The sequence below is a fragment of the Neovison vison genome, chromosome 9, assembly GCF_020171115.1.
Source record: "Neovison vison isolate M4711 chromosome 9, ASM_NN_V1, whole genome shotgun sequence".
NCBI classification, from domain to species: domain Eukaryota; kingdom Metazoa; phylum Chordata; class Mammalia; order Carnivora; family Mustelidae; genus Neogale; species Neogale vison.
Window position 1 is genome coordinate 92,476,762 of NC_058099.1, and position 285,601 is coordinate 92,762,362.

A 285,601-nucleotide genomic window follows, 5' to 3' on the forward strand; every position below is an offset into this window, starting at 1 on the left:
GGTTGAAACTACAGTCCGGTTAGCTATCAAAGCTCGGTTTGCTGATGTGGGCGCTTAACGTAAGTGAGGGGCGGCGGTTTTCTTGTTAACTGACTGGCTCATCGCCTCCATGATTCTCTATACACATGGCGGCACACAGGCACGGTTCCTGGCTCACCCGTGTGCATTTGGGTTGAGGATTTTCTGCAATCAGTCGGCCCTCGCACCATCCGGTGTGCGGGAATGTGGAGCCCGAGAGGAGGGCAGGACACAGCGGCTGGGGCCGGGGCCAGCTTCGGTGTGAGCAGGAAGGCTGGTGCCTCACCTCACCGGTAACCACTGGCTTCCTGGCCTGGGCTGGCCAGCCCTGCAGAAGGAGGAAGAAAAGCCAGCCGAGCTCTTCATTCACCCTCAGGTTATTTTATTCACTCGGAGAGACAAAACCTGGACTTGAGCCCTGTTTCTGCCACTTACAAGTTGTCTGAACTTGGATACGTATGCTGATCTCCACTACTTCAATTCTAAAGGGCAGTTACTGTGATGTCTTACCTGCCCCGTTCACAGGATTGTTGGAAGAATCGTGAGTTTTTGTACACGGTAAGTGCTGCACACACGTACTCTGCAGAGTCAAGTGCCAGGAGCGACTGCCCCTTTTATCGAGGGTCCGGATTCTCTGTTACTGTGTGTGCGTGTTGACTGCCAAAATCGTGGTGTTACGGTTACAGGGAGAGCCCCCAGTCGTATTAAGTGTATGATTTTAAGAATGACATAGCTTGGGGCGCCTGGGTGGCTCAATGGGTTAAGCCTCTGCCTTCAGCTCATGATCTCAGGGTCCTGGGATCGAGCCCCGCATCGGGCTCTCTGCTCGGCGGAGAGCCTGCTTCCTCCTCTCTCTCTGCCTGCCTCTCTGCCTACTTGTGATCTCTTTCTCTGTCAAATAAATAAATAAAATCTTAAAAAAAAAAAAAAGGAATGACATAGCTTCTAGGAATTTATTTTGCAAACCAAAGCCTATAATTTTAGGAACAATGGAATACTAAAAGGGAAGAGTTCTGGGAAATTGAGGACATATGGTCAGCAGAGAGATATTAAAAAAAACAAAACAAAAACAACTTAGCTAGGAGTTAGGAAACTTGATTTCTAGTCCTTCCTCTGTCTGTGACCTTGAGCCGTGTTGGCGCCCTTGTAGGCTTCGGTTCCTCTGATCTGTAAAACTAGGGTGCTTGACCCCAGTGTTTCATAACTGGGTGAGGTTTAAAAAAAGAAAAAAAGATTTATTTATATGTTTTACAGAAGCAGCTTAAGAGAGTTCACACGTGCATGGGGAGGGGTTGGGGGAAGGCAGAGAACCCAAGCAGATTCCCTACTGAGCACGGAGCCAAGATCTCCACTCAATCCCGAGATCATGACTCGAGTTGAAATCAAGAGTCAGATGCTTGGGGCGCCTGGGTGGCTCAGTGGGTTAAAGCCTCTGCCTTCGGCTCAGGTCATAATTCCAGGGTCCTGGGATCGAGCCCCGCATCAGGCTCTCTGCTCAGCCAGGAGCCTGCTTCTCTCTCTCTCTCTGTCTGCTTATGATCTCCATCTGTCAAATAAAAAAATAATAATAATTAAAAAAAAAAAAAGAGTCAGATGCTTAATGGACTTGGCCACCTGGGTGCCCCACTAGGATGAGTGTTTAAAGATCCCCGGGAACATCCACAAAGGTGGAATATTTGTTTTGTTTTCTGCTGAGTTTCCAAGGCAGAGAAGAGTACTTGGTACAAGGTACGGACTTAGTGTTTTTTAAAGGAACAGATAAAAGTTTATGAACATTCACAGGCCTGGCTACACTCCAGAATCGTCGTAGAGCGTGTGTTGTTATTTGCCAGGTTTTGCACATGAAAACTCGAGACATCCAGCGAAGTCTCAATTTCAGATGAACAGTGACATTTTTTTGAGTGTTCCTACGTGGCGTGCAGTGTTAGGTGTCAGCCTTCACGGAAAGATAACCAGGTAAGACTAGTGCTTCGGCTGATGGTTAGGGCTTGAGAACTGCACCTTGAAACTGGCCCAGATTTCAGAATCAGACAGATAATCTTGGTGTGAGTCTCTGCCTCGATTGTGTAATTTTTTTTTATTTTTTTTTTTAGATTTTACTTATTTATTTGACAGCTAGAGAGCACAAGTAGGCAGAGAGGGAGAAGCAGACTCCCTGCCGAGCAGGGAGCCCGATTTGGGACTCAATCCCAAGACCCTGGGATCACGACCTGAGCTGAAGGCAGACACTTACCCAATTGAGCCACCCAGGTGTCCCTAGAAACACCTATTTAATGCTGAGTATATATTATGTACCAAAGACTGACCTAAGTGCTGGGACTCCTCAGCGAACACAATAGCGGTCAGTGAACAAAACAGATGCAAATCCTTGCCTTTGTGGAGATGGCATCCTGGGATAGGGAGAAAAATGTAAGCGCCCCAAATAAGTGAATTATGTAGGATGTGGACTGAGTTCTATGGGAAAGGACCACAGGGGAAGGAAGGCAGGACCAAGAATGGGGGGCTGGTCATTTTAGGCAGCAGGGTAACAGTGGGCCTCTCCTGCAAGGTGGCATTTGGGAAACGGAGGTGATAGACGGAGCCCAGCTGGTCTGAGGGGATGAGAAGAACTTGGAGCATAAAAGACCGAAGGCAGTCACATGCCAACCGTGGTCCAGGAACAACGGGGAGCCCAATATAGCCACTAGAGAAGGAAGACAGTGGGAAGAGAGAAGACCCAGGTCACTGATCTGGTCTTAATCCAAGACTCCATAAACATCACTGTGAATCTGTGTCTTAATTGATTTTCTCTGTTCTTGTAGGGACATCTTCAACTACCCACTTGGAATGATGGCTCTTAATTTGTAAAGCACGGTTAGGTTAGAGATTTACCCCACAAAACTATGACTGGGGAAGGAGCACAGCTTAGCGAAGATAGATGTGCTTTCATCCATAGATCTGAGTTCCTATTCTGATGTCCTTGCTAGCTGTGTGCCCTTGGGCGAGTTACTTAACCTCTCTGTGCTTCAAGTTCCATCTCTAAAGTGAGGTGCCTAAAACTGCCTCCTTTGAAGGAGTGAGGGTTGTAGGGAGGGTCCATGGACAACCTTAATACAGTGCTTGGTCCCTAGGAAGTACTAACTAAATATTGTTTTTATTTCTTGAAAAGTATAATCAGGAGAATTGGGTATTTTGACATATCTATTTCGGTGTATATTCAGAATGCATATTTAATAACCTAAACGTGTATTTGAGCAAAAATGGACTTTGAGCCAACCTCGGAGACGGTCCCTCCTGATCCTGTGTCTGAGGATTCAGCCCCATGTGTGGCCCCCTCCCACCTTGTATCAGCGTTGGTCGATGTGACCATAGACCGTCGCAGAGGTGATGACATGTCACTTTTTTAGAAGAAATATTTAATTAAAAATTTTTTCCTCTAACGATATGTCACTTTCAAGATTAGATTATAAAAGGCATTGCAACTTTGGTCTGGATCCTGTAGACTCTTTCTCAGTCATCACTTCTCTGGGGGGAAGCCAGCTGTTGTGTCCTGAGCAGCCTCATGGAGAGGCGTCCCCTGTGGAGGGGTCTGCGTGACAAGGTACTGAGTCCTTTTGCCAATAATCGTGCGCGTCAGAGCCTTTTGGGGAATGGACCTGCCGGGCGCGGTCAACAGCGGCCCTCGCTGACATTTGACCGCACCTTCGGAGAGCCCCTGAGCCAGACCCATCGAGCTAAGCAACCCCCAGATTCCTGAACCACAGGAGCCGGGTGAGAGGACAAATATTTGTTCTCTCAGCCTCTAAGTTTTGCGATAATTTGTTTATGCAGCGACATATCATTAACACAGTTGTTTATACACATATATATTTTTCTAATTAACTTTTAATTATAAAGGATTTACTGGACCTAAACCTATTTCTCTCATGTTTGATTTTTCAACATCGCCCCTGGTCCTTGGTAAGTTTACAAGCATTTATTTTTTTACATCGCTATTATCAGGTAAATCAATGTATATATGTCCATGGGTATTTTGATTTTTTCCTCCTCAGGGTCATTTCATTGGTACCAAGAGATTGCAACATTCTTAGCGTTCTTACTGGCTCTATGGCGTTCTTTGTTATGCCAGGTCCCTGGAGGTCCCCAGCTCCATGGTTCCCTATTAGAGGACATAGTGAGTTACAATAAAAGTAGTGCCCATGAGCCCGGCAATGTCCTGAGGGTTCCAGAGACTAGGTCGCTGCTCTCAGGTACGAGAAAAATGGGCAACACGGAGGGGCAAGTCCTCCCCAGGGGCAAAAAATACGGCAGGTATCAGACATGAACTCTTGCGTTGGTTAGGAGAGTGCCTTGCCCTTGAAGCTGACCCTAAGACTGTGGGTGCAAAGGAGCTGGGTGAACGTCATTGTTAAGACAACAAGAATCGCGGGGCGCCTGGGTGGCTCAGTGGGTTAAGCCGCTGCCTTCAGCTCAGGTCATGATCTCAGGGTCCTGGGATCGAGGCCCGCATCGGGCTCTCTGCTCAGCAGGGAGCCTGCTTCCTCCTCTCTCTCTGCCTGCCTCTCCGTCTACTTGTAATTTCTCTCTGTCAAATAAATAAATAAAATCTTTAAAAAAAAAAAAAAAGACAACAAGAATCGCTTTCTAGAATTCTGTGTGCTTCCTGGAGAAATACAGAAGCGACAGTAGACAATAAAACCTTGGGGGGGGGGCGACAAAAGAATCTTTGCCTTGACTCCAAGTCCCAAAGCAGGACTTCAGGGAGGGTCTCCCTGAACTAAAGCCATTGTCCCCCAGCGCTGTGTGTCTGCCTCGCCCTCTCGGCAGTCTCCTCCCCTCCTTGGCTGTGCTTTGTCAGACCCTACCATTGTGGCTGGAAGAAAACAAGTTGACTGAGCCCTTCTTTGTTGAAATGCAGCACAATGTCACACATACCGGGTCTCTTCTGAATATAGCATTCATTACAGGGCTCCTACGTAACCAGATCCTACAAGCAGGGAACACCATTTCTCCAGCTTGGTCGGTTCTGGGGCTCATCGTCTGACTTTCCCAACCCTCCCGACGAGATTCGGTGGGAGATCATGGGGTCGACAAGCCATTTTCACCTTTTAAAAAAAAAAAAAAAGGTGTGGTAAAGGGAGCTGCGTTTAGTGTAGCAAGGAACATTAAACACAACCAACTCTAAATCATCAGCCACTGAGGCAGGTGCAGCCCTGCCAGTGATGGCAAAGTCAACGCACTCCTTGAGTGACAAGCCTGAGGTGGCATTGACATCCGTGTTCCAAACTAGGTTCCAGCTACGTTGATCGTCACATGAATGGGGGGCAGCCTCGTTCCCTTCCCTCCGTCCCCCTAGTGCCCACGGAAGACGCCCCTCCCTGTTCCGCTCTACTCCGAGAACCTTCATTTTTTGTTAAAAGTCTGTTTAAAGCACCCAGGCTCCAGTTGTTTGAAAACTCCCGGGTTCAAGAATGGGGCTATGAGGTCAAGGTCAGAAGGTCACCAGGTCAGGACGGCCTTGCCAAAGGAGAAAAGGCTTTGGGGCCAATGATGTGGGGGCAGAGTTATCACTCATATGATTAAAACAAAAATGAGCAAACAACCCAAAATACCTCGGGCACCAGGCACACAGTGTGGCAGCTGAAAGTGACCGGGTAGGGGGTGCGGTGAGTTCCGGCTCTGCACCTTCGCAGCCCGGGTTCGAATCCTGCCCTCACCACTTGGCGCTGTGGCTTCCTGTGGATACTTGAAACGCCCCGAGCCTCTGTCTTCGTTTCTGCGATGTGAGTCATCATCACGCCTACCCCTCCAGACAGTGAGGTTGTCAGTAAGTGTTATCAATTATTAAAGTGATACTGTCTGAATTATGATAATATTTTATACTGCATTCAACCCAAAATCTTTTACATCATGCTAAAGTTCGTACACGGGTCAGCTCCTCTAAGTTACAGGTAGGTTCTTCGGATTCTTCACCTCTGTGTCCTTTATAGAGCTCTGAACCCAGTGCTCTGGGCACACTAGGCCCCCAGTAAATATTTGTCAAATAAGTCAATGTCCTAACTATAGGGAATCTGCGGGGACAGGCTTGGACACATAATCCCTCTAGTTAGGAACCTATGAGAATGTCACACACCTTTTGAATACTCTGTAAATATTTTCTGTGAGTAACAAGGATATAATGAAGATTATAGCTATGAATAAAGATTACTTGCAGTTCCAATCTCCCGGATTAGGGTTATGTCCTTCAGCAATGTATAAAACATAGTCACATGGGGTCTCGGCTTACTGCAGACTAAACCCTAAGTTACTCTGCAAAACAAAACAAATGAATCCACGTGTTCTTTACTTTTCAGACAGGTGTTCCCAGGAACCAGGAGTGCGGGGCTGTCATGTTAGAGGTTGAAATAACCTCTTTTCTTTCGAGATTTAGATAACAATTGTATGTTTTCTGACACCGTCTGCAGCTGGATTATTTTACATTCATTTCCTAAGCTTCGTAATGCTTAGAACTCAGTGGCAAACTCGTGAGGTCTGTGTTATGAGCTTTGGGACGTAGAAAGAAGCAGAGCTGACTCTGCGGGCCATTCCCTTCTGCTTCTCTATTTTAGTTTTCTCCAACGAGGGAGGCTGAAGCACTGTTTGGGAAGAGACAACCACAAAGCCACTGGCAGGAGGTAAGTGTTCCAGAATGTGAGTCATGGACTAAGGTTTTGTAATATTAATAAATGTTCTTCAGCAAGAAGACTCCTTAGTGGCGGTAAGAACTGAGCCAGGAGGAGGAACACATTGCATCCTTTAATAAAATCTAGAGCCTCCAAGCTTGGACCTGGGAGAGAATCTGTTGTGGTGAATCTAGGAGTCTCCACTGTACAATACACAGCCACCCCCCTCCAGTTTACCTTTTCTTTCGGGGAGACTCACTTGTGCCCAGGTTTGCACACGTGCACACACATTCACTCACACACGTTCTTGCCACCATGACTTCTCTTTAATATCTGACATGAAAACAGACAAAACACTTTCCGTCACATATCTAAAATATTTGAGAATGACAAAAACTAAAGAAAAACAAAACAAAACAACAAAACCCTCAACAATAACAGTGGTGTATATCCATCGTGGGAAAAAGAAAAAGGAAATAAAGAAGGGTATGAGAAAGGAAATGACTTCCAGGGCCTGCCCCAATTCTGTCCCAAAGGACTCGTGTGACTTGGGTGACCTCTTATCGCAGAGTCTCCCTCGCTCTGTCCTGATTTATCTCCTTGCTGCCATGGACCTTATCAGGCTTCAGTGCATGAGACATTCAGGGCGCCATAGTCCTTCCTGCAGCACCCCCCAGGCCCTTGCTGCTGCAACTCACTCTTTGAGGCTTGATCCTTACTGCAACGTGAGGTTGGTGTTGTTCCCATCTCACAGATGGGGAGCTGAGGCTCAGGGAGGTAAAAGAGTGGGTGGGGCTCCTTGCACACACTTTCTAGTATATGGCAGAGGACTAAGTATGTGACAAGAAAGTCCACTTTGCAAACGATATATCTCAGAACCAGGACAGGTGCCCTTTAGCTGCAAAGCCCATATAACTTATGATCGTGTTTATTATTATTTTTTTAAGACTTTATTTATTTACTTGACAGAGATCACCAGCAGGCAGAGAGGCAGGCAGAGAGAGAGGGGGTAGCAGGCTCCCTGCCAAGCAGAGATCCCAATGCGGGGCTCAATCCCAAGACCCTGAGATCATGACCTGAGCCAAAGGCAGAGGCTTAACTCACTGAGCCACCCAGGCACCCCGATGGTGTTTATAATATACTAGACAGCTTAACTGAGTCCTGAGGGAATGGGCATAGGAGACATTGGTTTCCGTGGGAAAGGAGAATAAAGAGAAGGCCCTAAACATGGGGACATTGCCAGTAAGACAGTCCTCATTATGACCCCAAGTGTAAAGTGCAGAGCCACAGACGTCATTGGGGTGACAGCAAATAAATAATGTGTTTTATTTTTATTTTTTAAATTTAATTTAAAATTTTAAAAAGATTTATTTACTTATTTGACAGGCAGAGATCACAAGTAGGCAGAGAGGCAGGCAGAGAGGGAGGAAGGGAAGCAGGCTAACCCACTGAGCCACCCAGGTGCCCCTAAATAATGTGTTTTAAAAGGGCCTGATGGAAATAGGTCATAATCTGAACAGTGACTGTATCTAGGTGATGGAACCATAAATGACTATTACTTCTCATTTATCCTTCCCATGTTTTGGCAGTTTTTTCCTCCTGATAAAGGGCATGCATTACTTTTATTGTCTGAAAAACTGTCAAGTATTAGCTTATAACATGTTAGCATATGTTTTATTGTAAAAACATTTGACTATCAAATTAAAAATGTATGTGCTTCAAAGGACACCATCAAGTGAAAAGACAACCCACAGAATGGGAGAAAATATTGACCAATCACATATCAGATAAAGGACTAGTATTACTTATCAGATATAAGAAAAGATCACTTATGACTCAACAATAGAAAGACACACGACCCAATGTAAAAATGGGCAAAGGATTTGATCTGACATTTCTCCACAGCAGATACACAGATGGCCCATAAATGAAAAAGCTGCTCAGTATCTTTCGTCATTAGGGAAATGTGGATTAAAACCATGAGATACCAATTCACACCCACTAGAATATGTATAATTTAAAAAATGACAATGACTGTGCGTGAAGGTTTGGAGAAATTGGAACCATCGTAATGGGAAGGTAAAGCAATACGGCCACTGTGGCAAAGTGTGTCTGTCCCTTGAGAAGTTCATCATGGAGTTACCATATGGCCAAGAAATTCCGCTCTTAGATATACACCCAAGAGAAAGGCAAACATGTTTACACAAAAGCGGGTACACAAGCGTTCATGGCAGCACAGGGCAGTATAGAGGGAAAAAGTAGAAACAACACAAAATGTCCATCAGAGCATGGATGCATAAACAAGATGTGGTTTTATCCACACAAGGGAATATTATTCAGCTTTGAAAAGGAAAACGGATACAGGCTATAGCTTGGAAGCACTCTGCAAACATTAGGTGTAGGAAGCCAGACACAAAGACTTTGTATTGTACGTCTCTATCTATGTGAAATGTTCACTATAGGCAAATTTGTAGAGATGGAAAGCAGATTAGTGGTTGCCCAGGGCTCAGTGCTGGGGGAAACTGAGGAGTGCCTGCTGGTGGGTGTGGGGTTTCTTACTGGAATAGTAGGAGTGTTCTGGAATTAGCTAGGGGCAGTGGTTGCAGAACTCCGAATATAAAATCACCAATGGTAAACTTTAAGAATACATCTTACAATATGCAAATTGTATCTCCACAAAGAAATGACTAAAAGTGAAGTAAAATTTCAAATGGAAATCCACCAAGAAACCCCGCAAAAACCAGAATCTGCCTTACTTTTGACGGATGAGGTTTGACTGCGTTTGAGGGCCTGCGGAATAAATGTTCACTGACTACATATAATGAAGGAAAAACATAGAGAACTGTTCATGCAGGAGCCGCTGCCTCTCATTCTCCCTCTTACTCCCTATCACCCCGGGGGGATAAAGATTGTTTTCATAGAATGGTAGACGTTAGACAGAGAGAGGGTAGAGAAGATCTACCGAACCCATACACCCTTATTCTACCAATGAAGAAAGCGAGGCCCGGAAGGAAGGAGGGTTGCTCTCTGCCCCCGCCCCCATATGGGCTGCAAAGGGGTAGATGGACTTTCCTTGCCCGACATTATTTTTGAGCTGCCGTTTGCTCGTCCTTTTAACATTTCAGAGTCATCCGTTTCAGGAATTAGCAGGTGTGCTTTGCCTGAACACATAGAGAAGCACTGATCGTGTAGTCCCTCTGCCCCAAAGGCCGGCATTTTGCTTTTTGGGGTTTGATGACTCTTCCCTGTAGCCTACTTGCAAAAATATGGTGACAAGGATGCAGCGCCGCTGGGTGTGTTCTCCGCGGGAGAGCGCAGGAGCAGGGCCTCGGCCCCCTCCAGAAAACCAGTGACGGGACACTGGCGTTAATGGGTTTTTGCTTTTGGCCATTCTTGGTTTTATAATGCTGGCCCTCCTGTCCGCTTTATTGTCATTGCAAAGAAGACTCAAGCCACAGTCTCTGAGTCTCGGCGCATGTGCTCGCCCCCAGCTGCGACGGCTCGGAGTGGAGCGTGTCTGACTTCCTCGTCGGCTCTCCGCTCCGCAGGCGGGCGCTGCGCCTTCCCCGGAGTCCCCCGAGCACAGGCTCGCTTCTGCACACGCTTGTGTCCTCCCCTCTCCACCGAGGGCTTTCCCGAGCCGGCCCGGGGAAAGGCAACGGGAGGTCCGCGGCCGCCCCCGTGCGCGTCCGGCTCAAGCACCTGCAGGAAAGCCGAGCCCTGCGCGCTCCCCTGGGGCCGGGAAACAACCCCACGCGCGCAGCTTCTGGGCGGAGGGCTGGGAGGGGGCAGTGAAGGGGCGCTGGCGGCGGGTATTAGCCGTGATCCCTCCCGGGCGGGGACGAGAGGTGGGAACGGACTCAGGTTTCCCCGGGGTGGGGCGGAATTTTTCGCTCCCTGCGGGGAGAGGCAGGCACCCGTGGGCGGCAGGGGCGCGCCGGGCGGAGGGCGCCGCTCGGATCGCGGCTCTCGGGGCAGGGGCCGGCGGGCGGGGTGAGGCGGAGGTGCGCGAAGGTGCCTCGTGGGCCTGGCGGAGTCGGAGCGGCGCGCAGGCGCACTGGGGCCAGCCCGCCGGCCGGGTCCCGGGGTACAAAGAGGCGCGGCGCAGAGCCGGGGTTCCCGGAGGTGTCCCGAGCCGCCTGGGGAGCCCTCCCGCCCGGCCTCGGGGCGCCGCCACGGTCGTTTCCCGCGCCGTGGCCGAAGCTCGCCAGCCTCCCGGACTCGGTGGCCCCTGCGGCGGCGGCAGGGCCCGGAGCGCCGCAGTCCGTTTCGGGGTTTAATTCTGGCGCTCGCACGCGGGGCCGGCTCCGCCCTCTCCGCCCCGCCCCCTCCGCCGAGGTCCCGGAGCCGCGGCCGGCCGGGCGCCGCAGGTTGGGGAGCGCGCCCGGAGGTGAGTGAGCCGGGGCTGCGCCGCGCCCTGTGCCGCGCGGGGTGGGCGCGGGGCGCCCGGACCCCGACCCCCTGGCGCGGGCCGGCAAACTTGACGCGCGCCGGGGGCGCTCGGCGGCCGTGGCCGTGGCTGAGGGCCGCCCCGCGGGCTCGCGCTCGCCCTGCCTCCCCCGGCCGCCTCGGGGCGGGCCTAGGGACGGGTCCGAGAGAGGTTGCTTGGCGCGCGCCGCGGCCGCGGGAAAGTCCGGGCTGGGGACGGGAGGGTGGCGGGCGCGCCGCGCGAGGGTCCCCCGAGCCCTGAACTAGCCCGGGACGGGGTGCCCGACCCTCCCCGAGGCGGCGCCGGCTGAAGTTCTCGGCTCCGCTCCGCAGGGGGACTGGCGGTCGACCTCTTTATCTCTGTGTCCCAGAGCGCCAGGTGGCCTCGGTCGCCCTCGGCCGACTCCGACATGGCTCCGGCCGACTGGGGTCAGAGGGGTCGGGGGGAGGCGGTGGGGGAAGGGCAGGGGAGCCGGGGCCTCCCGGACGCGACCCGGGCTACGGCGCGGTCGGCTTCTGGGCGGTCCGCGGCGTCAGGTCGGCGGAGGGTGCGAGCGCCCTTGAGCGGACTTGGTCCCCGACGTCCCCTCTGCCGGGCCGCTCGGGCAGAAACCTGCGGAATCCTGCGCTCAAGCCTGCCACCGCCCCCTGCTCACTCTGCCCCCTCCACCTGGGTCCCCGGGGAACTTTCGGAGGCAGCTTTTCTCGGGGTCCTGCGGGTCGGCGGGAGCGGCTCTGCACCGGGCTTCGGCCGAGTTCGCGTTCCGATCAATCTGTGGCGTCCCCCAGTGCTCGCTGCCTGCACCTCATCTCTGCGAGGTTCGTCTCGTCGTATTAATTAATGAAATCCATCAGCACGACAGCCCTGAGACTAACAAGGAAGGGTAATCATCCAGTGTAATTGTGTAATTGGGCAGTTTCTGGTCCCAACTTAATTCCACGCATCTCTGAGTTGGATGGAAATCAGAACCCGCTTCCTCTTTTTTTAGTTCGTGGGTTTAGTCAACTTGATTTTTAGGAGGTGCTTAGTTCATCGGCTAATGTTCCTTTCATCCAACTTTCTCTGCTAAGGAGTGGGGCACTCTCACGTTGTGTTTATTTTTAAAATTGAGATACGATAAACATGCCATCAATTTACCCTTGTAAACTGCTCAGTTCCGTGGTTTTTCATATATTCACTAAGTTACGCCGTTATCACGACTAGTTCCGGAACATTTTCATCACCCCCAAAGAAACCCCGTCCCCATTAACAGTCTCCTCATTTCACCCTCGCCCAGCCTTCCTCCTTCATTTTAAGGAGGTTTTCCCAAGATAGAGATAGAATTAGAAACGGAGAGATTATTAACTTCGGACTTTCTTCAGTTAATGGATTTGGGGGAAGGTGCTGCTGATGAGGCAGTTGAAGAATAAGTGGGGGCTGTCTCAGGTGAGATTAGTGTCTAAGGATGCAGGAGAATTGCCCCGTGGGGGAATGATGGCCTCCTTCAGACACAATCACAGGAGGGATGCATTTTATCCCCTGGGGGCCACAAGGGTGCTTTGGGGGCACTTTGTCAAGTGCATGAACCCTTCTAGTTGAAGTTCCAGGTCAGCAAAAGTGAGTTCTTGTGTGTGTGTGTGTGTGTGTGTGTGTGTGTGTTTCGGGGAGGGGGGGTGGAGATGATAGAGCAGAAAAGGAGCAGTGTTTTAAAAATAGTTTTGTTTTAAATCATCCAAACTGGCCCCAAAGAAATAAACCACAGGCAAATGGCCCCTGGAATCGATACAGTCAAGACCTAGATTCATTTTGTGAGAGTCAGCATTTGCTCACTCATAGTACCACTAGCTGATGTGCTCTTGCCTGAGCCCCCTCGTCCAGAGGAGGAGAAGGAGGGTGGCCAGGGGTGTAGCTGGAGAAAATTCAAGGAATGGAGGAGGAGGTAGGTGAAGGGCTGACAGGCGCTGTGCAGATGGGAGAGGAGGCCTGTAGGGTATGAGGGTTCAGAAGCAGTAAGGGGGAATCTCGGAAAAATTACAGACACGTCACTCAGGCATTTGCTGGACTATTTGTGCATGTTGTAAAAGTCTCATTTTAGAGTTGCAGCCGCCCAAATGACAGCCACCTCCATACTTCTGCCCTGCAGTCAAAGAAACTAGGTTGGTTTCGGATGTTTTGGGACATTTTATGCCTCTGTTGCATAGGTGACTTCGCTTATAATATCTATTGTTTTGTTTTGTCTTGTTTTTAAGTAATTGTTAAACTATATAACACCTACCAATCATAAATGTCTAATATGATGCATTTTCACAGTGAACATAAACTTGTAACTTGCACTGAGATCAAGGCACAGGAGGTTGCCGGACTGCAGGAGACCCCTTCTGCTCTTTTCCCATTCCTTTCTCATCCCACGGTAACCACTGTCCCAACCCATAGATCAGTTTTGGCTGTTCTCATGCTCTGTGGGCAGGGTATCCTCTAGTACATGTTGTTTGTGTGTTTTTCAGTCTGGCGTCTTTCTGTCAAAATCACGCTGGTGAGATACAGCCATGTTGCCTGTGGCTCTGATCCAGTCATTATCTTTGCTGTCCAATATTCCATTGTGTGACTGTGCCCCCGAGTAATTTATCCATTCTAGGGTTGATGGGCATCTACATGGTTTCCACGTTTTATCCATGGCCAGCAGTGTGGCTGTGAACATTCTAGCACACTTCTTGATACAACTGTGCACATTTGTTTAGGGTCTGTTCTCAAAAGCGGCACTGTGAATTCTAGACTGTTCAGTTTGGAAGACTGTGCCAAACAGATTTTTAAGCGGTCGTTTGGTCAATACTCTACTAGCAGCATGTGAGAGTTCTGTCCTGTGTTAAACTGCAAGAACGATAAATCTGCAGAGTTTCACAAATGGGCGAAGGGTGACCCTTATGTGTCCCAGTCTAGCAGATGGATTTTTCTAGTTGTGTGCACTTCTAGTGTTTTCCATGGCGGCTTCTGTTTTTATGATATCCTGATAGTCAATTTGGTATTTTGTTTGTCTTAATATTGTTTCAATTTCCATGACTTTCTAATTCCTGCACACATCCACAATCCCATGGGCAGGCTTCCATTCACTAGTGCCCCCAGCATTAGAAATGAGTATTACTTTTTTTGGACTTGAACTGGTATATATTGCTAAAGAAACCATCTTTGTGCATATCCCCCCCCCCCTTTTGGGATCATTTCATAAACTAGAGTCTTTGTTTTTTATGGCTCTGGACCTGTTGTTAAAATATCACCTGCAGACCTCAGCTGTCCTTGAATCCAGTATAGAATTAAAGTAACCTATAAATTGCTAATATGTTACCCGCAAAAAGGCATCTGCCTAATGGTTTAAATTGCTTTCAAAGTAACGGTGAAGTTGACCCCGATACCTGCTTTTTAAGTAGTGTAAATGGGACTGTTGTAATTTCATTTGCCAGTCACCTATGCTTTTTCTTTATGTGATGCTTTTTGCCACGGTACTAAGCTGGGACTTTTCAGGAGTACCAGAGGAATCACACCATTAAGCTGCTGGTTGTCCGGAAATTATGTATGAAAAAGTAAGAACATCAGCTAGGCAGATTCCTTACATGTGACAAAGGAGTGTTTCATTCATTTTTCAGATATTGAGTATTTCTCTGAGTTCTGAATCCAGAGCGGTCTTTCTTGCCTGAATGGTTAGAATGGGCTTCCCTGAAAAGTAAGATTTGAGCTGAGCTCTAGGGGATCCTTAGAAATTGGCAAGGGAGTAGATTTCTCCGAAGAAGACACCACTGAGTTATCTCAAGAAGAGAGTTGAACCGTGCACAGGCCATCCTGGACAGTGGAAATGATGCTGGTCTTTGTCTTCTTTCTCTGGAATAGAGGGAAAATCGGTGAACTACTATAAAGGCAGAAAAAGTAATTAGAGCTTTTAGGGCAAAAACTTTTTTACTTTCAAGTCAGCTTCCTGGGGTTCGATCACAAACACTTGCCAAAGGTGACCATGTAATGGACTGCTGCTTCGCCTAGCTATGGCTCTAACCGCACTCTTTCCTCTCAAAATGCAGCAAAAATCTGCCTGAGTTAAAGGCTGCTTTACCACCTGGCATGTGGAATAAGCCAGTAGCAGTTTGCCTTTAGTAAATAATAATGACGTTTCTATTTTACACATGGCTTGGTGGGGGCAATTCAGAGACTTAGACCCTGGCCGAGTTCATGGCAAGCGGGGAGGTAGAAAGATACAGAATTGTGGTAGGAGGCAAAGGGATGGAAATATCTGCTAGTAATGGCTCACTCTGGAAATGTAAGGGGTGAAAAAAGTAATGCTGGGAGGTTTGTGTGATACTGAAGGAGACTGGGCCTTGAAAAATTATGTGGTAGGGATTAGAGCAAAGGGCATTGCATTTTAGGGCCCAGCTTTAGAAGCAGCGAGGCGGTCTGGTAGAGCGGGATGTACTATTTGGTCGGTCACGCTCTTGGAGACTCAGGGGAGTGGCAGCTTGAGATCATGCTCTCTGTCCAGTGACTTCTCGCTGCTGAGGCAGCCCGATTATCTGTGTGGAAATATTGTAGCTCTGGACCTGGACTGGCTGATTTGAATATAGGTTGTGCTGCTTGCTGTGTGATCTTTGCCACAGTGACTGAACCTCTCTGTGATTCTGTTTCCCATTTATAAAAAGGGGATAACAAAAGCACTCCCCTCATGGAGTCACCTGAGAATTAAGTGAGTTAAAACGATAGAGGGGTGCTGGCATGCCTCCAGCTCTTGAATTTGGAGTGTCCAGCACTTGATTTCGGGTGAGGTCACGCTCTTGGGGTGCTGGGATCCAGCCCTGTGTCCGGCTCCAAGCTCGGTCTGCTGGAGATTCTCTTCCCCTCCCTCTGCCCCTCCATTCATGTACACTTGCTCGCTCACTCTCAAATAAATAAATCTTGAAATGAAAACCCAAACCATAGAGAGCACTTAGAAGACTACTTGGTACACCATAAATGCTAAACACATTCACTGTTGCTTCTTTAATTTTTAATTGTTTAAATTTCTGAGATAGTATTTGGACCTAGAATAATGCAAACAACAAAGAAGCATTTAAAGTGAAAACTAAAACCCATCCCTCCTTTCTTTCTTTTTTTTTTTTTTTAAGATTTTACTTATTTATTTGGCAGACAGAGATCACAAGTAGGCATAGAGGCAGGCAGAGAGAGAGAGAGGGAAGCAGGCTCCCTGCTGAGCAGAGAGCCCGATGCGGGACTCGATCCTAGGACCCTGAGGTCATGACCTGAGCCGAAGGCAGCGGCTTAACCCACTGAGCCACCCTGGCGCCCCCCATCCCTCCTTTCTGATCCCTGTTCAGCTACAGTCTCTTATCAGGTGTTACTCTTAACTCTTTCCATTTTTAATTCTTTTGGTGGTTGTCATTGAGCAAATGACCTGAGACTTCAGTGGCTTGAACAGGTGTTTCATGGTATTTTGGATTCTGTGGGTCGGGGATTCAGGCAGGTCTTGGCTGCTTCTCCTTGTGGTGGTGAGGTCTCTGTGTAGCACGCCCCTGGTGAACAGGGTGGTCTGGAAGGTCCTAGAAGGCTTTACTGCTGTGTCCCATTCCTTGGCAGGGATGGCTGGAGGGCTGGCTCAGTGTTGATCGCTGCCCAGAGAGTCTACTACGCATGGCAGCTTCAGCCTGGTGGTCCTAGGTAGTTGGAGTACTCACATGGCCACCAGCTTCCCTCATGTATTAATCAGGGTTCTCTAGACAAACAGAACAAATAGGATGTATGTATTTTCATAGAAAAATACGTATTTTAAGGAGTTGGCTCACATGATTATGGATGCTGGTGAGTCCAAAATCTGCAGTGTGGGCCAGCACACTGGAGACCCAGGAGAGCCAGTGGTGCGGAGGAAGACCAAAGGAAGTCTGTTGGAGAATTCGCTCTTTGTGGGGAAGCTGATCTTTTTGTCCTTTCCAGACCATCAACTGATTGGATGAGGCCCACCCACATTATGGAGAACAATCTGCTTTACCCAGAGTTCACTGATTAAAATGTTAATCTCATCCCCAAATAGTCTCCAGATGGACAGATAGAATTCACTTGAGTGCCTCAAGAGAACCAGTTAGAAGCTTTGTGGCCTTTTATGACCTAGTCTCAGAGGTTATATGACTTTCCTTTCACCAAACTCTATTGATTGGGTCCGTCACAAAGCCTGCTCAGACTCAGGGAGAGGGGACATGGACCTGCCACTCAATGGGAAGTGTGTCAGCAGATTTGCAACCAGCTGCCATAATGTACCCTTGATTTCAACAAATTTGGCAGTATCCGCTCATTCCCTGCCAAGAAAGAAGGGGAATTAGTATTATCCCCATCTTTCCTCTCTTCCTCCCCCCTCCGCCTCCCAATTTTATTAGATATCCCATTATTTTTATCTTATTATTATTATTTTTAAAGGTTTTATTTATTTATTTGACAGACAGAGGTCACAAGTAGGCAGAGAGGCAGGCAGAGAGAGAGGAGGAAGCAGGCTCCCTGCTGAGCAGAGAGCCTGATGCGGGGCTTGATCCCAGGACCCTGAGATCATGACCTGAGCCAAAGGCAGAGGCTTTAACCCACTGGGCCACCCAAGCGCCCCTGTCTTGTTATTTTTAATTCTTTTTTTTCAGTAACTTTTATAATTTTAAATCATTCCGTACTTGACAAGGCCATGAAGAAACAAGATTTGTTGAGTGTGTGTGTGTGTGTGTGTGTGTGTTTAGTAGAAAAGAACAGAACTAAGAGGAGACCTAACAGAGAGGCTCTTATAAAAACCTTCCACTCACTAGATGTGTGAATTGCTGGGGAGCATGTCCCCTGAGGCGCACAGCAGGTGACCTAAAGCAGCATTTATTTTCTCTTTGGCTTTTGGATGCCTGTTTGCTTTTTTCTTCCTTGAGCTTTATGTTTCAAGTATGAATTTGTTCTCACTGATGAGGAATCTTCAAACAGATACACTGTTGAGTTGTATATTTGTGTATGGATACATACACCAGAAGGACCTATCAGAACTAAGTATCCTCATGCTTTTTTCATTACAGAAGCAATCAGTTAATTGGAAACAGTTACATATTTCAGACAGTGTCAGGAACCCTGTGGCTCTGTTGGAAGGTTGGCTTTTTTTTTTTTAATTAGTTAATGGAATTGAGAAGTAGGGCTTAGTTTAACGCTCAGAAGACATACTAATCCCTTTTTATAATTATCTGATCTCCTGAGAAGCACACAAGAACCTCCATTCTTGTTGGTTTACATTGTCGTGTATTGCAGATAAAACTTTTTATATAATTTTTGGCTTCATTAGAGGGAAGAATGGAAATGTGTTGATATCTGCACTGTGTTTTTGGCTGAATTTGTTCAGATTTTGTTGGTGATTCTGACTTGTTTACCTGTTGACCTTGGGAAAAATATGAAAAAATAATTAGAGCAAAGGTAGAAATCGAGCTGAATTCATACTCCCTCTCTCTCTCTCTCCTCTCCCCTGCCAACCCCTCTCCCTTTCTCCTCCACCCTTCTCAACAGAACTGCTCTTTCCTGTAGAAGTAACTGCTTAAGGGTAGCCCTTTTCAGGGGCGCCTGGGTGGCTCAGTCAGTTAAGCTTCCGACTCCTGATTTCGGCTCTGTTCGTCATCTCGGGGTCGTGAGACTGGGTCCCGAGTCCGGTTCTGTGCCCAGCGGGGAGTCTGCTTGACATTCTCCCCCTCCCTCTGCCACGTCCCCCCTCAAATAAATAAGTAATCCTTCAAAAAAAAAAGAGTAGCCCTTTTTAGGGGTGCAGATTGTCCCTCTTAGGTGATGCTCTGAGTCACTTGTCTATCAAATTCTGGCTCATCTCTTCTCCCTCACACAGAGCCACGCCCTCGGGGTAGCCCTCTGGTATCATAGGTCACTTTTGTCTGTGTGTGAAGGTTAACACTCGGAGTCGCAGTGTGTGTACCCTTTTGTGTCTGGCTTCTCTTTGCTCCGGGCTGTGCTGGCCAGATTGCTGTGCGCTGTGTTATGTGGCTACGGAGTGTTCTTGTGGTTGGTTTGTGGTGTCCCGTGGTGTGCTGTACCATCAACGACTCCTCCTCCTCGAGACCTGCATTGGGTCGCTTCCCACTTGGGACCAGCACGGACAGGGCTGTCAGGAACCAGTCTGCGCCCGTGTTCTGGCCCATGTGTGTATACAGTTGTGTTGGACGCGCACCCTGGAGCGGAGCTGGTGGCCGGACCGCGCACAGGTCTGCTGGGGTAGAGACGGCCGGAGCGGGGTATCACGGGTTTTCCCGTGGGGCTGTGTGGGGGCCACTGGCTCTGAAGCTTGTCACTGCCCTTTGTCTTGTTTTAGCCGGCAGGTCAGTACCTGTTCTTGAATTCCCCAGACTGAGGAAGATGAGCACCCCAAAAAGGGCTCCTGTAACATGTGCTGTACTGTATGTCAGAGCAGAGCGAGATACGCACCATTAGACTAGTTCAAAGACTCATCTAGAGATTGTATGTCAGCGTTTTGACTGGTCTAGCTCTTCTCTCTCTCCACGCTGTAAAATTCTGTTCTCATGGGACTTTCTCCTCTCATTTGGTAGGAGATGCGTGGCAAGAGATGGGCTCTTAGTAAAAGTTAACAAAACTTTACGAATGCATTCTACCAGTTCTGAGAATTAAGGCTTTTGGTATATTTGAAAGCTGGGATTTTGCTCGCGCCATCTTACCGTTTGAACTTTGCTGATTTAAGTCGATCCACTGGTTTTTGGCATTTACTGCGACATTTTTGTAGGAGAATTTGTCTAAGTCATGCTCTGCATCTGGCCAGGAATTTTTGCCATTTTTAAGAAAATGCAGTGAGTGGTTTGGATGAAACTTAATATGATTTGATATGCCCGTTTGTTTTGATTTATTTCCTTTTTGAAATTTCATCCCTCAGCTTCCGTTTAAGGAGCTGTTTTATCTTCTCCGTTGTTTCTTTTTGAGGATCGTACCCCTCTTTAGGAATGCAGCCCCGCTTTGTACTTGGTGCAGATGTTCTCTCCCCTTTATATATCACTGGGGCGTTGCTGATCAAGGGAGAGGCACTGTTTATCTTCAGCACCTCTAAGGTATTTGTGGAACTGTTTGGCCTGTTGGTGGCAAGATTAAATCCTGGGTGGCATAGCCTCAAGGGTCTTTAGAAAACCCAGGCTTCTGACCTCAGGAGCAGAAGATTTCTCTGCCTCCAGAGACCCACCCTGGGATCACCTGTCAGGGTTACGTTCCGGAGCGGTGTTGGGGGTGGGGTACAGTTTGTAGGGTCTCTGTCAAGGAGAGGAGGTTGGAAGAGAGATGATGGAAGCTTACTTCCTACAACTCAAAGTTTCTTAGCCTGGGTGGGGTTTCAGTAACAATTAGGAGATACAATTCAAATAGTTTACTGCTATGGAAGTTTTTGTATATTGTTAAATTATTTTTTAAGTTGAGGGAATTCAAGACGAATCCTTTCATGAAGTCACGTGAACTTGTGTTCCAATATGTTTTTGTTGGCAGGAGGAAGGGAGTCCTTGTGGCTCTGGAGTGGGATCTGAGAATTGTTTGTAACGCGGAGAAGGGCCGGGGTGTGGTGGATGGGAGGCACCTGCCTGAGGAACAGCAGCGGGGGTTAGTTACGGAGTCTCGTGAAATAGAAGAAGAACGACTAGGTCACACTTTGTAGGCATTCAGAACTGTTTGTTGAATGAATATGCATAATTATATCCACCACATACTGAAGTTGCCAGATCTGCATGGAGGTCCGACCCATCAACTGTGGCAGTGGTCGAGGGGCTCACGGTCTGGTATTTCATTGATCCTTGGGTAATAAGGAGTTCTCTGCTTCCATCAGCTATAGTCGAAGCATTTTGGTTGGAAAGAGATTTGTCTTGACAAGATGTGGCATGCCGTACCACGCCCCTCCCCGGCTGGGCATCCGTCTGAACCCAGTTTTTTTCTCTGCTGTTCCTCCTTACACACCCTTCCCGCACGTGTGTGTGTGTGTGTGTGTGTGTGAACTTGGGGGCACGGGGATCCTATTAGGTACCCTCCCCAAGTTCAGTGGACTCTGTTTTGTCAGGGAAGTTTTTATATTCAATTTTTAATAATTTTTTTATATTCAATTTTTATATTCAATTCCCATTTATTTGTGGCTCTTGGGGCCATGTGATCTCTTCAGTATGAAAAAAAGCAGCAAGTTCAACACAAAATAGAGATCAGACACGCAGAGAAGGGCAGCACCAAAGTAGGGGAAAAGGCAGCAGCCAAAGGGAGAGGTGAGATGCTCAAAGATGAAGAACTTCCTGTCCCGCCAGCCGCCCCCCCCCCTTCTGGGGAATGACTCCGGTGTTAAGGTGGGACACACAGCTTTCCATAGGTGACCCCCCCTTTTTTTTTTAAAGAGTTTTACTTTTATTTATTATTATTATTTTTAAAATTCCCTTTATTTATTTATTTATTTATTTTAGAAAGAGAGAGAGCAAGCAAGCAGGGGAAGGAGCAGGGGGGAGGTAGGGGGAGAGCCCTGAGCACACCCACACTGAACAGGGAGCCCGTCCTGGGGCTTGATCCCATGACCCCGAGATCAGGACCTGAGCCAAAACCAGCAGTTGGACACTCAGCAGACTGAGCCACTCCGACGCCCCCAGGAGAGTTTTAATCAATTTTTAGGTTCATAGAGAAAGAAAACTGTCTCTTTTTGTTTGTTTTTAGGCTTATTTTAGCCAGCCCCTAGAAACAAAAGGCTACTGTTTGCATAATCACGGGAACTGGAGAGCCTAATTGGAAGGACTTGCTTTTGCTTTAGTCAGATCCCATGTGCTCAGAAAGCTCTTTCACACCTTCCAGAGAAAGTGTCTCTCGCTGGCAAACAGAGTGCTCCTGTGCCTCCTGTGCCGCCTGGGGCTCGCTGGGAAGGGCTGGGAAGGGTGTGCCAGCTGCTCACCTCCTGAAGTCAGGAATGAGTAAGAAGACCTGGAGGACTTTGAGCCAATCCAGAACCATCAGAGAAAGGAGCTTTACTACAATGGGGTGGTGGTGGGCATTTTTTTTCCTGTCCATCGGCTTTGCCAGCAAGTGGGGAAATACCGTTTAAGGGCACGACATTTATATAGTTTAGGAATCGTTTTCTTGGGAACTTTTTCTTTCAAAGAAAAAGTGTTATGAGTCTCTAGCCTCACATTACGTTTGACCAAATAACCGTGCTTCCCTGTGGATCTGATTTGAGTCCTGACTTGAAGCTCTTACCCACAGAACCAACCCATAGGCTGGTTTGGGGTGCTGAGTCCCTGGAAGCTGTGTTTGGTCCTTACCATCTCTTTCTCTCCTTGACCCTCCATGGCCCGGCGCAGCTTTTTCTCCCCCACTTCCTTCCCTGTTTCTTACCTTTGTTTTTGGACTGCTCAGATTGAAGGGATCCGATTCCACGCAGGGCAGCGGTCAGGAGCCTGGGCTGCCGGGTCCCTTGCACTTCCTGCCAGGGGTCTATTTCCTCTGCCTCCTTGTGTCTGAAAGGAAACAATCTTACTCTGCCGTGGCGTTTAAGTGTGTCTTGGGTGTGTGAGTGTGGGGCGGAGGGGAGGCAAGGCAGAGGAAGAAGGGAGGGAATATAAAGGAAGGCAGGTCTAAGATACAGTATTTCCTGACTCTAAAACTCCCTGAAAGAACATCATAAAAGAGCGTCCTGTTTGCCCAGGGCCAGAGGAGTAGAGAAAGGGTTACGGTCCCAGGTAGCACACACTGGAGCAGAGAACCCTGGGAGCAAGTGAAAGGGCAGAGACAGGCTCAGGGACCCCAACTCTGAGCAGTGCCTTCTCTCCTCTCTGCAAGGTCTTCCACAATTTTGCCCGAGAAAGAGCATCTGTCTTGGCCTGTGATGTGGGGGTAGCGAGACGTATTATACAGAGAAGCAAAGGTGAGCAACCAGGTCGTGGGCATGTGTGCCTTGCCTGAGCTTTGTTGAAATCTGCTTCACTTGGGAAGCCTGTTGCCCTGCCTGCTGCCCCAGCCCAGGAAACTCAGTGGTTATGCAGGATCCCTGGTAATTACTGTTGGTTATTGAGGTTGGGGTACTAGTCTCTGGAGGCACTGGGATGGGGAGAGATGAGATGCGTTCCTGGGACCCCAAGTTGGTGCTCTGCACTTCTCTTGGGGCAATGTCTCCATACGAATGCTGGTTACGCAGAGCTGTGCTGGAAACATGGCTTGGGACTTTGAAGTGGTGCAAGCCATTCATCATCTAGAATAATGTTTCTAAGATTAATGCATAAATACTGTTGATAAACTGTGGGCAACACTGCTGGGTGTTGTATCAGTGATTCATTGTATCTGAAGCTTTGGGGGAGTGAGGAGAGTGACATTGTATTCATAGTCCAAGGCCTGTGCAAAAGCTAGGTCCCTTTCTGTTAACTACTTAGCTTTTCTTAAATCAGTGACTGTGGGGACCCAGAGGTTGGGTCTTTTTCTCACAGCAACATGCACTGTTTTGCCTTTTCTTGTGTTCATTAAAACGAAGAACTTTCATTTAGCAGCATACATGAAGGGTGGAAAGGCAGGTCACAAAGTAGAAGGTATTTGTCATATATCCAATAAGCGGCTTGTCCAGAATATGTCAGGAACAGCTACAAATCAACAAGAAAAACAAAACCTCATTTTAAAAATGGGAGAAGGGCATTCCATATCACCAGTCATCAGGAAAATGCACATTAAAACTACTATAAAATACAACACATATTCAAATGGCTCAAATTAAAACCAACCAACCCTAATAACCAAATATTAGCGGAGATAGGAAAAGCTCTCATTAACTGCTGGTGGAAGTATAAACTGGTTAGTCACTTTGGACTTAAAAAGCTGGACAAATACATACCATGTGATCCAGTGATTATCCTCCTGGATATATGTGTCCAACAGGAATGAGTGTATATGTGCACTAGAAACATTTGCAAGACTACTCCTAACGGAATGATAGAAACTAAGAGAAACAGTCCAAATGCATATGAATGGGTAAATACATTGTGGCAGGATTATGCATGAAATATTGCACAGCAATAAAAAAAAAAGAACAACGTGGTGCTGCACAGAAAAACATGAATATTGAGACATTATATTGAGTAATGTTATAGATATTATATTGAGGAAAAGAAGCCAAAAGTGTACATATTGTATGATTTTTTTAAATTATTATTTTTTAAAGATTTTATTTATCTCTTTGAGAGAGAGAGACACAGAGAAAGAACATGAGAAGGGGGAGGGTCAGAGGGAGAAGCAGACTCCCTGCTGAGCAGGGAGCCTGATGTGGGATTCGATCCTGGGACTCCAGGATCATGATCTGAGCCAAAGGCAGTCACTTAACCAGCCTAGCCACCCAAGTGTCCTGTATGACTTCTTTTTTATGAGGTTCAAAGAGGGGCAAAAATAATCACTGGTGAATAGAAGAATAGGGCAGGGGGGCTAAGGTCAGGGGTATATTGACTGGGAAAGAACATGAGGGGCTTCTGTGGTCTGGATGAAGTTCTCTATCTTTGACCTAGTTGCCGATGAAATGAGTATTTCATTTGTAAGAATTCCTCATGGTAAGTATTTAAGATTTATATATTTTTAAAAGATTTTATTTATTTATTTATTTGACAGACAGAGATCACAAGTAGGCAGAGAGGCAGGCAGAGAGAGAGGAGGAAGCAGGCTCCCCGCTGAGCAGAGAGCCCAATGCGGGGCTCCATCCCAGGACCCTGGGTCACTGATTCATTAGTTGCTTATAACACCTGGTGCCATTCCCTCATTTTGGAAGTTTATTAAGATCAAACATTTAAAAATAAATAATTCAGGATTTATGGTAAAACAGTTAGGCTTATTGGCTGCGTAAAAAGTGAAACTCATTTAAACTGACTTAGACAAACCAGCATCAACAAGGGGTTTTGGGAAACCAACTGGACCACTAGCCCAGCCAGTCCTGCTGGGAGTGAGGACCAGAAACGGATTCCTGTGGCCACTCATGGTGTCTTGTCTCCAGCCTTTGCACCATACTTTGGCTTTTCTCTGCAGATTACCTCTCTCTGCTTCAGCTCACATGTGATAGGAAATGGCAGCCCAGCCCTTGCTTCTCCTGACTCCCGTCTCTAACCTTGCTGCTCTAGCCCTCTCTCCCTCCCTGCGATTGGGCTTAGCCTGTGCCTCCTTTTTTCTCCCTGGGAATAGGAATCATTTTGTGATCCCATCAGCTGTGGCCAAGGAGGCTGGGATTGTGTAGGAAGCACCACAGTAAATAGCCAAGGTTAAGAACGGGTGGCTTTTTCTAAAAGGGAAATGTGTGTGGGAAGAAAATGGTCTCCATCCTACCACGTGTTCTCCTGCTGAATGTCTGCTCCCACTGATTTTTTTCTAGCCCCAGTTTAAAGCAGGGAAGAGGAGTCCCCAGGAAATTCTTTGCTACCTCACAACCAAAGTCAGACTCACGTTTGTTTCCAAATACCCCATCAGTTTGACTCTAATATTTTGCAAAGTGTTCCTGAGCTAAGCTTTGTCAAGATCCCTCACAAACTAGCCTTGCCGAGGGACCTACTACCCTGGATCTTTTGGGGACTATAAAAGTTTCCCAAATGCATGAAGTTTCACACCTTCCGGATGTAACTTTCTGTCCAATTGTAGGAAATAGCATTCCTAACTTGATTGGAACTTAGTGTGAATAGCCTTCCTGTTAATTACTGTGGACTTGCTAACCATGGTAGAGGGAAACATGGCCCCCAGATTCAGGACTTTTCAAGGCAGAGTATAGCATTATCTCTCTCCCACTCTTGGGTCAGCATAGTCCTACTAAATGTTAGGAGTTTCTCTGGTCATCCAGCTTGCCCTAGCCCCATCACAAATTTGCAAGAGACAGTGCTGAATTTTTCCTTTGGCAGTGAAGTTTTTAAAAGATTTGCTGTATATGCTCACCAGAGTAGCCATGAGAAGAGTCTTTTAAGCATTGTTTTTCTTTGGCTTCTAGAAAAAAGTTTGAGATCTAGTAATTGTCATCAAGTTAGGTTTTAATGGCTCAGATCTTATTCATATCGGTAAGATTTCCAGGCAGAGGCTAATATGAAAAGGCTAACATGAACCTGAACTTTTAGGGGATTGGTTTCTGCATCCCATAAAATCCCAGACAATTACATTTCCTTGTTTTGCTGGGAGACTGGTTTGCCAGTTAAGTTTATAACCTTGATTCTGGTTTTATCCCCCAATTAGTTAGAGATTAATTATGTGCCTCTGGAAGGGTGAGCTGTTGAACCTTATCTTCTTGGAACCTACCGTTGTTCTCAACAAGGTTTTCTAAAGGTCAGTCAAGTAACTGAAGTTTTCTCTCTCTTTCTAAAGCACATATTTAAAAAGAAAAAACTTTAATTAGAAAAAGACCTTATTTACAGTTTATTACATATGTTTTGCAGATGGTCATGGAAATTCTCTGGCGGTAAGACCTACATGTCTTTCTGCATTCATTCAGCTGCCCTAGGTACTAATTATTCCATTGATCATTAAAAGTTTTTTTAAAAAAATAAGTGATGGTTTCATCTCTCAGCTTAGGCTACATGATACTCAGTGACCTAAGACTCCATTTTAATTTCTTCTTCGCTCTGCTCCAAAGGTCTTCTGTATTCTAGCTCCAGATCTGGGTTGAGTGAGCCGTCCCATTCTGGGACATGGTAAAGGGTGAGAAAGGGAATCGCCAATCCATTCGTGGCTCTTAATGCTTCCGTTTGTATGTCAGTCCTCATATTCACTTGACTATGGTAAGTCGCGTGGCTAAGCCTACCAACAGCGGAGTAGGGAAATGAAATTAACTCTTCCATCTGGAGACACTGTAAGTCACGTGACAATGGGAAGTCTGTTCCTTTTGCAGGGAGGGCAGCAGATGACTGAAACAAAAAAACAATTTACCGCAATGGAAAACAATATTTAATTCTAAGAGGTTTAATGGCCTGTATGCTGATTCAGAAACAGAGTTTAGATTGATGACATCTGTATTTTGGGGTTTGTTTTGAAAGTTGTGCTTCAGAAATCTGCCTACATATGGAAGACAGGGTCTCATTTTTATATAGGACTGATTAATCTTTTATGAGTTGGAGAGCTGTACCCACAGTTTGGTAACTTTCCACTCATTGTTTCTTAAGGGTCTGGATCTGCATTTAAACAAGAAGTTACTCTTCTTACTCTCTTGACTTTTGTATCTTGATTTTCTCTGTGTTACTGCTATCTTATTGGTTGATTGTCTTGTTTAATTGCCTGAATTAATATGGTTTTGGCAGCCACTCAAAGGCAGATGACAATGTAAAGAGAAAAATAGGAGCCTTTCTAAATTGAAATTTATTAGGGCTTAGTGAATCTGTCCTGGTATTTTTCTTGCAAAATGAAATTGCTGAGCTGTTGCTGATATCCTTACTGGGGAATTTCTGCCTTAGTGTTGAAAAAGGACATCAGAACCCTTTGAAGAAAGATGACAAATTGCAATTATTCTTAATGCAAGGTAAAAAATGTCAGTGCCTTGAGTGGTTATTTTCCCATATGCATGTTGGGGAGATTCAGAACCCTTTTTTGGGGCAGGCAGGGAATCTTGGTCATTCTTAAGAGTTTCATTCTTGCAGCCTTTAGTGGAGTTAAGGCATCTGTTTAGGTAAGAGTCTTGCATAGATTTTTTTTTTTAAAGATTTATTTATGTTCTGTAGTTAAGAGGCTGTTATGACTTTTCTCCCTCTCTGGTTTCATCAAGCCACGAGAGACCCTTAACTCTAGGGAACAAATTGAGGGTTGCAGGGGGGGAGATGGGTGGGGGCTGGGCATTAAGGAGGACACTTGATGTGATGAGCACTAGATGTTGTATGTAGCTCAGGAATCCCTGACCTCTCCCTCTGAAACTAATAATACACTATATGTTAACTAACTGAATTAAAATAAAATAAAATTATTTATTTACTTTAGAGAGAGAGAGCGTCCGTGCATGAGTGGGGGTAGGGGCAGAAGGAGAGGGAGAGAGAGAGAGAGAAAACCTCCGGTGAGCACGGAGCCACACTCGGGGGCCCGATCTCGTGACCCTGAGATCCTGACCTGAGCCGAAATCAAGGGTCGGCTGCTTAACTGATGGGGCCACTCAGGTGTCCTCAGTTTCTGTAATTTTGATAAGAATGCCAAGATTTTTTCTGATTGCTTTATTCTTTAAAAAGGTGAGATGGAATTGACACAAACATTGTGTTAATTTTAACTGTATAATATAATAATTCAGTATTTGTGTATTTTGCAAAATGATCACCACAGGAAGTCTAGTTAACACCCATCACCACACGTAGTTACAAATTTTTTTCCTTGTGATGAGAACTTTAATTGTTTATTAAAGTTTTTTATTTTAATTCTAGTTAGTTAACATAGTATTAGTTAACATAGTTAGTTAACATGGTTTCAGAACTACAATATAGTATATTCAGTATATTATGTATTTATATATATATTTTATATATAGCATTATATGTATTATATATATATTTTAAATATATATATATTTTATATATTTCAGCAGTCCTATACATTAGTGCTCACGATGATAAATACACTCTTCAATCCTGTTCACTTATTTCGCCCATCACCCTGCCCACCTCCCCTCTGGTAACCACCTGTCTGTTCTCTGTAGTTAAGAGTCTGTTTCTTGATTTGTCTGTTTTTGTTCTTTGTACAATTGTTTCATAAATTCCACATCTGAGTAAAATCATATGGTATTTGTCTTTCTTTGACACTTGTTTCTCTTATCTATCCTCTCTTGATCCATCCGTGTTGTTACACATGGCAGTTTTTCGTTCCTTTTTTATGGCCAAGTAATATTCCACTGTGTTTATATACTCATTTTCTTTATCCATCCACTACGGCTGGATGGACACTGCGGCTGCTTCCGTACTTTGGTGATTGTGAATAATGCTGCAATAAACATGGGGTGCTTGTATCCCTGTGAATTAGTGTTTTTGTATCCTTTGGGTAAACACCCAGTAGTATGATTACAAGATCTTAGGGTATTTCTATTTGTAACTCTTTGAGGAGCCTCCGTACTGTTTTCCAGAGTGGCTGCACCAGTTTGCATTCCCCCGAGCAGTGCAAGAGGGTCCTCTTTCTCCACATCCTCGCCAACACCTGTTGTTTCTTGTGTTGTTGATATTACCATTCTGAGGGGTGTGAGGTGATCTCATTGTGGTTTTGATTTGTATTTCCCTGATGATGAGTGACGCTGAGCATCTTTTCATGGGTCTTTTGGTGCCACGAGAACTTTTAAGACTTTTAAGATCTACTCTCTGCAACTTTCAAATAACACAGCATTATTAACTATAATTGGCTGGATTTTAAGGTAAGCAGACCAGTCCTCAATGGATAACACTTAATCAACCTCAAGTATTAATGAAAACTAGGTTTTGAGACATAGTGTCCATTTATGCAATTCTAAAGGATTCTACACACCAGTCCCGATCAAGTATTGGGTGATTGTGAATGCTGCTTTTCCTTCCCCTCTGATTTCTCTGATCATGTTGGCATGTGTTATGTCCTGAGGGACAGGAAATAATTTAAGGACTAGCCACAAGAGACCCTAACACAGTGCATGTCTTTTGTGTCTGTTAGGGGCCCTTTTGTGAAGAAGCATTAGAAAAGTTGCCTTAGGCCCCAGTATTAGAAAATGGTGATTTATTGAATGATATGAATCTCATATGAGACTATGGTTTGGCCAAATGTATGTCCTGCTGTTGTTAAACAACCGTGTATAACTTCAGGATCGTCATTTTTCCCAATTTAGACTTTGTTTACTATTCCATAATATTTTCCCTTGTTCTGAATCTGATATTTTTCTTCTGTTTTTAAAATTAAGGTAAATACAGTTCAGTCTAGTTTTGAAAGCTGCCTGAAGCCCTCTTTGGAGTGAGGTTGGATATACATGCATGACTTGGTGCATTCAAACATTTAAAGAAGGCCCTTAATGTACATGAAGTGTGCACAGAGAGAGGAGAGCTCAGTTACCCCCTTTGTATGCCCTCTGTCTCCCTTGTTCTCAATAATAGATGTGCACGCTCAGGGGTTGCTGGGGTCTCCGGCTCTTGGACTCAGACTCTAGGCAAGAGACCCTGTCGGGGCCCTTTTGCTAACGAAGAAGGGCTCGTGGTGTGCTGTGGGGTCTGCGATGCAGGCCCAGGACTGTGAGTGGGATGAAACTGGCCGGAGGTAGTGGGATAACGGGCTCGTGGGCAGGAACAGCTGGGAAGGGCCTGCACACGGACTTTGGGGTTGGAGTTCATATTTTCCAACGAGCTGCTTTGGCATCTGACCCAGGTCCCTCTGCAGACTGTGATGCACTCCTTGCGCCGGGAGTGTGTGCCTCTCTGTGCTCTCCTGGCCTCTCGTCTGTGACCTGCTCTGGCTTTTCCTTCACCGCCCTCCCTCGGTGTCCACAGCTCTCCGTGTTCAAGACAGAACTGGCCAGAAGCTAAGCGCCCGGCCTGCTGCACTGTAGCCGCTCGAAGGCGTGCTTCCCCTGAACTTGGACTTGGTGCCCTTTGCTGTTACTGATGGACGTTATAAAGCGTGTTCGTATTACAGTTTCTGTACACTTGCTGGTTCTCCTCCTTGCTCACTGGTCATTCCTTTTCACTTTCCTTTGCTGCTTCTTCATCTCCTTGATTTTCGGAGGGCCCGGGGGCTCAGTCCTTGATCTCTTCTCTTGTGTAGACTCTCACTCGCTCGGTGCTTCGAGTACTGTTAATAACTGTGCGGGACGCCTGGGTGGCTCAGTGGGTTAAGCAGCTGCCTTCGGCTCAGGTCATGATCCCAGCGTCCTGGGATCGAGTCCCACATCGGGCTCCTTGCTCGGCGGGGAGCCTGCTTCTGCCTCTGCCTGCCTCTCTGTCTGCCTGTGCTCGCTCTCTCCCCCTCTCTCTCTGACAAATAAATAAATAAAATCTTTAAAAAAAAAAAATAATAACTGTGCTGAGTCTCACATTGACTTCTCCTGCTCTGACTTTTCCCTGAAATCCATGCTTGTACGTCCAACCACCTCCTCCTGGCTCCACCCGGAAGTCTCCTGTGGCCACCTCAGTGTGGCCAGAACAGAATTCCTGCGTTTTCCCCAAACTGGTTTTTCCCACAGGCTTTCCTGTTTCTCTTGTGGGCAAAACCCTCAAACTAGGTATTCCTCTTCACTCTCTTTTTTTCTCTCAGTCCAGTCCACTAGCGGATCCCGCTGACTCTGCCTTGGGAATTTACCCGGAGTCTGCCGCCTCCCCACCTCCACGCTCCTCCCTCTGGCGTGGGTCACTGCCGCAGCCCCGCAGCTGGTCTCCCTGCTTCTGTCCCCGTGGTGCATTCTCCGCCGTGGTTCTTTAAAAACATCTGGGGGGCTCAGTCGGTTAAGCGTCTGCCTTCGGCTCGGGTCACCCTGGGACCCCGTCGGGTCACCTCGGGTCACCGTGCGGAGTCTGCTTCTCCTTCTGCTTCTCTCCCCAGTCATGCGCTCTCTTCCTCCGTCTCTCAAAGAAGGAAAATCTTTAACAAAAATTAAAAACAAAGGTCAGGTGGTGGCACTCGCCTGCTAAACCCTCTGTTGACTTCCTGTTTGCATAAAAGGAGAAGTTTTTACGGTAAACTCTGGGGCTCTTTCGACCGGGGCCCTGGGTAGTCTCTGACTGCCTCTGCTCTACTCCCCCGCCCCCTTGCTCGTCAGCACAGGCCTCCATGGTCTTCCTCACACTTGGCTGTGTGCTTCCCCTTAGGGCCTTTGCACAGGCTGCGTCTCTGCCCACATTGTTCTCATCCCCGTTCTTGCTCGGGCTGAGTGCTCGAGTCCCCAACTCAGAACCTTGACTGTTGGTTCAGAATTGAAATCAGCCTCCTCCTGCCACCCTTGGTCCCCCGGAGTCCTTCCCCGTGGCCTTTTCCCCGTAGCGTAATAGCATATCCTGTACTTACCGATTATGTTTACTGTCTGTCTCCCCCAGCAGAATATGGCCCTCCCCGGGGTAGGGCTCTTGACCTGATTTGCTGGCTCACGTACCCCAAACTCTGAGAACAGAGCCCGGAAACACAGAAGGGGCTTCCTAGGTACGTGTCCAGGGAGCTGCTCCTGCGGGTTCACTGTGCCGTTCACGGTCCCTCCTGTAAGGAAATGGATGTTTCAGTTCATGTTACGAAAAGAAAATCTATTTCCCTGATGAACAGGGACTTTTAATTTCTTCCACCAGTTATGGAAGTTGTGTAACTCATTGTATTTCCTTTTTTGTTCTGGCCACCAGGATGCCAGGAGCTAAGTCGTAAGGTCAGTTTGCCTCACTCTGTAGGTCAGTTGTGCCTCACTGTGTAGGTCAGATCATCCAAACCCTCTTCTCCTTTCCCCTCCCGCCAGCCTTCACTCGATGAAAAGTTACCTGGGAGTTCTTTTTTATTTTTTTTTTTTTTTCTGTTTTTTTTTTTTTTTTTTAAAGATTTTATTTATTTATTTGACAGGCAGAGATCACAAGTAGGCAGAGAGGCAGGCAGAGAGAGAGAGGAGGAAGCAGGCTCCCTGCTGAGCAGAGAGCCCGATGCGGGACTCGATCCCAGGACCCTGAGATCATGACCTGGGCCACTGCCTTCGGCTCAGGTCATGATCTCAGGGAGTTCTTTTTGTTCTTTGATGATAACTCTGCCTTTTATCGTTAGATCCTTCAAGTGACCTTTGGGCATAAAGGGTGTATAAGAATTCGTATCCACAGGGCACTTGGGTGGCTCCGTGGGTTAAGCCTCTGCCTTTAGCTCAGGTCATGATCTCAAGTTCCTGGGATGAGCCCCGCATCGGCTCTCTGCTCAGCAGGAGCCTGCTTCTTCCTCTCTCTCTGCCTGCCCCTCTGCCTGTTTGCTCAAATTTAAAAGATATAGAAGGGTCAAGTGAAAAGCCTCTCATTCCTGGCATTAGCTGTATATTCCCTCCTCAGGAGCATTCAGTGTTCTTGCTTCTAAAGATATTCATAAGTAAAAAACATGAAATACAAAAGTGTAAAAACATTAAACACTAAATACTAAAAAAAAAGACTAAACAAAGTGTGTGTATTGTCATATTCTCCCCCCCTTTTAAAATCCCAAATAATGTACTTTTTTTTTTTTTTTAAGATTTTTAAAATTTATTTGACAGAGATCACAAGGAGGCAGAGAGGCAGGCAGAGAGAGTGGGGGAGGCAGGCTCCCTGCTGAGCAGAGAGCCCAACGTGGGGCTGGATCCCAGGACCCTGGGATCATGACCTGAGCGGAAGACAGAGGCTTTAACCCACTGAGCCACCCAACCTCCCCCTCGACCCCCCCATAACATACTTTACATACTGTTATGCACCTTGCTCTTTTCCTATAACCAAACATCTTCAAATTCCTCTGTATAGGTAGAGTTTTTCTTATATTTTTATAGTTTTAAACAGAGCAGCGTAGTATTTTCTTCTTACAGATACTCTGTTTTGTTAAGTAGGTTTCCTTTTGATCTTGCCGTTTGCTACAATGCTGCAAGAGATGACTTTGCACGTAGATTATTTTGGTCACATAGGATAAAATCCTAACTCTGGGGTCCCCAGGTGAAGGGATACGTGGCGTTTGTCCTGGGAGGAGATCCACCCCAGGGTCTTCCGTAGAAGCCGAGCTAACGTCTGTACGCTCCCCGGCGAGGTATGTAAGTGCCTGTCCGTTCCCATCCTCGCCGGTGGTGGGTTGTGAAGCTTGTTCCTCTTCGCCAGTCTGATAAGGGAAAAACAGCAGCTCCTGTGGTTTTAGTTTGCTGTCACCTAGGAGGCTGAGCGTCCCCTCCTGAGCCCGGAGGATCTCTTCCTATTGACCCTCCTCTGAACTGTTCTGTCCTTTGCTGTTGGGCTGTGAATGACCAATTCATGTCACTTACTGTCCAAGGGAAACGAGCCCCTTGTGTGTGACGAGAGATGGAGATGTTCCTAGTTCACTGCTCATCTTTTGACTTGGTTTATGTGACATTTCTCCGTGCAGACAGTTCTGTCAGGTGCTTTGTTTTAAGGCCTTTGAATTTAATACCATAATGAGGAAAAGGCCATCCTTACTCTAAAATTATTATCTTTTATTTGTCCTGGGCTGTTTTTGTTACTTCTTTGCTTTTAGTTTTTATACTTACATTATTCATCCATCTTGAATTTATTTTACAGCGTAGGATCCCAATATGCTTTTTTTTAGATGGCTGCTGCTTTTCACAACCACTTACTGAGTAATCCATTTACCTCCTTTGGTAGGAAATGCCACCGTTATCACATATTAAATCCCACATGCCTGTGTGTCCATTTTTTGATGTTTCTCCTCTGTTGATCAGACTTGATATTCCGGTTTTAATTGGGACACTTCTAATTATTAAGGGTTTTCTAATCTATGTTGGTGTTAGGGAGAATTAGGTTTTTTATTTTATTTTATTTTATTTTAATTTTATTTTATTGTTGGTGTGGACGTTAACTAGCAATTTTGCAGTGGCATTTAAAGGTGAATTATGCAGAATTTAAGGAAAACCGATTAGGATTTTGTGTAAATCAGAGGTACACGGACCTAGGTTGGTTCAGCTCAGAGTTTGCTAATGTGAGGCTTACTATTTTTGTTTTTTTCCAGTGAGGGGAAACAAAACACCAAAACAGGTAAAAAGTACTTAATTGTTCAGTTTTGGGAGCAAGACTGGCTTACAAGTCAGAGCATTTAGTCCGGAGGGACGAGGAGCGCGATGCACTAGGTCCGTCATCCCAAAGTGGGAGGGCGGGTGCGGAGGCTTGGTGGGGGGGACACGGACCCGTTGGAGATGCCACCCGGTGGGGGGGACACAGACCCGTTGGAGATGCCACCCGGTGGGGGGGACACGGACCCGTTGGAGATGCCACCCGGTCCATTCTTCGGTGTTGAAAATCCCGTGTCAGCAGCCTTGGCGATGTTCCGAGTGCAGAGCCTTTATCTGAGATGACGGAGGGAGACTGCGGCGGCCCGGAGACCATTTCACTCTGAGTCACGACAGCCTTTTGGCCTCTGTCCTCGGCGTTACTCTGCAGAACCTGAGAACGTGGAAGAAACAGTTGGCACGTCTCTGCGTGTGTGTGGGTCCGTGTGTCCGTGTGAGCCAGGCTGTGTCCATACGTCTGGGGACCCCACGGAGCGAGAGCTCATCTGGACGCCCACCTTCACTGCCCAGAGTCCCTGCACTGGGACAGTTTAGGAACTTTTCTCCCGACGGCAGTGGGTCTCAGCCGATAGCTGAATGTGGGCGTCAGCACGGGTAAAATACAGAGGAGACCCGTCCTAGCTCAGGCTGCTGTGACACAGGCCCCAGACTGGGGGGCCTTAGCAGCCGGGTCGCTTCTCCCCGTGGTCAGGGCTGGAGGGCAAGGTCCAGCGGCTGCCAGGGTGGGTTCCGGGGACAGTGAGAGGGAGCGTGTTTCCTGGCGGGCGCTTCTTGCTGGGGCCTTGTGTGCTGGCGGGAGGAAGGGCTCTGCTCCCTCTCCCTCTTCTTCTAGGAGCACCCGGGCCTCGCGACCTGACCTCACCTCAACCCAGCTACCTTCCGAGGGTCTCACCTCCACATACCATCACACTGCGGGTTAAGACTTCAACATACAAATTTTGCAAGAGTCACAAATGCTGAAGGGCGGTCAGTCCTTTCCTCAGAGGACTGGAAGGGGATTCTGGCTTTACCGAGACATGCAGCCTCCACAGAGCCAGCCGTCCCTCAGGAACATTCGTTTATTCCCCCAGAGCTCTGGGCCTGCAATTCCCGTTTCTTCCATGTAGCCCCTGCAGTGGGCCTAGAATGTTCCAGTGGTTGGTTTTGGAAGGAGCTGGGGCCTCCTTTCCCTTGGTACGTGGGAGGTTTCAACAGGAAGCATTCACCTGAATGTCAGGGTGCCTTTTGCTCGTGTTTCCCCATTTTCACCATGTCTGAGTGTACATTTCCGTGGCACTGAGTCCATTCACGCTGCTGGGTGAGTATCCCCGCCCTCCTTCTCCAGAACTTTCTCAATCTTTCCGGGCAGAAACTCCATCCCCGTTAAACACTAACTCTCCTCCTCGTCTCTCTGCACCCACTTCTGCTTTGTCTTTTTTTTTTTTTTTTTGAATGTTTGGAAGATCCCTCTGATACCTTTCTTTTTTTTTAAATTTTTAAATTAACATATAATGTATTATTAGCCCCAGGGGTACAGGTCTGTGAATCGCCAGGTTTACACACTTCACAGCACTCACCGGAGCACATACCCTCCCCAATGTCCATCACCCCTCCACCCTCTCCCTCCCCCCCTCCCCCCGCCCTGCACAACCCCCTCTGATACTTTTCTTAGGACAGTCTTCACTCAGCAACTTGGCCTGAGCCTACAGATTGCTGGTCTTGGGATGGTCTTTATCCCTTGTTTTTGGAACAAGTTGAAAGTGGGTAAAACTGCCCGAGTTTATTAGGGAGGGACGTGCTTCCACATTTCTGCCGGTGACAAGAGGTCTGACCAACGGTAGCATCTGCAGCACCCGTGGTGTTCTTACCTCTTGCCACCTTGGGGTGGTAAAGCCGTAGGCACAGCTGCAGGCCGGAGCTGGGAGGGGCATGCTCGGAGGCTGGGAAACTCCTGGAAGGGGACGCGTCAGGCCCCCTGCAGTGGGGGGTCTGGACAGTCTTGGAGTTGGAGTCCATCGTGCCGGGGTGCGGACTCCTTCAAGGGGAAGGCATTTTGGAATATTTGCATTGCTTTGAAGCCAGCGCCAGGGAGAGGTGGTGACTTCTTGTCCTGCGGCAACGCTGGGTGTGGCAGGTTGTCGCGTGCAGGAGTCAAGGTGGTTCAAAAAGGGAGATCACCATTGATTTTGTCAGTACAGTTTGTTGATCCCCCAAGGGCAATCTGGAGGAGGCCTCGCTGTTCCCAGAGTCTGTTGCCGATCACGGCAGATCACAGGCATTAATCCTGGGGTCAGAGCGAATGTCTGGGTTCCGAGTCTAGGTCTGCCAGCTGGTGACTTGGGGCATGTTGTTTAGCAGTTCCAAGCCTGGGTTTCCTCCAGGGAAGAATGAGCACGGAGGTAGTTTGCTCCTGGATCTTTGGAAGAAACAGATTAAATAATGCACACGCATTTAGGGAGTCTGGCACAGTCTGGGTACTGACAGTAGGGAAACTCCTATAGCCCTGAAAGAGGCATATAAAATGGACTGTCTTCCGCGTGTGTTTTTACCCTCGAGACAAACACTGGGGATCTCCCAGGCCTGAGCTGTGTGACTTCCTTGAGTTGCAGATCATTTTTGTGGGATCGTGTGGTGGTGTCCGGATTATCCTCGCAAGAGGCGCGAGGTGAGAGAGGCTGGTGGCATCCAGCTCGGTCGGCATCGCTGGGTCCGATGGAGTGACTGAAGCCCACGCGGAGGTCCCGGGAGCTTCGAACAGCTCCCACGGGTCATGCTGTTTTCCTCTTCAAACAGGAGGCTGGAGTGTGTTTGCCAAGTAGCTAAGTCCGTTCTCTAACTGTCTCGGAGCCATGCCTCCTCCTTCCCGTGTTGATAAGAAGCCAAACCAAATCACTAGACACACGAGGCGCATGTCCTCTTTCTAGAAGGACCCAGAGATTCACCTGCCGACCCTCCCAGAGTCTCCCGATTTGGACTGAGGAGAGGGCAAGCCCTGCAGCTCCTTTGCTCTGCTGGGTTTTTTGTATCCCCAGGGTCAGCTTGCAGCTTGAGGAGCAGAGAAAACGGGGGCGGGGGGAGGGCAGAGACAAGATCCGTGCTCTTGTCACGCGCGCCCGAATAATGGATCTGCTCTGAGAACCGCCGATCTGGGTCTGCGTGGAAAGGGCACCGAGGGACACACAGTAGGAGTACAAAGAACGAGCCTTCAGATCCACGCAGCTTGGCGAAATTCAGAAAATGCCGTGCAGAAGGGTACGCCTTTCCAGTTGGTGAATCCGAAACAATGGGATTGTTGGCAGAACTTTGGAAACTTGTTCTTTTTTGAAAGCATCATTGTGTTCGGTGGGGACGTGTGCTTGGCTCACAGACATGCGTAACTTCATCACGCCACCCGGGAGGCTGTGCCTCCTGCCCCCAGCAGAAAGGAACGGAAGAAACGGTGGCTTCCCTGCAGGTGCTAAGAGGTTTTCTCGAAAGGAAGAACATGGGACTCGGGCAGAAAAGGAGGGCTCCGTCGGCCGACTCACTGTCTTATCGGCCTACTAGGGGAGACTGGTTTCCTTCCTCGCCTCTGCGTTTTATCTTCATCATTCCTAAGGTGACTTTTTCTCCCTCTCTGTTAGGCTGTAGCCTGCTGACTGACATTTAACTCTCGACTGGGGAGTCCTGGCCAATGAACCACTGTAATTTATAGCCCGGGGTGCCCATGCGAAGAGACAGAAAGGGTATTCAAAGGCTTTCGGCGCCTTGTTTCTTTCCTTGTGATGTCTTCTCCCAGAAACCTTAGGAAAGTGCCCGAACGAAAAAAAGTTCTTACGCTAGGAAAACACCTGTCATCCCTCCTCCATAGAAAATTCTAGGCGTTTCTGCAAAAGTTGGCTTTGCCGTGCCCCTGCAGGAACAATTGCGGTCTTTCTCATTCTTGTTGTGATTTATAATTTCATGGATGGAGATGAGGGGGAGGCTGAGGTAGGAAGCCAGGCTGGAGAATTGAAAATGATCTCTTTCTTTGAGGACGCCCCCGTCTCCCCCTCCTGCCGGCGTCTCGACCGTGGGACCCAGCCGCATCACTTCCTGTCCAAGTTGGCACCGAGAGGGGCACAGTATCTCGGCCCAGTGTTCTCAAACTGCGCTTGGCACGTTTCCAGTAATAGAGGCACCCAGAGGAACAGCTCAGCCCCCTTTTTGTCTTGCTCTGTTGCCTTGGACAGCTTCCCCAGGCCTCAGTCCCTCTGTCTCTTGCATTTCGGAATAGCCCCATTGAGCTCCCAGATCGCACTGTGATTTACGGAGCCCTGGCTTCCCGAACGTCCAGGTCTGCCTCTGTTCCCTTCTTTTATGCTTAGACCCTCAGTCTGCCCGAGGGAGGACTCATCGCAGGCTTTCCTGTGGGAGAAATGGTGCATTCCTCTCCAGCCATCTCCCAGTGTCTGCCCAGTGCTGGGCACCGACCGTGTGAGGGCTCTGCCTGCACGTCCTCGTTAACCCCTGTGGTCCCGTGAGGTGGGCACTGAGGCCATCCCGAAGAGCGGTTCGCAGAGGCGGTCTGCCCCGGGTCACGTGATGGGTCAGCAGGTTGCCCCTGAGATGGTCAGGTGCCTTCCCCCCCCTTGGGGGCTTCACTTTCTTTTTTTAAAATTTTTTACTTTTTTATTTTTAAAAAGATTTTATTTATTTATTTATTTATTTGTCAGAGAGAGAGAGAGAAAGAGAGCATGAGAGAGCACACACAAGCAGGCAGAGAGGCAGGCAGAGGCGGAGAGAGAAGCAGGCCCCCCGCAGAGCAGGAAGCCTGATGCGGGACTTGATCCCAGGACCCTAGGATCATGACTGAGCCGAAAGCAGCGGCTTAACGGACTGAGCCACCCAGGCGTCCCAGGGGCATCACTTTCTTCGCCCACAGCAGGCGGCGCATGCCAGGCGGGTGGCATGTGTGACGTCTTCCGCTCTCAACAATGCAGGTGTCTCCTCGGCAATCTGGGTTTCCTCCCTCTGGAGCTCTCCTTCCCGTCCATGTGTCTCCCAACAGCTCTGTTCAGGGCCATCTATACTTTCTCTGCTGTGCTCCCCGCCACTGCCCTGTTCCAAAGCCACTGGCCGTTTCTTGGTTTTTGTCACAACAGAACCCCACCAAGTCTGTATTGGTTTTCTCTCCCTGCCGTGACAGAACCCTGACGTTTGATGCTTAGAGCCACATGAATATATTCTCCTACAACTCTGTAGGTTAGAAGGTCAACACCGGACTCACGGGGATCAAATCGGGGTGGGCAGGGCTGGTTCTGGGAGAGAATCTGTTTCCTCATTGTCCTAACTTCTCGGCATCCCCCCCCCCTCCGGCTTTCCTTGGCTCAGGACACACTTATTCCATCTTCAAAGCCACCAGTGGTGATGTGAGTCCCTGTCACATTTCAGATCTCTCTGGCTTCTTCATCTTCTGTCTCATCCCTCTCTCTCTGAGCCCAGCCAGAGACGTCCGTCGGCTCTCCAGCTCTCGTGATTACATTCGACCCACCAGGAGAGCCTCGGTGACTCTGCTCAGCTCGTGGGTCCTTGACTTTAACCACACGTTCAAGTCCATCAGGATAACATACTCAGTTGGGGAAGCAGGACCTGGATATCGTTGGGGGGCTGGTAGGGGTGCGTTCTCCTGCCTGCTGCCCAAACTAAGGGATAGCTTCTTAGCAATAGGAACTCTCTGGGCTTCGTTTGCTGCCAGCATTCCTTTGGCCAAGTGTGCAGTTGCTGATACAACGAACATTTTCTCCAGGTCCCGTCTGTCCCTCTGGCTGGCGGCACACGCCTTGCAGGACAGGTGTGAGACGAGCAAGAGCCTTTGGAAGACTAGAAGCTTCCTCCTTTCCTCTTGAAGGGAAAACGAACCACAGAAGCAAGGAGACCCCCCGGATGTGATTCTCCTCCTCACTGTGAAATTAAGAAAAACTAAACCAAGAACAACAACAACAAAAACCTCCCATAACAGAAATACTCGTTAGTGCTGATGCTTAAAACCGACCCACCTCCTCCAAACGGCTTTCTCCTTTGAACGCAAAGCTGTCTCACCGTTTCATGGGGAAATCATCCCCCCAACCCCCGCCCCCGTGACACTGGGTTGTGTTTCTGACCAGAGTCCCTTTGGGGGCGGTCGGGAAGCGCCGTCCCCACTTGCCACCTGGAACTGGATGCCAGTTCCGCTCTGATAGCTGGTTAGCCTGTGGGATCCGCACAAGTTCAATCTTGTCTCAGGAAATAATTTGCCTGAAGATCAAAGCGTGGATGGGATAGATTAATTTTTCAGCAAAACCGCACGTCTGGGAGAATGTAAACACTGTCTCTTAAATGCCGCTCAGGTCCTGATGAACGAGTCATTTGAGGGGACTCTGTTTCTTTTTTTCTTTCTTTTTTTTTTTTTTAAAAAGATTTTATTTATTTATCAGAGAGAGAGAGGGAGAGAGAGCGAGCACAGGCAGACAGAGTGGCAGGCAGAGGCAGAGGGAGAAGCAGGCTCCCTGCTGAGCAAGGAGCCCGATGTGGGACTCGATCCCAGGACGCTGGGATCATGACCTGAGCCGAAGGCAGCTGCTTAACCAACTGAGCCACCCAGGCGTCCCTCTTTTTTTCTTTTAAGATGAAAATTCTGCTTGTGGTTCCTTTACATCCGAGTGTGTAGAACAAGAACCCTGGAAAACGGGTGCCGCATGAAGGAAGATAAGGCCGCGAGTTGACCACTTACTACTTTATATTTTGGAACCTCTTTAGAATAGTGCTTCTCGGGGGGCTTTGGTGGTGGGGTGGGGGGACGGTGGAGATTTTGCCCCTTGTGGGGGGGGATTTGGCAGTGTCTGGAGATATTTTTGACGGTCATGATTCAGAGCAGGGGTGCTCCCAGCATCGGGTGGCCTGAGGCCCAGGACGCCGCCGAACCCCCGACAAGGCACAGGGCAGCCCCCACAGCCAGCAGTTCTCCAGCAAAGGTCAGTAGTGCCGAGGCTGAGAAACCTGCAGAGGGACGGTCTTCTCTTTTCCACTTACTCAGCTGTGTTTGCAGTGGATGTGGTTTCTCTGAGGGGCCGCTCCTTGTGTCTCCTCATAGCGTCTTGCCCTTAGTGGGCTTAGTGGCCGCCATCTTTGTTAAGAACGTCGTCTTTGTTGGCCTCAGAGCAGAGCTCTTTGGGGGGCCCGGGGGGTGGGCAGCACGGACAGGCTGACCGGGGCTGAGTCAGCCTGGTCTCCGGAGAGGACAGAGCACGGGCTTTGGACTTCTCTCAGCCTCTGCTCCCTGACATGTGAAGTGGAGATGGTAGGCTATGATTGGCATTTAAGAAACACGGTGTCGCATGTTTGACACGTAGTGAGTGCGGAGTAGATGTCTTCTTTGCCCGGACAACTGATCAGGAGACGGTGTGCAAAGCCCAAAGGCCCTTTTTTGGGGGTAAAATTTTGCATATAAAGGAGAGGCCGAAGTCTGAAGCATTCTGGGATTCTTTTTTCCCCCACCACCACCCAGGAAGGAGAAGGAAAGAACGTAGAGCTTTTTAGTAAAGTGGTTGACAAAACAATTTGAAGTACTTAGGAGGCAAGTTTTGCCTCCGGCCAGAGTGAATTTTAAAACTAAAATGAGAGCAACTAGCTCACGTTGGAGCATTCCCGGCTTAAATACAGAGACCTGCAGAAGTCCCGTCGAGCAGGTGGGTGTCCGCGGCTGGGGGCTCTTCCTCCGTCAGGTACCTGGTCAAGAGGGGCATCGAACAAAGGCGTGGGAGTCCGACTGGACAGAGAATCTGTCTCCTCTCGATGCAGAGTTTGTTTCCCATTTGTCAGCGGCCATAATACTACTCCCCTCAGAGGATGGCTGTGAGCGTTGAGGGAAAGCGTATCTTTTTTTTTTTTTTTAAAAGATTTTATTTATTTATTTGACAGAGACAGATCACAATTAGGCAGAGAGGCAGGCAGAGAGAGAGAGAGGGAAGCAGGCTCCCTGCTGAGCAGAGAGCCCGATGCGGGACTCGATCCCAGGACCCTGAGATCACGACCTGAGCTGAAGGCAGTGGCCCAACCCACTGAGCCACCCAGGAGGGAAAGCGTATCTTAAAACACCCGACACAGTACCTGCTTCGTGATGATACCTGGAAAGGTTATTCATCGAAACGTTTCCAGTTTTTCAGTGTCATGTTAATGACAGTGTGAGGGGAGGTAACAGGAAGTTAACAAACAGGTAGAGTGAAACCTTATCTGCCCCGTTAGGTCTGTTAACAAACTGATGTTTGAAGAACCCCAACCTTCGCTTTGTTGCTGCTTGTGCTTTTGTGGCGGGAGAGTCAGCTTAGGTCTGTGACCCGTCCTTCTCCTGCCGCCACAGAGGCCCTGCTGGATGCCGTGGTTTTGGTGCCACCGGAAAACTAGCAGGGGGACTGCTTACGTTCTCACTCGGAAACAACCCGATAAACTCGACCGGTGACAAAGTGGTTAATCGTTGCAAAATCTGGCCTCTCTCGGGTTAATGTCTGTGCCCGTCCGTTTGCCCCTCACCACTCTCAGAGCCCGAGTCCGAGCCCTCCTCTCGCGGGGGGTTCCAGACGGTCTGCACGGCGCCCGGATAATCTCCCCTTTCTGCGTCTCCGCACCTCCTGCCTTCTAGGCCGCCCCTTCCCTGCTTTCCGTCTGCAGACCTCCCGTTGGGTACGCACGATGCTTCGTGTTCTGTAGCGTCCCTGCCCGGATGCTTTTCTTGAGGCTCGTTCCACATCACGTACGTGTTTGGCTGTCCCCATGACACCCGCGTGGTGTCCGCTAGCGATGCTGAGCTGTCACACGCGAGGTGAGCAGTTACAGAGGACGGCTGAGCCGGGCGGAAGCTGGTAGGTACGGCTGGGGGTGGGGGTCTGGCATGTTTGGCTGCAGACTTAGTGCTTCCGAGGGGGAGGGGAGGGCAGGCTGTTCAGGCCTTCGGACTGGGAACAGTAGGGGTCGGGGGCAGGTAGCCGGGTGAGGCCAGTCTGAAAGGGGCTGCCTGTTCTGACACAGGTGGAAGAGCATCCTTTGTTCACGACCCAAGAGAGTGGAGTTTGACTTCAGACTGGAGAGTGGATTTGGGTAGGCGGGTGAGGGAGGCGTGCAGAGTGGGGATAAGGTCGTGAAGGGCCTGGTTAGCCTCAGTAGGAAATTTTAAACTCGAGCTCAAAGGCGGTGGGAGATCACTGTGTTTTAAAGCCCCGTGAGTTCTGGAACTAGGAGAGCAGACGGGAAACACACTCCAGCCTGGGGGTAGAGGATGGCCTGGGAGCCAAGGCACCCGCAGCAGCGCCCAGGTCAGGTGACCCAGCCTGGGCGGGGGCCATTGGGCTGGAGGGAGGTGGACGGGCAGCTGTGGGAGGCCGCTGTCTGGGAGCCGTCTGGGACCTGACCCAGTGGGAGCGGGAAGCGTCCAGGGCCGAGCCCAGGCTTCCGGGAGGCCCAGCCGCTTGCTCCTCAGTGAGCGGAAACTCAGGAGGGTGTTAGGGAGGGCGATGGGCTCGGTTTGGGGCAGATTGAGTTCCAGGCTTGGCGCCCCATCAAAGGGAAGCGTCAGTGGGAACTGTGTATGTCAAGTTCAGAAAAGAGAGAATGTGCACCGTAGGGCAAGCTGCGTCCCTGCCCCTCCCCCACACCCCAGGCAGGCGGTCAGTGCAGCTGGGAAGGAGCAAGATGTCCCAGTTGGGGCTGGAGGCCCAGGGTGGGAGAAGGGAGGCGTAGGGCCAGCACCTGACAGCCTGCAGAGCAGCTTGAGGATGCTGGTGCAGAGGGGTCCGAGGAACCCTGCAGGGGTGCGTTTCAAGGAGGGGAGAGTGACCGGCGTCCTGTCCCGTGCAGCCATGGGAAGGGAGTCAAGTATTGGATCTGGTGGCAAGAACAGTTTTCGGGGCACGATGCCTGCTGGGCCCAGAGCCGAGGGTGGCAGAGTGGGTTGGACGTGAGGGACGGGCTTCTGTCGGCCTCCTCAGGCTTTCGAAGACGTGTGCCCGCTGGGGATGGACCCGGTCCCAGCACGTGTGGCTCCGTGAGTGGACGGGGGGCGGGGAGTGTGCCGCTCCCACAGGCCCCCTTAGCCCGGGCCCTTGTCTGGTGTACACACTGTGCCCCGTACACCAGTTCTCAGTCGGGGACAGTTTTGCTCAGTGGGGGGGTCTTTGGCAATCTGTGAAGACAGTTTGGGTTAAAAATGGAACCAAAGGGGGTGGGGGGGGCTCCTGGCAAATCGTGGGTAGAAGCCAGGACAGCCCTCACATCCCAGGCGTGTCCAGCCCCAAACGTCAGTTGTGCAAAGCCCAGAAGCTGTGCTGGAGTGTGAAGAGGCGGGCTGCGGCATCTTCGTGGCCGTCTTCCTCTGGTTTCCTCGCGCCGGCCATGTCCGCTTTCTCATCAGATTGTAGCTTGACAGTTCTTCCTTCTCCTGAACCCATTTCTCACGCACGCCTCCCCGGCCCGCCCCAGTGCTGTGATGCAAAGTACTCTTCCGTCCTCCTTTTTGTTTCTGGGCACCTTGTAAGGTGTGTGTATCTTAATACTGTTTGGTCAGGAAAGTTTCTTTTGGTACCAGAGAGACCGATGTCACGCTTTGGCTCATCTGAAGTGTCCCATAATTCATTGTCCGGGAGACAAGGCTTTAATGCGTGGTCTGTGGAGCAGCCCCTCGACCGTCAGGCTTGGGGAGAGACCGGGAGGTATTCCTTGCCTTCGGAAGCGGCCTGGCTCCTGGCTCAGGAAGAAGCGAGTACAGACTGTTCTCACCAGGTGGGGCGGCTGCAGCGCTCAGCCCCCTGGGGGAACAGATCCAGTCATTGTCTCAGCAGCCTCCGAACTGTGTTCCCAGGTCACTTGTTGTTGAAACATTTGGGGCTGATGGGATGGAGAGGAGTGAATTAGCAGCTACCCCCGTCACTGTCCGTTTCCAGCCCTCTCGGATTGCAGCACCAGAGCCCCTGAGACGTGCTGGCGGCTTGTTTCCTCATCCAGGTTCTGCGCAGTGCGGGAGGTGGCCGGCTAGGTCTCGGGAGCCCCTCTGATGTGAGCCTGGCGGAGTCCTGGGTCCAGGGAACAGAGAAATGTCTTGCAACATCCCTGTCACTGGGGAGAGCCCTGAATGCATACAACAGCCATAGAGAGTCCAGGGTGAGCTCGAAGAGCCGTCTTTTCTGTCTTTTCTGTTTGCAGAAATATTCTACCCGCCGCAGTGGGTAAATCTAAAGCCCCTGAAAGAAAAGAAAACAAGCTTAATAGGAGGTTTTGGCCAAGAGTGCTCAAGTCAGCGAGACCGTGGGTGAAGCACGGGGCACGTCTTACTGTTAAAATGGCGGTGGTGGTCACGGCCACGGGTGGGGCGGGTGCATCAGGGCCTTGCTTGTGAGCATGTCCTTTCTGGATGAATTGCTGGATGTCGAGCTGGGCTTCAGGTCCCTTTTGGTTCAGTTGTCTTTCACGTAATTTAAAGAGCGAGGGCTGATAAGACTTCCCTTCCCGCACACGGTACCGCAGGACAGACAACGCGAGTGTGGCTTTGGTGTCTCTGTTGGCAAGTCTTAACTCCGTCTACAACCCCACAAGATGGGGAAACACACGGGAGCTCTTCCGTTTCTGCGACAGACCGGCCCATGCTGTGAAAGGGGAGAGTGGGGGAGGGCCGGAGAAGGGGGAAATCTCCTGGTCTTCTGGATCGGCCAGTTCCCTTGGAGATGTGTGCTAAAAATTCCCGATGGTAATTCCTTCGAGGAAAGGATATCTTTCGTGGGTAAATAACCCTCCCCTTGCCCAGTATCCATAGTCATTCTAAACCATATTGCAGACCCTCGGTGGAAATGATGATTCAGGGTTTTTGTCCCGTTGGTCAACCAACAGGTGTTTCTCTAGGGAAGGATCAAAGCTCCTTTGTCAGGGTTACTGTAGTCACTAACCCAGGAAGGCTTTCTAAAGGTCTCTCCGTGGCGTATGGAGGGTTCCTGATTTTGTGACTGCAGCAGGCGAACGTGGTCCTTCCAGCCTGTAAATCTCTGGGAGAGTGCGTACATGACCCCGTTTGCTTTCTAGGACTGCTGTAACAGTAAATAGCAGGGGTGTTTGCCAAGAGCATTTGCAAAGAGCATGCAAACAAAGGTGTATTTATTTGAACAAACAGATATGCATGACTCATGGGAAAAAAATCTAATAGGTTTAAGGAAATTTTTACAAACAAAGATCTTCCTCTAGCTGACCATGTATTTATATGTCTACATTTGCATAGGAGAAAATAGAAAAGGATGTCCTAAAGTGTTAACAGTGGTAAAGGTTTTTGAAATTTTTTCAGATCAGGATTTTAAAATGTTTTCTAATGACCTTGTCATATTTATGCAATAAAAACGAAGGGAGAAAATCGGCATAAATATATAAAAAGCCAGAATTTTAAAGTTTGGTTAAAGAGGTATATAGTGCATGAAACTACAGAGATGAAATCATGTAAAAGTTTTTTCATTTTAATATCACTGGTAGTTTCAAACACATTTATTTTCTTTCTCCACTTACTCCACGGGAAAACAGGGAGAGAGAAAGCATATATGATGAATTTTCCATGTTTTCCATGTTTCTTCTCCATGGTTTTATTTCTTCTTTGCACTCACTTTGAGAGTTTTTCTGCCAGGCCTCTGGTTCTAGAACCTTCCAGTAGAGCGAGTGGAGAGTACCCCACCCAGACCCTTCTGGGGGAATCCGTCCCCTGACTTGGCACCATGGCTGTGACCTCCGGCCAGTTGCCTCCGGCCTCCCTCTCCGCCCTGACCACCAAGGAGTTGTTGGTGGCACATCGGACCAAAAGCTCCGAGGTGTTTGAAGCAGGCTGTGTTTCGAGTTCACCAGCGTTTGCTCCCTTAGAAGACCAGGCCGTCCTCAGGAAGGGCTGTTTTCCCTTCCCTTTCCTGTTGTGGCTCGGACAGCTGTCTCCGCGCACAGCTTGAGATGCGGGGCCGCCTTGGGAAAGCTGGCCTCCGGCTGTGCTGTGGGGTGTGGGAGAGCAGCCCCCAGTCCTCCCTCTGCCCAAGCCACCTGGCTCCTTTGTCTCCTTCTCCTCCTTGCCTGCCGTCTGGGGCCGAGCGGCAGGGACTGCATCCTCTCGGAAGTCCGGAGCCGGGAATGAAGCCGCGAGCAGGTGCTCAGTCGGGAGGAAGTGCGCGAGGCTCTTCCTGCGGCGGCTTTGCAGAGCTCATAGCGGGGGAAGAGGATCCTGCATTCGGGGCGCGGGCTTGTCCACACCCAGGCCCGGGGGTCGGAGTGTTCCCTAGTGACGTCCTCTTCTCCGCGTGACTCTGAGCCGTCTGGAGTGAGGACTTGCCCTCTCTGGGGGCATGTCTGCAGGGTCAGCAGTGCCCCTGCCGCTGGGTTGGATGCGGAGAGTCCGAAAACAAGTTCTACGCTGGGGGCCAGGGGGGCGCCGGGAGAAGACACCTTTAGTGGGATAAACAGGCAGACTCCTCTGCGGTAGGTTCTCCCCGAGGTCGTCGTTTCTAGTACCTTTTTAGATACCAGTAATTCCAAAGAGAGGCTCCAGTCTTGGGGTTTTATGAAGGCCATTAGGGTGTCGATTACAGAACCCCTCCCTCCCTCGGCTAACACGGTGCCGTCACCGTCCTTCCCACACCCGTGCAGGAGCCTGCCTGCGGGTCTTGGGTCTGATCCGATTAAATCCCCTCGGGAGTGAGAGCCTGGGAGGGAGGTGCTGCCGGCTCCCAGCTCTCCGTCTTCCTGGTTGTGGGAGGGAGAAGGCCCGGCAGCCGTCGTGCAGAAATCTCTGTGGTCACCCGGTTTTATCCGGTTGCTTTTTCTTTCTTCCCCTGAGCTGTCTACCTCTGCACATGATCAGACTCCTCTCCCCCTTTTCCTGGGCTCCAGATTAATTTCCTGCCACCTGCTCAGCAATTGCCCCCAGATCGTGTAGCTCTGGGAGCCTTGAGGTCCTGCCTTCGAGCTGCTGAGTCGCTGTGTCTCCCGTCTTGGGAGGAGCTGAGTGTGGGGACCAGGGACAGCAGGACATGGGATGAGGGGCCGGGGGGACATCGGACAGGGAGGGCTGACGAGGGAGAGGAAGAACGTGCGGTGAAGGGAGATGGTAGTTCACGATTAATTACTGGTTCCCACCTGGGGTGCCCGGGGGGCTCAGTCGTTAAGCGTCTGCCTTTGGCTCAGGTCGTGATCCCAGGGTCCTGGAATCAAGCCCTGCAGCGGGCTCCCTGCTCAGCGGAAAGCCTGCTTCTCCCTCTCGCATTCCCCCTGCTGTGTTCCCTCTCTTGCTGACTTTCTCTCTGTCAAATAAATAAATAACATCTTTAACAAATAATAACGATTAGTCCTACCTTTCCCACCGGTCTGGCTCCGGATGGTCAAAGTTCGACCAGGAAGCCTCTCCTTCCCTCAGTCTTGTCTCCGTTGCTGCACAGGTGAAAAGATCAGGTGGGAAGAATGAAAGCAAGCCCTGGGGACAAAGCAAAACCAGACGGGTTCGCCTGTTTCCCTCTTCCATCCAGACTGAGTAGATGGGAGATGGAGTTGTTACCCACGATGCTACCTAATACTGGTTTCAGCATACCAAGCTATTGGGTTTTATAAGAGTGATGCCCAGAATTTTGAATATGAAGTTAGCTGTCTGAACCCAGAGGGTCCAGAGTTGTTTTTCAGTGTTGATGGCATTCTGCTTTTGGAAACCAGAAAGATGTTGAAAGAATTTGCTTTCTCATCTGACTTTCTTGCGTGTCTAAAAACCCATCTGATCCAAAATTGTGTTTGCCTCTGAACTCTCTGACGCTGGTGATCACCCTCCTTCCTGAAATGATGCCTAGAGGACTGTTTACAATGCTGTCTCTCTGGGGCACTGGGTGGCTCAGTCGGTTGAAGCACCTGCCTTTGGCTCAGGTCATGATCTCAGGTCCTGGGATCAAGTCCCACATCAGGCTCTCTGCTCAGCGGGGTGTCTGCTTCTCCCTCTCCCTCTGTTGCTCCCCCTGCTTGTGGTCCCTCTCTCTCTCTCTCTCTCTGTCAAATACAAAAATAAAAAGAAATGTGTAATGCTGTCTCTCCCCTGTGCTCTAGACCCTGCACTTAGTCCTAGACATAAAGCAGTGGACAGGAACCCGGCCCGCATGGAGCTTGTGGTCAAGTTGTATAGACTGACATTCAATAGACAGTTATAAAAGAGCAATACAGATACAATTGTGACAGGTGTTAAAGTAAGTAAAAGGAGTATGCAACAGGAAGATCCAATCTACCGTCAGCTAGGACAGCTTTCCCTAGAAGCGACTTGGGACCCGAGGACTAATAGGATGGGCTGCAGACTGGGAGTGGATGCTCTGGGTGAGGGATGGGACTTGGGGGTGGGTGATATGGGAGAGAACAGGGCTGGAACAGCATGTGCAAAGGCCCTGAGGCAGGAAGGGTCTTTAGCCTGCTTGGGAACAGATTAGGACTCTATGGCTGGTGTAGAATGGACAGGATGAGGACAAAAGTAGAAGGTCCGTGAGCTGGTGAAACAGTGAAGCCAGGACTCAAACCCAAGTCTGTTGGCGTCGTCTCCTGAGTGTTTGTTAAATAATATTCAGTAATGATATTGACGTCAACCCACAGCATATTTAAAAGATTCTTAAGTGAAAGCTTTCTTTCCTTATGGCTTATTGATCTTTTAATTATAATATAAAATGTATTTTAATATTAAGTTATCAGCCGCAAAAAAGAAGGGGAAGGACTCATTTGAATTCACCAGCAGAAACTTGGAATCATGCCCGGTGCCTCCTTCAGCTGTGCCAAAATGTGATTTCTTTAATTCATCCAATCACATTCTTGACTCACCTGCGCAAGTCTGTACTGCGCCTTGGCACCCCCTGCCCCCCCCATAACGGCTTAGGGATCTCTAAAGAAAATATTTTGAAATGTTCTCTCTTGATCAGCGTGTTTGTGGTTAGATGCTGTGTACACGGCTTTCAGTGTAGAATGTGCTGTTTTTCTATCATGTGATTCTTTGTTAGGAATGAGAGCTTTTGGAGTTTTGTCCCCTTTATTTAAAAAATCATTAATCAGGTGCTTTTGTAGAGAACGTGATCTAGTTGTTGGCTGCCTTTCTTTTCCAGAGACTTGAGCATGCTCTGAGGTATTTAAGGTGGAATGGTTCTGTTGGGTCAGAATAAAAAGGTTGTGTCGTGTGGAGGGAGGGCTGTCCTGTGCCAGGAGAACGGCTTTAAATCACTTTGATTCTGATGACGTCCCTGTGATGAAGGTTGGGCTGTACTTTTGTTCTAATTTGGGGACACTGAGGCTTAAACATGGGGGAACTGAGAGCTGACTTCAGGCTCTTTCAGGGTCCCTGCCCTCGGTCCCGTGCATTTGTGGTTCTAGGGTCAGGTGTGTTTCAGGCAGCTGTTGGGAGTCACCTTAAATGCGGGCAACCAGAGGAACATCGCAGATCAAGGAAGTCTGAGTCAAGTAGAGACATTTTCTTACCAACTATTGGAAGGACCACAGGTGAGAAAAAGGGACGCTAAGGGCTTACTGTCCTGTTACTCACTCTTGTATGCAGAACTTGCGGTAAGCTCAAAGCTTCCCTGTGTTTGCATATACTCTCACAGGAATACTGGAGGGTCAGGGAGCAGTTCTTCACGGGCATGGTGGAAATTAAACCCACATATAATGGCAATCTCAGTCAATGGCCCCTTGAAGAAAACGATCATTGATTGCAGTGATTCTTTCAATCGTAACCCTCATCTGAATTCCAGGAGGCTGTACTAGAGCACAGATGCTGGGCCCTGCTCCTAGCCATGGTGGTTGAGGAGGGGGGGGACTGGCCTGAGAATTTCCGCTGCTGACCAGTTCGCAGGTGCTGCCGCTGCTGCGCTGTGCAACGCTCTGGGAGTCACGGGTCCGGGCCAGTGAGGAGCGCTCACAAAGCCGGGGGTGGGGGGGGCCCATGGCGAGTCCCTGAGATCCTGGCCCAGCCTCACGCGACATCCACAGCCGAAGCAGGGTGGGGTCCTGCTGTCCACCGGGGTCCAGGGTGCAGCAGGGACACCGTGGACTCATCCTCACTGCTGGGAAAACGGTGGGGGGCGGGGCCCTGCCTCTCCTCTCCCCGACACCGCATACGTGGTTGTCAGTCCACTCTCCCGGGATGAAACTTCCGCTCTGCCGGGTGTTCGCCGTAGCTGTCCGTACCGCCGCGTGAGAGGAGTCCAGTGACTTACTGTAAGTCAGGATGCGCAGACCCCATGGGTCAAATATTCTATGTGGTGTATTAAGGAGATGGTCCTTATGGGGGGAGTTGATGGGGTTGGGGGTAATGTTTCCGGGCCAAAAGCTCTCCTTCTCTCCTCGCCATGACTGAGAATTACCTGCAGCCACCAAGAAGTTTAAGATTCCTGTGTGGCTGGAAATTAAATCACATCGGCTGGTTTAGTAAGCCTGAAGAAATTCCTTCAGATTTGATGTGTCCAGACTTGTTCCTGGAATATGAAATATTTGATGTAAGAAGATCTGTGGGCTCCCAGTGCCTAAATGCTTTGAAAGTATGTTTCTCAAAATACAATTAGAAAAAAATTCCTTTGGAATGCAAAAATGACCTTTTAGTGGTGATAAAGATGCAGACAGCCTACTAAGAAATGAAACAAAACAAAAATGTGTAACCTTCATGATGTTATAATAACATCATTAATTTTTTTGTAGACAAGCATCATTGATCATATTTAATCATTAAACTTTTTTAGAGCTGTATGAAAAAGACAACCACTTTTTTTTTTAATTTTTTTTTTTTAAAGATTTTTTTTTTATTTATTTGAGAGAGAGAGACAGTGAGAGAGAGCATGAGCGAGGAGAAGGTCAGAGAGCGAAGCAGACTTCCCATGGAGCTGGGAGCCCGATGTGGGACTCGATCCCGGGACTCCAGGATCACGCCCTGAGCCGAAGGCAGTCGTCCAACCAACTGAGCCACCCAGGCGTCCCGAGACAACCACTTTTAAAATCATATTCCTCTAATAAAATATTGCAAAGTTGATGGAGGGATGCTCTAGAGTTTGTTTTGTTTTAGCTCAAGTGGGGAAAAACAAAATTATAACTAAATACAAAGGCATTTTAGAAAGTCGTATTTTAAGGAGGAAGGCACATTTTGGAGCCAGTTCCAATAATGAACCTCAAAAAAAAATCCTGAGACCTAGTAGAATTTTTGAAAATTCCATTTTAGTTAATATACCGTGTTCTGTTGGTTTCACGTGTGTGATACAGTGTGTTCAGCACTGCCGGGTCACACCCAGTGCCCATCACAAGCTCGCTCCTTCCTCCTCATCCCTGTCCCCCCCCATCCTCCCTCTCTCCCCCCTCTGGTAGCTATCGGATTGTTCTCTATAACCGAGAGTCTGGTGTTTGGTTTGTCCATTTCTTTTTCTGCCTTAGTTTTGTTTCTTAAATTCCACATGAGTGAAATCTCATGGTACTTGTTTCTCTCTGATTTATTTCACTTAGTATTATTCTCTCTACTGCCATCCATGTTGTTGCAAGTGGCAAGATTTCTTTTTTTGTTTGTTTGTGTGTTTGTTAAGATTTTATTTATTTATTTATTTGAGAGCGAGACACCACATGAGCAGGTGTAGCAGGAGAGGGAGAAGCAGACTCCCCACTGAGCAGGGAGCCCAGTGCAGGACTCGATCCCAGAACCCTGGGATCATGACCTGAGTTGAAGGCAGATACTTAACCGACTAAGCCACCCAGGCACCCTAAGATTTCACTTTTTTTTTTTTTATGGTTGAGTAATGTTCCATTTTAGTAGACTATGTATACACATACCACTTCTTTATCCATTCATCTACTGATGGAAACTGGGGCTGCTTCAGTAGTTTACTGCCAAACATAAGGGTGCATATATCTCTTCAAATTAGTCCTTTCATATTCTTTGGGTCAACACCCAGCAGGGGAATTCCTGGATTATTGTAATTCTATTGGTACTGTTCCGAGGAACGCCCGGATCTGTCTCCCACCAGGGCTGCACCGGATCTGTCTCCCACCAGGGCTGCACCGGATCTGTCTCCCACCAGGGCTGCACCGGATCTGTCTCCCACCAGGGCTGCACCGGTTTGGGTCAGCCCTGCCCGGGAGTCCCAGGTTCTCCGCATCCCTGCCAACCCTTATTGTTTCTCGTTAGAGTTTCGTAGTTTATCTGGCTTAATTTTTTTATTTTAAAATTAATGGACATGTACTACTCACGTAAAAAATTCCCTGGTTTGTGTATCTGCTGCGCAGAGAGAAGCTCGGTGTGTGTTTAGAGAAGGCTGGCGAAGCAGTTGGGAAGCTTGGTTCCTTGTGCTCTCCTTGGATTGAGTGTAGTTTGACTCTTAATCTCCAGCCTTGACCAGGCTGGTTTCAGGATCTGGTGCCGTCAGTTATGAGGGGTGACCCTCACAATATCATTTAACCGTGGAGTTTCCACATCTCTTTGATATAATTATATTATTGACCTCATGTGGTTGTGGAGTGCCTGGCTTAGTAAATGATCTCTAAGGTTGGCTATTGCCCTGATAATTGCATGGCTTTATTTTCTTTTTGCAAAATAATAATAATAGTAGTAATAATAATAATAATAATAAAGCAGCATTCTAAATCTGTGGAGTGATTGGGATCAGAATCTGGGAGCTAGAAATAGTCTGTCATACCAATGTCACTATCTTATATGGTATTTTACACTTATTTTGGTCCCTGTGAAATAAAACATAAACTCCTATCCAAGATCTTTTTAAACTAATAGTGTAAAAAGTGAAATAATAGTGTAATTATTAGGGTGCCATGATGTCAAAATGTGCTTGTGAAACTAAGGTTTGGGAAGTGAAATGAATCAGATACACTGACTGTAGATTTTTCTTTTTCGTAGCTGGCCTTCCATTACCCTCTTGATCTGAAGTGGGATTGTAAAATCTAATGTCTTTGTTCCCTTAAGATAATTCAATAGTTTATCCAATTACACTCCTTACTCAACTTCAGTTCTCAGCCTGTTGGTGCCTTATCTCTGGCTCTTGCCCTGGTTTTGACTTTGCCGCTGAGTTCTAGTTTTGTTTATTTTGTCCATTTCGGTGGGCTGGGCTTCTTTCTACTTTGATTCTTTCAGTCATATGGGCGCCTCCTCTCTCTTTCCAAACTCACTCCGGACTCATCCCTCTGCTAGGGTTCCTCGGTACGGGCTCATCAGGTGAAATGTGGTGTGCGACCTTGTTTGCATTATTATTTGAACAGACCATCTGCAAAAACACACTTTTGAGATAATCGTGAAAATGTTCATGTGGACTGATGCTCGGTGATAAGACCATGATTAATTTTGTTAGGGTTTGATAATGGCAGGTGATTATGTTAAAAACCAGTGTTCTCTTTCAGGCAGAGAACAGTAAGGAAAAAAAAATAAACGTAGGACTTGGGGTGATTCTAAAATATCACAGGGGACCCAGAGATAGCAATACTGCTCATTGTAGGAAATATGAGGAATATGGAAAAAATTGAGAGGAACCCCCCCCCCCGAATCCTTACACAGTCGGTGCTATTGTGTGTGATGTTTCTGTTCTGTAGGGCGCCGTGAGCACTGAGTTAATAAATACTAAAGCGCCTCTCCTAGCCTGAAAAGGACTAGCTTAGGGTCCTGTGAGCTCTTGGTCATTAACACTTCCGCCAGCAGTTACTGTGTAGCTTTGTCTCATATGTGTTTCCATTTTAGAGATACCTTGTTTGTTACATGTTGTTGACTCTTCAACACTGAGCTCCTGGCTGCCAGCACAGCAACTGGAGCCTGAATGAAGCTCATCTAACACTGTTTCCCCGTAACGCCCGTCCCAGCCTCCTTGCACTTAGACCGCTGGACAGCCCTGTAGCCTTTTGCGTGGGGGCCATTTCAGACAAGAAAGTTATCAACAAAAATGCAGAAAATGTGGAACTGAGTGACTGTGAAAGGGATGCTTGTTTACAGCAGGAGAGCTGAAACCAGAAGGCAGGGTGTTGCCTTGTTTGACCTGTGCTGGGAATGTGTGCTACAGTCAGTCAAAGATGTCACCACTCCGCACATGGCCGCCAGTGACCGTGAGCGTTGATTTGGAGGTTAGAGGGTGCACTGAGCGGGCCACTTGGCAAATATGGAGTCTGTGAGCAACAAGGATCTACTCTAGTTTTGCAAGCCTTTTTTGGGGGTAGTCTACCCATAAGTATTGAAGATTTTTGCCCCAGATTTGTCACCTTCTTGTCAATTGTCTGGTCTGTTCTTGCGGTCTTACAGATTTATTCTAAACACCAAACATCAGAGATAGCCACGTAGAGTTTCTTGCAAATATTTTTGCCCTGGTCACCCATTTCATTTATTTTTGTGCAAAGTTTTTGATTACATAAGTCAACACTGTTATTCCTTTCTTTCTTTCTTTTTTTTTTCTTTTTTTGGTCTAAGCTTAGGCAACTCAAGGATGATGATTTTCTTTAATTGGAAAGAGCAAAACAAATGTTGAGGGCAGGGGGAGGCTGCCCACGCTGGGGTAGGTGACCTGAATGTGGAGTTTCTTCCACTGAGTCTGCTTCTTCAGGCCCGGGTTCATCCTATCTTAGGACGCTTAAAAAGTCCTGCAAGAGGTAATCTACTTGAAAACGCTTAGTGAACTTAAAAATGCTGTTGAAAGTGTAAGGGTTTAATATTTCTGATTGTAGCCTTGTGCCGGCAATCTCAGAGGATAGGAGGAAGGCCAAAAAGAGTGAAAAGAGAGGCAGGTGTTCTTTAGAAATGGAAAAGATTTTTATTTTCTGAAATAGAAAATGAGAAATGCTAGATCTTTCCAGGTATGGTTGAGAAGGCTCTTTTAAAGGTGATTCTCCCATAAAATCAGGTTGGTGTCTCTTACCGTGACCCCCATCCTTACCTGTATGCCCCGTCTTCATGGAGGCTTTGGTCCTACTAGAGAGAGCTCGTCCCTCCTGCAGCCTAGTGCTTTCCTGGTCTGGAGCTTTCTGGAAGCCTTTTTTTAAAAAAAAGGATCTATTTATTTTAGAGAGAGCCAAAGCGCAAGTAGGAGGGGCAGGGAGAGGCAGAGAGAATCTCCAGCACACTCCCCACTGAGAGCGGAGCCCGGCACAGCACCTGATCTCACAATCCTGAAATCATGCCCTGAGCCAAAACCAAGAGTTGGGCTCTTAACCGACTGGGCCACCTCGGTGCCCCTTTCTCAAAGCATTTTTACCTTGTATTGGAGTCGTCTCTGGGTCATCTCTCTGTCTCCCTGAAGATGAGCTTCTGTCTTACTCATGGTTTCCTCTCTCATCGACTCTCATTGAGTGCCTTCAAAAGAATAGGTGTGAAATGATCTTGGAGGGAAGAAGGGATGGTTTGGGATTGGCTAGGAAAGAGGCACAGCGGTTTGCAGCAAGTTAACGTGGGTTTCCCAGGGACAAGCCTTTCTTAAACTCACTTTGTTTTCTTTCTTCCTCCCTCCCTCCCTCCTTCCCTTCCTTCCTTCCTTTCTGAATCAGTTAGTTACTGAAGAGAGAGTTTGAGTAATACCATTGTTAGGGGATACCAGAATAAAACTCAGTGTTTGAATTTCTTAGGATCCTTCTATGGGTAAGTTGGAAAAGTATAGATTTGATTATAATCCTATACATAGGTGTGTTGCAGGTTAATTAGCTCTTTGACTTTGTACACTTCCCTGCCTTGCCGCTGCTATTCTCATTTTCCCATCAAGGTGCTCTTTAGGGAAAGTAGAGTTTATACTTTTTAGGGGAAGCTGTGAAGGGGTGAAAGGTACAGGGTCAGTGGCAGGCAGGAGCATTGGGTGAGTTGGAAGCATATCATGTGTCTTTGAAGTTGCATGTTTTTGCCCAAAGAGAAATCTGCTTTGTATTTTATTTTTTAACTCGTCCACATTTGTTTTCATATAAAAATATTTTAAATTGTCAGAAGATAAATAGCTTGGTAGTCCTTCCAAGAAAAGACACGTGTCCTAGTTTGAGAGGGCAGTCTCTGATAAAGGCGGGTTGTGTTTGCATCTGTCTCAGGGTTAGGGTTTCAGAAATCAGAATAGAAAAAGGTTTCTAAAAGTCAAAAGCAATCAGCATGAACAAATATACAGTTAAGCTCTACTGAACGCAATTTCCTTATCCCTGGTATAGGAAAAAAAATTGCATGTCCCTGGCATGGAGAGACCTGGGTCAGTAGTCACTCTTGTTAAGAAGGTTGAAGGTTTGGGCGCCTGGGTGGCTCCGTTGTTAAGCATCTGCCTTTGGTTCAGGTCACGATCCCAGGGTCCTGGGATCAAGCCCCCATCGGGCTCTCTGCTCAGCGGGAAGCTTGCTTCTCCCTCTCCCTCTCTGCTTGTGTTCCCTCTCTTGCTGTGTCTCTCTCTGTCAAATAAATAAACAAAATCTTAAAAAAAAAAAAAAAAAGGATTGAAGGTTTGAGCCAGCCACTTGACATGGTTGGCCATCTTGAGCAGCATTAATGACAGTGTTCAGAACAAAGGAGATAATCATGCCATTGTTTCTGCACTGGACAAGCAGCCTCTGAGGGCCTGCCCTCGGTTCTGAGCTCTGCATTTTAAGAGGGCAACCAGGGAGGAAAATGGCCTAGAAACTATGTCCTACCAGGAATAGTAGAAGGGTTGTACCGTGGAAAGGAGAGCCGACTAACTTCTCAGAATTGAAGCTTCCAGACAGACATAAGAACCTTCTCTTCTCTGTCTGTGAATTCAAGATTTTTTTTCCTTGTGTGTTCACAAAGAACATGAGATTTTATATACACTCGTGAGTGATTTGCTTTCTTCCACCGACTGCAGCATATACATCATTTTGTGTTTATATTTCTCCATCTGTATTATTCTTCCTAATGGCTATGTAGCATCCCATTACATGAATACACCCTTTATTAAAACCATCTCTCACTGGTAGACATTTTGGTGGTTTGCAATTTCTTAGTATCATAAGCACCAGCATTATGATGAATATCTTTGAGATATTCCCATTGCCATGGACTTGTCAAGTTATTTCCTTAGGACACCTTCTCAGAAATTGAATAGCTTGCTCAAAGTTAGTCCTTTTTCTCCTTCTTTCTCCCTCCCTCCCTCCCTCCCTTCCTTCCTTCCTTCCTTTCTTTTCTTTCAAGGCTTTGGGTACTTCCTGCCAAATGGCCTTACCGATAGAACTGGATGTGTTAAAGAATCTGGATTACCCCAAGTCGTAGATGTGCAGAGGGGATTTGGTAAGGAGTTGTATATTGGACAGTGGTCTAACATAACCTTCAAAAAGGTCACGGAAGTTTTTACCGGGTGGTGGTTTTATCTAAAGGTGTCCTGTTTCCATCTTAGAGTCCATAAGGAAAGTGATGCAGAGTTCTTATCACAAACCACGGTAGAAATCAGCCAATGATGAGAGACCTGTCTCAGGCTGCACGTTAGTGGACCCTCTGGCTGGTAGCACTCGGCACATGGAGAGGAGATCGAATCGGGCGCTTCAGTTGCTTAAGAGAAAAGATGAAGCAAACATGCACACCATACTTCTGTCCACAAAGTTGCTTCAAACAAACTGATGAAATGTTTTGTCAAACTTTATTTTTATTTTCTGACCTTTAATAGAGAAGAATTTTTTGTTTATATTTTTTGTTTATATATAGCCAGCACTGAAGTCTCTGTTGCCAGGAAGATAATTCTGTTACCCACATCCCTAATATGGCCACTTTGTCTCTGTTTCTGTTCTTTGTGCATTGTGTTGGGTCTGAAACTGTGACTACTCCATTAACTGAGAGCTCTGAAGAGCCATTGTGAAACCGGAGTGATTCTCTGTCTGTGTCCGCTCCATGCATTGTGTTTGAGAATAAACGTGCTGTTTGATTTCTGACAGGACCTCTCTCGTTGCCACTACTGATGTGATGTTACTGAAAAGAGAAGCCAAAGAATGAACCTCAGAAGCGCTTGGCATGGTTGAAACATAAAATCTTTCAGTTTAGGCTTATACGATTATATGCACATGTATGTTTCTGTAGGTGCAGATGGGTGCTAGAACATTAGCATCTTATCCTTGGGCTTCAGGTGAGACGTGTCTATGAAACGGACTCCAGAATTTTGTTTATATGTGCTTTGCTAGGGAGAAGTTCTTTTTTTTTTTTTTCCTCTCCCTTTTTAAAGTCAAAAACCTCAAATTAGTCTATAGTCCAGAAAGAGGAGGGGCTCTGACCCACGCAAATGAATTCAGCCCTAGTAGCTTGTTGGATCACTAGGAAATATTATCAACACCTACACCAGAGCAGGGGACTCAGAGATGCCGCACCCATGTTTGTCAGAGACCTGACAAAATCAGAAGTTCTTGTTCTTTCTCTTATCTGTAACAGGGCACAGCCTGTGAGCTCCCGAGAGGACACTCTGTTTTATTCGTTCTTCAGCATCCTGGCTTCTCACTGCTGTCCCTGTGTTATAAAATGTGCACTTGCTTTGTCAAGGGAGAAGTCTTTAAACTCTTCAGACCTTCCCATTCATACGAAACCGTTTGAGCACATGTCCCCCAAAGCAGCACTTGACTCTCCGTTAGACGTGTGTGTGTGTGTCTGTACTGAGAATCCAAGCTCGGCTCTGTGTTACGCTGATCATGAAAAACACATGTGATGTAACTCTACGTAATTTGAGCAGTGCTAAAATAGGAAGGACGGAAACAGGGTTTTTAAATGTACTGATAACCGTGATGGCTTCATGTTAACATTAGCTAATATCCAAAAGGATACCGTGCGTACTTCGGCCCCTGCCTGCTTCTGGCCTCCTCCTCATTTAGGCTCGTACCCAGCTCTTAGGTTTCATGGTTTCTCTCCCACCTCCTAACACCCTTTCAGCCGATGGCCGCACTGCTGGCCACTCCTTCTCTGTGCCGCTTTCCGAGGCTTTAGTCGGCCTCCCACTTTACCCATTTTGCCTTATCTCGTTGGGTCAACTCGTGTGAATGTCTCTGACAAACGGCGTTGGTTTCAGCTTCTCTGGTCCCCACAGGTCACTGGGGCAAGTGGGAGACAGAGTCCCCTGGCACAGGCATGGCACAGGCAGCAAGGAGTGTGGGTGGGGCGGCTTCACCGAGGAGGGGCCCAGTGAGCCCGGAATCGTGGCCCAGCCTTCCACAAGTGTGGCCGGGGGCCTGGAAGAGACGCCGAAGTCTGACTTCCTCTCGTTTTCCTTTGCAGATGCATGCCCACATTCTTTCCGAGATCACTAGGCAGATTCAGCCAAGTTTTTGCCATTGAAATAAAAAAGAGAGCTGGGGACCATTTATGCCTATAAAGATCTTCCCCACCCCCCATCCCCGTCTGGTGGCTGCAGGGAGAAAATGGGAGCAGCTCCCTCTCGAAAACTTGACCCGTTGTTCTTGCAGCAGCAAAAGGGTTTCATGTTCCCTCCCATTGAGCCTTGTGCAGACAGGGTTTGAAGACCTCTTGTGCAGAACGCAACTCATTTCTTCTGCATAGATGGAGGCCAACAAGGAAAACGCGAACGGCAGGGTCTAGTTTGGAAGGGCCGTATGGATGAGGCACGTGTTGGGGAACGTGAAACCTACTTATGCACCCAGGGGTGTGTTTTCTTTTGAAAAGCACCTCCAGGTCTCTTCCCTTGTACAACTCGAGTGCAGCGTTGGCCCCTTCTGAAGCCTCAGAGGCCGACCTCTTGTGAGTACGTTCCTGTAGTCTGGACGGTTGCGTGTGTTCTAGAACTTAAGTGGCCAAGTGGTGTTGACTTGAGAGTTAATTTTTTTTTTTTAAGTGGCTCAACACTGGCCAGCAAGAACGGAATTTACCGTTTTCCGAGGAGAGGGAGAGGCGAGCACTAACGTTTACTGAAGGCCTGAGTTCTCCACTTTGTATTCTTTGTTGAAGCTCCCCTTCCTGCCGCGGTTCGGTAACTACGATTATTCCCACCGTACGGAGAGGAAAATAAAGCTCAGAAGTTGCAATTTGACTAAAATCACAGACCAGTCCGGTGTGAGGTGTGGAAGGTGACCCTGTGTGATGGGTGCTTGCGTTTCTTTTGAGCCACTAGGTGCCCGGTATGAAGGTGTGCAGGTCAACGTGTGCTGCCTTATTCTCGGCACATTTAAGTGTCAGAGGGTGTTTTGTTTTTTTTTTTTAATTTATTTATTATTTTAGTGAGTGAGCAGAGAGAGGGGTAGAAGGAGGAGAGAGAATCTCAGACTCTCTGCTGAGCAGGGAGCCCTACCCGGGGCTCAATCCCATGACCCTGAGATCATGATCTGAGCCACAATCAAGAGTTGGACATTTAACTGACTGAGCCACCCAGGTGCCCCTAAGCCTCAGAGGTTTTAAAGATCAGTCCCCCAAGACTGTCTTGAGACCAAGGACAAACATTATTGAAACATTGTTGGATTTCCTTCTAGTCCCTTGTATGTATTTTTTGTGGAATCAACTTCATACCCAGTTTTCACTTAATTGTATAATACAAGCATTTCCACATCTTCACAAAATCTTCATAAACATGAAATCTGTGTAGTCATTTCAGTTTCTAACTATTTGCTATTATAATCATGGGGCAGTGAATCTATGTTAATGTGTGGGGGAGGGGGAGTTTAAAACATGTTTTCTTAAGGCGTATTATTAGAAGCAAAGTTACAGGGTCAGAAGTTACATTTATTTTTAAAGCTGTGACCACTTTAAAGGACAGTGATACATGTTGCCTAGTTGATTTCTTTTAACTATGGGAGCAATAGCCACCCCAGGGCAGTGTATGAGCGAATACCCATTTCCCTGCTGACCTAGCCCCTGGGGCTGGTACGGGTGGTCCCAGTGTGGCTCTGTCCAGGATCATCCCCTCTACGGGGCACAGGGGACATGGGAGGCTGTTGGGGCGGAGACCTCACCTGAGTCTACCTGACTCCCAGCTGTTTCCACCTGCTAAAGGCACTGTTTACTAGTCTTCCTGCTGCCCCTCCATTGTGTCATGTCCATTTCAAAAAGCATAACTTTTTAATCTGTATTATTCATCATTCTTTCTTCGATTCCCTCAATATGTCCTAGTTTTTTTTTTTTTTCCTAATAGTATTTACTTTACTATTTACTTAGGTATCCTTAGAAGAGATACACACTTAACTTCTTTGATAGGGTTTTATTATTTTTTATTGGATTTTATTTTATTTTGTTAAGATTTTATTTATTTGAGAGTGAGAGAGCACAAGCAGGGGGGGGAGCAGGGGAGAACCAGGCTCTGGGGAGCCTCATGTAGGGCTGGATCCCAGGACCCTGGGACCATGACCTGAGCCGAAGGCAGATGCTTAACCAACTGAGCCATGTAGGCACCCCTTTTATTGAATTTTAAATCAACTCCTGGATTTATTGTTTCTGTTTTTTTTTTTTTTTTTTTTTCCTAATGCAGTCACTGTTTCATAGTAATTTTTCTAACAAATGGAGTTGGGTGTTTTTCCTCATTGCATGTGTAGTTCACTTACTGTAATTACTCAGGGTTTGCTTGCTTTTAGCTTTGCGCTCACCTTGGCCAGATGCACAAGATTTGACCTATAGGGTTTCTGTTTTGTTAATTTCCCAACTTCTCCAGCCCCAAGTGTTTCTGTTATTGTCAAAGCAGTCTCATGTTAGGATTTATATTTCTTTGAAGCAATGGTTATTTAGGAAAATAATTTCTTTTCCTCTACTCTATGTATTGGGCTTTTTTTTTTTTTTTGCTTAAATGCCTAGTATTTCTCTGATGTGCTTCGAATGTGGTGTGTTACTGAGAATGTATTGAATTCCTTAGTCTATTTAAATAATTTTTATATATGTTACATTTATATATATGTTTATATATGATAAATATTTATATATGTTATTTGGTATAAATATATACAGTAAGTTATGTATGGTATTTGTATAAACATATATAGCAGATTATGGACTTTTGAAAAAGATGTTATTTCTGTAAAACTCACTTAGACTTCTTTTTAAAAATCTGCCCCTGTATTTTAATTACTGTGAAAATGTGATGTCCTTAGCATGCCCTGAATATGAAGACTTGTTTTCCTAGCCGGGGTGACAGTTGTAAGATCACAAGAGTCTTTCTGGCTGGCTACACTATTACCCAGTGGGTCTGGCTGGGTGTAGACAGTCAGAAATCAAGACTCCGCTCCCTAGAAACCTGATCTGTGACCTAGACCCAGTCCAGGAGGTGTTCTGATCAGAAAGTTAATCTGTTAGAGGAACTTTCATCACTGTAAAAGGCAGAAATGGTTTTCTTAAAGCTTTTGATAAGATCTGGAAGCATACTGATTTACCCTGTTTATTATGGATACTGAGCACAGGACAGTGTCTCCATTCACTGACATTAATAGTGACATATACTAAGTCACACATACTAATAGTCACGTAGACTAAGCAATTTGAAAATTTGTACTTTTTGTAAGTTTTTAAGATATACTGAGAGAGACTAAATTATATTGCTCTTCATGTTAATAAAGTTATTGAAGACTTCTTGACTTAGTTCTTCATAAGACGTCATACCCATGTTTAGTGTCTCCCTACTGTTTAATAGTAATTTAAATTTCTGACATTTTATTGTGGTAGTTAGTGGGGCAATAAATACATGTATTTGTGCCTAATTTTTTCTATTGTTGTGAACATTATTTCTTTAATGTGTTATTAGAAGCAAAGTGACTGGGTTAGAAATTATAAACTTGTGTGTGTGTATGTGTGTGTATGTGTGTGTGTGTATACGTGTGTATATGTGTATGAACATATATAGAAATAATAGCACGTAACTGTAATCACTCTAAAGACCCTGGATGCGTTTTGCCCAATGTATTTCTTTTAAATGGGACCAGTGTCCACCCCATGGTGGGATGTGAGCGTCTGTCTCCCACTTAGCCCCTGGGGTGATCTCAGTGCGTTTCCACCCAGCCGTGGGGCTCCGTCCAGGACCAACTCCTTCTGTGGGGTGCTGGCGTGCAAAGGTGGTGTCATGTGTCTTCTCCACAAGAAAAGCATTGTTACCTAGACAAACAGTGGTACTGGATACAGCTGTGTACATGCCAGAGGCAGAGACAAGTTTCCCTGGAGGGGACTGTTGACCATTGCTGGAGGCTGGTAATGCAGAAGTTGCATAGTGTTCTTTTGGTGGTAGGTGTTAGTGGATTTGTTCTAATGTAGGAGACCTTTAAAGAAAATTCTGAGCACCAGAGCCTTAGGAATGCATTATTTATTAAGATTTAGCAAGGGAGAGCACATGTTCAACAAGATAGGTTACTTTTTTTCAACTTAATAGGTAAGGAAGTAGGCCATGCGTCATTTTTCAATCAAATATCTTTAGGACAGAGTACATTTTTAAACAAGGAAACAATGACCAAGATAGTTTCTCTGGTCCCCAGGCACTTAAAATCTCATGTAAATTTACGGTTAGAAACACACGATTCTGCTTCTTGGAATGAATGCTGAAATGCAGTTGGAGCAAGTCTCAGCCAAGAAACTTAGATGCACAGAGTGAGATGTTTTCCCTACTATATCAGAAAAATTAAAAACAATTTTCTTGAAAAGGCACAGATTAATCAGGGAAGGAGAAATAGGGGTTTGTAGGAAAAATTTAGGTATTTGGTAAAGATTCACATTTTATCCTTTAACTTCTTGTCTCATAGTCAAGTCCTACACTCACCAAATGTTATTCTTCCCAGTTTCCCTGTGGGTCAAAGTCAGAACAACCTGGGGATGCTAGTTGAGCCTGTGTGTCTGCTGGTCTACCCCAGCAGCTGCTGGGAGGACCTGTGGGTTTTCCTTTTTTCAGTCATTTCAGTTGCAAATGACTTGGAATTAGAACCTCAGTTTTTCATTGACTTAGATGTCTCTAGCTTGTATATCTAATAAACAGTGATTAAAAATATATTTATGCTTTTTAAGAGGACATATTTATCTTAACTAACTGGAACTTATTGAAAGAAATGTTGAAAAAAATCTTTGTATAATGAATCAAAAAAAAGACCTACATGTCAAGCAGCAATTAAATAAAAATTTTTATTTAAACAACAATGATCAGTTTGCCCATCCCCTTCCCCCACCCCCACCCTTGGAACTGCCAGCCTGTTCTCCATCTGTGAGCTTGGTTTTGCCTTTTTTTTGGGGGGGGGGGTTTAGGTTCTACATATGAGAGAGATCATATACTATTTGTCTTTCTCTGTCTGACTTAATGTCACTTAGCACCCTCTAGGTCCATCTGTGTTGTCACGGGTGGCACGATCCCATTCTCCTTTATGACTGAGCAATGTTTCGCTGCCACATTTATATGTGGCAGAATATATGCCACATTTTGCTTATCTACATCCATTAAGGACCCTTAGGTTGTTTTCACATCCTGACTATTGTCAATAATGCTGCAGTGAAATGGGGATGCGGATTGCTTTTCAAAGTAGGGTTTTCATTTTCTTCACATACATATCCAGAACTCGAGTTTGCTGGGTCATATGGTAGCTCTACTTATAATTATTCGAGGAAGCTTCTTACTGTTTTCTAGAGCAGCTGCACCACTTTTCATGCCAACATGGCATAAAGGGTCCCTTTTCTCCATATCCTCACCAGCACTTGGTACTTCTTATCTTTTTTTTTAAAATTTATTTAAGTATTTGATACACCCAGTTGGGGTTCAAACTCATGACCCTGAGATCAAGACCCACACGTTCCACCAACTGAGCCAGCCAGGTGCCCGACTCCTCCTCTTGTCTTTGGTATTAGCCACTCTAACAAGTGCGAGGTAACATCTCATTGTGGTTTGGGTCTGCATTTCACTGATGATTGATGTTATAGAGCATCTTTTTCATGTATCTGTTACCCGTCTCTTCTCTGGAAAAGTATCCAGATCCTCTGCTCATTTTTTAATTGGTTTGTGGCGTTGGTATTTATTGGTTTGTTTTGTTTGCTATTACGTTGCATGAGTTCTTTTTTTTAAAAGATTTTCTTTCTTCCTTCCTTCCTTCCTTCCTTCCTTCCTTCCTTTCTTTCTTTCTTTCTTTTTTTTTTTTTAAAGTAATCTCCACACCCAACATGGGGCTTGAACTCACAACCCTGAAATGAGGTGTCACATGCTCCACCAAGTGAGCCAACTGGGTGCCCTGAGCTGTATACATTCTTTATATAATTTGGATATTAACCCTTATCAGAAAGTTGCCCTTTCATTTTATGGATGGTCTCCTTTGTTGTGGAGAAGGTTTTTAGTTCCATTTAGTCCCACTTGTTTTATTTTTGCTTTTGTTTCTTTTGCTTTTGGTGTCATATTAAAAAAAAATCATCACCTGACTGACCTCAGGAGTTCTGTGGTCGCTGGTCTTATGGTCAGATGCCTCCTCTATTTTGAGTTGATTTTGTGTGTGTGTGTATGGTGTAAAATAGAGGTCCAGTTTCATTCTTGTGCCTGTGGCTTCCAATTTCCCCCCCATTGTTTATTGAAGGAACTCTTCTTTCCCGCATTGTATTCTTGTCTTCTCTATCATAAGTCACTGCTCTCCGTTGAGATGGATTGATGTTTGCTCTAGACATCCTGAGTGAAAAGACTGAAGAGTTACCCCCTTGGGGTAAGAATGACTGACTGAGGGAGCCCAGGCTCCCTACATTACACGGTCAAGGAGATACATACACACTTTGCGAATGTTTAGTATTAGATGGGGTTAACTGTCGATGAACAGCGCACTTCTCATTCTTGTAATTGCTGGTGGCTTTCATTAGAGGCCGAGAGCAGGAAGCTAGCGGCTGGCTTTGCCCATCCACCTGTGCTCTGTGTCCCCAAGATGCTTGCAAGTCTAACCTGGCTTTGTCTTTGTCCTGGAGGGAGTCATATTGTCCCATTAGAACTCACTGATCATCACTAGCATGGACTCACTTGGCCCCTGGACTGCAAATATTTGAAAGGCCCACTTCAGCCCCACTCCCCTCCTGGGAAAGGTGACAGGAGGTCTGTGCTTGTAATATTCCATAAAGGCTGAGGAACGGGAGGAGGGTGGCTGGGCAGGGCGCCAGCTCTCTGTCTTGAAATGCCAGAGCCTGGGCTCTGATAATTAATGAGGTTGAGAGCATTTCCTTGGCGAACTTTACTGCCTGACCTAGTTGACTGGGGCACTCTGGGGAAATAAGCCTGGATCCCTGCTCTTACTTCCCAAGATTGAAATCTGGCATTTACCTGATTGTTAATATTGAAATGGGCAACTGTACGGCCCTGTGTTCTCAACTGGGAAGAAGCCATTGCATTTTGTAATTCTTTGTCGAAAGTACACACTCTTTTAAAAAAAAAAAAAAAAAGTATGTATATTTCAAATTGAAACCTGTGTGTGTTTGCTTGGTTGTTGTACATAACATGGAACTTGACTGAAGTAATATCTCTTTCCATGAGGAATAATCAAAAGTATCTTTGATTTTTCTGCATTTGGGGAAGGCTCACATTGGCTAGGCTTTGTCTTTTTTAAAAGAGAAAGATTTCTCCAATCTTGTGTGGTGGATGAGGGGTGTGGGTATTTGTCTTAAATGTTATAAATTATTTCTATCGAGGCAGTCAGCAATATTCTAAAAGACAAGGCAGCAGCTGGTAGTGGGGGACGTCTTTTAAATTGCTCAGTAATAACCTTGAGTCAGGTCAACAGTATTTGGGAGGTAGGTGTTCTCAGTTTACGGGTGGAGAATTAAAGCACAGCAAGTGCCGTCCTGTCTGAGGTCAGTCGCAGGGTTGGTGACAAAAGCCACGTTCGTATTCTCTTTTATGTAATAAACTAATTAAAGGAGATAGTGTGCTCATTAATAGCAAGGAATAGCCAGCAGGTGGTTCTGAGTGTGGTCCTTGGGCCATTGGCATCATCTGAGAGCTTGTTAGAAATCTAAATTGTCGGCTTTACCCCGGATCTGCGGAACTGCACCCGGAGGTCAGCGCCCAGCAGTTTGTGTTTTCAGAGCCCTTTGCGTGCTTGTGACGCAGGCGCCAGTTTGAGAAGCACGACTTTGGAACCTGTGGGTGTTGTTCTCGATGCTTAGAGTCGCCAGGGTGATCAGACCTGCGGGGGTCTGAGGGGAGAGAGGCTGGGGAGCAGGGGGCAGCCTCCTTGGCACAGATGGCCCCCACAGCCCCCCCCCACCCCCAACCTGACTTTTCAAGGTGCAGGGAGAGGACAGGTCAGGAGGCAGAAGAAGGGGAGCTGCTGTGTGCCTTGCATCTCTCCAGCAGGTGCCTTTCCCAGCCCCTCTCCTGTCGGGATGTGCCCTTACTGTACCCCTCGGGCCTCGTGGCTGCTTCGTCGTATTCCGGTTGGAGTCTCACTCTCAGGAGTGACATTGGCCATTAGCTTTGGTTCTCTGATGGGTGAGCTCTGGGCATTGTTGCTACATTCTTTCATGTTGGGGGCTGCGCCCCAGCTCACAGGGTCACAGGACATGGGGTTTGTGCTTGAGATGTGGGGCCCTCCTGCTGAGCTCGGTGCCTCTCCCTGGAGCAGGAGTTCTAGGACAGACATGCCGGAGAGGGGAGCAGAGACCCTGTCTGGCTCGTAAAGTGGTTGACTTCCTGCTCCTGACGGGAGGGGCGTGGTGAACAGCTGTCCCTGTCGTCCACACCAAGCTCTTACCCTGTCCTGTAGAGCTCGTGCACGCCCTTTGTCTGCTTCTGTTTGAGCCAGTAGTTCTCAAGATGTGGTGCCCGCTCCCCCCACCCCACCCCGTCCCCCAACACCACCACCAGCCCTGCCTGCGGCAGCAACGCGTGTCCCCTGAGAACTTGTTGGAAATGGACATTCTCAGGCCTCACCCCAGACCTGGTGACTCAGACACTCGGGTGGGAACCGGCCATCTGTGCTTTTATAGATTAATGCTTGGGATTCGGAGTTACACTCAGATTTGAAAACTGCTAGTTTTAGGTGCTTGGTTGTCTTTGTTTGTTTTTAAGATTTATTTGAGAGAGAGCGAGAGAGAGAGAGGGGTTGGTGCAGAGGGAGAGGGAGAATCCTGAAGCTGTCGCACCACTGAACGCAGAACCCAGTGTAGGGCTCGGTCTCGGGATCCCCGAGATCGGGACCTGAGCCCAAATCAAGAATCGGCCGCCTAACCGACCAAGCCACCCAGGTGCTCCTGTTCCATTTTTTTGTTTTGTTTTGTTTTTAATGGTACATTTTACTCTAATTTTCTGGGAAAGTAAAGATGTTTGGCATCTAGACTTTGGGGATAAGAGCGCACCGCAGCTCACAGTGGCACCGTACGGAACCCCTGCCCGGGCGCTGGTAGTGGGTCGTTACCTGCTTGCACACCTTTCCTCGAGGCCTCAGGGTCTAGCGAGGGACTTCCTGCCACCTTGCCCCCGGTCACCCTCAGATGTGGTCACCTGCTCCACGGAGAGCTGAAAGAGGGTCGAAATCCTGGAGAGTATGAAACGTTATATCCCGGGGCTTATGGTTTGAAGGGCAGGACTGAGCCGAGCGGTAAGCCCATCGGAGGGAAAGCATTTTCTGATCTGGTCTCACACACGTACAAGCCTTCACTCACCTTTTGTTTTCTTTGCTTGAAGTTGGAAATGTTCTTCCTCCTTTATATAAAATCTAGATACAAAGTAAGGAAGTATACTTTGGATGACAGATGCTCCTTATTCACTGTGCAGTTTCTCAAGTGTAACTTCTTTTTTTTTTTTTTATTTCCCACCCTTTGCCAAACCACAGATGGTAAAAAAGTTGTGTGTATTAATAGTATAGTTTACATGGTCAGTTAACTATTCTCCTACTGATTAATCCTAGAAGAGAAAAGCTTTTCTTTTCTTGAGTCCTCTGTGTAAAATTTAAAAATTGAATATATTTTAATTTTGTTCTCCTGGACAGTATTGCAGTTTAAGAATGTATTGGACTGTTGATTTTTACAAAAAGCTATATACATACACAAACAGCTAGCTTTATACCTTGTTACAAGATTATTGTACGTTTTTAAGGAAAAATCACATATGACAAGTGAAGAGAAAATATGCTTGACTGAGTTGGACTATTCTTTTACCGTATCAAGAAATTACACATGGATGTTTATGGGGGAAGTTATTCCAGACCCTACCAGTTTTCTGCCCAAAAAACCCCCCAAACCCCCAAACTGTGTTACTTTAGATAACTATTTTCTCCCACCTCTGTGCAATGTTTAGCTTGTCTTGTAACGCAGGCTCGAGCTCTGCTGATAATTCCATCTTGGAGATGACAGCCTATACTGGGGTGGGCACCGCGCAGAGTACAAATATCCCCCTCGGGGGTTTACCTTCTTAAAGATTTCATTTGTTTATTTGTCAGAGAGAAAGAGAAAGCACAAGCAGGAGGAGCAGCAGACAGACAGAGAAGCAGGCTCCCCACTGATCAGGGAGCCCGAGGCAGGGCTCGATTCCAGGACCCTGGGATCAGAACCTGAGCCAAAGGCAGAGGCTTAACGACTAAGCCACCCAGACGCCCTTTTACCTTCATATCTTGAGGTAATAGAATGTCAGCAGGTGGAAACAGGAGGAATGGACTACATTCATACATATATGTTTATATATGTATGTAAAATATCAGCTAAAGCAGGCTATTCACCATGCAAGCCTAGAAAAACAGGATTCGGTGAGGTACAATTTGGCGGCAGGCACGCTGAAATGGGGGACAAGAGGCCCAGACGTGGAGACGCGTTCCGAGTTCAGAGCACGGACTCCACCGGGCACCCCCTGCCCTGCTGCATCTCGTACCCCCAGCCTGGCTCTGCCTTCTCGGGTCTGCTCCAGTGCTCGCCCAGGGCACCCAGTTGTTAAACTAAGAACACGGTAACCGGGAAAGGATGGTGTTCTCTTGGGTGTCTTTGGCTGTGAGGGTCACACCAACTCCAGGAGGGCTTTCTCAGGATCCTGAAGAGAATCCCGACTCTTCAGAGAAGACCTAGGGTCAAAACCAGAGAGCATGAGGAGGGGGGGGACGCTGTGTGTCGTCTCGGCTGCTCTCAGCACCCCCCCCTGCCCCGCCTTCCCACAGACCGGCGCTGTCGGTTCCCGGGCCACCTGCTTCTGGCACCCGGCCAGCGGCTGCTGCTTTGAAGCCCTACGGGAGAGGCGTCTTGTCTCACATGGGCCTGACGTCTTCATGGGCCCCGTGAGGCCGTGGCCGGGTGAGATGTGTGTATGCGGGGACGCAGTATGGGCGAGTCAGCTCTGACCCTCTGGCTGGGTCAGGACATTCCAGAGAAGGGAGTAGTTGCTGTGGGGAGCCTCCCCCCACACATACCACGGACATGTTGCTGTGGGTTTATTCATTAGCTGTGCACTCTGGGGGAGGAGGCCTCTTTGGCTCCCAGAAGATCTGGCCGCTGGACCTGAAGAACCTTGGGGCAGACTGGGGCGTCCGGGTCACGGATGACCGTGGATTTCCCGAAGTGACTCCGCCCCACGAGGCCTCGGGGCTGCGAGCGGGTGATGCCTCCGGTGACACCTGCCCCTGTCAGCGCAGACCCTTTACACAGCCCTGGTGACGAGCAAGGCTGACGTTCACGGTGAATGCCCGCGTGGTGCAAGAGCCTCCGGAGTCCCTCCTGGGAGAGCATCCTTTCCTCTGAGTACCGCTCTCCTCTCCTGATGGAACTCGGTGAATCTGAACGAAGACTCAGAAAATCTGTGTAGGTTGTTAGATGCGAATCCTTTCGGTATTGTGGGTTCATTGGCTCCCTCGGGTAAATTCAGATTGGGGAAGAGTCTTGGTGCGCAGACTCGGGGTGAAGAAATGCTGTGCTCCTCTGACTCCGCGTCGCTGGCGGCCGCGGAAAGGGGAGGCTGGCGGCTCTCCCCGGTGTCGCCCTCCCCAGACGGCGCTGGAGTTGTCCCAGGCTCCTGCTCTCGGTCGTGACGTCGGAAGGCCTCAGGTCATCTCTTCACACTGATCCTTGCTGCTGCTGGGGCAGAACTGAGGCTGGGGAGGGGGGCACTTTGTCACACTTTGTCCAGGCTCCCCATCCTGCCATTCTCTCGGACCCTCGTGACTGGGGGTACAGCCAGCGAGTGACTGTGACCCTCTCCTGCAACCATCTTAGCCACGTCCTCCTTCCCACCACAGCCTCCCTGGTGCAGGGAAGCCAGAGCCCTCCAGGCCCAGGAATGAGGGAAGCAGGGCCAGGCAGACACATGGAGACGCCTCCTGCCCCGGGGTCGAGACTGTCCACGTCCAGCCAACAACCAGGCCTCGAGCTGGCTCAGCTCCTCTGCAGGCATGAGCCACCGTCCCCCAGGTCGGGTCGCCGCTCAGAGGCATCTCCTGCTCTTCCTCCCGGCTCCAGATTTGGAGGGAGCTGGTCCTGCTCCAAGCCAGGTGCATAACGGCGTTTGTTGTTGGGCTGTTTCCAGAGCCCGCTGGGAAACCTGTCGACTGCAGAGGAGTAGCCTTCCCGTGCCTCACCGTTTTCCGTGCCTCTCCTGTGAATTCGTACAAGCATCAGGAGAGCTTTCCCTTTTCCCCTTCTCTGGCGAGGGGTGATTTAGTTCTGCGGGAGGCTCCCCTACTTGGCTCCCACACATGGCACACTTTTGCCCTCAGACTTTGCGCGCACCAGGCTGACGGCGACTGGGGACACTTTGGCGGATCAGCTGCCATCCTTCGCTCTCGCGTCATCTGCAGCCTGGCCCACAGCACAGTTACGGCATCAAAAAATAAAAACATCTCGGGTGCGTGTGTGTGTTGGGGGGGATATATTTAGGAGCAAATCAAGGAGAACCCTCTAGCAGGTGGCAAAGCTTGCTCGCGGCATTAAGAAAACTGCCACCTTGGGCAACCAGCAGATGACCGAGGGCCTGTGCATGCCTCCTCGTCTAGGATTTCAGCATCGGCTCCTTATAAAATATTTATGCAGCAGTGCCCTTGCCTCCCCCCGCCCCCAACAAGAGCACGGGCTCACGTGTCTACTGTTACCACAGTCATCACCAACGTATAACCTGCTGAAGAACCTTGAAGGGTAATTGGAATGTTGGAAAGTAAACGGCCACGGGGTTAAGTTTGTAGGGGCTGATCAAGTGGCCTTGGTTCCTAAACAGAAATATTTATCCTGTGACCAGAACGGCTCCTCAGCGGTCAAGACACGGGACAGAGGAGGGAGAAGAGAGTTTGTTAAAGCAAAGAGTGGAAGGGACAGTACAGGAGCCGGTAGGCTGGGAGCTACTGGCGGAGACACGGGAGTTACTGTTGAGAAAGAAATGTCACTGGAAACACAGCTGGCGAGAATTCTGTTCCCGAGTCTCTTAAGTCACTGGAGACGCTTTTGTGTATTGTGTTTTTCAATGTGTCCTGAGTACCTACCAAAGCAGAAGACTAAAAATGCTAATGATGCTTTTCATTTCTTTCTTTATTCATATCTGATTTTTCCTTAAAAAATTTTTTTTTTACATTTAAATCCAATTAATTCAGTTCATTTCACAATTCAATTAATGAACATACAGCGTGTTCTTAGTTTCAGAGGTACCTGTCTGATTGCTCTAAACTTAAAGCCCTATTTTGAAGGTAGACAAAAATGTTTAAAGTTCTCTTTTTCATAGTTTAGCATAAATTATGCAAGTCACCTCGAGGTCGTCATCTAGAATCTCACCTGAACTTGGACTTTTGCTCCTTTTGACCTGACATATTGTCGTGTGTGGGTTGGGGGGGGGTGTTGTATGTCTGTTTTCTCTGATAAATGGATAACTGTCATTTTCCTGAAGAGGGAAGTAGAATTTCGATGCCGAAGGTGGTCAGCATGTGGCCGTTGAATAGTTCTGGAAGGTTTCTTAGAGAAGCAGAAGCAGGCACGCCCAGGGCGTGCTGGGCAGAGAGGGTCTGCAGTCAGTTGTTTTTGGTGACTGAGCTCTGTGCACGTGGCGAAGCCAGGAGCGAGGGAACAAGCAACAGGAGAGATACTTTTACTGGCTTAAGTCAGGTAAGCTTCCGGGTACAAAATGACCAGGACAAACTCTGTGGCTTATCTCTGCTTGTCTCCATTGCCCTCCTGCTTTCTGCTCAGCCCCCTTCAGCTTGCGTCCTGTACCAGCACGATTGCAAATCGTCCCCGGGGTCACCAGTGGCCGCCTTACTAGTGCAGTTCAGGGACCTCTTGTGAGTCCTCCATCCACGGCCTTCGACATCGCTTCTGTTTCTCTGGGCTTGTGTTCTCCTCCGCACGGTTCCTCTGCCCGTGTCCCCTCCTCTGTGTCTCCTTCCAAGGTGGTTCTTTCTCTGTCACTCTATCTTCTGTCATCCCCCTTAGAGCCTTCATGTAGCCCTGCAATCACAGCCACCGCCTTTCTTGAGGTAAACAGTGGCAGCCAGTCCCCTTTCTCTACTGTGAGTCCCCCCGTTGATGCAGAGGGTTTGGTCACAAGCTGGCTTCTCAGCCTGTGCCCTGACACAAAATCCGTAGGTGCTGGATGTGCTTAGAACTCTTCTCCTGGCTCCGTGAGGAGGCCCCTGGGTTTTCTGTGTATGGTTTCCTCATTGCTGTCAGAATAAGCTCCCGGGTGACACTCCAGGCAAATGAAAATGGTGGCATTAATTTAAAAAAAATCTTGCGGCACGGGTGACTCAGTTGTTAAGTGTCTGCCTTCGGCTCAGGTCATGATCCCGGGATCCTGGGGTCGAGCCCCACATCGGGCTCCCTACTCAGCAGGAAGCCTGCTTCTCCCTTTCCCACCTCCCCCTGCTTGCCTTCCCTCTCTCCCTGTGTCTCTAATAAATCTTAAAAAAAATAAATAAAATTAAAAAATAAAAAATCTTATTACATTAAGGCCCAAAGGCATATAAATTTCAAAAAGCATTTGCAAAGCTGATCCCCGAAATACCTGGCTTATAAACACTGAAACGTGGTCTATACTAAAGTGAAAAACTTAAAATAATCAGAATAGCCCCATTCCAGCTGGACCACCGAGCTTAATAAACACGAAACAACGGACAGTGCTGTTAGGACACCACGTGAGGGTTAAATCGCCTGGAACTTGGGCCTTGGGAGGGCCAGGGGCTCGCAGGGCCTTGATGGGGAATAAGGAAAGCCACGTCCCCCATGGGGAGTGATGGGTCCACAGATAGGGTCTAAGGGTGTGTTCTTTGGAACCCAGGAAGACAGGCTGGCAAGGAGAGAAGGTGTTTGTTGGATGTTGGAGGAAGATGAGGTAGAGCTGAGCTAGATTATGGAAGGCGCTGAAGGTTCTCAGAGCAGTTTATGTTTGCCAGAAGAGAATATTATTACCGCCACGGATCTGGATGTAAGAGAACGCTAGATTTGGAAATTTGAAGACCAGCAAAGTCATCTGCACATACCCTCTAAGGCGGGGTGGGGAGCCCTCCTATTTCTCGAGCCTCTGGTGTATGCCAGGCACACGGTCTCCTAGTTCTTACCTTTAGAGCAACCTCGGGGGCAGAAAGCCTGTTCCCATCCTACACGTGGCAGACTGCGCTCTGTGGGAAGGCGGGGAGCGCTGGGGCCAGGTTTAAGAGCAGCGACATCTGACTTCCAAGCACAATGAGGATGGAGACCATTTTAGTCCGTTCTTTACTTCGCGGTCCAGAGAACTGAGACCCAGGGGAGGGGGGCTGCTGAGGGGGCACAGGTAGGAGGAGGATGGGAGCGGCTGCTCTGTGAGGGACCCTGGGTGGGCAGTGATCTGCGGGGCGAGGCCGGCCCGAGGCCGCTGCTGGGGGCAGCTGGGGTGCCGCGGCATCTGGAGGGTCGTGGTGGGTCCGGGCGAGGGAGAGCTGTGGGACACTGCAAGGAAAAGGGGCTCTGGAGTGGTCCCACAAGGAGGGATGGCTGGAAAACCATCCCGAGGTTGGAATCCCAGGGAACTCCCGCACACAGAGAAAGTCCTCGATGGAACGAGTTTCCTGAGAAAGGCCTCGTGTCTCTGACGGAGTGGTCCGACTCCGAAATGACAGGGAGACCAAGATGTACAAATGGACAGTGTTAGCGAGCTGCCTTCTGTACGGATTGTCTAGTACAGGAACAGCCGTGGGGGCTAACAGTAGAAGTCGAGGAGGCACCAGCCCTGGTCTTCGAAGGGACGGGGACGTACCCGGAGAGTGAGCCACTAAGCTCGTCCTGAGAGCAAAGGACACCCCCGTTTGCATCCTCTCCTGGGTCGTCTGTCATGCTGGGCTGCACCCTCCACCCCCCGTCCCCACCCCACCCCGGAAAAGGACTTAAGTCTGATGTCTCCACTCCGCAGCCGTCCCCACTAACTGACTCCCCTCTCCCGCAGGTCCCAGGCCTGGCAAGGGTATGGCTCCCCGACATTTCCCTCACCAAGCTCCCTTTCCTTTCAGAACGATCGTCGCCCGGCTGGACGGCCTGATGAACAGCTGAATTGCCTCCGTCTTCGGACCACACGAGGGAGAGCGTCCATGGGGCCGGGACACTGATCACAGTCATCTTCTGGCCTGACCTGACTGAGGTGAGGTGGACTTTTTCCGTATGGCTGTCCTGAGGTAGTCATGTTTGTCCCCTTTGCCTTTGCTTTTCGGAGCCCTTGATCCAGTCTCCGCCCCCACCCCCCCACCCCGCTTTAATGCTCTCATAAGCCTTGCGGAGCGTTCTTCCTCCGTAAATGTGTAAGGGCAGGAGAGACTTTTATAGGATAAAATATGAGCTAGCTGCTTGGCTCTCAAGAATAAAGGGGAAAACGTATTACTCCTCAGATTAAATCAGTAGAAGTACCCTATTTCCATAAACACAATATGCATGGAGTGGATTATGTTAGGGAAAGTGAATAGATGGAAAGGGGTATTACTAAGGCCACTTGGAAAAAATGGAGATACTTCAATGAGAATATATTGCTGGCTTTAGTCGAGTAAAGAGAATTTCAGACCTATAGAGAATTTAAAAGGAGGGGGAAAAAAAAAAGCCTGTCCTTCCACTTCCAGAGAAAATCCGTGTTCAAGTTTAGATGCTTACTTGTAATATTTATATTACAAATATTTGGGATGACGTGTGTCGGTGTATTGTGCGTGAGTGTTATGCGTGCCAACTTGCTAGATATTTGCAAAGCGAGTGACATTTACCACAGGCTTGCTTTATGCCGGGCTCCGTCCCCAGCACCTGACGTGTATTAATTTATGAATTCTCACAAGCTGGTGAAGTGTCTCTTTTGTTATCCCCATTTAAACGTAAGAAAACTGAGGTGCAGGGAAATGAAATGGCTTACCCATGCTCACACGGCTGGTGAACCCACTCAGAACTTGAACCGGTTAGATAAGGTTGGCTTTCTAAAAATTTATTTATTTTGCATATCTCTTTTCCTGAAGAAGATGCTTATTCCTCGGCCCCTGGGTGGCTCAGTCAGTTATGCGTCTGTCTTCGGCGCAGGCCATGATCCTGGGGGTCCTGGGATCGAGCCCCACTCCCTGCTCAGTGGGGAGTCTGCTTCTCCTACTTCTCCCCACTGGTGCTCTGTCTTGCCGTCTCTGGCGCTATCTCTGTCTCTCTCAAAGAAATAAATAAAACCTGGGGGAAAAACCGCAAATGCTTATTCCTCTTTATCTGTAGCATCATTTTTTACGTGTGTGCTGTTCACTTACACGGTGACGCACGCTGGCTTCCCTGCCCTGTTGCATTGTGTGCAACTGTTGTGCACACGCACGCTTCTTTCCCCAGGACGTCCCGCTCCGAGGGGCTCGGCTGAGTCAGCGGGAAGGTGGGAATGTTCCATTCCGGTTTCTGATTCACTCCGCTGATGGTCTTCTCAACAGGCCCTACCAACTGGTGGCATAGGGAAGTGCCCGATGACCCGAAGCCCTCAGCAACACGGGCTGTTGGCAATTTAAGTTCGTTTGTTAAAAGACTCCGGGCGGCCCACCTCTCCTACTCCAGAGCCAGCCTCCTGCCTGGTTCCTCTCTCTCTGCTTCAGTCCTTGTCACAAAGGAGTCTCAGGACAGTGGGTGAGAAGAGCGTGGGCGCTAGATGCCTGGGTTCAAATCGCAGCTGAGCTACTCTCCCTCAGTCTTCCCATCCGTAAAATGGGAATAATACTGAACCTCTCTCCCAGGGCTGCTAGGTGACAGCTGACTCTTGGTATGTGCTCTGGTAACCGTTGGCTAGTACTGTCCTCCAGAAGTCCATGCTCAGGGGCTCCTGGGTGGCCCATTCAGTGAAGCATCCAAATCTTGATTTCAGCTCAGGTTGTGAGGTCTCAGGGTTGTGAGGTCGGGGTCCGCCCTCAGGCTTTGTGATGAGACCATGGTCTGTCGGAGAGTCTCCGTCCCTCTGCCTCTCCTGCTCATGCTCTCTCTCTCTCTTTGAAAATAAATACTCTTTAAAAAAAAAAAAAAAAAAAGGTCCATGCTTCTGTAATTTTTAAGAAAAAAAGTTATACTTGTTTGCAATGACATACGATTACCAAATTTGTCATTCACGGTAAGAGCTGAAGTGCTCACACAGCTGTGTCGTTGGTGTTGCCGCTGTGGGAAAGCTACAGGTGACACGTAAGCCATTCCTGCCCCAGCGGGAGCCGACCGGTCCCAGGTAACGAGGAGACAGTCAGAACAGGCGTGGGAAATCAGTAGAATGCGAAAGTGCTTTATGAGCTCACGGAGCACTTTCCCACGCCTTACTTCGCGGGATCCTCACGACAGAGCCGGGAGGAGCTGGATCAGCTGTCATTAACCTTGCTTCCTAGAGGCGGAATTAAGTGGCCTGCTCACTTCAGCTCATGCAGGTGGTCGGTAGCAGAGCTGGGTGTGTACCCAGGCTTTCTGACGCTAAACCCTCATTCTTGGTGCTTTGTGTCAAAACTGGAAAGCTAAGGGAGGGACAGGGGTTGATCCCCAGCTCTAGAACATGCTAGAAAAGGAAGGAGCAAAGTGGGGTGCCACCTGGGGCTGGGGGGAGGTGGAGGAGGAGGGCGGGAAGACACGGCGGGTGTAGACTCAGATGCTTTGCCTTGGAAAGGAGTATTTGAGGGCGCTCAAGACTTAGGACCTGAATGTAACTCCAGAATGGGGAAAGAAGAAAGTATTTGTTGAGGTTAAGAGCGGTGGGTTTGCAGTTTTTGATTGGAGAAACGGGAACTAATCAGAGTAGCCCTGGTGTGAAGTGGACCAGGGATCCAAGGCGCTGCCTGTAAAGACCTTTGTGGCCCCAGAGGCAGGGCCCAGATGATGTCACTCAGAAACTGAGAACCACAGTGACCCTATTTACACACTCTTGTCACACGGTGCAGGGCGGCTTAATGAGGCTGGTCAGGGGCTGTGCTAATCATCAGGCACAGAGTACGTGAAGTGGGAAGAGGGTCGGTGACTTCTTAATCTGTGAAGCGAAGTTTCAGACTTCGTAGATGCTTCTAGAGGTCCCTTTCTACCATACTGTTTCCTGCTTCATCTTTCGTCTACACCGTCTCCTGTCTGTGACCCCTTCTACTAGGCAATTTAGCCTTTTTATGTGGTGATCTAGATAGTTTATTTGCTTAGTTCGCTTACTGTCATAAGCAGTGTATATTGGCTGTAATAAAAGATAAGTAGACACAAAAGACGTATTTTTTTAAAGATTATTTATTTATTTATTTGACAGAGAAATCACACGTAGGCAGAGGTAGGCAGAGAGGCAGGCAGGAAGAGAGGGGGAAGCAGGCTCTCTGCTCAGCAGAGAGATGTGCCTGATGTGAGGCTCGATCCCAGGACCCTGGGATCATGACCTGAGCCACAGGCAGAAGCTTAACTCACTGAACTACCCAGGTGCCCCAAAAAAGACGTATTTAACGTGCATAATCCTACCATCATTAAATACCCACTTAATGTTCTTCCAGAAGCTTTAGTGTATGTATATGATTTTTAAATATAAAATAAGATTTTCAAATATAAAAATGTAACTTGGCTTTCTTTTTTTTTTTTTTAAGATTTATGTATTTATTTTAGAGAGAGAGAGAAAGAGAGAGCAGTGGAAGGGGCAGAGGGAGAGAGAGAATCCCAGGCAGATTCTGCACTGAGTGTAGATCCCGATACGGGGGTCGGTCCCACAACCCCGAGATCACGATCAGAGCTGCAGTCAGGGGTCTGATGCTCCCCGACTGAGCCACCCAGGCGCCCTTCAACTTGCTTTTCTAGGTATACTGTAAACTTCTCTCCGTATCAGTGGTCATGGCGGCATGAATTTTCTTACTATTGAAGTGTGGTCGACAGACAGTGTTCTTATTAGTCTCAGGTATACAACGGGCTGATTTGACCCGCTTATTCACTACTCAGTGCTCGTCACCATCTGTCACCATAACATGTGTCAGTGCATGTGCTCCTGACTATTTTTGAGGCTGCTCTTAATGATCTTTAATATAAATTCAGGAAAGGTTTTTGATCTCTATTACCTGAAAAATCTGAACCAGTTTACAGATTCCACTGACAGTATGCAAGAGATACTTTCCCCAGACTCTTCTTAATATTAAAATAGAATTAAAAAAAAAAACCTTTGTCCAGTTTTATGGACAAGTGAATGTTTGTCATATATTTATGAACCATTAATTTTTTTCCTTTTGTGAATTCTCAATTCCTGTCCTTTGCCCGTATCTCCAGAGAGACATTCGCTTTTTTTTGTTAAGGATGTGCAAGAGGGTTTTTATTATAAAATATCTTCTATTATAAAACTATTGCAAGTTTTCATGATCTTTGACTTCTGTGTGGTGTTTTTAAAAGGAAGCAAATATTTAATTTTTCGTAGTGAAATCCTTTCCCTGTGGTCCCCATACAGACTAACTAGGAAGCAGGCAAGGCCTGGAAGTATCACCCCTACAGTCTGCCCCTGCACAGTACAATGACCTCTTTCAAGTGTCGCCCCGTCCCGGTGCACCCTTCCTGGGCTGTCCTGGCAGTCTCCTCCCTGTGGCCTGCAAGGCCGGACGTGACCCAGCTGTGCCTGGTCTCCAGTCTCGCCGCTGTTACTCTCTAACACGGTGTCCCAGCACCCCTGGGCTCCTTTCCATTCCAGGGGTCGTGCCAACATCTTCCTGACCCCCCCCCCCCCGGATTCTGCAGGAGCTCTTCCTTTGTTTGTGAACACACACACACACACACGCATGTGCACAGAGCCACATGCACTCACGCTTGTGCTCGACTCTGTCTTGTTCAGAGATGCAGTTCCCGAGAGAGAACCCCAGAGCAGGCTGCTTGGGTCCCCCTGGCTTTCCCGTTCCCCAGCTCCGTGCCCTTGGACCCCTGGAACATCACCATCGTTATCATAATAGTCCTTACTTATCTCAGACCTGCTGGGAGGCGTAAATGGGTTGATTTATGCAAAGATCTTAGACATGGACCCCTGGCACAGAAGTGCATGTCAGTGGTTCCCTGTCCTTGTCGTTTTCCGGTTCTCAGAGAGCACGCTCGTGTCCAGGCTTGGTCATTCCCTCTGGCATTCTCCATCCCATAAGCCCTTTTTATCCCCTTTGAGACTTGCCAGTATGCAATTACTCTGCATTGATTTACTTTGTCCTGTTCTCTTCGCTAGCCTGTGGCTCCCTGGGAAGAGGCTGAGTCTCTGGTGTTCGCAGCTCGGTTGCTGGCGTTCTGCAACATCTGTAGAAAGAATGAATGAGTATCCGCATGTCCAACCACAGCCTGCGTAGGCATTCACCTATGTTGTGTTATTGTTGTTTTATGGTTTTATTTCATGATTTTAAATATTTCATCTGTGTAAAACTGAATTTGAAGTACAGTTTGAAATACAAATGCAAATTAATTTTTCCGCACGTGAAGACATGAAATAGCCGATTGCGATTGTTGTCTTTTTTTTTTTTTTTTTTTTTAAGAGCGCTCCAACCCAGATTCCTTCGGGACTCTGTTGTTGTTTCTTGTTTCTTCGTTTGTTCATCATTCCTTGGGTAGTCCTTTTGCAAAAAGTAAATGCAGGAACTCTTCATTGACTTCAGCCAAATTCCTCATGAGCCTGCTGGCCCAGGACCAGGAGCGAATGCTCCTGGGGTCACTTCCCATGGCTTGAAGGAAGACATGATGTTACCAACTTAAGTACTTGCTGCATTTTTTCAATATCGAATGCTGCTAAACCAGCTGGATATTTTAGGCAATCCTGTTTTAGATATTCTGTGTTCTGTTTCTTAAAAACTTAATGAAATCTTGAAATTTCCACATTCCACTGACTAAATTACTTTTCCTTAGCTGCCTCTTGCATTTAGAGGAGAGATGAATATGCCTCGGTGTAGATCATGTGTTCTGATTTTTGGTTTGGAAAGACTGGTCGCCATTCTTTTCCAGATTTTACCTTTTGTCGTTAAAATTAATGATAAAATCGAGACCTACCCATTGTCAGAAAACACGTACACAGAAAAAAACACCTGACTTGGATTTCATCTTCTGGATCAGCCCTTCATATAACCACTTCTTTTTTTTTTTTTTAAAGATTTTATTTATTTATTTGACAGAGAGAGATCACAAATAGGCAGAGAGGCAGGCAGAGAGAGAGAGGAGGAAGCAGGCTCCCTGCCGAGCAGGGAGCCCGATGCGGGACTCGATCCCAGGACCCTGAGATCATGACCTGAGCCGAAGGCAGCGGCCTAACCCACTGAGCCACCCAGGCCACTTCTAAGTTTATTGTCTGTCCTGCCAGCCTTTTTTATGCTTAGATTTTTACATATGCATGTACGTATGCGCGCGCGCACACACACACACACACACACACACTACACACACGCGTGCACGCACATTCTCACTCTCTCTCTCTCTCCCCTCCCCACCCCCTGCAAATAGTTGCATGCTTTTCCGGAACAATGTCATAAACCCACTTTCTTATACACATCAGTAGGCTTTCACAACACTCGAAGCCTTTGTTTCCTAGCTGGCAGCGTGCTAGAGAAGTTACTAATTGATCTTTTCCCAGGGCTTGAAACCCCACGTCCTGCTTGGCTTGCCTGAGTCACTGGATGTAATCTTCCAGAGGGCAGGGGCTCGGGCACACTCAGGAATGTGGTATAATCTGATAAGGGTTTCCGTTCTACGGCAAAGGAAGAAATAGGGGCTCAGAAGGGAAGCCAGCAGGGTGGGAAAGGGCATCCTCCTCGCCGTTGATGAGGGTATGCCTTCAGCGAAGATGTTTTCCCTGGGTTAGAGACCACGTGGGCTGATTTCTGGGGAGAGAGGCTCATACATTGGGGTGCTGTCTGGGGATAGAATTTTTCTCCACTCATTCTCTTTTGCCTCTTTTTTTTGGCGGGGGTGGTGGTGGCTCATGAGAGTAGAAGACACTACGGGGTGGGCTGGGTCAGAGAGCACAGTGAGTCACAGGCTGTGCCCTTCACGCTGGCAGTGGAAGAGGGTGGCTGACCGCCCCGGGTTCTGATCTATGGCGCCACACTACAGAGGCCCGGAGGGGTTTCTGTACGTGATGGGGACCCAGGACTCCTGCAGAATGGCCCTTGTCAGGGGATGTTCACAGTGCCCGCCTTCCTGTGCCAGGACTGCAAGTTTCATTGCTTAAGGGGACAATTTATGGCCGTGGGCTTATCTCTTTGTTTTAGCTCTTTATGTTTTTTCTGCCTCTTAATAAAATGTGAAGTCACAAAGCAATTAAATAGTAGTGTAGTTTTTAGGCAAGAGGTGGAGAAAGGCTACCCCCGGGGGAAAGGCTGACATGATTGACAGAGGCTGACTGGAGATTTACATTGGGAATAACTCGTTTCTCAAAACTTTCTTCATTTCCTGGTGGGAAGTACGGGGTAAATCATCGACCAGGAGGATGGATGATTAAAAGTGCAGGAGTTATGATTTCTTTTTGACTTTGTAAGTCTCTAAATCTAAACCTTAACAGAGGGTTCTCATTTTAAGAACTCTTGAGGAAGTGATGGAAACCAGCCCTGCCAAGGATTGAAGGGAAGCAGAAACACTGTAAAATCTCGAATGGCTAATGAGCTTGAGCTGGTTTATATTTTATAAAATGTCTTGAGATCCAGTGCAATGAAGTGGAGAATTCACGAGTTGTTGTTTTTTTTTTTCTTTATTCCTTATACTGAGATCAACAAGTGTAGATATTTTTCAGTATTTAAAAATATCGAATGGGGTTTCAACTGTTAGTGTCTAGAGTTTTTAAAATATCCTTAGGATTATGTACTAGTGACACTTGAAATGAGGAGGAATGTGGACAATTAAACATGAAAATAGGGAGAGTGGAGGTCCCTGTTCCTCTTATCTCAGCTTCCTCTAACATAAGAGAAACTCTTTTGATTTTGCTACTTTGTATCGATGACCTGCTTGTTCTCATCAAGAGAATTAACAAGTGAAGATACAGAACTTGAAGTTGTCATTCTTTCTTATCCGAGAAGCATTTCGATTTTAAAGAGTTTTGAAAAGCTGCCGTTTGAGCTGAAGTTCTCGTTTCCCGATAGCCCCGTGGAGATGGCCAAATCAGACAGCTTAAATTAAAATGCAGTTGTTGGTACCTGTTGAGAGAAGGAGTAATTTAACGAAGAGTTCATTTATAGGACCCAGAAAATGAGTGGCTAAAAAGGACAGTGCTTTTTCTGGTGTGAATTTCTCTTGCCATGCAAGCACCCTGCAGGGGAGACTTCGTGCTTTGGCGGGAGCACCCCTGTTCCCTCCCCGCTAAACTGCACCACCACAAAAAAAGAACAAGACTCGGAGAGTCAAGTACACAGCCATCCTGTTGCTGCTGAGGATGTGTTTCCTCATAGAAGACCCCCCAAGAGGATCCGTGCTGAGGGAATGGGGAGATGCTAATTTCTAGAGATTGGTAAAATGGTAACAAACCACTTTCATCCCAGATCAGTAGATCGTTCCCAGGTCCCTGCCCCGGGTCCTTGTGTGGGTGGCGGAGTGCCCGTTGTTCTCTTTCTGCCCCTATAGAGGAGGGTGTGGGACGCCTTCAGGTGTCCATCGCTGTAGATGAACTTTGGAGAGAGGGCTGTGTGACCTCTCAGCCCTCATTCTGGACTGTTTCTGAGGCAGCCCCCAGAGCCAGTGCTTATGAACAGTCGCTGGTTTTGAGTATGTGTCATATTCCCTGGTGACAGTCGTTTATCCATCCAGACTGCTCCCCAGGGAGGTGTCTGGATGCAGAAGGCGCCCTTCTGCACTGGTACCACCATCTTACTGCTCCAGCGGAACGTGACCATGGGGAATTACTGTTTTGCTCTTCTCGTGTATTATTTTTTTTCAGTAGTATTTGTTTTCAATGACATGAAATTCATATGCGTAGAAGTGAATAATTTAAAAACGAACAATTCAGTGGCATTCAGCACATCACAGTGTTGTATAGTGGCCCCGTCTGTGTAGTTTCAAACATTTTTATTACCCCGAAAGGAAACCCTGTACCTGTTAGCAGTAGCTCCTTATTCCCTCCTCCCTCAGCCTCTGGCAACCATTCATCGGCTTGCTGTCTCTCTGAATTTACTGATTCGGGATCTGTCCTATAAATGCAGTTGTGTAATGTGCAGTATTTTTTGTTCGCCTTCTTTTTCTTAGCATGTTTTCAGGGCTCACCTGTGCTGTGGCCTACGACTGGATAGTATTCTGTTGTATGGGTATGCTATAGTTTTTAAATTTATTTATCTGTAGACGGACATCTGGGGTTTTTACCACCTACTGATTATTTTGAATAACACTGCTATGAACATAAGTATTTAGGTCCCTGTTTTCAGTTCTTTTAAGTATGTATCTAGAGATGCAATTGCTGAGTCATATGCTAATTCTATTTAACTTTTTTGAGACACTGTCAAACTGTTTTCCCCAGACTTGTACCATTTACATTTATATTCGCATGAAGAGTTCCGGTTTCTCCACATCCTTACCAACACGTGTTTTTCCTTTTTTATTCTTTATTGTAGCATCCTTGTGACTATGAAGTAGTACTCGATTGTGGTTTTGATTTGCATGTCTCTAGTGACAAATGATATCGATCATCTTTTCATGTGCTTACTGGCCATTTCTGTATCTTCTCTGGAGAAATATCAGTTCTAAAATTTGTCTATTTTTATTTTTTAGAGATTTTATTTATTTATTTGAGAGAGAGCGAACACAAGCCGGGGAGGAGCAGAGGCAGGGGGAGAAGCAGACTTCCCACTGGACAGGGGGCCCGATGTGGGCCTCCATGCCAGGACCCTGAGATCATGACCTGAGCTAATATCAAGAGTCGGACATTTAACTGACTGAGCCATCCGGGCACCCTCTTTGACCTTTTTTTTTTTTTTTTTTAAGATTTTATTTGTTTATTTGACAGAGATCACAAGTAGACAGAGAGGCAGGCAGAGAGAGAGAGAGGGAAGCAGGCTCCCTGCTGAGCAGAGAGCCCGATGCGGGACTCGATCTCTGGACCCTGAGATCATGACCTGAGCCGAAGGCAGCGGCTTAACCCACTGAGCCACCCAGGCGCCCTCTTTGACCATTTTTAAATTGGGTCTTCTTTTAAAAAATAAATTGGTTTGCCTTTTTATTGTTGAGTTGTAAGAGTTCTTTATATCTTCTGGATACTAGACTCTTGTCAGGTATATAATTTGCAAATATTTTCTCCCATTCTTATCTTTTCACTATCTTGGTAATTTCCTTTGACATACAGAAGGTTTTTATTTTTATGAAGTCCAAGTGATTTTGTTTTTTTCTTTTGTTGCTCATACTTTTGATGTCCTATCTAAATATTGCTGCCTAATCCAAAGTCAAGAAGATTTTTTCCTATGTTTCCGTCCAAGAATTTTGTGTTTTTCTCTCTTATGTTTAGCGTATTAATCCATTTTGATGTAATTTTTTGTAAGGTATGAGGTCAGAGTCCAATTTAATTCTTTTGTATGTGGGTATCTAGTTGTCCCATTTATTGAAGGGTCTCTCCCCCATTGAATGGTCTTTGCACCCTTTAAAATAATCAATTGGTCATATATGTGAGGATTTAGTTTTGTGGGGTTTTTTTGGGTTGGTTTTTTTTTTTTTTTTGAGGATTTATTTTTGGACCTTTAATTTTTTTCCCCATTAGTCTGTATGTCTGTCCTTGTGTCAGTTTACTCCGTTTTGATAGTTGTAGCTTTATAGTAAGTTTTGAAATAGGGAAATGTGAATTTCCAACTTTGTTCTTCTTTTTCAATATGCTCTGGCTATTCAGAGCCCCTTGCATTTCCATATGAATTTAAGGATCAGTTTCTCTATTTCTGGAAAAAAAAAAAAGCTGTTTCTAGGGCTTGTACTGATTCTGTAGAGGGCAGTGTTGGCTATCTTCACAATACTAAGTTTTCCAGTTCACAAAAGCATGAGGTCCTGCTGTGTATTTACGTGTGTCTTAGCTTATTTCAGCATCGTTTTATAGTTTCAGCATACAAGTATTTTACCTCCATTAAATTTACTCTTGAATATTTTGTTCTTTGGAGGCAGTTGTAGATGAATCTGTCTCCTTGATTTCCGATTGTTCCTGGAGTACAGAAACACAACTGCCTGTGTGTTATTTTCATTTAAAAAAAATTAAAGTTAAAAAAATCATCTCTTCTGTTTCTTTTTTTTTTTTAAATGACTTAAGATGAGGGGCCTACGTAACTCTTGATCTCCTACTCTTGATCTCAGCTTAGACCTTCTCAGGGTTGTGAGTTCAAGCCTCACTTTGGGCTCCACTCTGGGTGTGCAGCCTGTTTTAAAAAAAGGACATAAGAACCCCATGATCCCTTCATATATTCCAGGGTTTTTTTTTTGTTTGTTTTGTTTTGTTTTTTTAAGATTTTATTTATTTATTTGTTAGAGAGCACAAGCAGGGGGCGTGGCAGGCAGAGGGAGAAGCAGGCTCCCCGCTAAGCAGGGAGCCTGATGAGGAACTCCATCCCACGGGGATCAAGTCCTGAGCCGAAGGCAGGCAATTAACTGGACAAGCCACCCAGGCATCCCTCCCTCCATATATTCCCTTAAGTTGGATGTACATCCTTCTATGTATTTTCTAGACGTTTACATGCAAGTAAACACCTTCCTTTGGGTAGGCTCTTAATATACTTTGTCTGTGTTTTAACTGAAGTCTAGATTATGAGTATCTTTCTAGGTCAGTACATCTAGATTTGCATTAATCCTTTTAAATGCCTCAGAGTATCCTGTTTTACAATGTACTCTCAGAGCGTTCTTTTAATGAGCATTTGGTGTGCTTTTAGGTTTTTTGTTTTGTTTTTGTTTTAATAAACAAGCGACAGTTAACTGTCTTGTGTGAGTACTGATCCATACTTGTGTGACTATGTCTTGAAGGTAATGTCCTGTAAGTAAAATTGCTGAGGCAAAAAATAGGCATAAAATATATTTTGATGGACAGTGTTTTTGTTTTGTTTTAAGGGTTTATTACAGGCATAGATGCTACCTACTCTTATCTTACAACTCACAGTAAGTACCTAATTGCTTCAAAAGAAATGTGAAAAGTGGGGCACCTGGGTGGCTCAGTCAGTTAAGCGGCTGCCTTCGGCTCAGGTCACGATCCCAGGCTCCTGGGATCGAGCCCCACATCGGGCTCCCTGCTAAGTGGAGAGCCTGCTTCTCCCTCTCCCTCTGCTGCTCTGCCTACTTGTGCTCTCTCTCTCTCAGTGTCAAATAAATAAATAAATAAAATCTTAAAAAAAAAAAAGAAAGAAATGTGAAAATGGGGATATGTCTAACCCTTCTTATTCTTTGTACAATGTGGTAACATATAATCTCAATAAAATGTAAATAATGAAATCCTTTGAGGTATGTGTATGAACCATGTCAACATTGTGTTCTTAAAGGTGTTGTTAGCCCAGCTCACGGTCGTTAGGCGAGGAGGCAAGTAAGAGTACATACCTGCCTCTTGGGCTTTTCTCTCTCCGGCCTGCGTACGCCCCGCCCACTCCTCACCTGTCTCTCATTTTCCACCCCACCCCTGCACCGTTGCTGTCAGTCATTCCAAAAGATCTTTCACTTGTTGACAGAGTCTGTGAACACCCGGTGTTCTCTTCTTTGGCACCGTCCAAGAAAGACCAGTTTGGGAATTTGCTGACGTGAGAAGGTGAAGACTTTATTTCGTTCAAGTCTAACTGAAAAACTTAGCTAAACCCTGAAAGGCAGAACATACCCATTTGGGGGGATGGTCCCCCTCATGTTCCCTGCGGGTACATCTCACGTCGTCATCCTATGCTTTTCCGTGGTTCACCAAGTAGAGCAGAGGGAGGTACTTCTGTGAACATCTCTGAAGAAAAGAACGTCAGATGGAAATGAGGAGTTAAGAGTCAACTTTGTTGCTTTCCATTTCCATCCATTTTTTAAAAACTTTTTATTTTGAAATAGCTTTAGACTTAGAGGGAAGTTGCAAAGATCGTACAGAGTTCACATGTCCGTCTTCAGCCGGCTTCCTGCAGTGTGAATTTCTTACATAACCCGAGTATCATGATGAGAACCAGGAGATGTAAATGGTCAGAGTCCTTCTAGCTATGCTCTAGGCCTGCTACCCTCCCATTCAGTTTTCTAGGAATGTCCTTTTTCTGTTCTAGGATCTAGGGCAGAATCCACATTGGACTGAGTTGTTCTGCCTCCTTAGACTTCCACCGCTTTCCCCTAGTTTTTCATTATCTTGATACTTTTGAACAGTACCAGTCAGTTCTTCTGTTGAACTAGATTTCCTGAATTGGGAGGTTTTCTTCTATTTATTTGTGAGGCTATGAATGGTTACTTGATGTCAGTTTTTCTTATTGGTGGTGAAGCTCATGTTGATTCTGTGATTCCAATAGTATCTCCTGGGTTTCTCCCCTATAAAGCTGCTGTTGTAAGGAACAAATTAGTTTCTTCCTAATTAATAAATATCTTGGGGCCAGATCCTTCGAGTCCATGCAAAGACTCTGTTATCCTCAAACTTTTCTGCACTGATTTTGGCAGCCATTGTAGGTCTTGGCTGCAATAATTGTTACTGTACTGTTGCCCTAATAGTCATTTGGTATTATTGCCTTCATCTCTTATACATTTATTTATTCATTCTTCATAAGGAAGAGCTGTTCTCTCATACATGCATCAGCGTGGACTCGTGGATAGTTATTTTATTCTAACGGTTCTAATCTGTTGCTATAATATGAATTTTGTTGCTCAAATCGCTCTAGCTTTGGCCATCGGGTGTTCCTTTGGATTGGCCCCAGTGTCCTCTGACAGGTTTCTGTCCTTTCTCAAGCGCTTTCTTCTGTTGTGGTACCTCCACAGGTTCCAGGCTCATCTTGCCTTTTTCTAGATGTACCCCTGGAATCAGTCACTTCTTCAAGGAGCCCGGGTCCCTCTGGAGGAGGGTGCCGTTGGGAAGCCAGGATCTGCGTTGGGTGGCCCGTCCCTGCATCTCTTCTGTCAGGTTTCAAGTGAGGTCCTCCCCGTGAGCACGGCTGTAGCAAGCCTGAAGCTTGCTCTGACTCTGCTGGGCAGATAATCATTTTGGTATAAAATAATTTTGATCAGGCCATTTAATGGTGGCTTTTGTGAAAACCATTTGCACATAGGGACCTGGAGACCAATAGGTATTTGGACTATAAATGGAGCGGGTTAACCTTTTTGTGGAAAAACATTCTTATATTCAAAGGCTGCTGTTAGCATTTAGACATCCCTAACATTGCTTTCATCATCTCGCATGGATTTTTCACTCTCACTTTTAGCCCATGTCATATTTTAAGGTAATAAGACTAACCTTTGGTCTGTTACTTAGAGAAGTGAAATACTATCTGATGTATTCCCATTAGAGTGTTTCACTCAACGTCTAGGACCGATTGATCATCGTAGAGTTACTTTAGTTTTGCACAGATACTATGTGGCATAAAACTTTTGATAAATTAGTTGTGTCCTTGTAATTCTATTTATAAAGTCTTACAGTCATTGATAAAATATTTTCATTACTTACGAGTTCTGAGGGCCCTTCTCCTGGGAGAGCCAGTGTGATTCCTTTGCTGCTCTGCCTTCTTACAGCACAGAGCTCGCCTGGATGAGATTCCAGTGGGATCTCTTTTTTCCTCTGTAATTTTTCCTGTTTCTGTTACTACATCTCCACTCGCTTGGCTCGCAGCCTCTGCAAGGACGGATCGCGACGCCCAGACACGCTCCATGGTGACAGTGGGGGGGAGGATTCTGGTCGTTACGGAGTGAATTCACCCACAGCAGTGAGGAGCTTCTTGAGCATATTGCTGTTATTTCAGAGCTCGTTCTTGGGTCTTACCACCTGTTTCTTGTATAGGGAGAAAGTTTTTCTTGTTCCTTTTCAAAATATAATTGGAAGAGTGTGTTTGTATCAAGATTTAAGAAGGCGCATCTTTTTCAAGGACATTTTCCTTTGAACTTTGGTGTCTTGTAAGAGATTTCCATATTCTTCCCACCCCTCGTCTACTTGGGGTTAGGCCCGATTTGGTACAAAGCCCAGTTGGTCCGTTAAAGCCTGGTGTTGGGATGTTTTGAAAATATGCTCGACTGATTCTGACCTCTAAGTGTGTAAATTATCTTGCAGCAATAGGAGGCCTTGAAGCCCGTGAAGTTGCTTTGATAACTAATCATTATATGATCATTCACCCAGAAGAATTTGCTGAGAATAGCTCATGTGTCTTGCATCCAGTTTAAAGGTTAGGAGTATGAGACTGTAACCATAGTGGTGTAGAGACACATCACGTAACATTTGGTATTTCTTTACTATTAGTAGTTCCTGCATGAATCATCATCTTTACCTTCTAGGGCAGAGGAAGATTTTACTTACTCTATTAATAATTACTGTGTGTCCTATTATTCATTAAAAGAGTAAATGGGCTTAACTTTTTCTCATTTAAAAAAATTCCACTTTATTGGGGAACCTGGGTGGCTCAGTGGGTTAAGCATCTGCCTTCAGCTCAGGTCATGATCTCACGGTCCTAGGACCGAGCCCCGAATTGGTCTCTCTGCTCAGTGGGGAGCCTTCTTCCCCCCACTCCCGCCTCCCACTCTGCCTACTTGTGATCTCTCTCTCTCTTTGTCAAATAAAATCTTTAAAAAAAAAAAAAAATTCCATCGTATCATGATCTCAGGGTCTTGGGATGGAGTCCTGTGCCAGGCTCTGTGCTCAGCTGGGAGTCTGCTTCTCCCCGACTCTCTCTGCCCATCCCCTGCTCATGTGCACACAAGCACATGCTCTCTCTTTCAAATAAATTAAATGAACATTTTAAAAAAACTTTCACCTTACCATGCCTGGTTTTTCTTCTTTTCCATTAAGTCATGGTTGAGGAGGTTGAGAAGGACATAGGTGGCATGTCTTTGGCCCTTGAGTTTAGCAAAAAGGTTTTTCATCCTATAGAATCTTGACTTTGGGATTTCAATTCGTGGATGCCTTAGTGTCTGAGATAACAGAGCTAATATTCAAAGCACCAAAGAAGTATTGTTCTAATTGCTCTGGTTATTTACTCCATTTCTTTCCTGGGAACATGAGAAATATCAACCATGATGCTAATCATAACCACTTATTGAATCAGCGTTTTGTGCCAGGCAGGGTGTGGGACAGTTTGCAAATAGCATCTCATTCGATCTTCATAGAAACCTCCTAATACTTCAGAAAAGGAACCTCCAGTGCCTAAAACGTTAAATGACTTAGGGTGCCTGGGTCGCTCAGTTGGTTAAGGGCCATATTGGTAAGAAGCAGTCGGTCCAACTCTTGATCTCAGCGCAAGTCTTGATCTTCGGGTTGTGTGTTCTAGCCTCTTGTTGGGCTCCACTCTGAGCATAGAGTCTACTTAAAAAAAAAAAAAAGAAAGAAAGAATAAAAAATGTGAAAGAGTCCCCTGGGATCACACAGTGAGCCGGCCAGAGAACTGCTTGGTTTTGTCTCAGGCCCATGCTCACCTCACATAGCCCCCTGTGGTTGTCCTCTTGTCACTAAAGAGGAGGATTTTTTAAAGATTGCCTTTCCCTCAAAGTATTTTTTAAATTTCTGAAATATTTCCAAGTATTTTTAAAAATTTTCTGTTGTTGTTTTTTAATGAGGCTCCGTGGCCAACGTGGAGCCTAACACAGGGCTTAACCCCTGGCTGAGGTCAAGAGTCAGATGCTCGACTGACTGAGCCACCCAGGTGCCCCATTTTTTAAATGATTTTTAATGTTAGGTGTTTCGGGGTTCAGCTATTGTCACACCTTTGGTTTCGAGACAAAAAACTTGTAGATTTGAGGAAAGGTAATTTGCTTCCAGCTGGTGCAGTCCTGCCTTTTCTTAAAGCTGAAGATGACTTCTCTCTCCGACTTTCTTGCTTTCCTGTGAGTGGAAGCTTCTGACTTTGGGCTGGGGGAGTATTATATTTAATGGCAGAAAAGATAAAGCCCTGAACATGACGTTACATAGACTGTGAAGATGAAGAGTCCGTTGTAACTGCCTTGACCTTTAGTGTGAATGCCCGTGAGTCACCCTGCACCCTGCGTCCTGGGTCCAGGAAGCCCGGCAAATGATGCAATGGGGAACTTACCTGGAATAATTAAAAAGCCTCAACTTCAGCCTCCCTTGCATTTATCCTTCCTGAAGCTCTACGACGAGAACTTCTGATCATACTGAGCTGGTGATGAGATCATCCATGGAAGAAGGAAATCTTGAGAAAGGAGGAGGGTAGATTGGCCTCCAGCAGGGAGTTAAAAACCTGCTGTACAGGTTCTAGAAAAGTGGGGTCAGAGGGGTTGGGCCTAAGATGTACAAGGGTTTTGCTGGGTGATGGATGATTTGGGACTTGAAGGAGCTATCCAGCTTCCGTAGTCTGAAAGTTCCCTTCTGAGGCTGAGAAGAGGCGTGGTTGGCATTATAAACAGAGCAATCACATGTAACTTGAACGCTGGAAGACACTATTTGGCTTTCGGTTTGAGTGTAAAGGAATCATGAGACTTTCATGTGAGGAACACTTGGGCAGTGAGACAGCAGATGAATTGTCAGAATGTTCTAGATTTACTGTGCCTGCCTCCAAGATGGGCATCGGGACCTCTTCCTTACAGCTGATCTTTCAGAGAATGCCCTTGACATTGTGCTGCATGCAGAAGAAAGGGCCGTATTGGGAGGAAGAGGTATGGTTCTGGACCATTTTTTTTGGAGATGGGAAATATCCTGTTACCACCTTGTCTCTTAAATCACACCTTAGGAAGTATCTAGAAAGTGACATCACAGGAAAAATGTTGTTATAATTGAATATGTGCCATTTGCAGACTCTTAAAAATGTGGGGGACACTGTCATAAGTAGATAATACTGGAGTCGGCTTCTGTGAAGTCAGATGGGTTCTGACATGGAAAACTCCTTGTCGCTGGAATTTTCTTGTTTTAAATTTTTTTTTGAAGTGTGGAGCCTGCGACAGGGGTTGAACTCATGACCCTGAGATCAAGACCTGAGCTGAGATCAAGAGTCAGATGCTTAACTAACCGAGCCACCCAGGCGCCACTGGAAATTCCTTGTTTTAGAACACTTGGATGCCCCGGCCCCTGTGCCGTGAGACATTCACCTGTTCTGGAAGGAGACTCCCGCCCTCCACTCCCCCTCGCAGGGACTGTGTGAGGAGGCCCCAGGTAATGGTGGAGTGACAGAGATCACTTTCCCTTCGCTGCTCTTGGTTCTCATCCTCTCTTCTGTGATTGGTTTGCACTTCTAGACTTGACCGAACATTCCCGTTTACCGAATCCATTCCTCTCAACAAGCCAAGGGTTACAGAGGTCCGCTGTGAGGTTAAAGCTTTCTGGATGTTTTGTCCTGTTGGCTTCAGAGAGGGTGTGTTTCAATAGCTAGTAAAGCTTCCCTAAGTCTGTTTTCCAGAATTTGGACTAAGTCAACAACGTTACATTAAAGTGATTAAGAAGATTCCCAGCCCTCGGTCACTGGGATTGCCATTTGATGATTTCTGAGATAGTAAAGGTCTTCCGGTTACATATTTAATGCTGGAGAATTTATACATGGATGTCCTGCGATACCGTGAGCATAAGCTAAACATGCTTATTAACGTCAAGTTTCCTTAACTCCAAATCGCCTTGTGAAGACGCATCCAGAAATTTTTTAAATTGGAGCCATGATTCATCTTCTGCTTGTGTATTTCTTTCCTGTAATTATATGAACATTTCCACAGATGGGCAGAAGTCATTTACATAGAGTGGTCGTGTTATTAGGAACACAACATCCCCTGTGCTGATGTACCACGGTTCTTGCTAAGTTGGTCACTGATGTGGGGTATCTGGTCTGTCTCTCGTTTTCTCTATGACAGATATGAAGGGACATAGAGAAGGGGCCGTTCTTGCTAGGATTGTTGCACATCTGTTGAATATATGCCAGGCATGACGTCAGAGGCTGTGGCACGTGAAACAAAGACCGTTGAGACCCAGAGCGCTGTAGGAGATGAGAGGTGTGGGGGATGCTTTCTGTCTAGGGAGAACAAGGAAGGCTGCATGGGAGAGAGGCATTTGATTCTGGGTCTTAAGAATATTAAGAATGGGGCCCCTGGGTGGCTCAGTCGGTTAAGCGTCTGCCTTCAGCTCAGGTCATGATCTCAGGGTCCTGGGATCGAGTCCTGCATCGGGCTCTCTGCTCAGCGGGGAGCCTTCTTCTCCCTCTCCCTCTGCCTGCTGCTCCCTCTGCTTTACTCTCTCTCTGTCAAATAAATAAATAAAATCTCCTTAAAGAAAAGAGTAGTGAAGAATGGCAAATATGGGAAAATTGAACCCCCCCAAGGAGCAGGGTGAGCAGTTTCAGAGTTTTGTGACTGGAGTGTGTTGGATCCGTCTGCCAACGAGCCCAAGATGCACTTTGCTAGAAAAGATCCCACTACAAGAACGTGTCCTAATGGGTTTTGGAAAGAGTCTATACGAGAAGTGTATGATTAAAATGTTGCTGAAGAGATGCTTTCTAGGAAAGTATGTTACTAGAGGCTCACCTCCTATTTGCCAGTCACTTTTTGATCTTCCTTAAGGGTGATTCTGCAGACCAGTCCTATGAGGGATTCTTAATTTTGGATTTCCAGGTGACAGAGAGAGGCACTGGGAGGTGTGCCACTTTCCGTAAAATACAGGGAGCCATGCACGTACGCACAAGCACCTACAGCTCCTTTGGTTTTGCTTGCGTAGACCAAGCATTTTGGGGATAGATGTGCCAGATGGGCCAGTGCTGAGACAAAAGAAAGAAGACTCCATCCCCCGAGGAAATGAACAGTTTAATTGGAAAAAGAATCCCAATAAATAATCACAACAATAAAAACAAAGTCTCAGCAATAGGTTGAGCTCCTTGAGGTTGCACAGAGAGGGGGCCCAGGGAGGAGGCATCTCGCAGCGGTCGGGGATACCAGGGAAGACTTCTGAAGGGGGAAGTGTCTACGCAGGCCCTTAAAGACTGGGGCAGAAAGCCGTGGGAGCCCTGGTGTGGCAGGCAGCACCGTCAACCTGGGCCGAGGCATGAAAATCCGAGAACGTAAACACGAGGGGGAGGAAATTGTGTATGTTTATATGTATATACTGTCCTCCGCAGCTGGGGAGGTGGGGAGAGACCAGGTAATACCTGTCTGGGAACGCCATGCCGAAGGGAAGCTCTCAGTGCCGGGGCCGGGGGGCGGGAGGGGGGGAAGGCTGGATCCGATTTACCCAGGAAGTGAGTGGGACGGTGGAGTCTAGGGACGGTGACCCTGGTGACAGGGGAAAGGAAGGAGTGGAGAAGGGCCCAGGTGGCCAACTCTCCCTTAGTGCTTTGCAGTGTGAGGAAATGAGCAGCTTACTCAGGAGGCCACTGTGCCCAGAACGGCTCCGTGGGCGGGTGCCTACCCGGTGAGAAGGATTGTGTTAGGGTCAGGCCGTGGCTGGCATGGGGGAGAGAAGTGCTAACGAGATTAGCTTGTCTCTGTAGCCCCGGTGGCATCTGGGGGAGCCCCAGGTCTGTCTGTGTGACATGGCCCTGTGTCCTGACTCCTGCCCCATGAGCGGGGCTGGCGGTTCAGCAAGCTTCACCACATACTGGCTTCCAGTTCTGGCTTTTACCATTCAGCCAGTTTGATCCAATTAGTATGAGTATGTTTTCCCCTTTAAAAGACCAGAAGGTGGCCGGGTGGTTCAGTCGGTTGGGCTGCCGACTTTGGGATTTGGCTCAGTTCATGATCGCAGGGTCCTGGGATCCCCCTGAGTTGGATTCCACACTCGGGGGGATGGGGGGAGGTCCTGCATCCAGATTCTCTCCCTCTGCCCTTCCCCATGCAGTCTCTCGCTCTCTCAAATAAATAAATCTGAAAAGACTAGAAGGGAAGAAAAGCCATGGAGCGTTCCTCTGATACAGATTGAATTTTATATGTGGAATATTTACTTTAAATATATATATATGTTGTATAAAAATTTTAAAAATTAAAAAATACAAGAGGCAAAAATCCACTAGAGCTTTCATATGATCACTGAAGCAGAAAAGGAGAACCAGTGTTCGTGGGGTCTTGGAATGTGTTCGTCCACTCAGCATGCACGTACACGTGTGTCACACAGTGTTCCCACAGTTGTGGAAACAAAGGAGAAGAGAAACAAAGTCTTGCTCTCCTGGTGTTTACATTCTAGTAAATTTGGACGAGATGTGACCGGCTCCTGAGTGTTTTTAAAAACTAAGAAGAAACTGGTGAAATGTGGCTGTTCACCCAGATTTTTTATTTTTGAGTGTTTTATAAAGCCCAAGGAACCCTTGGGGGCTACAACCTAAACTCCAATTATGTGAGTTTTCCTGGGTCATTCTTTAAAGCTGGCTCTTCGAGGTGTGCTTAGTAAAGGACACCCTCTTTTGCCTCCCGAGCCCCTCTGCGTGCTGTGGGTCATTCAGAATGGCCCCAAGGTGGAATCTGGCATTTCGTAATCTGCTGGAAGACAGGTGGAGACAGGTGGGGACGTCTGCTCACACAGGTTCGATTGGGCACCTCTTGAGTGGGCCTGTTAGTTCTTGCGCAGATGCCTGTTTCCACCCTGCTCGTGGACCAGCTGCACATACCTGCCTCACCCCAGTCCTGGAGGCCAGACTCGTTGTCTTCACGCAGCCCAGAAGCAGAGTTCCAGCACAATCTGCTTCCCATCCATGCTCTACGATCCTCTGTGAGGTCTCGCTGTCCTCGTTCTAACGTACTGTGCTGGGACTGAAAGTCACTATAGGGGTAGCAGGGATTTTTAAGCAAAGAAAAAGCACCGAAATGGGCAGTAATGTTGAGATAAGAAGTATCTGAGGAACCTTCTTTCATGTTCTTGCTACCCTTACGGGGCTGTGTATATATAACCTTTGTTTTTCCTTGTAGAAAGCTGCGTGTGAATGTGTGTGTGCGTGTGTGTGTGTGTGTGTGCGTGTGTGTAGGGTGATGAGTGTGTGTGACTTTCCACTACCATGGAAGCTTTGAAGGAGAGAGTGTCAACTTTCAGAATTGTAACAGGGAGGACTTCCTTTGATGGTTAGCACCTCACAACAGAACAGTTTTCCTTTATTCATAGGTGTGTAGTCAGTCTCTTAAAGACCTAAAGGAACTCTGTTGGCTTAAAAAAAAATCCCTATTGACCAACGTTATGTATAGAAAATGTCATTGTTTTAGAGCATAAAAAAAAATCCCTATTGACCAACGTTATGTATAGAAAATGTCATTGTTTTAGATGGCCACCGTCAGGGCGTGTGCATGGCACCAGTGTCCAGACAGTTGGAGACAAGGGGGGCTCCATCTACAGTCTCTACTTCAGGACCAGCCCAGTCATCCTCCAGGCTGATTGGGTCTTTCTTCCAGCCGAGGGGATAAACAGGACAGATTTTTAGGGTTATCAGTCTTTAGGGTAGAGCTGTTGAACCACACCTGAGAAGCTACCTAGACGAGGCCAACTCATAAAGTTGCCTAAGAGCCTCCACCCCGGTCGATGGCCTAGATAGTCTCCAAGGGAGTGAACTGTGCCAGTGTCAAGCCTTTAGTGGGATAATGGATGCATTCATACACATCACTCCGATACGGCATTTTCTTGGATGGAACCCTGAGAAATAATACATGAGCACCTACTCACGCCTCTCGTTAGCTTTCTGGGTCACTGCTGGCCTCCTGCCGTCCTTCCTAGTCCAGCTGCCTTTTGGGATCTGAGCCTTTGTGAGATTATGGAAAATGTTTATGTTCTTAAAAGCCCAACCGGAAGAAAAATGACCACTGCCCTTTCAGAAAGTTGGCTGAAGGACTGTCTGCCCATGTAGCATTTGGCTTTGACCAGAAGAAATTTACCATGTTATTAAGCTGATAATTGCAGGGATATTGCCATAATACCACTGTACTGTTGTAATTTGGAAAGTACTTTGATAAGATTATGGTTTATACATTATATGGATTTGTTTGTAAATCCTTGCGGGAGTTCTGTTAACTTTAGATTGGGGTCTCAAGTCTGTTTTAAAATAGGTTCGTAGACATTTATTGTGCTACCGTATTTTGCCTTTTAACCCACTGGTGGTACTTGCACTTCCTCTAATGGACTCCACTAAAATTTAGGAAAGCTTATAAATTCCAGTTGAGTTAACTCTAAATAAAGAAGAAGAAGGTCAGTATCTTCTTTTGGAACCAGAGCCAAAGTGATTTTCCTCCTACCCCTGGTTAGCAAGTAGGTTGTATTTCTTTGTTAAAGAAAATCAGCAAAATATTTCCAGATTGCTTATAAATTTTGTCACTCTAATATAAGCATGTTTTTCTCTTTCTTATTGTATTTTGGTTTTCATTTCATTTTAATTTTTGATGTTTTGTTTATTTAAGCAATCTCTATACCCCACATGGGGCTTGAACTCATGACCTTGAGATCAAGAGTCACATGCTCTCCTGACTGAGCTAGCCAGGCACCCCCAGTTTTCTTTCATTTTATTTATGTGGTGTATTTGGAATACCGTTTTTACTTCATGTGCATCAGTTTTCCAGGGTTTGACAAAGCCTCTACGATGATGCTGGTAAGTAATGTTGAATCATGGTGATGTGCTATAATCTCTAAACCATCTTTCTAATGTTAAACACGTAGATCACGTCTAACTCTCCGATAATTTAGACCCCATGGCAGTAAAATCTTAGTTACTCTGGGATAAAAATCACAGAACTCACTAGGTCAAAAGTAGCAGCATGGTTTGATTTGGTGAGGGAGTTTATAATTACGAAAGATTCTTTCTAGATTATAATAGTACTACACGATCATCCTCATAAATTAGAATGGTGTAGAAGTATATAAAATTAAGATTCTTCCCAGGACTTCGATCCCACTTTGCAAAAGCAAGCCGTGGGGAGCCCTTAGGCCAAGGTTATGTGGGATGAGAAAAGGTGGTTCTATAAAGTACCGGCTTATTTGTCTGACTGAAGAAATAGAATCCAAGCAGTTCTCTCTTTGGACAAGGTGAAGAGGTGTGCTTTGTTGGTTTTCTGTAGCAGCTGGTTTGACACAGTGCAATTTCCTGTGGTCATGATGTTCCTGCCCCCTTGACTGTGGTCAAGAGATGGCTGGAAGTGGCAGGCCCCAGCTTTTCAACACCTAAGGGTCATTGAAGAATCCTTGCAGATAAGAGAGGAATTGTAGATCCCCAGTTGGGTGTGACACCTGGAGGGGTGGCGGAGGAGGGGGGGTGGAGTTCAAGGGTGTTTAGCAAAGAACACGGTCCTGGCTGCACACTGTCTGTGACGTGAGCATCTTTGACATTTGACTTCATCTGCTGAACCCCTTGGTAGAAACCATGTTTGGCGTCTTTGCCACTTTTTTTAGGAAATGTGATTGAACAAAGGGAAAGAAACCAATTTATAAGACCACTTTTTGGAAAGGAAGTCATTTCCTCCATGAGCTTATGGAAGAAAAATACAGTGGTGTTCTCCCATTTGGTTGTTTCATTGAATTGTTTTGAATGAGTCACCTTTGGAAGGAGGTGTCCTCTGTGTCCTGTATGTGTTCACTTACTCTACTATCATTTGGTTACGTTGTCACCTGCCCACCGGGCCTGTCTTCAGCCCCACGTCTGAAGGGAAGGTTGGCCCGACATATATGGTGGTCTTTGGCCTTCGGAGATGTTAGACATCAGTCCCTAGAGTTCAGTTTCCTAGTCTTGGGCCCAGCCCACAGCTTTGGACCGGTAAAAACAGTAGGCAAGCTAGAGGCTTGTTTAGTGAGTCAGAAAGCTGTCATCGACCTGAGTCCTGCTCCCTGGGCCGGCTTCCTGGCAGACTCTCTGCCTTAGTTTCCAACTTGTAAAATTGGGTGTCTGAGCATATCTCCCAGGTTCCGTCTAGGACACAGGGAGGACAAGGTGGGGGCCTCCAGTGATGCCTGAAACCGGAATAAGAACCATGAGACCCATGTCCTCTGCCCTCAGCCCACACAGCGGATGAATTCCAGAGAAGCCACCGAAAACCTTAGCTTCCCTTCACCTTTTATTGAGGGAGAGCATCTCTCATCACATAGACGATAAGGCTCGAATTCAGAACCTCAGATCCTGATTCTCTGACCTTCGGATTTCATTTCTGAGGGTTTTTTTTTTTTTTTTTAAATTTTTTCACAGTTTATCTTCTCAGTAAAATTTCGTATCTTTATCGTCTTTACCATCTAACCTTGTGTGCCCCCTGTGCATTGCAAACTAGGATGCTGGGAGAGAAGACCTGCTTTTATTTGCATAATGAGCCCGTGCATTGCTTCGGGGCCTCCCACACCCACCCACCACACCCCTACACTGTGCTCTGCCCGCGGGGGCAATGGACATTTTGCGCTTTAGGCCAGTCTGGAGAAAATACAGACCAAGTGTGGTGACTCTTGGGTGGAGGATAGGGAATATAGTTTTTATGATCTGTATTTTTTTTTTTAACAGCCAATTATTAGAAAGAAAAAAGGGAATCTGAACACCAAGTCAGAGATGTCCCAGTGGCGGATTCTCATGGGGTCTCGTTCTCGAAGCAGCACTAGTGGAAGGCAGTTCAGAGAGGCCGGAAGCAGGACTTCCAGATCAGCCTGACGTAGGAGGTGATAAGGTAGCCAGCCGTGCTAGGTGTTTCTTGCAAGAGAAGGGAATGCCTTTGGGATTTTGGTGTTATCTCCATGCTGGTTGCTGTAACAGTTTCTATTCAGCCCTTGAACAAGCCGTTGTATTTAAAAAAAAAAAAAAAAAGCCTTTCGTATAAAAAACATTGTAATTTGGAATACACGGACCACTTAGGAAGGGGATAAAATAATGCACTGCGACAGTGCATTTGTGGGATGGGAATTCTAGAAGCTGCAGGAATTGGACCAGAAATCCCAGCGCAAAGACAGCTTCCCAGGCCGTCCTAGACCGTGACGAGCGCGTGGTTCTAAGTGAGTCGTGGCTCCAATGACGGTGCTGGTCTGGGCCTTGGTTCAGCCGGTCAGCCATCCTGGTAATGAGGTAACGAGAGGTAAGTGAGCCCCAGGAGTCACCGTGCCCTGTGACATCTGCCTTCCCTGGGCTTGGAAGCTGCCCGGGGTCCCAGCGGCCGCGGCGTACCCAGACCGGGGGCGGTACTGGCTTCCGCGCTGTACCCAGTCCCGGCTCAGAGCACAGTGTATGATGGCTTGGAGAGGCGTGCAGAGCAGAATTAGACATCAGCGGGTGAGGACGCTGGGACAGCAGGAAGGAGCAAGAAGGGGAAGTCAGGAAGGCAGAGAGGGACCGCGTGTACGGTGTCCTGTAAATTCACGGGAGACGGACTCCCAGTGGGCCCCCACGCTCCCCGCCAGCCAAGGCAAAGGGAGAAGCGCGACCAGGCGCGCAGGCAGAGACGCAGTAAGATTCGGTACGTGACTTAGGACGAGCTCGCGTACCCCCCACGCAGGGGACCGTGGCCGAGCTGTCAACGACGTGCTGACCTTAGGCAGGGATTAACAGCCCCTACCCGGGGCAGAGCACTGTTGGTGGATTTCACGGGAAACGGACCTGCCTGTTTGCCTCCGTTCACGCTGCTTTGTGAAGTTTGACTAATTACGGAGGCAGGGAACACAGCCTGCAGACTCTCGGACTGCCACTTCCCCCCTGCTCAGTACCCTGAGGGACACTCTAAGTGGCGTCAAACGCAGGATACGTAACACCTCCTGATGAGAAAGACTGGGTCCCCGAGCTCCAACATGGTTGGCACTTTCTGGTGGCAGAAGGACGGGATTCACTAGGCGGCAGCATCAACAGCCTTTTGGGATGTTAAAGAGAGGTTCATGCATCTCTGAAGTCCTGAAAATGCAGAAAAGTAGGCAAACCGTTTTCACTGACTATCCGGGATGGCATTTGTGCCTCCCCCGCCCCCCACTTTTCTTCGTGGCTGGGAGCCGCTGCTGTCTGTAGTAGCTGCTGGCATGTGGGGGGCCCCCCCGCCCCACCAGGAGCACTCTTCGCAAGAAGCGGATCGCCCACCGTGCGCGCTCGCCGTGGTCCCGGCTTGAACCCCCGCCCGTCACAGGGCCCTTGTCACTTCATGGTCACTCGGGAGCAGCCGTGGGATGATGGCACAGGTGCCTCCACGTGTGTAGCTTGTGGGGATAATCCGTGGACCCCCTGTGTTTGCGCGTTTATTGTCTCTAGCACCAAAGCAACATAATCTCTCTCAGGAAGTGTGATTTTTGTTTCCAATTAGGTGAAAATCTTTTGCCCATTTCCTTCTTTGAGGAGAGATGACATTCTCAGCCTGGTTTTTCTTTTTGTTGTTGTTGTTGTTTGTTTTGTTCTGTTTTTTTTGTTTGTTTGTTTGTTTGTTGTTTTTTTTGTGTTTTTTTTTTTTTAATCATAATGGTATAAAATTAACAACATTTGGTTGAAGTTTCGGATCTCTATGGTCTGCCTCGGGCAGCCTGTGAGAAGGTTAGGAGGACTGGTCTTTGTCCCGTTCACTGGGGCATTTTACTGACAGCGGCTCTGCTGGTGTTCAGAGTGATAGAATCCTTCATTGTGTGGGGCTGCCTGTCCCCTGCATTGCAGGTTTTGTTCCGCATCCCTGGGCCCTGTCCACGACATGCCAGGAGTGCCCCTTGGGCTCTGGGACCACCCAGTAATGCACGGTTCCCTGCATTTCCTTAAGGCCTTGAAGCGGGGGACGTGGGTTTGCCCAGGGGTGAGAGCAGCTGGAGGCTTTGCTGTACCTCGTGGGGCTTGTGGAATTTACTGGGCAGAATCTGGTAAAGAAATGTGTGTTGGTAACCTTATATTTATTTATTTAAAGATTTTATTTATTTATTGGACAGACAGAGATCACAAGAAGGCAGTGAGGCATGTTGTGGGGGGAAGGAGCAGGTTCCCCACTGAGCAGGGAGCCTGATGTGGGGCTCGATCCCATGACCCTGGGATCATGACCTGAACCGGAGGCAGAGGCTTTAACCCACTGAGCCACCCAGGTGTCCTGTAACTTTATATTTAAAAGCAAAACAAAACAAAACAAAACCAAAAACACACACAACCATAACTGCGTCACCTAAAATTTCTCATTTTCATTTATTTATGGGTTGTCATGTCAATTGTACAGAAACAAAATTTTTTCTAAAGATTGTTATTTATTTTAGAGAGAGAGAGAGAGGCAGCACTAGCCGGAGGCAGAGGGAGGGAGAGAGAATCCTAAGCAGGCTCCACGCTGAGCGCAGAGCCTGACGTGGGGCTCGATCCCAGGACGCCGAGACCATGACCTGAGCCCAAACCGGGAGTCGGGTGGTTCACCGACTGTGCCACCGAGGCGCCCCCACACAATTTTTATATAGCACAAAACTGTACATGTACAACTTGTTGGCTCCATATGCCCTGGGTGCACTTCCCTTGCACTCCTTGCCTCTCTTCTTCACCCACGTCCCGTCCGGATCGTTCCTTTTCCTCCACCCTGCCCCCCCCACCCTTCTTGAAAGTTACAACCATTTATTTTTCTCTCCGGTGAATTTGAGTATCATTTTCTTGAGAACGATGAAGCGTCCTTTTTTGTATCTTCAATTGAAACGGTTAACATACAGATAACTCAGAGGGGAGTCGTATTCTTTGCTGTTTTAGTCCTTCTGACATCATAGGTTCTCACTTTTTTGCTTGACTTTTTCCCTCCCTTGCAACTCTAATTGGGTGAGAGGGATCCTTGCCTATGTTCATTCACTGTCTTCTGCCCTGGAGTGATGGCTTGCTATCCACATGGTACTCATTTATAAATTGGGCTCGTTGAAAAGAATGTCTTGTCTTGTCTTGTCTTGTCTTGTCTTGTCTTTTCCTTTCTTGTTCTTTTCTCATCGGCTAGACCAAAAACACCCCTTGAGCTTGAGACCTGGACCTGAGAATTCCCAGATGCCCTCGTGGTACCCAGCCCAAGGGCCAGTCCTTGGTAAAGGCGTGATGAATGGATGTGTTTCCTCTTATTTTCCCTGGTGAGCCTTTGCACTGATGCAGTCAGGACCAGCTTCTGGATGTAGGTTAGGTCACATAAGTTATGGCCAAGACATCAGAAGCAAATTTTATATCTTTGATGTCTAAAGGCAAAAGACAGGGTAGAGGGGATCCCAGATGGCCCCTGACCTAACAACAACCCATGAGTAAGGACGACTATAAACCTGTTTCTGGTCCGAGGGATGCCACGTTGCCACAGCTATGCCAGCTGGTGATGTGACTTCTGCCCCTGAGCGGATCCCCGGCACCTCATGGACAGACCTCTCCCGGCACCAAGGGTGACATGTTATGGGGGCAGCGGGGACTTTGGCCACCATCGCATCAGTGTTACTTGTCCCCACGCTCCCACCCCCGGCATCAGCCTGGCCCCACACCCCTGACTGAAGCTCCGTGTGGAAACACTGCTTGATGCCAAAGCGTCCGCTCGTCCGGATGGAATTTTCAAGTTGAGGTCATCTTGGGGACTTGGCTTACGAGGCTTTCACTTTGATCCAGGCCTAGAACGACTGTGTCACGAGCTGTGTCCATGGGGAACTGAAGTGAAGACTTTGTGACAGTCAGTCCCGTGACTGCTCAGCAGCTGGTTGTCGGTCTGTCTACTCACGTGTGGAGCCACTGGACTAAAGATGGCGGGTCTCGTGCCGACTGTTAGACTAGACGCTTGGAATGCTGTCAGATTGCTATCAAAGTGCGTAACCTGGGTTTTCAGTTCAGTTCACGAAAACCTTTATTTTGCTTGTCCAAGCGGTCATTTAACCGAACAGCTTCTTGTCTCCCCACGCTGTGAAGACTTCTATTCATCTGGTGCCTACCACATCTCACCACCGATTCTCTGAATACTTCCTGTCATCCAGACATCCAGCCGAGCTTTATGAAGAGCCCTGTGTGAGTCCGCTCAAAATCCGTCAAGGCGGTAATTATTCTACGTGACCCCAAAGCTCACTGGGTTTCAGAACCACAGCTGATTTCTCACTCATGCTCCGTGTTCACCGTGGGTCAGCTGTAGCTCCGCTCAGTGCTGACCTCAGTCCGGTGCTGGAACAGCCTCCATGTACGTCATTGTTCCTCTTCAGAGCAGGAGAAGAAGAGAACAAGGTGACGATTCATGCTAGCTCTGCTTGTTTTCTCCTGGAAGTAGTACATGGTCACTGGCCATTGCCCGGAGCTGGTCGTGTGGCCGTACTTGAACTCAGCCGGGTGGTGGTATGGAATTCCTGCTTCGGAAGGGGCAGGAAATTTTGGTGAAGAGTAGTGTAACCACCACTTTTCTCAGAACGCAAGATCTTCATATTCTGAAAGTGTTTATTTCCTTTTTCAAAATATAGTTCCAAAAGTGAATGGTGGGCCAGTTAGGTTGATTTTTTTTCATTCCTATAAAGAACCTACTATTACATCTAATAGAGTTTATGATCTATTTATGAGCTATGTTTAAAATTAAAGTTATTTTTACTGTGTCCAGTTCTTTTATCGGTGGCTTCACAGTTCGTGTCCTACAACTGTCCCTTGTTGGCTTTGCTGTTCAACACTTATTTTTCAAAACCAGACATGTCTATCATCTTCACGAGGTAAATGGAGTCAGTGGAGGGGACGTATCAGGAAGAGGTAATGAGGGCGTGGCAGATGTCTAAGGTCCTGGCTTCTATTTCCATATTATTTGTCTCCAGAATGTCAGTCCTGGCTTCTGTGGGTGTCTCTGTGTAGTCTGAGGAGTTACTTCTGCTCTTGGCCACAGGAAGAGCCCAGTGTCACCTTTACACCTAGTCAGTGGTGAGAAGGAGCCAGCCACCTCCTCTTTCATCCGGCTCTAGTCGGGGGGAGGTAAAAGCAAAATGGGCTGGGAAAAAAAAATTGCTTCCTTGGCTGAATTCTCCCCACCGTCGACTTACGGTGGGTAGGCTGATGCCGTGTACCTATCATCTTTGGCAAAAACGCAGCTCAACGGGCCAGTTCCTGACACGTCCCTGTACACACTTTGAATTGCTTCTTCTGTTTTCCACTTTTCCTGCTCAGGTTTCTCTTGGGAGCGGGTCCCACTTAGGACTTACCACTTCCGTCAGAATGACAACACATATTTATGGAGTGGAATATGTGACGGACGGGAAGAGTGTGTGGGCAGAGTGGGGGGGAGGAGTGCATCCTGGCTGCTGTCAGTCAACAGTGTTTACAGAACCCCCCGCCGGATGCCAAGCTGATTGTGGGCAGTTATCAGACAGATGGGTCGGGCCCACCTGCCTCCTGCTTTTCTGCACCCTGCGCGTCTGACCTCATCCTCAAGCTTCTTTCTGCTGATACTCCCCGTGGAATTCAAGCTGAAGCTCCTTGGGGTGCAGATCAAAACTCCCAAGAATAAAGTAGACAGCTCCAGACCCCCTGTGTTCCAAAACTGTGCCATTCCTTGAGAAAGGCAGAGTGTCCTCTGTTCCAGGACATAGTTTTTTTAAGCAAAGACTGCCATCTTTTAAAATATATATATATTCACTCCTCAGCACCTGATTCACCGCCTCACACACCCACAGTAGGGAGCCACGAAATGATTTTTAAATGATGATGAGTGACAGAGCTTGCTCAGTTAAAAAAAAAAAAAAAAAAGTCTTCACTCACAGTCCCCTGATTTGTCACCCAGGAAGGGCTGCTTTGATTCAGTGGGAAGGCTTGTGCGCTCTGGGTGGGGAGGTGGCTTTTTTCTCCTGGTTCCCTAACTAAGCTCCTGTCTCTCCTGAGGCAAAATTGGCTTCACCCGATTCTCCCAAGTACAATCTGCTGCTTCTCATAGCTTGAACAGACTTCATGGACCACCTTAAATCAGAGAGTGAGTTTGTGGAAACGGAGAAGTAGGGAATTAACGACCAACCTTCACTTATTGTGGCTCAGAAACCCACGGACTTCACATTTCCTGAACTTACGTTCACTGTTTGTAAAAATCCACAGCACCCTTGGGAGAAAAAAAGGGTCATACGAAGTGCAAGCCTCTGTTGATAAGGAAACATTGACCCAGGTCACTTCAAATCCTCTTGTAGAGCTGACTCTGGTTGGTTCTGCAGAGTCAATACTTCTCTCAAAGGAGTAGGAGACATTTCTAGTACTTCTGAATTGCGGGGCTTGGTGGATGTGGGGGGTCTCTTATCTATGCCTTGAAAATAGTTTTTTAAAATGTTGTTTTTAAAGATTTTATTTATTAGAGAGAGAGAATGAGCAATGGGGAGGGACAGAGGGAGAGGGAGAAGCAGGCTCACCGCTGAGCAGGGAGCCCGATGCCTACACTGGGCAGATCCCAGGACCCTGGGATCATGACCTGAGCTGAAGGCAGACGCTTAACCGACTGAGCCACGCGGGCGCCCCTAAAATGTTCTTTTTCAAACCATACAGTCTATAGAGGCACAATCCTTAATCTAACCTCTTGGGTGGATGGTGAGCGGGACAGAATGAGGTTGGCCGAAATCCCAGCTGTGACATTGTAACATCTTCCTCGGGACAGCTGCTCTGTGTAATTGGCTCTTTGTATATCCTCAAATTTGGGTCAGCCCAGTTGCTTTATGCTTTGAAAATGGGTATTTTCAACAGAAGAGCTGACGTTCCTTCAGAATAGCTAAATGTGCCTTTCTCTTAGGATCAGACGAACCACTGTATACAATCGTAGTAGCTTTCCAGTGTTCAACTAGGGACTGAGTGGATAAAGATACTTCCTGACCCACAAGTAGTTCTGCTTTTGACTTACGGGGTGCATACAGAGTGCAGATCGCGGATGGCCTCAAGTCAGCCTTACTGAACAGTTCAAGGGTTTTATAATACAATAGATTCCCATGTTAAATGCTAATATTTACTGAAATATTAGCAATTTGCTATAATCTTAAAATACCGTAAGAGACTCTTCTCTGCAGGATTGTTTCACTATGTATCCAGCTGGTTTAGCGTCTTCTGTTGTGTGCTTTGTTGTCTGGTTCAGGTCTGGGCAGGCCAAAGGACTTTGTGCAGGCCCTAGTGTCTTCTGAAATGCTCTCACTCTGTATTACTCAGGGTCATTAAGCACATGCCAGTCCTGTCTTGGAGTGGGGCATTAACTCTTTAACCACCCAGCACCTGAAACCTGATTTCAGGGGCCCAGGAGAGCAACAAGTAATCCTTTGCAAGGAAAGCAAAAAAAAAAAAAAAAAGAAGAAAAGAAAAGAAAAATAAAAACGAAATTAAAAAAAAATTAAATATTGTGGTCACATCAAATAGCAGTGTAAGGTTTGAAAGAATAAAAAGTGCTGTGTGTTTTCTCAGCCCTATGAATAGGTTTGCTGTTGACCTAAATACAGGGCTCAGGCTGGCTCACCGAACTGACTTAATTCTGTATTGGAAACGAGTCATCACTTGATTTACCAGAGGGAAACCTCTTGGGCCAAATTCTCTAATCCGTTGTCTTGCATCTGGTCTGTGTAGATCCTCGCTTAAGGGCTAACTTGCACACATCCTTCTAGAATGCCTAATACCAGAAATCTAAAGTCTTGAATCTAGTCTGTCTCCTTAACTGGAAGCCACCTAGTGGCTGGGTAAGAATTTTACTAGGGCCTCATCTGAGGAGAGTCGCCCAACAGCGGACAGCTGTCAGATCCCGTGGTAGGCCCAACGGTTAGTACTTGCAATGAAAGATAAATGAATCATTTTGAGGAATTTATATCTGCTCTGCCCAATCATATCATTAAACTTGAGCTTTATGAATCATTTCTGACTATATAGTAAAACGAGTGTCAGCAAACCCCAGGGTGCTCTGGAGTCCGGCGTGTGTTCTCTGTGATACTAACTTAGCAAGTGTGGAAGCTCTTATGTCATCACGACAGGGAAGAATCCGAGTCCACCCGGGGATTTCAGACCCTGGGAACCACTGAACAGAAGACCCAAAGGCCTCAAGCCTCTGTCATTTTGTTCTGGGAAATCTCTGTTGTCAAATGTTCCAGGAAAAGCCATTCCAGGCAGCTAGAGATGAGAAGCCGAGGCCCCACGATAACCCAGGCCTTCCCTTCCCATGACTGACCTTCCCAGGTCTTCCTGCAGCCAGAGGACAGCCAATTTCTTCTCTTTTTCTCTCAGGAAGAACATGGGTTGCCCTCTTCTCTCTGAAGGAGAGTCTGCCCTGTGAGCACCTTCCCCCGCTTTCCAGCCCTGCCTGCCTGCTGGCTTGCTCCTACAGTGCCTTGACCTTCACGTGTAGGCTGTGCCCTCACCGGTGGAGCGAGACAGTCCAGACATGGGTGACACGGAAGCCCACGTGCCGGCTTGCTGCTGGTTGGCTTTAGTTTGCCCTGGGGACCCCTGCTATTGCTTACACCTCTTGGGAAGAGAGAGAAACAGAAAGAACAAACCCAGAGCACTGCCTTCCGAAACCTAGGACAGAAGAAGGGACAGGCTCTCCCTGACAGGACAGTCAGCTTATAGCTGAAAACTCATTTACTGGGTTCTTATGCTTTGTAACCATTTTTGAAGGTCCTTAAGCTCCTGCTGGAACTCCTCTCCTGTTGGAGGGAGAGCGTGTAAGCGCGGATGAGAAGGTGTTTCGGAAGAGCTTTTCTAGGTGTGTCGTCTTTCCCAGTGATGGGTAAGCTTCTGTAGCTCCCACTCAGCGTGTAACTGGGCTTTGCACGATTCCATAGCCGTGAAAATTAAGCCTAATTATTGATTGTTCCCTCTCCCTAGAGTGGAACCGGAACCCCACTGCTTGGGCGCCATCTTGCCTCTTCAGTTCTGAGCAGACAGAGATTACCATAGTGGGTTAGGTTACTGTGGCTCAACCTTGGCTGTACATCTTCAGAATCCCTGAGTAGTTGGGTTTTTTGTTTGTTTTAAATAGACTTGCCCAGGCTTCACCCCAAACCTAGGGGATCAGCGTCTCCTGAGTTGGCAGGTGGGCTTAGGTATCTGGGTGCTTGCCCTCCAGGAGCTTACACACAGCCTGGTGGAGGAGGCACAAGGGTCGACATCCAATTACACAACATTGATCATGCTCTAGGGGGTCTGGGCTTCCGGTTATGTGCAAGCCACTGCCGTTCATAGAGCATTCCCCTTGTACTTGGTGCTGTGTATATGATTCCATGTTTTGTTATCACCTTGCAAAGTATGCTTTTAGTGGCTGCTGTGCGGAGAAGTATTAGTACACAGGCATGGTCCCAAGTCAGCTGGGGACAGCACCGAGAAGCAGACGCTGGGCTGCCTCACCTCAGAGCCTGTGCGTGTCTCGGAGCTCCCTTCTGCCCCAGGACCACACGTAGTGCTAAGGCTCCGTCCCTCCCCCAGGTTAGCACGCCTGCTTTGACTCCTTGTACCCCCGGATCCTGTAAGCACCCTTTTCAGTATCCTGAGAGTCTCTGTTTGTCTAAAACCCTTTTTCTCCATTTTTTGTCTTTTCCTGTGAGTCTGCTTTTGAAAACTAGAACTCTTGGTTCGGTAAGAATACTATGTGTACATTTAAACGAGATTTCACCAATACAGAATAACAGAGAGGGGAAGATAAAAATAATTCTGAACTTCAACTGGATTTTTGAACCTTTACTTCTGGGTGGTAACATCTTGACTGTAAAAGCCTGTTTGACTACCCACACGTTGCTATACTAGTGTACAAATCTGTGTAAAGTTTCATGTTTAGAAGCCTCACGTGGGTTGAAGTGTTAGTTTTTCAGTAGTCCTCTGAAGTTAAAGACAAAAGGAGGGTATCTTTGTAAATAGACGAGAGATATAAGAGGTAAGTGGTTTCTATAAGTTCGGAGGCTGATACTTCGTAGATAGTTACTGGCAGAGCTCAGCACACGTAAGTGGAGTCTTGGGGTTCATGGCCCACTGCCCTCCATGCTTGGTGGCTGTACAGAAGCTACAGATTATGACAGAATGCACATCTCGCATGGTGCTCAGGGACATGCAGAATCATGAGTTTCAAGCTGGGCTTGTACTCATTTTTCTTTCTTCTCTTTTTTAATAGGAACTTTGTAGTTCATTAAAATTGTTTTCAGCCTTTCTTTGTGCTTCTAGACACAGGGTGCTGCTCTTAGAGCTTTTGTTGCCCAGCTAGGTCATGGAACTTAACAAGGGATGAAAATAAAAAAGGGAGAGGTGCCTGGGCTCAGCCTGTGAAGCATCTGCCTCAGCACAGGTCATGATCAAGTCCCACATCGGGCTCCTCCTTGCCCAGTGAGGAGCCTGCTTCTCTGCCTGCAGCTCCCCCTGCTTGTTCTCTCTCTTGCCCTTTCTGACAAATAAATAAAATCTAAAAAAAAAAAAAAAACAGAAAGAAAGAGAGAAGAAGAGAATAAGGGAGCCGTAGTCTCATTTGGGCCAACCAAGTAATACCTGAAGCCTAGTGGAATGTATTTGAAATGGATGACTTGTGTTTTTCAGTCTCTGTGTAGACTTCCCTTGGAGCAGAAAGAAGCTGGTCATCTTAGCATCTCATTGTTCCGTGCCCTTCTTGGGCTCTCTGTGATGGGCCCCTGTGCGTGGTGGAGTGAACGATGGCCATGATGTCTGTGTGCAGAAATAAGGCATGGGTCCTGCTCTAGAAGAAGCTTAAAAATCCAGTGGGAGCAAACAGTAAATGCAGAAATAATTACTTAATTTCAAATGGATCTAGCATGCATCTAGAGAGCTGAGTAGAAGCAACTGAAAAAGTTGCATTACAAAATAACAAACCAGGAACTCCTTTAAAAATAACTTCATAATAACCACAGAAATCTTTTTCTTTTCTTTTTTTTTTAAGATTTTATTTATTTATTTGACAGAGAGAGATTACAAGTAGGCAGAGAGGCAGGTGGTGGGAGGGTGGGGGGAAGCAGACTATCCACTGAGCAGAGAGCCCGATGGAGCGTTCGATCCCAGGACCCTGAGACTATGACCTGAGCCGAAGGCAGCGGTTTACCCCACTGAGCCAGCCAGGCGCCCCCACAGAAATCTTTCTTACCAAACCACCAGTGAGAGCCCTGTCTCTAAGTACCCGTGTCCACCCAGACAGTCTTTAGTTTGAAGCTTAAATCTTGACGCAGACTAACGCTAAGCCCTTGAGCAAACTAAACTTTTTTTCCCTTAACTTCTAACTTCTAAATTATAAAATGACATCGGAGCCTAAGATGAGTGTCTACAAAGCTGGAATCCGTAAGATGCTGGGAAATCCGAAAGGTCCCACTGAGGGTCTACAGCACCTAAGGACTGTTTATTTCCCAGGCCGACCCTCCGAGCCCACAGAGGTGTCTGTCTTTGGCAACAAATTCCTGCAGATAAGAGCCAGATTTCCTCCTGGAGGAAAAGACAGCTACCATCAAGAAAAAGTTTGTTTAAGCATTTTTTTTTAGTATGTTTTCCTAAGCCCTTATCAAGTAGGGTACCTAGATAAGAACAGTTAAGTATTTAGCTGTAAGCCAGCAGTGGAGAATTGGAACTATTTAAATCTGTAAGAACTTGAGTCCAACAAAAATGCTGGCTGACAGCCTGACCGAGGTGAAATAAACCTTGTTTCCAGGTTTCCCAGAAAAATTGTTTTTTTTTATGGGCCTCAGCTCAGACCTCCACGTGCGTGCCGTGTGTGTGTGTGTGTGTGTGTGTGTGTGTGTGTGCGTGCGCTCTTTTCATCCAAGGAAACCTGTAGCTTGCGTCTTCTGATGGTTGTCCATTGTCGTGAGTTCTGTCTTGATGTGTACCTGATTCTTCACGGAACGTCTAGAAAAGGCCAAACTGGAGGTTGTCTAGTCACTTTTTCTGAGGTGGTGTTTTGGACAGCTCTCTGCGTTTCCCTGGCTTGTTAACTAAAATAGCCGCCTTAGCAATGTCCTGAAATAGTTTCCCAAACAAGTGTTCAGAATAAAACGAACAGAAAGTGTCAGGCACCCCCGGCCAAACATGGATCATGCTTTCAAAGGATCTGTCTCCCGAGGCGCCTGGCTGGCTCGGTTGGTGGAGCCTGTGACGCTTGGTCCGGGGGGTCATGAGTTCAAGCCCCACATTGGGCATGGAGATTTCTTAGAAGTAAATTCTCAATATTTTAAAAAAAAAAAAAAAAAAAAAGGTCTTCTGAGTGTTATCTTGAGGGTGACACTATGTAAACGAAGACTCAGAATTTCGCCCTTTCTCCGGAGAGCTCCTGTTTCCCTCAAGCACAGACCCTTGGAATAGTCTGGACCACTCACGCTGGAAATGGAGACCCACGTCTTCGGCCTGTGGTTTCTCCCTGTCAGACTGGTACCTTCTTTCCCCTCCTGATTCGAGCTGTGCTTTGGCAAAGACCTCCTTTCCTTATCGGTTCCTGTTAGCCTGAAAGGCAGATGCCAGGACATTCCAGGACATCTCGACGTCAGCCTCTATCTCCCAAAGGGGCTGTTTGATGATGCAGAGTGTCCTTGTGCTCAGCGTTGAGCAACCCCGCCATTTTGAAGCACCCTCTCTTCTCTCCTGACTGACCCCAATGTCAAGTCAAGGCTCCTGGAACCTTCCTTCAGTTATTTTGGTTGTGTCGTAGGTGTGAGTTTCAGGGGGACCAAGGGTGGGCATCTGGGATCTGTGTCCTTGCTTGCGCTTTATAAAGACCTCACGTCCTAGGCTGGTGGGCTTTATTTTCCCCATCTTTTCTTTGTTCGACAGCAGTGGTAACCAACCCTCAGGAATTTAGAGCTAAATAGGGTTAGGGCCACATGTGAACAGTATTTATTTATTCCTTAATAAGGATTTATTAAGTCCCTGATGTATGCACAGTCCTCTGCCAAATGAAAATCATTTTAAAAAAAAAGTGTTGTTTTTTGTTTTTAAGAAAACACAGGATATGACTAAAGGAGACCTTCAGGATATTTATCTGTAGAGTAGTAAGTATAAACTTTTATGGGCACAGTGCTTTCGTGCTATACAAAACACTACTAAAATACAATCCTTCGTTTCATTTCCTCGGTAATCCTCGGCGAGGTGTTTTCTGCATTTTATTGACTTGAATCTAAGCTGAGCCGAGCTTCTCTCCCGGCTTCTGAAGCCAGAAAGACCAGCGGGCCAAGGCTGAACCCCAGACCCCAGGCTGCTGGTCGGGACCTGCTGCCAGCTGGGGGGGTCTGGCTGCCCCGCGTTGGTCAGGGGCTCTCTTCCCCTGCTGTATTTTTGTTCCCAGGTGCTCTGACACATTAATGTCTCTGAAACAGGATACGTCCTGTACCCACCATGGAGGTCCCACTTCTTTCCCAGAGTTGGCATCTGCCGGTCACAGGGGGGCACTACAAACGGAGACCATGGTTTGCAGCCCTGCGGGAGGGCGTTCGGACCACACTGCAGATGTGAATTCAGAATGCACATCCGGGGGGGGGGGGGGCGGGAACCAGCTCTGCTTCAGACCCTAGGGCAGACATTCCCCCTCCACACCCAGTACCAATACCAAGCTCTCCCCGACGTCCCATTGTGCATGGTGGGCTTACTTCTCTGTGGCTCTTTGGTGCCCTCGTTTAAGGCTCTCCTGCTCAACTCCCCATCTTACGTGCTTTTGCTTTCTTGGGGGTATGTAAAGCAATGCCCACTTCATGATGGTGACATGTCACATTTGATGAAACGTGGCTTTGGGTGGTGGGAGTCCCCCTGGATGGTGTTGGTGGCGTGCGGCGTAGCACTGTTGGCCTTCAGCAGAATAAGTGGGTGCTCCCTGCTCCCTGTCGCCTAGCCTGAGGCTTGCTGATTTGCTAAGACAAAGCCAGCCTGTATCACCGTTCACTGTCCCTGACCCCCAGCCTTCCTGGTGGCTGCCTAACTTCGTTTCTTGCTGTTTGCACGCAGGAGACAGAAATACAATGTTAATAAATATTTCTACATGTAATTAAGCAACAAGCTGTAAAAATAGTCATTTGCCATCTGCTCACATGCGTTGCTAGGAAAAGATGACATTTTCTGATTCAGTAACTTAACTGCTCTCCTGCCTCCTTTTGGATGCATCACAGACAAACAAATTGTAAATACCCAAACATGTGTCCAGAGAGAAAAGGCCTCCTTATCTAGAGCAAATATGAATAACAAATGTCTGATTCTCCCTCCTGCTGGGGAGGGAGCCAGACAGCTGCCCCATTCTCAGTGACAGGTGCCCAGGTTTAGCCTCGGGTGCAAACTTGTGGGCGCTGAGATACCTCCTTGGCATCTAGAGAGACAGGTGGGTGACAAAGCGGAGAGGGGAATGGGCGCAAGCCCTATCTGTATCCAGGGAAGGGAGAGTATTGTAGCTAGCAGATGGCTCGCTTAGTGAGTGCCCTCTGTATGTCAGGCACTGTGCGAGGTGCTTGGTGTGTGTTATTAGCTCATCTGCTGGGGATCTGACTGCTCCTGTTAAGAACAAAGGGAATAATGATAAGAATAAAAGGTAATCATCAAATGCAGCCACAGGGGGAAGGTGAGCAATGGGAAGTGGGAGAGGCTGCAGGAAGCTTGTTTGAAACCCTGGGCTCCAAGGTTTTCTAACAAAAAGTCCAGGTCAAGCTGTGACTGGTTGGTGGGAGCAGATGGCTTGGTGGGAGCAGTTCTAAGAGCGATGAAGACCTTGTGTTGTTGCTTTGGTTCCGTGACACCGAGTTTTGAATCCCACCCACTCACAAGTATTTTCTTAGCCCTTTGCCCTTGAGACAGAGGGCATGAAATCACAAGTTGAGCTGAGAGCAGATTAAATAGACAGTGCGGTTATGCCCCACAAACAGAATGATCTGTGGAAGCTGTGAAGGGCTCTGTGGTCTCCTGATCATCCCAGGATCCAGGGGTCTCCCCTGAGCAGCCCTAACCAGGCTTCCACGCCATAGAATTCCGCTTCAAGAGTCATGTCTTCTCCTTTCTCTTGGACGCTCGTCAGCTCTGTACCCTTGGGCCCAGCCATCCTGCACCCTTGTCTCCAGCCCAGACCTCCCTCTGCCCCATCACTTCTGTACGCTTCCATGATGGAGGGATTCCCAAGGAGTGCCTTGTTCCCCCGAGATGCAGGACTTTTTCTTTAGTTCCACCCGAGTGGTAATTCCTAAAAATGAACACAGTCCTGCAGCTTCTGGGCTCATGTGACATTCCGTGGCTCCTGGGCTCATGTGACGTTCAGTGACTCTGAATACTTTCAGAACAAAATCTAAACTCCTTGGCGCCGTATACAAAGCCCTTAGTCATCCAGCTCTTGCATATTTTAATTCCCTGCAGCTCCCTCACACCACCCCCCTCCTGGGGGCTCTTGCCTTTCCGTCTGCTGCCTGTCTTCTTTGAAGACTACACTTCCTTCCCTTCAGGGCTGGCTCTCCCAGCGTCAACACTGCTTTCAAGGGCGATGCCCTCCGATAACCCCTTCCCACAGCGCAGTTTGGTTTATCTCCCTCCCCTCTGTGCTCTGGAGCTCTCAGCGGATGCCTCTTGGAGAACTCTAACATGCAGTTGGATTCGAGTATGTCATAACTTCCCTTCGGCTGCTCCTCTGTCCGTGAAGACAAAGGCTAGACCATTAATACCCGTCTCCCTAGGACGAACAGTGTCTCTGGCGCCTGACAGTCTCTGAAAGATCTGAACAAAAAGGAGGTGACATTTGGCGCCCCATTTAATGACGACTGGGAGCTAGCTGGTCAAGCCATAGAAGGTAGTAGCAGTGAACTTCTTTAAGTCAGATGTCATGGTTTCCTTTAACGTCAGACCTTGGCAGCCAGCTCTTGTAGATTTTCAGGACCAAAAATATTCCTGAAATTCCATACTCGCAGATTTTGATCTCTGGGATGACATACCTACCCATTGCAGGTCACTATTTGTCAAGATAATTGTGCTTTATTTTTTTGAACCTTTGGGGTTCTAAGAGAAGAGGTTAAAAGAATCTGTAGTTTGGTGATTATGTTGTTTATCTTAAGAGAAAAGTTGAGTGGGAAATGTTTTAAAAACTGGTTAGAGAAGGTCATTATTGGGAACATAGAGAAGATAATTGCTTATTTCATGTATCGTGACGTAGACAGATGGAGATTTCATGCAAAGTAAAACAGCCTGTGATTTTTTTTTTTTTATAGCTTCTGTACCATGTTTTGCTCACTCTTGACTTAGTACACACTTCTAGGGCCCTGTAAGACAATTAGGGAATGAAACATTGTATGAACTGTTAATAAGTGGTCCAGTGCTATCTCGTGCCTTTCATGTTACTACTGATGGTGCCACTCCTGCAAGACTCCAGATTCAGGGGTTCAGGGACAACATCGGGGGGTCAGGGGGTCCCTCCCCAGCGCTGTCCACCATCCGCTGGTGCAGCCTCCGTGTGCTGGCAGAATGGCGGCAGGAGTGTGCTGCTGCCCAGTTGGGTAGGGCATTGTGTGTCTGTTTCAGGAGGGGAGGAATCTCTCCCCAGAAGTGCCCTGGAGAAAGTCTCTTTACCTCTCACTGACCAGAATGGAGTCCCATGTCCTTTCCTAAACCCATCACGGGCAAGCAGAACGAGGGGACTATGGTAATGACCCTGCTTAGAACAGAGGTGGGAAGTTGGCCATCAGGACTCCAAGGCTTTCCCCCTAACTGCTGTGGGTCCTCCTCCCCATACCTGTGCCCTGCCATTTTGGCTTCCCCTTGGTGACTCTACAAAGTTGCCCCTGCCTGCTTCCACCAAACCTCCTCTTGACCCCTCCAGATTCCTGGCACCCCTAAGCCCTCACCCAGGTTCCCTCTTCTCTGTGGAACATTTGACCTCCCTCTGATCTCATTTGGCACCTACGTGAAGGTCACATCTCCCGGCTAGATTCTGAGGTCTTTGGGGGCACGTATGTGCTTCTCTCTGTTCCCTACTATACTTTTCAGAGAACTGCAAACCCTGACTTTATTTGTGCAAAAAACCCTTTCCCTAAAATGTTACTAAGACTAATACGGCCCACGGAAGGAAATGTTCCTAACATCCTATTCCTAATAAGCTCCCTTGAGACGAGAGCAAGTCCTTAAAATAGAATATTCATCCCTTTCTATTATTAGGAAAATAAGAATTCCATATTAGTAGAACAAGAAAAAGTACAACTGACATTCACAATGTATTAATACTTTTTCTTCATCCACTCACTTTCATTTTTGTCCTTTTTGTAAGGAATCACAAACTTCTGCAATGGTGCATGCAGGTTTTAGTTAATCTCACTGTTTTCCTACTGTTCTCCAACAGTGTGGTTCCTAGTCTTCACTACCCATCACAATTACCAAAGGAGATTTTAAAAATATGCGTATATTGGGGCACCTGGGTAGCTCAGTCGGTTCAGCAGCCAACTCTTGATTTCGGCCCAGGTCATGACCTCAGGGTCATGAGGTCAAGCCGCACTGGCTGTGGAGCCTGCTTAAGATTCTCTCCCTCTCCCTCTGCCCTCCACCCCCCAGCTTAGGCGCTCTCTCTCTCTCTCTCTCTCTCTCTCTCACACACACACACACACTCTCACTCTCTCTCTCTCTCTCTCTAAAAAACAAAACAAAACCAAAAAAGCCAGATACTATTCTTCCAGCAACTTCTCTGAATGAATTTACATTTGGGCAAACTCAAAACTGGGAAGAGGAGAGTGGTGTTTAGGGGCAGATCAGGTTTTGAACAAGTGTTTGCTTTTGCTAAATCCCTGAAGCCTGTGAGGTTGCTTTTATCAGTTTCCAACCCCGAATTTTGGGTTCACAGACCTGTGCAGCCACCGGAACTGGGCAGGGATTTGCCTTGCCATGAGTGGACAGCCGGTAGAATCCGTCATCTTTGACAGGGAGAAAAGTTCAAGTTACACAAGAACTTTTGTGGCAGGTAATTCTTATTGGAAATTTAATTGAATCTTCTAAAGGCCAATTTGTTTCTCTGTTTTTCAAAGTCAATAGGTACCTGCCACCTTTCTTCTCTTTCATCTGAAAAGCTTCTATAGATGGAAGAAAGTTAATGCTTCCTTTTGGTATTTTGAGAGTTTTATTTTTATGCCTCCAATTGGCAGCCTTTCCTCTCCATAAGCCAGTGTCGACGTGATGGCGCTGGTAAGTACGCCTAGTGTTCTAGAAGACTTTTTTTTGGATGCAGTTTATGCCTGAGTAAATTTATCTTTCTTTCTCCTACTTTATAGCCCCCCCATTTAATATATTATGAACTATTTTATAAATAACAAAAAGAAAGAGAGAGAGTCTATTTTGGAAACGTAAAAATAGTGAAAGGAAAGTCATTGTTAAGCTTCTGGTTAGATCAGGATTTGGGAAGATCTTACACTTAGAAACCAAAGTATTGAACCATGGATCTGTTGGGGGTGGGGGGAGCAGTCTTGCCTCTCCATCTTCCTTTGAAATTTCATGAAGATATGTGTGTGTGTGTGTGTACACATATCTACACTTTCTGGTGATAAGGTCCATAACTTTCATAGGTTTTCAAAGTCACTTTGAAATCACTTTAAGATATCTTTTTGATGACAAACTTTTACTGTATTTGTTTTAAGATTTGCTCTGTTGTTGCTTAAAAACAACTTTCTGTATTAGTTAACTCTTTCAGTGCTTTCTTTGCAGAATAAGATATTCTGTGCAATATATTCTTTTTTGTGTGTGTGGTTTAATTTACTGTGCAGTTAAAATTTTGATCTCCATTCTAGGGAGCTTCTCCCATGAGTATTTTGTGTAAGAGCAAGGGATGTTAAGATAAATGGACCAGATTTAGCTTTGATTGGTTTTGCATGTGGGAAAACATATCTTTAAGTACCGTCCGTTTTTGAACCTTGGTAACGAAGTAGCGAGAAGCCTGGTCTGGAGGGTCTGGAGACCAGGTCTGTTGTCTTCCAGAAAGGCAGTTAAAGGAAGCAGAGATTTTTTAAATCTTTGCTGTCACTGTAGTTCCAATCCAGGTGGTAAGTACCTGTGATTTTTGTGCAGGTGCCGCTGTTTTGAGAACAAACATCAGTTACTATTAACCTGGGGAGAAAGGAATTGAATTCTACTGGGGCATTTTTAGGAGTTTAAGAATGTAGCCTGAAGTTAATAATCAGCGAAATAAGAGAGGTCCCGTTTTTAAGAAATGGAGTCTCTCATGTTTCAAAGTTAATATATATACCTCGGTTTGGGGGACAAAAATAAGGTAAACGATTAAGGAAGTATTTCTTTTTTTAAAAAAAATTTTATTTATTTATTTGACAGAGAGAGAGAGAGAGAGATCACAAGCAGGCAGAGAGGCAGGTGGGAGTTGGGGGGAAGCAAGCTCCCTGCTGAGCAGAGAGCCCGATGCAGGACTCGATCCCAGGACCCTGAGATCATGACCTGAGCCGAAGGCAGAGGCTTAACCCACTGAGCGACCCAGGTGTCCCGGAAGTATTTCTTTTTTTAAAGAAAGCATTTCATGATTTGAGCACAAATTACGTTTTTGACCTTCATGATCTGACTTGGCCACAAAATTACGGAGGTATTTCAGCAGCTGTGTGTGGGACACTTGGCAGGGCCTGGGTCCCAGCTGGGCTACCCTGGGGCGGCAGGAGGACTGAAGCTTGGTGGGAGACCCCCACCCCGGGGGGCTAACGGTTCAGGACTTGGCAGTCAACTAATAATATCCTTGCTTGACGCTTTGTTTTACTTTTATGTTTTTCTGTGTTAGCTGAGGATACCTGTTTCAACCGTCACCTTTGACCTTTGGAAAATATGAACGCCACCAGGCACCATAGGAAATATTTTCTTATAGTTAAAATAAACTGTAGTAAATCGTAGGTTATATTTCTACAGCAGAGAATACGCTGTTCTGGATAGCTGAGCTTTCCAAGTGGCTCGGGGTTTGTCCCCGGGTTGATGTCTTCTGTGTCCCCCTCTTGCTTGAACCATTTTGGTTTAAAAACTTTCTGAAATTGGTTATATATTTACGGACTTTCTTAAGCAACCTACTAAACATAATCTACGCTTCTCTTAGTAAGTTAGGGCCGTCATTGTCGATCATAATTATTATGTTGTGCTATAGTAATAACAGCATCCCTAGGAGCTGTACAGTTTATAGGGCTGTTTCTGCCTTTCCAAGCATTATTTTATTTTAGAGAGAAATGGGAATGGGAAGGAGGGAGGTGCAGAGGGAGAGGGAGAGAGAGAATCTTAAGCAAGCCTACCACAGAGATCATGACCTTGAGATCATGACCTGAGTTGAAATCAGGAGTTGAATGCTCAACCGACTAGGCCAACTGGGCACTCCAAGCATCATTTTAACCTCTCTTCCCCAGCTGTAGGAATTTGCCTTTGAGTTACCTGACTTTCTGGAGCAATCCCCCAGACTTATAATCTGCTGGGAGCTGTGGAGGAGGGAGGGCCAAATAGCCAGATGTAATAGAATTGTACGTGAAAGAAGAGTAGATTGGCCATGGGTTTAAGGTTTCAGCTTCAGCAAAGTTCCTGGATCTATTTGTGATCATTTATGTATGTATTTGATTATTTTCTATTCTCATTAGTGTTCCAAGCAGACACCTAAGTTCTGGGTAGTTAGGTCATTATCACATAAGGATGATTTACTATTTCTTAGCATCATGAACACAGATGTCGTGTTGTACTCTTGTTCTGTTGATGAACGGTGAGCATTACGGAAGCTGGAATTGCAGAGGACGGTCGCTTTTATACCTCGGTGTTCTTTTCTGTGCCTTTGCATGAAACTTAATCCACTATAACTATTAATCTCTGGTACCGGTCAGGTCTCAAAGCAGTGAAAACTGCAGAAAACAAGTGTAGTTTTTAGTGTTCACACTCTTTCCCCATTAAATGTGTATTTAATCCCCACTCTGTTTCTCATTTTGGGGTTCGTTTGTGTTCATCATTTCAGTTTCCTTTCAGGGAGTGGTCTTGAAGAGGAAGGTCTGACAACAACTCGATGCCTCCCTAGTATCAACCACGGAGAATCCCGACAGGAGGCTACGGGAGCGAAAGCCCTCACCGCATCTCACCAAGTCTTCCACGCTATTTTTTCCTTGTTGACTCAGAACAAATGCTAGAGAAGATGCTGAATGACCTTAGTTTTCCTTTCTGACCCACATTTATTATAGCAGAGATAAGAAATACCAGCCCTGATCCAAGACCTTCAGTGGGTAGCCTCGGGAAAGTGTTTATCACAGAGCTGTCATTCACGTTTGAGGAAATGAGGGCAAAAGTAAAGGAGCTGTTTGGCCTAGTACATTTCAACCATCTTCCTTTCTTTCTTTTTCTTTCTTTCTTTTTAAGATTTTTTATTTATTTGACAGAGAGAGCAGAGACAGAGAGAGCGAGAATGAGAGAGGGAACACAGGCAGGGCTAGAGAGGGAGAGGGAAAAGCAGGCTTCCCGCTGAACAGGGAGCTTGACACAGGGCTGGATCCCAGGACCCCTGGGATCATGACCTGAGCCAAAGGCAGATGCTTAAATGACTGAGTCCCCCAGGCGCCCCTCAACCTTCTGCTTTCACATCCTGTTTCTGGAGCTCCTTCTCCTCTATGTGGAGCTAACTACATAGTAGTAAACTTGTTTCTTCTCTCTTTATTTTTCTTCATTTTGGGGGGGGCGGCACAGGGAGAGAATCTTAAGGAGGCTCTACACCCAGTGCAGAGCCCCTGTGGGGCGCCATCTCACAGCCCTGAGATCCTAGCCTGAGCTGGAATCAGGAGTCGGACACTTAACCAACTGAGCCACCCAGGTGCCCCTGTTTTCTCTTTCTTTCCTAGAATCATCTCAGTATTTCTTTACCAATATTCTGCATATATAATACTTCATATTCGCCTTCTCTGGGTCATAAAATGAGAACACAGACCCAAGAATTGAAATGTACTAATGTTCATTAAAATAATTTTGAACGTTGGCTATCCTAGGCTCTGAGCGCTAGATACTTAGGAACCGAGGACGCTAGCTGTTCTCGCAAAGCCTGCAGCTCAGGGAGGTGGGGGTTAGGCGGGGAGCAGCACGCGGTCTGGCCGGTCAGCACCATTGTAGGGCCGGGAGCTCACTTGTCTGAACGCAGCCTCCTGGTCTGTTAGAGGGGGGACATCTCTCACGAAGCTGTTTTGCAGCCTAGCTAAGATGACACATGTGAAAATATCATAAAATTGCACGGCGAGGACGAGTCTATTGTCGGGTTTGGTTTAGAATAGAACGTGGGGGGCTTTTTGTCCTGAAACCATTTCGACAATCCAGCTCTGAGATGCTGAGTTAAAGGGAAACCATGCACGTCAGCGTCGAATGCGGTTCCCAGGAGAATGTCGGAGGTGGTATTATTCAGAGCCTCCCGCTCTAGAAAATCCTGTTAGTGGCATTATGCTCCGGGGTGAGGACAGCGAGACCCACGGAGCTTTGTCGGACGCTGCTTGTTCCTGCGGCATTTCTCAGCCCCCGCCGTGCATTTTCACTCTGTCCGTTTAGTAAGAACCTAGAGAACCTCGTGGAAGTAGGATATATAGAAGATGCCTGTTTTACGACTGGGTTCTGTTTTTATAGCCGTCTCTCAGTCTTTCTCTGTCTTGGCATTCCCCTCCCTCTCCCTTTTTCCTGTTAGTTCTTTAAAGGCTCAGAGGTGATCTGTCCCAGTTTGCCTGGGAACTGGGACCATCCCGGTTTATGCCTCTTGTTCCAGCATCCTTTCTACTTAACATTCTAGCATTCTCCGAATTGTCCCAGTTTGGATCATGAGCTATATGGTCACCTTGGTTCAAGGCACTGGAAAAAAAAAAGAACTTGGAGCCAGCATATGAGTGGAATTTTAAGAATCTTTAATAATTGCCCTCAGCCCCTGATCTGACTTGGAGCGTGGATTTGGTCCCCTAATGTCCTGGAATGCCGCTCACGGATGAAAGTCGGTCGTGTGTGGTGTCCGCGCCCACGGCAGCCGTTCCCTCCTGAGCTGTTCAGACTAGAACGTGTGTGTGTGCACCCTGGCTCGGAGCAGCCGCTTTGACACCCAAACGGTTTCTGTTCGGGCTTGGCTTGTTGGAGCTTGACGGCTCACATTCCTTCTTAAAGGCCTATCAGGGTTTTCATTCAGCGTGAATATTCACATGACGATGGTATCCATCTTGGGGTTTTTTTGGTTTTGTTTTGTTTTGTTGTTTGTTTGTTTGTTTACCTATTTGTTTAAGGAAACTCTACGCCCAACGTCGGGCTTGAACTCAAGACCCCGAGATCGAAAGTTGCTCGTTCTACCGACAGAGCCAGCCAGGCGCCCCCATATCCATCGCGTTGTTGAGCATCGTTTGCCCCCAGCAGCCTGCCGGGGGGGGGGGGTGTGAAGCATGCCTGGAGCCTGCAGCTCTTATGGGGCAACTCCAGGGGGCCGGTGGGACGAGGGGGCAGCTCACAGGGTAGGGCGCCTGCAAGGCAGCATCTCCATCACTTCCTCCCCCCTCTCTCCAGTGAGAAGGTGGGGCTGAATGAGACAGGAGCTTAAAGCACAAATGCAAGGAAGAGGGTGCCGCTTTGTGTCCCTTCGCAGTCCCCGGTAGAACGACAAAATGGTCCCTTCCCGCCTGCATTAATGCGGACTTGGTGAAAATGTCAAGAGGGTACTGTGCTATTTTAGCATCTGCAATCCCAGTATTTTCATAGCAGAGCAGTTGGCCAAGAGTTGGGGGCAAGTTATGGTTGGTGGAAAGCAAACGTGTAACTGCCTTTCTCTGCCGACTGCTGGTATTGGAGTTCGGGGTTTGCCTCTGTGCCCCTGAGCCCTAAAGGAATAGGTACAAATTAAGTCTTGGAAAGTGAAACCAGGAGGTCAGGAAATAAAGAGAAATCGATGGAACGGGTCAATTCAGTGCTCTCCCCGGTGTGCAGACTTTGCAGAGATGCGAACGTGGTACAGAGATCTCTGTGAAACCGTGCTTTCTTGAATGTTTTGGGCAGTTGTTGAAATGCTGATTCTGATGTCCTGGGGCTGTGATGGGGGCAGCCCACTGCATTTCGGACCTGCTCCAAGGGGTGCTGGTGCCTTTGCAGACCACAATGAGCCGCCTGGCAGGACAGAGTGCTTCAGCGGGTGCTCTTCACCCGCTCTTCACCGCAGCGGAGCACTTCAGAGTGCTCCGACTCTGGGTGTCACTGTTGTCCCACAGGCAAGTGAGGGTGACACAGAGGGGACCCTGTACTGGGAGGAACTCCTCTGCTGAGCCTCAGATGACAAGAATTACCCAGTTAGGGATTAACCGTGGTTCCCAGTGTCTTCCACAATCTTCCAGCATTCTCTATTCCAGAGGCCCCGTGTTCCTGCTGGTGAGAAGAATAAAGAAGTACACATTCCGTGGACATGGAGTTCCAGGCACTGGCTCCTTGGACAGCGGTTAGGCCCTAGAAGGAAAGGAGAGGGGGCAGAAGTGTAAGAACTAAATAAGAAATTAGGGTAAATTCAGAGAGGAATGTTCCATTTCCTCTTGCTTCCATCATAGGGAAGAAGCTGTTAAGTGCCTTGCTCTCATCACCTGGAGGGGCACGGGGCCACCGCTAACTAGTTTCTGGGACTCTATTCTGCCTCTTAACCTCCATTATTTCAGGAAATGTTCTCACCTACAAAACCAGGATTTGAACTGAAAGCGTTTTTAGAGAGCATCGTTAGACTACGGCAACCGAGAGTTTTATGATCATACGACGTTGTGTGTAATACATTCCTGTGTCTTTACTTGAATATGTGGTTTTGTTTCTGTAAGAGCGCTTCCAAAATGTGTGTGTGTGTGTGTGTGTGATAATATATATACATTTCATATTTTTCCCTTGGCTCTCTTTTAAAAAAATCTTGGTTTCATAGCTTCAGAAAATTTTATGTAATTCACAGATGGGTCTATTAACTTCATCTGACCTCACAGCGGCAGCAATAGCTTGAACTTTCTTCTGTGGTTCACTGGCACTTTCCCTAACCATCTACTCCTCTGGGCTGCATGTGTATGTCCTTGGCTGTTCTTTTGATACAACGACCTCTTCAGTCCTAGGACAGGAGTCTAGAACGTATTCCCATCTCTGCTCTGACCAACTGCTTACACACCAAGCCCCACACGATGTAGTAGGTAATGAACCACTATAAGTCATTCCAGGGGTTCTCACTCTTAGACTTCTGGATGAGAGAAATATTTTCTATAAATTTACCTCCAGAGACAACATTTATACTATGCACAGGGACTGAGTTTACAAAATAGAAGGTGCTCTGAGCCAAGGCAGAAGAGTAAGCAGAGAACCCCGTGTTGAACAACGGAAGTTGTCATATGAAATTCAAACTTCATAAGAGCGTATTGTATGCAGAGAGGTTCCAGGTGCGTTGTTTTGGTGGCGTGTTTACTGTGTTAAAAGCAGTAAAGATAGACATGGATTACGGTTGCTTTGGCCTTCCCATGCAGTTTTGCTGAGAGTTCACCTTTCTTCAGGGTGACCTGCGGTTACCCATCGGAATGCACAGGCCGTGTCTTTTCATGTCATAAATCCACATCTTGGAATTCATCCATGGCACGTTATTGGACAGGTGCACGAAGCTGAATGTGAAAGTGTGTTCCTAGAGTATTTGTAGTATGAACAAATTGGAAATAATTGAAATATTCAATAACGAAAGAAAGAAGGTAAAATAAAATATGGCCCAATCACGAAACAGAACATTCTGCAGCTGTTAAAAAGGAGGGATGCAGGTATTATCTCCAAAAGATGGCTCTTAAAGGGGTACCTGGGTGGCTTAGTTGGTTCTGCCTCTGTCTTCCGCTCAGGTCATGATCCCGAGACCCTGGAATCGAGCCCCATGTCTGGCTCCCTGCTCAGCAGGAAAACAGCTTCTCTCTCTCTCATTCTCCCTCTGCCTCTCCCCCTGCTCATGCGCTCTCTCAGATAAATAAATTAACTCTTAAAAAAAAAACAAAAGACTCCTATAAATGTTAAAATATTAAAAGTGCTGAGACAATTGGTTATTCAGATAGAGAGAAATTAAACTGGACCCCTGCCTCATACTATCTACAAAAATTAATTTGAGTTGAAGCATAGCAAAAACAAAAACCTCCTAAAGCTTCTGGAAGAAAACAGAAAATAATGTCTCGCATCTCAGGGGCAAGCAATGTTTCTTAGCACAAGACACCAACGCGCTCACCACGGAAAGAGAAAACTGATGTGCTGGGCTTCCCAAAATTTGAAACTTCTGTTCTTCAAAAAAGCAACGTCAGGAAAACAAAAACGCAAGCAACAACCTGCTGCGGAAGTATTTGTGATATTTTAACACTCAACAAATCCCAAAAAGGACTCTTACCCAAAATATATAAGGAATTACTGTAATTCAAGAGCAAAAAGACAAACAAGGAGAAATGAACAAAAGATGTGCACAGAGTTGCTGCAGAAGAAGGTCTGTGACAGCCACTAAGCCCGGGAGAAGATGCTCAGAAATGCCGGTCACTGGGGAGACCAAGGCACGTCAGACCGCCAGCAGTGATGGCCGACAACAGCTGACTGTCCATGAGCAAGGACTTGAACTTGTGAACGTTGCCAGTGAGAATATAACATGTTGCAACCCCTTTGGAAAGAAGTTGGGGTGTTTCTTGGAAAGTTAACCGTACATTCTCCGTGATCTAGCTGTTCTACTTCCTAGTGTATAAACACATGTTCCCAAAAAGATGTGTGGGAGATGTTCCTAGAAGCTTTATTCATAATTTATATGAATAATTTATTCAAATGTATTCATAATTGCCCCATCCCAGAAATGTCAGTAGGTGAAAGAATAAAAAGATTGTAACCTGTTAAAAAAGAAAAAAATGCTGCTCAGCAATAAATAGAAGAGATGAAAGAAAAATAAAGTAGCATGTTTGGGAATGAATATGTAGACACGTATGTACGCATAGGGAAGAATTAGGACACCACCCCCCGGAATGTCAATGACCATTCATAAGCATTGTAACTGCATTTTTGCTTTCTCTCTTATGATTTTCTTTATTGTTGAAAATGTGCCACTATTGCCCCCAAAGAGAGAAAATACCTTCGTTTGGAAAGGGCAGGACAAAAGCAGCCCCTCTGAGTGCTGAGTTGGAGAAGAATCCAGAACCCTCCTCATGCAGCATCTCCTCACTGTTGCCTGGTGGTCATTCTCTGGGGGCGTCCCTGGGCCAGAAGGAGCTTCCAGACGTTTGGGGGGTGGTTCTGGGAGGCAAGACCTGTGTCCTGCTGACCCATGCACACTGCCCCATGGGGTCTGACATGTTGGCAACATCGGCCCCGGGGAGCCTAGGATTGACCAAGCCCAGTTACAGAATCGCAGGATGTCTGTCTGCCCTGGAGTTGTTACTACAGAGCTGGCCTCGCCCCACCATAGCAACCTGGGACCCAGAGCATTTAAGTAACTTTGCCAGAGTCCTGGAGGTCATTCGAGGCTGCGTGGAAATGAAAACATGGTTTCCAGGCTTCTGGTCTTGGGCTGCCACTTTGCTCCTCCGATCTCTGCGGTCGTGAGTGAGCCCCCGGCCTCATGAGCAGCTCTTAAATTAAGGCCAGAGGAAAAGAGGTTTCCAGGTAAGGGAATGGATTTTCCTTCATATCTTAGAACATTTCATTGTTAGGCCTTAGGTCCAGATTGGTGTCTGGTAAAAGAGGCTGAAATTTAGAGTTTCTTTTCTTTTTTCCTTTTTAAAGATTTTATTTGTTTGTCAGAGAGAGAGGGCGCAGGCAGGGGCAACAGCAGAGGGAGAGGCAGGTTCCCACTGAGCAGGGAGCCTGGCGTGGGACTCGATCCCAGAGCCCCGGGAGCGTGACCTGAGCCAAAGGCAGGAACTTATCTGAACCACCCAGGTGCCCCGAAATTCAGAGGTTCTTGACTTTCCTTGGGTCCTGCCGCCTTCTGGATACCGACTAAATGTGGTAAAATCTCTCCTTTGAACAGTGTGTTTGCTAAAAACCGTAGAACTTAGCATTTGATTTGGGGAGTTTCAGAAACCTTCTGAAACCTGTCATTGGGTAGTACATGTTTTTTACCTTGCGTTGCTCGAGTTTTCAAGCAGTCTTCTTGCCTTTGGACAAAAGGGACCGATGAGCCGGTTTTCATACACCTCTGTGGAGAATATGTTTCTTGACTAAACCATCGTTTGGGAACAGAAAGGACAGCATCTAGACACCTCATCACAGCGGACACTTGAGTGTTTCCTGTTGCTGTTCGATGGTCTTTCCAACACAAGTAAAATTTCATGGTATTTTTCTTTTTTCTTTTATTTATTTATTTATTTGTCAGAGAGAGAGCAAGCGAGAGCGAGCATAGGCAGACAGAGTGGCAGGCAGAGTCAGAGGGAGAAGCAGGCTCCCTGCGGAGCAAGGAGCCCAATGCGGGACTCTATCCCAGGACGCTGGGATCATGACCTGAGCTGAAGGCAGCTGCCTAACCAACTGAGCCACCCAGGCGTCCCTTCATGGTATTTTTCACTAGTCCCACCATACTGGTGTAATGGGTTTTTTGTTTGTTTGTTTTGGCACTGTGCTCGACTGCACTCTGCTCCTCCCCGGGTGGGTAATTCCCGATTACAATAGACCGTCTTCAGCATGTTCCTGCATCCTGTTCATGGTAAGAAGACCATCGCTTCCAGAAGAAAGATACAAGCCACAGCCCCCCGCCTGCGATGAGGCCAGCATTTCCCTGTGCATTTCTCACCCAAAAACTAGGTGTTTGGGTAACAGCTGGTAATTTCCACTTAAAAGATGGAAGAGTTTTGGAAATGGCCCTGTGCCATAGTTTTGGAATTGGCCGCGGGACTTGCTAACACACCAACCACTGGGCCCACTTGAAATTTCCAATTCAGCGGCCCGGGCTGGGGCCCAAGAACATGCATTTCTGATGAATCCCTGGGTGACAGTACTGGTCCCGGGCTGCACTTTGAGAGACAGGGACCTGTGAGGACTGAGAGTCCTATGAAGCACGGTCGTCTCCAGACTTCTCCTGTAGCAGCACATCTCACACACCTGACATGTGCCGGGATCAGGGAATCGGAATCTTCAGGCAGAGTCTCAGGACTCCGTTCCCTTGATGAGGGGAAACCCTGTGGCCGTCGGGTCTGCCCTGCAGAGCAGCGTGGAACCGCAGACTTGACTGACCGCTCCTAGCCACGGCCTCCTCAGCCCAGTATGCTTTGACCTGAAGACTCCGTCCGCTTCTACAGATGTATCTGTCTGGCTTCATCTTCAGTTTTCAAACGAATTCTGGGCCATCCTTATAAACGATGTTCATTACTTGGTGCAAGAGAGAAACCAGGACACCCGTCTCTGAGAAGTTCCTGAGCTTTTAGTGCATTCCCTTTCTGTGAGCTCGGTCACCGTTGGAGTGCGTGTGTGTGTGCGTGCGTGTGTGTGTGTGAGAGAGAGAGAGAGAGAGAGACAGGAAGTAGGGGGAGGAAGGAAGGGGAGCAATGTGCATTTTTAGCAAGCTCACTGGTGCTGGGGATGGTGGTGCTGCTGGGCCAGGGATCCCGTTTTGAAAACCACTGGGATAGACCAGTGACGCCCAGTGTAGCTCAATGGCAACTCCTGGGGAGGGATGCTTCATGGCGGGGTCCCCCTCCCCACAGAGTAGTCTCACTGGTGTGTGGTGGGGCCAGTCCGAAACTCCCCTTACCCGCCAAGGTCATGAACCACTGCTTTGGCTCCCTCAGGGCAGAAGGAAAGCCCATTAGGAAACGTCAAGCCTGATCGGGAAAATAGGGCTCACCCAGAGCGTGTCACACGGCACCGTGTGTGCGACCCCTGCGCGTCCTGTGGGGCCCACGGTTCTGTGCAGCAGGTCTGTCCTGGGGCCCACGGTTCTACTTTTTTAACAAACCAGGCAGATGCCGCTGCTCTTGGTTTGGGGGATGGTCTGCCCTCGGAATAGCAAGGGATGTAGAAGCTTCAACAGACGCTTTTAACTGCCTATCAACACGTCACTTTCACATTTAAAAAGTGTATTTTGGGGGAGCCCGAGTGTCTCAGCTGGTGAAGCATCTGACTCTTGATGTTGGCTCGGGTGGTGATCTCAGGGTCGTGAGATCGAGCCCTGAGTCGGGCTCTGGGCTGGGTGTGGAGCCTGCTTAAGGGTCTGTGTCTCCCACTGCCACCCCTGCCCATGCTCTATTTCATTCTATAACATCTATATATGAATGAATGACACGGAGAGAGAGAGAGGGAGGGAGAGACAGAGTGCACCAAGCAGGGGGAGCTGCAGGCGGAGGGAGAGGGAGAAACAGGCTCCCCGCTGAGCAGAGAGCCCGATGCAGGGCTCGGTCCCAGGACCCCGGGATCACGACCGGAGCCGAAGGCAGACACCTGAGTGACGGAGCCGCCCAGGCACCCGTATATATAAATATATATATAAAAACAGTATAGAACAAATTAAAACAATGTCTTTGAGATGCTAGACATGTTAAACTAGAAATAGTAGATACTTTGCCTTTAATGAATGTTTACCTTCCCTTGATGGCTAGACGTTTCGTTGTGGTTTCTCCCTACCCCCTTCCTGGAGTTTCACACAAATGTTTGTGAATCCATTTTGCTTTAGTGTGACGCACACACACTCACAGACCTTCCTTCCCGCCCCGCCCCACATCTAGATCTCAGTGTTCCTGGTCTTTCTGAGAGGGGACCTTGGGATCTTGCCTTCTTGCTGCCTCCCTGCCTAAGCCCCTGCCCGGTAGGTGTTAACACCCCGGGGGGCTAAATGTGCGGTGAAACCCCAGCCCCCCCCCCCCTTTCCGGAAAGGATGGCATCTAGTTCCGCCCTGCTGTCACATCGCACGCTCTAGGAGTGGCTTTCTGGGGATGTGGCTTCAGCCTGTGTCTCAGGCTCAAGGCAAACCTTTTTCTTCTGGGTTAGGGGTGAAGCCTCTTCTCTGGCAGGTTCCACCCTCTGGCACTTTTCCAAGCATGCTGGAGTTGAGACATGGCCATCAGAGGCTTTTAGAAGAAGGAACAGGGCAGCGTGGGGGGCGGGGGAGTGGCCAGGAGGACGCAGGACCTAGGGGTGAGGAGGAAGGGGTTAGAGTCCCAGCTGCAGAGTCGCCTTCCCCAGGCCCGTTGAATTTCCCAGCTGAGCACGGCAGAAGTGTTGAGTGAGTGATGGCGTTTTGATTGGCCCTCGGAGGATGCATCTGTGGCCTCTGACCATTTGAAAGTGGTGGGAACGACCCCAAGGGGTCGTCCCTGCCCACGCACACCAGGGGACAAGGCTTTCCCTCTGGGGCATGGCCGTCCTTGGTCAGGCTGTCACTCTACTGCTGTTATCCGAAGCATCCCTCCATGGAATGACGGGCTGGCAGGAAACAAGTGTTTTCAGTCGTCTCCGTGGCAGATGTCAACACCCCCACCCAACGCCCTGCTGTTTACGCACCAAACACGGGTAGACGAACACCAGCAGAAATTTTGCAGAGTCATGGAAGCGGCGTGCTTGTCCCAGCAGGAAAGCCTGAGACTGAAAAGCAGAGAACGTTTGGAGTCTCCTATTCCAAAAAAGGAAAAGTTTAAGTGAGATTTATTTCAGCAAACAAAAGTGACATCAAGATTCGCTGGAACAGCTCGTATGACTTATTAAGGGCAACTTGAATTTGAGGGTGTCTGGGGCACAGTAGAGTTCAGGATCCAGAATTCTGCGGTCAGTTTTTGGCTTCAGCTTTTCCAGTAACCATTTTTAGAGTCTTTAAAGATTGTGCAGGGGGTGGGAGGAGCAGAGGGAGAGGGAGAGAGAGGATCTCAAGGAGATTCCCTCCTGAGCTCAGAGCCCAACAAGGAGCTCAATCCCGTGACCCTGAGACCATGACCTGAGCCAAAATCACGAGTCAGACACTTAACAGTCTACACCACTCAGGCACCCCTTCCAAAACCGTTTTTAACTGAAGTGCATTTGCTCTACTGATAACAGTCTAACATTCTGGGTACCTCCTGGGCTAGCCCCTTAACGTCTTTTAATTTTCTCTAAAATAAGTAGGAACTTGTAGGTTCTGAGGAAAACACAAGAACTTATGGGAAATGTCGGTTTGGCATGGCTGCACCTTTCTGTTATAGGGTGGGAAGTAAACATTTTAAAAGTCAAAGTATAGTCAAAGAGCTTGTTATATCATTAGGGGGAAATTATCTATGAAATCTGAAAAAAAAAAAAAAAACCCATTTCTGAAACAACCAGTGTCTTTTCCCCATAATAGTAGTAAAGAAGACCCAACCTACCTCACCTTAAAATGGCAAGACTGCTAAGCCAAAAAAAAAAAATCTCATTTATTCGTTTTAGGGAGAGAATGAGTGTGGGGAGAGGCAGAGGGGGGTAGAGAAGGAAAGAATCTCAAGCAGATTCCACACCCCTGTGCAAGTCAGAGGTCCACACAGGGCTCTATCCAAGGACCCTGAGACCTCCCCACAGCCAAAACCAAGAGTCAGACACTCAACCGACTGAGCCGCCCAGACACCCTTTAAGCAGAATACTTAAAGTAAGATCATTTAATTTGTGTTACTCATTGATACTAAAATGCTGAGTCACGGGATGCCTGGGTGGCTCAGTGGGTTAAGCCTCTGCCTTTGGCTCAGGTCATGATCCCAGGGTTCTGGGATCGAGCCCCGCATCGGGCTCTCTGCTCAGCAGGGAGCCTGCTGCCCCCTCTCTCTGCCTGCCTCTCTGCCTACTTGTGATCTCTCTGTCAAATAAATAAATAAAATCTTAAAAATAAAATAAAATGCTTAGTGACTTTGGACTCTGAATAAACCCCTTTCCCCTTCCCATATCCAGCAAGGCCCAACAAATGTCCTAATTTAGCCTCTGTTCACCTCTCTACTCTTTTGCCCTCTTTTATATGTAAACGTTGGTTGCTGAAACGCATAGAGCTTTTTCCCACCTCAGTGCCTTTGGACCATGCTTTTACAGGAAAAAAGGATTTTAATTTTAATGAACACCACTTCACCAGTTTTTACCTTTCTGGATCTTTTTCTGTCTTCTTTAAGCTCTTCTCCAAGCCCTAGGTCTTGAAGATCTTTGACATTATCTTCTAGAAGTTACAAATTTTTTTTGTCGTTGTTTTACAGTCAAGACTATGAGTCCTTTAGAACTGGTTTTTGTGTAAGGTCAAAGGTTAAGGTCAGAGTTTGTTGTATGGCCTATCCATGGGCATTTGCTGTAGCGCCATCTTTTGAAAGGGTTTTCCTTCTGTTGTTGGGTCATTTCATAGGCCAGTGTGGAAACTTTGTGGGAATGTTGATGTGTCGGGCTGTTTCTGGTCTTCATCCTTATTCCTCACACTCCCCCAGCTACCCCCTACCTGTCCCTTGGGTCTCCCTTTCAATGTCATTTCCCTAGAGGTGTAGCAAGGACCTCGCCTTCCTATCTATCTCCATATCCCCATCATCAGCCCTAAGGAGTTTGGCCTTCATCATTCTCACTCAACACCTATTTTTTCCCTCCATGTGGCATTTAGCATCACGTGTTAATAATTTGCTGTTGTGTGTGTGTCAGTCTGTGTGAAATTCCTGCCTTTAAGCCCCAGGAAGACAGAAACCGAGTCTCTTGCTTACCATTCAAGTTCCAGCAATATGTCTCGTGCATGCCGAGTGCCCAGTCAGTATGTTTGGAGTAAATGAATGGCAAGAAGTCAAGCCCCTTGGGGGACGTTGTCTAAATCATTGGGTACCATTTTCTTTCTTTCTTTGGGATTTTATTTACTTACTTGACAGAGCAAGAGATACAAGCAGGCAGAGCAGCAGAGGGAGAGGGAGAAGCATGCCCCCCACTGAGCAAGGAGCCTGATGTGGGGCTCGATCCCAGGACCCTGGGATCATTACCTGAGCTGAAGGCAGTTGCTTAACCAACTGAGCCACCCAGGCACCCCTGGGTACCATTTTCTTAAAATCAGTGGATATTCCTGGCTCTGGGAGTCTCAGGACTGAGTTCGATAATTCTCATTTAACCCATCTCTTAAGGCAGTGGTTTTGAGAACCTTTGTCCTGTGTCAGAGTCCCCCCACAGGGCTGGTTAAGAAGCAGGTTGTTCGAGTTCCTGATTCAGTAGGTCTGGGTTGACCTGCGATTTGCATTTCTAGGAAGTTCCCAGAAGATCAGGGCTAATGCTGCGATCAGGGAACCACACTTTGAGAACCTCTGCTTAAAGATTAAAAACCCGAGGATGTGTTACGATCCGCTTTTACTTAGTGACCCATCCCAGGCACCCTTGAACTTGTCACTGAATAGCATTGATCATTTTAAGAGTGATCACAGAGAATATCCTATAAGAACCCAGTCCCAGGGGAATTAGAGGGAAAATGTCTGCTGTAGCAGCAAATAAATGAGAATGTCATATTTTAAATAATTAAAGTAGGGAATGAACAAAAGCCTTTCAAACTACAGTAAACTAATTCACTGACAGCTATGGCTGTTACATTTGGGTTCTTTAATATTTGAAGAGGCAAAAGCTCTGACATTTTAACCCATAAACAGTTAGCAGGTGTTGGGGGGAGGCTTAGGAGGCTTGCTGAGAGCAAGACCTCACTGAAGAGGGCAGGCTCGTAAATGAAAGGGTTAGGTTTCTGCCGGAGTCTCTTCTGCCTTAACCCTTTCGAGATGAACCAAAGCAAATCAGGATCTCCCATTTCATGTGCCTATACTGAATCATACTCTGAAGTCAACCCAAAAAAGTTAAATGTGGTAAAATTAAAAAAAAAATCGATAATTCTAATTTTCCTTTATCTGCCCTTTCATTGCCCTCTTTGTTGCAGAGGAAAACGGCTAGTTTTCCACCCAGGTTGTTATGATCTGATAAACTCTTCTCACTGCCTGTTTCCTGGAAAGACAATCTACCAACAGCCTTTTCTTTAAGGAAGCTGAGTGAGTTCCAGCAGTCCAGCTGGAACAGAGCCAGTGCCAGGCTCCAAAAGTATTTGCAGACCCCGAGGTGGTGGTTTGAACCTGTTGGTTAGTAGCATTGCCCTTGCACACACTCTAGGAAAGACCCTGACGCACTTACGTGATGTGTCGTGGATGTGGATGGGTCTTTGGGGGGGTGTCGTGTGAGGGTCGTGGGGGGCTAGACTCGCCCATCCCACTTCGGGATACAGGGAGGCAGATCTGAACGTGGGAATTCTTTTCAGAAGGCAGAAAAGAGGAGTAAAGAATTGGCTTTTGGTAGAGCTAATCTGTTGCACATATTGTGAGATCTAAAATGTCCTTCAGCTAGACCTCTAGTTAGATTACTTGGGGTTTTGGGGGTGGTGGGCATTTACTTTGTTGCTGTAACCTCCATGCCGGAAACAGTGCCTGGCACATTGCACACACTTACTTGTTAAATGAGTAAATGAATTTATGTATTATTGTTGCTTCTCTCATGTTTTCCCTTTAGTGTCTTCATTTGGACTTCATTTTGACTTGTTCCCGTGATATAAAAACTTGTTCTCGCCTCTTAATTGTTACCCCAAGGAGTAAGTTCTAAATGTAACTGTCTGAACAAACATTGCAAAACATTTCTGTCTAGTGGGCAAAACCCAATCCTTTTCCTACATTGTAAGTGAACTAGTGTCCACGTCGGATTCTGACTTAGGTCCTGATTGATCATGGAGATTTCCTTCCCCCTCTACCCTGCCCATGCCAGCAAAATTATCTGCTGTATTTGAGAAGGGTAAGTGGGTTTGGGTCATGATTAGGTCATTTGGTTGGAAAATGCTGAGCGTTCATTAACCATTTCTGCCACAGATTCTGTGGTGGGAGCCCGTATTAGAAATCACTGGAAGATGATCTGATGATGAACTCATTTCACTCAAACATACTTTTTCGATGAAGTTACTTCTAATTAAACTCTGGACAGAGCTCTCTGGGCAATCACAGGTGGTGATGGAGGAGTGTTTGACAGACTGACTTATTTAAAGAAATAAATGAGCTTTGCGTGTTTCGTTAGGGGAACAGTATTTGTGTCCGTGTGTCGTGTGTCTGTGTGCACGTGTGTGTTTCCAGTTCAGCTTTTGTAGACTCTGTCCTCTTCAGCTTTCTCTGGCGCCTTCAGGCCTTGGTCGTCTTTCTTGACTGGGCTCTTCACTCCAACAAGCCCCCATGGAAGCGCCCAGTTCTCTAGCCACAGCTCTACCTCCCATGCACTTTCTTTTTCTTTCTTTTTTTCTTTTAATGATTTATGTATTTATTTTGGGGGGAGGGGCAGAGGGAGAGCGAGAACCCTAAAGCAGACTTCCCGCTGAGCTCGGACCCTGGTGCAAGGCTGGATCCCATGACCCCAAGATCCTGAGCTGAGCCGAAGTCTCGTCAGACACTTACCTGACTAAACCCAGGTGCCCCCGCCTCTTTTTTTTTTTTTTTTTCTTTTTTACAATGTTTTTTCTTAAAGCAATCTCTAAACCCAAAAGGAGGCTCAAACTCACAATCCCAGAATCAAGAGTCACAGACACGCTCTGCCCACCTAGCCGGCCGGGTGCCGCCCCGGGCCCTGCTGTTTCTCTTGACTCTGCAGGTGCCTCTCCTTCTGTGTGGAATCCCCTCCCTCTTTCTCACTCTGGAAAACCCCTGCTCCTGCTCTCAGACTCAGGCCAAGTGGCCTCTTAAATACATTTCTCGGCCACTCGTAGTCTTTTGGGGCAAAGTAAGGGTCCCTTGCTGTGGAGTAAAATCAACTGTGCGTGCGCTGATGTTCCGGTGTTTTCTCCTTTGACGACGTGCCCGCGTCCAGCAGCAGCGTGTGACTTCTGGGGACGGAACAGCGCTTTTGTTTGTCGTGTGTCTCCAGGCAGAAACAAGGTAGTGGCCAGCAGAGATGCTCGGGGTTGCAGGTCTTTAAAACATATAAAGGTGCTTAAAAAAAAAAAAAAAATAGACGTCCGGCCCTAATACATCGAAGAGAAATCAGCTCAGGTGGTAATGGTGACACGTTAGCCCTGGGAGAGAGTGATTATTTTTGATCAGATTCGGTCTTTTCGAGATTTTAGGAACACCTGTTTGTGTCGCTAATTTCGTGAAGCAAAAGAAAAACCCCGATGACAGGTCACAGAAGCGTGTCGGCACCAGCACGTCCAAACGGTGGTTTCACATTAACCAGCTGCGGTGACGGCCTCCTCCTTCTGTCCGTCTGGGAAACTCCTCGGGCTCCGCGGGGAGCCTCCCGCCGACCCTCCGGGGCGGAGAACGTCGCTGGACGGAGCAAGTACTTCATTTTGTGCAAAGAGTCGGACGACACCCACAGCAAAGGCTCAGGCCCGAGGCCCTGAGCCGCGCCAGCCGGGGTCCTGTGGAGTCCCCAGGAGAGTGTGACAGGCGCGCACGGAGGTAGTTCCTGTGTGTCACCCGGGTCCCTCCGCACGCCCTTCAACGCGTCATCACAAGGAAAACGGCGGGAAGTACACTTGCTCCAGAAGCAGGAGCCGCTCACGGCCCGAAACCTCCCTTGCTGTCTGGAAGGAACGTGAGCGCGGCGTCCTGGCCGTGAGCAGACCCCTCCTGCGGGCGGCCTCCTTGAAAGGCTCCCCTTACTTTGGGGCATAAATTCTTACTTGTTAGAGTAGCACAGCCCACGGCCCCGGGACCTGGATGGCTTCCCTCTGGACTTGGCTCTTCCCGGCCCTCTGAGCCAGGCAGGTTCTCACCTCCCCGTGCCTCAGTTTCCTTTTTGTAAAATGGGGAGAGAGAGTTTTTAGTACTTCACAGGGTCGTCGTGAGGTTTGAAGAAGGCGACAGCCATTCGGCACTTGTAACGAGCACCTTGAACGTGACACAGTTTTACAAATTCTGAGCTGCACGCTTTTTGCATTTTTTTTAAAAGATTTTATTTATCCATTTGACAGAAGAAATCACAAGTAGGCAGAGAGAGAGAGAGAAGGAAGCAGGCTCCCCGCTGAGCAGAGAGCCTGATGCGGGGCTCGATCCCAGGACCCTGAGATCACGACCTGAGCCGAAGGCAGCGGCTTTAACCCACTGAGCCACCCAGGCGCCCCTAAGAATTGCTTTTTCTTCATGAGCAGAACTAAGGCACCTGTACCACTTGAGATTTACTGTTTGCTGTCTCCTCCGGGGACCAAGAGAAGCCATTTGTTGATCTGTAACAGAGAATGGGTCGCGGCCAAACCTTTTCTGGCTTATATAATGCGCTGACGGGAGAGTCTGCATGTTGTGGGGAAGACTCACGCCTCCTGCCAGGCACGAGCAACAACTGGGGGAAATCAGTCCACAATATTGTACAGACGCCTCCAGGCTCCACGCCCAGTGACAGCCGCGTCATGCTGCTTCTACCGGTGGTGGGCTTATAGTTCCTAATTTGGGGACTTCTCCCCATTTTGATTTTATTGTTCAGTTTGAGGGAGGTTGGGAGGGACCAGTTTGGATCTGATGTCGACATTGTCTGCCAGGGAAAAGGAGGTTCACGGACAGGAGACGACCTTGGGCCAAAGTTGAGGAAGCTTTTGGGCTTCAGAATCTTCTCGGAAGATTCTGGGCATATCTCCATCCAAATACCTTGACACATACCTCACGCGCCCATAATACGCACAGCCTGTTTCTTCTTGCCTTCTGTTTGCCCTCAAGAGTTTAAGTGGTGGTATTTACAGGCCGTTACGAAGCAAGAGCACACGCACATGGTCTAGAGACGGACCCGGGATTGGGGTTTTGCTTCGGTTTTATTTTTGTTGACTTTTAGAAATATAATTAGCTGAAGAATTCCAGAAGCTGGGCTTTCCTCCTCTGTGCCCTTAGCTTCCTGCTCCCTCTCTTCCTCCTTCTGCCCTCCCAGTATATATATGTATATAAATTATATAAAATTATATTACATATTATTAATTATTATATATTATATAAAAATTATATATAAATCATATACTATAAATTTTTATACATATATATATAATTTTTTTGAACAAAGCTGCATTTGCCAGACGTGTGTTGTCATTTCTATTCTCAAAGGTAACGCTCACTCGATCCCTAAAGCCTGCCGTCTGAGAGAGCCAGCTCTGCCCACACAGAGGTTACTGCTTTCCAAGCTCAGTGCCGTGGACCTGAACCAGGGCCTGTTGGCAGCAGCAGGTCCGGCGATGGCCACACAGGCAGGCGGATGAGAGCCATCCCGTCCTCCTGGTGTGCTGCCAGACCAAAAATGGGGACCGGCAGGCAGCCCGGAGGCCTCCCATGGGAGGCTGAGAAGCACGTCTCTGCGGGTGGGCTCAGTGGTGGTCACCAGAGCGGGAGAAGCCAAGCACGGGAACCGTGTACTCCGCTCTGAACTATAGCACAGGCCCAATTAGGCAGCGAGGGGACACGCTCACGTGTTTGATCACAGAGATCAGCCGTTCCCTCCGCCCTCCTTTACTTCTCTTTCTCTTCTTACAGTCTCCGTGACTGTGGCCTGATCTGTTCCTTCTGCATAGCGTTTGGAAAATTCTGTTTTCTTCCTCCAGTGCATTTTAAAGCAAATAAAACCAGACACAGGAAGTCTTTTTTTTTTTTAAAAAAGAAAACAGTTATTATTACCAAAGTAATAAAGGAGCGAAACATCCCAAATGGTATCACACAGGGGCAACCGTAGGAACATTTTGGTGTACTTCTGACAGTTTTAAATAGATGTGTAAATATGTACATCCGTATTTTTAACAAAATTAGGTTTATGATAGAATGCAATATTTATCAATGTCCTTTGAGTATTTTACTACACTATTAAAAGCTCTTAAAGGTGTGTGTGCTTTCTCTTTCTGCTATTAAAAATGAGAAAGGCATGCCTTTTTCCTTCCCTTTTTTTCCGTAAGAAATCATTTACTACTTGTTTGTGTGTCCAGGTGCCACAAATGCGTGTGGCAGACACACAAACATGTGATATATTTTGTTTAAAATATAAACTTTCCAGAATTTTATTTCCTAATCCAATCACTGATTGGATTGGATTGTCTTTAAAGTTCCTCTTTAGCTCCAGGATGGAAAGTTTCACATGTTAACTTGACTGAGCTAAGGGAGACCCACGTAGCTGGTGAAACGTTATTTCTGGGTGTATCTGTGAGGATGTTTCCAGAAAAGATGAACTTTGCATCGATGTGCTGAGTAAAGATGGTTGCCATCACCAAGGCAGGTAGACATTACCGAATTCATTGAGAGCCCGGACAGAACAAAAAGGTGAGGAAGGGTGAATTTGCTGTCTCTGAGTTGAAACCTTCATCTCCTGCTGCTGCTTCTTGATCTTTTGGACTCAAACTGGAACTTGTGACATAGGGTCCTCTGGGTCTCAGACCTTCACGTCTGAACTGGAACTACACCACTAGCATTCCTGGACCTCCAGGTATTAGATACAGGACTTCTGAGCCTCTATAATTACATGAGACAATTTCTTAAAATAAATTTTTTGGTATATGCCTAAGGAACAAAAAAAGAAAAAGCACTTAAATGATTTCAGTGGCTGCATGAAAGCCCAGTATATATGGGTATGTTGTTATGCTGGCGTTCTCCTGTTGTTGGGAGGTCCTTGTGGGTTCCTGAACTCATGCTTGAATTCTCAACTTGGAATTCATTACATCAATTTCTTCAGATTTCCTGGGTCTAGAGTTATGATCTGGGCATAGTGGAAATGGAATACTTCTATCTGTACCATTGTTTACTTTCTTTGCCAGCACTTTTCAAAAGGCATTCCGAAAAAGCAAGGTGGGAATAGTGTTCCTTTCCTGTTTTTGTTTCTTTTTTGTTTTCAATTTTGTGATTGTAATATGTCTTATGGTAGTAATCTCAGTTAACTTTCTTTTTTTTTTTTAAATGTTTTATTTTTTTTTAGAGAGGGAGCAGGGGAGGGGCAGAGGGAGAGAGTGTTTTAAGCAGATTCCACACCCAGCACGGAACCCCACATGGGGCTCCATTCCACGTCCCTGAGATCATGACCTGAGCTGAGAAGTCGAGAGTCGGATGCTTAACCAACCGAGCAGGTGCCCCTCCGTTAACTTTGAAATAGAGGATTCGCATCAAGTAGCAAATAGGGTGCCCAGCGTGAAGCCTGATGTTTCCAAACTGTGTGTCAAGCTATGTCACGTGGAGGTTATCTGACAGGACAGTGGGAGCTGTGGGAGACTTTTTAAGAGAGGAGCTGACCAGATCACATTTATGTCTCACAAGACCAAGTAGGTGAAGGACTTGGAGATACCTCAGAAGGGCTCCCCCGAACGAATCCTTTAAAAATGTGAACACTCACATAACAGCAACAGCAGCTACCATGAGGGCAACTGAGTGTATGAAAGTGTTGAGCCAGCCTTTGGAAAAGAGGCTAAGAACCAAACATGGTCTGTGACGGGCTGTGGAGCCATACCCATTACGAGCCCATTGGCAGTTGAAAGCCACCTTTCTAAAAAAAAGTCACGTTTCTAGAAAACTAGTTTTATCTCCTGGAAGAGTACTCTGTCTGGAGACCCGCTCTCTTGCCCATCCCCAGGCACCTCTGCACGGGTGTGACCCTCTCAACCCCGGACGGCGGGGCTGGGCAGCCGTCCCCACCACCCAGGGGCTGCCTCTCCGCTGTTGGATCTGCACCATCCATTAGCAGCCATCTTGGTAAACAAGCATCTAAGATTTAGTGTCGTACATATTTTTAAGTGACCCATTTTGATGGGACTCTGTTTCTTGTTTCAGGGCAAACGCATTGGGGAACTTGGTGCATAAGATTTGCATGACTCTTCACTCCTTTCCGGACCTGTCCCTGGATCCCAGCCAGCATGGCTCACACCACAAAGGTTAACGGCTGTGCCTCAGGTAACTGTGCTCTGGAGTGTGTGTGTGTGTGTGTGGAGGTGTATGCCTTGGCTCAAGCTGATTTCTGACTTCTTTTTTAATAATGGGTAGCTAGTACCAAGTTGCCTAGATAACTAGGCTTTCAAAGAATTTCCTATCCCGATGAGATTGGGGTTTTTTGCTTTTTTTTTTTTTTTTTTTTTTTAAATCTCTTGGAGAGTTTTCTATTATCTTTAGAGTCTTTCTGTACAGAAATCAGTTAGGTAAATTATTCCCCATGTCAGTTATATTGAAGTGCTGAAAGATAAATGTAAAATCCTGAGTGCTGATCCAAGGGTAACGTGCACTCTCCTCCAACTTCTTGATGAGGGATTGAGCAACGAGAGAAGAAGTGAGTCTGGTGCTTTGAGCCGGTTCCTGAGATCCAGTCCCCAGCAGGTCCTGTTTTCACGTTGCTACGCAAAGAGAAAGGGGCTGGAGAAGGTCGTGCTGTTCCTTCCCAGGGAGGAACACACAACAAGCCATCTCGTGGAGATGTGCCTTCTCAGTTGCTGCATCTACGTAGAGATTTATGTGGATGGCGCGTCTGGTCCAATATTGCTTGTGTAAGATTTGGGAGAAATTTATAGAACAAATGCAGAGAAGCCTCCCAAGAGACGGTGTAAGACAGGAGACAACCACCTGCCCCAAACGGTGTGCCAGGTGTCCGTTCCACCCCCGAATGATCTGCCAGAGAGCAGAAGGTGCGAGAGCAGGGGCCGTGTGGGGAGCGTTTGTGTGCTGTTTGAACCCAGTGCCGCTGTGCTTCCCTGAACTCTGGCTAATGGAAGGAATGTGGAGTTGGAATCAGGATCCCTGAGTTGAGTCCCGTCTCCAGCCCTAACCACGAAATATAGGGCAGGACTAGTTGTCCATGTGTAAACCGTCAATAATACCTCTGCCTGCACGGTTAGGACCCATGTGAGGACCAGAAATGGACTTAGAAGCGCCCTGTAAGCTGGAGAGCCCTGGTAAGGGCAGAACAGGACGAGCCCTCTGGAGTGGGCTTGCCCGGCCCACATGTGACTTTCTGTCCCAGGAGCAGGCCTGTCCTCTGGCAAGAAAGCTGTAACTTGCCCCAATCCAAACCCGTCCAAACTCGGTGGTTGATTCTGGGACAACTCATCTCTCTCTTTTCTTTCTTTTGCTTGCCCTTACTGCTGCCACTAAGACATTATGAACGACAAAAGCTAACATGGCCTGAGCACTTACCGTGTACCATGGTGGCCCAGGAGTTTTGCCTCCATCATCATGCGTAAACCTCCCCGGAACCCTGTCCTCCCCACCGCCCCCGCATCCATCCCTCTGTGAGCGCAGAGACTCAGGCACTCACCCAAGTCAGAGAAGTCGGGCTTATTCCTTGTTTCTCTGGTAAAAGAGTTGATAAGGGAGGAAACTGAAGCCTTGTGAAATTTCCCGAGTGTTGTGGTTGAGTTTCAGTTCCCCGGGATGCTCTGCTCTCCCTTCCCACTCCTGTCCTTACCTGCGTCCTTACCTGCATTCACATGTTCAGAGCGGGGAGGGGTCCCTCCAGAATTTGACCCTGTGCCATCTCTGGCATATTCTTATCTCCATGGGTTTAGGTACCTGTCTCATTTCCCCTCTGTTCCTTTTCAGCTTGACTCATCCTAGAGCGTCCCTTGTCCCTTTGTTCCTAAAGTCTGATGACCCAGCTATCACCTTTCCCCCTGCCTAACAGGTCTAGGCACTGAGTTTGGAAGCAAAGGGAAGCTCTCATTAGTGACTTCTGGGGTGTCCGGGGATGAATGGTTACTGCAGACAGGTGTCAGGATCACGCGAGGGACAGTAGTGTTTACTCTAGTCGCCAGGACCTCTATAAGCAATCTGATTCGAGGCTCAGCCCGGCACAATTACTTTAGTTACAACACGCACATGCACATACACACACATACATATATATGATGCTCATTTTAGAAAACTTTAAAATATAAAAGTTTAATATTTTCTGAAAAATAAAGCAGGAATTCCTGCTAATACCACAACCTGGAAATACATGTTCTGCTTATTTTCCATGTTGTCTTTCAATTGTGTATACTTCACACAGTCAGATGTGCTTATAAAAATTATGATTTTTCTTTTCCTGCTCTGTATTACAAAAGAAATACCTGCTACTGTTTACCCAAAAAAAAAGCCATACTCAATGCCGAAGTATATGCTCGTTATAAATATGCTGTTTCAAAATCTAATTAACATAAGAACATTTATAGGTTGCAGATTAAGATGGGATAAAAAGGGATTTATGCAGCGAATGAGGGCTGGATACTGATCCTTCCTGTGAGAAAAATAAATAATTTGGGTAGTTCAGTAAAATTGTAAATGTGGAGTAAATTGTATATATTTTTTCATTTTCCAAAAATTAATATTAAATTTTTTTTAAACCCTACTTCCCCTATGTGTGTTGTGCCCAAAAGGAATCTCCCCCAGCCCTTTCCCTTAAAAAAAAAAAAAAATCAGTGCTTTGGGCTCCCATAGAACTTGAGGAAAATTCCCATATGAAGGTGGAGTCAGGGTACTGGCACCAGAAACATTGCTCATGGTCTCGGGAACAAAGCCGGAATTAAAGAAGTCAGCTGAGGAAAGTACCAGTTGGCCAGGCCCTTGGCTGCCAACACGTCTGATGACTGACATCCCACATTCATGCTCCTGTTGAGAGTTGAAACTGAGTAAGGGACCATTCAGAGTCCTTTTATCCTCTGACTTCCCCACTGAGTCCTTCAGTTAGCTGGAATAAAAGGTACCGGTTTTCAAGTAAGAGCAGTTCAGGGTGCCTGCATGGCTCAGTCATTGGGCGTCTGCCTTCCGCTCAGGTCGTGATCCAGGGTCCCACATCAGGCTCCCTGCTTCTCCCTCTCCCTCTGCCCCTCTGCCTGCTTATGTTCTCCCCCCACCTCTATCAAATAAATAAATAAAATCTCCAAAAAAAAAAAAAAAAGAAAAGAAAAGAAAAGAAAGAAAGGAAAAAAAAGAACAGTTAGTTAATGCTGTAATTTGTAAAATGTGTTGCCCTAGGTTTCAGACCAACATAAAGATGATGCAACAGGCACCTGTGTGCATAGCATCTCGCCGAAGAAATACACTTTTCGGGTACACGGCAGGGATCTGGGGCCTCCAGTCTCCCAGGCACTGTTCTGGGCACTCAGATTCAGCAGGGGAAACACATGCCCAAACCCCTACCTCCAAGGACCTTTCATTCTGGTAGAGGCTGAGGATTCCTGTGGGCAGAGCTTCTAGATAAAATAGAGGACTGATTTATGCTTTAAAAAAAAAAAAAAAAAAGCGTTCACTGTGTTTTCAAGATTTAAATTTCACTGGGTGTCCTCGCTTCTAATTTGCTACACGTGGCACCTCACCTGGGCTTTCCTGCCAGCGTTGTCCCCCTGCTCACCATCCACCCCATCAGAATCAATCATGTCTTTGTGTCTGTCACCTCCTTTTTTTTTTTTTTAAAGATTTTATTTATTTATTTGACAGACAGAGATCATAAGTAGACATAGAGGCAGGCAGAGCAGAAAGAGGGGGAAGCAGGCTCCCTGCTGAGCAGAGAGTCCTATGCGGAACTCGATCCCAGGACCCTGAGATCATGGGGACGGTCTGCTTTTTCTCAGGTCTCTGAATCACGTTGGAACCTGGATGCCCTGTTTACCTCTGTAAACACTAATTCATGTTGTGAAACTTTAATTAGAGCTTCGACTCTCTTTAGAAGCTAAATAACAAGTGGCTTATTTGTCCGATGTAGATAATGTACCTTCCCAGCCTCCTTCACAGGACTGTTGCGAGGGACAAATAAAACAGGAGCCCTAGAAACACCCCAAGATATGAAACACTGGTCAGATGTCAGGGGAAATCACTGCCCCCCTTGTTCTGCGAGGTTCCTCCTCGGGTCCTGGTCTGAAAAGGGCCTGCTCACGCGCCGCGGTGCCAGGCCCCGTCAGACGCGTGACTTTGAGGCAAGAATTGTATTACTGTCCTGTGTCACAGTTAAATGAAAGAAATAGATGAGGGTTAGGGAGTTCCGTTTGTGCCGCCCACCACCAGCCTTATTTTTGCTCATACTTGCCTTTGGTAGTTGATTGTGGTTTTCCCCCCTTTTACTATTTCTCACGCGCGTATGCACACACATACACGTATTTTTTTTTCCAAATAACTATATCTTAAGTTACTTAGGGTACTTATCAAGCTGCATTAAAAACTTGGTTGTCGGGACGCCTGGGTGGCTCAGTTGGTTAAGCGGCTGCCTTCGGGTCAGGTCATGATCCCAGCGTCCCGGGATCAGGTCCCACATCGGGCTCCTTGCTTGGCAGGGAGCCTGCTTCTCCCTCTGCCTCTGCCTGCCTCTCTGTCGCCTGTGCTCGCTCGCTGTCTCTCCCTCTCTCTCTGACAAATAAGTAAAAAATCTAAAAAAAAAAAAAAAAAAAAAGCCAAACAACTTGGTTGTCACTTTAAATTCCTCTGATAAATTTTAGTAAGGCTCATTGGGACTCTGGTCAGTCCTTTGGCTCCGGGTTTTGTCTCCATGCGGATCTTAAATGAGGTACAAAGGCCACTGATAAGACCGGGTCAGCCGGAGCCCACAGACTCCCGGCCCAGCAGGTAGAACTCTGCCGCCCAGCACAGCCCACTCGGTTGTGTAAATATTTTCCCCGGGCACCGGCGTTTCTCAAACAGAACCCTGAGCCCACTGCTGTGAACCCGACCGCGGGAATTGCATGCTGTTTGTCAAGCACCAGACCAGTTTGCCCCGACAGGTCTGGCTGGAACGGCCCCGGGGTTTCCGAGACCATCTGCAGGGAAGGTCTCGGCCTGGCAGCGGTGGTGTGCGTCTCTGCCGGGGAGTCTTAGAGCTGTGGTCTCCGCCAGCCTTCCTCCAGAGGCAGAAGGTGAGCGGGTGAGACGCTAGGGCTGCTTGAACGCGCGGGTACCGGCCGTGACCCTCCAGGGTGTCCTGGAAGCCTCCGCCGAAGGATGAAATGTGTGTTCCTGCCGGTGCTCTGCCCTCCCCTGTAAGCGGTGTGTTTGGTGGTGTCTGAGGAGAGCTAAGGGTGCGACCTAGCTGCCTGACATCAAAACAGAGGTAAAGGGCTGGTGCGGGTCTTTATGATTCCACGTCCCTACTCTCAGATGAGAAAAACCCAAGCTGCCCAGCCCACCCAGTTACCTAATGGCTAAGCCGGACGTTGAACACAGAGGACCATTTCCCCTTGTTCAGCGCACTCTGTTGACATTAAAAATCAGAAGAGCGCTATCTGTGAATTCTTAAATGAAGTAGATCAGGGGAAAGTGTGTATTTCAGGAAACTCCATGAAACCGAAAAGGAGGGCAGTTGTGAGTAGAAGGTCCTTTGTGATAGAGGCTTAGATCTTCTTACTGCGAATTACCTCATAGAGCCGATTAACAAACGTCTCAGTATTGAGGACATCAGTTTCATCCTGTTACTTGGTGTTCTTCATAATTGTATTTCGATTAGATTGTGCCTTTCAGCATTAAATGAAACTGTTTTTCATTGATGAAAGACTCCTTTCCCACTGAGGTTTACACATGAAATAATGTATTTTCTCAGAGTGATGGTGTTTCAGAAGATAGTTATTTTTTTAAGCATCAGTTTATTTTGAGTTTCGCAGTGCAGACATCACCTACACATAGGAGATCCCGGATTCCGGGGACTTGCCTGTCTGGTTAGATCCGAACCCCAGAACTCCACCAGCCCCCAGGGACGTCCTGCAGAATCCCTCCCTCTGCGGGGCTTGCTTTGTTTCCACACTCTCGAGGCTTCCGCTTTAACCAGGAGCCCTCTGGGGAAGCTCTGTTGCTCCAGACCGTGAGCGAGTCCCAGTGGGTTAAGCATCATTCAGATTTCAGACGGGAGATTCAACTCTGCAGTTCAGCCGGGGAAAGATGCCTTATCTGGCAGCGAGTCCCAGCCTACTAGGGTGTAGGACGGGTAGAAACCAGGCTCTTGCCTATCCCAGGCGTTGGCAAAGATCCGCCCTGCATTTGGAGAGATGCTGTGTGGGTGCCAACAGGAAAGAAAAAACACAAAATAAAAACCCAGCAGGGAGATGTGCTTCGATGTTAATGGTTTGAGCTGTTGAAGCTGCCGAGTGAGGCCCTTCCTACAAGATTTGAATGTCCTGTGCCCTGCTTACCTAAGGCAGACTTCCCGTCATGAGTCTTGGCGTTTTTTTCTGATTATGCACTTCCCCTCTTTCTCAAAGGACGTGGGTGGGCCAGCTGAGCCCATCTGAAGTATAGCTCGTTCGCTTCCTTTCCAAGGGTTTGCCTTCTTCCTGTGCCCCAGATAATTCCCGTTCATCTCCTTTTGTGCAGTTTCTGAGAAAAGTTTGTGCCGGTTTGGGACATGAATGACGAGCTCACAGTTGCTGCTTTGGGGTCCTTCTCTCTGAGAGGCTGTTTGATTTGATCTGGTACAGAAAATATCCGCGTCATTTCTCCAATTCACAGAGGTTGTAAATTCTTGCTCTTTTCTGGCAACATATCCAACTAAAAATTGCATGGAGAAGACTTCTCTAATAAAAACCTTGTAGGAGCCTCAGCCAGGAAATCAGGTTTACTAGGATTCATTCAAACATTTGTAGAGATTCTAAGTTAAAAAAAAAAAAAAAATTTTTGATGATTCTGTTCTTCCTCTCTTGGCTTCTCTACTGGATATTTTTGGAATGAGCTGGAACTGATTCACTCATTTCCATATGCTTTAGGAAAAGTATGCTCATGTTTTAGAAGCTAAGCCTGGTTCTACTTTGGGCTGCAATTCCTCATGAATCCTGAGGATGAGAAGTGTTTTAAGTATGCAGCCCATTTGTATCTCATCGTGATCTCAGCTGGTAGTTCTGTATGGACAAGTGATCTCACAACTTAAAAATACGTATGTGACTATTTTGAGAATTTTTAAAAAATTGTGGCCAGATTTCCAATCTTAGCAGCACTTGGACCATGATCAAATACTATCCTATAGTATTCAGGAGGCTTTTCTAACCAACAGATAGAAAAGCAGAACTGTCAACCTGAAGGAACACGGGGCCGATGGACCGATTGTTGTTGGATTGATGGGATGCGTTCTCGTCCCCAAAGTTCCGTCTGTGGACTCTCTCTCAGTCTCGTGTGTGACCAGATTTGAGTGGCCTGTGACTTTCCTCCCACCTGGGCTGGAGGTTTTGCCCAGTGAGCCTTTATTTAAAGGAGATGGTTCTTGGAATGCTGGTTTCTGGAAGCAGTGTGCTCAGTCACAGGTGCTGAATTTATCCTACGTCCTTTCTCGAGATCTTACTGAAGGGAGCAAGTTTTCTGTCTGTGGGCTCTTTTGTACTCTGGGCATGATCTCTGTTCTGCAGAACCAAGAAGATAGGCACATGATTTCCCGAATCTCATCTCACAACATTTGGATTAGTCAATAAATCCCATCAGCTTTGCAAATAACTTCGTGAAAACTTTGATTCAGCCCTCACTGTCAGATTTTCCCATTCCTGCCCACGATTCTCAGTGCCCTTTTCTCTTGCAACAATTGTCCACCAGGCAAAGGCTTTTTAAATGTCTGTGTACAAGCAGCCACAACAGGCCCCTTTCGGAGCCTCCCGGAAGACAAGGAGTAGGTATCTCCCCAGACTCCAACTACAAAAGAGAGATGTGAGATTTCTAAAGATTCCTAAGCCCAGACCCAGGTGTCTTCACCCCGTAGTCTGTGCGTTTCCTCTTCTTTTCTTTTAACGAAAACCCACAAATGTTCCTTCTTTCTCGGCTGCCAGTGTCCTCCCCACGCAAGTCTGTGCACTCCCCACGTGTGGCTGAGTGATTTCCTTTCCCCCAGCATTCCCAACAGACGGATGGGGCTGCATTAATCAAATCAGGGACACACCAGGGAAATGTGGTTTTGGGTTTTTGTTGTTTTTGTGTGTGTGGGTTTTTTGTTTTGTTTGTTTGTTTGTTTGTTTTTTGAGGTGGCCCATTTAGCGTGTTCCCCTCCAGCTTCAGCTGGAAGGACAAAAACTCATCTGTCTTCCTGAGAGCTGCCCAAGCAGGTAGTAGAACCTGCCGGCTTTCTGCGCCCTGTGCCTCAGCCAGGACTCCACCCCTGAGCAAGGGGTGAGTCAGCCCAATGACACACCGGCTGTTACAGCCACCCGGGGCGGAGACCTGGCAGTCCGTAGGCCGGTAGGGGCGGAGGGAAAGGTTGGCATGTCAAACCATTCCAACAATGTAGCTTACAGGAAAAAAAATTGCAAAACACTGAAGCCCTGTGCCACCGAGTTTTTCCATTAGGGCCACGCTTGACACAGCTTCCACATCTGCCCCAGGCTCAGCTGCCTGGCAGTGTGAGAGGGAAACGGTCACATTGTAAGCTTCTGGGTGGTGAGGAATCCCACCAGCTCCTGGGCATGGCCCTGGACACTCTCAGGCGTCACCTGGGCGCCCGGGAACGTGGATTCTCTGGGCAGGGGCTGCTTGCACCTTATTGAGGTTCTAGAAACTGGCATCTGGAACTTAACACCACCCAGGATACTGCTTTTAAATGAAGAATCAACGGACAGAAAATCTTCCAGAAAGGTAAAAGGGGGGCCAAAAGCTGGGAGCTTTACCTCTGGGGTTCTTATTATTTGGTTTTCTGTCCTCTGGCCAGTTTGATGGTGAAAAGGCAGACTTTGCAAATAAATCAGGGGGTCTTTTGGGAAGAAGGAAGGATGCGAGACAGAAACCACTTCAGTGCAATGAGACCATTCATTCGGGAGCTCACTTGTAAATGCACAGAAACGTCCTGGCAGAGGGCACCTGTTTCCCTTCTTTGTGACACGGACCAGCCCTGAGGTTCTGTGAATGTGGGTCTTTCTTTTACTTATTGTCACTTCTTTGTGACTTTGTTTAGTTTAAGACGGCTGGCAAGATGAAGGAGGGCTGGACTTTCCATACTTTTGTTATTTTTTCCGTCTCTCAAACATGTTTGGCTTTCACTGACTTTCGTCTGTTTGCTCCTAAATCTGGGCTTTTGCTTTTGGCCTCATTTGGACAGAAATCATGATTTGTTTCTGTGTCTTCAGCCCTGAGGCCTGCAGAAATCTTGGTGGGCCTTCCCAGCCCTCCAGGGCTCCAGGCAGCAAGAGACCAGCTCTGGCAGAGGGTTCTGGGGCAGAACCCCAGGGCGCTTCTCCACCGTCCCCACCCCTGTTCCCCAGCCCAGCTGCCCTGTTGCCTTCCTAGGGCCTTGCTCAAAGCCCTGTTCTCTTGATCTGGATGGCTTTCCCATACCTCCCAAGGCCTTCTCATCCTTCAAGAGCTGCTTCCTCCCTGACCTGTTCCAACCAGTGTTCTCGGAGACTCTGAGGGGAATGTCACCCCTACCTCTTCTTAGTTCCTGGAGAGCTATGTATTTTTATGTAGAGTCAGGGGAGTGGCCTCGACAGTCTGGGAGCACTGAGGTCTCAGGGGGTGAGAGTCCCATCATCGGCACCTCGGGTGTACCCACTGTGGCCTGCTTAGTACTCCGCCTGGGCTCCGCAGGCCGCACGTTCCATGAGCACATGTTTGCAGCCTGCTTTGTGCCCGCACAGTGCTGGGCAGCGAATCCAGAGCGGGACGTGGGCACAGTGCCTGCTGGAGAATCTCTGTGATTGAACTGAGCCCTGCCTCTGGCCAGGCGGACAGTGTCTTTCCCTTGGCCGGTGCCCCCCAGCCTGTGCACCTGGATATTTTTCCTGGACGAACCAGGTGGCTTTCAGTGCAGGGCACACACCCGCGGACAGCCCACCTCCTCTGACCTCACGGCTCAGGGCGGGCGCTGGTATCTGCTTTCTGTCCATCACGTGCTCTGACGGAGGCTTAAAATGGTCCTGTCTGTTCAGTGCCTTGCGTTCCAGGGAGAGGGGACCAGTTTTGACATAGTTGTCCAGGGAGGATTCTTGTCAAAGGGCATTTGGGAAATTTCTTTCCAGCTCCCACCACCACGTTCCTGTTCGTGACCCAGCCAGAGAGAGGAGGCGGATCTCTCATCGGTTCCTTTTGCCCCAGGCGTGTTACCTGGTCTGGTTGGGCGGGCTGGTTGGAACTGTGGACGAGAAACCAACCCGGTGGCCTGCGAGGTCGGGAGGATGGCTGGCCGGCCTGCCGTCTGTCCCACAGTTCTCTTGGGAAGGTCTCTGCAGATGTCTGCCCCCTCTTAGATGGGAGGAAATAAACGGTTATTTAATTAAGTAAGTGATTACTGGGTAAATGATTGTTAATAACTTACAATTATTATAACCTATAAATTGTAAATATGTATTAAATAGACGCCTATTGTTTGCAGCGTTCATAGTCTTCGTGACTATCTAATTTAAAGTTTTAATCCCTTATTTCATGCCTCAATTTTGTCACGGGCTTTTTAATGCTGATTTCAAGACTCAGGTGAAAACACATTATGAGACCGTCTCTTTGTCCCAATCTGATGAAAGTAATAATCACGGGCACCCCAGACTGTAAAGAAAGCCTGACGTGTAAAATTCAGTGTGACTCCGGTGTGAAGACTTAAATGTGTCCGAGGAAGGGCGTTCCGTTGAGTCAGGTATAACGCAGACTGAGGGTTTCTTCCTGGCTTTTCGACAGGCCCATCACCCGTAGTGTCCTGGTCCTCATTTCACTCTCCTGGCCGGTCTCACACCTCTGCTGGGCACACCCGCCCCATGTTGGCTGTAGCCTCTCCCTGGAACATTAAGTCTTAGGGCAGATCCTTCTAATCCAGGCGTGTGAAGAAGGAGTCCTCTTCCAAACCCAACGCTGTACACACCTACCAGGACGAGGAAGAGCGAGAAGCCCTTGCTGGGCCTGTCCTGTAATCCCCTCCATGGCCCGTCAGCCCCCGGGGCTGTGCTGGAGCTGGGTGGAGAAGGAGACAGTGGGGATGTGGGAGGGAGCCCCGCCCACACTGCTCCCCCTCCCTGGGGTTACCTCAGACACCAGCTTCTGTGTCACACCCATCACTGTCCGAGAGCCCCGGGAGGGGTGAAGGGCACCGTAAGGGCTGTGCATTCCTTAGGGGCTGCTGGGGGGAGGCTGACGTACCACAGACATGATCCAGCCCTTCCACGAGATTGATGATGGAGCATCCTGCTTCCGACCTGTGTCTTTTCCTTCTTCTTCTTCTTTGTAAAGATTTTGGTTTTTATTTTGCCAGAGAGAGAGATCACAAGTAGGCATAGAGGCAGGCAGAGAGAGAGCTGAGCAGAGAGCCCAACCTGGGGTTCGATCCCAGGACCCTGAGATCATGACCCAAACCGAAGGCAGAGGCTTAACCCACTGAGCCACCCAGGCGCCCCCCAACCTGTGTCTTTTCAAGATAAATATTTGCAGGTAGGGTTTTGGCACATTAAGTTTACCTTCAGGAGACATGGTGGTAAGGATCCTAGGCTGTTGGTTTGGGTATTTATTTATTTATTTAGATTCTATTTCTTTGAGAGAGACCAGGAGAGCGAAGGAGCCTGAGCAGTGGGGAGGGGCAGAGGGAGAAGTCAACTCCTCACTGAGCAGGAAGACCCTAGGATCACGATTGGTCACCTGGAAAGTGGGAAAGGAACAGGGATGGGAACATGAGTGAACCTGGATCCCACATGGACAGCACGAAGTCCTTGCTCTGTACCACAATGAGGCCTGGGAGTGTGCTCCGTTTGACCAGTCCAAGGCTTTGTTTTAATTTGAGTTAATTGCCAAGATGTTTTAAGCTAGGTAATTTCATGGAAAAACACTAATTTCCTCAGTTTCCCTGGGAAAGTCAGAAGAGGTGGCATCGCTGGGTGGTGTATTATAGGCTGCGTGAGCTAACCGGAGGGAACAGGTGCTCTCTGGTCTCCCCAGCTGCCCTGAACTCCTCTTTTCAGTTACTGGCCTGGATGCTAAAGGTACTTGGGTTTATGATCTGGACCCTGAGGGTCCGTGTATGCTTCATGGGCTGCTCCCGGGAGGGTCTCAGCTCCTGTAAGCCGAAAGGAAGACCACACTCGGAGTTGCACATTTGGCTTGGTTTGAAGCGGAGGTTCTCCCTCCTGGCTTCAGTTCAGCCCCCTCTGGGGAACTTCTGAACATGGCGATGCCCCGGCTCCTCCCACCCAGGAGATTCTGACTCACTGGGGTGGGGTGGGGGGCAGCTCAGCACTTTTACAAACAGCCCCAGGCCGTTTAGTTGTGCAGCGGGGTTGAAAACCTTGGGGGGCGGGGGCCTGTCTGGGAGGCCCCAGCTTTGGCCTTTGCGCCTCAGATGCTAAAAGTGATGTTCGTACCGTGACCCCTCAGGCCCAGAGGCCTGCCTCCGCTAAAAAACCAGGACAGGGACTCAGAATCTTTGACATTTTTGTACATCTTGTTAAAAGGAAAGAGTAACCTGCAGAGTTTGGCTCCTCTGGAAGGAGTTGCATTGACCGGCTGGGCCCGGGGCACCTGCAGTATGGCCTGGCGGGGGAGGGGGGCGCAGCCCCCGTTGAGATGAGTCTGTCGGGAGGGAGATGTGTGCACAAGTAGGGCCAAAAGAAGCTCTCCTGAGAGCTGGATGAAAGAGGCCACCGGAAGGATGAGGGACCTTCAGGCAGAACCCATGCTTAGCTGGTCTGGGCAGACTTGGAGGATTTTGTGTGGGAAGGTCAGGAAAAGAAAAAGGTCTGGAAAGAACAATCCAAGCAAAAGTGTGTTCCTTCGCCTCCCGACCCTTCAGAGATGCCAGCTCCCTCCCCCTCCTCCTACCTTTGTGGGGGGGGGGGTCCTGAAGGTGCAGTAAAGACGGACTGCCCACGTGGCCCTTCACTAGGAGGTGGCATTCACACCGCGGATGACATAAACTTCATCTGTAAAATGCCGGTAATCCGGGGCACCTGGGTGACTCAGCGGGTTAAGCCGCTGCCTTTGGCTCAGGTCATGATCTCAGGGTCCTGGGCTCCAGTCCCGCATTGGGCTCCTTGCTCAATGGGGAGCCTGCTTCTCCCTCTCCCTCTATCTGCTGCTCTGCCTGCTTGTGCTCTGTCAAATAAATAAATAAAATTTAAAAATCAAAAAATAAATCCCAGTGATCTGAGTTTCACTCCCAGGCCGCTTATGGAATTGAAATGAGTTCACTTCTTCTTCTTCTTCTTCTTTTTTTATTTTTTTAAGATTTTATATATTTATTTGACAGAGAGACAGAGGGAACACAAGCAGGGGGAGTAGGAGTGGGAGAAGCAGGCTCCCTGCTGAGCAGGGAGCCCAATGCGGGACTCGATCCCAGGATCCCGGGATCATGACCCAAGCCGAAGGCAGACACTTAACGACTGAGCCACCCAGGTGCCCCTGAAATGAGTTCACTTCTGTATATGGGATCGATGGGAGCCTCAGAGCGTCGCTGCAGTGGTGGGTCACTGAGGTGGGAGGGTTAGTAACCGCTGGCCAGGAGAAGAGGACGCGTTACTGGGGGAGGAAGGTAAGCTCAGGCTGTGTCAAGAAACCTGCATCTCACAATGTCCAAAATGTAACTCACGGTTACACTGAATGTCAGTTTTCTCTCCAGACTTGCAGACAGACCCACCCCCGTTCCCCCCACCCCAGGGAAAAGGTTTGTTTTTTTTTTTTTAAGATTTTATTTATATATTTGACAGAGAGAGAGATCCCAAGTAGGCAGAGAGAGAGGGGGAAGCAGGCTCCCTGCTGAGCAGAGAGCCTGATGCGGGACTCGATCCCAGGACCCTGAGATCATGACCTGAACCGAAGGCAGAGGCTTAACCACTGAGCCACCCAGGCGCCCCAGGGAAAAGGTCTTGGTGCAGTATTCCGGTTCAGTTAGCATCAGAACTGTGGGCTCAGAAAGGCTTGATCGCAGCCTGGAGCCCTGCAGCTGCCCCCCCGGGGGTGAACACTGTTGGTGGCCTCGACCAGCCTGGTGACCAGAAGGCTTCTGTCCACGGCCTGTTCCCCTTCTCACTGCGAGTCACCCTTCCCGGCTTCTTTGCACCTGTCAGAGGCAAAGCCTTGAGTATATCCCTGTCCTCCCATGTCTGGCTGGGATGCTTCTTTTGCACGTAAATTAAGAGAAAGTAAAGGCAGGCAGGTGTGTCTGTCTCCGGACAGCGGGAGCCTGCGTGACTGGCACTCTCCAGGCAGAAAGAGCGCCTGTCTTTAATTATTCTTCCTTCCTGACCTTTGTCCTTTTTCATCAAAGACTGGGTATTTATTAGTATACTGTGACTTTTTCTGCTAGACCTCACCCTAATGGAAGCACATGTACAAAATTATTACCTTCAGCTGTTTCGGGAATAAGCTATATTCTTTTTTTCTTTTTCTGTTTTTTCTTTCTTTCTTTTTTTAATAGGCTAAGCTGTGCTCTTACCTGAACACAATGTTGGTGAAATAGAAATTCAGCAGTATTCTCTTTTGCAGGATTAAGAAACCCTACATTCAGATGCTTTCCTCCATTGAGTTCTTTTTCTTTTTTTTTTTTTAGGATTTTATTTATTTATTTGACACAGAGAGAGAGGCACAGAGAGAAAGGGAACCCAAGGAGGGGAAGAAGGAGAAACAGGGTTCCTGCAGAGCAGGGAGCCCATCTTGGGGCTGGATCCCAGAATCGTGGGATCCTGACGTGAGCCGAAGGCAGATGCTTAACAACTGAGCCACTCAGCCGCCCCCTCCACTGAGTTCTTAAGAACAAGCCTTTGGATAATGATACCTAGTTTGGAATAAAATCATGTGACTGAGCAGTACCAGAATTTTCTCACAAGTACAGAGAAAAAACTTGCTCTGTTGAAAAAGCAAATGATAAAACAAGCCTTAGGGAATTTTTAGGTTGATGGGCATTTCCTAAAACTGGTTTGTGGGAATGGATGCCACAATTGTATACAGTTACTAAAACTCATCAAACTAGTCATTCTTTTATTTATTTATTTATTTGACAGAGAGATCTCAAGCAGGCAGAGAGGCAGGCAGAGAGAGAGGGGAAAGCAGGCTCCCCGCCGAGCGGAGAGCCTGATGTGGGACTCGATCCCAGGGCCCTAAGATCACAACCTGAGGCAAAGGCAGAGGCCCAGCCCATTGAGCCACCCAGGTGCCCCAAACTAGTCACTTTTTAAAATGGGTGCATTTTATGGCATGTAAGTATCTTAATAAGCCTTTTTTTTAAGCCCTTTGTCCCCCAAAAGGGAAAAAAAGACACCTAACCAAATCTCTTACCTACGGAAGGTATTGGTGGGTAAAATAACTTGAAATGATTTGGACCCTGTATATCAGAGTATCTAGCACTCTGAAGCTTTGTTCTTAGTTTATTATTTTTCTCTGAATCAGTTTACTTATTTGGTGTAAAACAAGCCCAAGTGGGCCCCACATTGTCTTAAAACGTTTAGTCCTTGTAGCTTCACATAGAAAGTTTTGTGTCCCAAAGATAATCAAATCACTCAGTCCCCAGATCTGGGCCAGGAGGCTAGAACCAGAAGGTAAAAGGAGTGAGGTGTGTGTGCACGGCCACCAAGACGAACGAGTCAAACAAGGCAAATTCAGTGGATTCTTATAAAATTTTGCCTTTCTCCTTGCAGCTCTACCCTCTTTTGGATTTTGCAAAGCAGGTGATTTCGAGTCATCCCTAATCTTTGTTAATCTCTGTTTTATTGTTTAGAACGGGTTCTGCTTGTTTGCCCTGTAGACAGAGCTCAGTAAATCTCGTACTTCTAGAGTCACTTTTAGCCCGTGTTCTTAGGTTCATAGGCCAAGGGAAGAATGTCTTAAAGTACTGTTTCTTATCTTTTTTCTTTCTTTCTGTTGTAGGTAATGTATTTAAACCACTAGAGGAACATATCATTCTTACTTTTTTTTTTTTAGATTATTTATTTATTTATCTGACAGACGAAGATCACAAGTAGGCAGAGAGGCAGGCAGAGAGAGAGGAGGAAGCAGGCTCCCCGCTGAGCAGAGAGCCCAATGCGGGGCTCGATCCCAGGACCCTAGGATCGTGACCTGAGCCGAAGGCAGAGGCTTTAACCCACTGAGCCACCCAGGCGCCCCTCGTTCTTACATTTTTAAAACAGAAATCAGAGGTTGCTGAAAGATGTTATTATCCTAAAACAGAATGCCCTTGTTGGGGAACTTAAGTCTATGTCTTTGAGAGTCGCATGATCGAATTTGGGTAAAAATGCATGAGAGATTAAGAAAGAAAAGAAAACAAAAGCTTGCGTCTGTGCTGTACACCCAGGAGTGTTTTTAGCCTTCAGATTACATGTTGCATTAAGGAAGAGTAAAGCAAGCAGAGGAACCCCTCACCTCCAGCCCCTCCTGGGCTCAGCTGTACCACTGAGTCATCCCTTTCCGCAGACGGCTGCTGAGTTACAGCTCGGATTATAACACGGAGCTTTCTCCACTCCGGAGGCTTTGAGGAAGGGAAGAAGTGAGGGGAGAAAAACAGAAAGCATTTGTTGCTTTTCTCTGTTCTTCCTCGAATGAGCAGGTTTGCAACTGGATTTCGAGGTCAGCATTTCCGGTGTCTAAAGAAAATGAGGAGACCATGCTCCAAAAATCGGAAGGGGCATGGGAGCGATCTGCCTTCACCTTTTTATTTTTCTGTTAAGATCCTTGCTGGCAGTTTTGCTGGTTGGTAGATTTTGCTGTCTCTCTGGCGCCTGGAGTGTTGGAATTAAACCCCGCCGCCAGGAGGGTGCTAGTTGGTCAGGAAATTCCAAATGGGTCTAAATGAATTCTCCGCAGCAGCTCCCGGGCTCCCTGCCCTGCTCATGTGTGTTAGTCCCTTTAATGACAAGGGAAGTTTGCTGGAGACCTGGCTTCCTGCTTGCTGAAAGTCATAGTTACTTTGTTTCTGGGGAGGTGAGTAAGAAAGTCCAAAAGAAGAGAAAAAGAGGAGAGCGTGAAGTTTAGGGGAAGGAGGGTGGGAGGGGGTAGTGACATATGAACTCTAGCGCTGTGTGTTATGAAAAATGTTTGCTTTTATTACAAGCTGGAAAGGATACCTCGTACTTGATTTTTGGTTCACTGATCATTTCAGCTTTAACATAAAGATGTCATTGTCTTGGGAGTGAAAGGTGGTATATATAGGCTAAGGTTTGCGTTTCTGAGTTTATGGTTTATTTAAGTTCCAGAATTTCCTTTTTGTGTGGCTGGATCCATTTTTGGTCATTTGTTTTCAGCTCTGTTTTTCTAATGGGGAGCTGTTCAGTGTGCCTTAAAGCTGGCTTCTTGTTCTTGTATAAACACTATAAAACAAAATACAGGCTGTGATTTATACGGTTACTCCAGTTCCCTCCCTCCCCCCAAAACAAGTGCTGCTTTATTAGAAAAGCCCTTTCTGTCCCACTGTCCCAGCTCGTGCTCCTCCACTGCTTTCCACAGAATCACCCTTAGAACGGTCACATTCCCTATTTACCCTTAGAATGGAGTGTTATTTTTCTGAAGAAAGTTTGGAAAACAGCCTTCCGTCCCCCACTCGCTCTCTGCTGCGCATGCATGACCAGTGTGGGCTGGGTTTCAGTCGCATCTCTCCAAACGAGACCGTGAACACGAGCAAGCACTGCCTCGGTGGGTCAGGGGAGGGTCCTGACGGCAGGCTGGTGGCCGTTTCAGGACAGATTTGGGCTCGAGCGTGTTCGCACCTGAACAGCAGGCAGAGCGCTGGAGGAGGGGGCCCTGCCGTGTGGCCCCTGCCGTGTGGCGTGCCTCCCCGACGCACAGTGAGCGCCTTCTGTTAAAACACAATCCATCCCGTTCCCTTTCCACGTCCTTCCCTCCCAGCAGCTCACCTGCGGCCTGGCGTCCGGATTCTTCCAGCAGGTCCAGAATAGATAGAACTGATGCCACAGCAAGGGTAGGCTGCTTCGGGGGCACGGCTAGGCTGTGTTGTTGGGATGCTTCTGGGAAGGTGCTGCGGGACGAAATGGGCAGAGGACGGGCCATGGGAGCGGTCTGCCGAGCTTTTCTGGTCTGACCCCTGCCGCCATGCCCTGCCTTCTCCCCTGGGTCACGCAGCGTGCGGTGCTGCGACATTCTGTGGGAAGTGCGTCGGAGGGTCCTAGTCTGGAAGAAACTCGTGGGAATTCCCGAGGCCCGCCTCCCTTCTCATTTTATGCGTGCGTACCTGCTCTCTGCACGGCCCATCTCAGGCCCCTGCAGCCCCGTGGCTTGTCCGTGAACTTGGAAGTATCGATACCTCCTGTTCTTGTTTTATGAAAGTTACACCTTCCCCCATCTAGGGGAGCCAGTCTGGACGGCCACGGGGTGAGGTAGTACCGCGCACGTGTGCCCAGTGTGTTCAAGCACGCTTTCCTCTCGGGACTCCTGTGGGGCTGAAAGCATGAGACGGTTCAGGAAAATGAGTGCAGACTCATGTCCCCGTATTAGAAGAGGATGTTTTGATTTGGCCATACTTTGTTGCTAAAGGTCAGGGATGTGGATCGACTTTCACTTTGGTTTTAGCTTACCTCCTTCCTGCGTGGCTGATTCTGGACCCGGCCTTCCTCTCTCCCCAAGCAGCATCTCCTCGCCGCATTCCCTGGGCCCGGTGAGCCCCCACAGGCACACGCACGTCCCCTGCCCGGCCCAGGCAGCCTCTCCCCCAGCCACGCCCAGAGGCCCAGTCCAGCTTGGACCTCAACTTTGTAGCAAGCTCATTCGCTCAACACCTCAAGCGCTGGCTTCTCAGAACCGGGGAGAAGCAGCAGGGTGGCGGGGAGGCCTTCTGGGTCCTCCGGGACGCCTCACCTGACAGCGGAGGGCGATCTGCTCGTGGTAAATGGTAACAGGCTGCAGGCTTGGATCGAAGCAGCCCACAACCACGCTGGGCGGCACATCTGTTATTCTCCCAATTACTCAGCTGAAATACCATCCAACGTGCCAGCAGCCGGGAAGTGGCAGAACCAGGATCCAAACCCGGGCCGTCTGGCCCCAGAGTGCCGGCTCCTGTCATTACGTGTCTTCCCCCGGCACTGCCGACCAATCTCTAGATGCCTCAGTGCGGAGTTTCTCATCGCCGCGTGTAGTGACCACAGTGTGTGCCGAGCACTCGGGGATAGGAGAAGAAATTCTGCGTGATTCCTGCGCTCTCCACCCCCCTGCCCAAGACACCGTCTGGTGAGGGAAGACCCGCGCGTGCTCTGCTGGTCAGGATGTGTAGGCAGAGCGTTTCAGGGCGCAGGGAAGAGGGCGACCAGTTCCTCCGGGGCAGAGCCGCTGGGGATAAGTGAAGCTTTGACGAAGGGTGGGCTGTTGGGGTTGAGGCAAGACAGTGTAGTTAACCCTGACAGTCGAGAAGGGACCAGAATGAGCGAGGGTGGCTGGCCTGGACAGTTGTTCGTTCCAGAGGTTGGGGTGCAGGGTGGGAACGAAACTGGGCAGGTGCTGGATTCGGGCCAAATTGTCGACGACTTCCGATGCCACAGAGAGGCACGTTCATTTCTTTCTTTCTTAGGATTTTATTTATTTATTGGAGAGAGAGAGGGAGAGAGCAGCAGAGGGACAGAGAGAGGGAGAAGCAGGCTCGATCCCAGGACCCCGGGATCATGACCCGAGCTAAAGGCAGACGCTTACCCGACTAAGCCATCTGGGTGCCCCAGAAAGGAGCCTTTAGACTTTATTTTCTCTCATGGGGCTCCTGGCATAGCAATCGGCAACATTAATAATTGAGAAGCCTTTCACGTTTCCAGGGATCCCTCAAACAAATGTCACATTCCTCGAAGCATATGTAATAGAGAAGAGAAGGGGCGTCGGGCCTGGTTAAAAGGAAAAAAAAAAACCAGGCTGCCTCATTTGCATATACGAGTCTTGGCCGTGCTCCCCGGTGACCAGCCAATGGCACTTCTGTCCCCCCAAAAACGCTGAAGGCACAAGCAAAGGAGGCTCATTATCATCTCCATCTTTCATCCCTCATGTCTATGCCTACACATAGACATAAATGCGCAATTTATTTTGAAATCATTTCAAACCTCCCGAAAACTTGAAGAAATTCTCCTACCTCCTCCACCCTGATTCTGACTCCCCAGTGGCTAACACTTAACCCCGTCTGCTCCGCCTCCTTTCTTGTGTGCGCAGGGGGCGGGGCCTGCCTGGGCCATGTCTCCCGGGCTTCAGCGGCCCAGAACAGTTCTTGGCCTTTCCTTTCTTGCACGACCTTGATGGATTTTTTTTTTTTTTTAAGATTTTATTTATTTGACAGGCACAATTAGGCAGAGAGGGAAGCAGGTTCCCTGCCGAGCAGAGAGCCCGATGCAGGGCTCGATCCGGGGACCCTGAGATCATGACCTGAGCTGAAGGCAGAGGCTTAACCCACTGAGCCACCCAGGCGCCCCACTTTTTTTTAAAGATTTATTTATTGGGATGTCTGGACAGCTCAGATGGGTCCTGATCTCAAGGTCCTGGGATCAAGCCCCAAAGCAGTCTCCCTGCTCAGCCCAGAGTCTGCTTCTCTCTCCCCACTCTGGCTCTCTGTCTCTCTCTCTGCCTCGTTCTCACTCTCAAATAAATAAAATCTTAAAATTTTTATTCAATTTAGAGAGAGAATGCACGAGAGTGAGCTAGGGGTAGGGCAGAGGGAGAGAGACAGTCCTCAAGCAGACTCCCCACTGAGCGCTGAGCCCAAGGCAGGGCTCGATCTCACGACCCTGAGGTCATGACCTGAGCTGAAACCAGGAGTTGGGTGCTTAACGGACTGAGCTTCCCAGGCGTCCTGACCCCGTCTTTAAATAGCTGATTTGAGGTGTGCTGACATTTGAGAATAACTCATGGTCAAGCACACGTTCTCTGAGTTCTCTATGTTGTCTGCACCTCAGGCCCTTGGGGCCACCTGCAGCGAGATCCTTGTCAGGCCGGCCGACTCTGACAGGTGACTCTGGGGACAGACTGACCTGAAACGGAGCTTGTCAGAAGCCAGCTTAGTGAGTGGAAGAGTTGGATTTTACCATGTACTGCTTGGGTTCTCCCAGACCCGACCCTCTATCTTTAGCCTTCGCATCAGCTAAATCAGCACCTGGGAAGGTGTGGGAAGGGTGTGGGCTGGGGTGGGAGCCGTCGGGGGTAGTCAGATGCCAGCTGGCCTTCCCTCCTGTGCAGACACACTTGCTGGCTGTCAGGGACAATGTTCCTGCTTCACAGATGTATTCAATCTCTGCGGATCCCCTCCTTGAGTTTCAAGTACAGACCCCGTTTGTCCTCTGCATCCCAGAGCACTCGGGCCGACCCTCCCCCGTGCCACACGTGTCCCTCCCAGATTAGATTTATCATGTTTTAATGACCTTCAGAAAAGGAAATCCTATCATTTTTCTCTGCAGTGAGTCATCCACTGGTTTAAAGAAAAATATTTTCTTTTTTGACAGCATAATGAGGTCATGGAGAGAGCCCCCAAGGGCAAGTCCCGAGAGCTGATCCTGGTCCCCAGCCCAGCCCAGAGGAGCTGAGCTTGTCAAGCCTTCCCAGTAGGCGATAGGTCATCCCAAATGCAGATTCTAAGTTCTGGGGTTTTTAACATTATGGCTGGCACTTAGCCTCAAGTTGTTTTAAAACTCAACTCCGTGCAAAGGATTTGTGACACCAGGAGAAACATTTATGGGGACTTGGAGCAATCCATGGAAAGCTATTGAAGGTATGGAAGGGACTCTCAGTCCATACTCTAGCATCTAGCTAGAGCAGTCCTATTAAAAATGCAGATCTAGGGCGCCTGGGTGGCTCCATCGGTTGAGCGGCTATCTTCAGCTCAGGTCATGATCCCAGGGTCCTGGGATGGAGCCCCGTGTCGGGCCCCATGCTCAGCGGGGAGCCTGCTTCTCCCTCTCCCTCTCCCTGCCCCTCTGCCTTCTTGTGCTCTCTCTCTCTCTTTCTGTCAAATGAATAAATAAAATCTTGTTTTTTAAATGCAGATCTGATCATTTCACTCCCTTATTAAGAACCCTTTGATAGCTTCTCAGTGCACTTAGGAGCCAAAAACGGGACTCCCAGGGACCTGCCTGGCTGGGGTGTGGTCGCCTGTCTGCCGCAGTCAGGGCACAGTCCTCTGTTCAGTGTCTAAACAGGGCAGGTTGGGTGTTACCTAGGAGCTTCTCCCATTGCGTTCTCCCCTGCAAGCATACACCCTGCCCGGTTCCCAGCACCCCCTCCAATCCAGCCCCGTCCCAGTGCGATCCATATCCCCCGCCCCCCCATCTCTGTCCAGCTCGCTCCCTGGGCTTGACTTTCACCGCACTCCTGGCCGCTGGCCCTTCCTTTCTGCACCCCTCGTCTGTCCCCTCCTGTACTTCGCATGTTCACCTACAGGCTCTCTATCTGATTTGCTGAGCAGCCCCTAGCCGGGTTTGGCACACAGTAGGTACTTAATAAATATTTCCTGGATAAAAGAATAAAATCCTTCTTTCCGTCGGGTCATTGCACCTTCCCTAGGTCAGCATGCTTTTTGTGGGGTGTGGGATTCTGGAGCCAGTATGGAAAGGGGTCGTGGTGGGAGACAGTGGAAGGTGTGGGGACGGCGTGCAGGTTAGTGGCTATGGGCAAAGGCTCTGACACCTAGTAGGTGCTCACTGTGTGCGCCAACGGATGGGCGGTGTGCTAACTGGGAGGGGCCACGAGCGGGTGGGAAAGGAACTCTTCCGGTAATGGAAGAGCAGGAGGAAATCTCATCTGTCCTACGTCATTTTAAAGCAGAAAGAGGAACGCTTACCTTGTCCTCCTCCTTTCTGTGTGTTCTGCACCAAACGGGGTTGCTTGTGGATTGCGTACTGGGAAGGTCCTTGGGTCGGCTAACAGTGCCATGCACAGAACTTTCCTGTTAAACCTGTCCGGAAGGATCTATCCCACTTCACTGTTTTCTTTGCCCCACTCATTCGAGCCTCGAAAAGTTGATTTGCTAACTCAGCTGCTCTCATGCTTTGAGTAAGTCACTTCGTGGGAACTTCGCTCTCTCTCTCATCTTCTGGTTTGCTTTCCTGCCTCTCCGCCCGAGCTCACGTGGAGGGTTTCCCACAGCTTCTAACGACGGGAGGCTTGCAACTCTGCTGCTTTTAAATATGGGAATCTGTGGTAATTATGTGCTTCTCGGGGACTGACTCAGCTCTTGGGGCAAAGCCTTCACGCACCATGGGAGTGGAGAAGGTGCGGTTGTGGGAATCAGCAGCGTCGTTCAGTTTCAGCAGTTCGGGGGAGCATCTGGTGAAGAAAAAGACATTAAAAGCATGGAAGTTGTGGCCCACGGGTGTAATTATTTCTCATGGTGCCGTCACTCAGCCGGTAATCGGCCCTATAGAGTACAGCAGCGAGATCAGAAGTCATTGGATGCTCACGCATAGATAAAGTAATAATATCAAAGTTTTGTCTGTTGAAAAGTCCACCAGGACGTAGTAGTCCAGAACCCTGGGTTTTGCTCAGACTAAAGACTGCCTCAGTGGGGCAGCCTTTGTAGAAAAGTGTTTAGTGTTTTCTTCCTCGAAAGTGGCATTTTATTTATTTTTTTTTTACCCTGTCCCTGGAGCAGGATGTTATGGTCCCCCCTGAGAAGTGGGGGCATGGAGACTGTGACTTCTGTGACCCAAGTTCTCAATCGCTCTATGGGAAGTTTTGACTCTGCTCCCTGTCCTTGGCACAGACCATCTCTGCCTGAGCACAGCAGACGTTCTGGACGGATAATCCGCCATTGAGCAGGGCAGGGCTGTCTGCCCACCGTGGGGTGTTCAGTGGCAACCCTGGCCTCCCTCCACGAGATGCCACTAGCACCCCCTTCCCGTGGTGATGACCAAAAAGGTGTCCAGATATTGCTGTATGTCCCTCGTGGGGCAAAAATACCCCCTGTGGAGAACCACCACTACTAGGCTAACCCTGTGACTCATTTACTACCATCTAGCCTCATCTCCCACTTCCCAGGGAGTGTATTATTATTATTATTATTTTTTGTCTGCTCAAACCAAGTATTGTTTGGAGAGTAAGTTTTATTTCCTTGAGAAGTGAAGATTAACCTGAAATTATTTGGGGGGCACCTGGCCAGCTCATTCAGTAGGGCCTGCGACTCTTGATCTCAGGGTCTTGAGTTCAAGCCCCACGTTGGGCATAGTGCTTGCTTAAGAGAAAGAAAGAAGTTGGGCACCTGGGTGGCTCAGTCGGTTGAGCATTCAGCTCTTGATTTCAGCTTAGGTCCTGGTCTCGGGCGGGAGAATGAGTCCCCCATGGGGCTCTGAGCTGAGGGCGGAGCCTGCTCGAGATTCTCTCTCCCTCTCTTCCTCCCCTGCTTACACACGCGCTGTCTCTCTCTTAAAAAAAAAAAAAAAAGGTTATTTTTGAGATATCTGTATCTCCATTTCACTTTGCTAATGCAGAGAAACTGCAAGGAAATTTTTAATTTTTCTTGAGGCCATAAATTGGGCCCCTTTCACAGAGCTCTTAAGTTTTATAGGTGGTAAATATATAAATGAAGAGTAGAATTACTATCAGTTTGTTGATTTCAGCTTCTCTCTGAACACAAGAGAATTTGCTCTGGACTTGGGACATTGTCTCTACTTAGTGTTGTTTTCATTTGGTGTTCGGTTGCCCCAAACTGCTGACCGTAGAAAGTGGGTCATGAGAGAGAAGCGGGAAGAGGGTCTCTGATACCGTTGGTGTGTAGGAAGTAGGTCAGCTCAGAGACGGTGTCAACCCCAGAAGCCATGCACCCGCTGTTAGTGGCCCATCTCCTTATGTTGATGGAACAGGATAAATACTGGTGATTTCTACCTCTTTGTTTCATTTTTGCCTTGTATTTTACTTGGGTTTTATCCCCATGCGCCCTGCTGCCCACTAGACTGTGAGTCTTATGAAAGTGGGGACCTTATCTCTTGTTCACACTGTGTCCCCTGCTCTTAGGACAGAGCCTAGTGAATAGTAACAGCAGATAAATGGATGGATGGATGGATGGACAGGTGGACGCATGGATGGATGGATATTATTACTACAGACTGTTTTTCTTTATCAATATTAATTATGAGTCAAATGTACAAATAAATTTTTTATTTGGTTGGTCCTTGTGTCACACTTGAGGATGATAACATTCTCATTGGTCCCCTTGAATTTAATCTCTTGGCCTACCTTGGTCCAGTCCACACACAGTGCCAAGACAGTCTGAGTCAAGGCCTTTTTAGCCTCTAGCATGGGGCTGGGTGTGCCCCACAGGGTGACTGTAAGTGGACCAGATCCCCCTGGTCTGGGACCTGAGTCTGGTGGCCTCTTTCGTACTCATCCACCCCCCAGCTCTTCTGAGCTCGTCTGTCCTCGGGCCGTACCAGCAGTCTCTGCCCTGGGCCTTGGCCCTTTTATTCTGTCATCACTTGCCTTCCCTTAAAAACTCAGCTCTTGGTTAACACCATTCTGTTTTGATTAATTATTCACGTACGAGCATATTGTTCTCGTCGATAATATGCCTTTGTAACTAACTGATCTCAATTAATGTTATGTTTAGGGTGTTTGGCGTCTATTTCCCAGCAGACTATCCCTCCTTTTATTTCTTATAATCCTTCCTCCTACTCTTTCCACTGAATAGGACCATTTTCTGCACCCAATTAAGCTTTTAATAAATGCTATATAATGAAAGCAGAGGCAGTGCCAGGAGCAGTCTCCGCCACTGGATTTCCAGACATTTAGAAAATTCTTGTAAACCCCAGGCGACAGCCCTATGATTCCAGAATATTTTGTTGGAAGCTGTTACTTTCAGGATTCCATTTGCAGACAAAGCCAGTGGTTCTTGGCTATATATAAACAGGCATAACCCTGTTAGTCCAAAAAAAAGGTTTCAGGCAGTTAAGAGTCTCTTTATAACCCACTTAGAGATTTTTTTAAGAAGTGTTGTTTTTATTCTTTCTTGATTATTCTTGAATTAATAAAAATTTCTGTAATAAAAAAATTTTATTGTAACATCTCCCCAGTTAATCACTTAATGTTCTTCTTCTTTTCAAGATCTGGTCTTAATTTTTTTGTGGGGGAGGGGAGACGTGGAGGAGAGATTGCTTTATCCATTAGAATTCAGTGTAGATCCAAGTAACAGAGACACAACACACAGAATAGTTTCTTTCTCTTGCTTTCACATAGATGTATAGAGGTGGCTTCCCAGGTGTAGTATAGTAGCTCTGATCCGCAGAGCTCCTAGAGATCAGGATTTTTCTAGCACATTGTCCTTCCATCCCTATGTGTGAACTCAGAGTCCGGTGAGGGAGCTCGTGTTCTAGTCGTCACATCTGCATTCCAGGCAGCAGGATGGCGGACGTGACAAAGAAGAAAGGAGGCCGGAGAACTATTCCTGTGTCTTTGAAGGGAGGTTCTGGGGGGTTGCTTTATGATGTTTCTGCCTATAGCATACTAACAGTAAAAGAGGCCAGGGAAATATAGTCTTTTTATGTGCCCAACTAAACCAGGAGTCCTGTTAGCTTCCAAGATGGGATCATACATACAGAGGAACATCGGGATGTCTTTTCTATGGCTGCCCCGTACATCTCCCTCCTGAACAAACTTTCTTGGAGTTTATTTCAATATATTTTCCCTTGCTTTCCGGTAACTTCTTATAATCTTATAAATATTTTTTAAAAGATAGCCATGTGTTGTAAAAATGTATAAAATGTAAGAAACAACATTAAAACCATCCATGATTCCACAACCTGAAGATAACCACTGAAACAGCTTCATGTAAAAGTTGTCTTTTACAGACAATACAGAGCAAGCAACTTCTGCCTACAGAATATTAAGATGTTCTTAAAAATTCATCATATGCTACTATATATTCAGTTATTCCTTCAGGAAACATGTTTAAACATCTCCATAGTTACCCACATCTTATTAATTGATGTGTATGATTGGAAAGGGAGATCTGTGAAGGAAATATTAAAAATTAATTTTGTTGCTCTTAACATCCTTAATCAAGCACAGAGAGAAGACCTACACAAGGGGGGAAGTTGGGAAATCCATCAGAGCCTCATAAAATGCTGTATTTGTGTTACTGTACATGAAGGTACCCCAGAAAGCAGGAGGTAAAAATGATACTGGGTGTCTTCACTTAATTGTAGAACATACAGTGGACAGTTGATTGCAGAAATGACACCTTGAGAAACCCAGGTTGCTTTATTTAGGTGCTGGGGATAGAATGCGGATCCTGTTCTCCTTAGGATAGTCTGATTTAAGCAGCATTAGGAAATCGTCAAGCCCAACATGGTTAAATTCTAACCTTTCCTGAGTCCTAGATGTAGAAGTCCAGAGTTCGTTTGGGGGATAATTCAGCATGACCTTTTGTGAAACTTCACAAATAACTAAAGATGGGCCGGCCGCCAGTTAAGTTTCACTGAAAAATGTGATGTGCTTTGTTGTGTCCTAAATCCTGACATCAAGTTGCGCATTAAAAAAAAAAAAGAAAAAAAGCATTTTGAAGAGAAATAGAAATTGGGTAAAATACTGAAAATGGGTAAAATAACTATGTTAAGAAATACACAGGAAAATCTTGGGGTTATACAAAATATTGATATTTCTCCTAAGGGGTGAGAGCTGAGTGACTTTTTTTCATTCTTTCAATGGCCTGGAGGTGATTTTTTTTTTTAATTAACATAAGCATGGAATACTTTTGTAGCTGGGAAAAGGTGGGGTGTTTCAAAGAACTTCTTAGCAAGGGCAAAGGCTTGGTTGGGTTAAGACTTAAGGCATAACTGCTTTCGGCTGGTGAGGCGCCAAGGGCCGGGAAGCGTTCCCGCAGCGCCCCGGGACCAGCCAGGACTGCGGGGCGCTTGGAGAACCTGCTGGGGACAGTGGCCCTATTGTGCCTGGAAGTTCCTCAGGTGACCGAGGGCGGGAGCACACACCCTCTCCTTTGGAAGTGACGGGTCCCGCGGACACAGAGCCTCTGTGTGGAGGTGTTGAAGCCGCCGGCCGCATGTGTGCGCCTGGCCGCCACCGGCCCGAAGAACACACGTTTTCGCCAGATCCCGGTTTCCTGTTTCCATCAAGAGAGCGGGGAGTGCCGAGCCGCTGAGTGCGCCGGGGGTGGCGTCCCCGGAGCCGAGGGAGACTTCATTGGTGAGACCCGGGCCTATGGTGTTCGCGCGTGGCCCGGCGAAGTGTGCACGAACGCTGAACCTCCTTTCCTTATGGGGTGAAGACCGACGGAGGGCGTCCGAGGCGGGGCCGGGCCCAGTGCGAGCCGCCGGGTGAGCGGGCGGCGGGCGCTGCGGCGGGCGCGGGGCTGGGAGCGGGGCTGGGAGCGGGGCCGGGTGGCTGCGCCGCGGGCGGGAGGTCTGGGCGGCGGGGAGCGGAGCCCTGCGGGCGCCCGGGATCGGGTGAGCTACCGATGGGATCGGTGGGCGCCCGGGAGGAGCGCTGAGCTGCCGGCGGCCATCAGGCCGGTGGGGAGCGGAGCGCGGCGGGCGCCCCCGCGGAGGGGGCTTTTCAGGCGCCGGTGGGTGTGCGGCCGGCTTCGACCCGGCGGGTGGGGAGCGCAGCGCAGCGGGCGCCCCCCTCCCCTGGAGGTGCCCGGCGGGGGGTGGAGCGCAGCAGGCGCCGGGGAGGGGGTGGGTGGCCGCCTGCCAGCCGAGCGCAGCGCGGGGCGGGGAAGGGGCTGGTCCCTGGGCTGAGGCCCCTGTGGCCTGGAGGAGCCACAGCCCAATTTTAGAATCGCCGGCTCCCGGCTCCTGCCCGTCAGATCCGCCTGCTTTTGCTTGACACCCGAGCCCGCAGCTTCTCTTTGCTTGTGGAATTCAGACAGCCCCGGGAACAGGTCGGGCTGCATATTTGGAGTGAGCACGTTGTCCGTGCGGAGTTTAAAAAGGCAAGAAAGAGGGAAGGAGAGACGCGCTCCGGTATCATGAGCACAAGTTTCCAGGCGCCGGCTCAGCATCAGCTCACCCTTACGTAGGTGAGAACGTGGTGAAGGCTGAGCACCTTGCTCCAGTGGAATTCTCTTTCCATGTTTTAGAAATGAAATCGAGGGCCTGGGTGCGGACAGCGAGAACAGCTTAATATTGTTTTAAATCAGGGCACGAAGAATACACAACTCTGTTGCCTGGCAGTCTTTTTGTACTTTTCTTTCCAACTTTTCAGAGGAAAGAGGGCAAATGGGAGGCGAAAGGTTTACTCAGAGCATTCACACGATCAGGTGGAAATGCTCAGCAGGGTTTGGACTGGGAAGGGCAGGCAGGAAACCCACAGTGCTGGAAGGTCTTGACAAGCGGGGTGGGTTTTTATACCCAGGATAGGAGCAGGGGTACAAATGGCTTGCATTTTCACTCATTGCTTTCGGGTACTTGGCATAGCTCAAAGAATGCAGAGCTTATTATGATGATTTTGAGGAAAACACATTACTTAATCCTACAATTTAAACAAACAAAAACGGCCTTGCTTTTCAACTTGAAATGCACAGCTCAGGTCACTAGCAAGGTCTGTGCCTTGAAAAAGTTCTTGCGTTTCCTTTCCTAAATGTTTGGTTTAGCCAGAAGTAGCATTTACTGAATTGCCCCAGGGATCCAGTGTGTGGAGTATAGATTTGCTTTTATTTTCATTCTCTTTTGCATCTGTTTGGATATGTTAAAATGCAAAACGGGGTATTCCTGGAGTATGGAACGGTATATCCAAAAGAAGTCAAAGAGGAGGAATTGGGGCAAGATTTTGGTGGCTGTGGTGGTTTTAAAAGGGAAGACACAAAAAACAGAGTTGAAGTCTGTTCTCCGACTGTGTTCCTGCGTCAGTCATCGGCCCCTGGGTCCTGGCTCTCTCAGCGAGGGCTGGCTCAAGGCAAACTATGATCTTCTGGAGGTGGTCGGGCACCAGGGCTGCCCTTGGCCGCCCTTTAGAAAGGCTGCAAAGCCCGCCTAAGAGTGATTGCTGTGAGGACTCTTGTCCCAGGCTTCCTGGATCTGTGCTGATTTGGTCTCTTCTTCCAACTTTGCACTTTTGGTGCCTCCGTGTTCACTTTATAAAAATAAGAGTCTTCAGAACTGCTCTCTAGACTTCAGCGGACTGTAGGCAACAAAAGAGATGATCCCCTCGAAATGCGTTCAAGTCTTTCCAATACATTCTTTTAAAAAATAAAATGTTTAGTGAGGACTTGATATATGCTTGACTCTTTTAAAAAGCACTGTCTCATTACATTCTTTTAACAACCTTATGAGGTAAATACTTGTATTTCCATTTTTACTCAGGGAGAAACTGAAGTTCCAAGGGGTTTATTAACGTATTCACCCAGCTGTTAAGTTGTAGATCCAGGATTAGAACAGAAAGACGTCTGTCAACTCCAAAGTCACAGTGGTCTGCTACACTGCACCATACACAAATACTAGTGGTTTGGTTTGGTTTTATTAAAGATTTTATTTATTTGACAGAGAGACACAGTGAGAGAGGGAACACAACCAGGGGCACGGGAGAGGGAGAAGCAGGCTTCTCACAGAGCAGGGAGCCCGATGCGGGACTCAATCCCAGGACCCCGGGATCATGACCTGAGCCGAAGGCAGACGCTTAATGACTCAGGCACCCAAGCACCCCCCAATAGTAGCTTTTATAAACAAGTATATTATATGGCATTATAATATTCTCTTCTCACTCTCCTAGGGAAAGCAGAGAGTGTCCTGAATGGAAATCATGACAAGGAACAGAAAGATCCTTATTTTGTGGAGACCCCCTACGGTTATCAGCTAGACTTAGATTTCCTCAAGTACGTGGATGACATACAGAAAGGAAACACCATCAAGAAACTGAACATCCAGAAGAGGCGGAAGCCATCTGTGCCATGCCCGGACAGCAGGACCGCGCCCGGCCAGCAGGGTGTGTGGACTTCCACTGAATCCCTCTCCTCCTCCAACAGTGATGACAACAAGCAGTGCCCCCACTTCCTCCTTGCCAGAAGCCAAGTGACATCAACACCAACCCCAAGGCCCCCTGCCCCTCTGGAGACCTCGCCCACTTTTCTGACCGTCCCAGAGAGTCGGCAGCTGCCTCCCCCCTCACCACAGCTCCCAAAGCACAACCTTCATGTCACTAAGACCCTGATGGAGACCCGGAGAAGACTGGAACAGGAGAGAGTCACCATGCAGGTGGCGCCTGGTGAGTTCCGCAGGCCCAGGCTGGCCAGTTTTGGAGGCCTGGGCTCCACGGGCTCACTGTCCTCCTTCATGGGTTCTGGAAACCACATTCCCACCGTGCACCCACTTCAGAACGGATACCAAGGCAACGGGGACTATGGTGGCTATGTCCCAGCTGCTGCCACCACATCATCCATGGGGAGCTCCATCCGCCACAGCCCCCTGAGCTCAGGGATCTCCACTCCAGTGACCAACGTGAGCCCCGTGCACCTGCAGCACATCCGCGAGCAGATGGCCATCGCCCTGAAACACCTGAAGGAGCTAGAGGAGCAGGTGCGAACCATCCCCGTGCTCCAGGTCAAGATCTCAGTCCTACAAGAGGAGAAGCGGCAGTTGGCCTCGCAGCTGAAAAACCAGAGAGCTTCAGTGCAGAACGACATCGGTGGCGTGAGGCCACGGTCCTACAGTGCTGGGAACGCGTCCCAGCTGGAGGAGCTGTCCCGGGCCCGGCGGGGCGGCGGGGAGCTGTACATAGACGACGAGGAGGAGATGGCGAGCGTGGAGCAGAGCGCGCACAGTATCCGGGAGTTCCGGCAGCTCGCGGCGGACATGCGCGCCCTGGAGCAGAAGATCCGCGACAGCAGCGGCGAGGCGTCCCAGGGGCCCCGGGAGGGCGGCGAGTACCGCTCCGTGGCCGTGGGAGGTGATGAGCGCATGGACCACGTGGTCGTGTACCGCAGGGGCCCCGGGACCTGTCGGGACGCCGCCGTGGGGACCGTCGCGGAGACGAGGAGCTGCGGGGTTGGCGTGACAGAGGCCATGCTGGGGGTGACCACGGAGGCCGACAGAGAAATTGAGCTGCAGCAGCAGACCATAGAGGCCCTGAAGGAGAAGATCTACCGCCTGGAAGTCCAGCTCAGAGAAACCACCCATGACCGCGAGATGACGAAACTCAAGCAGGAGCTGCAGGCCGCCGGCTCGAGGAAGAAGGTGGACAAGGCGGTGATGGCCCAGCCGCTTGTGTGCAGCAAGATGGTGGAGGCCGTGGTGCCCACGAGGGACCAGATGGCTGGCCGGCACGTGGATGTGGCCGACGCGGGCGTCGGGACCTCCGTGCAGACGTGGAGTGTGGCGGTCTCCTGCCAGCCGGCTTGTGAGACCAGAGCCACGGGGCCGGAGCTGCCCATGCATCGGTGGGTCGTCAAGGAACGGGTGGAGACGCGGGACCAGGGTGCCGGGAGGTCGGTGGAGACGAGCGACCAGAGCGTGGGGGTGGAGATCAGCGTCTGCGAAACAGGCAGCAACACGGAGGAGTCTGTGAACGACCTCTCGCTCCTCAAGACCAACCTGCATCTCAAGGAGGTGCGATCGATCGGCTGCGGAGATTGCTCCGTTGACGTGACCGTCTGCCCCCCGAAGGAGTGCACGTCCCGGGGCTTGAGCACAGAAACTGTGCCCCAGGTGGAGGCCGCTGTCATGGCGGTGCCTGCGACCACAAGCCGGCACACCAGTACGGTCTGGGAGCAGGTGGACCAGTCCACCAACACCGAGATGGCCACCCTTGTGGACTCCTGCACCAACACCTCCCCCAGCACTTTAGACAAGCAGACCAGCACCCAGACCGTGGAGACACGGACCGTGGCCATCGGAGAAGGCCGTGTTAAGGATGTCAACTCCTCCGCCAAGACACGGTCCATTGGAGTGGGAACGGTGCTCTCCGGCAGCTCCGAGTTCGACAGGCCATCGGCAGTGAAGACCAAAGAGTCAGGCGTGGGGCAGATAAATATTCAGGACAACTACCTGGTTGGTCTCAAGATGAGGACCATAGCCTGTGGTCCTCCCCAGTTGACCCTGGGGCTGGCAGCCAGCAGGAGGAGTGTAGGTGTTGGGGATGAGCCTGTTGGAGAGTCCGCAGAGGACCCCCAGCCCCAGGCTCCTTCTGGAACGATGAACGGCTTGGATCACTACATCGAGCGCGTCCAGAAGTTGCTGGCGGAGCAGCAGAAGCTGCTGGCTGAGAACTACAGTGAACTGGCGGGAGCTTTCGGGGAGCCACACTCCCAGATGGGTTCCCTGAACTCGCAGCTCATCAGCGCGCTGTCCTCCATCGACTCCGTCATGAAGTCGGCAAGCGCGGAGGAGCTGAGGAGCTCAGAGCTGCCAAGAATGAGTCTGGGTCAAGTCACAGGTAGGTGGCGTTCCGGGGGACCTGGGGATGAGGAAGGGCGGGGATAACGTACTTCAAGGGGGTGTGGATCTTGTCACCCGCTTGAATCATTTTTTTGGAACCCGGAGGAAGGCTCAGGATGGTTGTGGGTGGAATGAACACCAGGGATCCCAACCCGCCAGGAGCTCTGCTGATTCCCTCTGTCTGAGGGTTTCACGGGGCTCAGGCGGAGGACTGTGGTTGGGAGCAGAAAAGCAGGCTCAGGCTGGCTGGCCTAGGGGCTGCCTTCCGGGGCTGCTGATTTGCTACGATGTCTTCTAGTTACGCATTTACTCATTTTACGCAGGACAGCGGCCAAAGGTCCCACAGTGTTTGTGACCATAGTGACCAGTCCGTGCTCAGTAAAAATAACGGGCATGAAGTGTTCTTAATTAAAACCTTAATGGAGGCAGAGAGATTGCATTAATTCATTTATTAATTGAGCAAGTAACGATTCTGTTGCTGCTCTCTTCTAAGCACAGGTCTAGGCTTCTGTCCTCGCGATGCTTACATTCCGGTTGAGGACACTGTATGTCAGGGGGTGACTCGTGCCCTGTAGAAAAGAACTCCAGTTACAGGGAGAGTGAGTGTTGATGGTCGGGGGTGGTGGCGGCTGGAGATGGGGGGCGGGGGGTGTCCGGAAAGGCCTCTCTGATAAGGGCCTCCGGAGCCAGAGAAGGGACCTTCTCCGGAGAAGGGTCGATTGTGACAGCTGCTTAAGGTGTTGTCTTTCTCATCCTTTCCTCACTGCGATTCCTGCTCACCACCACTTTTTCTGAAACTGAAATTTCAAACTGAGAAATCACCTTGGAAGATTTTATGACCTATAATATTTCCCCGCGAGCCTTGTTAACATGCCTTCCCTTTCACGTGTCTGTAGCGGTCCTCGTGTCCTCCTCGGACAGGGCTCTGTTCCCGGCTCTCCTGCTCGCGAACCTGTATGACCTGGAGAGGAAACACCACCCCCCTTCACGGTTCACTTGCAAAGTGGGGATTCGAAGGGCACCCATCCCGTGAGGTGGTCAGGAGAGCCCTTTGTTGTCTTAGGTGGTGTCGTTAGTAGCGTGTCCCGTGGGGCTTCTTAGGTTGGCAAGCTCAAGTGTAGTTGAGGCTTGGGAAGCTACCAAAGCACGCCCTCCGCTCCGACCAGGTGCTGCAGGTAAAATGAATTCAGGTAAACGCTTCAGGTGATTTGATGAGTGCACACTGAATTTAACTGGTTGTGAAAATGTGCAAAATGGACTGAATTGTGAGTAAACCACTGACAAATTTTTACATTCCTTGTTTCCCTTTACAGTCAAAAGGGGAGTGGTTAAAACAGACTGAAATTGATTCTTTTTCTGTCTTCCCACGTGTCTACTTCCAAACCTGAATTCGTATTTGTTTTTAGTCAGCTGCTGTGGGACAGATAGTTTATTGTCGAAGAAGAAAACCGACCATGACGATGACGGTGAATGGGTGGGGGGCTTCTGCCTTTTAGAGTCCAGTCTAGTTAAGTGTACAGAGGGGTCATTTTAGAGTAAATAGGATAAAAATGACATGGGGACTGAAGCAAAGGCTTAAGTAATCATAGGTCTGTTTCCACTTCTTTCTAAAAATTCTGAGGTCAGATGTGAAGTCAAAATAAAACTCTTAAATATCCCCAGACACAGTTGGTACAGTGGGGCATCCATTCTAAGAACATTCTCCTGCCAGTTTCCTCCCTCCTCCCCAAACGGAGGTTTCCGTTTCACATTCCTGCCAAAAATATGTGGCTGTATCCTTGCGGTCGTCTGCCTGACACCCTGAGCATCAGGAACGGGGGAAGGTTTTGTCTGGCTGTAGGATAGTGCTTGTTGGTCCCTTTCCAGTCGCAATGACATCGCCGACATCCCTCTTTAAATCTGACCCTGCAAATGAACGCCTAATTAATCAGCTAAGATGGAGGAGACCTGCAGCATTCAAGCAGAAGTAGACATTTTTTTTTTAAGATTTTATTTATTTATTTGAGAGAGGGAGAAAGTTGAGAGCATGAGTAGGGTGAGGGGCAGAGGGAACAGCGGGCTTCCCGCTGAGCAGGGAGCCCAGTGCGGGGCTCGGTCCCAGGACTCTGAGACCATGACCTGAGAAGGCCGACGCTTAATTGACCAAACCAACCAGGCACCCCAAAAGTATAAATGTTTTTAATAGCACTTCTGTGGTCACGGCAGCCGCTCCCTCTCAGAGCACAGTTTTAAAGTTTTTCTGTCGTCGCATCACATTTGTATTCTAATGTCCTAACGCAGAAGGAGTTAGATGAGGGCAAAGCATTAAACTTTCGTTACTTAGTGTTTGCTTTCGTTAGTGTTTGCTCTATGGACCGAAAACTGAAGTAGCTTGATATGGTGCAGATTTTCAACACTGGGAAAGTGCTGGAAGTATGGGAAAGTGTGTCAGGTTGCCCTGGGGCTTACTGCGGGGTCCAAACGATGTGGAATATTGTTCACACCCAGTCTAGAATACGTTTCTGTACCAAAAGGCATGCACAGCATAGACATTTTCTCCCCCAAATGAAATGATGTGAAATTGGAGTTTGACGTCACCAAAAGAGCATATAAGTGATCACTTACAGGAATCTGGTACTGATTTCTTTTTTTTTTAAAGCTAGGTTTGGGCTCTGAAGCCAGACCTTCTGGGTTCAGGTTCTTTCTGTGGCCCTAGGACAAGATGTCTTTGTTTCCTTCCCGGGGTCGAAGTGAACATTTAGTGGGTCGCTGTGAGAAAAGCATTTGTAGTAGTCTGCACCCCGAGCGTAGATGCGCAGTAAATGCTGGCTATCATTGCTGTCACTGTTTTTACTACTTCCAGAAATGGAAATGTAGGTACAGAACAAATTGCCAAGCAAAATTGCGCAAATGGTCTCTTGTTTTTCATCCAAATGTTTATCTTCATTGTTCTGGCTGACCCCTTTTCCCTTCATTTATTATGCCTCCCCAACTAAGACTTTTATCAAGATAAAGAAAGATATCAGTACAAATGGGAAAACACAAAAGAAGTAGAATAAATTTTCAATTCTGAGTCATTCAGAGTCTATAAAAGCTAAAAACAAGGCCTAAATTGAATTATGCATTTGTGCCCAATCCAGAGACTTCTCAGTTTTTCTAGATTGGACGTTTAAGAGCATCCTTTTTTTTTTTTTTTTTAATTTTATTTATTTATTTGACAGACAGAGATCACAAGTAGGCAGATAAGCAGGCAGAGAGAGAGAGAGAAGAGGAAGCAGGCTCCCCGCTGAGCAGAGAGCCCAATGCGGGGCTCCATCCCAGAACCCTAGGATCATAACCCGAGCTAAAGGCAGAGGCTTTAACCCACTGAGCCACCCCGGTGCCCTTAGGGCATCCCTTTTTAAATTTTTTTTTTTCATATGGGCTCCACACTTGGGATGCCTGGGTGGCTCAGTCAGTTAAGTATCTGACTCTTTTTTTTTTTTTTTAAATTTTTTAAATTTTTATAAACATATATTTTTATCCCCTGGGGTACAGGTCTGTGAATCGCCAGGTTTACACACTTCATAGCACTCACCAAAGCACATACCCTCCCCAATGTCCATTACCCCACCCCCATTCTTCCAACCCCCCTCCCCCCAATAATCCTCAGTTTGTTTTGTGAGATTAAGAGTCACTTGTGGTTTGTCTCCCTCCCAATCCCATCTTGTTTCATTTATTCTTCTCCTACCCACTTAAGCCCCCATGTTGCATCACCACTTCCTCATATCAGGGAGATCATATGATAGTTGTCTTTCTCTGCTTGACTTATTTCGCTGAGCATGATACGCTCTAGTTCCATCCATGTTGTCGCAAATGGCAAGATTTCATTTCTTTTGATGGCTGCATAGTATTCCATTGTGTATATATACCACATCTTCTTGATCCATTCATCTGTTGATGGACATCTAGGTTCTTTCCATAGTTTGGCTATTGTGGACATTGCTGCTATTAACATTCGGGTGCACGTGCCCCTTTGGATCACTACGTTTGTATCTTTAGGGTAAATACCCAGTAGTGCAATTGCTGGGTCATAGGGCAGTTCTATTTTCAACATTTTGAGGAACCTCCATGCTGTTTTGCAGAGTGGTTGCACCAGCTTGCATTCCCACCAACAGTGTAGGAGGGTTCCCCTTTCTCCACATCCTCACCAGCATCTGTCATTTCCTGACTTGTTGATTTTAGCCATTCTGACTGGTGTGAGGTGATATCTCATTGTGGTTTTGATTTGTATTTCCCTGATGCTGAGTGATATGGAGCACTTTTTCATGTGTCTGTTGGCCATCTGGATGTCTTCTTTGCAGAAATGTCTGTTCATGTCCTCTGCCCATTTCTTGATTGGATTGTTTGTTCTTTGGGTGTTGAGTTTGCTAAGTTCTTTATAGATTTTGGACACTAGTCCTTTATCTGATATGTCATTTGCAAATATCTTCTCCCATTCTGTCAGTTGTCTTTTGATTTTGTTAACTGTTTCCTTTGCTGTGCAAAAGCTTTTGGTCTTGATGAAATCCCAATAGTTCATTTTTGCCCTTGCTTCCCTTGCCTTTGGCGATGTTCCTAGGAAGATGTTGCTGCGGCTGAGGTCGAAGAGGTTGCTGCCTGTGTTCTCCTCAAGGATTTTGATGGATTCCTTTCTCACATTGAGGTCCTTCATCCATTTTGAGTCTATTTTTGTGTGTGGTGTAAGGAAATGGTCCAATTTCATTTTTCTGCAAGTGGCTGTCCAATTTTCCCAACACCATTTATTGAAGAGGCTGTCTTTTTTCCATTGGACATTCTTTCCTGCTTTGTCGAAGATTAGTTGACCATAGAGTTGAGGGTCTATTTCTGGGCTCTCTATTCTGTTCCATTGATCTATGTGTCTGTTTTTGTGCCAGTGCCATGCTGTCTTGATGATGACAGCTTTGTAATAGAGCTTGAAGTCCGGAATTGTGATGCCACCAACTTTGGCTTTCTTTTTCAATATCCCTTTGGCTATTCGAGGTCTTTTCTGGTTCCATATAAATTTTAGGATTATTTGTTCCATTTCTTTGAAAAAGATGGTTGGTACTTTGATAGGAATTGCATTAAATGTGTAGATTGCTTTAGGTAGCATAGACATTTTCACAATATTTATTCTTCCAATCCAGGAGCATGGAACATTTTTCCATTTCTTTGTGTCTTCCTCAATTTCTTTCATGAGTACTTTATAGTTTTCTGAGTATAGATTCTTAGCCTCTTTGATTAGGTTTATTAAGTATCTGACTCTTGATCTCAGCTCAGGTCTCGACCTCAGGGTCGTGAGCTCAGGCTCTGTACATGCCGGGCCCCACGCTAGGTGTGAACTGTACTTTAAAAAAAAATCAGAAGCTTAACTGACCGAGCCCCTGGGCTCCCCAAGATGTCCCTTTTTCACGGGTAAAAGAGCATTCTTTTTTGTAGCACCATAATGCCTAACACCCCTCCTTCAATTTCTTAAAATAATAACTGGGATATGTGCTTATAACGAATTAATGGTTCTGAGAGCTTAAAGAGTCAAAGACTCCCTCGTGCTCTCTTGGGACAACCCCTTGTGTGTTTGGTGGGTACAAGTGTGTGTGTGTCTCTATATTTTAGAGATGTAATTTTTTTTTTAACAAAAGTTGAATCTTGCATGTTCTGTCTATGGACAGAACCTTTTCACATAAAAGGTCACAGACATTGTTCTAGGATTCAAGAGACCTTGTCATCATTTTGCCACAGCTGAATTTGTTGATGACCAAAGATAGTCTGTACTTTTTTTTCCCTCAGTGTTCCTTTTTTAAAATTTTAATTCCAGTATGATTAACATACAAGTGTTATATTAGTTTTAGGTTCTGTACATTACTCAGGCTCAGTGTATTTTTAATTTCCGTCACATATTTCACCCACACACACACACCCACCTCCTCTCTGGTAACCATTGGTTTTCTATATTTAAGAGTCTGGTTTTGTCTGTCTCTTGTTTTCTTTGTTCATTTGTTTTGTTTCTTAAATTTCCACATGTGAGTAAGGTCATACAGTATTTGTGTTTCTGTGACTGACTTATTTCACTTAGCATGATACACTCTAGCTCCAGCCATGTTGTTAGAAATGGCAAGATTTCATTCTTTTTGTGGCTGAGTAATATCCCAGAGGATATACGTACCACGTCTTCTTTACTCATTCATTGGTCAAGGGACACTTGGGCTGCTTCCGTAATTTGGCTTTCATTGGTAATGCTGCAACAAACTTCGGGGTGCAGATATCCATAAAGCACTTTTTGATTCCTTGTGGTGATAAGTTTCCTGTACTTAATATTTTCTTTTATGGAATTACAAAATTAAGAGGAAATAAGTTTCTGTTCTCACACAAACCTTAGGAAAAAAATGTTTACTCTTCCTGTAAATCCGTCAGATTGTTTTGGTTTGAGGAGTAAGTTAATATTTATTTATTTTTTTTTTTTCCTTTTTCCCTCTGGAGAGAGAAAATCATAAATGAATGACTTGCACTTACAAATACTCCCAAACTATTTAACTATCTTTGAGCAAGCACAAACAAAACTATCTGTAACAGTGTAATTTCACTATCTGCCAGTTTGTAGAAAATTAATCTCTTGTACTCAGAAGAACTGCTTTTTAAATCAGCTTCCATATTTGCACTCTTGATTATCTTGGGTTTATTAAAAAAAAAAAAAAAAGTATGAACTTGAAGCCATTCCCATAACTGTGAAAGCAATTTTGTCGACAGAGATCTGAGCCAAAGCACAAGCAGGGAAATGAAGTCGTTACAGAAATACCATTCCTAGTGAGTTTTCTCTTAGCTCAAATAATATACCATTTACGTGTCCAAGGACTTGGAGGGTTTTTTTTTGTTTTGTTTTGTTTTGTTTTTAAAGATTTTATTTATTTATTTGACAGACAGAGATCACCAGTAGGCAGAGAGACAGGCAGAGAGAGAGAGGGAAGCGGGCTCCCTGCTGAGCAGAGAGCCCGATTAGGGGCTGGATCCCAGGACCCCAGGACCATGACCCAAGCCGAAGGCAGCAGCTTTAACCCACTGAGCCACCCAGGCGCCCCAGACTTGGAGGGTTTTTTAATCACAATTTCTTAAATACTTAGGGGCGCCTGGGTGGCTCAGTTGGTTGGACGACTGCCTTCGGCTCAGGTCATGATCCCGGAGTCCCGGGATCGAGTCCCGCATCGGGCTCCCAGCTCCATGGGGAGTCTGCTTCGTTCTCTGACCTTCTCCTCGCTCATGCTCTCTCTCACTGTCTCTCTCTCAAATAAATAAATAAAATCTTTTAAAAAAAAAAAAAAAAAGAGCATCTTATAATCTGGACAAAATGCTTTTGAAACCCAGCAGTATATAATGGGCTGATGGAGAGGACGACCTGCTGACCCGGAAGTCAGAAGAGCTGACCCGGAAGTGGTTCAGGAACTTGCAGCATCAGTTGAGAGAGGAAATGGCAGGGCTGCCATGTCCTCTTGTGTCAGGAGAAGGTTGGATTCCATATTTCTTGCTTGGAGCCCTTAAAGCAGAATTATCTAAAAGTAGCTCTTTTCCAAGATTCAGCTGAGAGCGTGTTTTTCTCAAATTCATGGGTTTTCTGCTGCCACCCACCATCATCACTGCCACCCAGTAGGCACACGCAGGCCCTGTTTCACAGAAGTATTATCGCAATAAACTACCTTAGAGCAAGGCCTCTTGATCTGGGAACCATTGCTTTGTGAACAGTTTTTGAAGAAATTGAACACTTTTCATCAGATTCTCCAAAGAGATAGCTGACACTCAGAAAAATTGAAATTGCAGATCGGGGGTATCTGTTACAAACCTTGGGGAAGAGTACCCCCACCCAAAGGAAAATCTTTTACAAGGGCTTGAAAAATGTCCACCATCTCCATGAACCCGTCCATGGACACATGCGTGAAAATCTTCTCTTTTAAACTGATGCTTTATTGTTTTTAGTGGGTGTTGGTGACATGGCCGTGCAGCTCCGGAAAAAGATGCAAGTTTACTTCGACATATATTCTGAATCCTAAACTGTGCAATTCATTTGCAGCTAAAGCATACAGATGGGTAGTTTTTGAGAACTGAAGTGAGTTCTTGCATGTTTGATCGTTAAGGACGAAGTGAATTTGTTGATATTGGGCAGTGGCCAAAGCTGTTTATTCTTCCTCCATGGAGCTAGTCGTTTATATCTTAGTAAAGATATTTTTCTTAAAGATTTGTTTATGGAGAGAGTGAGAGAACAGGAGCGAGGGGAGGAGCAGAGAGAGAGGGGCAAGCAGACTCTGCATTAAGCACCAAGCCCGATACGGGGCTCTGTCTCGGGACCCTGAGATCAGACCTGAGCTGAAACCAAGAGTCAGACATTGAATCTGCTGAGCCACCCAGGCACCCCTCAGTAAAGATATTTACAGTCTGCTCTGTTCCCTTCTCTGTTCAGGTCAGTTGATAGCTATGCATTGACCGTGAACTCTGCAAAGTGTGGTACTGCATCAGATAGGTAAGGGGGTCTGTGCCTTGAAGAACTTGCAATCCAGTTGGACCAATCCAAGACCTATATACCAACAATAGGAGTGATCGCCTATGGCAGTGTGTGCGAGCCACCAGATAGTGTGCAAAGAGAACGTGTTCCCAGAGTTCAGCTGCAGTCAGGTGCTCTGAGATCGGGGGAAGAGATGAGGTCTTTAGCTGTCTCTGGAAGCACACCCATGCTTAACCTAACTTAATGCAGCCTGTCAATGTGGCTTTTCTGGGTCAGGCCCTGGGATGGTTTGTAATTAAGCGTGGGTGGGGTTGTAGTGAAGGAGAAGCTGATTCTTCATCCACTCTAGCATTTTAATTTCTAAGTACCCCCTTTTAGGTACACCCATGGCAGCTGTCTGGAACATTCCTGGGAAAATATTAAAATGGCCCTAGAAATTATTAAACTGCAGCCCTGACCCTTGAGGCTCTCCGGATCAGTTTGACTGTCCTGGTGGCCACATGCATTGGCTTTGAGGCAGAGTTCTGAATGTTGAACCTTGAACCAGAATGGGATTGCACTTTTTCTCCATCAAAGATGCACACCTTCTCATAGAAGTAATGTGTACCAAAAAGCAGGTGATCCTTCAAGAATAATCTCTAATGTCTGTTCCCCAAACCAATATGTACGCTGAAAAGGATGAATTTATGCCCAACCCCTTTTCTATATGGAAGAACTTCATGTATTCAGATCCCTTTCAATTCGTAGTATTACTTGGGGAAAATACCTAAATAACTGCATGGCCTCCATAATGACTCAGAAATTTCAGGCCTGCTTCTTGACAAGCAAGCTACATGTTCTTTAAAAATCATAATGTTCAGCTGAAATTTTGACAAGATATGTGTTTAAGAGCTGGCCACAGTGTTCATGGGTGTGTTTTAAGAAAGCACTTGACATTATAAATAAAAGCATGGGTTGGCAGGGCAGAAGAGTTGGGATTTGTGAACAGAGCCAGTTCTAAAACCTGTTTTACTTTTTAAAATCAATCTTCTAATAAATAGAGACACACAGTGCAATATACTAAGAACTAATACAAACTCTAGGTGGAGAAATGTCAGAGGAAATTGAAGAGGATAATCTTTTTTTTTTTTTTTTAGATTTTTATTTATTTATTTATTTGAGAGACAGACCGTGAGAGAGAGCATGAGCAAGGAGAAGGTCAGAGGGAGAAGCAGACTCCCCGGGAGGCTGGGAGCCCGATGCGGGACTCGATCCCGGGACTCCGGGATCATGACCTGAGCCGAAGGCAGTTGTCCAACCAACTGAGCCACCCAGGCATCTTGTTTAAACAAACAAACAAACAAAAAAACCAAGCTCCTCCAGCTCTGTTTTTCATTGAAGGCGTTTTCTTATAAAATAGTTTGCTTTTAACATTTCTAAATGTTACATTCTAAATATTTTAAAGTCAGGAACATACACAGAGTTTTCACTTTAACAAACTGATGTATTTTTCGTTATAGTTTGCCTTAGGTAGCATAATTACCCGTATATTAAATGCTACATATACTTTGGAAGTAATGCTTCGAGATGCTCTTATCTTCCAGAGCCCTGAGATTTCTGTGACTCATTGTCTTTCAGTTATCACTGATCTGGTTAACTTGTGAAATGAGGTCGTTATAAGTAAAGACCGTGAAGGGCAGCTGCCCTGTCCCCTGCTCTTGATCTCGCCAGCAGTGCCGGTGGGAACCACGGCCACCTGGAGGGAGCTTTGAGCTGCTAGGCCAGAGTGCCGGAATTCTGCAGGTGTTTTGTGGTCACTCCTGTAGCTTTTCGCACGTCGTTGGGGTAGCATTTACTGGTGGTAGTCATGGACTTCTACCCTTAACGGTCCAGGCCTATTAACTAAACTCCAGTAATTTCCTAAAAATTCACATGGTCCAAGTTGATGGATTGAAACCAGAGGGATGTCTAAACTCCTCTGTTTTCTTTTCTTTTTTAAGATTTTATTTATTTATTTGAGAGACAGTGAGAGAGAGCGTGAGAGGAGAGAAGGTCAGAGGGAGAAGCAGACTCCCCTGCTGAGCAGGGAGCCTGATGCGGGACTCAATCCCCAGACTCCAGGATCATGACCTGAGCCGAAGGCAGTCGCTTAACCAACTGAGCCACCCAGGCGCCCTAAACTCCTGTTTTCAACAGTCAGGTTTTTATTAAGGAAGCTCTAGGCCCAACATGGGGCTCGAACTCACCACCCTGAGATAAGGGTTACATGCTCTACCACTGAGCGGGCCAGGCACCCCTCAGCTGTCACGTTTTATATCTGTGGAATAATTCAGTGGTTCTCAATCCTGGCTGCACATTAGAAAATCTTCAAGAGCTTTTTAAAAATACTAATACTTGGGCCCCCTACGGAGAGTTCATTGTATCTGTATTTTTAAAAGCCCCACCTCCAGGTTGGTTGGTTCTAGAGTGCAACCAAGGTCAAGACCTTTGGATCTGGTTGTCCTCTTTATTTTGGTTTTCTCCGCTGCACCTTTCCTGTGTTTGACCTGAACTCAGCGGCCCTGGGCTGGTGCACGTCTCATTCTGCGCATGCTCTCTAACGATCGTGCAGACCATTGTTTATGGGCCATTCCAGAGCAGCCAGAGTTTCCGCACCATCCGAAAAACATTTTCTGGCAATCGAGGGGACACATTCCCTCTGGTCCCAGCGAATGAGGACTAGTTTAACATTTCATGTTGTTCTTTACCTTGCCAGTCAGTCGCAATGGAACTCTAGCGACTTTCCGTCGAATCACGTAGGCACTTAGGGAGGGCTGACTGTTCCCCAGCACTGCTGTGGGCACTGTGGGGGACCCAGCAAGAACAGAGGGACTCTGGGACATGGAGGGAGGAAGGAGACCTGTGTGGGCAGCCCCATAGGAGAAAGACTATGGAGGAAGTAGAACCAGGGCCAGCAGCCTTGAAGAGTCTGGTTCAAGTGCACGTGGTGAAGTTTGCTGAAATAAGGACACAGGTGGAAGTGATGATGTCCGTGAGCCCTGTGAACACGGAGAAGGTGGGGAGGGTTGAGCAGTAGAACTCCCACAGGCGACAGGAAGCTGTCCGTTCATCGTAAAGAACCCTCACGTGCCTGCCAGAGGGGCTGGCTCTGCCTGGGAGAAGGTCTAGGAAGCCCTAGTTGACGCAGTGGAGCTCTGGTGAGGAGGAACCGTGGCCTGGGGTGGGGGTAAGGGGCAGGTTGTCTGCAAAGGCGGGCTTGTGCTCTCTCAAGCTCACTTGCCGTCTCTCAAATAAAATCTTTTACTTTTTTTTTTTTTTTTAAGATTTTATTTGTTTATTTGACAGAGAGATCACAAGTAGGCAGACAGGCAGAGAGAGAGGAGGAAGCAGGCTCCCGGCTGAGCAGAGAGCCTGATGTGGGGCTCGATCCCAGGACCCTGAGATCATGACCTGAGCTGAAGGCAGAGGCCCAACCCACTGAGCCACCCAGGTGCCCCGATAAATAAAGTCTTTTTTAAAAAGTAAAAAAGAAAAAAAATTATGGATCCCAAAATTTAAAACCCTGAGCAACCCGTGGAAATCTGTGCAAGGATTCCCTTTCAGATATCTTACAAAAGTTTTTCTGAGATCATCAGAGAAATGTCACTACTGACCAAATATGCAATAATCATTAAAAAAATTTTTTTTAGTTTTTTTTTGGGGGGGACTTTAATTATTTTTTAAGAGCTCTTTGAGGAATATATGCTAAAATCGTTACAGACGGAAGTGCTAGACCGTCTAGTTCTTGCTTCCCAGAACTCCTCTGTGAGTGGGTGGACGCATCTAGCTGAAGCCAGGGAGCTCTGATGGCTCTTGAAGCCCATGACGGGCATGCAGGGATTCAGTACATGGTGTCTGCTTTTGTATAGGTCTCTGGTTTCAAAAATAATAAAAAATGGTTTTAAGTCCCCGCTGGTTCTTAAATAGGAACATGCCCAATGAGAGTGTTTCTCCAGGAAGTGCGTGCTGGCATTGGGACTCACAGCTGCTGAGACGTTGGGGAGGTCACCCGCTACCTCGGCTGTACTGATGAGTTGGGATGGAGAAGGCGGGACGGAGGCCAGTGCCCTGGTTTGTTCACTTTGCTAACGATTAAGTCAGAGGGACTCTCAGAGGCCTTGTTTTTGCTGCTGGGGGAGCACATCAGGTCACAAGGACACTGAATACTATCGGGAAGCCGGCGTACAATGTTGCGTGTGTGTGCTGAAGGAGGGAGGGAGACCCTTAGAGTCACCCGGGAGGCCCCTCGCCTGCAGAGCTAGAGGAGAGCACTCGTGCTACTGTTTTCACGGACAAAATACTGCTCACACAGTTAGGAAATGTGGGTTCTGGGCCACCTATGCAGTCACTGAGCCTCCCTGGCATTCAGACTTCTTAAGTTGCATATATGAGAATTAAAATTTAGGTGATCCCTAATGCCTCACTGTGAACATTTTGCCTCCGTCCACTTTTTTTTTTTTTTTTTTGGTAATTAGAGGTTCATTGTTTTAAACCAGTACTTTCTAAAGTGGGCACCGTGCATCAGAATGTCTTGTGGACCCCAGGTCAGTGGAGATGTCTGAAATGCCTACCACTGGGCCCCCATCGCAGAGCTACAGAATGATTTTATGGCGGTAGGTGCTTGGGAATCCGCATTTTAGCAAATGCACCCCAGACGGTGCATATAAACAGTAGAGTCTGAAGAGAACAGTTACAGAATTTATCATGGTTGGGTATTTTTTCCCTAATTGCCTCAAAATACAATCAGTATTTAAATTTCTTTTCTTGGGGCACCAGGGTGGCTCAGTGGGTTAAAACCTCTGCCTTCGGCTCTGGTCATGATCCCAGGGTCCTGGGATCGAGCCCCACATCAGGCTCTCTGCTCAGCAGGGAGCCTGCTTCCACCTCTCTCTCTCTCTGCCTGGCTCTCAGACGAGATCGGGCACGTTCAGGGTGGTATGGCCGTAGACTCTGCCTGGCTCTCAGCCTACTTGTGATCTCTATCTGTCAAGGAAATAAATAAAATCTTCTTTAAAAATAAATAAATAAATAGATTTCTTTTCTTCTGGGGATATAAGCGATGTCAGAGATTTAGAAAAGAGGAAGTTGTGATCAAATTCTTTCCATATGACATTACTGTGGTTAGATTGAAATTTATTTGAATTAGTAACCCCTGTTTATAATACATAATTTAGGAAGTCAACATCATTAGCCTTAGAAAAGCAGTGTTAAATAGGTTTGTTGTGTATCCTTCCAGACTTTTTCTAATATGTATACATATAAATATTTTTGCCAAAATAGGTTTATTTTCCCCAAATGATTCAATAATCTATTTTTAAAACCCAGTAATACATTATGCCTATCTTTCTGTGCCAAAAATGTCTACCTACATCAACATTTTTAATGGCTACATAGAATTCCTTTGTATAAATGTACCAGACCTAATTTCACTGGTTTCTTACTGGCGTTCTGTGATATCTGCCTCTTTCCGCTATTTTACACATGGAAACAATGAACATCCTTCTGTATCTTTTTGTACATCCTTAAGTTAAAATTCCTAGGAACAAATTGCTAGTCAAAGAATTTACTTATTTTTTTAAAGTGATTTTGAAACACAGTTAATATTCACTCTAAAAATTGGCAAATAAAGAGAAAAGTTAAAATCTCCATAGCTTCCTGATAACTTTCATATATATTTTTAATAAGATCACATACATAGAATCTTATTATTGCTTTTCTCGTTTAACCGTACATTGTAAACATATTCCCGTGCCAGCCACATTAAAGATACTGTGATATACATAGATACAGTAATTATGTGCAATGAATTGATCTGATTCTTCTGCTTTAGCCAGTACCTGATACATACCATTATTAAGTACCTGAAGTACACAAAAGCAATCTAGTAGATGTGAGGAAAGAAAGTTGATTTGAATGGTTTGGTGCCCTCAAAATTCTTACAGACGAGAAGAGAGTCTTAGGCGCTCCCAGGTCCTTTGTCTTACAGATCCCGTAAGAGGGTCTGAGAGCTGGACTGTGAAAGTCGGAGAAAGGAAAGTCATGTTTAGTTAGGTCAGGGAAGGCTCAGAAGAGATGGTGACGGAGGGCTTGACCCTGTGAAGGTGGGGAGGAAGGAGAGTTCACGTAGAGGAGCGTTTGCCAAGACGTGTTGTCTGGAAGATGCGAGACACCCACTCTCAGCATCCCAGTGACTGGGAGGCAGTCCTCCCCTCAAACGGAGCCCCAGGCGTGGTGGGAAATAAAGGTGGAGAGGGAAGGAGATGGGTCAGGTGTGGGTGGTCTAGAGAGTACACGGCTAAGCGTCGTGGGCTGCATTTCCTGAGCAGAGGGGAGAGTTTTTTTTAGCTTTGCTCAGGTTTGTTTTAGCCAGAGTGCCGATGGGGTTTGAGGGGCTGGAGTTTGGCTCATCAGCCGTGTGTGTGACAGGCCATCATAAAGGAAGAGGACGGTCAGGATGCCCGCCCAACCGGGGCAGTAACAGCTGTGCCAGAGGGAAGAGACAGAGGTAGAAGGACAGGCGTGGGTGGACCCGGATGCGGGGATAAAAGGAAAGTTAACGGTCAAGAAGTTTAGGGGCACCTGGGTGGGTCCGTGGGTTAAAGCCTTTGCCTTCAGTTTGGGTCATGATCCCAGGTCCTGGGATGGAGCCCCACATCAGGCTCTGTGCTCAGTGGGGAGCCTGCTTCCTCCTCTCTCTGCCTGCCCTCTGCCTGCTTGTGATCTATCTGTCAAATAAATACATAAAATCTTTTATTATAAAAAGACAAGAAGAAGAAGGTTTGAGTTTGGGTGGCTTCCATAATACCGCCACGTATGCAAAAAAACACAGGGAGAAAAGCAGTGAAGAAAATGAAGAGTTGCAAAAATTAAAACAAAAAGAAGTTTAGCTCATTTCATTTGGTCTTAACATCACACGTTCTACACCTGTCTCCTTCCTGGCAGGCAGTAGTCTGGAGTACACCTGTAAGTGCGGGGGCCTTCAGGCAGGAGCTCCGTTCCACACCCAGACCTCCCAGCACGAGCCAGCAGTGGGCCCCATGGACGGGAGACCCCTCGGCGGCCAGGACGCCTTCCCCGCTCAGGAAAGCACGCTGTGCCCGGTGAACCTGACGGACGACCAGATAGCCGCCGGCCTCTATGGTAACCTTCCTCACTCAACCCTTCTCGGCCTCAGGGTTCTAGGACCAGCGCTGCTCGTGCTGCAGTCTGATGTCACGGTGCCTCGTAGGCTGACCTGGAAACACCATTGACCTAAGAAATGGTAGGAAGGTAGGCCTAGAACATCTGTAAAAGATTTCAACATAAAGGAGTAGGCCGTCCCCCGAAGAAAACTCATCTGATTTTGTGAATTATGAAATACTTTAAATAGCATTTCACTCCTTTGCAGTCTGATAGGTGGACCTTTTTCCCAGCTGAGGGAAAACAACATTAATAATCCCCATTTTAGTGCCTAAGTGGTTTTTGAGGCCCAAATAAGATGGGATATCACTTTATAAACAGTGAAGCCTGATACAGATGCTAGCTGTCAGTCCTTCTGTTATGTCTGGTAGTACTAATGGGTTTTTTTTTAATCCCCATTTAAAGAACTTCACATTATTCCTTTCCATGCATACATCTTTCCAGTGGATTTTATGCAAGCTTGTCATGTGCCTGGGGCCAAGATCTAAACTGACATGAATGAGAAAAAAAAAAAATGAACATGAAGAAAGATTTCTTAGTCCTTTAACTTGTATGGGTATGAGTTGGGTTAATTTTGTTCGCCCTGATTCCCTTTTTCACAGTATGTACAAACAGTGAAAGCACACTGAAGTCTATCATGAAGAAGAGGGACGGCAACAAAGATTCAAATGGAGCCAAGAAGAATCTTCAGTTTGTTGGCATTAACGGAGGGTAAGGGAAGGTGGGGACACCAGCCAGTCTGTACATGGTCTGTCTGTCTCCTTTGCCTCCTGTCTCAAGTCCCATTTAAAGGTGCTCGGTCTGGGCTGCATCCACATACTGGTGACGGAAGATCCCCTCAGAAAGGTGCATCTGGGCTTCTCTCCTCTCCTCTTCTCGCTATCTTTAAGGATGTGTCACTCTTGAAAAGACACCTGATGACACTGAGCAATTCACGTCTTGCCACCTCTGATCTGAAAACAATAGTCTTCAACCAAAGCAGCAGGCCGCAGGGGTCCCGCGGTGTTGGACAGCTTGTTCTTGCCTGTATCAGACTCAGGAACAAACAGAAAGGCGAGAGCATCACTCCACGGACCAGTGATGGTCATCTACTCTGCAGAACGGCTTGTTTTGCTTATCTTCCCATGCTTATGTATGGAACTGTAGGGCCTTCCAGTAGACCAATAGTCCAGCTGTGCCTTCAGTTCTTTACTTTCTAAACAGAATGTCTGTTAGCTGTTTATTCCTTCTTACTGGGGCCAGATAAATAGTGAAGCCTGTTAGTCATCCTACAGTCGGTACAGAGCAGCTAATCTGTTCATCTGTATGTGGCCTCAGCCGCAACAAGAAAGCAATAATGTGGTTAGTTGAGTTAATATTTATGACAAGATTTAACTGGATAGGGCCTCGTTTCTGAGTCTTTGAAGTCTAGTTGGGTCGTGTGGCCCAGGAGGTTCTGGAGGACTTATTCCAGAGGAATGATCGATTACTTACCTAATCCGTTCACCATGACACAGAGACAGTTGATGAATCAAAATAGGAAGAACATTAGGGAAAGGGGGAAAAAAAAGGCGGGGGGGACCAGAAATAATGAACCACTGCACACCTGGCTTCATGAGTAAGTTTCCGTTGGTGTATCCTAGGCCAGAGGTGCTACATAGACATATTTTTTTCCTCCAAGTGGTAGAATGATACCAGCTGGCAACTCAAGTTACCCCTTTTCAGTCAGAACCATTCAAAACCACCAGATTTTTTAAAAGACCTTCCTTTGAACTTCTAAATGCAGAGTCTAAAACCACTGGTCAGATGTCTGGAGTCAGCTGCTTTCCCTGCCTGAGAGTTTCTGTCACGGGGTCTTTCGGGGTACGCCTTGCTTCTCCTGAACTCCCAATTGCCACCTAGGTATGAAACAACTTCAAGTGATGATTCCAGCTCGGATGAAAGCTCTTCCTCCGAGTCAGATGACGAGTGTGATGTCAGTGAGTACCCTCCTGAAGACGAGGAGGAGGAAGAGGAGGATGAAGACACTCGGGGAATGGCGGAAGGGCACCATGCCGTTAATGTTGAAGGTTTCAAGTCCGCCAGGGTGGAAGATGAAATGCAGGTTCCAGAATGTGAACCTGAGAAGGTGGAAATCAGAGAGAGGTGTGGTACACTCCCCTCCCCTCCCCAACCCTTCCCACGTTTAATGTGCCTTTGGCAACAGAAGTGGCTGATGAGGAGATTTCGCCATTGTCGCTATGGGTTGGGTCTTGCCCATCCTCAAAGGATAGCTGAACTTTGTCGTCACGGGTACAGCCGTCCTGTCCTGATGCTAATCAGTACAGGTGGGGAGGGAGATAGCTCCTAGATCTCTCAGATGAGCAAAAAGATGGGCCTCATCAGGCTGCCACCTTTGTTTCCTTTAAATGTATTTGCTAGCTAGTTTTCTCTGTGGACCCACCAGCCACAGAATATTCCACGCCCCCAAGGCGTCCAGTGTTCGCATAACCCACCTTGTAGTTAAAGGCACATTAGGATTTAGTGTGGCCAGCCCATGTCTTTTAAGATTTCGGATTTTATCATTAGCCATTTATATTGATACAGGTCAGTACTGTTAAGGGATTGCCATGTGCGAAAGGAGCAGCTCTTTAACCCCGGCCAAAGCTCTCATTCACTGCAAAGATGATGGAATCGGTCTCACATCTGTGTTTTGTTGCTCATTGAGTGATAGGGAACCCCACAAGAATGGGTTTGGGAGTCTCCTTAGCAGCAGCTGAAGTACCTAGTGAACACTCTCATTGGCTGAAACACGTACATAACGGTGTAGAACATTTTTAAAGACAGCTAACAAATGTGGAATCAGTGCTTATAAAACAGAATAAGACATATGAAAAATTCAAGACGGTTTTTCACTGTGTGGAATATAAACAGAACATTTCAAAAAACTTCTATTTAATTTTGCAAATCAGAGTTTAACTGCATTAACATAAGGTAAGTGTTTCTAGTTTATATTTCCAAGTATTTTCACATGGCTGAGATCTTGTCATCTGTGTGTTTTGTTTTTTAACAGTTTTGTTGAGCTATCATTTATTTACCTATGCCATCTGATTTTTCAGTGTAGATTTTCATGGGGGCTAAACACTTCCTGAGTTCAGACATGTGGTTTACTAGTCTGCATAATGGATATGTGGTAATTCTGACCTCTTCAACCCCTTAAGAGTAAAAACATTTTTTTTTTAAGAGTAAAAATATTTTTAAGAACTTAGAATAAAAGGACTAAAAAAGTTCCAGGTGTTATTCCAGAATGTCAAAAGCAGAATAGGTAGGCCTGAAAGTCACCATATGGAAAGGCCCGAGCTCTGGCCGGAGACCGTGGCTCTGTATGTCCTCAGACACCTAGGGAGGCCTGCTCGACCTCCAGGCAGGCACCTTGTACTACCATGAACTTGTGGAGGTCCGCTCGAGGCCTCTTGTCTTTTAAAGGGGGTATAAAGTCTGCAATAAAAATGCCTTTCCTGGGGTGGCCAATTGTGAGCTCTCTTTTCTTTTTATCTTGTCCTAGGTATGAATTAAGCGAAAAGATGTTGTCTGCCTGCAACTTGCTGAAAAATAATATAAATGACCCCAAAGCTTTGACCAGCAAGGATATGGTGAGTCTGCCCTCCAGATGTTGTCCCTAGTCCATACAAAGTGCTCAAGTGGACACCAAAGTCAAAGTGTCTCTAGCCTGCCCCTGAGCTGTTGCTCCCCACATGCTTTGCCCCTGAACTATTTCTAGCTCGTGTAAGCAAAGTGAGCACCGTGCCACCCTGCTCATACTGAACGTTTCCCTCAGGCCCTGCAGCAGACAGCCCCACCCTGTACTTTTCTCGGCGACACAGGCTCCGTGAGGCATACACTTGCACACCGGAGGGAGGGCTAGCTGCAGCTGGTCGTCAGGTTTCGACACATTCTGCTTCCGCTCACAGAACCTTGTGATCCAGGGAGAAGAGTTACCAGAATTTTTTTTAATTTTTAATTGGCTTATGGTTTTTTAAAGCAACCTGACCGGGCTGAGGTCAGCATTCCTTTCAGTTATGGAAGTGCATATTATGTTCTCATGTGGAATGCGGGCAGCCACTATTTTTAAATTCCGGAGTCACTGCACTTGTTATCTCTGCCCACTTTGAGAGACTGGGAAGCACACAGCCGAGAAGCTGGTGGCTGCCTTGGGAGCAGGAAGGACACAGCCCAGGACAGAGGAGCACTTCTGGGGCAATGGTGAATCTGACACCATGGCGAAGTATGTCGCTGTCCCTCCGGGGTCGCTGAAGTTTTGAGGTGCAGCTTCTCCCTTAGGTCACACCCACCCTGTGGTTGACAGTTCTCTTCAGCGTGTTGAGAAAATGGAGGCTCTCCCATTACGCTAGACAGAATTGGCATTTGAATCTTGGCATCTCGTCAGCGTGAAGTTTTTTTGCTGTACAACTGAAGGCAGCAGCAAGTGAGAAAGTTGATTTGAACGTCTCACAGGATTATAGAGTGATGAAACCAAAATGTTAGAACTAGAAGGGACTTCAGGGAGTCTCTCATGCTAGAGAGCCACTGTTTTTTCCTCGTGGATAACACACACAGTCTGAGGAAGGACTAGGACAGCTGTCACGGGCATGCGTGCCTCTGAGGCCACTCTGTCCTCATCTACTCTGTTTTAACTGAGGCCCTAATGATTAGGTGTCTTGTCCAGAGTCAGTTAACTAGCTTCTAGGTAGTACTGGGGCCAGGTGATAACTCTTCAATACTGGTCCAAGTTTTATTTATTCTCTCTGAATCCCGTCACCTGATCATACGACACCCTTTTTTTTTTTTTTTTTTTTTTTTAAGGTTCTGGTTGCATCTCAGATTTGTTTTTATTGCTATGGAAACTGAATTTCTCAGAGCCAGCTGTGTCTTGACATTGAATGACTGTGCTGAGAAAGGGACACGGGGGGGTGATGTTTATAGAATACTAAATAAAATCCCTGGGCGGGGGTGGACAGAACTCCATCAGTATAAACTAAACGTGTCACAGAGAGCAAAGCCATGAAATGTCACTGCGGTGTTTGTATTTCCCGTGAGGCTGAACCTGAACTTAAAACTGGTGCTTCTGGGCCCTAGATTCCATAGCTATAATGTACTTTTTCTTTGACCCCCCTCAAAATGCCGGGTCCTGTGGTTTTCCGGGAGAACGTCCATTTCTCTGGCGCCAGAGTACCAAGCGTATTGTCACGGACACACTCCGTGGTCAGTTCCTTTTTGGTTAAAGGGAACTCATTTGGTAAAATCGTCTGTAAGGGATTGTGCCCTGAAAACTGGTAGAGACAGGAACAGTCAGTGCCAGGGCTCAGAACCGGAACAGGACACCACCAACACGCAGTAACAGAACTCAGCCCCCAGATGACACAAGCTCCCTCTTTGCACACGAGGACGGACTCCGGAGAAACGAAAATCCGAATATGCAGAAGAGTGAGCAGAAGAAAACAAAACAGTAGATGAGGTTTTTTTTCCCCACCCAGGACCCTTTTCATCAAGTGCCACAAAATAAGATAGAATAGGCTGAAACCGAATCATCTGGTGCTGCTGACATAGGCTTTCCATTTCTTCTTTAGTGTATTTCTAACCCTTGAAAGAGTAAGCAAAGTACGGGTGAACGGTGATCGCGTGTAGGAAGGGCTCCCGGAAGACGCGGTCTAGCTCCGCCCATCCCCAGCAGTGCGCATGCGAACTTCACGGGTCCGGGATTCGATCCCGGCAGTGCGCATGCGAACTTGACGGGTCCGGGATTGACTTGCTTGCTCGTGAAGGAAGCCCTGCCTTTACGCGGCCACAGCCGAAGGGAAGGCCTGCGTGGGGTCACGGTGGGATGCAGATGCTTCTAAATGGGAGATGGAACTTGTTTTGAACCCGCGTTTTAATCCCTTTCCGTGGTTGAACGCGTTTGCCTTGGGGCCTGGCATGGGAGTTGGGTTGGCCACACCCTCGTGGTCCTGTCAGCGCAGGGCCGTGGGCGTGTTGAGGGCGTTAAGGGCGGTCTGAATGGGAGGAAAGCCGCAGCGGTCAGTGAGGGTGATCATCTCTCCTGCCCTGACCCCTCGAAAATCACGTGCAGGGCCAGCGAAAGGACATGATCCTAACCGTTCGAGAATCGATGGCGCCAGGCCTGCGTGGTGTTACGCGTAGTGCCTCGCTTGTCCCCATCCCAAGCCCGGTGGGGAAGAGGGGTTTTTCTTGCCCCCATTTTGCAGATGAGTGAACTGAGGCACGGGGAGTAGAACTCACAGGTAGCAGAGCCAGAATTGGCCCCTTCCAGGCGGAGCCCCTGAGCAGGGCTGCGTGGCCTCTTCTGTAGCCGGTTGAGGGCCGGGAGGGACGCTCCGGCCTGGACGTCGAGGCTCGTCTTCGGGCTCTGGCTTTCCTGGGTGGTTCTCGGACGGCAGCTCCGGCTGCGTCCTCTCCGGCCATAAAAGGCCGCGTTTCTCGGGCTTTTAGCGTTTCGGGAGGGGCCAGAAATAGAAGGGCTAACGGCCGCTCGCGTGTTTTTGGCAGCGGTTCTGTCTGAACACCCTGCAGCACGAGTGGTTCCGCGTGTCCAGTCAGAAGTCCGCCAGCCCGGCCATGGTGGGCGACTACCTCGCGGCCTTCCAGGCCGTGTCCCCGGACGTGCTGCGCCACGTCATCAACATGGCGGACGGCAACGGCAACACGGCGCTGCACTACAGCGTGTCGCACTCCAACTTCGAGATCGTCAAGCTGCTCCTGGACGCCGGTGCGTGCGCCGCCGCGGCCCCCGGCCCTGTCGGCCTGCGCGGGTGCTGACCCCTCCTCGCCCCGGGACCGCCCCGCGTCCCCCTCCCGTTGCCGTTCCACGCCGTGCGGCGAGGACGTCCTTCTCCGGTCACCGGGGGAGGCTTGACCTTGAAGCACACCTGGGTGGCCCCAGCCACACGTCCGTCTGGAAGGGAGGTTCTGCGGCCATCGTGGCTGCGGCTGGGCTGCGGTCAGGCGAGGTGTCCCCCGGCGCGGAGCATGAGTCAGGGCCCCGCCGTGAATCACTGAATCACGCGGGCCGGCCGGGTGCTCTCAGGAGCCAGATGCGGCAGCCTGGGTGTCTGCCGCTGCTCCTGCCCCTGCGGCCCGACCCCATCCAGCCGCAGGGCGGAGGTGTGCCCCGAGCCGAGACGGGCACCACGCAAAGCCACTGTGGCCGGTTGTACTGGAATCCAGACCTTTCCCACCGAAACAGACCCTGTTACCGAGGGAAAAAGTGCTGTTCTTGTATCTGAGCCCTAGTAATGAGGACAGTGAACATCCTTGTTTGTGACTGGAATAGCCCATCCCAGAATGTGGCCACCGCACGTCTTACACGCGAAGCAAGGCTGTGCTGCGTAGAAGGGCCCTTGGAAAATGGTGAACTTCCAACTTTCTGTTCAATGCTAATAGCCCAGCGGTACATACAGTCCCCGAGTCACTCTGATTTATTTTCAAACTACATATTTTTACTTCCAGTATGTGACTGATACAGAATTTATAGACCCTCGGTCTTAAATTAGTGAGAACACAATGTGAACATTTGATTTAGCATAGGCAGTGAAAGTGTCCAGTTTCCCTATACTGCCTTTGATCCAACTCTCTAATTTCTTCTATTCCGTTTTGGGGGAATTAGAGTAATGCAGAGAAGTAACCATGCAGGTTTATCCCCCTTTCTGAGTCTGCTTAGGGGCTGTGTTAGGCTCAAACGGCTTCCATCTTAGAGGAAGGAATTCCAAGCCTCTTTCCCATTCGGCTTTTCAGAGTATAAACAGAGCCGGTGATAATCTCAGCCCACGCTGTTATTTAAACAGAGAAGTGGATAATATCCAAAAGAGCCAAAAACAAGATTTCAGATTACTCCTGAAACTAACAATTTAATTTACCTTTGGCAAATTTGTGTGGACAAGGTATTTTGGTAAATTAAATTACCTCAGTGCCACAGTTGCGTGGCTTTGATGAATCACAGTGCTAGACATGCTTGACCCTCTACTGCTCACCATCACAGGCGGAGACCAGCGCTCCCGTACGGCACGTCAGGAACGACCTCTGCGAACAACTGAACGTCACAGATGATAGGGAGCATCAGAGAGCTCGTCAGCTCACACGCTTCTCCATCACAGCTTTTTCTTTCTCCTTTTCTATGTTAAAAAACACGCCCTGTGTTTAAATGCCACCATATCTCTACCGTGTAGTTATTTTTTAGCATAAGGAAAGTTTTCATGGTCCCTTTTCTTCTCACTCCTCACGATAGAAACTTCCTGAACATCTTAACTGTATTTGGTCACACATGAAAGCTTCTTTCCTGCCCTTGCCACTCCTTTCATTTTATTAGATAGTGCTAAAGGAATTTAAAAAGGATAATTGAGCCCCCAACGCCTCCTTAACAATAACAGGAATAAGCAAGGTCTGGTCTGTTGTGCCTCAGTCCTGGCAGTTTCTTACTGCATTTCCTCTGACTACAGTTCCAAGAGCAGCTAGCTAGGAGTCACTCGATTGGAACTCAGCTTCCAAGGGCCCCACGCAAGTCAGAGGACCAAACTCGGGGTCTCAGAATGAGCCGTGATTTCTGAGTGGGTGATACCATAGTGTTCTCTACACAACCCTGCATATTCATAGCTCTCCCTGTCTCCTTCATTCCACAACCGCGATCCCCCAAACACAGAGGAATGTCCTCATCCCACGTTATGTGGCTTCTTCAAAGCCATCATTACTTAGGACAGCCCCCAGCCCTCTGGGCTGTTGCAGTCCAGGCACCAGTTGTAAACAGGAGGTGCCGTTAAGGCTTACTCTCACTTCTGCTGCTTCTGGACTCCTGTGACACCAGAAAACCTTTTTTCTGTTGAGTATGAAGATGCTCTCATAGTTCCTTCCAAGTCACTCTGGGACATGAAGCCCTGGAGGCCGTTTCACAGGCCTCTTCCCAACCCTGTTCCTTTGGCCCATGGGGAGAAGGGTCGCTGAAGGAAGGCTTCTCCGTGACCAGGCTTGTTTCTCTGCAGACGTGTGTAACGTGGATCACCAGAACAAGGCGGGCTACACGCCCATCATGTTGGCAGCCCTGGCCGCCGTGGAAGCCGAGAAGGACATGCGTGTCGTAGAAGAACTCTTTGGCTGCGGGGACGTGAATGCCAAAGCCAGCCAGGTGAGCGCCCTTGCCACCAGAGTCCGTGCTCACACGGCTCCCACCCACACCAGCCCGTGCCACCCTGTCTGACCAGACACACTGGTGACCTAGTGGCTTCACTGTCACATGATTCACATCTCCCTCCTTGGCCGTGCATGCTGCCTCTGTTTGGAGCAGGGTGAGTGCACGGTGTAGGTCAGCCCACCTCGGGGCCCAGGAGTCCCCACCACACACCTGGGGTGACTCTTCACTCAGTCTCTGATCCGTAGTGTCTTCGTGCTGGGCACACAGTGGCCCTGGTGTAGTTGGACTTATCAGCACCTTTGAACTTGCCGGCTCCTGGCTACAGGGACACAGACCCTCCTGGAGACAGGGCAGCGCTGACACACTACTGGATGATTGTACTTAGCTCGGCGCTCAGAACGAGAAACTGTTTCTCTGTGCCTGGGGCCACCCAGCGCCAGATTACTCCCACGTCTGCTCTGGGCCCCTGTCACGCCGTCCCTCCACCTCCCCGCACTGGGTCTGTGCTGTTCTGCTGATGCACCCGCTGCCCTTCCTCCCTGCAGGCGGGACAGACAGCACTCATGCTGGCGGTCAGCCACGGGCGGATCGACATGGTGAAGGGCCTGCTGGCCTGCGGGGCTGACGTCAACATCCAGGACGACGAGGGCTCCACGGCGCTCATGTGCGCCAGCGAGCACGGGCACGTGGAGATCGTCAAGCTGCTGCTGGCCCAGCCAGGCTGCAATGGCCACCTGGAGGACAATGTAAGTGAAGGGACACGGCCTTCTTGGGGCCTGCCCGCTAGGGGTCTGCAGGGCCCCTTGGCAGAGGGGCAAGGGCACATTCTCCACGCTGCTCATTGGGGATTTTGTGCTGTGGCCGCCCTTCCCGGCCCAGCACCGCGGTATCTCCTGTGTGCAAACTCCCACTCCCAGTAACTAGAGCCGAAGGCAGGAAGGTGATGCCTCAGTGCCCACACTCCAGACAGGAGAGTGAGGAGCCCATCCGAGAGCCAGCACGCGGCAGGGGAAGACACAAACGCCAGAGAGCAGATGGAGTGCAGGCACCTTGCAGGTCCGTGAAGAGGAGAGGACCGGCCCCCCAGAGCGCTGGGCTAGTTGTTCCAGGCTGGGGCTACCAGGTGACGAGAGCCAGCTGTCACCACAGTGAAGCACTTGCCCGCCCCCAGAATGGACTCAAGCATGCTCTTCACTGGGGCCCCTCAGAGGGACTCACCTGTGCATCTCATCAGTTTGGCCCTCCAGACCGTACAGCTCCTTCACGCACGTCTCCCACTCCTGCTCTGGCTTTTTTGTCACCATAATCCCGATCTACTCTCCCCGTTCCCACGCTGTCCCTGTTCCAGATAACGCCTTGCCTGGGAATCATCACAAGGAGCGCTGCTGCCTCTGCAGTCTCCAGGCCACAGGGGAGGAGTGCCCATAAGTGAAGGCACAGGCACTGATATCTGGGTGGGGCCCTGATCCAAGTGCTGCTTTGGAAAGTTTATCTCCATGGAGCACGGGTTTGGCCCAGAGCTTCCTTCAGCTCAAAACACTAGAAAGTTCTAAGGAAAATACCCTTTCTTGCACTAAATGTCGGATCCTGGTGGGCCAAAGCCAGCAGGCAGAGCTAACCAGGGCAGGCATTTACTCGTACCAAGGACTGGGGGGCTGACAGTGGGCATCCGGGTGGCACACGGCTCCTGGGGTGAAGAGGATGCGGCTGTCCCACATCCCCTTAATTTGCGCGGGGCTACAGGGACAGCTCCCACTTAGCTGTCCCCGAGAGTGGCGTTTGTTGCATGTGTCTTGATTTTTGTTTGTTTGCTTTTACTTCTGCTTTTTCTTAGCAAAGAACGGCCTGTACATGTAGTAATAAGAGGCCCCAGAGCCACAGTGGCTTCCAGAAATGCTGGTCGCCTCCGGAAGTACGGGGGAGGGAAGTGGGAGGGCAAGTAGCTTAGAGAATTCCGGGTGGGAGGGAAGGACCCTAAGATGCTGACCACCGAGCATTGTTTACTGCTGCTAGTGCCCAGAAGCATATCCTTACTCCAAGACCAGACAGAAAGTAAATGGTGCTGGGTTCTGGGTTTTGCTTTGTCCCTCCTTGACATGCATCCAAAGCTGGGCAAATCCATGGAAGCCACACATGTAATGGAAACTGACTTACCCATATTTAGTGTTTTCCCTCGGATTTTCATAAGATGTGTTTCTGCAAGGCCGCAGGACGTGGGGACTGTGTGTGGATGGTGTCTGTAGTGGTTGATGGGGGCACTTAAGGCCGGAGGATCCGCTCCCTCCCGAAGGGCAGCATTAAAAGATCCTTGGCAGGCAGCAGGGTGTCTAAACACACACTGTGGTGTTTCCTGCTTGCTGTAAAGAGAAGCAGCACAGACACCTAGGTTTCCACCTCACTTTTTGCTACAGCCCCCAGCTGGTGGGAAGGGTAGCTGGGTGAGTCCCTTTTGTCGCCTTTGCCGTGGGTGCACAAGGCACACACCACCAGTCTGACTACCATGAGGCACAGTAGGGATGAGGTGTCAGTCCTCCGACGGGGACTCCACTCTGGTGGGCATAGTGCCTCGTTGTAGCCTTTGGGCTTGGTGTGCGGAGCTCCAGAAGAGTCTCTTACGGGACTGAACAGATTTGGGGAACCTTAACAGTTCTTGGAGAGTTTTTGTTTTGCTACCTTTCAGTGGTCTGGAAGTTTGAGAAACCCACCCGGCTTGTTTTTTCCCGTGTTCTCTTTAGGATGGCAGCACCGCACTCTCCATAGCCCTGGAGGCCGGACACAAGGACATTGCAGTTCTTCTGTACGCCCACGTCAACTTCGCCAAGGCCCAGTCTCCGGTCAGTGTTCTGCATTTGGTGTTTGTGAATGGGCTCAAGTCCACCAGGCCTGTGGGCCCCCTTCTTCAGGGAGTTGACAGGAGACACAGGTTTTCTGAGGATTCTGGAACTGGGAATTTTAGCCTGGAACTTAAGGGTTCGTGACTTCTGCTCCCGCCCCCCAGATGGCCAGGTGGGCTGCCAGAGAGCTCGGCAGAGACTAGGCTTCTGCTTGTCCTCAGGAGACAGATGCTCTGACGCCCTCCCATGAAGGGGTTAACTCTGGGCAGAATTATCCAAATGGCACCTGGTTCGCCCATGAATGCACACTGTTTCGTTCTCGTGTTCCCGGCATTTTTCCTCAAGCGGACCGTGAGCAGCAACCCATGGTCCGAGAGTCTGCCCCTCCGAGTACATGGCCTCCCAGGGACAGCCGGACGCGGCGCTGCTCAGCCCAGCTGGATCTGGATCCGCGCCCAGCTGCCCGCGCCCTGGCGCACACGTGGTAGTCAACTGTGCTGGACGGGGTTCCATTGTCACAGAGGACACATCTGCCTGAGGTCACTTATTAACCCTCCCCCCCCATTTTTTCTCTTCTCCTCGTCTCTAGGGCACCCCTAGGCTGGGAAGGAAGACATCTCCTGGTCCCACGCACCGAAGTTCATTTGATTGATTCTCTGCAAAAAGCCGTCCTTTTCCATGCCTCCGTCCAGCTGCTACCTGTTCCTGTTGGGCTGACAGCTACTGAATGTACGCGCGTTGTGCCTGAGCCCCCAGCACACAGACAGGAGGGCTGGCGCCCCGAGGGGCGCGGTGGAAGCTGAGCCGGCAGGAGCTGGCCACCAGGCACACGCCGTCTCCCTCCGGCCCTCTTCCCGCAGCGTCGGGCGCTTATCCTGGCTCTGTTGCTGTCGGGTCTCTGCTCCGTTATGTACAGCCATGCGATATGGTAACCTGACCTGAGCGAGCAGCATCCGTTCCTTCTCTCCCCGCCTTGCCCCTGCCAGGGAGCGTCAGCTTCTCACCGGCTTGGTGTTTTTAAAATGTTCCACGAGTATTTATATTGACTTAATGCAGAGCCATGGGAAAGCTCTCTGAAAATTCCATTCCAGGAAGGTCGTGCTGATTTGTGTGTGTGTGTTTACTCTTGTAAAGTAAGGCCGTTGAGATGACTGATCATCACCAGAACCTTGGGCCTGGTCTGGTGGGTTTCTTGTTTAAAAATCAAAAACGGAACTCTTGAAACGTAAAACATTTATGAAAGGAGGTGTTTTCAGTTGGGTTAATTTAGGTGGATGTATTATATGACTTTTTATATAAAAGGTATCTATATGAAATTGACACAGTATTTTCAACTTTTATATTCCATAGTCATCAAGACATGCAGAACTACATGTAACATTACCATGTTTTTATTAATCATTGCGCAAGTTCGCATCTAATGGCAGAGGTTGGATCTCATTAGAGGAATTGGCGATATGTTTGCCTCTAGGGAAGCCTAGTGTAGTTCTCCACATATTTATGGACTCCTTTCTCCACGTCACATTCACTTTGGTCTTACATGTATTTAAATGTTTGAAGTGCCTTAGATTCTTGCCATATTTTCCAAATAAAATTTCATTAAGCTCCTCTGCGTGTCCCCGCTCCTGTCTCTGACAGCTGTCTGCCCAACCCTGTTGACTTATGGCCCTGGAAGCCCGGGCTGATGGACTGTGGGGGCGGGGAGCGCCAGCCTGCTGGTCTTGCACTTGACTGAGAGGAGAGCACGACTCGGTTCACGCAGCTCTGCCCGGTACTCAGGTTGCCCATCAGGCATCGGAAATTTAAGACCTCATTAGGCAGCTCATCAGACAGGTAATCTCCAAGCGGAGGCAACGAGTGACCTATTCTCAGGTGTGGTGCAGAGCACTGGCCTCTGGCCCTGGTTTTGGGTGCAGCTGCTGGGTGATGGCACCCGCCTTGCAGTTCCTTTTACAGAGTAAAGGAACTGAGTCTGTCTTATTTAAAAAAAAAAAAAAAAAAATGCATGGCAGCCAAAATGCAAATGAGGTGTTTGGGCACAGTCACTGGTGGTGAATGTTAACGCAGCCTGTTGGCAAGAGCCAGGTGCATGGGAGAAATATCACGGAGGCGTTTCTCACACCTTTATTCCTCTTTCCTTCCTCTTGTCTGTTCATGCACTGCTGAGCTCAAGAAAGAGACCAAAGGACAGATTTTTTTTCCAGCAGGTGTGTATCACAGTGCCTGTCCTGTTTCACGGGCTGGGAGGAATGCATCGTTTAGAAAAGAACACAGAGGAGCTGTGAAAAGCGGCACTCGAAATTGAAGCCAACTTGGGGCGGTAAGAGATGTCCCCACCCCACCCCCCACCCAGGCCCATGGCGGGACATCTGGGGCAGAAGGGCCGTCCACTTCTTGACCCGTGAGTGAGGTCACAGCCACCTGGGCTCATGAGCGTCTTAGTCGGTCCCAGGAGAGATCCCGTGGCCCTGGGGTCGGGGCTACATTTCATTCATGTAGTCCTGCAGGCTCCTTCAGACCTGAACTAGCATGGTAAATTAAGGCAGAAGAGCGCTGGTGTTTGAAGCAAAGTGGGTCTGTGGGTTTTCTGTCTCTTGATGGCATGGAATGCCTTTGGAGCAGGGAGCGCCGAATCTCAGGTGGTGTGGAGGGCCTGGGAGTTGTGTTCTGTTTGAGAAAGGAAGACGTTCCTGTTGTCCGTGCGTGAGAAAATGAGTTCCTCCACCTTTGTGCTCCATGTCATGTTACTTGTGCTAACTTTCACAGAACAGTGAGTGATTTTATCATGGAGTGGGGTCTCACTCGACCCGTATCGAGCTTCTAGGTTTGCTGGAGTAGGCCTCGTTTCCGCCGCTAACACCGGGCACCTAAAAGGCATTTCATCTTGGCATCTTGCCGCATTACATAGACCGGCCTGGTTCTCTCCTCCCCGGCTTATTGAGGCGCAGGTCTGTCAGGGGATTCAGGGGATTAGTGGCAGGACACTCGGCCCCCCGAGTGAGGCCGGCATGGGCTGGAGACTCTGGGTGTTGTTTGCTGGCTGGCACGAAGAGAAGCCTGAACCTTTCCGAACCTGTCAGGCAGCCTCTTTCTTCTGTCAGCCTTGCTCAAGGCCAGCATCGTCCCCCAGACAGAAGGAACAGAGCGGTGGGAACTTAAGACTTTAATGTTAAGAAAATGAAACAGGACTGATCCTGCTGCCGTTGTGACGTCATGGACTAAACCCTGTGCGGGGAAGGTTGGGGTGCCTTGCTGCTGGAGAGGGTTACCAGGAGTCCCCCGATAAACCAAGTGTTGGGCTCTTGCATGTAAGTTGCCCATGTACTCGAAGGGGAACAGTCTTACCCCCACCTGGGGTGGCCCCAAAACACAGCAGATAACGGGCTAACTCTCACAGATGGGATCCCGTCCCAACGGGTTCTTTGCTGCGGGGAGCCAGCTGCAAGCAGGGAGTTTGATTTTCATGCTGCTTTTGTGGGAACTCCTTTGCTGCGCGCGTGAGAACTGACGGTGGGCGCTGGGGGGAGGTGCCGATGGCGGCCCCACCCTGACGAGTAGCATCCCCGGGGTTTCTCAGTGTGGCCTCTGGTCCACGCTGAGAACGGTTTTACCCTGGAATGACACGGCACTACTGTAGTTCTTTTCCAAACAAATTAGGCGGGGCAGAGAGAGCTGAAACAAAACAAGAAACAGGACGCCTCCTCTTTTATCTTTAGTGTGTGACGAGCCAACAGAACCCCTGTGTGGTCTTTGTCTACATTTGGTGGCATTTCTGCAGCTCTAGAGCAGTCGATTCTAGAAAGCCAGGAGCCACGGCTGCCATGGTGGCGGGGGCGGGGGGTTGCCCAAGACATAAGGACAGCCACTGAGAAGGCAGATGGTTCTGACTCATGAGTGAGGTGTTTGGGCACAGTCACTGGTGCTGTTTTCCTGGGTCCATCTCTTCCTTCCCCTCTTCCTGGAGAAGCAGGTCCTCTCCTGCGCAGGACGAAGGCCGTGACCCATGGCCCTGCTTTGGAACAAAGAGAGCATTCTGTTGCTTTTCTACTATGAGAAAATTCTTTTTCGCCAGAGACTCTTCTACTTTCTGCCATAGGAAATTACTAATCATATGTTTGCTTTGTTGTTACAAAGCATGGCTGTAATTTAGAATCCCACCGATCATAAAAATATATTCTCAGTCCATTTTGCTGAGGATGATCACCACAAAAGGATGTGGCTGAGCCAATGGCCACCCTGTTCCAAGACGGCTCACACTCACCCTCCCTTCCCGCCTGAGGCACGGGCTATTTCCTGGGGCAAAGCACTGGGGAGTCACAGTCAGCTCTTGGAGCGTGAAAGGTGGAATTCGCACTTGCAGCGGCATCCCTGAGGTACCCGGCCTGAATTCCTGCAAGGATTTTGTAGAGAAGCTAGAAAACAGAATCCCATGTTTTATGGGTACATACCTGATTTTGAGGACATTTTGGGGGAGGAGTTGGCATTTTAAGAAACAAGCTGCCCAGTGCCTCTCCATGAGCATCTTTTGATGATTAAATAGGCATGAGGTTGGGAACCGTATCTTTCTTTTGGGTCATGGAAGCTATGTAAGAAATAATCTGAAGACCAGATGCCAGTCTTATATTTGAGCCAAAACAGGTTTTATACTTGTTCCCCACCCCCAGCCCAGCAAGATCCAGTTTGCCCAGTGCTGGAACCACCTGCAGGGGTGAGGCGGAGAGGGAGGGCCCCGAGCGCGGGTGGACAGGGTCTTCTCTGCCACCAGACTTGTCAGGCGGCTCCGCACGGAGGGCCAGCTGGGCGGCCGCTGATTTCTCACAGGGCGGGCCACAGAGAGATTGGCTCTGCTCCCTCTGTGATGAAACCCTGCGCTTAAGCAAACAGAGCATAAAGATAATAGTCACTAATGAGATTGGGTCTCTCAGTCCTATATGAAATTTGCCAATCCCCCCCACCACCACCCTGAAAAGCCAGTCTTCCAAGAGGGAGTTCCCTAAGTTCAGCTTCCGTGCTTGGGTGTGACACCAGCTGCCGGGACTGAGAAGTTCAGGCCTGGCTGACCAGCACTGGTTGCATGAATGAGGGTAGAAACATCCTTGGAGGGCAGCATTGAAAGTCAGGAGAGGGTTACTACTAGGGAGGGGGTGGTTCCCAGGAGGAGGCCTGCAAGGGGCCGGCAGGGCCCTGCGGAGGGTTTGCTTCTTAGCCTGGAGGTAGCTCTGCTCTTATGTTCCCTTTGTGATAATTCAGCAGGCGGTCTGCTCACAATTTGTGCCCCTTTTTGTGTCTGTGTATGTTAACTTCATTTATTTTTAAATTTAGAAGAATTTGAGGGGCTGCTGTTTGACTCAGTCAGTTAAGCATCTGACTTAATTCCTGCTCCGGCCGTGCTCTCAGGGTCCTGAGATTGAGCCCCAGGTCAGGCTCCGTGCTGAGTGTGGAGCCTTGCTTAAGATTCTCTTTCCCTCTCCCTTTGCTCCTACCTGCCCCCCAACCCAACTCACGCATGTGCACACTGTCGTAAAAAAAGATTTCTTTTTATTTGAAAAATTCTCAGCAAAAAAGATCTTCGGTGGGGAAGGTGTCGGTTTTGTAGATCTGAAGGTGAACAGGAATAGGGGTGTCTGGCTGGCTCAGTCGGTAGAGCGTGAGACCTTTGATGTCAGGGTCATGAGTTTGAGCCCCACGTTGGGGATAGAGCTTACTTAAAAATATTTTTTAAAAAAATGGTGAGCAGGAATAAAATGATAGCCTAAAACTGGAAGCATTGGGTCCCACCATTTAACATTAATACACAGCTTTGCACACGATGGGTGCTGTGGTCCTCCCATAACCTTGGATAGTAATGGTTTGAGCTGTTCTCAGACGTTCCAGTTCTTTCTCGGGGTACTCCCTGCCTACATCTGAAGTCGGGCTTGACCACATGACCTGCGTTGGCAGATGGCGGGAACGTGAAAAACCAGTCTGTCGCTGTGTCCCCTTCTCCCATCTTGTTCACGGAAGCAAGTGTTGAGACGGACTTAGCGGCTGCCCAGGTCCGCTAGTGACCGCGTGGAACAGTGTCCTCGCCAGCCTACAATTCCAGGGCTGTCAGGAGCGCGAATTTACCATTATCCTGTCACGGGAAGGGAGTTTGCGGGTGATTCATCAGCATGGCGTTCAGGTTTTCTTTATCGATAGCAGAAATCGGTTTTGGGAAGTGGGTGCTGCTGGACCCGAATGGCTTAGTAGGTGAACTGTGGACAGCAGGGGCACAGGCTCCGTGGACTCGGTCAAGGACACAGGAAAGTAACGCATGCTTTTCCTTATTTTCCCGAGGCTGGTACATGCCAGTAGCTACCGTGCTCGATGCACAGGGGAGTGGGTAGCCTGTCACATAGATGCCTTGGGGAGCAAGGACTAGCCCTCTGGGAAGGATGGCCGCTTCCTGTGTACCTGGGGAGGCCGACTGTATCTCACAAACGCGTAGTTCTCAAACCTGAATCAGAATCCCGAGGAGGGCTTGTGACAACACAGACGAGTTTCTGATTCAGTAGGTCTGGGACAAGGCCTGAGAATCAGCATTTTTACACCAAGCTCCCCGGTGATGCGGCTGTGGCTGGCCTGGAGACCACGTACCGAGAACCAGTGCTCACCGGGAAGGAGTGTGACAAGTAGACTCGTATCTCAACTGCTGGCACCTGGTGTATAGGCGTCCCCAGGGTCTGTGGTCTTTAATATTGCCAGGCTTTGTTTATAATTTCCAATGACTGAGACTTCACGTGTCACTTGTGTGCTACGAGCCTCTTGCTCCCTGATTTAAATTCAAATTTTGCAAAGGTGCAGTTGCCTTATGGCAACTCTTTCTTTCTCGACCTTGTGTAACATATCAAGTGTTAGTAAATCCTGTGTACCTCGAGAACTGGGTTTTAGAACCCAGCCAGAGCCCTGGGCTTGAATCACAGCAGTCTTGCAAGAAAAATGACACACTCCTTGCACTTGGAAAGGAAGAAAGCCTGATTTGTACTGATCTCACTGAGTCTCTCTCTGCGTTGGCTCCCTTCCCCCCACCATGAATGCTCATTGAAAAATCCCCATCTCCTCCTGAAACCACAGCGAGGCACCAAGGAAGAGTGTGTCCTGTGTGGCTGTCCCCCCAGCTGCCGTCCCTGAATTCCTCTCTCTGTTCCTGTCCTGCATTGCACAGAGGCTCACAGTGGTTTTGCTTGGCAGAGCCAGGCCAGCAGTCATTCTGGAGGCTCAGTGCCAAGTTCTGAGAGACAGGGGCATCTGTGAGGGCAGGCCCCGGGGGCCCACGGGACCAGGAACCAACGCGAGGTTTCTCCCCGCCCACTGACACGCGTCATGCATGTCCATCGCTTTCGGGTCAGAGACTCAGTTAAGACGAGTTAAGAAGAGGGAGGGGAAGTTTGTGTTTCACAGGGAAACTGGAGGCAACTTGTTTATATCCTCCCCCACCTATAAATTAATCTCGGAGAGACAAGACTCGCTTTCAGGAAGTGCGCTTGCTGACGTGGATTGATGGCAGGCCTTGAATGACCTGAGAACATTCATGAAGTTCCTCCTGTGGCCCCATTCATTGTCAGGGTATAGCCGGAAACGTGCTGTCGATCTTATAAGCCTGTGGTATTTTCTGGTCTGCGTAATATTTTAAAAAGTAGAACAGAGTACTTTTCTGTGTCTCTGTGTGTTAAGGGTTTGGGGACTCCGGCTCAGGAGGCCGACCAGCCTATGATTGCTACAGCAACAGACTTGGTCTCATGAATTGTCCTGCCAGATGCGTGTCTGTGCTTCCGAGCCACGCTGAAATCAGGGAAGCCAAACACTGCCACCGCTCACCTGTGACACCCCTCAGTGGTCTGTACATACACCGAGCTCTACAGGAAGGGGAGTTCCATCCAGATGCCAGCATGAAGAACAGTGACCACTGCAAACAGCCACCCCGTCTGGACAGAGGACCCGTGGAAATACGGGGAGGCATGACCTTGCCGGGCTTTGCTTCTCCCCCAGTCCATCCATCTGATGCCTAACAAAAGAATGACTTTTCACTTCTTGCTGTGCTCCTTCTGTGGTTTCTACCAGGATACTGAAGACATCCGTAGAACTGAAGGCCGGGGAAAGATCTTCAGCTCGAGGTAGTGCAAGCAAAGACCAATGTGTGGGGACCCATTTTATTTGAAGGTGAAAGTTGCCACTGACGGTTCTTCCAAGGGTGTGTCATTATCCGATTTATAAGTGTGCACATCCGTGACCTTGGCCACAGTGATGCTGTGTAACAGAGCCCACAAAGCCTCCGCGGTATACAGCCCTGAGCATTTATTACTCGCGGGTCTGGGGGGGGCGGGGCGCTGACCGCTGGCTCTGCTGCTGACCATGGCCAGTCTCCCATGGGGCCGTCAGCCGAGGGAAGCTGCCTGCGCTCCGGTAGCTGAGCTGTTTCAGCTCTGTGACTCGTACCTTCCAGCTGAGTAGCTCAAGAATGTCCTGAAGGCCGTGACAAAGATGGAGGGAAAGCGAATGGACAAGGCTTCTCCAGGCTTCCGTTCAAGGCCCGCACCCCGTCATTCCACAACATGCTCTGGGCCCAAGCAAGTCCAAGAGCAGCCCAGGTTCCAGGAGATCGGGAAACAGGTCAGGCCTCTGCAGTCAGAAGAACGGCAGGGCCACAAGTCAGAATGTGTGTCTTCAGACGGACTAAAGGATGTGGAGCCAAAAAACGCAGTAAATATTTCACAGTGAGCTCCTTCCCCTTGATGGTTCTGGCCAGGATTTGGGGTGTTGCCTCCTTAAATACCTGCGGGAAAGTGTGGAGACAGTAAATCTGGTCCCTCCTTGAGGCCAGCTCATGTTCGCAGAGCTCTCGCACGGTCGGCCGCTCCAGGAGGTTTCAGCCGTACCCTTGTCACTCCCGTGTGTGTCGCCGTTGTGTCGCCCCTGGCTGGACTCGCCGGCCACGGAGCGGCCTGGGACTGTGAGAACTTGCGCAGCAGGCAGGAAGTGGCAATCTGGACCTTGTGAGGTGGCCGTCCAGAAGCAGCTGGAGGAGAGGAGGTGCCCTGAGAGTCTTGGGAGCCGGTTTCAACTGCTGTTTGAGGAGCGTCCGTCAGGGCCAGACACGATGGAGGAAGAACCTCCATTGCCCCGGCCTGGCCCAGGCGCCTGCACCAGGAAGCCTGTCCACAGCCTTTGGCTCCCTGCTGACAGGATCCAAGAGGGGACTGGTGTGAGTCATGGTAGAGCCCCTTAGGGTCCCAGCTAGAAGCAGGATTTTCACCACAGGCCCTGGCTGCCTCCCGCGGCCAACAGGCAGGGCTCCGTGATCATGTCTGAGTTCTTGTCTGTGGACTTGTTCTGAGGCGGTCTTAGCAAGTGAGTCGGGCACGGTGTCGGGGCAGTTACCTGCCCTTAGGGAGCTGGTCCCCGCCTAATGGACCCCAAGGAGCTGCGATGTTAGCTGTGCCGGCGAAGGGGCTGTGCGTGCAGGCAGCCGGGGGGAGACAAGCGCTTTCCCACTTGCTAGTGCAGTGAGGGGACCTCCTCGGGGGCGCCCAGGTGGCCGAGTCAGTGAAGCATCTGACAACGCATGATTTTGGTTCAGGTTTTGATCTCAGGGTCAGGAGATAGGGTACCATGGTGGGCTCTGCGCCCAGCAGGGAGTCTGCTTGGGAGTGTCTCTCTCCCTCTCCCTCTGGCCCTCCCCAGCTTGTGTGCTTTCTCTCTCTCTCAAATAAGTCTTTAAAAAAAAAGAAAGAAAGAAAGAAAGGAACTCCTCACTGCTTCAGGACAGCATAACCCTTCCGGCTGCTCTGGATGTAAGCCATCTGCCAAATCTCAAAACACAGAGGCTTGTGCTCCTGGTTCCACCGTAAAGGGCGAGCCAACTGCATCATCACTTGGGTCAAGCAAGAGAACATCTTTGTAGAACGAGCGGAGCTCATAGGAGACAAGGAGGCCTGTGTACCTCTCAGATGCGGGTGGCCTCCTGGCCCTCACAGAGGAGGGCGGCAACACCCCGGGGCCGGTGGCCTCAGCGGGACAGACACCTTCTTACAGCTGTCTTCACACACTCTGGGTCCCAGCGTCCCCAGGGCCAGGCTCTGCCACCTCCATTCCCTTCTGAGGACCCCACGTTCCCCACAACCCAGAAGGCAAGCTGGAGCAGCTTCATTTGCTGCAGTCTGAAGGGGGGTGCCTGGCCCCAGGTACGGTTTAGAACCGGCCCCATGAGGAGGACTCCAGGCTGTTCACCGCAAGCCTCAGGGTGGCGGTCACACATCTGAAGGGCGGTTGTGCGAACAGGGGGAAGAGGAGTTCCGTCCTGCTCCAGGAGGGAGAGGGTCTGAACCCTGAGCCGGAAATCCAACTCCCGGCACACAAGCCATTGTGTTCACCAAGCAAAGGGTGAACCAGGAAAAGCTGTTCACCAAGCAAAGGGTGAACCAGGAAAAGCTCATTCAGCAAAATCAACTGAAGTCAGAATGGGCTCTGCTGGCGCTAAGGGACGTGAGAGCTTGCAGGGGCCTCCTGAGGTCCCACCAGCCCTGAGACTGGGACTTTCCTCTTAAGCCGCCAACTGGGTCAGTCTATTCCCTGCGCAGCCTGACCTATGAGCACCCCCTAGCGGCCAATGATGGACACACCCCTGCATGAGCCGGTCTCCTACAGAAAGTCATGGTTGCAAAATCAGTGTTCCCACAAGCACTCTTTAAAAATCCAGTAAATCGGGGCGCCTGGGTGGCTCAGTGGGTTAAGCCTCTGCCTTTGGCTCAGGTCATGATCTCAGGGTCTTGGGATCGAGCCCCGCATCAGGCTCTCTGCTCAGCAGGGAGCCTGCTTCGTCCTCTCTCTCTCTGCCTGCTTATGATCTCTCTCTGTCAAATAAATAAAATCTTAAAAAAAAAATCCAGTAAATCCGGAATAACCATTACTACCGCATGTAGTAATGGTTATTAATGGGTAATGAAACTGCATTCACACACGCACGCATGCACACCTGTACGTTCTGGGTCACAAGGTAAGATGTCTTGGTGACAGTGGGCAGAGCAGAAGTCTAGGAAGTTTGCACAGCCCAGGTCCAGGACACGGTGCAGCCGGGCCCATCAGTCTCTGCGGTTCCTCCTGAGGGATGCAGGGAGGAATACTCTGGAGCACCTGTTGTGACTCATTCTGAGTCAGGGACCCCGGGGTGGGGTGGGGTGGGTGGCACAAGGTGGAGAAGATCAGCCCCTCCCCGTCCGGGGGCTAACAGTCTAGTTGACAAGCAGCCACACCCAAGGAAAGAAAGGCACATTGTGGTGCAGCGGGCACCTGAGAAAGGATGGCGGGTGGAGCCCGGGGTAGGCAGGAGAGCTCCTGGGAAGATGCGTCCAGACTTGTGTCCTGAAGGAAGCAAAGGGCAGGGCAGTGCCCAAAAGAAAGGGAGTCTCCCTCCTAGCAGGCTGGCGCTGGAAAGGGCTTTCGGGCCAGTGTCCCCACCCCGTTTTTCCCCCTCGCAACCCACTTATGGCCTCATGGACTATAAAAGTCCAAAGTTTATAGCAAGTCCCTTTCTTTTTCGAAGCTCGTTTCTCCCTCTCTTATTTTGACTTCTTATGTTTGATTTTTTTCCATTGTGGTAAAATACGGATAGCGTGCAGTTTGCCATTTTAATTTTGAAGTCTGTACCTCAGTGGCATCAAGTACATCCGCACTGTTGAATAACCATCGGCACCGCCACATCTCCAAACTCATCACCCAAAGCAGGAGCTAACCATCGAGCGGTAACGACCCACTTCCCACTCCCGCTGGCCTCTGGTAGCCTCCATTCCCCTTTGTTTCTGCGGATTTGCCTGTCCGGTGTATTTCACTTAGTATGACGTCCTCCAGATTCATCCGTGTTGTAGCGAGTGTCAGACCTTCATTCTTTCCCATGGCAGAATAAGGTCATGATCTCAGGGTCGTGAGATCAAGCTCCCCATTGGGCTTTGCACTCAGCTCAGGGTCTGCTTGAGATTCCCTCTCTCTTTCTGTCCGTCCTGCTCACACACTCTCTCTCTCTAAATAAATAAATCTTTTTTAAAAATCATAAAACGAAGAACCAAAGCTCTAAGTGGCTCAGAGTTACCCAGTTACTTCATGGGAAGCCTAATTAGCGAGTCTGTGTCTCCTGCCTCCTAGGCCAAGGCTGCCCCCACTCCAGGCTAGTAGCTCAGCAGCCCTTTATTTCACATCCTGCTCTCGTTTCAAGTAGTGAGAAGTACCAGGCACTCCTCTGAGTGTTTTATCCGTGTTAACTCATTTTCTCCTCACCATGAACCTGCAAGGCAGATGCTCGCCATCACTTTCCCGTGTTTACAGAGAAGGAAACAGAAGCTGAGAGGTTAAGGAACTTGCCCAACATCACACAGCTATTGAGTGACCGAGCTGGGCCACGAACCAGTTCCAGAATCCCTGCTCTTACTCCAACCCACTGCCCCTCTTGCAGAGAGAAAAGCATTCTTCACCAAAGCAGTACCCCCTGTGGATTGTATTTCTAGTGTTAGAGACTGGAATTCTGGAAAGGAAATCAACCTAGCTGCCCTTTTTCTGAGATTAACTCGGGAAGACAAATTTATTCCAGGGAAAAGATTGCGAGTTGAGTTACACCTGCCTTTTTTCAGCAGATGTCTGTGGCCTCACATTCTGCATGGGTCTTATGGGGCAGTCTCCTCCCCCGGCCACATGGTCTAGGAGCTACAGGGCAAATGTACATCCTTCATGCCCAAAATTGGCCCCCTAAAATATTCTAGAATCTGCTCAGTTGAAGACACAGAAGTCTCATTCCAGGGATGCCCTTGCTACAACAAGTACAATTACTGGGTTTTCCATGTGCCTCTGAGTCTCACGCCACAGCCTACCACGGCCACCGTTATTAGAGCTGGGCCAGTAATCTGAAGACCCCAGAAGAGTCTCACATGCACCCAACCACCCTGCCCCAGTTTGGTTTAGGCCACATGACCTGTCGACTCGGCAAGACAGAACTTTCTAGAACAAAAACCCAAAAAATAGCTGCTTTCTCCACGTCTGTTCTACTTGGAAAAGCAATTGCTGAGGAAACCACTCCCACCCTAAGGAGGGCAAAAACAAGAGTCAGGCCAGCAGTCCCCAGCCAAACAAGCAAGGACGCTTAGTGACGGGCCCTGCCGAGAAAACGTCTCATTAGAAGGTCTGGGCCCCAGGGGACTCTGTGTCCTTGCCGTGTGGCTGGCTGAGTTCTCCAGGTTGTGGGTGGTTTCAGCCAGTAAGTCTAAGGACTTCGGCTGGTCGGTCAACAAGAACAGAACTTATGTACCCGCCACAGAACATCAGCGGTCACTTTGATAAGAATCCTTCAAGGTGCCCTTGGAAACCAACCAGTTTGCCGGTTTCTACCCTTTCCTCTAAGGCGCAGAGGGCAAGACAAGCAAGTGAGGGCACGGGCGCACTGCTGTTTTATGAGTCTAGTCATGCCGAATTTCCTCTCTTCCGCCTCCCCCACCCACCGCTGGTGGCCCATGATGGCATGAGTAATGAGACACCACAGAAATCCCGGGGATGCAGGCAAGGAGAGGAAACCGGTCTTCCTGCCGCAGGTGGAGCGCGACAGTTCCAGAACTGTTCTCTGGTCCCATGTAAATAACGCTGGCGACACCCCCTTCTTGCCCACAAGTCTTCACAGAGGCACCCCCTTGAGTCCTCATGACCCCGTCCAGAGCTGGGGCAAGGAAGGGCCCGTGGAAGGGGGAAACCCGAGCAGGCTACGCGGCACCCTGCCGGGGCTGCACCAACCCCAGGAGAGGCAGGCAAGCACCCCACCTGATACATACAGGTCCTGTGACTTGACCAGGAGGAGAGAAACTTCCGGAAGGAAAGCCAGAGAGCCTCCATAGCTGCTGACTCCAAGCCAGCGACAAGGAGCCCCACGAGGTCAGGCTCGTCGAGGCATTTTGTTGACGCGCCGCAGCGCTCTGGCGGGCCGGCTCTTTCGCTGGGCGGGGAGGGCATCTTTCCTTGAGGTCGGGCTGCTTTTCGTTTCAGGTTCCAGTCGCTGGCATTACTTACACAGGGACAGTGTCTCCCCGATTACCCCGTGAGTTTGGACAGCAGCCGGACTGGTGGCTAATCGTTGAAACCGTAGATGTCCCTGTTCGCACTGGATCGTCCCCCACGGCGCTGGCCCCCGGCAGGCTGCTCTGACGGGCGACAGAAGGAAAAGCCCGCTGAGCCGCAAGAAGGCACCTCAGATGAACCTGAAGCCTGCGCATGGGGTGTGCAGAGGAAGGGGTCCCCACTCGCTCCTATGTTCCTCTCAGTATGGGGCAAACATTCCACCCTGCCGTGTTCCAGGCCCATAACGGCTTGCTCCCCATCCCCCCATATGCCACCCCACGCCGGCCCAGTTACTCCTGGAGGTTTTATGGGGCTTTATGAAGCTCTTCCGGGCATCACTTTGTCGAATCCCATGAGCTAGGTTGTCACCAAGCTCCCGGTTCCACCTCCTCAGCGGCTTCTGTGTCTGTCCCCTTCTTGCTCCCCTTCTCATTCCTGGGCCTCAAACACTGATCTGTTTGCCAAGCAAATTCCGAGAAGCATGGCCCCAACTAGGGTCATAAGGTGTGGCCTTACCCATACCCATGATAGTGGGTCTGTCAGTGGACCATCAGAAGAGACCAGAACAATGCACTCCTATTCTGTCCATTCATCTGGAGGGAAGGCGACTGATACAGACATTAATCCAGTTTAATGACAGAAACACTGGCCTCCCTTACTGGTTCTGCTCCAGGGCACGGAGGGAGTTCCCTGTCACAGCGTCCTTGCTTCCGTTCCGTGGCTGACCGCTGCAGTGCCTCCCTTCTCATAGACCAGACACTCGGCACCTGCTCTTCTGAGAGTTTCTCTTCACTGGGGAAGCTTCCATGACCAGCAGTGATGACACACAGAGGAGAATGCCTCGGACCCCATTACGGCTAACGTGGGGGAGTCTTCATTTTGGAAGCACGTTGTACACTACCTTGGAAAAAGACAAAATTCTCTCCTCTTGTACTGGACGTACTGTAATTCATATCAAGAAAGTGAGGCCCCAGAGAGGGCTCCCTGGACCAACTGAACTAGATCTGGCCCTTGCCTTCACCCCACTTGCTCTGTGGGCAGTAGGGAGCACCAGCCTGTTTTGGCCTGCGGTGGTAGAAACACGGGATTTCGGGTGTCTGGACTCACATTCTAAAATGCCTTTGTAAGACTAAAATAAAACACCATCTCAGTGGATTTCTTTCCTATAAAACACGATTACATACTCTTTCCATTCCATAAGTAGAAGAAAGGTACTCTGCCCTCCAGTAAAAATAAGGAAAAAAGAGTTTAAAGAGGTCTTTTATATATTTATTTTTTTTTCCCCCAAAATTAGGTGGGAATTAAGGGGCACCTGGGGTGGCTCAGTCAGGTAAGCCTCAGACTCTTGATTTTGGCCCCGGTCCGGATCTCAGGGTCATGGGATCGAGCACCCCATGAAGCGTACTTAAGATTCTCTTTCTCCCTCTTCTCCCACCCCACCCCCACCTGCTTGCACACACATGCGCTCACTGTGTCAAAAAAAAAAAAAAGTGAGAATTTAAATACCACTTAATAGTAATTAATGATAATTATTATACTGCGTCATCTAAACAACCATACTAAAAAAACAAAACACAATTTTAAGTGAATCTTTGTTTATTACAGCATTGATACCTGTCACTACCTTTGTTTTTTTGTCCTCGATATTTATTTTTTCTTCTACGGTTCTCCCTATACTTATTGTAGTAGATTCTGACACATTTATAGTTTGAGTGTGTACTGAGCAGTGGTACACATCCTTCTCTCAAGGTAAAGGAACGCAGGAATCTAGAAGCCAGAACCATACCCAGCCTTGGGCAGGGGCGAGGTGGGGCGGGGCTGGGGGCGGGGTGGGGGAGGCGGAGGGTGGCAGGTGTTGTGTCCTGTGGCTCTCTGCCACCTTGTGTCCACATGGGGCTATTGCACTGTCCTGGGTAAGGTTCCAGAAGGGTTGTGGAATTCTCCCTCTTTACCATCATCATCCTGAGGGCAGCCCCAGACGGAGCCCACTCCTGTCTGATGAGAGAACAAGTACCACCAGGCTCTGGGGAGGGTGGGGTGGGGGAGAGATCCAGGAACTCTGGCATCAGACCTCATGTAGACTTCTGGGTTCCCCCCTTTACACCTGAGCCTGTGAGCAAGTTCTTCCCCTTTCGGAGGCTTCATTTCTACCCCTGCAGCAGGCAGGTGACATAATGCCTGCCTTCAGACTCGTGGCCACGGAACTTCTAGAAAACCACACGGGTGTGATGTTGCTGTAAAGATTAAATGAAATATTGTAACGTGCCCGCCGTCATCCAACAAGGGATGCTTCCTGAACAAATGAGAGAATGAGTGGAACAGCTTATGGAATGAACCTGGGAAGAAGGTCTGTCTGTCAGTCCAGCCGACATCCCCTCTTCTGAGGGACCCAGGGAGGCCAGGGGCAGGCAGGAATGCTGGTTACTAAGGGCAAGGCTCTTTCTGACAGTTGCTCTTAGAGTTCCACTTCCAAACCCCTGAAGATAAACCGAGTGGGCCTCGCTGGGTTTGGGCCCATCCCCGGTCCAGACATCTGGCCGGGTGTCTGCTGCGATCGTTAAGGGAGACCAGAAAGGTGTTGGTCCTGGTGAACTGGATTGACTTTCTGACAGGTGTTTGCTGCACCGCAGGAGAATCTGAACCAGGCGGTGGAGACAACAGGGTGTAGGTGAGAAGAGCCCTTCTGACACCGAGTTCGGTCTCCCAGGGGAGCAGCTCTGACAGCTAAGAAAGCCTACGTTAAAGTTGCTGCTAGATGCTAAACCATGAACTTCCAGAAAGCCAGATGACTGTGGGTTGTTTTACCTCATCCATCTGCTTCTCAAGAATCAGCGGATGCAAGTATCCTTTTTATTCCCCTTCAACTATACAAAAATGGAAACCCAGAGAAATTAGATTTTCTGGTGCTGCTACCAAAGTAATGGATTTTTAAACTGGGACCTGAGTTTTCCAGGTTCTGGTTGAGGTTTCCTTCCCATATAGCATGTTAGCCAAAGGAAAAGGGCAGGCTCCAGAAGAAACTGTCAGATTTTTTTTTTAAAGATTTTATTTAAGAGAGCGAGCACAAGCAAGGGGAGCAGCAGGCAGAGGGAGAAACAGACCCCCAGCTGAGCAGGAGCCGGATGCAGGGCTCCATCCCAGGACCTGGAATCATGACCTGAGCCAATCAGGTGCCCCAGCCATCTGATATTTTGAGAAGAGCAACCCCCAGGAAGTTCCAATGAGTTGGACAGGAGGCACCGTCTTCCAGACATGGTCCCGTGGGATGTATGTTTTTGCATGACCTTTAATCCTCAATGCCCTCCTACCTATTTGAGATAAAGGATCAGGGTCTCTTTGTTAAAACAAAAACAAAATAAAACAAAAACCTCCCAAAACAAAAAACATTGGTCTTATCCTTTACATTACCTTCATTAAACAGGTTTCAATTTGAAGAAACATAATCAGAGCAGAGCCGAAATTAAATTCTTTTTACTAAGAAATCAGTACCTTTTAGGTTGTTTATAAATAGTCCTCTCTACTGTTTTTTTTTCAGTTGTTGAAAATGAATACAGTATTTTATTTTTTTTAAGATTATTTATTTATTTATTTGAGAGAGATTACAAGTAGTCAGAGAGGCAGGCAGAGAGAGAGGAGGAAGCAGGCTCCCTGCTGAGCAGAGAGCCCAATGCGGGGCTCGATCCCAGGTCCTGGGATCATGACCTGAGCGGGAGGCAGAGGCTTTAACCCACTGAGCCACCCAGGCACCCCAAAAATGAATACAGTATTTTAAAAATAGTCCATTATTACAGCAGCTACCAGTGTACTGTAAGTTATTATCAGGAAACAAGTGTGGCAGACAGACTGCTTGTTCCCATCGTCTCCTGATGGTCACGCCTTTGTGATGTCCTTCCCCTTGAGCATGCGTGGGACCCATGACTTGCTTCTACCCACTCAGGACGATAAAGGCAATAGAATGTCATGTCTGTGATCATGTTATGTACGATTGTAACCCCTGTCTTCCAAGGAGATGCTTCCTTACGGGCTGTGAGGAAGCCAGTGGTCATGTCGGCAAAACCCACATGGCCAGGAGCTGAGGATGCCCTCTGGCCGACGTCTTCCAAGAAAGTGAGGCCTTCTGTCTGACAACCCAGAAGAAACGGAAATCTCCTAACAGCCATGTGAGCAAGGAAGTATATTCTTCCCCACTCTGGCCACAGATGAGACCGCAGCCCCGGCAGCCCTGCTGATCTTGATTCCAGCCCTGCACCAGGCACAGCTCAGCTGGACCCGGTCTCCCGACCTACAGAAACCGTGACATAATGAGTGTGTGTTGCTTTGAGCCACTGAGTTTGTGGTGACATGTCCTCGGAAAGACTGTAAGTCACAGTTTTCTGGAACACAAGCCACAGGAGGCTTTCCCCAGCCCAAAACATGAGCTCCGACCTCTTGATGTCAGCCAACGGCCCCCACTAGACCCACTCCACCCGCCTTTCCTGCCTTGTTCTCCTTTTCTGCTCACTCACCTCGGCTGCCCACTCCTCCCCTCCTGGCCTCTTCATGGGAAGCCCTGCTGTCCCCATTTTGCCTGCCTAAATCCCCCAAACCTAAGTCCCCCCAAACCAGTCATATCTTAACCTAAATACTCACCAGTCTGTCAACATCCAGTTTGAATTCCGCGTCAATCATGACCCCCAGGAATGCAGTGACCCCTCTGTCCTGGAGGGCTTTCTCCTCCCTCTCTGACCACTTTACCTGAAGTTCAGTTATCCCTGCAACACGCTTACCCTCACCGTCAGCCCTCGTGCGGTACCGACTGGACGTGCCCTCTGAAACAGTTCCCTCAATTAAGGTACTTACAGAAAAGAAGAATACATTTCAGTGCATTCCACCACGTTCACGGGGCCCTGCACCCTTCGTATGGTAAATGCTTTCAGCCAATGGGAGCTCGCACGGAGGGGAGTGCTTTGCAACATACGTAATTACCTGTCCTCAGACTTCTCTTTCTGCCAATTACTTGGTGTTCCAGCAACTGGTTTTGGTCCACCGTGCCTGAGCAAGTGTGTGTGAGTATAATACTGGACCCACAGAGAAACAAAAAGGGAATCGGGCTGGATGTTAAAATGCAACTTGGACAGTGACGATAGGTATCCACGCGGGAGGAGTTGAGAGAGAGAGCCACAGGCCATGGCAGGAGTGACTTGGACATTACTGAGAACATTGAAAAAGACCAGCCCAGGAATACTGGCCGTCAGCGAGAGGGCAAGCAGGTGGCCACAGTCCCGGGCAGAGCTTCTCGGGTCTTGGATCATGGGTGGTCAGAACCCTCCCAGGGTGCACTGCCGAGCTTGGTTCTGCCTGGGGACAAGGCCACACAGAGCCCTTCCAGGCTGATTTAAATAGCACTCCTGTATCCAGGAAGTTGTCCTTCATGAGAAGCCATGGCACATGTATAATACTGTCATTTCTGTTGTTTTCTTTATCAGATCAAAAGTGTCTTAAAATCTGCATCTCTTCTACATTTGCACACTGCTGTGAACAGCGGTGTCATAAGCTGCTGAATCCTAAAGTACCCAGATCAGGCATCTTGCTCTGGGAGCAGTAGACGAGATGCTTACAGGGTGGCTTTGTTTAAACGCCTTCTCTTACCCACCCGTAGAGTTATCGTCACAACCTAGCATATACAGTATTGTTTCCTCTCTGTCTTCGCAGTCTGACAGGGCAGGGCCGTGGCTCTGTCAGGGTCTCAGTGGGAAAGAGATGCCACTGCCAAACTGGGAACCTCTACTTCCTAAGGTACAACTCACCAAGATAAAGTCTGGCAGAATGGAAAGCGCAGAGGATGCTATGGTACCCAGAGCCAGTAAAGCCCAAAGGGGAGAGGCATGTGGAAAAGGGCCTGCTTCACAGGAGGGACAGGAAAGGACAGCCCAGGGGCATCAAGTCCCCAGCCTTGCTCCCGTCCTGCCCTCCATTCTCCACCAAGGCTCCCTATTGGCTGGACCAATGCCAGGGGACAAGGAACCCAGGGAGGTGGGCCACAGAACCCCCCTTCTGGGCAGGGAGCAGGGTGGAGAGGTGGGGAGTGGATCTGGCCTGGCAAAGGGAGCTACCCAGCTCGGAGGGTGTCCTACTGAATATTTATGTCCCTCAGGCCCTGAACAAGCCTCATTTAAGATTTACATCCCTGGTGCCAGGAATATCCTTGATGGTAGGGGAGAAATTATAGTTCTATTTCAACCATATTGCCAGGCCCCAGAGATAAAAACATAAATGTTAATAATCATTCGGCCGGAAGGAGAGCATGAAGGATGAAGTAGAGAGGAGGAAGGAGGAAAACTTGGCTGAGGCAGGAGCGTCTGGTTAAGGGGAGGCTCATGTTTGCGGGACTCCAGATCTCCTCTCTGGGGACTGAGTCAGATGCCCCCAAGGTGAAGGTCGGCTTGGGGAACTCAGGAAGACTATTCAGTCCATCCTTCTTTTAAAAAATAGCAACGCAAGTGCAATCCGTGTTCAACTATCCTCGGGTCTGAAGCTCAAGTGAGATGGGCCGGGTCGTCCTCAGGATGGGATCAGTTCTGCTACACAAACAAAAACACAAAAACTGGAGTGGCCCCTTCTGGGTACATACGCCAAAGAACTGACAGCAGAGTCTCAAAGAGTTACTTGTACAATCACATGCATGGAAGCCTTATTCCCAATAGATGGAGGAAGAAGCGCCCCACGTCACTATCGATGGATGAACAGATAAACAAAGGTAGTATATACCGGCAATGGAATATTTTTCAGCCTTAAAAAGAGAGAAAATTCTGGGGCCCCTCTGTGGCTCAGTCCCTTAAGTGTCTGTCTTTGGCTCAGGTCATCATCCCAGGGTCCTGGGATCGAGTCCCACATCAGGCTCCCTGCTCAGCAGGAAGAATGCTCTCTCTCTCCCTCTGCTCCTCTCTCTCAAATAAATAAGTAAATAATCTTTAAAAAAAGAAAAGAAAAGAAAATTCTGTCAGCTGCCACAACACAGATTGAACCTGGAGGACGTTGCGCTAACTGAAAGAAGCCGGTCCCAGAAAGACAGACAGTGCATGATTCTGCTGATGCGAGGAACTAGAACAGTCCAGCTCCTAGCTGCATGGAGTAAAAGGGTGGTTTCCGGGGGCTGGGAGGCAGGAGGGCCTGGGGTATCCTGTTTAGTGGGTGCAGATTTTCAGTTTCTACAAGACGAAAAGAGTTTTGGAGACAGGTTGCCCAACAGTGGGAATGTATTTGACTCCCTTGAACCAGACTCAAACTGTACACTTAAAAGTGATTAAGATGGTAAATTTTAGGTTATATGGATTTTACCACCACTTTTAAAGATTTCTTAATCAACAAATCAATAACGTGGCTTAACGCGCAGCGGTTCAGGTCTCACGCCCACTACATCTCCCTAAAGGTCAGCCAGGGGCTCTGTTCCATGTTATTACTGGCCTCCCTCTGGACCCAGCCGGTGGGCCGTGGCTTCTGGAATGCTGCTGGTTTCCATGGCTGAGCAGAGGGACTAAGGGGGAGTCATTCCCACCTGAATCAGATAAGCCCGAGTACCCACAGGGGTGTGGGGGCACGAAAGGCAATAGCTAATGCAGATCTAAGAAGTATGTCTAGAAAAAACCATAGGGACGGCTACTACTGCAAGAGGCTGACTGGTTGACTTGTTTTGTTTTGTTTTGTTAGGTTTTCCTTAAACCACAGCCTGGCCTCAAAGTGTCTGTGACTGGTTGAGATTTTAAATCATCTTTGGTCCCCTCGGGGACCTCTGGGCAGCAAGCAGGCTGAGAAAGCTGTCCCTCCCCACAGATGTCCTCTAGGAGTGCCCTATTCAAATGACGGGAGAGCGATCAAAGAGCAAAGCAGAGCCACAGGCCAAGGATGGCACCGACGGGGGACTGCCTCCAGGGAGCTGAATCAGGGCCGGTGGGGGAGCGAGCGACGCTGTCCCCGCAGAGGGGGGAGGGGTGCGAGCTGCTCGGAATGTCCGGGTACCCGCGGCCCACATCAGAGGATGGACCAGGGACGCCGGGCAGCCCCTCCTTTTCCTTTCCCAAAGGAGCGGGTAGTGCACGGATCCTATCGTGATGTCGCCGCCGCACGGAGGGTGGGGGGAGGGTCCCCGAGAGCGCGGCGCTCCAGCTTACCGGTTTCTGGGTGGATGGGACTGAACCTCGTTCACTACCGTACAGGCCCTCAGGAGTTCCCAAATTTTGAACTGGGTACTGACCCTGGACGGGGCAGCGGGGCTCCAAGGGCAGCGGGAGCGGGCTGAGTCTATTCTGTGCCCAGCGGGAGGGCGAGCCGCGCGCTGGGGGGCCCGGGGGTGCGCTGCGGCGTACACTAGGCATCCCCATAGTCTCCGATTCTGGGTCCCCAGTCAGGCCGCACTTCCCGCCCCCCTTGCAGCTGGAAGGCCCTGAGCGATGAGTGTATTTCTTTGCCTTCTGTTTCTACTGGTTATACACGTGTACCAAGAAGGGGGTCTGTGAATAAGCATATTAGAAACCACAAAAAAAGGGCACCTGGGTGGCTCAGTGGGTTGGGCCTCTGCCTTCGGCTCAGGTCATGATCTCAGGGTCCTGGGATCCAGCCCCACACAGAGCTCTCTGCTCAGCAGGGAGCCTGCTTCCTCCACTCTCTCTGCCTGCCTCTCTGCCTACTTGTGATCTCTCTCTATCAAATAAATAAATAAAATCTTAAAAAAAGAAACCAAAAAAAACTATAAATAGAGGTTTGAATTAAACGACTCAAAAAAGAAAAGAAAAAGTCGATAAAAACGGATTATTGATATAATAAAGTCTGGAGCACATGAGAGAGAATAGTAAGAGAACAGGGGCCGGTGTTGGCGTGAAACAGGAGGCGGGCCACCCCTCGGGGCTCCATGATGGCAACCTGCCGAGAGCTGCAGGATGGAGATGCTTTGGTTCATTTATCTGCTCAGTATCAGGGTCTCCAACCCATCGTGGACTCCCCAGTACCTGCATGGAGATTATAAAGCCATCACATCACCAGCAAAGTGTTCCTGGGCTTCACATTAAGGCTAGACTTCATTATCTACCAAAACGTGTGGTGGGGGCCACCAGCCTGCTCACTCCGGTCCAGCGCAGAATCCCACACTTGGCAGCTTTTCCTGGAGGAAAAGGCCCGTGGGAAGGAACCACTATTAATTCAGGCCTGTGACAGAAATCTTTTTAAAGGGTTTTATGGGGATTAGCTATTTTATTTTACTTTATTTATGTATTTTTTTAATTGCCCAACCCTGGGATTTACAATTTTTTAAAAGAGAGAGAGAGAGTGGGAGGGGGCAAAGGAGGGAGTCAGGCAGACTCTCTGCTGAGCGTGGAGCCCTACTTGGGGCTCAACCTCCCAACCCTGAGATCGTGACCTGAGCCGAAATCAAGAGTTGGATGCTCAACCGACCAAGCCACCCAGGTGCCCCGGGACTTGCAATTTTAAAGCAGTTCTGCTGGGGGGGGGCGAGGTGTGTGTGTTGGGGGAGAAGGGTTATGATGACATAAGACAGTGCTGATGGCCCCATAGTTCCCAAGGATCCCAAAGGAATGAGGCCAGGTAGGTGAGTCAGCTGGCCACCACCTTGACCCAGAAAAGCAGTAATGTCCATTCAAGGTCACCCTGACTCCTCCTGTGGACAGGCACCTTGGTTTCCGCCACGGGATTCAAAGAGAAAAGATCTGTGGAATCAAGAAGCTGAAGACTTTAGCAGAGCCCAGAAAGAGGTCGTTGACGTTCTGGACAGTTGGACTTCATCCCGTAACACCTGGCAGCCCTGACCGGAAACTTGACGCGATGATTGAAAAAGGAGACGTGCTTGGCTTTTCATCCTTGCCGCTCTCCAATCAGCTGTACCTTGGTCAAGTCTGTCTCATCCCCCATCTCTGGATTTCTCTGGATTTCTCAGGGGCACCTGCCTCTCATGTGGCCACTCCAGCTTACTTTACTCACATCCTCTGCCTCCCTGAAAGAAATTTCTGAGTTCTGGATTGACCGATGCACCTCCTATTGTCCTCCTCGATCTGATGTCTAATAACCTGACATCTAATATTGTGATGAAGTAACAGCTACAGACCATTAGCCCACATTCGCAAGTCTTCTCTTAACCTCATTCGTGCTGGAATTTCCAAGAAAGCAAGAGGATCTAGCTGAAGGCAAGGAGCAAGTTCGGCCAGGACAAGTCACCGCAAACTGGGGGGCTTTGAAACAACAGAAATTTATTCTCTCCTTGTTCTGGAGGCTAGAGATCCAAAATCAAGGTGATGACAGGGTCATGCTCTCTGTCAAGGCTCTAGGGGAGGATCTGTCCACATCTCTTGGTTTCTGGCTGCACTTGGCAGTCCTTGGCTTGTGGACACACCACTCCGGTCTCCACCTCTGTGTCTGTGTCTCCCCAAGGTGTTCTCCTCTCTGTGGGTCTGGGTCCACATTTCCCTCCTTTTTTTTTTTTTTTAAAGATTTTATTTATTTATTTGACAGACAAAGATTACAAGTAGGCAGAGAAGTAGGCAGAGAGAGAGGAAGGGAAGCAGGCTCCCCTGCTGAGCAGAGAGCCCGATGCGGGACTCGATCTCAGGACCCTGAGATCATGATCTGAGCCGAAGGCAGCGGCTTAACCCACTGAGCCACCCAGGCACCTTTTTTTTTTTTTTTTTTTAAAGATTTATGTACTTGAGGAAGAAAGAGAGCACATGGTGGGGAGGGGCAAAAGGAGAAGGAGAGAAGCAGACTCCCCACTGAGCACGGAGCCCTACGAGGGGCTCAATCTCATGAAACTGAGATCAGATCTGAGCCGAAACCAAGAGTAGAATGCTTCAGCGACTGTCCCTGCAGCATATGCCCCTGCACGTCCCTCTTTGACAAAGACACCAGCCACAATGACCTCACTTGAACTTGCCTAATTACATCGGCAAAGACCCTATTTCTGAATAAGGTCACAGGTTGAGGTTCTGGGTGAACATGAGTTTGAGGAGATAGCAGTCAACCTGGGACAACCCAGTGACTAACCCCAGGAATGAAAGCCTTTCCGTCTGGGAGTCAGGGGCATGGCCCGGAATGGCTGCTTCGTACATTCACTTTGGCCTCTGGTCTGCTGCCGGCGGCCCCCACAGTTGAGGACTAATCCTGGGCCAGGCCTTGCATGGTTTGACGTGCAGCAGCTCCTTACTTTGCTACAAAAACCCCAGAAGGCAGAGTCTCGCCGTCCCCATTCGACAAAGGACACTCAGCATGCTGGGAAGTTGAGTACGTTGTGGATGGACCCCCACAGAGGCACCAGACCAACTCTGTGCAGAGCTCTTAGGTCTGGGTCAGGTTTGCTTTTATCCATTTGTTTTGCTTTTTGTATTTCTAAGAAACATCAAATTATGAAACATAGAGAAAGAGTCTATCAAGGTCCATGTTTTCAAAATTATGTTTGAAAAGGGAATTAACCAAGACAATTCACACAAGCGTCTGGCCTTAAGAAAATGAAAACCTACGTATAAGAAACAGTACAGGGGTGCCTGGGTGGCTCAGTCGTTAAGCGTCTGCCTTCTGCTTAGGTCATGACCTCAGGGTCTGGCATCAAGCCCCACATCAGTGTCCTTGCTCAGCGGGAAGCCTGCTTCTCCCTCTCCCGCTCCCCCTGCTTGTGCTCCCTCTCTCGCTGCCTCTCTCTGTCAAATAAATAAAATCTTTAAAAAAAAAAAAAAAAAAAAAAAAGAGGGATAGAGAGAGAGAGAACAAATCCCTTGAAGTTAGCCACGTGTGGCTAACTACAAAATCCCAGGGTTGGATACCTAAGTGCCATGAGTTGGGTCTCCCCCAGGAGTGGTGACCCCACGTCATATTTATTTATTTGACAGACAGAGATCACAAGTAGGCAGAGAGGCAGGCAGAGAGAGAGGAGGAAGCAGGCTCCCTGCTGAGCAGAGAGCCCGATGCGGGGCTCGATCCCAGGACCCTGAGATCATGACCTGAGCTGAAGGCAGCAGCTTAACCCAGTGAGCCACCCAGGCGCCCCTGACCCCACGTCATAAAGGGGCCGGATCTGCAGGCTCCCTGACTGTGACAGCAGCCCGTTTCCACCCTCGAGCTCCACCTTCGAGACAGCCCGGAGGAAGGAACAATCCTCCTGGCCCCAAGGAACTCCTGTCTCACTGGGCGGTGACAAGACGGACCAGTCACTCGCCTCACGGAGCTTGTGTTTTGGTGGGGAGACAGGCATTTAAACAAACAAATGAGCGTCTGTCGGGAAGTGAGCTGTGCAGGGCGAGGGGCAGTGACGTTCGGGTGGGCAACACGAGTCCGGGGCCCAGAGAAGAGCCTCTTTCAGGAGACGACAAAGGAACTGAGACCCCATTCCATGGGTCTGAGGTGAGGTCCAAGAATTGGTCTTTCTGCCACGTTCCCAGATGTCCGTGAGGCTGCTGGTCTGGGAGCACACTTGGAAAACTCTTCTTCCGGCGCCTGATTCCTCCTTTCTCCTGGGGGCACCATCGATGGCTGCATTTTTCCTTTGTATAATTTTTTAACCTTCCCGGAGGTTCTGTGCCTCAGTTCACACACTTTGGTAAACCCCTTGCAGCTGGAACTAGCTGGAGTGAGCTCTGTCGTCTGCAGTTCGGCAGCTTGATTCACACAAAGTCGCCCGTCTTCTGTACAGATGCTCTCAACAGTCTTGTAATTCTCAACCGAATCCTCCCGTCCCCTCCCTTGGGGTCCTCTGGCCTGGTCTCTACCCGTAGCTCTGTTGCTTGCGGAAGTCCTGGGACTCACACTGACCTAAACCCCATTCGACCAGATGTTCTTCATTTCACCATCCGGGCTAAGTAACTCCCTCTTGTTCTGGAACTATCCTAGACTCCCCCACTTTCTCCCAAAATAAACCAATCGGGAATGTTCCCTGAAGGCCAGAGTTAGGGTCTAGTTTGCTCAAAGGCAAACATGTCTTGAATTTAGCATCAAAACTGAAGTAGTGGGCGCCTGGGTGGCTCAGTGGGTTAAGCCGCTACCTTCGGCTCAGGTCATGATCTCAGGGTCCTGGGATCGAGGCCCGCATCGGGCTCTCTGCTCAGCAGGGAGCCTGCTTCCTCCTCTCTCTCTGCCTGCCTCTCTGCCTGCTTGTGAGCTCTCTCTGTCAAATAAATAAATAAAACCTTAAAAAAAAAAACAAAAAAAAAAAACTGAAGTAGCTGCACCAAAGAAAAAAATAAAGTTGTAAGAACATCTTGGGTTTATCTACCAAAGGGGAACAGAAGTCAGATGGCAGGTGCCTGCTTTGTGCTGTTTCTTAGGATCTGATCCTTTTTCTCCTTCGTCTTTTCCTCCTCTTCCTCCACTTCCCTCGCTTCCTCCTCCTCCTTCTCTTCAAGTATCTTAACGTAAAATTTAAAATCAAAGCAACCTAAAAGAGCCCGCTTTGAAGGCTATGAGAGTGGATAAGATTGATTAAAAGGCATCTTGCTAGACGCGTCTATTTAAAAATTGGTTAAAAGGTATTATTTACCCAATGAACCATAAGGGCTCAAAAAAAAAAAAAAAATCCTAACACAATAACAGTCCCTCAGGTAAATGCCCCTTCAGACAGTTTTTTAAATGTGTATCATTTATTTGATAAAGCATAGCGGCCTATCCAGAGAGGAGTTATGGTCTGCTGCATAAATAGGCATTTGGACAGCTTTAAAAATGCATAGTCTTGACGCCCAATGCCGAGGGAAAATCCCAACAGAAGGCCGTCATTATGAGCAAAGAACAACCTCTTTTCAAAACCAAGAGGTGATCCAGCCAAACAGTCTTTCAAACTTTTCTTCTCCTAGAGCGGCATGAAAAATCTCCTTATTTATTTACTTAAATGACCACCAGTTGCCTCTGGGTCTGGGTCTGGAGCCCTCCGACCTGCCCTGAGCTCGGGCTTGTGGGTGTTCTCATGTTGTGTGCCCACCAGAATCACCAGGGGCCTACCCAGACCCCATCCCAGAGAGGCCAAGGCTTGGTTCTAAAAGCCCCTCAGTTGATTCCGATGTGCAGGCAGGGTTGAGAAACCCCATGCTAGATAAAGAATCCAAAGCCCAGAGAGGCCAAGTGACTTACCCAAGATCACACAGCAAGCCTGGGGGCGACCCAGGTGTCTGGATCCTAGGCTTCACTTGTGCTTCTCTCCTTGCCTGGCAGAGTTGCCTCCTCCATTTACTTTCGGCATAATTTCACGCTTCTTTCATTACATTTAGAGTATAAAAATAGTGTAGAGTCACATCAGCAAACATTCGGGAAATGCAACGAGAGAGAACACACTTCCATTCCCCAGATACCAGTACAATAAGTACTTCCGTATTCAGAGTGCTCCATTACCTTAGATCCCGTTTTCATCTTTATATATTTTCCCTGTTTGTAAATGTGAGTTTGTATGTTTGTGTATTTTAAAATTTTATACCGCAGGTATTCTACCTTACTGCAAATTCTCTATTGGTTTTCAATTAGTTTTAAAAATAATAGATGTTTGGGACCCCTGGATGGCTCAGTCAGTTAAGCCCCTGACTCTTGATTTCGGCTCAGGTCCTGATCGATGTAAGGGTCGTGAGAGGGAGCCCTGCACCCTGCTCTGCCCTGATTGTGGAAACTGCTTACGAGTCTCTCTCTCCAAAAAAAGCAAAAAAAAAAAACAAAAAAAGCCGAAACAGAAAAATCTCTTCCTCTGCTCCTCCTCCACCCCCCTCTCTCTCTTTCTCTCTGAATAATAATAACAATAATAATGGATATTACTGAAAATTTCAAGGACTATACATACATAAGATAGAAAATAGAAGGTCCTAAACCCTTCACCTCCCAGTTTCTAGAAGAAATCTTTTTTTTCCTACACATACTCTGAGATGAGAACAAAGGAGGGGTACAATTCTGTAATTTGTTCTTTTTTTCTCTTTTTCTACTTAACTACATGCTCTGGGCACCTTTCCCTGTCCGTACATACTGATTACCTCATACACGCCCTGCCCCTAAGTGGATAGTCCATAATTCATTTAACCGGTCTCCTCCTGAAACAACGGGAAAAAGGCCTTTTCTATCAGAAACATCCAGCATGCCAGCAAACAGCAAACCACGTGAGCTCCAGGGCCTCCCAGCTGCGGCGCCCCCCCCCCAGCTGCCCCCCCCCCCGGCCCGGCAGTGGGTCCCCGCGGCCCGCGTGCCAGCGCACACTCTGTACTGTGCAGATAGAGGGCCAGGAGGACTCCCGTCACTGACTCCCCAGCCCGCCCCGCGGCTGGAAAAGCAGCCCACAAGAAGTGACACTGATAATTCCCCTCGTTTCCAGGCCAGCTCAAAGAACAGGGAGGCCGGCCCAGGATGCGTCTGATCTGAGTGTGCTTTCAGAAGTCCCCAAAGCTGCCAGAATTCAAGGACTTGAGGTCTCCTACCCAGACTAACCTTTGTTTTCCGGGGCCCTCCTCCTGCTGCCAGCTCGGGGAGGGGAGGCAAGATGGAAAAAGAGCCATTCAGCAGCAACACAGGTGGTCTTGTCTTGCACTCTTGTTTTTTAAACATCAAGGAATGAGAGGAAATAGTTGCCAAAAGACTGACTTTTGCAGAAAGCAATTTAGCAGTATTTCAAGAGCCTTGAAAATGCCCTTGAAACGCTAACCTAGAGATCCTATGTCTGGGCAACCTAAAGAGAGAATCACACTTGGGCAGGAATTTTCAGAGCCAGGCCCCGGGGGCCAAACCCTGGGGGTTGAATCCTGGCTCAGCCCTTTACTGGCAAGTGGCTTTGGACAAGATTCCTCTCTGCACCCATCTCCTCATCTCTCAAATCCAAGTAACACTTGTACCTCGTCATTGGGCTCTTGTGACTTTGAGATCAGTTAAGCAACATAATCCATTTAGAAAGAGACCGAGGAAGCTTTGTCAATGTTGGCTATTGTCATATGTAACCCCAGCGATTGACAGGAGCTAGTTAAATAAACACCGGACTATTATGTAGCCATGAAAAATCACCCCGGGCAAATGCTCACAATGTAATGTCAGTTGAGAAAAACAATTTAAAAAATCGCTTTACACAAAGTATGATATTTATTCCATAAGATTGCAGCCAAGTAGTAGACATGTTTAGACTACCTATGAGAATTTTTAGATTTTTTTCATATCTTACGAAGTTTTTTTAAATAGGCATCAGTGACATTCATAATCAGGGATAAATAGGGTTGTTGTTGTTGTTGTTTTTAATAAAAAAGGCTCTCAGAACACATGCATGTGTCAAGCAATGCTAATCCTTTTCTCCCAACATTAGAACCAATGCTGCTCCAAAGTGGGGGGCTAAGTGTTGTTTGTCTAGTCTCTTGGTCTCCCCACTGTGTGTGGCCCTTCCCCCCAGCTGCTGTTTCGTCTTTTTACTTCCCTCCTTTCTCCCTTACTTGGCTTCCTCTCGAGATAGGAGTCTATGAACTTCTACAGGCTCAACTGTAAAAGACAGTAATGCTTCAAGGGTTGTGCTTCCCACAACAAGGGTTGTGCTTCCCTGTGTTTTACCAGGGAACGGAGACAAAGGATGACATCCCTAATAGTAGAATTTTGGACACCACCAGGACAAAGAAGGATGCTGTTAAATAAGCAGGAGGGGAAAGGATTTCCTGCAAACCTCTGAAATCGAATCCTGGCGATGGCGTTCGGCTGACCCAGCTCAAAATAAACGGACAGTCGAAGTGCAAAATCTTCATCTCCTGAGAAGAGCAGAACTTGATCAAATTACCGGGAATGAATCAACCGAGTTGGAGGAGGGGTAGAAGAGGCTGTGGAAAGGGCAGTTCACCCCAGAGAGAGGTTTGCTATTTTCAATATGATATAGGTTACTAATGAGTCTTTGGGGTGTCCAGAAGAAGATGCTGGGAAATAATGCCAATTCCTTGGCAAGGAGAAGAAAGACACCAGTGGCTTCCAAGAACTGGACTCGTCTTTCTGCCCACCGGAGGTAGAAAGAAGGAAAAACGAATGCCCTTCCCAAGTTCAGAGGCCGCTGCGCTGGGGAAAGGACAAGCCTGGAATTGACATTGTCAGCCCAGGTTTGTAACAAAGAAATCGCTTCGTAATTTTAAAATTATTCATCCTCCCCCCAACCCCTGCTGCCCATACCGTGGCCTCATCTCAGGAAGTAGCAAGTCAACTGTATCCAATGAGGGATTAAAGATAATAAATAAAAGAGTAGCAATTAGTTGTGCGTCCTGATTTAAGAGGCCAGGCCGCCTGGGTCACGCTTGAGTGGCTTATCAAATTTAGGTCTATTATGACTGTCTTGTATTTCAATTGATGTTTGTGCTCAGGTCTGAAAGCCCTTGTAGCGTGTGGCTTTTCTGTTATAAAAGAACTTAAACGCATAGATTGTTCTAGGATTCGATCATTCTTGCAGTGCAAGGCAAAAGTGTTCAAAATGGCAGTTTAATGAGTCGTGCAAAGCCGCTTGGAATTCCGAGCTCCTGCTTCAGTTGTCTTCCCCTCTGCAAAGGCCAGGCGACGCCGAGTCCTAGGGCTGTTTCTAAATGCCGTGGTTCTGCCTCGTCTCTTTATAATTCTTGGTAATTTCCTTGCTTTCAGGAAAGCAAAAGCATTCTGGGGGCCCCAACTTGAGGGGGTCTGGTAAAGGTCTGATTCCTTTTCAAAACCAAACAGGAAAAAAAAAAAAAAAAGAAAAGAAACAAAACAAAACATAGGTGAGGAAATCAGCCTTGGAGGAAGTTGGGGACGGGGCAGTGGGAAGGGGGGAGTGGGACAGGGGAGGGGGATTTTCGAGGCCGCCCTCACCCGGAATGCACCCCTTCCCCAGCTATTGCCAGGGCAGAACGTGAAGGTGGATGCAGGAAGGACCCTCGCTGAAATGTGCTCAAAGTCCTCTCCTTGGTGGCCTTGGCGGCGTCCTTGGCCAGGGACCTGGGAGAATGCCCTGATTAGCCCCAGTGGGCAAGGGTTTCCCTGCTTGATCGACAAATCTAATTTTAACAGTGCACTAATTCTTTCATTTGCTGCCCTCCATATTTCCACCTCCCGGCCATAATTTTACCTGCCAACCCGGTAAACAGTCTTTAATAGGACAAAGGCTTCGAAAGGTTAGACCGTACTCGCTTGTGTGCAGAGACTTTGTACTTCCCTGTTGAGTCCTCATAAGAGAGGTTTTGTTCCCCTGGGGTCACCTCCTGGCTGTATTTTTGGGGAAGGAAGGGGTCCAGGCTACCCTGTAGCCAGGTGTGAGAGGACCAAAAAGCCCCCTTGCTGTCCACCTCTCATGGCCCTCTGTTATGTCACTGCACATGCTGGGGACATGCAAAAGGAAATGACAACTGAGGAGAGAAGGATTTTTAAATCCAACAGGACTATTGCTCTTCCTGTAATACAAGGGAATGGCTCTCAAGAAAGAAAGGGAACAAAATTTAAAGTCATAATCACGCTCTGTACTACATAGAAATCAAGTTAGCACATGAAAAACCCTTAAGAATGCTTAAATTCTGTTCCTAGCTTCCCCCAACAGTGTTATATGGGGAAGCACCCTTTGCTCTAACACCCCGTGATCGGGCAGGCGAGGCACTCGGAAGTTTCTAGAAGCCCCGTGGACTGATATGACGTTGGATTTTAGGAAGCCTTTGCAATCTGTGGTTTGGTGGCACTCAGGTCCACAGCCACAAATCGCTTCCATATTCATATGAGGTATTTGTGGGCTCAAGGAGGTTCTTACACGTTCCTCGAAGGCACAATCACATTATTTTTTGGACTCCCTAATCCATGAGATAATCCATGAGTGCATGAGCTGCAAAGTACAGGAAACCAGGGCGTTTAAGCAACAGAAACTTCCTGCCTCACGGTTCTGGACCGGAGGCAGGAAGTCCAACATCAGGAGGAGACACCCAGAGGCAGGGCTCCTCCTGAGGCCGAGAGGGAGGGATCTGTCCCGGGCCTCCTATTTAGCTTCCGTCAGTCCTCGGGCAATCTTTCCTTGGCCTTGGCTTGTCGACGTGACCTCTGCCTTCATCTTCATACAGCCTTGTCCCTGAGTGCATCAGTGTGTCCAAATGTCCCCCGTTGATGACGACATCAGTCCTTCTGGATGAGGGGCCCAGCCAACTCTAGCTCCCCTGACTCTCAGCTTGACTAATTATGCCCCCTGGGACCCCACTTCCAAAGCAGGCCTTGTTCAGAGACACTGGGAGCTGGGATTTCAACGCACGAGTCCCTGGGACACAATTCAACTCCCAAGAGATGTCTGTGCTTTTATTTCCAGGAAAAATGATGGAGCAGCTTAATGAAATCTACCCGTAGGAACCTGGTCTTTGTTGAACACAAAGCTGATTTATAAATAAAGAAAATAATGTTGGATTTCTTTAAAACACACACACACACAAACACACACACACACACACACACACAATCTCTGAATACTAACTAGCTAACTGACCTTGGGTGAGTCCTATAATCTCTCTGGATTCTATTCCCTTATCTATAAAAATGAGTTTGAGATAAACATAAGGCTTTTCCAGTATTAGAAATCTAAGCCCACAGCACAGAGGAGAATTTATGACTTGTATTGACAAGGGAATGCAGACAGTTTTACAGTGGGCTTATGGTCAGATAATAAAAGAAGATCCGAACGTTTCGTTTTTAAAGGTTTTATTTACTTATTTGTCAGAAAGAGCACACGCAAGGGGAGCAGCGGGCAGAGGGAGAAGCAGGCTCCCCGCTGAGCAAGGAGGTCAATGTGGGACTCGATTCCAGGACCCTGAGATCATGACCCTAAGTAAGCCAAAGGCAGATACTCAACCAGCTGAGCCACCTGCGGGCCCCAGGTCCATCCATTTTAAAGTAGGTTTATGCAGCTGCTAAGTAAGACAAGCAGACCCATTCCTGCCAGTGTTATGCACACAGTAATTCGGTGAGTGACCCTAAGTGTCCAGAGGATCCTGTCTTCAGCATGGACACACGCCCTTCTCTAGGGTCACTGGCACAGCTATCAAGTCAGCTACACAGCCTGGGATCTGAGCACAGCCAGAAATAACAACTAAATCAAAGCTAATCATTAAATGCATAGATCACCCCGCTCTCTCATGGGGTGCCAAGACTTGGGTCGTCCATTGCTAAAAACCACATTCTTTCTTACAGGTCACAGAGTGAGCACCTTGAAAAAATCGTTCTCTAAAACAATCATGTTCATAGAACTGTGAAAATATAAGCATCTGGGGCAGGCTTGTTCTAATCACCTCCCAGCACACGGGGGAACTGGAGAAACCGCTCTGTACTCTTCCTTCTATTCCTAGGCAAAGTTCTGCGAGATTTCCTTGGCTTTCAGAGCCCTGCAGAGAAGTGCAGACGAAAGCTCACTACCTCCAGAACGTTATCTTTCCTGCCTCTGTGCAATAGCAGTCCTGCTCTTAGCCTCTCCCAAGGAGATGATATCTCAGACAGGGAGAGAAGGAAGGACTGGACCACTGTGAATTTCTTGCTTCTCGTTCTGTGCATGGTCTTAAAAGGACAGAATTGTTTAATTCCGCTTCTCCTTTAGTTCGTGGCAGTGTGAACAAGCCACATTCTCCAACTACAAATGAACTTGCTTAAGAGAAGCAAGAGAGCCTATCACAACCAATTCAAATTGGTAACCGCTGGAAATAGTAACGATCACGCCAATGATCTCTTCATTTAAAAGGAGGTAATTTTATGATGAAGCATACATCGCCGCACAGGGTTATTTGTTAAGAGAATATGCCTTACATAGGGAAAATGTTTAAGTTAATTGTTAAAGATCTACTCGGTGGAATTTAGGTATTCTTTTTTTTTTTAAGATTTTAATTGATTTGACAGAGATCACAAGTAGGCCGAGAGGCAGGCAGAGAGAGAGAGAAGAGGAAGCAAGCTCCCTGCCGAGCAGAGAGCCCAACGCGGGGCTTGATCCCAGGACCCTGGGACCATGACCTGAGCTGAAGGCAGAGGCCTTAACCCACTGAGCCACCCAGGTGCCTCGGTATTCTTTTTAAATGATGGTTTTGAAGTCTATGTAATGACATAAGGAGAAGTATATTAATAATGTTACAGGAATGGGACACCTGAGAGGTACAACCCATTAAGCATCCAACTCTTGATTTTGGCTTGGGTCGTGATCTCGGGGTGCTAGGATTGAGCTCCATGTTGAGTTCTGTGCTAGGCATGGAGCCTACTTGGGATCCCCTCTTTCTCTCTCCCTCAGTTCCTCGCCCCCCACCAATACACACATGCTTTCTCTCTAAAATGAATGAATGAATGAATAAATAAATAAATATTTTAAATGTCACAGGGAAAAATCAGGGTGACCAATGTATTTTTATAAATGTATATACAATGATTAACAAAATAAAGTCCCATACTCTTGCCCAGGCCTGCGTGATCTGACCCCCTACCTGGCCCTCTGACCGTATCTACTCTCCCTGTCTTGGTTCTGCCCTGTGCTAGAGCCCTCAGCACCTCTTACGGTTATATGCACCCAGCGTGTTTGCATTGCGGGGCCTTTGCACATGCTCTTTTAGCTGCCTGGAATGTCCTTTCCCCTCTCCTTACACGCCAACTCTTTCTTCGGTGCAAGTCATGGTTCAACATCACCTCCTTGGGAAGCTTTCCCTGAGTACCTGATCCAAAGAAGAGACCTCATGCTTCCTTATCACCTTGTTTGATTTTCTCCTTGGTGCCGGTGAAGGGCCGAAGTTATTCTTGTTTTGTGTATTCATTATTGTTTTTCTTGTTTATTCAATGACATCAGGAGCTCTGCTTATCATTTACTAGTAGATCCCCAGATCCCAGAATAAAAGTCGGTCAGGTAATATTTGTTCTATGAACTAATGAAAATATGCATTAAGAAAGGAAGATAATACATTAATTGCGAGCATTTTCTACACAGTTACTGGAATTAAGGGCTATTTTCCCCTTCTTTTCTGTATATTTTATGTTTTCTATAATACTATTCTATATTATAATGAAATAAGAAATTATTTGCCTTTCAAAATGCCCACATAAACATAAAAAGGACAGTCCTATTGTATATTCCAAACTGTGATAAATTCATAGTTTTTTCCCTTAGTAAACCAACTCCAAGAATCCAAAGAAAGTAAGAAGATTCACATCTGTTTTTGGAAATGTTAGGACTAACTTAGAAACAGATCCCATTCAATCACTCGAAAAGTATTCTATTTTGTATCCTGCTTCTGGAACACTGTATAATCAGAACTGGGTTCAGAAGTTCCACCTTGGGGCGTCCGGGTGGCTCATTCAGTTAAGCTTCTGACTCTTGATTTCGGCTCAGCTCAGGATCTCAGGGTTGTGGAATGGAGTCTGAAGTCCGGCTCTGTGCTCCGCGGGGAGTTTGCTTGAGAGTCTCTCTCTGCCCCTCCCCCACCCCACCCCATGTCCTCTCAAGTTAATAAATTAATTAAGTTCCACCTCAACATAAACCAGCCTTTCCGTAGATACCGTGGGCTCATACTTCTACAGAGATTTCTGGAAAGTGCTGATTTTTTTTTTTAAAGGATTTTATTTATTTATTTGACAGAGAGTATGAGAGAGCACAAGCAGGGGGAGCTGCAGAGGGAGAGGGAGGAGCAGGCTTCCCGCTGAGCAAGAGACCCAGGACCCTGAGATCATGACCTGAGCCAAAGACAGAGGCTTAACTGATGGAGCCCCCCAGGCACCCCTAGAAGGTATGAATTATGATAGCAACTGTAAGTAATGTGCCTTGACTTTTTAAAAATAATCTAACCTCATTAAATAAAGACCATACAAAACTTCTAATCGCTATATTAATGACATGGGCAGTATGTACTTGGTAAAATAGGGGATAGACGCACTTGGAAATATCTGGAAACCATGAATCTTGACCAGAAAACTCTAAGAGATGATAAGAAAAAAAAATGTATTAGGATTGTTCAGTGGGTCTTTTGTAAAGGATTTTCCCGGCTCTGGAAATAAAGGGTGCAGGGCTGTGAAAAGGAAAGGGAAAAAATTTTTTCCCAAATCGCAAAAAACCCCCCATGAGGAATGGCCGGCCCTCCGAATGAGCGGCCCGTTGATGCCCCCTGCTGGATCCCGGCGGCACTGCTGTATCGCTTCTCGGCCTTTTGGCTAAGATCATGTGTGAGTCACGCCGGATTTCAAGGCGGGTTGATGGTCGTCCTCTGACCTCCTACAAATCCTCTAATCTCTTTAAAGCCCCAATCCGACTTTCTTCCTCCTTTCCTTCTTTAAAGGCCCGGGCTGCTAACTGACGTTCACCGGACGCCAGTCCCTGTTCTATGAGCAAAAAGGACCTTCTGAAAACTGACTCTGTCCAAGGACTTGCTCCGGCTAGTCCTCTGCAAAGCCCGCCCTGACCCCCACCCCAGGCAGAGTTAGCCTCCCCTCCTGCTGAGTCCTTCCCGGCCCACAGCCCACCCGGCCCTGGGTGCTGGTGCATCTGCCCCCACCGCCAGCTCTGCAGCATGTGAGGACCCTGGGGGTACCTGCTTCCCGAGCCCGGAGTATGATAATGCTGGCACAGATGCTGGCAGGCTTCATTCAAGTGCCACGACAAATTTCATCCTCGCCACAGCCCGGCAAGTACCTAGAACCCTCCCTACTTCCCAGATGAGGAAACTAAAACAGAGAGGTGGAGTAAGCATCCAGGGGCCCCCAGGCAGGCAGTCTGGCTCCAGGCCTGTGCCCTTCACCGTTGTCTGCAGGCTCCGCGTTGTCAGCAGGCCACCACGCTGGGTTTGGGCACTGCCCTCCAGGCACTCAGTCTTCTGTTCCCTGCTCTGTCCCGTGTCCTGGGATGCTGGCCTCTGGGGACCGCATCGACAGGGCCCCCTTACTCTGGGGCTTCGGTTTGGCTGTGGTCAGCGGGAGGTGCGCCCCGCAGCCTGGGAAGACAGGAGAAGGGCGAGAAGCAGTACCTCTTTCCTTGGTTTTCTCCCTGCTGGTGGCCAGAGGCTGGCTTGGTCCCTGCTGAGACACAGCCCCTGCCAGTAGACCCTCTCCAAGGCGTCAGCAACTCATGGGTTCCCTCGGCCATTCCTCCCCACCCCTTCAGGATGAGGGGGCAGTGCCGGCCGCTGGGTGCTGGGTCATCCCGTATTGATTTCTCCTGACCGTCCTCGCACCCCTGTAAAGTGTGTTTGTATTCAGTTCTCCTGGGGGTGCTCTCTCGCTCCTGTCGGTACCCTGACAGGTCCTGCCTCCAACCCCTCCCCCGCCTGCTCCAGTTTGCTCCCCCTGCTGAGCCCACCATTCAGTTTGTGGGTTAAGGTTTTCTGTTTCCAGGTGTCCTTTGTGTGAAGGCCAACAGCTAGGAACCTTCCAGCCAATAATAACAACTGTTTGTCATCATCTTTGTCCCAGGACGAGTAGCTTCTGTGGAGAGAAATAGACAAGGGAGTCGGGAAGAGCAAGCCAGGAGGGTAGAGAAGGGGGAAGGGGTGATGTGGTCCCGGGAACAGACTCTGCCAGGGTCCTAAAGACGACTTTCTAGAGGGCTGTCTAGTGCCGTGGTTACAGCGGGCCCCTGGAGGGATCAGAGCTGGGTAGGAGTCACAGCTCTGGTACCTAAGAGCTGGGGGCCCCGCACCGCACAGAGCATCTTCATTTAGAAAAGGCAAACAGTGGGGTGCCTGGGTGGCTCGGTTGGTTGAGCTTCTGGCTCTTGGTTTTGGCCAGATCGTGATCTCAGCGTCAGGAGATGGAGCCCTGCACCGGGCTCTGCGTTCAGCGTGGCGTCTGCTTGAGTTTCTCTTTCCCTCTGCTCCCCTGCCCCCAGCTTGGTCTCTCTGAAATAAATACACCCTAAAAGAAAAAAAAAAGGTGAACATCAACAGGATATGTTTGCTAAGGTTGTTACGAAGAGGAGATGCATGACACAAGCAGACACTTCCCACCACAGCCGAGTGTCCCCGGCACAGTAGTAGCTAGGGACGCTGTTAGCTGCTCAGCGTTTCTGTTCCCAGTGCTTTGGGAGGCTGAGCGGAAACCTTTGGCTCAGCGATCGGGGACCTATGGGAGGGCCGTGGGGGGAAGGCAAGTACTGTCTGGAAAGCAGGAAGCTCGGAAGTCAGGACGTCCTGGGTTCAGATCTTGTTCTGTCAATTCATGGTTACATGACCATGGGCAGGTTTTACGTCAGCTCTGTGTGTCTCAGCATTCTCATCCATGAAAGGGAGGTGATTTTGCCTACCTCGCAGGCCTGTTCAGAGGGTCCGGTGAAAGCAGAATGGTGATCCCATAGGAGGCACTTGACTTTATTTTCTTCTTTTGAAACCAAGATTTTAGATAGGTAGACACATGGATAGATGCTAGATAGATAGATATCATTATGAAGGAGAAAGAGAAGGAGAGAGAGAAACATTCATTTTAAGAAAGTAGCTAATGCAACTGTGGAGGTCATGAGTCAGAACTCTGGGTGGCCGGCCAGCAGGCTGGATGCCTGCCCGGGTATTTATGTTGTAGCCATTGGGCAGAATTTCTTTAAACTCTTATCGCCCTCCACTGATTGGGTGAGACCCACCTTTCATGTAAATATTAATTACATCTGCAAAAGACTTCCACGGCAACATCTACAACACTAGTGCCTATAAAACACCAGTGTTTAACCACACAGCTGGGCACCACAACCTAGCCAAGTTGACAGAGTACGGTAAGCAGCACAATGGCCATTCACATTCCACATAGTATTATCTTTTAAAGACCATAGGGTCAGGTAGCTCTACCATTTGTGTATGGGGGGGTGAGTGTGGGTGAGTGTGTGTGTGTGTGTTTTCTTTCTTTGCTTCTCCGTTAGGTCTTGAGTTCTCAAGAGAAAGAGAGTTAAAGATTGATTTCTTGGGAGACATAGAAATTCCTAGCTATCACAGACTGGTGCTCCTCCAAAGTCACGCTGGATCTGACAGAGACTTACTTCTCAGCCTTTGTTTAATTTCTCTCATTAGGAAGAAGTTAAATTATATACTAGGCATTTCACATTATACAATTTAACTTATTTAAGCTTAGTTAATTGACTTGCACTTATTAAATTAAAATATTCTCTTTGGGGGGCGGTGATCGTGAATGGCAAAGGTGAGGGACACCACCTGGGACCCTTTTGTAGGCGTATTTTAACAGCTCTAGCCAGCAAAGGATGGGCGCGACCCAGAGTTCCTCATTGACTGGGTTCGGTTTTTTTTTTTTTTTTTTAAGATTTTATTTATTTATTTGACAGATAAGAGATCACAAGTAGGCAGAGAGGCAGGCAGAGAGAGAGAGGAGGAAGCAGGTTCCCCGCTGAGCAGAGAGCCCAACGCGGGGCTTGATCCCAGGACCCTGGGATCATGACCTGAGCTGAAGGCAGAGGCTTTAACCCACTGAGCCACCCAGGAGCCCCCGACTGGGTTGGTTTTGACCCTTTCTGAGGTTCCATCTTTAATTTCATGAATGACGTGAGGCGTTTGTGTTCTGGGATTTAGCCAATCTTTAGAAAAATGTGGCCATTCGGTTGTAGCAACTCAATCCTAAAATTAATTTCTGTAGAAATTTGTGGTGCTGTCAGGAGCCCGGGGCTCTGGCCCATGACTCAGAGCTCCCCGCCCCCCACCCCCGCGGCCGCATCCTCGCTCATTCTGCCCAGAAGAACCGTATCACAGCCATGATGAAACAAGTTCTGTTGATGATGATGACTTACAGCTAAATCCGCAGCCGGGGCCTCTTCCTCCTAGGCCCCTGTCCTCTTCAAAATGCCATTTATTTCGAGAAACAGCTAGTTATTTTCTTTGCACGTCAAATGAGCTGCCAGACTGCCGCCTGAAATAAAAGCACTTGTGTCTGGGGACCTTTCGGAGTTTCCTTTTCAACATGAGCTACTTTAAAACGGCCAGGGGCAGGGAACGGGACAACGCAGAGCCTGGGCTCCTTCATCGTGAAAGTGGAGATTACCACGTGCCAGCCTGCCCCACTCCAGGAAAACACCCAGGAAGACAGGAAGTGCCGCCAAATGTCAGGTTGTATTATAATGGAGCAAAAGCCCCAGTATTTTCTGCAAAGAGGTTATCACTAAGGAGAAACTGCACACACGCTGTTCCTCTCACTGTTCCCTCCCTCCGCCCAAGGTCAGCCTGACCACTTGGGCTCATCCTTCAGGTTTCTGCATAGTTACCTCCTCAGAGAAGCCCTCCTAGGTTTCCTATCTGTCTAAATCCCTGGTTACAATCTGACCCTGCTCCCTTTAGTGGATTCATTCCTCACAGTCTGTACACAGATGTTTATTTCTGTGATTCTTGGTAAAATGTCTGTTTCCGCTCCTGGAATGAATGCTCCAGGAGGCCTGTTCCTCGTCTGTGTGTTCACAGCACAGGGCCTGGCACTTAGGAGGTGTTCAGCAAATATTTATTAAAAGTGAATTAACATGCCTGTCCCTCCTAAGATTCTCTTCCCCAAAACTTGAAGGAAAACTCTGGGGTTGATTTTCCCTTCCTAATTTCCTCAGAAGGATCCTTGATTCTTAAAACAAAAACACAAAAGGAGGAAAGAACACTGAACTTCTGTTCACATCATGCTTAATCTTCTTAATAAACTTCAGAGATGGGCTCGGTGGAAAAATGATGCTCAAGAAACTGCCCTTGGAACAAAAATTTGCAAAAGTTGGGACTGGGTTGACAGAAGTCCCTCTCGTGAACAACAGTGACCTTGACCTGCAGTGACCTGTCTCCCGGGACATGCCCACCCCTTTCCCAGGTCCCCTGAGGAGCCTGCGTGGGCGTGGCGTGGCCTTCCTGAGCGGCTCTCCCTGCTCTGGAATCCCACCTCCCCACTGCCCCCTGGTCTTCCCTACTCTTCACTAAACCCCCACCTTGTGTCGCCTCCCTTGGGAGAATAAATTTGGCCCCAGTTCAGAATTAAAAGAGGACACACGAACGCATTTTCCTGTGCTAATATGTTTTCTCTTGGCAAGAGCATGGACATTCACGTCGCCGTTACTTATGATTGAACATCCAGCCTCTGTGTGGTACTGGCTTTAGAATTAAGGAAAATGCAAAGGCTGATAAACACAATTCTTGGCTGATACCCATTTCCCCAAAAACGAAGAAAGAAAAGAAAAGGCAGAATACATATTGAAACAACTTCCCACAATGAAAGAATTATAAATTCTGGATAAAATATTACAGATATCTTATAAATTCATAGCTGATCAGAAAAATAAGGGAAATCTCCAGAGGGGCAAAAGAGCCTAAAAAATGATATCTCATCAGACATGAACTCAGATTTTTACTTCCAAAGGCATTCAGGAAACCCTAGTTCTAAATTCATATCAATGCCTAGAAATGAGGATGCCTGGGTGGCTCAGTCGGTTAAGTGTCTGCCTTCAGCTCAGGTCATGATCCCAGGATCGTAAGATTGAGCCCCACATCGGGCTCCTTGCTCAGCAGAGAGCCTGCTTCCCCTCTGCCTCTGCCGCTCCCCCAGTTTGTGCTCTCTCTCTCTCTCAAATGAATAAATAAAATCTTTTTTTTTAATTACCTAGAAATGTCACCTATTTGCAGGTAACTTCCCTCCACCTGGATGAACCAGGTCTTCCTCTGAGCTAAATTAAAAGTTCTTAGCTATGACACTCAAAAGCACAAGACATTAAAGAAAAAAAGTAATAGATTAGACGTGACCAAAATTCAAAATTTTACATTCCCAAAGGCACCATTAAGAAAATGAAAAGACAAATTGCAGACTGGGAGAAAATACTTGCAAATCGTGTATTTCCTAAAGGACTTGCATCCAGAATAAGAATTATTATTATTGTTTTTTAATAGGCTCTATGCCTAACGTGGGACTCAAACCCATAACCCTGAGATCAAGAGTCACATGCTCTACCAAATGAGCCAGCCAAGTACACTAGAATAAGAATTATTAAAACTCAATAATAAGAAGACAAATAACTCCATTAAAAAATGAGCAAATTATTTGAATAGTTATTTCACCCAAGATGGTAGAAGAATAATCGATACGCGCATACAAAGATGCGTAACATCGTCAGTCAGCAGGAAAATGGAAATTTAAAACCACAATGAGATACATTTCACACCCACTAGGATGGCTATAATAATAAATGCAGAAATCATGAAGCATTGGAGAGGATGTAGGAAAACCGGACCCCTCCTACATTGCTGATGGGAAGGAAAAACAGGGATAGCCACTCTGGGAAGCAATTTGCCCATTTCTTAAAAACGTTAAGTATAAAATAGTCATGTAACCTAGCTATTCCACTCCTAGGATCTGTTTGAGAGAAATGAAAACACAGGCACTTACAAAGACTTGTATGTAAAGATTTATAGCAGGATCACTCACAATAGTCCAAAAATCCAAACGTCCACTGACTGGTTATGTTGCCTACGTCTGAGCACAGCGGTGTCCCACACCGTTCCATACGGCAGAATCCTATTCAGCATGGCTGAACCACAAAACCATTGCATTAAGTAAAAGAAGACAGATTCAAAAGGCCACATATTATACAGTGCCATCTGTGAGGCGTCCAGGAAAGGCAAAGCTGTGGAGACAGTGGATTAGTAGCTCCTTGGGCTCGGGAACTGAAAATGGACACAAGGGAATGTTCTCAAGCCAGATTGTGGCGATGAGCCCACCGCTTGTACGTTCACTAAAAATCACTCAGCTGTACCCTGAAGCAGGCAGATTGCATGGCTTATAAATTATACCTCATAATACCTCAATAAAGTTGTACTGAAAAACAATGGAGGGGCGCCTGGGTGGCTCAGTCAGTTAAGTGTCTGCCTTGGGCTCAGGTCATGATCCCAGGGTCCTGGGATCGAGCCCTGTGTCGGGCTCTCTGCTCAGCGAGAGTCTGCTTCTCCCTCTCCCTCTGCCCCTCCCCTTGCCCATGTTCTCTCTTCCTCTCTCTCCCTTTCACAAATAAATAAATAAATTCTTAAAAAAATCAATTAATGGAAATTTTCAAGTTGTGGGTGTGTTTTTTGATGTTGGTTCACTTCGTTTTATAAAGTAGCAATGAAAGAACCGTGTACGTGAAAAGATACACCAGGACAGCAAAATCAGGTGTAGAAAATATTGATCCAAATAAAACAAAATTCAAGAAAAAAAAATCATTGCAAGTGACTAGGAGAGATATTTCACTCTCCATTAAAGGTACAGTGCACTGAAAAGATGTAATAAGCATGAGTTCATGAGTCTTTATGTCCCCAGAGCCATGGCCTCAAATTATATACAGCAAAACCCAGCAAATACAAAAGGTGAAATGAACAGATACATGTATGTGGTTCTAGGGATACCAGAGCACACTGAGGCATCAACAGATCACAGGGCAGAAAGTAAGGTTGGGGAATATATGAAAACAAAATGAATTTGTATGTATATTTAAGCTTGAGTGCATATTCAAACTTTGTACCTCCCAGCAATAGCACAGTCTTTTTTTTATTTTTTAAATTTAATTTATTTAAATTAAATTAACATATAGTGTATTATTAATTTCCGAGGTAGAGTTCAATGATTCATCAGTTGCATACAACACCCATTGCTCATTGTATCATGTACCCTCCTTCATGCCCATCACCCAGTTACCCCGTCCCTGTACCCCCCCCCTCCCCAGCAACCCTTAGTTTATGTCCTATAGTTAAAAGTCTCTTATGGTTTGCTTGCCTCCCTGATTTCATCTTGTTTGCTTTTTTCCCTCCCTTCCCTTATGCTCCTCTGTTTTGTTTCTTAAATCCCACATATGAGTGAAATCATATAATTGTCTTTCTCTGAATGACTTATTTCGCTAAGCGTGATACCCTCTAGTTCCATCCACGTTGCTGCAAATGGCAAGATTTCATCTCTTTTGGTGGCTGCATAGTATTCCATTGTGTATATATACCACATCTTCTTTATCCATTCATCTGTCAATGGACATCTGGGCTCTTTCCACAGTTTGGCTTTTTTTTTTTTTAAATTAACATATAATGTATTATTTGTTTCAGGGGTACAGGTAGGTCTGTGAGTCATCAGGCTTACACAATTCACAGCACTCACCATAGCACATGCCCTTCCCAATGCCCATCCCACAGCCTCCCCATCCCTCCCACCCCCTTCACTCCAGCAACCCTGTTTGTTTCCTGAGACCAAGAGTCCCCTGAATTTTGTCTCCCTCTCTAGCTTTGTCTTGTTTCATTTTCCCCTCCCTTCCCCTATGATCCTCTGTCCTGCTCCTCAAATTCTTCTTATCCGTGAGCTCATATGATAATTGTCTTTCTCTGATTGACTTATTTTGCTTAGCGTAATAGCCTCTAGTTCCATCCACTTCATCACAAACGGCAAGGTTTCTTTTTTTGATGGCTGCATAGTATTCCATGGGGTGTGTGTGTGTGTGTGTGTGTGTGTGTGTGTGTGATCTCACATCTTCTTTGTCCACACAGTTTGGCTGTTGTGAACATCGCTGCTATAAACACTGGGGTGCTGTTGCCCCTTGGAGATCACTACATTTGTATCTTTGGGGTAGATACCTAGTAGAGAGAACACAGTCTTTTTCAATAATTGTAGAACATGCTCCCAAATTGATCATGTCTTAAGTCACACAGAGAAGCTTAAATCATTCTAAATATGAGAATTTATTTTTAGGAAAACCAAATCATATTCATTTTGCTGTCGCCAGAAAGCTTATAGCATTCACTTTAAAAACCTGTTTCCGCGGTTTTGCTTTGCCAGGGAGATTCAGCACTTGTGGGTGTGGTTCCATTTACTTCCCACTTTCTGGGTTAAGCCACTGCCTTCGGCTCAGGTCATGATCCCAGGGTTCCGGGATCGAGTTCCACATCAGGCTCCTTGCTCTGGGGGGAGCATGCTTCTCTGTCTCCCTCTGCCTGCCACTCTGCCTGCTTGTGCGCTCTCTCTCCTTGAAAAATAAGTAACAACAACAACAAATTTTGAAACGGGTCTTAAGGCACTCAGTCGGCTAAGCGTCTGTCCTAAGCTCAGGTCATGATCCGAGGGTCCCTGCTGAGCAGAGAGCCTGATTCTGTGGGGCGCTCTGCTCAGCAGCGAGCCTTCTTCTCCCTCTCCTTCTGCCTGCACTCAGCTTACTTGGGCTCTCTGTGTGTCAAATGAATAAGTAAAATCTTAAAAAAAAAAAAAAAAACCACCTCAATATATGCCTTGCTTCCCCTTTCTTTATTTTTCTTAGATTTTTATTTTGCCTTACTCTCATTGATTTAAAGATTTTATTTATTTAGAGAGAGGTGAGAGGCCGAGGGAGAGGGAGAGAATCTCAAGCAGACTTGGGGCAAAACCCAACTCGGGGCTCCATCTCACAACCCCGAGATCACTACCCCAGTGGAAATCAAGAGTCAGACACTCAACCCACTGAGCCACCCAGGTGCCCCTTCCCACTGACTTAAAGAAAGAGCTTTTTTCCCCCCATCTTCCCTGGGTACTTCTGCGTCGTTCATTATAAGAGTTCCCTTTCCTTGCTCTCTTATTTTGATTGTGATTGGCAGGTAACATTCTATGAGTTTCAGGTGTACAACAGAATGTTCGATATTTGCATATGCTGTGAACTGTGAGGCAATCACCACCTGAGTCTAGTTATCATCCGTCCCCACACATAACTACATTCCCCCCCCAGCTTAAAAAAAAAACAAAACCAAACAACAATCCTAAGGCTTATCTCCTTCTTGTCCCATGTACCCTGTGCCTCCTCTGGGAAGCCCAGTACCAGTCCAGTTCAGTCTAAGTATGTGACAGTTATCCTGGTGACCCTTCCTCCTTGCCTCCCACGCTCCCTGCCTTAGCCATTTTCTCTAGTTAGAAAGGAGCCATCCCAGCTGGTTTCTCCTTCGCTTCCTGGTTCTTCACTGTTAATCACATACCAGGGCCCAGTGTGAGGTTCGGTGGTGGGTAAAACCCACGCGGCGCTTCTGGCCAAGGTAACAAAATGTGAAACCAGTTTGCAGGTAGGAAGGTTGGAGCTGCCCTTCAGCGGGGCGGGGGGTGGGGGGGTCTTGCTGCCTTCTTCTGGGTTCCTTGACCCAGAAGGACGCTTGTCCTTCAAGCGTCATTCGTCATCTGTTTTCCCTAGTGTCCTATGGGCTGCTTTCTTAGTCTGATAAATTATGCCCTAACTCCTCTACTTCCTTCAGCCGGCCTCGATTTCACTGAAAACAAAGATGGGTAAAGGTGGTCAAAGGTACAAACTTCCGCTCATAACATAAGTAAGCCTGGGATGTCCTGTGTAGCATGGTGACTACAGTTAATAATACTGTATTTTATATTTGAAAGTTGTTATGGGGGTAGATCTTAATAAAAGTTCCCATCACAACAAAAAAAAAATGTAGCAGTGTGTGGCGATGGACTATATGGTGGTGACCATTTTGCAATGCACCGGACATATGGTGGTGACCATTTTGCAATGTGGACGAACTTGGAAACTTTTCAGCACACGGCTAAAACAAATGCTTTTGTCAATTATATCACGATGAGAAAATTAAATTTTAAGGTCTGAAAAAAGAAATCTTAGCCTAATGTTAACCTTAGCTTTCAGCTTCTGCTATGGAATGATGAAGTGGGCGAGGCAATGTCCCTTTTAAAGCAGTTGCAGAACAAACAGACATTTTGATGGCCCTGATGGGTCACCGGTTGGGACACCTCCCCTGACAGGTTACCTGCAGCAAGAATAAAACCTCTCTGCATTCTGGTTCCCAGAAAGGTTGTTGCCTTTGTTCCATGCCTGAACTGGCCCCTGGATGTGCAGCCTGGGGATTCCAGCGGGCTGAAGGCGAGCAAACCTTCTTGGAGAGCAGCATGTTCACTGACCCAGCACAGCGCCTTCCTGCCCCAGTACACGGGGACTTGAACCTTCAGGAATGAAACATGGAGATACTGACTATGCAATTTGCAAAACCACCTAGGTTGTTTGCAGTAGACCTTTCCTTCCCCACAAAGAGTTAAACTTAGCAAAAACAATCTATCGTTGACAGGAGGGGTCAAGAGGTAGCCTTCTGGAGTTCTAGAAGCAACATGTCGCTTGACCTGGGTGGCCGTCATCTGAGTATATACGATGTAAACTGCATGGAGGGGGACATGTAGGGTTCCTGCAGTTTCTGTTTCTTTCGCTTCCATCTGGAAATTTTACAGTAGAGACGGATGGTGGGGATGTTGCACACTCAAAGATGGTTAAAATGGTGCATTTTATGTAAATGCTACCACAATAAAAATAATGCACTTACGTCATCTGGTACAGGTCCCTCTCATATTAAAAGATGTTAATTAAACTTATTGATGGCCAAGCTGTCCTTATGAGTAGATGGAAAACCACCTCCTTGCCTGGGAAATCTGCCTTGGCTCTACATTTGTTTTCCCAAGTTCCTTCCTTCCAAGGTCGATCATCTCTCCCAGAAAGTGGACTCGTATCTGTGGGTGAGACTCCTGTCCGGGCCTCCTCGTGACCCTGACCTGACCCAGCCCTCACACTCTCTCCTGCTTGCATGGACTTCCAGGGTTGAGGGAAGCCGAACAAAGACCTAGGGTTCAAGGGGAGGGCAGGGTGCGGAGCAGGGCAGAGAGAGGAGGGGAGAGGCCCAGCCAGTATCTCTGCTCTTCTCCTATCTCTGGCTTCCTCTCTTCCCTCCCACCAGCCCGAGACAGGAGGCCCATTGCAGCCTTTTAGGCAGCAAAGAGACCCTAGGTCATTAAATTCTACCTCTCTCTTTTTATTTCATTTCTATTATTTCATGAGGCAAACAAAGCCCAGAGAGGTAAAGGGGCTTTTGCAAGGTCACCCAGCAGTTGAAGGCTGAGCCAGTACTGAGGTTTAGATTGGTGCCTATTGTTACGTGGGACCTGCACTTGCCTTTAGCTCAGGTCATGAACCCAGGGTTCCTGCTCAGTAGGGGAGCCTGCTTCTCCCTCTCCCTGCTCGTACTCTCTCTCTCTTTGAAATAAATAAATCTTTTTTAAAAATCCACTCATTCATTCAACAAACATGAATGAGCTACTAGGACATCTCAGGTTCTGGGCTAGCAGGTAGAGATACAGCTGTGAATTAGACCAAACAAAAACATGGAAAAGACTCTCATCATACACTTCACACCCCTGGTTTCTGAGGACCAGCTCAAAGCCAGCTGCCCTGACGCCCGTCATAACTCCTTCATGAACAGGAATCTTCCCCTCCTTTCCTCCCTGATTTTCTACAGCATTTGTATCATCTGCATCACAAATTACTGTTAATGACCTACCCCTTTGTCTTGTTTGCTTTGGCAAACAAGAGTGCTCAGTGCAGATCTCCCTAATTAAGCTATCATGGTTCACTCTGTTCACCTTAAAAAATAAACTGTCAGTTATTTTACCAGCAAAACCAAATTTATTTAGGAATAGCAGAGAATGGCATTCAGCACGCACAAGCTAGGCGAAAACAATAGGCAAGTCTGAGAATAAAAGAGAGCAATACCTTTTTATAAAGGGTAGGGGGAAGTTGGGAGGGGCTGTTATAAGCAAAATATCCATTGGAGTAAAGGGGCAGTTTCAAGTATAGTGGCTTCTCATTGGCCGACTGTGACTGTCTCACATTGGCTGGGCTGTTCCTGGGCAAGGAGAAAATCTTCCTTCCTCCTGCCAGAGTCGTCAAGGATAGGCCTCTTCCTGCTCGGGATGCAAGGTACTGTCTCCTGCCACTGGGGTCTGGAAGTGGTAGGGCACCAGAGCTCTCCTTTCTGGCGTCCCTACTCCATTTTATTTGATTTTATTTTTAATGTTTTTAAGTTTTATTTATTCATTTGAGAGAGAGAGAGAGAGAGAGAACACAGGCATGTGGGGGAAGAGGGAGGGGGGAGGGGCAGAGGGGGAGGGAGAGAGAATCCCAAGCAGAGCCCATTGCAGGGCCCTATCTCCGGACCCTGAGATCACAACGTGAGCCAAAATCAAGAGTTGGTCTCCTTTTTTTTTTTTTTTTTTTAAAGATTTTATTTATTTATTTGACAGACAGAGATCACAAGTAGGCAGAGAGGCAGGCAGAGAGAGAAAGAGAAGCAGGCCTCCTGCTGAGCAGAGAGCCCAAATCGGGGCTTGATCCCAGGACCCTGGGATCGTGACCTGAGCCAAAAACAGTGGCTTTAACCCACTGAGCCACCCAGGCGCCCCAAGAGTTGGTCTCTTAACTGACTGCACCATCCTGGTGCTCCCCCACCTCCATTTTGCATGAAGTTTCCCTTTATTAATTTTCTCAGCACACTTGTCCACCGTAGGCCTGGGTCCCAGAAACATTCCGCCCCTCCCCATTCCCATGACCCACTTGTTCCTTGTGTCCCTTATGAGGGACAACGGAGGAGCCGCTGGATCTTTCTTAACTTGGAGAGAATGTGAGCCTGGGTCCACCTGCTGACATTCTTTTTTTTTTTTTTTTTTCGATTGGCCAAGCCACTTCACTTCCATGGACTTCGGGTTTCTCACTTACAATGTGGAGATAATGACAGGACCTACGTCAAAAGCCCTGGTGATAATTCAGTGAATTAACAGAGAAAGCACTGATCAGTGTTGGACATGAGGAAAGCTGTATGCAATTTTTGTTAATTGTTGCTTAATTTCTCTTCCCTTCATTTCTGGAGTAGACCCTAGGCGTGCATGCATTTGTTCTTTTATCCTCCTGTTGGGCTGACATAGTCCTCCCTGCCTGCCTGGTGTGACTCTTCTCCTTCCCAGACCTGATACACTTCCTCCATACACGTCCAGCCGAACACTCTATTTACGTGGCTGTCTCTCCTGGTAATCCTGAGCTCTGGCAAGAGAGGGTCTAGGTCACGTTCCTCCTTTAACCCACCAGCCAGGCGGGGCCTGCTGAGAGGAGGGGAACCTGAAGGGCAAGGACAGGTCCATCATTTTAGACCAAGCCTGCTGTCCACAAAAGACTTGGAATGTACTTCCAAATGTGTTATCCCATATCCCATTTTGAATTGTTGTCTTAAAAAACAAAACAAAACAAACAAACAAAAATCATTCTGGGAGCCTCAAAAACAAATAGAAGCCCATAGCAGGGATTCACACTCTTTTTAGGTAACAGGACCAGATAGAAAGTATTTTAAGGTTTGTGAGCCCTACAGGCTCTGTTGGAATTCCTGGGCCCTCCTCCTATCTTAAAGCAGCTATAGACTGCACATAGAGGAGCAGGTACAATTTTGTTCCTATAAAACGTTATTTAAAGGCACCAAAATTTGAATTTCCTATAATTTCCCATGTCATAAAAATTCAACTTTTCATTTTCTTTCTTCTAAAAATGTAGAAGCCATGCTTCTCCCACAGGCTCTAGCAAACATACAGTCATCAGAATTTGGACTACAGAGACAGAGCTGATGATACAAAAGTGGTTTCTGAGGGAGGGTGGGTGGGGTACTTGGGTGGCTCATTTGGTTAAGCGTCTGCCTTCAGCTCAGGTCATGATCTCAGGGTCCTGGGATTGAACCTCAGGGAGCACTGGCACTCTCTTTCTCTCTCTCAAGTAAGTAAATAAAATCTTAAAAAAAAAAAGTTTTATTTTTTTTCCTATTCCTAAGAGGACTTGGGGAAATGGTGTTTCCCAGAACCTATAAAACTTGGGTTGCCGTATTTGGCAAATAAAAAATACAGAACACCCAGTTGAATTTGAGTTTCAGATCAACAAGGAAAAATAGTTTTTAGTGTATTATGTCCCATGCAATATTTATGTATTTTATCCGGCACCCCTACTTCAGAGAGTATCAGTAGTATTTACTAAGTATAAGGCTACCAATCCCAAGCTCTACTCCTACAACCTACCACCTCCAACGCCACGGGGCTGGTGTCCACCACAACAGCTGATTATGCCTATTCCCATATGGAGACCCCCTTCAAGTTAACAGTGTGAGGGCATGGGCAGGAGGAAACACACACTGCCTGTCTTCTGGGCAGGAAATAGGGCCTGACAGAGAGCAGGGAGAAGTTTCCTTGCCCTGCCCAGGACCCCCTCCACACCAGTGCGTGTCTACAAGATGGCGGTCACATGGGACACACATGCCGGCTTGCAAATGGCACCTGCCTGGTGGTTGCGAATCTGGCTATGGGCTGGCGGATCCCCAACCAATGACCCTCCCCTTGGCATCTCCCGGAAGAGGAATAGGGGATTTCACGTTGCAGGCTGGAGAATGTCCACGCATGGCGCTCTGGGATTATTTCCTTGTTGCTTTTCTCTGCTTTTATGAATATTTTTAAGTAGTAATAACTAAAAAAATATATATATATATTCCGCCCTTGTCTCAAAAAGTTTCCTCAAAGCAAAGAAAGGCTTTGTGTTCCTCCTGAGTCTATTAAAGCAGGCGGAATGCATCCATTAGGAATGGCCATCCAAGGAAGGCAATGAGGAATGATGAGGGCTGGGGACGTGGGCACCCCACGGATGAACATTTCAAGGTCAAGTTGGAGTCTGCCTGAATGTCCCCATCTTGAGACGGTCCCATTTCCCCTTCGGAAGATGTAATTCGAGTTTGTGTCAATTTACCGTCCCTTCATGACTTGGTTCATGAGTCCAAAAACTGCTCCCCTGAAAGCTTGCTTCTTCCAAGAGGTCTCCAAGGCCCCCTTCAGTCTTCAGGGTTTTCTCTTCAAAACTCCTTCATGCTTAACGTCACCGTTCCTTGGGGATGAATCCTGCACTAACTCAAGACAACTTTTTGAACTGAACTGTTACTGATATTTTCTTTGCCAAGATATTTCACATGTTTGTCTTGTTTTCTGAGCAGCAGGAACATGTTCTAGAGTGTTCCTGAAGTCACGTTTGGTTAGGGGTGCCAACTCGGACAATGACAAATTACAGGAATCAACTTGAAGCAATATTCATTGATAGTAGTATAGAAATGTATAAATAATTATTTCTTATTATAGCTGCAGGTAGTTTTTCTTTTTTTTTTAAGATTTTATTTGTTTGTTTATTGGCAGGGGAGGGGCAGAAGGAGAGAGAGAATCTGAAGCCGGCTTGATCCTACAACCCTGAGATCACGACCTGAGTGGAAGTCAAGAGTCAGGAACAACCGAATGAGTCACGCAGATGCCCCTACAGGTATAAATTATTTTTAAATAATTTATGCCAATAATTGTAATGATTAGGGTTAGCCATCCTCACTCTCTGGCTTCTTGGCCCATCATTTTTTCTTCTGGGATTAGACGAATTTTTGTTTTTATAATGTATCTGGTGTAGTTTTCTTGCATTTGTTGGGAAAGTGGAAACCTGACAAGGCCTTCTTTGGGGTGAAAAAAAAGCTCACTGAGCCACATAATAACTGATATATGTGTCTACTAAAGGTTTCAATTTTTAAACTTGGAATCAGCCACAAAATATTCATTTTACTATTCTTAGCCCTTCTGCCTCGTGTGAATGGCCCACAGTAAAAACCCAGGCATACTTACATTGTTATTTATCTTGGTAGTATTAGCACTGTGAAACTCTCTGTTTGCCTTCTTTTTATTTTGTTAGCAAACTCAGAAATCGGCAAGATAGTGGCTATTGAACCCAATGGGAGATGTATCGGAGCCCCTCTGTTGGTATACATTTTAACTTCCAATTCATTTGAAACTCTTAAATGTTATTTCAGGATTTGTGTTCACTGTTTCCTCTGGTCTTTTAACACTATCGCAGCAGCAGGAAAGCCTTGTGAGAGCCTCGGTTTACCAGAGCATTAGCTGTACGAGGAAGTAATTACATAAACAGACAGTAATTTCAGGGGGATTGCTAAAATTAAAAAGCAGACACCTTTGTCTTTAAATGGTTAGTTAAAATAAGACATTTGTAAGTTAAATCCTAGAAGAGCGATTTGAATGTGTTTGCTCTTTACAAATTTTTAAACATTAAACCTGTATGTTATTTATTCTTTCTCCACCTAACTAAACTTTCTAAAATTAATTTTTCTGAGCCCAACATTTTACTTTTCTTATTAAGGTTTTTTTTTTTAAGTTTTTATTTAAATCCCAGTTAGTAAACGCACAGTATAATATTACTTTTGGGTATAGAATTTAATGATTCAACAATCCTGTATCTCACTCCATGCTTATTATAATAAGCATACTATTTAATCCCCATCTCAAATAAGTATATATTTTAAAGATTTATTTATTGGGACACCTGGGTGGCTTGGTTAGTTAAGTGTCTGCCTTTGGCTCAGGTCATGATCTCAAGATGCTGGGACTGAGTTCCACTTCCAGCTCCTTGCTCAGTGGGGAGCCTGCTTCTCCCTCTGCCTGTGGCTCCCCACTGAGCAACGAGCCCCAAGGAGGGACTCATCTGCTTAGGTTCTCACACTCTCTCTCTCTGACAAATAAATAAATAAAATCTTTAAAAATATATAAACATTTATTTATTTATTCCAAAGAGAGCGCTTGAGAGAGCATGGGGTGGGAGGGGCACAGGGAGAGCATCTCCAGCAAACTCCCCACTGAGTCCAGAGAGGAGAGTCTTCATCCCAGGACCCTGAGATCATGACTTTGAGCAGAAACCAGGGATCTGAGCCTAACCAACTGAGCCCACCGGTGCCCCTACAATAAGTATTTTTTTTTTAATTTTTATTTATTTGTTTGATAGGCAGAGATCACAAGCAGGCAGAGAGGCAGGCAGAGAGAGAGGAGGAAGCAGGCTCCCTGCGGAGCAGAGAGCCCGAAGCGGTGCTCGATCCCAGGACCCTGGGATCATGACCCAAGCAGAAGGCAGAGGCTCTAACCCACTGAACCACCCAGGCACCCCTACAATAAGTATTCTTTTCTTTTTTTTTTTTTTAAGATTTTATTTATTTATTTGAGAGACAGAGATTATAAGTAGGCAGAGAGGCAGAGAAAGAGGGAGGAGGAAGCAGGCTCCCTGCTGAGCAGAGAGCCCGATGCAGGGCTCGATCCCAGGACCCTGAGATCATGACCTGAGCTGAAGGCAGAGGCCTTAACCCACTGAGCCACCCAGATGCCCCTACAATAAGTATTCTTAACTGAATTTCTTCTTAAAATTTTAAGCAGTTGATCCTACAAAAAAACTTACGATGGCAAACTATTTCTTTTTCTTTAGGTTAGTATAAAGGAGTCAGTATCCTGCTGACAGACTCAGAACAGCAGTTAATACTGAAGCGTCTACTGCTATTATCTTCAGAATACATTTTTTATTTTCTCTGGAGGCCAAGTGCGTTTTCTCCCAATCACTTCATTTGACTTTCAGGTCCAGTGATTTTTCTTTTTTCTAGATAACTTAAGGTTTCCCTTTAAACGTCATAATGTTTACATTTTAACAATTCTTCCTGGGAAAAATGACAAAATATTTATATCCTTTTCTTAAAGGAATAGAACCTGATTTAAACTTCTGTTGCTAACTCATGGGGGGCATTACTTGTGAAAGTCAATCATTGCACAGCCTTAGAAACAGGGATGATCCCAGGGTCCCCTGCAGGCAATAAGCATCTGCCTCTAGTGACACAGAGCCCCACCTCCCTGGGTGCTGACTCCTCCCACCCATGGGCTCCCACACGTGCCACTCAGCCTGCTTGGTGCTTTTGACGGGCCACCTTACTGTATTCTTCAGTCTCCCTCAGGGCCTGAGACTGGCCCCAAGTGCTCAGATAATGTGGGGACAGTATGCTTTGTGATTGATGTTTGCTACTCAGAGTTTATGTCCCTCATCTCCAAGTTCCAGGCTAGGCTCCTAATTACTGACCTTGCCGGGAACAGACTCAAGAAGAAGGAGCCAACTGTTCAGATCCTAGAACCTGCCTCCGTTCCCCTCACCTTCCACTGGTGGCTCAAGATTCCTCCTCTAGGATTCTGAAACAACCCCTCACACTAAGATCATGCTTAATCTCTTGCACACATGGATCGAAGCCCTTTACATATGTTCATAATTGCGTTATGACCATTGTCAGGTCCTTTCCAATTTCCAGATAAAGAAAGGGAGGCCTGGAAGGGGTGAGTGACTTGCCCAGGAGCAGTACGTCGCGGTAAGTGGCAAAGCCAGACCTCTAACATAGGCAGCCTGCGTCCCTATACCCCACGCTCTGCAGGACGCTGACTGCCTTCCTCCCTCCTGCATCTGTGTGTGGCAGGCATGGGGCTGGGCATCTTGCAAAGAACTCTGATCCCTCCGATATTGTCCTCTCCTCATAAGAACCAGAGAGGTTAAGTGGCTTGTTCAAATCACCCAGCAATTGGCAGACCTACCACTCTCATTCCTCAAACACCTCAAGGACGAAAACCTTTATCCTTCTCCATTTGCCTATAGGATAGAAGCCAAACTCCTCACTGGCAGGCAAGGTGCCACCCTATCTTTCCAACCTTATCTCCTGCTAGGCTCCAGCTTGACTCCTCTGTTCCAGACTGGCAGACCTGGGCCCTCTCCCCCAACCCACAGGATCACTCCCAGTGTCCAGCTTCCATCAGTCGTCCCCACGACCTAGAAGGTCCTGTTTTCCCCTTTGTGCCTGCTCGGATCCTGCGAGACTGTGGCCATAGACTCTTCCTCCTACATGCAGGGCCTGAGGCTCTACCGTGCTCCCTTCTCCCTAAACTCCTACTGCTCATACCGCTGGCCATTGCCTCCACACAGCTGTACACTGAGTCTCTAGCTCAGGCCAGCGAACTCAGGGCTTCACACTTGACCCTAGTATGTAGCTTCATGTAGAGGGTCAGAAGCACCAGAGAATTTTCCCCATGACCTGTGGCACCAAGACTCGGGGCAAGGACTGTTTTCCATGGACAAAATGCAAAGTAGATGAAATTGATCATTGATGTTCTCTAATAAAGCTCCCTACGCCCCTCCACTAAATTATACTAACATGTGGAAGGTTATATGTGTATGTACCCTGCTTTTGCCCATTCATTTTTTCTTTCCAATATGGAAATAATAATGACGACAACTAACTTGTTACTGGGTGTCAGATACTTTTCTAATCACTCGATGAGTGTTAACTGATTTAGTCTTTCTAACAATCCTTTGAGGCAGATATTATTACTATCCTCCTACTACAGATGAACAGACTGAGTCACAGAGAGGTTAAGAAATCATCTAAGCTCACAAAGCTGGGATTCAAACCCAGGCATTTAAATATGGTGCTATACTGACTCACTAATAAATTAGTGTATTTGGTTTTTTACTGATGGTGGAAGTAATGCCTGCCAAATGTTTTTAAAAATCAGATAGTAAGTATAAGCACCACAGAACTATGACAACTGGAAAGCACAACATGTAATAATTTTTTGTACAAGGAGCTTGGTTTCCGAATTCTGGTGCTGAGAATGCTGGAAAGCTGAGGCTGACCACAGGGCTGAGGCTGGGCGGGCTCGGCCCAACCCAGATGTCCGCTCTTCCCACACAGCCATAGGGGGAGAGACAGAATGGGGGGGGTGCCAGAACTTGGATCAACTTTGCAAAAACATAAAATAAAAACAAAGTATAAGGAGATTATCCCTCATAATCCGGTAACCCAGAGAGAGCTAAATAGCCTATCCAGCTATAAACTCACATTAGTTCTTATTTCAGAGATGGAATCACATTGTAGATCATGGTGCTTTTTTGTTTATTTACTTGCTTGTTGAGGCAAAATTTTTAAAAATTTTATTCATTTGAGGGAGAGAGAGAAAGAGATGTGTGATCAGAGAGAGGGGCAGAGGCAGAGGGAGAAGCAGAGTCCCTGCTGAGCAGGGAGCCCAAAGCAGGGCTCAGTCCCAGGACCCTGGGATCATGACCTGAGCCGAAGGCAGATGCTTAATGCAGTCCCCCAGATGTCCCAAGGCATAATTTATATACCATAAAATTCTCTTACTTTAGTTATACCAATAATTTTAATAAATTTGCTGAATTTTGCAGCCATGAGCACAATACAATTTTAGACCATGGCATCACCCTCAGAAAGATCCCCTATACCCATTTGCATTTCCTCTCCATTCCTAGCCAGGCCCTGGCAATCTTCTCTGTAATGATTTGCCACTCCTGGACATTTGATATAAATGGGAATGTACAATATTATGAATCTGGCTTCTTTTCCTTAGTGTACCGTTTTCAAGTTTTATTCTGGCTATGAATGCAGCCCTAGCTCATCCTTTTTGATGACTGGAGAGTCCATGGTATGTATATGCTGTATTTTGTATATACATATGTATATACCTTCATTCAAGCATTGAAGAATTTGGATTATTTCACGTGGGTGATACTGCCATGGATATTCATGTTCAAGTGCTTGTGTGGACAGATGTTTTCATTTCTCTGGGATGGCTATCTAGGAGTGAATTATTTAGTTGTATGGTAAAATCTTCCCAAATGGCTGTGTTATTTTACATTCCCACCAGCAGTAGCTGAGAATTTTAGTGTCTCTACATCCTAGCCAATACTTTCCACTCATCTCTTTTTTTTTTTTAAGATTTATTTATTTATTTGACAGACAGAGATCACTAGTAGGCAGAGAAGCAGGCAGAGAGGGAGGGGGAAGCAGGCTCCCTGCGGAGCAGAGAGCCCGATGCGGGGCTCGATCCCAGGACCCTGGGATCATGACCTGAGCCAAAGGCAGAGGCTTTAACCCACTGAGCCACCCAGGTGCCCCTCGTCTCTGTCTTTGATCACAGCCATCCTCGTGGGTATACTGTAATTCTTCACTGTTGTTCGGACATAACATTTCCCTAATGGTTGATGATAGCAAGCATCTTCCCATGTGCTTATTGGCTTCCGTCCAGAGTAGAGCTTCACTGGGCTTGGTGGTAAGGATATGAGGTATTATGTAAAGCTAGAAGCTTCTTTAGGAAATGATTTTTGGCCAGAGAATACTAATGGAGAAAATGCAGGCTCAGGGAAAAAGCCTGTGAAGGGGGCTTCAGAATAAGAATGCAAAGAGTAGGTTGGAGGATTTCAGAGCTCAGTGAAATGCCAGTAACCACCTTGGTGAGAAGCCAAGCAGGGTGACCTCCATCCTTTGCGGACCTACCCCCTGGATGGGGGCATGGTATTTGGAACCTGAGAGCTAATACTGGGGAAAAGCAGAGAGAGTCGGGGAGTGATGTTAGGGCAGCCCTCTGGCTGGACAACGGCCATGGCCCATGGCGAGGTTAGGGAAGTGGCACGAACAAAACTGATAAAGGGCCAACAGTGAGTGCTTCCAAGCTTGTTGGAAACTGTGTGAGGCTGAGAAAGGCGGGGTGGGGGGGGGCAGGGGAGGGATCACTGAAGTCCTTTAAAACACAGCCTTGGGTCTTTAACTTTTGCTTTTCACAAGGCGAACAACACCAGGCCATTGCAGGGGCCATGTGCTATTTTATGTGAAATATACTGAAGATTAAGAAACAGGGAGCCCCTTTGGAAGCTACTGCAGATCCAGACATGGGAAGGGCTGGTGTTGTAGGGACATTGTGGGTGTGTAGGAGAAATGATCTGATCAGCAGGCTTTAGGTTCGGATTTGCCCTGTAAGTGAACAGCTCAGAGGGGTGTTGTCGGGGTGGGGGTGGAAGGCTGTAAGACCACGACGGTGTTTAGAGGTGTAATTACACACAACAAATGCACAGATCTTAAATGCGGGATGAATTTTGGATAAATGTCTGCATCTGTTAAGTACGACCCCTCTCCCACCCCAGTGCAGTTTTTTAAAGGCTGAGCGCACAGAAAGACCCAATTTTGGGTGCGCTACAGCCCCACAGTGAGGGTCTTATATGCTGATTTAAGGGCAGAGACTTTTCTTCTCTCAGGGCTCCAATCTCATTCTTCTCTTAAGTAAGAAACCGCTTTTCGAATTGGCTTCTGGCAACCTCTGCCCTACCGAGCTAAGGTGGAGAATGGGGGAAGGGAGCTAAAGGACCCCACCGGGTGGTCTGCACCTCCTCCAAGCGGCGTGCACGACGAAGGTGCACAGCTACGGTCCCCATCCAGGAGCTCAGCTCCCTCCCTGTGCAGCGTGCTCCCGGCAGCCGGGCCGCGGTGCCTGGGGGAGCGCGGAGATCACGCTGTCCCCGGTGGCTCTGCACCTCGAGGTGCGTTGCAGCCACCTGCAGCCACGCCCTCGGTGTTTGCAGCCAGTGCAAGCTGGCTCCCGGCGGGAACGCAGTGGCTGGAGTTGGGGGGCGGTGGGCGTGGCCGCATTCCCTCGCGCCCTCTCCCGCCCAGGCAGTCCCGGGAACGTTCTGAAAAGTATCTAAAAGTTCTGCGCGGCGCGCGCGCCAAAAGAAAGGGCACAACCCCCCACCAGTCTAGGCGTTGCGTGTCCAGACCGCGCCACTCCGGCTGCACCTCGGGCTGCAGCGCACACGGCTTCTGGGCCTTCCCCGCGGGAGCCTCGCCGTTGCCGGTGCTCTCCGCTCGCAGCCGCGTCCAGACCCGAGAGGGGCCCGGCGGGTCCTCGCACTTCTTGCTAGGGCACCATGCCCAACGACGACGCGTTCAGCAAGCCCTCTGCCCCTTCGGAGGCCCCGCACGCCGCCGGGGCACCCCCGCAGGGCAAGGCCGGGGGCTTTGGCAAAGCGGCAGGGGCGCTGCTCGGGAGCAGTGGCGGCGCGAGCGCCGGGGGCAGCGGCGGAGGCGGCGGCTCCTCGGGCTCCGGGGCGTCGGGCATGGGCTCCGGGAGCAAGAAGTCCCCGCGGCTGCCCAAGTGCGCGCGATGCAGGAACCACGGCTACGCGTCGCCGCTCAAGGGCCACAAGCGCTTCTGCATGTGGCGGGACTGCCAGTGCAAGAAGTGCAACCTGATCGCCGAGAGACAGCGCGTGATGGCCGCGCAGGTGAGTGCGGGCGGCCGGGAACCGAGCGTCCGCCCCCAGCTTAAAGGCCCTCGGGCCGGGCGGGCGCCACGCGGTGCCGGGTTCCGGAGACCGGCGGGGGAGCTCGCGGACGGCCGCGGCTGCCAGCTGCGCGCCACGCCGGGCTCGCAGGGCCCGAGTCCTCTCGGGTCCGGCCCGCGGAGCAGGGAGGTTGCGGGGTTTGCTCGGCCTCCGAGGGATCCCTGACCCCGACCTTCGGCAGAGTGGCGGGGCCGGCCCCAGAGTTTCCCCAGGACCTCTGATCCCTCTCTCAGAGCAGAGTTGCGGGGCTCGCTCTGTCGGGGGTCCCGGGATCCCTGACCCCGCCCTCCAGCGGAGAGTTGGGGGGGGTCACCCCGTCGGAGATCCCGAGAATCCATCCCCAGGGTCTCCGCTCCTGCTTCCGGAGCTGTAAGTTGCGGGGTTCGCTCTGTTCGGGAGTCCCTGGTCCCTCCCTCCGGCAGAATCGCGGGGTTCGCACCCTCGGAGGTCCCCACCATTGCCGGGCTCTCCGGTCGCTTTCTCAGAGCACAGAGTTGCAGGGTTCGCACCTTCCGAGGGCCCCGGGACCTCAGCTCCCGCTTTCAGAGCGGAGAGTTGCCGGTTCGCCCCGCCGCGCGCGCGAGGGATGGGGGGACGGGCATCTCGTGGACCCCGGACCTCACTCTCCGAGCCGAGGGTTGGGGAGCCCCCCCTGCCTCGGGAGGCCCTGGGACCCCGGCCCCCGAGCAGAGACCGGCGCTCACCCTGCAGAGGGTGCGGGAGGGCGCCCGCTCGGGTGTCTGGCGGGAACGGCGGCCGCCGCTCTTCCGGGTACCGCGCGGGGCGCGTGGTGCTTCTGGAAAAGTCGCGGCAGCGCGCGCGGAGGCCGCGTGGCCTCCGCGGAGCTCCCGGCGCCGGCTCGGAGCTCGCCGCCCGCGGGTCCGCGCCGCGCGCCGCAGCCATTTTGAGCGCGACGGGAACAGCGTTCGCTCTGCGGCTCCCGCTCCCTCGTCCCGACTCCTCAGGTACCGGTTACTCGGCGTGTGTTCAGGCGCGCTTGACGAGTTTGTAAAAGGAAGCGCGAGGGGGAAATGGCACGGCTTTGAGGGCTTGTCTGTCGTGTTTTTTTTTTTTTTTTTTTAAGAAAAAAGAAAGAACCGTCCTGAGGAAGACAGGCACGTAGCGTCTTAAGCCGAAATTCCCCAAGTCGTCTGGCGTCCTGAAAGGATTTTAAGTTGTTTTTTTTTTCTTTTTTTAACTGAAAGGATTTTTTAGGAGAGAATAATACACATTCTCTCCAGCTAAAATCTGTTTCATGCTTTTCAGGCAGTTTATTTAAGATGAAAAGCTACCAAAGAGGGGTTTGCTACGGACGTGCGGCTTTGGACTGGGAACGTGTGAATATTCTCGTAAACGTGTAAATAATTCATCTGAGAGTGTTTTAACAAAGACTGAGTAAATGCTTGAAGATTATGCTTTTTGTATGCGTCTCGTTTTTTTACAAATGTGCCTGAAATTGGATGGATGTTGGCTTCGCAGATTGCGAGAGCGCTCGGGGGTCGGGGCGTACAGCTGCTTTTTCTTGGGTTTGCGGCGTCCTCCGTAGTGGGCGAAGAGGTTTCCCCGATGGAGCGTTAAAATGCATTACAGTGAGTTTACGGAAAAGCCTTAGGGACCCCGAAGTTGTATTTGTAGCTAGAAAAATCTTCTGAACGTCGAGTTGTTTTAAATATCGAGTGCAGAATATGTATGCTTGGGAGGGGACTTTTCCTTAAAATGTAATAAAAACATGTGTTGAAGTAGGGCCATTCATTTTGTATAAGCTTCACTAATTGGGGCACCAATTTCCAAAAAGCCCGTTTGCTATGTTAAAAACAAAAAGGATTACTTCAGTAATAGGAAAATTCAACGTTTTCTACGCTGGACGTCTTGTGTGGTGCTAGATGAAATCCTGTAAAATTCTGTCTACGGCCTGTTTTTTTCTTTCTGAAGTAGTGTGAAATTGATCTTCGATATGACCCTAAAATTATTGCATTTTAGTCAGTTGCCCCCACCTTCCCTTATTGAATAGCTTTCCTTTAAAATCCTTGAGAGGCCTTTATAAAAGTGTCGTTAGTTTATGGCTCATATAATAAATACCCTGTGCATTTTGTGCATGGAATTTGTGTGAATCAGGACATAAGCATGCATTGATATACTTCAGAGATTTGTGGGGGTTTTTTGTTGGTATTTTTTGATCAAATCCTTAATATTCTGTTTCTAAACTTGGTTAATAAAAAAAAAAATCCAAGAGCGGTGCTTAATCGTTTAATGTTAATTGATTATTTAATAAGGATGGTTTTTTAAGTTGAAAACTCTTGTTATGAGAAAAATCCAGTTGGAAGTTAATCAGCTTGCCAAGTTTGGACTACAATTTTCCTAAAACAATAAATAGTCGTTGTGTTTCTAGTTTACCATTTTGATTTCAACTTTTGGCTTCTGTTTTGGCCTCTGAGGTACAGATGTTTTACTTTCTCATTTCACTATCACTAATAGTCAAGTTTCAATAGAAAGTCTCCTTTTTTGTTACATGTAGTAGACCAAAGTACAATTTCTTTTTTTTTTTTTTACTTTTTTTCTTTGCAACCTTTAACAATGTTATTTAAAAGCAGATAAGTTGAAGAGGGACCATGAGGAGTCTCTTAGGTAGTTTAAGTCCCTTATACCCTCACTTCCGGCTCCTTCCATCCTGCTGGCATAGAGGAAGGATCTGTCCTCTGACTCTCTTTCTACCTGCAGCCTCTTCCTTCTCCAGGGACTTCAACACCTTATTCCAGCCTTTTCCCCATTACCGCTCTACATGCTCCCCTCATTCTGGAGAGCCTGGCCCTACGGGGTTTTCTAAGCAGTCCTTGCCTTTCCTGCCCACCCTGCTCCCTTGTTCTGGATTGGGTTCCTTCATTCTTGCCTGTGTGCCTGTTACTCAATCTGTTCTTCAAGGCTGAAGAACAGTACCTTTTCTGGCTGATTCTTACTCTTAGAACCATTTTTGCCTCCAGAGTCCTGCTGTGAGACTGCAGTGTCCCTCTCCTATGGTTTTTGCCGCATTTTGTGTTGAGTTACCTTTGCATGTGTGTCTGCCTCCTTTTCCTGCTTTTAAACAGTGATTACCTTAGGATCTAATCTAATTTTACTCTATCTTGCTGGTCACTGGCCCCAGTACAGTAGCCTTTGACAAATGTGTGGCAAGAAAGAGTGAGAGATCCCATTCTCCTTCCTTCCTAATCTGTCAATGCTGACTTCCCTTCAGATGGAACTCCTCTGCTTGACTGACTCTACAGCTTTTCCAGATCCTCTGCAGCCAGCCTTATTCCCTGCTGTATATACTCATTGTGTAACGGACATTTTTTGATCTACCCTGGGCTTGACGCCATTTCTCAGCTTTGGCTGCACATCCTGGACTTGGGTAGCATTCAGAAAGAGTGAGAGAATCCTAGACCTTGCTCCTGGAGCTCAGGGATCGTGATATCTGGGGTGACTGGGACACCAGGGGGTTTTGGCAAAGCCGTGCAAGAGATTCTGGTTATGGGGGGCTGACCTGCTGCCCTGTGCTTCCAGGTGGCCCTGAGAAGGCAGCAGGCCCAGGAGGAAGAACTGGGGATCAGCCACCCCATCCCGCTGCCCAGCGCTGCTGAGCTGCTTGTCAAGAGAGAGAGCAATGGCAGCAACCCGTGCCTGATGACCGAGAGCAGCAGCCCCTCGCAGCCCGCGCCGGCCAGCACCCCCACCACCGCAGCGTCAGGTAAGGTGCCTGGGGTTCACCCAGGTGGTCGCCAGCCAGGACAGAAGGAGGGCCTTGGCCACAGAAAAACGGTCTCAGACTGTCCAGAACCATGCCTCACATTCAGGACTTAAGAGAGTTTTCTTTTTCTTTTCTTCTTTTTTTTAAATAAAGATTTTATTTATTTATTTGAGAGAGAGAGAAAATGAGAGAGAGAAAGCTTAAAAGAAGAGAGGCCAGTGGGAGAAGCAGACTCCATGCCGAGCAGGGAGCCCGATGTGATCCTCTATCCCAGGACTCCGGGATCATGACCTGAGCCGAAGGCAGTAGCTTAACCAGCTGAGCCAACCAGGTGCCCGTTACAGAGTTTTCTTAAAGGGTTCTCCCTCTGCAGGTTTGTTTCTGGGGGCTTCCTGAAGGAGATGGCCAGGAGTTCTAGATTTGGAAGTTTGGTAGCTTCACTTTCTTGTTGGTTATTAGCTAAGTCTGAATCTGGATAGAGTCCGACTCATTGATTATCAGAGGGCTGAGATTACAGATTTCATCTCTGTCTACCCTCCATCTTGGGGTTCTTTTGGTGGGAGCTAACGATCCTTATTTCTTAGAACTGAAAGTCCATTTCTCTGGAAAGGACTGCAGTCTATTTGGGGAAAGTGTCTGAAAAGGCCAACTCCTAGGTGTCTAGTTTTGGTGGGAACTGGGAAATGAGGAGAGGCATGTCCCATTAGCTTCGATTCTCTCCTGTGTGCCTAGACTGTACCAGGGGCTACATGCATACTGATTCATTTCATTTCATTCTTAGATAGAGCATTCTGGATATACAACTTTACACATGTAAAGACTGAGGTACGGGATGTGTAAGTGACTGTTAGGTCCACAGAACTAGAAAGTATCTGACTGGTCCGTTGGCATCCAGAGCTCCTTGTGCTTACTGCTCTGGATCTTGAAATCACCCTAAGAATCAGTGTGGTCTAGAGCTGCACTGTCTAGTATGGCAGCCCCTAGCCACATATGGCCATTTGAGTTTAATCTCATTACAGTGAAATGAAATAAAAACATCAAATCAAAGAAGGTATATAGTTAGTATTACTGATCACAAGAGAAATGCAGATCAGCACTACAGTGAAATACCACTTCACACTCATTAGGATGGCTGCTATCAAAAACAAACAAAACCCCAGACATTAATAGTATTGACAAGGATGGGGAGAAATCAGAACCTTTGCGCATTGGGGGTGGAAACATAAAATGGCACAGTTGCTTTAGGAAACAACATGGCGCTTCCTCAAAACCTTAAATACAGAATTACCGGACAACTCAGCAATTCCACTTCTGGGTGTTTACCAAAGACAGTTGAAAGCAGGGTCTCATAGAGATACTTGTACATCTGTGTCAATACTAGCATTCACAATAGCTAAAATGTGGGTGCCACCCAAGGGTCCAATGACCTCCAAATGGATAAGCAAACTGTGGTCTCTACATAGAGTGGAATATTATTCAGCCTTTAAAAGGAAGGAAATCCTGCCACATGCTGCAGCTTGGATCAGCTTGAGGGTATTCTGCTGAGTGAAGTAAGCTGCTCACAGAAAGGCAGATACTGAGACGCCTGGGTGGCTCAGTGGGTTAAGCCACTGCCTTCAGCTCAGGTCATGATCCCAGGGTCCTGGGATCGAGTCCCGCATCAGGCTCCTTGCTCAGCAGAGAGCCTGCTTCTCTTTCCACCTCTGCCTGTCACTCTGCCTGCTTGTGTGCTCTTTCTCTCTGACAAATAAATAAATAAATAAAATCTTTAAAAAAAAAGAAAAAGGAAAATACTATATGGTTGTACCTACTTACTTAAAGTCATCAAGATCATGGGGACAGAAAGTACAATGGTGGTTGCCAGGGGTTGGGGGGCAGGTGGAAGGAAAGGAGAGTTACCTTTTCTTGGGGATAGAGTCTCCGTTTACATGATGAAAAGAGCTGTGGAGATGGATGCCGTGATGACGGTCGCACTCGCACAACAGTGCGAATGTGCTCATTATCGCCGAAGGGTGTATTTAAAAATGGTAAGTTGGTAAATTTTATGTTACGTGTATTTTGCCACTGTGAAAAATGTTGAAAAATTTAAAACCTTCAGCTCCTCAGTTGCACAAGCCACGTTTCAAGAGCCCTGTAGGCACAGCTATCTCAGGTTTTAATTATTTAAATTACTGGAAAGTGTGTGTTTCTGTTTTTCACAGAGTTCCATTTAATGGCACTGGTCTTAGAGCGCAGGAGTTCTAAGAAATGCTCCAAAGATCTGTGAAATCCTGTTGGCAAATAAATACTCACACTGTTTACCCTTGAACAACACCCCCACCCCACACAGTCAGAAATGCACCTGCTAACTTTTGACTCTCCAAAAACTTAACTGCCAATAGCCTACTTTTGATTAGATGCCTTAGGAATAACAGGAAACAGTCAATTAATGGATATTCTGTATGTTACATGTATTATACACTGTATTCTTACAACCAGGTAAGCTAGAGAGAAGAAAATGTTATGAAAATCATAAGGGGGAGAAAATACATTAACACTACTGCCATATTTATCGAAAAAATCATCATGGAGTAGACCCTTGCAGTTCAGGTCTGTGTTGTTCAGTCGTCCTCTGTGTGTCATCCTAAAAACACATGCGGAGAGTCGCAGAATATCTTCAGAGTCTGCTGAGGATGAAATAAGCCTTGCCATGTGCTTCCTCTTAACCAAGCTTTTCACGAGTTACTCCCTTCGCTGTGCCCACCAGCTGGGTAGCAGTTAATCCGCTGTCTGCGCCTTACACCCTGTGCAACTTTGAACAAGTCACTTTAGCATTCTGGGCCTTTTGTTTTCTCTTGTCAAAAATGAGGGAGGTGGTCTTTGAGGGTTTTGAAGACTGAGTCTTGACCATGACAGTGAACGTAAAGGTTAGCAGGCACCAAAGAAAGCCAGTGAGGGATGGAACCCTGGTCCCTGGGCAGCAGGTAGGGGTGTGTGTGTGTGTGTGTGTGTGTGTGTGTGTGTACCTGTCACTCTGTGTGTTGCTGGGGCGATAGGTTCTGTAGTTATCAAGGACAATCACTTTTTTTGTTTGTTTGTTTCATTGCTTATAACATAGGCTTACAAGGCTTTCCAAACTTCCCTTTTGATAGAAAGGGTAGAGTATATCTATCAGAAATAGGATCTTTCCAAGATTATACACTGTGTTTAAGGTTGATTACCAAATAACACCAGGTCCCGGCTGGTCTGGTGGGTTTAGCTGGAGGGCTAAAATGGGAAAGGGTGTGTCCAAGGAATAAAGAGGGGAGCGACTCATTGGATTTTTACAAATGAGGTAGGAACTATTCCCATTTGCAGATAAGGAAACCAGTGGTAAGGAAGGTGCCCAGAATAAAGCTGAGTTGAACTGGGGTTCAGTCCAGGGCTGTGTGGTCGCAAAGCCCCTGGATTTTCCATTTTACCTGCCTGTGGAGAGAGACTGGGAGCAGTTGCCCTGTTTCCTTAGGTAATGGACAATTAAAATCAGAGGCTGTGGTTTAATCCTCAGAAGAGCTTTAGGGCCACCTGGCAAATAAGAACAACATTAGGGGCAAAAGTCCTTCCCATTCACTGCTGTCCTAGAAGGCTGCAGCCACTGAGCTTGGGGAGGAATACAGGGAATGAACCACCAGTGATGGATAAACATCCAAGCTGGGCAGTGTGTGGGGCCTCTTGGGTAAACCTGGTTTAGCCATCCGTCTTGCATTCCGCCTCAGGGGAAGGGATGCCACAGTTTCATCATCTACCCCAAGCTAGGAGCTTTAGAGCAGGATCAGGACCTCAGGCTAGACGGAGTTCAGCCTGACAAAGGCCTCGGGGCAGAGTATTTCAGGGGCAGAGTATTTCAGAGCGGCAACTGGGAAAGCAACAAAGAGAAGCAGCAGGGGAGCAAGATAGAAGGTTCAGGGTCAAGGAGGATGTGACCAGATTCCCTTCCTTGCTTCTGGAGCTGGTAGACTGTAGAGTCATTTTGGAATCTTGAATCAGCACTCAAAGGGAGGGGAACATGGAAGCCAGCTCTGTGCTGGGCTCCCGGGCTCTGGAGGCATGGCTCTGGAGGCTTTGCCTGCTTCGGGCAGGGGGCTCTCCCCTTGTCAGCCCACCGCCATGGGGCAGGAGCCACAGACATATGGTCTCACTCCCAGGACTTGCGCCAAGCCTTTTGAGTTGAGATCAATAATTCCAGATTGGGCCAATAGAATAAACTACATAAATAGAGGGGGCAGGAAGAGGGAGGAAAAGAAAGGGAGGTAGTAAAGTGAAGAGGTAGAAAAGACAGACAGACTGAAGTGTGTCCTTCAAGTTTCATGCAGCACATGGGGCCCAACTTCTGGAAATAGTTTGCTGCTAACAGGTAAATCTTGTATTTCCAGAGAGTGGGATTATTAAAATAACACATCATGTGAAATGGGATTGTCCTTCCAATTCCAACCTGCAAGTCCCTTCTGTCTGGCATTTCAGGATTACTAGCTCCCTGGACAGGCTCATGTGTTTGTCGCTTTTGCAGATACGTATATTATTTATGTATTGAACATAACGGCAGTGTATTGTTCCCACTGGTGTGTAAGTAGGGTTTTTTCGTTCACTTATAAGAACTTGAAATTTTAAAATGGGCTAATATTCCATTATATGGATGTGAAAGGCTAGGCCTTGAGATTATTTAGGAGGGGTGAAAACTGTCGGTGGGATCAGACGATGGGGCCCTACCCACCTGGCAAATACAGGGCAGGCTGCTCCCCTTCTCTTTCTAATCATTAATGTTAAGTGTCTACAAGGGCAGTAGCTTAGTGAAATTCAGTAGATTTTTATGTCCTTGAAGTTTCTTTGTTATCTCCTTTTGGCTCCCAAAAGTGCCCAAGTAGAGTGGAAAGTGCCCAAGAATTATTGCTGAGGTTATTGGCTGAATGCGGAGGACACTGTGAAGGAAATTGGGTTTATTACCAGGCTATCATTTCATTTATTAGAGAACAGACTTCCTTGGAGTAGGGTAAAGTACCTAACATCTCTACCATCCTTAATCAGCGATTGACTAAAATCAAAGAAAGCACTGACCAAAGATTCCTGGAACGATGGGTGTGAATGATTCTTACTGTTACTGTCATCTACGACTGTGGGTATCACCGTGGAAGAAATAGTCTTCTGAAGCAGTACCCTGTTCATTGCTATTTCTCACACTAGTAGGATCCAAAAAAAGAAAAAAAAAAAGTGAGCTTCTTTTATTATAAAATTAAAGCAACGTCCACATTATGTCCATGGCTTTACATTTTAAATTTTAGCAAAAGATTAATATATTTTAATTTTCCAAAGTGTCCGCTAACTTTAAAAAGACTCTCACAGACATTCTTCCACTTTGAAACCTGGGTTCCTCTGTTTTGTTTGCTGTTCCCCTTCTTCAACCCTAGCAGCCAGCCGGAGGCGGTTTCACCCGCTGTTCCCACTGAGGTCGGTGTAGCTCCTGGCCTCTCCTGTTCCGCACACCGCTGGCAAAGATGAAGGGTTGCATTGTAGAGCCCTTGCTTCTGCCTGTGCGCCCTTTGTAAGGAAGGACCTGAATGTTATCGCCCTTGAGGCCCTCCCTTCTGGAGCACCCTGGACTTCCATACACACTCACATTCACACTCCCTCACATCCAACTGCCTCCTACGGTCTCTGGCCTTCCCCCTGCAGCCAGGCTTCCTGGGGCCAGTGGCGCGGTCTCCCTCGCCTTGCCCCTGTCAGAAGGGTCAGTCAGGTCTGTGTCTGATAGTGACGGGACCTCCCCCTTCGCGTCCCCCCTTTAGCAGTAATTTCTCATTTCAGCATACAGACAGATAGCACACAGGCTGGTAGGGGAACGTACTAGTATGTGCTTTATGGATATGAAAAGAGGCAGTTTGAAAATTTATGAAGTCCTGTGCCCATGCGGTTTTTATTGCTAAGAAAGGTCACTAATGAACAATTAAAAGATACTGAGTTTATAGATTTTTTAAAAGACTTTATTTATTTATTTAAGAGAAAGGGAAAGAGAGAGCACAAGCAGGGGGAGAGGCAGAGGGAGAAGGAGAAGCAGACTCCCCGCTGAGCAAAGAGCCCGATGCAGGGCTCGATCCCATGACCCTGAGATCATGCTCTGAGCTGAAGACAAGACGCTTAACCCACTGAGCCAGCCAGGTGCTCCAAGTTTATAGATATTTTTTTTAAAAGAAAATAACCTTTATTTGGGGTACCTGGGGGGCTCAGTCAGCTAAGTGTCTGACTCTTGAAATTGGCTCAGGTCATGATCTTGCATCAAGCCCCACATGGGGCTCTGCACTCAGCATGGACTCTGAGGATTCTCTCTCTCCCTCACCCTCTGCCCCGCCCCCATAAATAAATAAATAAATAAATCTTAAAAAAAAAAAGCTATTATTTTTTTAAAAAATATTTTATTTATTTATTTGACAGACAGAGATCGCAAGCAGGCAGAGAGAGAGGGGGAAGCAGACTCCCTGCTGAGCAGAGAGCCCGACGTGGGGCTCAATCCTAGGACCCTGGGATCATGACCTGAGCCGAAGGCAGAGGTCCCAACCTACTGAGCCACCCAGGCGCCCCCAAAAATAAACTATTCTTTAGAATGGTTCTGGATTCACGTCAGAATGTAGAGGGAGGTACAGATATTTCCCATATGCCGCCTTCCCCACACAGGCACAGCTTCCCCTGCTATCCACGTCCCCCACCTGAGTGGGATGTCTGGTGCAGTTGAACCTGTGTTGACACAGCATCACCTCTTGACAGCTCTTGCTCACATAAGGATGACGCGTTCTGTGGGTTTGGACAGATCTGTGACAACTCACATTCACCATCATTGTATTATACAGAGTCATTTCACTCACCTAAAAATACTGGGTGGAGTTAGATAAATCTAAAGTAACATTTCAGGTTTTTTCTTCGCAGTTTTCCAATATTGTACAAGAGAAGCACTTCATTTAAATGAACGCCCAAAGTATTTTATCTAAATCGCTTTGAGAATTCATTTTTGGAGGATTCTGGCCACTAATACATTAGATGACCTCCACTGATTTTTTTTTTAAGATTTTTTTTTTAAAGACTTTATTTATTTATTTGACAGAGATCACAAGTAGGCAGAGAGGCAGGCAGAGAGAGTGAGCAAGGGAAACAGGCTCCTTGCTGAACAGAGAGCCCAATGCGGGCCTTGATCCCAGGACCCTGGGATCATGCCCTGAGCCGAAAGCAGAGGCTTTAACCCACTGAGCCACCCAGGTGCCCTAGGTGTTTGTTTTTAAGAAGACTTTCCATTATTTTCCCAATTTTACTTTCAGAGTCAAGGAGATTTCCAGGTTGTCTAACAAAACAAAACTCCTTACACTGAAGCAACAGTTGGAGGCTTGAATAAAAAAACCCTGCAAAACAAACTCCATGCTCAGTGCAGAGTCTACTTGATCATGCTTCTGATCATTTTGTATCTGTTGTTTTAGTTAGTATCTCACTCAGTTTTATTGATTTTAAGGGCAGTCTTCACTTCCATGTCAGATACTGGCAATTAATTGGCCTGATGGAAAATTCTCTGTAGGTAGTATTTACATACAGCAGTTGTAGCAACAGAATACACAGGAAGTAACATTCTGATCTAACTTTGACTAAAAAGAAAATTTGGAAAACATCTAGAGCCACAAAGATAAATATGGGGGACACCTGGGTGGCTCACTCAGTTAGGCTTCCAACTCTTGATTTAGGCTCAAGTGGTGATCTCAGGATCCTGGAATCGAGCCCCACGTCGAGCTCTGTGCTCAGTGTGGAGTCTGTCTGAGATTCTCTCTCCCTCTCCTGCCACTCCCCCTGCTCACATTTTCTTTCTCAAAATTATTATTTATTAAATTTCTTTCTTGCATTTATTTATTTCTCAAATAAATAATAAAATCCTGTTTAAAAAAGATAAATACCAAAAAGTAAGTTAAATTAAGCCAAAAATCAGTTGGGTAACAGCATTTTCAAAAGAAATGAAAATATTTGATAGTTTTACCTCTGTATCTCCCTTGTGGACATGCAGTCTTAGGGAGAACATTTTGTTCATCACTGTGTTCATGTGCACAGGACAGTACTCAGCTTTACAGTAAATGGTCAGTATACTTTTGCTGAGTGAGTGGACAGTGATGGTCACATTGGAAGTTGTTTTAAAACATTAGGCCAGTTGTCGTGAGCCCATCTGCAGATAGCCAGAGTTCATCGATGTTCAAGGTCCATTTTTTTAGTTTTGTTTTGTGATTTAAAAAAAAAAAAAGTATTCCGGAATTTTCAAAATGCTATAAACTCAAATGAAATTGAACCGTGTAATTTACGTATTATACAATTCATCTATTCAAAATATGCGACTTATTGTTTCTTTGTAAATTCACAGAGTTGTGCAACGATCACCAGACTCTAATTGTGGAACATTTTTGTCTCCTAAAAAGAAACCGTGCCCATTAGCAGTCACTGTGCACCTCCTCCCCATACCAACCCCAGGCAGCCTCTAATATATTTTCTGTTGCCGTAGATTTGCCCACTCTGGACATTTCATATATCTGGACCTCTCATATAAATGGAATTGGATATGTGACCTTTTGTATCTGGCTTCTTTGGCTTTTCCTGCTGTTAGTGAGGTTTATCCATGTTGTAGCATGCATTTATTATTCATTTTTAAAATTAAAACTAAGTAGGGGTATCTGGGTGTCTCAGTCAGCTGTGTCTGAGTCTAGACTTTGGCTCAGGTCATGATCTCAGATTCATGGGATCGAACCTCCAAATCAGGCTCCATGCTCAGTGCAGAGTCTACTTGAGATTCTCTCTCTCTCCCTCTGCCTCCCCCCACCGCTGCTCGTGTGCTCTCTCTCTTTTTTTTCTACCCCCCTCAAATAAATAAAATCTTTAATATTCCATCATATACAGGGGCTCCTGGGTGGCTCAGTCAGTTGAGTGTTCATGAGTTCAGGCCTTGCATTGGGCTCCACACTGGGAATGGAGCCTACTTAAGTTAAGAAAAAAAATTCATTATATGCATACATCCTATTTTTTTTCTTCATCAACTGATGGATGTTTGGATTGCTTACACTTTTTGGCTATTGAGAGTAATTTTTTTTTTTTTTGAGAGTAATTCTTCTGGGGCACCTGGGTGGCTCAGTCTTTAAGTGTTTGCCTTCAGCTCCAGTCATGATCCCAGGGTCCTGGGATCAAGCCCCATACTGGGCTCCCTGCTTAGTGGGAAGCCTGCTTCTCCCTCTCCTACTCCCCCTGCTTGTGTTTCCTTTCTTGCCATCTCTCTGTGTCAAATAAATAAATAAAATATTTTTTTAAAAAGAATAATTCTTTTATCACATTTTTATACCCTTTTTTAAAAGATTTTACTTACTAAGTAATTAGTAATAAGTAATAATTACTATTATTACTTATTAAGTTGTAATATTTACTTAAGTAAATTACTACTTAATTTAAACTTAAAATTAAGTAAATTACTACTTATTAAGTAATAATAAGTAAGTATAAGTAAATTAATTAAGTAGCAAGTAATACTTATTTACTTATTACTTATTTTACTTACTTATTTAAGGGAGGGGCAGAGGGAGAGGGAGAGTCTTAAGCAGACTCCATGCTGAGCGCACAGCCTCACCTGGGACTCAATCTCATGACCCTGAGATCACGACCTGAACTAAAACCAAGAGTCAGATGCTCAACCGACTGTGCAACCCGGGCTCCACTGTATCAGTGTTTGTATGAACCTTCTCTTGGTGATATATCAAGGAGTCCCAATTGCTGAATCAAAGGGTAACTATTTTTTTTAACCTTTGAGGAACTTTTGAGAATGTTTTCCAAAGAGACTGCACTCTTTACATTCCCATAAACAAGGTATAAGGATTCCAGAAAATTCAAACTTCAGTTTTTTAAAATTAAAATGTAGATGCTTTCATCCTAGTAAACATTGCAGATATAATACCCAGTGAGAGTCTCTCTGAAGATTAGAAGTTTACATCATGAAGGGTTCTTTAGGTTTGCATTTTGTTATTCCTGGATATATATCAACATACAGTCTTTAAAAAAGTTTCCTCCTTTAGGGCACCTGGGGGGCTCAGTGAGTGAAGCGTCTGCCGTCAGCTCAAGTCACGATCCCAGGATCCCACAGATTCCCGGTTATCTGCTGATTCAAGTATCCTGTCCATGAACCACCCCCTCACCGCTCAGCTGTTCTTTGGGTCTTGTGGATGCCTTTCGGTCCCATCAGCTATTTTATAAACTAACATTTAAAAGATTTTATTGCATCAGGATGCCTGATTCTTCTGACTCTTAACCTTAGCTCAGGTCTTGATTTCAGGGTTGTGAGTTCAAGTCCCATGCTGGGGTTCACGCTGGGCACGGAGTCTCCTTAAAAAAAAAAAAAAAAAAATGAAATTTTCATCATGTCATAACATCCATAGCATAAACCTGGCCATTTGACCCGCTGGCTGGCATGCTGTGCTGAAGCCGAAGCAGCCGTGCCGTTGTGCAGCCATCAGCACTGTCCTACACCAGGGATTTTCTTCATCTTCCCCAAAGGGAAGGTGTTCCCCTCCAAGCGGTAACTCGCCATTCTCTCCCTCTCAGGAACTGGCTTTGGACTCAGAACAGCCTGTTTTGCTAGCAGAGCTGTCTCCAAAGCTTTTCAGCCTCTGAAATCATCTGCAGACTCCCCTGAGATAAGATGATCCCTTTTATCTCCATCAGCATCCTTCCCTTCCTCTCTTCTTTCCCCAGCTGCTCCAGTTCTGCCTTATTACTGAATTCTCTGTCTGTTTTATATGCGGGTCTAATCTTTAGCGCTAGGGAAATGAGATCTGAAGTTTCTCTAAGGATGAGGTTTGTAGAGGGGGCCGCAGGGAAGTGCGCCTCCTGCAGGACACTGTAAATTCTGTACCTCTGCCAGGTAATCTCCCATCAGAGCTTCTTCCAAGTGCGGCTCCGTGTGGTGCCGGGATGCAGGGGAAGCAGGGCGGGGATGCCTGCGGGCCCCGCAGCTCCAGACACTGTCTTGTGCGGTCTTGACTTGTCACGGTCCCTTTTGTCGTTGTCACACTCAATTATGTAAGTACAGATCTGTGTTTCTGTCTCAGCTTCTCTTATTTTTCAACTTACAGAAACATTCAGTGTGACAACCTTTCTGACTCTTCTAAGAAAAATCACATAAATATTGATCCCTGTTGCTGAACCAAGTAACATTTCAAATCCCAGTTTACTCTAGTCTCTTATGTCTGCGTGTGGACTTCACCGTCATCACTCTGGTCGTACTGTACGATCCTACTGAACATGCTTTTCAGAAGAAAATGCACAAGAAACTCTAAAGTACAGTAAGTAGCTGGTTAGTTGTCAAAAGAAAATGTTGATTCAGTATTATGGCAGATTCTTCTTTCATTTTTTAAAAAGATTTCTTTATTTGAGAGAGCGAGTGAATGAGAGAGTGCAAACAGAGGAGTGGCAGAGGGAGAGGGAGAAGCAGGCTCCCACTGAACAGGGAGCCTGATGCAGAGCTCAGATCCAGGGGATCCCAGAACCCCAGGATCACAACCCAAGCCAAAGGCAGATGCTTAACCGACTGAGCCACCCAGATGCCTCTCAGTATTATAGCAGACTTTTCTGATGTTTCTTGGCAGTAAGAATTTTTTTTTAAGATTTTATTTATTTATTTGACAGAGATCGCAGTAGGCAGAGAGGCAGCAGAGAGAGAGAGAGGAGGGAAGCAGGCTCCCTACAGAGCAGAGAGCCCAATGTGGGGCTCGATCCCAGGACCCTGGAATCATGACCTGAGCTGCAGGCAGGGGCCTTAACCCCCTGAGCCACCCAGGCGCCCAAGCAGTAAGAATTTTTAAATATTGTTTCAACCATCCAGTGTCAGTTCATTGTATATTAACAAATGACTCTCTGTGGACTTCAACAGTTACAAAACTACTATTTTTGCACTACCCCTTAACTCCAGTCCTGAGTTTTTGGAGTTTATCTAAAACATAGATTATGAATAAATTCAGGGAAGCAGATTGAATTTATCAAACACCATTGAGTGTTTGTTGAACTGAATTGAATTCATCTTGGTTAGGGAGTCTGCCTTCAGGACAAGATCCCCACCCTCCCTTCTTGCCTTTCTTCCTTCTGCTTTTCTATCTTATTTTTCATTCATTCAAGACATGTTCACCATGTTTCACTTTTGTTTCAGACCCCTTTCCAGGTCTAGGAAATACACAGCATGGGAAACGTGTCTCTTGTGGGTCTTACATCACCAGCAGGGGTGACTGATAAGCAAGTACACCAGCAAATACAAGATATTTTCAGAAAGTGGTCAGAGTTATGAAGAAAGACAAAATGATATGATAGACGTGTCCAAAGGGTCAGCGGCTGTTTGATAGGGTAGTTAAAGAAAGGGAGCCTCTCAAAGGAGAGTCCTGAGTGATTGTGAGCCTTTGGTGCTCAAGGTCTGGGGCTTCCAGGCTGAATGCACAGTGGAGGGACACCTCACCTGAAAAAGAGAGGAGGCCAGTGTGCTGGGAGCAGGGGCTGACATCACTGGGGACTGCATCTCGCGGGTCGTTGTAGGATGGGGGAGAGTTTGGGTTTTATTGTAAGTACAATGGGAAGTCAGTGGAGTGTTGAAGCAGTGAATGGCATGATCTGATTTACTTTCTCAAAAGGTCTCTCTGCTGAGGCCTGGGGTATAGATTGAAGCGGAGGAGTGGATGAGAGATTAAAGGGAAGACTGTGCAGGTGCCCAGGCAGAGGGAGAGCTGCTTGCCCTGAGCTGGTGGGAGTAGAGGTGGAAAGAAATGGTGGCACGAGAGGTTTCTCTCGGAGGTAAATTTACATGTAACTTCAGGGGATCTCGTCAACAGCACTGCCTACAGACAGTAGCTGCCCCAGCATTGCCAGGATGAGGCTGCCTTTGGCGCTTCCTGGCCTGAGAGTTGAAGCATTGTATGTTGGGGTGGTCATTAGAATAAAGGCCCCCCAGAGATGTCTCCACCTCAGTCCCTGGTACCTGCAAAGATGTCCCCATCCATGGCAAATGTGATGAAGTGTCAAGGACCAGGAGATGGGGAGTTGGCCCTGGGTTTTCCAGGTGGCTCTGTAGAACTGGAAAACCCTTCTTGGCTCCCCCCAGAGATGCCAAGTGGAAGAAGCTGCAGGAGGGTTTTGAAGCAGAAACCTTGACCCATTGCTGCTGGCTTTGAAGGTAGAGGAAGGGGCCCTGAGCCAAAAAGTGCAGGAGGCCTCTAGGAGTTCGGGACAGCCCTCAGCTGACAGTCAGCAGGAACGGGTACCTCAGTCCTGTAAGTAACTGCAAGACACTGAATTCTGCCAGCCCCCTGATTGAGCAAGGACCCGGACCCTCCCCCAGAGCCTCCAGAAGGGAATGCAGCCCTGTTGACACCACGCGTTTTAGAGACTTGTATTAGACTTTAGGCGCACAGAATTATATGATAAATTTATATTGTTTTAAGGTGGTGGTAATTGTTATATAACAATAGAAATAAAGTACGGTTTGTAATCACTCTTTTTTGTTGTTTGTGAAATTGAACATCTCTTCATATGTTTGAGGGCCGTTTCTAATTTTTTTGTATGTCCTTTGCCCCTTACTCTTTCGAATCCCCCACAACTAAGAGTTCCTCATGTATTATGGAGATGGGTTCGCTGTGCTATGGGGGGCAGCTCCCACCTCCCGGACTGCCTGGGGTTTCACCCATGGGATTAACTGGGCACAGAGGGCAGAGCGGTGGGGCCTGAGGACTGAGCCCTGGTCACTGCACTCTCTGGAGCTCAGGTGGAGGAGTGGAAGCCTGTGGCTCTTCTGGTTCCCCATTAGGAGACCGTTAGCCAAGTGAAAACGGCCATGGCAGAGAGCGAAATCCGCTGTGTCCTTCCTATTCTCTCAGCTTCGACTCCTTGTTTCAGTTTAACTTTGGGCAGATCTGAAGCTAAGCTAATGGCCCCAGTGGATTAAACCCATTCATGGTTCTGCCCAGTGTTGTGGGCCGGCAGGTTCAGTTTGGTGGGTGACAGTCTGGAATGGCTGTGACTGGGGAGTGGGATTACACCGTCGCGTCAGATATTCTGCTTACTGGAGACTAATCTCGTGATTACCAGAGTTACTTAGTGAAATTACAAAGCATGTTACCCGTTCCACACTTACTGCTTTCTTAGATTGGTGTGGAACGTGCCCAGGGTCCTGCTTCCCCCGGGGGTGAGATGTTAACCACCACATGGCAATGCTGGGTTCCTCCCTGTGAGAAGGGTACGCTGCAACAGAAGCTTGGTCAGAGGTCTTGGAGATCAAAGACATCTGGAAAGAGTTTTGTTCATATTTCCTAACTTCACACCTGGGGAGGAATCTCCATGTCACTGAAAGAACCTAAAACCCAGAGTCCAAAGCCTGGCTCGGGTACCTGCCCCCTGTCTGAGGTTGAGCTGTCCACTTCCCTTTGCTCATTTGTAAAGTGGAGAAAATGGTAATGCTTGCCCAATTTACAGTGCTTGCCTAGAAACGTGCGTGAAAGGTCTTTGTCAGCCCTGAGGAAGGCAGAAACATGCTTAGCACTCAAGGCTCAGGTACTGGTGTGGGGGCAGAGGGTGAGCCTTGATACTGTCAGCTCTGGAGCCCTGAGCTGGTTTCTTCTGCACATGAAGCCACGTGGATGGACAGGACAAGGACTATGTCTCTGGGTGAAGATTACGTAGCCCCTCACCTTTCCCTCCACCCCACCTGTACCCCAGGTGCCAGGAATCTCAGGAATGCATCTCTAAACAAGTTTTTTTTTAAATTTTTACTCAAGTATATTTAACATGGACTGTATATTAGCCTCAAGTATACAGTATAATGATTCCACAATTCTGTATATTACTCAGTATTCCTCACCGTAAGTGTACTCTTCATCTCCTTCTCCTACTTCCCCCCTCCCTTCTGGCAACCACCAGTATGTTCTCTATAGTTAAGATCTCTTGGTTTGCCTCTCTCTCTCTCTCTTTTTTTCCCCTTTACTCATTCGTTTTGTTTCTTAAATTCCATGAGTGAGATTATGTGGTATTTGTCTTTCCTTCTGGTCTGTTGCACTTAGCATTATAATCTCTGGATGCATCCGTGTTGTTACAGATGGCAAGGTTTCATTCCTCTTTATGGTTGAGTAGTACTCTATTGTGTATTTATACCACTTCTTTATGCCTTTATCTATCAAGAGACACTTGGGTTGTTTCTGTATCTTGGCTATTATAAATAATGCTGCTGTAAACAAAGGGGTTCATATATCCTTTTGAATTACTATATTTGTTTTTGGGGGGTAAATATCCAGGAGCAGAATTATTAGATCATATGGTAATTCTGTTTTTAATTTTATTTTAAAGATTTTATTTATTTGACAGACAGAGACCACAAGTAGGCAGAGAGGCAGGCAGAGAGAGAGAGGAGAAAGCAGGCTCCCCGCTGAGCAGAGAGCCCAATGCGGGGCTCGATCCCAGGACCCTGGGATCATGACCTGAGCTGAAAGCAGAGGCTTTAACCCACTGAGCCACCCAGGCGCCCCTGTTTTTAATTTTTTGAGGAACCTCCATGCTGTTCTCCAGAGTGGCTGCACCAGTTTGCATTCCCATCGACAGTGCGTAGTGGTTCCTGTTTCTGCACATC

At 47.9% G+C, this 285,601-nt stretch overlaps 3 protein-coding genes and 1 long non-coding RNA gene across 7 annotated transcripts in view; 3 read left to right on the forward strand and 1 right to left on the reverse strand.

Annotated features, from left to right (window-relative positions):
* The first annotated feature begins 300 nt into the window (after positions 1–300).
* On the forward strand, positions 301–3,326 carry LOC122916978. Its single transcript, XR_006386340.1, has 3 exons — positions 301–576; positions 1,851–1,974; positions 2,820–3,326. It is a non-coding gene; the product is annotated as an uncharacterized LOC122916978 (long non-coding RNA).
* A 6,780-nt stretch (positions 3,327–10,106) lies between these two features.
* On the reverse strand, positions 10,107–19,244 carry LOC122916786 (collagen alpha-1(I) chain-like). The gene is made up of 4 exons (XM_044264170.1): positions 19,140–19,244; positions 11,375–11,511; positions 10,577–11,297; positions 10,107–10,391 (listed from the first exon to the last, which is right to left on the reverse strand). Exons 1-4 carry the CDS (start codon positions 19,242–19,244, stop codon positions 10,107–10,109), a joined length of 1,248 nt encoding a protein of 415 aa, XP_044120105.1.
* On the forward strand, positions 10,889–206,971 carry KANK1 (KN motif and ankyrin repeat domains 1). Of its 4 annotated transcripts, XM_044265952.1 has the most exons (13): positions 10,897–11,049; positions 76,997–77,124; positions 144,377–144,496; positions 175,034–177,691; positions 193,139–193,336; positions 193,978–194,086; positions 195,257–195,499; positions 196,899–196,986; positions 199,898–200,117; positions 202,381–202,523; positions 203,075–203,275; positions 205,265–205,363; positions 205,953–206,971. In XM_044265952.1, exons 3-13 carry the CDS (start codon positions 144,460–144,462, stop codon positions 206,013–206,015), a joined length of 4,059 nt encoding a protein of 1,352 aa, XP_044121887.1. In that variant the 5' UTR covers positions 10,897–11,049; positions 76,997–77,124; positions 144,377–144,459; the 3' UTR covers positions 206,016–206,971. The 4 variants fall into 4 exon arrangements, with proteins under 4 accessions (XP_044121888.1, XP_044121887.1, XP_044121890.1 ...); XM_044265953.1 differs by lacking the exon at positions 195,257–195,499 and having other exon boundaries at positions 10,889–11,049; XM_044265955.1 differs by lacking the exons at positions 10,897–11,049; positions 76,997–77,124; positions 144,377–144,496 and adding an exon at positions 172,571–172,641.
* A 58,831-nt stretch (positions 206,972–265,802) lies between these two features.
* Positions 265,803–285,601, forward strand: part of DMRT1 (doublesex and mab-3 related transcription factor 1) — a 103,374-nt gene continuing 83,575 nt past the window's right edge. The window contains exons 1-2 of the mRNA XM_044264345.1: positions 265,803–266,159; positions 269,757–269,940. Coding sequence (XP_044120280.1) covers positions 265,803–266,159; positions 269,757–269,940 — 541 coding nt within the window. The remainder of the gene's footprint in view (positions 266,160–269,756; positions 269,941–285,601) is intronic.

Excerpts from the sequence above, each read along its gene's own strand:
- LOC122916786 (XM_044264170.1), bottom strand. The coding sequence starts at position 19,244 with ATGGGCCAGAACACGGGCGCAGACTGGTTCCTGACAGCCCTGTCCGTG. Across the intron at positions 11,512-19,139 it reads AGGAGGAGGAGTCGTTGATG|TCGGCCGGAGCCATGTCGGA; the intron begins GTACAGCACACC and ends CTCTGACCCCAG. Across the intron at positions 10,392-10,576 it reads CGCGCCCCTGCCGCCCACGG|GGGAGCGCGCAGGGCTCGGC; the intron begins GTGCCTGCCTCT and ends TCCCGGCCCCAG.
- KANK1 (XM_044265952.1), top strand. The coding sequence starts at position 144,460 with ATGGCTCACACCACAAAGGTTAACGGCTGTGCCTCAG. Across the intron at positions 193,337-193,977 it reads GATAGCCGCCGGCCTCTATG|TATGTACAAACAGTGAAAGC; the intron begins GTAACCTTCCTC and ends CCTTTTTCACAG. Across the intron at positions 205,364-205,952 it reads TCGCCAAGGCCCAGTCTCCG|GGCACCCCTAGGCTGGGAAG; the intron begins GTCAGTGTTCTG and ends CCTCGTCTCTAG.